Genomic DNA, 288,358 nt, shown 5'->3' on the forward strand with positions numbered 1-288,358 from the left:
ATACCTGATCTGAGTAGCACATCCGTTAGTTGTTTGGTGGGGACTACACATTGGTCAAGCATTAGAACCTGACCAGATCAGATGCTAACTAGCTATGCAGGCTACTAACTTGCTAAGTTACTTTCTATATGGCTTAATGTGCTAGCTTAATTCAACCGGAACAAAACTACAAAACTTAGTCAAATGATGAGTTGCTGTAACCAAACCATACCAGAAATGTCAGCTAAAACACAAACACTTAAGCACCAAGCTAAACTAGCTAACCATAGCTAGACAATGTTAAACTGAGTTGCTTTGCTAACTTACCTAACAAACGTTGTATAGACGGAACCTTCAGTTGTCACTATTGGCTGCTGAAATTTAAATTTTTTTTTTTCAGCAGCCAAGAAAAAAGAAAAATTTGATGATGTTCATTAAAAATACACATCCCCAGGATTCTCCTTTATTTGCTAAGCCATTACAAATAGCCTATACTAGCTAACATTGCAGACAAAGGTAAAACAAACGGAGTTGCTTTGCTAACTGACCTCAGACGTTGTATAGACTGAACTTTAAATTGTCATTCATGGCTTTTCAAATTACAGCATTTTTTATTTTAAAAAAATTAAAAATGTCACGATATTCATTAAAAAATACACATCCCCAGGGTTCTCCTTCACTTGCTATGCCATTGCAAACAGGCTGCACTAGCTAACATAGCAGACAACACGAACAAATTAAATATAAAAACGCTTTAACTGACCTATTTATAGGTCAGTTAAAGGTATAAGTCCAGGTATAAGTACACACTGAGCTTTAGGTATTCTGTGTAATGGCTGTTAAAATTGCTACACATTTAATTACATTATGTTGCTTCTAAAACTCGCAACCGCAGGATTTCCCAATAATGTAGCCTAACCTATTTGCTGTAGCATTGAGGACTCTGAACTCGAGTTTGAAATAATTTACAAGAAAAATGTTATTTGGAAACGTTGCCTTTATATGAGGCATTTAAACACAACCCAAAATATGTTTATTCGCGTTTTATCTTCCTGTGAATGCTACGTGCATGCTATATGTCAATGTAGGTTTATCGTACAAGTGTTTTAAGTGCTGTGTGATCTGGACAGGAAAGAGATGCATCCGGTTTAAAACAGGTAAAATGAAAACTTTACAGACAGGTGTGAATCTTCATATAGGGGAAAGATTGCGTAATTTCATTAATAGCCTGCAAACTATGTTTACACCTGGTGAGTACTTTAAACCTTAAAAACTCATCTTAGGTGTTTGATGGATATCATGGGAGCTTTATCTAGCTTCTCTAGAGTCCTGGAAAAGCAATTTTGAGAGAGAACAGAATGTACCATATTCTTGACCCGTCTGCCTCAGATGCTTGCTGTATATGGAACTGAATACTGGACGTGAATTGTATCATTCTCTGTGTCAACTTGTTAGATGGCAGTTGCTGTAGTGGAGTGGTGAGAGCGGCACATATGCATTATAGGAGAAAATTGTGAAATGACAGATTCCGGGTGTGATACTGAGGGAATGACTAACTAATAGGAGGGGTGCTCCAGGCTGTTAGCTTTGAAAAGCAGTTTGCACATTACTTTATCTTGTCAATCAGATTCCTGGAATGGAAGAGGTGACTGATAACTTGAATTAATTATTTTCTTATTGCATGCATGTGTTAATTCATGTTAATTTATGTCCCTTACAGGCCCAAGCCAGAATATCCAGAGTAAAGCGCCACCTCTGGCACCCAGATCACCACACCACTCTCTTTGCATATATTTATATCAAATGAAAGACTTTTTTTTAATCCTGTTGGAACAAGGAATGGCTGCCAAATTTGATTTTTAAATGTACTTTTAAGCTGTTCATGGTTTACGTTTGCATTTTTTTCTGAACAACTGAACAACATGGAGCAGTATTTACGGCTATGATGGGATTTGAAAGTTACAGATTATTTTTTATAAGTAAATCCTACCCTTTAAAACACATCCCCTTTCTTAAAAACACAGTTAAATAATGTAGCACAAGGTCAACACTCACCTACCCTCTACATTCTCTCATTCTGTATATAGTCTTTTTTTATTTTAATTACGTAGCGCATCATCAAAAGCAGGGTTTACATTCATAAATACATCTTTATTTTTACTGTACTGAATCACCCACAAGAGCAGCAGCAATTCTGCAGAATGCACAGAACATACTTTAAACAATTGCATTTCACTAAACATCTTTAAACATTTTGACAAATTTAACTTCCCCTGAACACAGAGGATAAGAGGAAAAACATTTCTCTGATGAGAACAGAAACAGCAAGAAGTTCTAACAAGGAAAAGCCTGCCAGGTGGCGAACTGGCTGCACCAACAGAACGCACAATCTGTCTGCTTCTCCTTCCAAACCATTGACAGCTGCCATCACCAGCCTTGCACACTCGCACTCAGTGGCTCCTCAGCTCCCTGCCCATCCCTCTTTAGTGTTTCCTGCTAACCTCAGAGACAGGGTCACCTGGCCCCCTAGTTGCCCGTCTGTGGGGCCCTGCTGGCCCCCTGGAGACCTGCCTGCATGGGGATGCATGGCTAACAGAGGTCTAGCAAATCCTCTTTAATATGCAAACCAAGGGGCTATTCCTTTGACCTGAGACCATAGCTTTTCTAACAGTGAAATCCAAAAATATTCAAGTGATGTACAACGATGAGATTTGATGAGCAGTTTTTGATCTGCTGGTTATTTGATACTGATTATTATCAGAGACAAGCGGTACGGTATTCAGATATTTTCTTCAACTAGGCAGGTAATTTCAGTTCAATTAAAGTAATATGCAGCATGATTGAATCAGATTATGCTCTGTTCAACCTATATGAAAAAATTACAATATACAGTTTTAGCATATTTGTAAAATTGGAACAGCATTTCTCCACTGAGTAAAACCTAAGCACACAGATGCACAGAGGCTAAACTGAAGAGTGTTCCACAAAGCTAGCATTGCAACTGGGCTAAAAATAAAACCTGGCAAAGTTATTCTGATCCCTTATTGGTCCCATAGTTTGATTTCACATTTAGCATTTGCATTCCCCTCCGCATAAACATTTCATTCTTCCCCTCCTGCAGTACAATGAGACTTGAGTGACTTTGGCAGCAGATTTTGGATCGGTGCTCCTGAATCCACCAGTGTATGTTATCAGCAGGTAAACAAGCTTTCGAACAAAGCCATAATGGAACTGCAAGCGGCATAAAGAGGCTCATCTCAAAAGCTATACAACCCATCAAAGCTGGTGTCATTTCCTCAATACTGCACTGCAGCTGGAAAATGCATGGCTGTTAGTTACAGTTTAAATCGCCTGTCTATTTTCAGACACTTCAGAACTATTTGTATTGATTATTTACTTGTCAGTAAGCAGCCAGATTACCAAAATAAGACAACAGATTTTAATGTTTACTGGATTCTTTTCCGTTTTGTTTTGTGGTAGGAAATCAAAAACTGTGTCATGCACTAAATTAATGGGATTTGCACTATAGGGTATTTGAATAATTATTTTCCTCCTGAAAATGAAATAGTTCTATCTATATTTGGAAGGATTACTGATGGCATTGAACTTAATGTGAAAATAATTTGCCCTTTAAATACGTAGTTAAGTTATATCCTACACTCCCTGCTCGGCAGATGCAATCTTGTTAACCACACGCCTGGATGCTTGTCACCAAACTTTCCACATATTTGCCTTTTGGGTACAGCTCAGATGCACAACTAAACCTACGCACTCTCCTCCCAGTGAGTGGAGAAGCCTCAAAGCTTTCCTTTCATATGCTGCATTATCTCTGTGGCGGTAATTATCCATAAAACTATGCCATCAGATGGTGATGATTTCCAATATGAACCCAATAAATGTGTTTAAATTTTGAATTATCATATTTATGTGGATATGTGTTACTAATAGTGATTATGTTCGTCATGTGGGTAGAAAATCAACCATCCTTATATTGCGCATTCTCACATATTTCTCAGACATTTCATCACACATTTAATCTGCCCCTGTCTAAGATTTTCTACTGAACCTGTAGTCAAGGCAGAGAGCGGACAATAACGGATGAGATTATGAAGCATGTCTGTTAAAGCATGTCTGTTTGATCATCATTCTGTTTAGGTGAAGTTCTCTTCTTGGTCTCTTCAGTCCCTGACAGCAGATATATAACCTAATCTCTTTCCCTAACCCTTTTCTTAGGCATGAATAGGGTGGAAATGTGATGGCATTAAGTCGATTTACTCCTTGGTTTGCAGTTTCAGCCTTAATGCCTCTTGGCTCTTCTTCAACACACTCGTTCCATTTAGATTTCGAAAATATAAATGTTATGTTAAGGCTTTCCTATTTATTTTCATTTATCCATCATTTGAAGTTCATGCATATATTTACTCTGCAAATAATGCTTGTTTATTTGCTGCTCCGTCTATCTCGTATAGTGTCGGAGATATTGGAAAATCAAATACAACTTGTGTATTATCTACAAATACAGAGGATATCAGTAACAAAGGGTGAGATCTGAGACTGTGTGACATTCTTTGTGAGTTGCCTCTGACATCATTTTGATATTTCACCTTTACCCATCTAAACCTTAATTTAGAGCCTCTAGCATATGTTGACACGCAGAGAAAAGCCATTATAATGTGTCTTTGAATTTCAGCTGATGGCATTTGAAAGCTGCATTAATAAACATGTCCTTATACAATTCTTAAAGTATATTTGTCATGAATTTATGCTTTTGTACATAAAAAAGTTCAGGTTACTTATGAACTTTTTGCACAACAGTGATAAATAAAGATTAATTTGAGTGAACTTTTGTTTGAAAATATATTGTTAGTTGGGGGGGGGGGCTTTTCCTCATTAATTACTTTATGTAATTGGTTGTTGTTTGTCCATTGGAATAGTTATTTATGGTAAAAACAGTGCTGATCCCAAAATCAGCGTCCCCTTTATAATCGCCTTGTAATTTTTAATGTGTAATATGTTTCCATGTGTCTACATGTAGTTTGCTGTATGTATGTATGTAATACATATGTTTGTTTGTGTCCATGACCATCTGAATTTTTCTAGCTATTTTCAGCTTTTTTTCAGTATTTTTTCTTATTTACTTGTAATGCATGTAATCTCAGGCTCCAATAAGTGCTACATCAAAAACTTCATTATTATCTAATGTGCAGCACTACTAACAGGTTTATAACCTGCAGTGTTTTATTAGTTGTTGCTTTTCCTGTTGAATTAAATTGCGTATTCCTGTTGAGATGAATGTTACAAAACAAAAACAGAGATTCACACATTATAAATTACTATGCATACAGCTTAACAGCAGCTAATTTTATGATACAGTATGATCAGTACTGAAGATAAGCAGTGTAGTGTCACAGAAAGAAGTTTGACAGTTTTAATGGTAGAACTAGCTACAGACTACACATGGCAATGTTAAATCCCATTCAGCCTGATGAGTGACTCCCAGCAGCACTGAGCTCAGTGGGGGGTTGTAAACATTTACACTAAGAGCCTGTCCAGTGCACATGGTTGGTGCTTGCCAGCCACCTCGGTATCGAATGTTGTGTTGCATATTTTGTCATTCAGGCCTGTCCCGAAATTGTAGGAATCACACCATCAATTTATGAAGGAGCCATCCAAATGTGACAACAGGCTTATGCTAAATGGAGAAAATAGAGCTAAACATTGTTAAAACACCCCTAGACCCACATGGTAGAGAGTGCTCGGCGGAGAGCTGCTATGCTCCCCGCTGTGAACTGGGAAAGTGATGTTGGTGGGCTTCCTTCTCCATGAGGGCCGCATCGTTCTTGGGCCCCGATTTGAAGCCTTTTTGAAGTCTGTTTCCTGCAGCAGCGTGCCAACATTAATGTTTCCACAAAAGCAAAAATGCTAAATCAAATGAATACACTATACTGTGCTATTCCACATTGACTCCAGAATCCCCAAGAAAATTATTAAAGCATCATTAAAAAGCCATTTACTATATATGTCCTAAAGTCAATAATGTGTATTTTCATGTATTTTATTTCAGAATAACAAGCTATAATGAAATGGTTTCTCATTAGTTAATACAGAAACTCAGCAGGCAAGTGAAGCACTTGTCTACTATTGTAGTAAGTTAAACTAACTAATGATGTTCATTAAGGGTGAAAGGTTTTCCTCATAAACCTGGAAAACAATTAACTCTTAATGAGCATACATCACTAGGATGACTTCAATAGCATCATGTACTTTCCTTGGCATCGCATATAATTCCCAAATACAGAACAATAATACTTGGCCATCATAAAAACAGCAAAATATGTTTGGGATCAATCCTTTATTGTTTCAAAACTCTATCTTTTACAATACAGTCATTTATTGTTACATGTGTGATTTGATGGGTAATGTACAATGTCTTCTGATAATGAAACACAGTCACAAAGTATTCCTTTCTACATATCAATATTCTATGATAGTGAGAAGTTTGTGCTGATATATTTACTTAGTTCTGACAGCTCAATTAACTTCCCTTTTCAAATCAACAAAAGCATTGTTTTTGAAAGTGCATTTGAAGGATTGCAAAGACGACTGTTTCCATCAGTCAGCCATAATGTACATTTCAGTATTGACAGAGGGCCACACTGCTTTGTGAGTAACAAACAGCATTAACTACATTTCCAACTACAACATTTATCTGGATAAGTAAATCAAAGAAAATATATCAATATGCATGCCATGAACATTCCTCCATAAACATTTATAATAAATGTATATTTTTATTTAATTATGCTGATAATGACACAGTATTTTCCACAAAAGGACAAATGCTGATAATGAGAACTAATATTTACCATCCAAATTTTGTTCAGTTTACACACACAGGTCAAATGGCATAATGCCACAGTTTATAGGGCCATGCCCTAATTAAGTTAATAGCATTTGGTCCACAATAACAAATCTGGGTTTAAAAGAAAACAAAAATGTGGTAGCAGGTGGGATTTTGAATGGAAACTCAAAGTAGCATGATGACGATCTTAATGCTTTCCGTTTTTAAGGTCTTTCGATTTTCATGTTATGAATTATGATGTGAAGTTTCTGTTCAAAAATTAAGCAATATAAATATACATTTTAGCTCATTACTTGGCTATTATACTTTTCTGTTCCATGGAACAGCTTTCACTCTGTAGAACTTGGTTCCTAAAGGAACCTTGAACCTGTTCTGGGCCTGTGAGGGAAAAAAAAAAGACAAGAATGCTTTGTAAGAAAATAAGAAGGTTCAAACTGCGCATACAAGAACATCACAGCATTACTGACAAGGATCAGTTGATTACATCCAAAGCCAGCATATAAATTGCCACAAAAATATTATAAAAGTATATTTTCATTTTCTTAATTTATGTCAGTATAGTACGTCTTATAAATTCATTGAAAACAATAAAAATAAGACTTTCAGTACTTTTGGTGAATTTAGTACCTTTTTTGCCTGGCAATACTCCTTCTCCATCACCTTTCCAAGTACCCACGGCCGTCTTGAGGTCCCTGATGCTAAACAACAAAGTAAATTGACTTGTTAAACAAATACTAAACAATTAGTAAACCACAAATATATGCTTATGTGTGTATAACATAAAGCTTGTAAAGCAAATTGTAAAAAGCATGTATAAAGCATAAACCACCATTATTTGAGAACACATGTAGACACTGTGTCATTGTTATAAATACATTCATCCAAGAGTACTAAACAGCTATCACTGATACATATTTTTTTCATCAGTAAATTAAAAAGCAAACGTTAACACTACAGTTCTCATCATGGTCACAAAAGGTCTGGGCAAGCTGACCTGGTTTGAGGTCCAGTGCAGTGAGAGACTCTGAGTGGAGGAAGTAGAGGGTGGGACCAACTGTGAACAGGACGTAGTTGTCATGCCTTTCATCCAGGATGATTAGAACCAAATCGCCTACCTGGAAACTGAAGCATAAAAAGATGAACAAAGAGATAAAGGGACGATGACACCTAGTGCAAACTACAAACAAAAAAGACGACACATTAATGATAATTACACAATAATGTGTATAATTACACTGCATGTAATGGTGGTTGGAGTTTTAGCTAAAACTAAAAAAAAAAATGCCTAAAATCACATCAGAAAGCGCAGACTATGGCCAGATGTTATTTTTTATTCACTTACTCTCTGATGGCGATTTTGTCTGAATGCCGTGACGACACAGACGACATGCTTTGAGACATCTACAAAGAAAAGGATTAGGGCAACGTTACACATGTTACCATGAAGGATTAACAATACTGGTTATATATTGGCTAAAGATGACTTCTAACATTTGTCTTATTGGGCATTTGCAAGAAACAGGCTTAGTAATTCAAATTAACACTTTTACACTATTTACATAATTATACTCCAATTTCAGTTTTATCCTCCTTTGTGAATCAATCATCAGGACTGATTTAAAACATTTTTTTCAGACCACAAAAGTATATACACTTATATTGGTGAACAGGCTTTTGTTTGAAGAATGCAGTTTTACTAATATTCACCGCTCTACACATTCTACTGACATTCTTCCTAAAAAATCATTTCTCTTCACTGAGCTCTTTGGCCTCCTGGGTCAGGATTTTACTCTTTGATGCTACTGCCACCTAGTGGAGCAGGTGTTAAATAGCCCACAGAGATGATGAGTAACTGACCAGTCTTTGACTGAGGCGCTTGTTTTCTTCTTCCTTCATGTGTAAAGTCTGAAACATACATTACATTGATTAAACAGACAGAGACATCCAGAAACATAGAGTCTTGTGCTCTCAAATGCAATGTGATAGATGAAGTGCGTCTATTTACCCTCTCAAGCAAGAGAATGCGCTGTTTCTCCTCTGACATCAGGATGTTATCACTTAGAAAGAAAACATCAGATAACTGATTAATGTCCTGTGAAAAATGTCAGCAAAATTGTATGCATTATGTTGACAATGAAAAATGATCAAAATATGAATTGGCTCTCATCTTCAGCCTAGCCTTTAATCTTAACAGCAATAAATGAAAACTTACACTGTCTGATCCTAGGCCTGCCTTCCTTCCACTGTCAAATGTCCTTTCTGTCCATGCAATGGCATTTTGACATGCTTCTTCAAGAGCGCAAAGACCTCTTTCTGTCAGTGACTGGCAACTGATTCCTTGTTATTATAATAAATGCAGCCCCTTTCAGGTGTACTGCAAGTTTGCCATGGGTATACTGCATTTTTCAAATGTGCAAAGAGTATTAATTAACATAATACTTGGATTGATTAAGGGGAACATGTACAAACATTTAAATAAGCTCATATACCAAATAGTAGAAAGGTAATAGTTGTTTGATCTTTGCTGCAAAATAAACTCCATTCTTAAAAAAGCAATAGAGGTATGTCTACATTAATCTTTTCAAATGAGTTTTTGCTGTTAGTAGGTCAAGCAAAATGACAGATTAGAAAATGGCAGCATAGTCTAAGGAGAAAACTACACTGCACTGAAAATGAAGACTGCTGTAATTCAGTGGTATTTACCTTTGATTGTACATGACATGTAATAAGTATAAAACTTGATACAGACACCGGATCTCTTTAACGTCATGTAAACAAAAAACACATTTTCCGCAGTCAGGTTAAGTGAAAGCCTGGTTCATCGGAGCTTCACTGCTGCTAAAGAAACCTGATTTCTTGACGATGTACACAGTGTGTATGTCACAGATTTATAAAGGGATGTGAATGTACATGACAAATACAAGGAACTGCAGGAGTATCACAGTAAGAGCAGCACAAAGGAATTAAAAGAGGTCAAAATGGTATATATTTGCATAAAAGTATTTAAAGTCCAACTTGAACTGAACTTCAATCTAAATAACTCAAGTTTCCACAGTCGACCAGAAGGTTATTTGTAAAATTCAGATGTATATATACAGTAGTGAACTGAGAAATTCCCTTTTGGCTTCAGCATCACATATTACTAAAGAGCTGTAGTCAACTGAAATTCTATCTGCTCTTTAACCAATTGATTGGTCACTGGTCAGGGGGGAGACCTGCTGTATTTTGGTGGTCTTCTTTTTTTTTTTTGTTAATTCAATTGTTGATAAAATCAATTTATCTGATGCAGCTTGTTCGACGTTCTGACCCCAGTGCTATCTGATTTGTTACATATCACGAGTAATAGCCACAAAATAGCCCAACACTGAAGGCCTATGTGCCTCAGACAGGCAAACCGGAACACATGTGCAGACTGGAGCTGTTCTGGGGAGCTGTGTAATCCAGTGGATTAAGAAGTGCTTTTCTCCTCATGAAAGTAAGACCAGCAATTGTCCAACCAATGAGAATTTGGTTGGACGAGAGCGTATCAAGCAACAGACCACAAGGTGTTAGCCCTTCTAAGATTTCTTATATATGATTAAGTATACTTTTCAGTCAGTCTTGGTTTAAAAAATAAGGTGCAGAGTAGGGAAACAGTACGATTGGCCAAATGCAAGTCAACAGAGGCCTTAATCTGGTTAAGGTAATGCATGTAAATGTGTTGTCTTAACCCAGTAACCTTGTTTCTTGTGTGCACGTACACTATCGGGTTGCACAATATATCCCAAACCACTGTATCAACAAAGCCATGTTTATTGAGAGAGGATGCTTACTGGACTGTCACCATGCTGGCTTCCACTGCTGAATCAACTTGTTCGTCATCTCGAATGGCTGCCACAGAGGCCAGTCTGTCACATTCAGCTGTGGAATCAGAGGAACAAGCCCCGGCAACAGGCAGAGCTCTAGCTGCTGCGGCAGCTCCTGCTTCTGGGAGCTCCTGAGCGGAGGGGTTAGGGGTGAAGAAGGCAGAGGAGACCAGTGCAGTTCTGCGCAGGCGGTTAAGCTCCTCTTCCAAGTGCTTCTTCTCCTGCATGACACTAGCTCGGTCCTCTGAGAGTGTCTCTATCAGACCTGCAATAAGTTATGATGAATAAGAAACAGTGACAGACACTACATACAGGCTAACATAAAACCTCAAAGAACGCTTTTCTTAAAAAATGGCAGAAGTGGTAAAGAAAAAGATGCTTGAGTGCATCTATTTATTAGGTATAATACTAACAAGATTGCATTACCATCTTGTGTTATGTGACAAAAATTGTGTTTAACATGAACAGCATGTTAAAAAATACACAATTTGCATCAACAGCTTCTTTCATTAGAAAGAAAGACATGGTTACCCTCCTCTCAAAGAGCTCATATACAGCACTCACCTTTATCCTTCTCCTGCTGTTGTGTAACTTTCCGCAGCTTCTCTGTGAGCTCATTGATGATCTGCTCCTTTTTCAGCTTCTCGCGGGTCAGAACAGTGTTGAAATTCGTCTAGAGAATCAAAAAAATACCACTTTAACAAGTTCACCAGCCAATTTTTGGTCACGACAGAGAATTTATACCAAAGCACAAATGTTTTTCAGAGGAAGTTCTGGAGGCGCAGATCAGCTTGTAGCCATGGGAGTTACAGTTGTTGGGTTGATTTTTTATTTTATTTTATTTTTTTTTGCTTTGTTCCATATCTGATTTTTCACCGTTTATCAAACCAAGTAACAAAACAACAAAAATTAAATGTAATTATGTGGGCTCAACTGTTATTTCAAATAACAGTAAGTACCGCTCATTAATTTAATACTTTGTGCAAAACAAAAGTCTTCTTAGTCACCTTTAACTATGAAGGACGGTGCAAAAGAGAGGTCCAATATCCATGACACAGATTCAGAGAAATCATTGTAATCAATAAGTGATAAAATATAAAACTTATTCCTGAAAAGTGGCAAGTGAGCAATTTGTGAAAAGTTTAAAACAAAAACAAACTTTCTGCCATCCCTTGAGCATCTTTTGGTGTAAAGCGATCAGACAGACTAAGAGTAGACCCAGCACAGAAAACTACATGTGCTGGACAAATGATTTAGAGACTGACTGGTGGATGTGTGAGGCTCAACTTGACATTGAATGCAAATGGCTGAGAGTGAGTGTCAACAATTATTAAAGTTACTCTTTGACAGTGCTTCAATGTAGTTAGGAGAGCATTCACAAGATAGTACATACATTAAGGCCTCGTCCACATGTTGTTCACAGGCACACAGCATTTTAGGTCACTAAAAAGAAGATTTTTTTTTATGTCTTCTAAAGTGAGGATTTTTCAAAACTCCAGTTTCTGTATATCCATGTGGACATGTAAATGTAGTGTGTTTGAGAAACAATGTCATCACCTCTATTCGCAGATGCCAATTGTTGTTTTGTGTAATGTGTCTGAAACAATGTCGGTTTGTCTACCCTTGGTTGATCAGTGATAGGTCTGATTACAAGTTCAGAACTTATGTTTGCAGTTTACTATGATTTTGGCTCATTTTATTTAAATAGAAAAAGCTAACAACACATGCTTCTTCTCTGGTCTTGTTGACCTTGCTGATGCAGACCATATTGCCACCTACTGGTCCTGCATGTTTGTTTGAGCATTGGGAATCATTTTTTGTGTTCTTGTCTGTACAGAGATCTTTTGTAAAAAAAAAAAAAATGTTAAGAGAGGGGAAAAAATATAATATAAAAAAAATATATAAATATATGATATTAGAAATAATCACATATGTGTAGAGAAGGCCTCAGTCTGCAATTATGAGGTATATCTAGCTAAAACAAATACAGTCTAATACAACAACCAGGCAAAACACCGTGCTGAGATGATGTTGATTGAACTTCATAGTCATTTTGGAGTCTGTAGTTTATGGTGCTGTTGAACTGTGTTGCATTATACTGAAAAGTGTTTCAGAATATTTAGTCTAGCCTCATTAATATAAATGGGATGGACAAAATATTAGTATCCCTGTCTACCTCTAAATGTTGCAAAGGTAAGTAGATCTTGATGCACTTTGGAGTACTAAGTAAGTGTGAACAAACTCAATAACTGTATCTTATGTGTGCAATATGTCCTCAATTATGGCAACGATTGGTGCTAAATTGTCTTGGAAGGAAATTAGATAACGGTTTAGTTACCATTTCACTTAACATCGCAAGACACATTACTTTTCCTGCTTATTTCCAGGCTAAATACAAACCTGCTGCTCTGCGATTAGCGATGTCTTGAGGTTCTGTATCTCCTCATTCTTCTTCTTTTCCAGGAGATCCATCTGAGACTGCAGGGAGGCCCTCTCCTGCTGCAGCCGCTCTTGTAGTGCTGAGTCTAGAGATAGAGCAGCTCCGGCATCTGCACAGGCCTCATCATGCAGTGACAACCCTTTATCACTGAAAGACACACAATAAACTTTCAGTCTGACGAAGGAGCGCTGTAATCTGGACATACAAGATGGAAGACAAGAGTTTACAGTTTATTCTAAATTAACAGTACAATGGGTGGTTTACTTATCTAACCTCAGATTTTCTTTCAGTGTAACATTTCCAACGTAAGCAGATTACATTAACACACGGCCACGTATTGTTACTTTAACAATACAAAAATGAAAGCTAGATTTCTATGTGTGGTGTGTCTGCCATTGTAATCAAACACTTACCTTTTTGAGGATTGTCCCTCATGAAGTTCATTCTCAAGTTGTCTAATTTTGTCTAACAGTCTCTTCTCCATCTCCTCTTTCTGCTGCTCTAACTCTTTAAAGGCATCTGGTGATGCAACCTTAGAAGCCTCTTCTGAATGTTTCTCAATCGCTTGTCTGTCCTGTTCTAGTTTTTTGGAGAGCAGGTCATTTTCTGCCTGCAAATTGCTGATAACAGTCCTCAACTCTTGCTCCAGTTCTTGGAAACTCCTCAACTGCTCTTCTTTTTCTTCACTTAGAGCTGTCACTTGCTGATCTACTTCCTTCTTAAATTTCTGGTGCTGTTCGACATGGTTCCTCTCGGCGTCCTGGGCTTGCTGCTGCAGAGAGGAGACCTCGTTACGCAACAAAATAGTCTCCTCATCGTGTCTGTCCACCAGCTCTGAGATGCAGTGGTCCTTCTCAATCCTCATGAGAGTCCTAAGCTCTGCTAGGTCGACTTCATACTCCTCATTTTTTACCTGAAGCTGTTTTCTGATACCTGCCAGCTCCTCACGAAGGACTCTGGTCTCAGCCTCTACTTGGGACTTCACAGTCTCAGCCTGCTGCATCTTGGCTTCCTCAAGTAAGAGTCTCACTTCTTCTGTCTCAGACTCTTTGAGGGCTAGCTCTACCTCTAGTTTGCAGCGAAGTTCTGCGAGCTCAGTAGTACGAGCCTCCAAATCCTTTATTTGTTTGTCCTTGTCTCTAAGTGCAGTGGCATGGTGATCACCTGCTTCACTTAACTTTGCACTATTTTCAGCAGCCAGATGTTCCAGAGCTGCCTGGTTATCCTTGGTAAGGGTCTCCAGTTCTGCCTTGTGTTCCTGCTTCATTCTGTCCTCCAGCTCCTTTAGGTGTGACTTCTCAACAACTTCCAACTCATGCCGGATCTTTTGTTGGCTACGTTCAATCTCAATGTGCAGATTCTTAAGCTGGCTGGTCAGAGAGTCTCTTGAATCTGAGAGCATCTTGATCTCTTCAGCTTGATCACTGATCAACTGCTCCAGGTTTTTGATCCTATCCGTCTGGCTACTCTCTGTTTCAACCCATCGCTCTTTCTCATTCTCGAGCTGAGTAAGTTCCTTCTCTTTGCGCTCCAAAAGCCCCTCCAGCTCCAGCATTGCACGCTGGACATCTCTGACAATATTCTGGTTTACTTGGTTTTCCTCCGTTAGTGTTTCAACCTGCTTCTCAAGCTCTTGCCGAAGGGAGAGAAGCTCACTTTGATGCTGCTCCTTTAGTACCAGTTTGTGGGTCTGGCAGATGTTGTCCACAATGCTGTGTACCTCTGTGGTCATACTCCTCAAGACAAAGCCAAAGTCATGTTGTTCTTTTAATACCATGCCTCTTAAGTGATAGAGGTCATCCTTTACACTTCTTAAGTTGGAATGGGATTCCTCTGCAGCTGATCGGTACTTGTCAATAACTTGTTTGAGGACGGTTATCTTTGCATTCTCCCTCTCTAGTATTGTAGTGTCCTGCATACGCCTGTTGTCAATAGCATTGATGACTGAAGAGTACAGCGACTCCACCATCATTTCAGGGCTAATAGGGTCACTGATGGGGTTCGGAGAGGTCAAGTTCTCTTCAATCACAAATTCATTAACGGCAGACATGAAGTCAGATTCAGGGCTCTCTGCTAGAGAATCCAAGTCAAGGGAACCCTGCTGCAGGACTGGATCCATGTTTGGATGGCCAATGGTTTCAAAGTCAAATGTCTGTGCATCTATGCTGTCTGGGGATAAGTCCTCAAGAGGAGCTGGGACGGGAACATGTAGGGGCTGGCAGCTGGGTCCCTGAAGGCTAAGCAAAGAAGGGGTTTTGGAGGACATTGGTGTTGTGGTCCCAGGTATGCTTTCAGACTGTGGGGTCAACACGGTTGATCTGTGAGCGCTCCGACTACAGGACGCCTGCAAAGACAGAACAGACGAAGGGAGAGGGAGAGGATTAAAATCCTCATGAAAAAGAAAAGCAAAGGTAAAACCATGCTATGCACAAAACGTGTTATGGATTTCATTCTGCACATATACATATGCACTATATACAACAACCATATTTGACTTGAAAGGTAACTAGCCCATCTAAGCTTCTACTAACTAAATAACACAGATAATATGTTGTTAATGAGGCTGTTCTTACCCTTTGTTCACTTAGCAGGTCAGTAATAGTTTGAGACATCTCATCCACACTCTGTGCAGCTTGGACCAGCTGGTGAAGCGTATCTACATGGCGATTTAAGGGCTCGAAGTCACACATTGTGGGAACCCTGCAGAAAAAAAATTATTAGGAATAAAATTAAGGACAGAATGTTCAACTTCTAACAGCCTAGGACAAAGGTTAGTTAGTGGTACAACGACTGGGTTCCAGGACACTTGCCATGCCACAGGATCAGGCTCCAAAACAAAACTATACAATTCGGCAAATAAATAACTTAATTTCAAGCTTTCAAGCTTAATTTCACCATACAACTTAAATAACAGTCTGCATATCATACGTATCTTATGTACAGTTTCCTGTACAGCTTCGATCCTCAGCCCTTCTTCACCATACATACCCAGTAAGATTTTACAATGAGATCACCAAACTGCAGTGTTGATCTACTTTTGCTTGACTGATTATGTACTAGTTCTTAAAGACTCTCTGTGAAGAAAGGCATAAGTAGAAATGTCTAAGATTTTAAAGTTAGCTGAATAAACCCAAACTCCATTAAAACCTCAATAGGGATTATTGTCTTACTTTCTCTTGTCTTACTTTATTATCGTTAGCATATTAATTGTGACACATTTGTTAATACAAAAGGAAAATCTTACGTAGTCTGTTTTGTTAATTGTTAAAGCACACTTGATCATTCTACAAAAATTGGACTTAAATTCACCAAATTAATTTGATTTAGAAATGAACACAAGCTTGATTGTCATATGAGAGGTTGTCATGCCATACATTCTTGTTTTGGTTTGTGTTAACATACACACTTTAATGTGTTTTTTTTTCTTCTTCTTTTCCTGATGTGAATAATTGGAGGGGTTCCCCCACTCCCGCCCACATGTTATATTTGTTCTGTTACGTTATTAAAAACCTGGATTAGCATTTAACGATCCTGCATCCACAACGCTGATGTGGACATTAAATTGTATCGAGAAGTGAAGTTCTGTACCATCTGCTTTTCCAAATAAAAATTTGAATTAAAAAAAAAAAAAAGAAAGAAATGAACACAAGCTTCCAAATGTATGACTTACATAAGGAAAGGCTGCACCTCTACAGGACAACAAGATTTCAAGTACTGCAGGTCCTCAACAGAGATGTCGGGAAGTTCATCATCAAACCTTCTGGGCTTTCGTGTCTATAACAATAATAAACAGAGAAAAAAAAAAGAGACCCATTGGAATACAGCGGACATGACAATAAATATATATTATTCCAATTCTGTCAAAATGGCTTTCATTTCTTACTTACACAAAATGATGTTGGAGGCCATGAATCAAGTCCTCTAAACAAACGATTTCTTAGGAAAGACTTCCCTGAAAAGAAATAAGTAAATACATCAAAACTGATCTTGTTTGGAATGTGTTATTTCAAAAGCATACTGTGTTCAGTAGTGACAACTCAAATGGCATCAGCTAAGAGTTTTCAAAAGAGACTTACTAAAGAGTTTCCCAAAGGATTCCCTTTTGAACTTCTCTGCCTCGTACAGTAGTTTCCCATCCTTCACAAGTGCATACGCCCACTGAAAAGATGAATAGTAAAGAAACAAAACTACTAATTGTGTTTCTGACAATATCCACTCTAAGGACTTCATGCCATTCTTTAGAAAAGTTTTAATGTTGCCACTAGAAGGTAATTTCCCAGTTTAAATTTAAAAAAAGGAGATTATTTAGTTTCAACTCCCAAACCACACAGTGGTATACTGGTCTTTCATGAGCCTGCTAAATAGGATGTCCCACATGAAAGGGCACCAAGTCCCGTTCCACTTCCCGCAAAAATCCAGGACTAACCTACTAAAATAAGTTGAATTGTCAAGCAGCAGTAAACAACATAATCGGCCTGTTTTCTCTTTATCATAGTGGCAAAGTCAGAGAACAACTGCCAAATTAGAGATGAATATGTAAATTATATGCTCAGCACTAAACACGCCCGAAGGCTTCAGATTCAGTGAGGCAACAGAGCTCACCTCTTTGTATCAATCATCGTGGGATTTAGCACTGACCTCTCTGTAGTGTCGCATAAACATTTTTCTCCTGACGACTTCCACCACTGCCAAGCAGTACATCTGGGGCACAGTACTGAGGGCCTCCACCACCCTCACTCTTTCTATTAGTTCTGTCAGAAGTCTGAGTAGAGCCTGAAGCTTCTCACCATCCTGGTCTGCATGCAGCATCACGTAACAGCACCATCTACAGCAAAATTATTAGCACTGTCAAAGTTGCAAACATAATTATTTTGACTTTGGCATTTTCAAAACCAGTAAGCCTACATTCGATAGAACAAGGCAAAAGCACTATGTACAGAGAATATTGAGTTATGAAACAAGTAGAACAGGCAATAAATATTTGGGAAGAAGTGGTTTTCAGTTTTACTTGAGTCGGACTTGAAGGTTGTTAGCAAGTTCTTGTTTGGCAGTGGTGCACTTCTTTTTGATGTCGAGCAGCTTCCTGTGGTTGTTCAGCATGATCATCAGCTGATTGGTGTGACTCAGACACAAATCAGGCAGAACAGATGTATCCTTCAGATTTTCAGCCCGCTTCTGATTGGCCAAAAATCCCTGTAAGAGACAACATGTAAGTACAATTGATAAAAACAAACAAGAGAATAAACAATTTAATAGTGCTTATCTCTTACTTTACAAACCTGAGCAAGTTCTTTCTGTTCATTCACCAATTTCTTACAGCTTGCAATCATTTGGTCAAGAGCATACAACCTGTCCTCAAGCCCCTTGATGGCTTTCATGTTTTGATTATCTAGCTTGGCAATTGTGTCACGACAGTCTGCCAGGAAGGGCTGAATGATCCGTGGGTCAAGCTGAAAGAAACATTTCAGTAAAGACTTTTTCCACCACAATACATGACGACATTTTCATAACACTAAAGACATGTCTATTCATTCATCTGTGACTCACCCTATTGATGGAGTCAAAGCATTTCCTCACAACCGATTCCACATCATTAGGTCTGTCTTGCACGTTGATCCAGTCTAATAGTGTGACATTGAAGCAGGACGGGTTGGCAAACTCTGGAGTGTCATCATCCAAAAGCGCAGCTCTCAGACCACCACTGTCAGTCATTTCATTTGTTTCCTGGTCTCCAGTTGGTTCACATGTGGCTGTTCCCGAAGCAGATACCTTGGATGGCCTCTGTGCATCAGCAGTACAGAGCACAGAGTCAGTAGATTTCTCTTCTTCCGTCTCATCTGAATCCTTTTCTGGGGTAGAGATGGACTTCTCCATGCTCTCTCTGTAACTGTGTCTTGTCAAACATTCCAGCAGAGGTATCCTGGCCATAACAGCAACTGCTGTGCCTAATCTGCAATCAAACAAAAAGTGTATTACTACTTGCATTTAGTAGTGTATTACTGTTATTTTCAGATATCTAATTGAGTTAAGACTGTGATTAAACAATTTTAAATTACTACGAGGTCAAGAAAGGCAATATGAAAATATTAAAAATAAACATACAAAGTACAAGTTCAAAACTATTGAATAAGAAAAGCAAAATACAAAATATCTCTGTGGCAACACTTACTTTGTAAGTTTGACCTTAATTTCTTCCAGGTCATGTTGATAATTTGAGTATGCTGTGTCAAATTTCATAAGCAACTTCTGATAAGATAGAGTGCAGTCATCCAGATTAGCCATAATAGCAGCCCAGCCTTGGTGTTGAAGGTGTTCATCATGAACCAAACGTTCACAGAAAGAGCTAAGTTTATTGGCAACTTCAAACATTTCCTGGAGAGGCAAATACATAACAATGTCAGGGCAAGTTACGAGCATTCCATAGTTAATAGATTAGATACAATGATTTTACATCACAATTAAAGTGACACACATCATAAAAAAGAGAGATAACTACCAGAGCAAGTTGTGTTCGTGAGGCAACAGTGTGAAAGACAGCTGGCATCAGTAGAGACTCCTCCACCTTAACCTGAATCTCACTCTCAATCGAGAAGGTGGTTTTGGGGATCGTTGGATCCCGGTCACACAAGATCATCTCTTTGTTGAACAGGAATATGGGGTTGGTTTCCTAAAGATCAACAGTAAGACATCAGTAAACAGAACATCACATATGCAACTTGTATGCCTTCAAGGCAAATAAAAAGCATTCGAACAATTTGGACACACTTACAGTGCCAGCACTGTAGCTGCAGACACGCCTCTCTGCAGCCATACATTCCCCTCCATTGACAACAAGGACTTGATGTTGAATTGCAATCTTGTATTTGGCTTGGATGGCATGTTTAAGTTCCAGCACACTAAGACAAATAAGAATTTATTTAGGTCACAATAACAAAGATGTACTGACCACTATTTCTGACTAAAATATGTAATATGCCAGTTTCTTACGTTTGAACAGCAAGATCAGTGTCAAATGTCAATGTGCTGCCATTGTTGACCTGGAACACATACAACTTCATGGTGAATCTCCCAGAGTTCTTCGCGCTTGCCTCATTTAGTCTTTCAAGGCCACCCTGTGAAAAAACAAATTGCACATGAACATGATCACTGATAAATTCAGAATTTGTTTTCTTCATTATTGTTAAAGAAGTTCTGGTGAGAGGAGGTGCTACCACTTACTCAGAACAATGGCATAAATCTGTTTGATACGCCTGTGTAAGGTGTTTTCTTGCAAATAAATATAGTATGATTACTTGTAAGGATAATATAGTCTATTTCTTTACTTGATTTATATCAAAAGATTTAACAAAAGGCAAACATGGCATCACCTTCCACATAAACTTGTAAGGCCTTAACAATATCATGTCTACTGAATAACTAGATATATAGCTGAGTCAACATGTCGTTGGATACTGGCTACTGCCAAGTGTTTAATATGTTAGAAGTCACCTAATATGTTGGTCTAATGTAATACAAAGTCAAACTTTAAAAACTGCCTGAAGAAGTAACTAGTTCGCGTTTGTTGACGTTCATCTGGAGAGTGGCGAGCTAAACGGTGGCACGGATGAGCTACCAAATTAAAGATATTACAAAATACAGTTACCGCAAATTAACTTTAACCATAAACAGTTAACTGATGTTAGCGTGACAGTATAAAACACCTTATCAGCTACGTTGCTATCACAGAGTATGCGAATGTTGGTTAGCTAATTGCCGTTAATAACTGTTTGCACGTCTGTGGGCCTCCCATCATTCAGTGATACCAGAGTAAAAATGTTTATGCTTGACGTTGCTGTTTTAAGGACAGAGAACACTGACAATACCGTTGCTATTAACCTCGAGGCCTCTAGTTATGGGTACAGTGCCAAAGAGGGGGCCGGCAGCAGATGCTACCAAGCTAGCAAGTCAATAATAACCCGCTGACTGCGCTAACTGGCTATTAGCTAACACAGCTGTCAGGCTAGCGCAGAGTAGCTAGTTCTAACGTCGATGAATTTGTCAATGTAATAAGATTAGCCAAACTGGCCAACATCACCCGCTTAGACTTGCCTTGGTGTAAGGATGACATTACACACTGAATTAACTAAATAATAGTTTTGTTTCCTTACCTCACTTTGCTCGCATCTCCCTGCTCTTGGTCTCCACCTCGCCTGGGCGAGCTGGCTAGCTAATAAGCTAGCAACCAAGCTAGCTAGCTAACCTGTTTTAGCTTGGCATACATAGAGCTAGTTTAGCAAGCCACAGCTAACGTTAGCTAGATTAAACTAGACTGCAATAAGTGACAGCCATAGTTAGTTGCACAGATTAACGTTAGCCATACTGCCTTAAAATAAATTCCTGATTTGGCAAACTCCAGCCGAGATGATCTAACAAGCGGACAAAACCACCAGTTGTTTATTTCAGGTAGCAGTTAGCTAACTACGCTAACACCCTCTCACTAGCTCTGTCTGTTTTGTTGTTGTCATCTGCTGATGTGCGATACTTAAACGATCCATTCGGCAGTAATCGAAACGAAAGCTATCATAACAGTTGTTTTGCAAGATATCTCTACTTACTGCCTTTATCTTTTCACAAAACGAAGTGCTTTGCTTTTTATGCTAAGTTAGTATCCGTTTAGCAGTTATTTTTTCCATAATTTCAGTAGTCTACATCAACAATACTTAGTAGTACTAATCAGTTAATGGTAACTTATTAAAGGTTTTGTCGGACTACATGTGTCTAATTTTGTACTTCTTACATTTAAGTGTAGCTATCAAGAAATTATCAAGCTTTTTCCCAAGTCATTCAGTATACAGAAATAGTATCAGATATAATCTATTCTAAAACATTTTTGTTACATGTTTCATGTAGAATTTTTTTGTCTTTAATCGTAATTCTTTGTGTTGCTTACGTGAAAAGAATACTGGGATCAAAAAGGAAATCAACAAAGATGTGCATTGAATACTGAATAGGTTCAAAAGATTTGGTTCTTACAACAGTGTCAAATTTCCCATCGGTATATGCGTTCGTCACTGTACTTCTCCAGGTGCATGCTGGGAAAATAACAGAAAAATCGCTGTGGAGTGTTTTGCTGCAACATGAGAAGGGGTGTGGTTAATGTGAGGCTGCAGTGTATAGATGATCCCATTTTGCTGCAGAGAGGAGGTAGTAAAGGGGCTATTGCTAGCTGTAGTGGAGTTTTATCAAACTAGAACTTTTCATTGTTTTGTATTCTTTATTGGGCATCATTTTCATAGTTTAAGACATGAGGGAAAATGCTCCAAAAATCAAAACTAAAGAAACACCAGTGCAAATCTGCAGCAAACGGATCTTCATTTGTAATGTTTGTAATCAACCATAGAGTGTGGGACATTAACGCAACTGAAATCTCTGACATCTAGCCATACAAACACTCAACAGCCAAAATGTTATCCTTAAGTGTTTATTTCTGTTGTACCTTTATCATCTTTATCATTGACAACCATTATCGGTGGACACTGGCTGCTGTCATTCATTCCATTTCTGCATCCCAGCTTGAAACCTTTTTAGAAAGATCAAATACCAATTACCAATAAAGTCCCTTGATGTTTCTAAGTCTTATTGTTTAATCCTTAATGTTATTACTCCCCAATGTCTACTGTGCAGGAAATGATGAGGTCAGGGCTTTTTCCCACATATCATCTGTACATTGTGTACATCATGTATCAAAATCATCAAATCTATCCCTCACGATTTAAATTATGCCTAGTTCTGTAATCAACAGTCAATGATATCCAGTGTGAGTTTCCTTTTATTGAGAGGGTATGTTCGTGTTTGACAAGCTACAACATAATTGTGATCGGCATAGCCATGTGGCAATCAAACTGTATGATCAGTTCTGTTACTATTTTGTTTATTAAGTATCCTTTTTGTAAACTCACCCTTACATCCTCGTGATGGTGTGTAAGCAAATCCCCCCTAGAGGTCACTGTATCGCAATAATTTGTTTCACCCAAACATATCAAATGGAAACAAGTGGGTGTTTCCTTTTTCTTTCTTTTCTTCTTACCTCTCACACCACCGTGTATCACTGCAGTCAGAATTCTTGAAACAAAGAGTCTAAAATCTGCTGTCAGCAGTGACTCCAATACAGTCCACAACGTCACTGTGCAAGAAGTCACTGTAGCCTTTAGAAAATATCCACTCTCATGTTGTAATCTTGAGCAGCAGAGCAGCGGTATAAAGAGGAAGCCATTCTTTAACCAGAGGATCATGGTTCAAATCCCTGCTATTGTGCTGTTGCCTGACACTCCTACTGACTGGTGCAAATAAAGAAAACATTTCCATCTGGGAACGATATAACAAACTGAGCTTGCAGATTTGATGAAGGTGGCAAAATACCAAAATGGTCATAAGACCTTGTTTTTACACCATATAAGGAAATATTTCATACATGACATGTTAAATGGGCTATACACGAATAAACATCAGTCAGTTAGAAGCCAGTGGGGGGCCCAATAAAAAAAATGCAAGCCCCAAGCAGAAGTAATGCATCATTTTCTACAGTGGACATTTGAAACAACCTCAAAATCATGCTCATAAGTAATTCTCATAAATTAGGAGAAGTCATGACATGTCAGGGTAATATGTTTTTTGAACTGTGAAAGAGGGCACAGGGTCTTCAGGACCCTAAACGGAGCACTGAAGCTACAATGGCTTTATTGTTTTCTACCTGCAAGTCCATTCATCAGACAGTGCTGTATGACCAAGCAATGTTCAAACCCACAGACCTTCAATAGGAATATTCAGTAACCTGTGTGTGAGAGTGTAGTAGTAAGGAAAATATTTTTGCAAATTTGCTGCTACTAAATTTGGTTTTTGTTTTTGATAAAGATAAACTCCCCGCTCATTGCGTCCAATAGTCCCCAAACGTCCTCTCAGTCCATCGTCTCTGTTTTTGAATCAAATGCGAACTGTGTCGAGTTTCCAAACATCATGTGTGAGCTGGGAGAAAAGTGAGAGACTTGGGGGTGCTAATAGGCCCTGTATCGACATCAGTGCATCTTACGAACAAAACACATGACACTGTTGAGTCAGTTCTAACACTGCGCTGATAATAGCCTTGGAGGTGAAAAAAATCCTCCAGACAAACACAGATGGAACCTGTAACAACTTACGAAAATACTTATTTTTCTTGCTTCCTTTGCTGAAAATAAACTCCATTAAAGCATATTGTGAAAGGATGACCTTATTTTGCCCAGTGCGTTTGAAATGGTTCAATAACATGACCCTGAGCAAGTGAAAAAGAGTGAGGAGCTCTGCCAAAGCAGCCAGCGAGGTCACTGGCCTGATCCAGGCGCAGCTATCTGACATCTCTGAGAGGCCTGTACTTGTGGAGGCCAGTGTGCCTGTTTACTGCACTGCTTACCTCCTTAGATGGTAGTTTAAGCTGTGTCTGGATGGCACGCTAGTGTGCCTAAATATAAAAGAGAATCAATAGAGGCTCATCTCTTCCTTCTGCAACTACCTGAGTTTGCTCATAAAATGATGCTGTCTCTTGTGCATGCAAGTTAAGTCAGATTTTCCTTGAGATATGTGTGTATTTTTGTCTTTTATTAATCTTCCAATTTCCCTTTCTCTCTCATAACTTCACGTTTGAAAGGATTATGATGTTTGTAATGTATTTATGTATTTATGGATATTATTATGATTTTTTTCTCTTTTAATTCTAACAGTAAACCGCAGTGATGGTAGAAGTATTCAGGTTGTTCATTTAAGTAAAGGTACTAATACCACACTGTAAAAATACTCTATGGTAAGTAGAAATCCTGCATTCAAAACTTAATCATAAGTTTGTATTATCAATGAAATTATCAAAAGTAAAAGTACTCATTCTGCAGTAAAATGCTCAGTGTCAGTGTTTTACTGTTATATCTCATGTTTGTCTGTTATACAGCTAATATTAACTACTTTATATACTGTTGGGTAGTTTAATCTACAGCAATACATCATATTCACAAAAGTCCTGTTTTCAGTGCATTTTCCAGCTAGTTCAAGGGGTTTTTAAATACTTAATTTATCTTAAGAGGTTTGTCTCAACCCATAAAGGAACACTTAGTCCTTCAGTTCATCAGAAAAAATCAAAATCAACAAATCTGGATATACATGGTTTTCATGGAACAGGAAGGGCATGAAAAATTGTAATATAACAAGTGAAGCAGTCAGACAAATGTAGTAGAGTAGAGGCATAAAGTTGCATTAAATGGAAATGCTCAAGTAAAGTACAAGTACTTCAAATTTGTATTTAGGTACAGTAGTTGAGTACATGTACATAGTTACATTCCACCACTGAATAAACTCTGTATGAGAGACAAGCGACGCAGTGTCTATTCAGGATTTTGTAAGCGGCCGTGAGAGACAAACCACTTCTGTGTATGACCATGTTTCACAGAAGTCAATGGCTGGTATTACATTATACAGAACATATGTAATTGGGGTGACATTAGCATCAGTTTTAAACAGATTTTCAGTTTAATATTCAATATTGCTTAGAACAGAACTCATCTGGCATCACATTTTTGAACTTCCGTGCGAACACATGAGTTGCTCCTAGCCCATTACTTGCCTGTATTTGTCAGTAAATGCCTTTCAGTTAACTAATCCTTTATTTCAACTCTTAGTCTCATGTAGATCAAGATTTCTTTTTTTTCATACAAGAACGAGCACATACAGTGTGAAAGCATGGACAAAAAAATCAATTAAATCACACAATTATATACACAATAAGACAAATGGCTTCAATTAAAAGTGGCAACATCAGAATACACGTGTAACCAGATAAGCTGGAAACTAAGCAGACAGGAAATTCAACTCATACTGTAAGTAATAATCAGAGAGCCGGTGTGATAAATGAAACAGTGCCATTGTCTGTCTTATATATGACTATTGTGGGTGTTGACATCTCTTAATGACAAAATAGAGGTCAAATGAGGACCAGGGAGGCACAACTCAATGCATTCACTTAACATACGTGCGACTGGGCCTTCACACACACACTTTACCACATATTCATACTGCTTTATGAGTATCTTCACTGACTTTTTCCTTTCATTGTGTCCTTTTAAAGGCAACTTTATTTATATACTCTTTTTGTCTATACCTAATAAACATATACACATAGTTGATTTTTTATTTCTTATTGATTGGGATGGGATCAGTAATGTTATAGCTTCTCCTATCTTACCGTATCTAACAGAGAAACAATACCTGGATGAATAAACAAGATGATCAAACTTAAGTTGGATGTGAGTGAAGTGTTCTCTGCATTATAAGTCCTCCTTTGATTGCATTGCTCAGCTGATAACTACATTATAAGCAGCTATCTGATCAATAACAATGCAGCTTCATGCCATTCAGTTTGTATGGCGCATTGCCAGAGGGAGTTTTTCTGGAGTCGTTTGTGTGTGATGGATAAATGTGCGATAATTTGAGACTGGCTCCATCTTGTCTTCAGTAAAGCAATGCGATCAGAGTTCAACTGCAGGATATACAGTCGTCTGTCTGGAATGGTTTTAAAGTGGGGCCTTTGTAATGATTCACATGAAGGTTTTGGCCAGAAGGACTTATTAAGACGGGGGGGAAGCAGATTGAAGATTTGTATTTCACCCTCATCTCTGCAAGTTAAAATGAGAATAAATAATTAAAGTGGGTTTCATAAATATTGCTCTACCAATTTTTTTTTCTCTCTGGGCATAAATGAAACTCAAGTGTTCTAGTATTCATGGCGACCACCAGTGTCCTGGGGTGGTTCTCAGATGCTCTCGCAGATCATTTGGAGCAAGATAGCAAATGAGCCAACTGGGAACACTCAACCTGCTGAGGTCATTGAGCAGCGCTGGCTTCAACTTATTATTTAACTAATTTCGGATAATGACGTTTGTTCAAAATGAGAAAGATGAGATGACGTGTTAATCGTTACGAAACACAAAGCCTTCACTCTCTTTTTATTTCTGTTAGTGTATATACTGTATATACATTTGCATTTGAGAACCTCATTGCGATACTCTTTTTAAATTAACAGGGAATAATCTTGTGTTCAATGTATACAAAGATGTGGGAATTGTCTTAGATTAGATTAGATTGTATACTGTAGCTGCTGTCATATGTCATATATCGTTGGGTCGGCCATTTGCCAAGAAAGAAAGGGCTGCTTTACAACAAAAGGTGCCTGGATGAAGATGGTCCATAATAGCAGAGCCAGCATTATGTGTCAATACATACTAAGTGAGCCAGAGAATTAACTCCACAATTCATGTAAATGAACAGAGCATGAAAAGGCCAACAAGCTGCAAGTTATTGCGGAGGGTAGAGCATCATAATTGAAAATGAGATTATTTTGAGATCCATCAAATTTAACTTGTGGAACAGCGCTATGAAATGAACTGGAGAGTGACAAAATCTTTATAGGCAGATTAAACAATCACTGTTGCTGAGAAATGTTGTTCATACTAAAATGGAGTGCAACAGGACGAGCATTGTGATGTTTTTTTGAGGAGAAGTTCCAAATTTGGTCAACAGATGGTGGCAGAAGGCTGATGATAACACTCCCAATTTGTAGTGTGGTGCAGAAGGGGTTACATAAAGACAAGTACATGTGTCTTTTTCCAGAAAAGAATGTTCCGTTACTTTCAACATATAAAGCATCAACAACTAAATAATAGTGTTTTCTTAAGATTTAGGTTGCTTGCCGTTGTCACAAAATGAAGACACAGTCATGTTGCAAGTTGTTTACTTGGCCTACTCAGCCATTAATTCACCAAAAGCATAAATAATGATGATAATCTCCAAAGCAGCAGGTTGTCCTTGCTACTGAATGTATAATTACTCAGACATGATGCTGCTGTAGCGAAGAATTAAAAGTTATGTGTCATATTGCAGCTGTGCAGAGATGCGCATTATCATCCCCGCTGTCACAACAAGTTTGGTTACATTTCATTCATTTACATACAAAACAAAAACCACACTTCATAAGCATTGAATGAAGTGAATACCATTGCAACCTTTTACATTTTTTGAATTAAAAAAATCAGCACTTTGATATGCCTGTGACGATACGGAATGAAATTGCTAACATAGGTCTTTTCTGAATTATCTGCAGTAATATCCCTTGGAAATCACTCAGTGCTAAAACCAATATTAATCTTGAGGCGGTGTAACTGCGAGGAAGAATAGTAAAAAATGGTTATTGCACTCTATATTATTAATGTGTGAGAAACGCCGCAGGCTGCCTGGGAGTTCAGGAACTGTAATGCTTTAATTTTTCCTCCATTATAGTTCAATGAATTTTTTATAGAAAACTTTTTCATCCTGGCACAGATTTTTTCCTTTCCTGCATCAAAATGTCGAGTCACTTGACCTGAAATTCTGACATGATACAGACGCACAGTTGACATTTATTCTTTTTTTTCTCTAGCTGTGTTTGAGGAGTCATTATGTGCACCACCACACTCTGGCAGCAACATGAGACAGAACCTTGACTGATGGTGACAGTCATCTGGCCTTGAACAGCTGTTGTTGTAGTGCGCATTCAAACCAGCAGGTGGCTCTGCCTCTTCCTTTTCAGTGAAGGAAAACCCACTATGATCCACATCACACCGCTGCATATAAGACTCCATAATGCAAGACATTGAAAACAAGCAGTGAAATTTGATGATGCATGAAGGTTGACCTAATGTGACACCCAGGCAGCCAGAAGACCCGAAGAAACTCTGCTGCTGCTGCCTTTGTGTGGTTTGAATGTAATTAAAATAATAATAATAATTATCTATTTTGTCAAATACATATATGGACGTGTATATAAAAGAGATGGGATCAGAGAACCTCTTGTAAAAGATAAGCAGCAATTAGCTTTGTTGCGCTAAACATCCACCTATAATCTACATAATCATGGCGTATTTTGGAGTTAGAGGAGGATAAACATTTGGTGCAAAGAAGTCTCATAAAAGCCCACCAATGCAGTCTGTGCGCGCGTTCACGTGCGCGCGCATGCACGTGTTAAAGTGTCGGCCTGCATGGGTTATAATAACTGATGGGAGTGAGGAGGGGGGCTGCTTTAACCGAGACAGTAACAAACTAACAACAAATGTCGCTCCTAATGTAACTGCAACGTCTATGTTTGTATCCTGCAGCGACCTTTTTTTTTTTTTTTGCGGTTGCATAACTGTCAGGTAGGTTATTATAATGATGTGCACGTTGCGAGTTTCTCCCCCTCCACCGAATCCAATCACACCCTCCCCCATCTCAAGTACAATTACGTGATGGGTGACGTTTCAGCATGCGGAGGAGGGCGCTGGGCAGGGACCACTTGGACCAAAGAGGACTAAACGCTATTTGGTCTCAGCGCAGAAACAACGCATTGACGGCAGTGGACCAGGGCGCCTTGCTGAAGCCGAGCCCATTGTCTCCTGCGAACAGAGCAACTGAGGAAAACGGGTTTGACCAAAACCAGCGGTGCAGCCCATAAAGGAGTGTCCAAGTGGTAGGCATTGCGGGTTTGTAAGCCACAGAAAAAAGGGGGGCCCTGGATAGATCTGGCCAATAACGGAAAATGAATCACAGTCAAGTTTTGATAATATGAGCAAGAGCCGCGTTTTGTTGCAATTGGCGACCAACTATTGATGCTTCTGCGCCGATCGTTTTCCAGACCAGCAGTTCGCGCGGACTTCTTTTGTTCGCATCGCTTGAATCCCAAATTCTAGTCTGCATATTTGTGTTGGCGCTGTAAAAGAGTTTGTCGCTCCAAAAAAAAAACAAGAAAGAAAGAAAGAAAGAGGAAAAAAAAGAGAGAAAAAGAAGCCAAGATGAATTTCCAGTCGAGCGTCCCAGTGTCCGGCATCTCGCAGCAGTCTCAGCCAGCCATGCCCACTCCAGGCACGGTCCCGGTGGCTGTTCCCGTCCCGGTGCCCCAGTCCATCCCGTCCCAGTTCGGATCCGGATCGTCTGCGAGCTCAGGGGCCGGCCAGTTCGGTTCGGGGACTGTTTCGGGCCAGGCTGCCCAGCCCGGCCCAGCGGGCTCGCAGTTTGTTTTGTCCAACTCAGCGGCCATCAGGGCAGAGATCCATCGGTTCGAGTCTGTCCACCCGAACATTTACGCGATCTACGACCTGATCGAGCGCATCGATGACCTGGCCCTGCAGAACCAGATCCGAGAGCATGTAATTTCCATTGAAGGTGAGTAAGGGAGGGGATCGGACTAGGTTTTCTCTGCTGTTTGGTGCTTCTCATTCATTGATGGCTGGGGGGTTGGGGGGTGATGTGTGTCTGTTTTGGGGGGGTTCTCCTTTCCCTTCCTTTTATGTACACATTGTCATGGGCGCATAGCACAGTGTCAACAATCACACTTTGAGGACGGGGGCGTAGTCGATCTCATAGTCCTGCTTAGGGAATGAATTGCCCCCATGCACTGCAGCGTTAACAATAAAACGTTCAGCTGCACTTCCAGGAGGAAGCCTGTGCGGATGTAATTAGCTCTCAGAAAGGTGTTTCTGCTCCTTAAAGGCATTTTCTGAAGCTGCGACTGCTTTCACAGCTCTGTCCAAGTCTGATCTCCAGTGACTGAGTGGGATTTTTATTTATATAATAGTGAACCCACTGATACCAAGTCTCACGTTGCATGAAACTAACGATCACACACACAGATTTGTTGCAGAGAGAGCCGAAGAAATTATGCATGATGAGACATAATATTCGTTCCAAAGCCACTCAGTGGGTATGATCTTTGTCACACTGAAAATAAAGTGCATATGTATTTTTCATGTAACCAGGGATGGATGACAGCGTCTGTAACCCGGACCTCTCTAGCATGTGGAAAACTGCAACTTGTCAAGTGAGGATGATGCACTGTCAGATGGGGACGTCTTAAATGGTGGTAGCAGTTTCTCCCTGCTGCTCACCTGCCCGTTCATCCAATCAATGGCTGTGTGACATAATAGTCAGTGTACTGTCCATCAAAGTCCACTGCCATGGGTCTCCAGGAATATTATAGCCCCTATAGCTCCACGTCGCACGCACTTAAGGATTTTGTGCTTTTTGTTTTACTTTTGCTGAATATTGAACGTTACTTTTGAGTTTTGACATTTGCCTTGATTTACATCACACAGCATAATGGTCAGCATTAAAACCAAAGCACAATCTCAGTGACTGTGGAGTAAAATAATAAGAAATCAACTGGTGGGCAGAGTCTCAGTTCGACCTTTGGAGGAAAGGATGATTTTTCCCGTTTTTCTGATGCCTTAGGATTGTTGCATAATTTTCTCAATAAAAGCCCGTCTTTATTCTGTATGTCGACGGGACAACAGTGGAGCCTTTTATGAGTTATCTCTCAGATGTACATTACCTAAAACAGAAAGGTTATTGCTCGCTTTATTCACAAGCCTGTATTGATACGAGTAGTTCGTTCCTTCTTCCTGTAACATGCTGGACCTGAAGGAAAACTCCACCCTCAGCCTCCAGCGTTGGGTGGTGGTGAACTTCACTTTTGTTGTCGATTCATTTGCCTTTGAGCTGTTGTGTCTGCTTCAGTGACAGAGTTTTCTGTTCCCAGAATGCTCTTTACCAACCCTCAGGGGAAAAGGAACGTATGGTTGATGATTTAAATTCAAGATGGTATTTTAGCACTTATATACAGCAAGCTTGCCAAGAAATCATGAATGTTGGGTCATGACTGAAGGCCACTGTACATTTATATTGCTCTCAAAACATGACTGATGGAATGCATCATTGTCTACTGCAGCTTCTGTTCCTGGAGAAACTGCTCTCTCAGTGACATCTTCCTCACAGTTTCTCCCCAAAATGACTACAAACAGGCCCCTGCTTGCTGATTCTGATGTGCTGCATGCTAAACCTGATGCTTATTGTTGATGTTTGATCTCTCAGTAGGATGTCACATTGTCCGTTTTCGGTCAGGTGTCCTTGGGAATAAAACCAGAAATATGACGGTTGTGGCATTGTGTCCACACCTGCAGGCTTATGCAAAATACTGTGAAATGTTGAACCCCAAAGCAAAAATCCGCTGCTGAACAAAAAAGCGGGCTCAGAAATGCAAAGCATGCTCCCTGTAACTGTTTATTTATGAATCCGTGTAGCGCATTCTTAACATGTTTGGGGTAAACTTTCTCGTTATGCAAGGAAAATGCTGCTGAATTGAGATTTCCCAGCATTCACGGCATGTCGAAAGGCGTAAAAGATTTTGGTGTCCTTGTCGTCAAACCACTGCGTTAGCTTTGATGTGCATTCTGGTGCTTTTTCATGCCGTTAAATAAGATGCAGCCCTAATAACTGTAACTTCAAGAGGCTTTGAAGAGCTGCAACAGGAGACATTGGCCGACTTGTCTTCACCTGCACTGTGGAACTGCAGAGCTGTTCCTCTTCAATCTTGCATCATTGCAGAGTCTGTTGCTAAGGAACCAGTGGCTCATGCATTTAGCTGAAAATGCTGAAGAAAGATTGAATAGAAAGTATAGCCTTATACCCTTAGAAAATGAATTCCCATTGTTATTAAGGTTTCCCTAGTGTTTTGTTGATTAATAAGACAACGATGACAGTCCATGCTGGTCTTTTTGTATGTTTTTTTTTTTTTTTGCCTCACATTGTTCCTTTTGCAGTCATTGATATTCAGCCTGCTGCTTGGCTTCTGTTGGTTAATTCATGTTACAATTCCAAGTAACATTTTTTTAGACAATGTGAATACGGGACAACTGAAGTTGATCAAAATTAGACGAACATGTAATTCATGATAAGCTGTGAGAATGACCAGGCCAGACAATGTGCAAGCAAAATGGCAGCGCTGAAATATAGAGAAGCAGAGGTGGATTCACTGTTAAAGTCTTGAAGATGCATACGCAGTCAACGTCCTTGCTATGCGTCCCGTGTGGTCACATATTTTGGCCTGTATGCGGATTGCAATGTGGATTTACGCGAACATGGGTGGATAACGACATTTACGTCATGCAGACCTGGAAAACATGAATTGGCCTTTAGTGTGGCACAAAAGAATTGCTGTTGTGCCCATGTTGCCTTCAATTTCCCATCAAGTAGAGTGCACGGAGCAGGTGGCGGATTCATTCTATTTTGCACAAAGATCCAGAAACCATCCAGTACCTACACTGAAATGGCCCCAGGTTTCCTGGGACTAGCGTGGCAAACCGGCAATTTATCAATCAGGCTGAACCGAAGATCCGGTTTTCAGAACCTGTATCAGTTAAACTTTGTCTTTAGTGTGGGAATAAGTCCAGAACAAGGTTCATCTCAAGTGAACAACCAGCTCTCTTTGTAACTGTGTCCCATGATGGAACATATTGAGTTGTTTTTGGAGCTCGTCGGACACACTGTCCAACTGATCGACTTATATCAACTGTGGGACGCTGCTAAAAATAATGAAGCAAAGATTTGCACATAGTGACTATAATGCAATACAGAATAGAACTGAACACAATTGAATTTGTAGTAAAAACACGAGAAAACTAGAATATAGCTGTAAAAAACTGAAAAGTTTGTCGAGCCTACATGGAAACAAGTCCTAGCTCTTTTTCATTGACAGTCAAATGTGATAATTATCTCCATATTTCCGTTTTAATCGTTGCAATAACTTCACCGGCCCGTCCTCCTGCCAGTGGCCATCTCTAAGCCTCAGTTTGAAGTAACACTGATGATGCAGCAGAAAGTTTGTTGCAGAGCAAGGTTTTCAGCTGTCAGCCAAGAAAGTCAAATCCAACTGAGGATTGCACCACAGCAGCGATCAGCCAGGTTAAACTCCATCCAGCATGCTGTCGAGTCTCAGGGACGACAAGGAAATACATAACAGCTGAAAAGCTGTACATCACCAGTGCTGCACAACATGCCACTGTCAAGTTGTAGTTACTTCAGCCTTAAATGTTGCTTTAAGCAGTCCTCTTAATGCACCGGAGTTAGTTCAGATAGCCAAGCTAATGAATACCCAACCATCATTTGGCAAGACATTGGATACCATGCCCTTGCTGCATTATTAATTGCAGATAGGTTCATTTATTCAGAGGAGCACACTGATATTATTTTTAGAAATGTGTTTTTTCATTGACTCAAAACCAGATTGCAGGGTAATGCAGTTTACACCCTGAACCTTGAACTGGAGGTGGAGCCTGGATGTAGTAGGGATTTGATTTTGGGAGGAATAAATATGCGAGGGTTTGTAAGTGGAATAAGATCCAGATCACTGAGATATGGAGACAGCTGCAGAGATGGCATTTGTAAAGTGATTTCAGTTATATTTTTAGCTATTTGTGGAGGAGTGTTCCATTAACAAGACTATGCCCTGGGAATAGTTTTCTTTGCTTTTATTTGCAATGGGAGTTCTGATTCCTACCCTATTTTATATTCTGATCAAACGTGTACAATGCGCTTTAATTTTCGATGGATATCCTGCAGCTGGCTCAAAACACATGTGGAGGTATGTGTGTCAGGTACAAAGGCAGCTACAGACCGTGTGACATGACTGGCATGTAGGAAAGGGGCCAGTGATGGATAGGGAGACGAAAATATTTGACTCCTTCCTGCTTGCTTTAGCCTCAAGGTGGCATCGCACTTTTTCAGCAGGTCATGATTTCAGGACCAACGTGTACTTGGAGGAGGTTTCCGTGATCCGAGCGCTGTTGTGTTACATTGTTGTAATGTCGTCTTGTATCCTGTGTAGTAAATGTGTTTCACGAAACTTCAAAAGCTCACGCTGACGTTCATATTTCCAACGGGCAGTCCAATGTCATAGCAAGGGCAGTCACCCAAATCCACTGCTGCTCAAGAGGGGTGCTTGGGATTTCAAGAAAGGACTAATAAGCCTGCACAATGGGACACTGTGTGCTCAGATAGCAAGGGGGACGACACAGAGAGATACAAAAAGCACACAGACTGAAGCCTCAGAGCTCTCTGTTGGCATTGCGTGTCACCTAAGCAGCCTGGTACACGCTGCATCGCTCTTGCAGTCAATTGCAGAGGAGAGCATGAGCAGAGTGCTCCTCTGCTAATCACACGCAGAGAACGATGATAACGCACATTTCCGTTGCTGGTGAAGGAGGATTTAGTTCCTCCACTGAGACGAAACACACTGAAATGTCTTAATCAACATTGTTTTCGTTGACCACATGCTGTCATGCTGCAGCAGAAGCTCTGCATAATACAGCTTTTGTAGTTTAATTCAAGAACCATGATGGTAAATCAAGTGATTAATAATCATTAAACATGAAAATACAGATTTTCCAATGAGTTGTGAACGTTTAAAGGTTGAGATGTGTCTGTGTGTCTGTGTGTGTGTGGCTTGCATTTGATTTGAAGAACTGTGCTTACAGTTGTCACTGTGGCCATCTGTGTCAGGAAAAACGCCGCTGCTACTTCTGGCGAGTGAAATCTTCACAATGTGCTCATTATATTTCAAAACTGTATCTGTGAATATGGATTAGAAACTGTTACAGAGTTAGAAATGTCAGTCAATACCACCAGCTGTGTCTCTTACGCGGTACGTCAATGTAAATTGCTGTTAATGTGGAATGCTGGTGTTTATAGAGTCGCTCAGTAAGTATTTACTAGTTGTAGACTTTGTGCCTAAATAAAGACTCACATAAATACATCTGTGAAGCATGGAATAGGCCCATCCGTGGCCTGTTTTTTTCTTTTTTAAAACAGTTTTCCACACACTGAGTCACATAGGAAGCACATATAAAAGCACTGCTCAACTCGGCAGGGCTCCGTTGAAAAAGGGATTTTGTGATCTAAATGGGACACACCTGGTTAAATAAAGGTTTGATACAATAAAATTGTTAGAATGGCAAGTTAGTCGCTTGGCTGGTCAGCATTCTGCTATTTAACTAGGCTTACTGCAATTATTTCTGAATGAATAGTTAGAAATCCTGGGAAATATGCTCATTTGCTGTCTCGGTGAGAGTTACATTAGAAGTTTGACACCACTCAAGCTGGAGCCGAGCAGTGATTAGCCTAGCTTAGCATTAAGACTGGTAGCAGGTTGAAACAGCTGGCCTGTCTCTCGCCAAAGTTCAAAAACGAATATCATTCGTTTAATCTGTGCACAGACAGAAAGGTAGAAACCACAAAATGCTGTGATAAGACGACTCCAGGAAGTCACTGCTCCTAACTGAAACAGATACAGCAAACCTTCCCATGCAGTCTCAAATTTACATCCCTCTTTGTGTACACGTTGAACAAACAAAGTGTGTGCTAAGTAGTGAGATTTAGAGGTGTTATCAGGCATGATTTTGAACTTCGGATAACGCCTGCTTCCCCCAGCTTCCAGCCCTATGCTAAGCTAAAATAGCATAAAGCCTCCTGTCAAAAACTGTTTAGCTCCTCTTTAAATGCATTGTAAAAATGGAATTATGATAGTTTTGCTTTATCAGGATTGCGAGAGGAAGTGCTAGAAGTATACCATAAGAATTGAAACAGGGTTGTCACTGTGAATAGCATGCGCCTTAGACTGATGGACCTCTACAGTGTGCTTTATTTTCCTGCCAGTGAGTGTTTCAGTAAATTAAGGCAAACACCGATTACCAAGAAACTGCACGTTTCACTTTGGTCGCATCTGTGCTGGAGAAGAGAAGGATCCTGCATCCAGAAGACGAAAGAGCTTCTTTGCTGTATCTCATGTCTCACAGGTCTGTAACACCACCGTCAAGCTCCCAGTCGAGCCTTTTGATGTGATGTAACTCGGATTAATCTGAACACCTGAAACGTGCATGCGGCTCCCATGTCAAGGCGCCCAAAGCGGGCATTGATAAACGTGTAAGCTCCTTTTGATTTTGCATTGTCAGATCCTCCATTGCATCTGTTGCAACTGAATCGCCTCTGCGTTGAGGATGGCAAGTGTCAGGTTACAGCCATGCTTAATCCTGGAGAGCAGTGTTGAAAAAAACACTTGACATCAGGCTTACGTCACAGGTTTATTCTCGGGAGTGTAGTAGTAACAGACTTCACCCCTGACAGATGCACACCAGATAACAGCGTTTGCACATGCCTCACTCACAAGAGACTCCCTGTTATGTGATTAGCCTGTACAGTTTCTCTCATCTGCAGCTTCACAACGCCCATTGCAACCCCATTGAAATGGATTTTGACACCGCACCCGACTCTTGACCGCGGGTCAGCAGAGATGAGCTGAATGGTGAGCTGTAAACAGAGCCTCGGTCTGAGGGCCTGGGAGGTCTTCGGGGTCAGAGTGCCATTTCTGCATCGGCCCTGCTGTCCTCTCTCTGCTGCAGCACCTCAGCATTGGCTTATTGAATGTGACGCTATCCTCCACAGCAGAATGTCCTCCATTGTGCTATTGAACAAAGGCTCTCTCTCTCCCATTGATGGACAGCTAATTTTTTTCTTGTGTTGTGAATGTGGAGGGCCGGGGGTGAGCTGCTCGGGGGTTTTTGCTTTTAAAGGAACATTTAGTAAAGCAGAGCATACTCATCCTAATCTCTTATGAGCAGAAAGTGGAGGGTTGTTTTTTCACTCTGCCGTATCCTGACATTGTTAATGGATAGTGTTGGAGTAGTTCTGATCTAATGTTTTATTGAAGGGAAGAGCCATTGAATTTCTGAGCTGAGTTCATTTTGAATCCCTGGGTTTTCACTACAGAATAAGAGATACATGTCGCAACCATATATGAATCTGTGGGTGTTCAGCATTTAGCAGCTTCATTAGATTAAATGAAAGGAAGAAGAAGAAGAGTTTCTGGTGATATATGGTGACATATGAAGGTTGATAGTCTCTCTCTGCTGCAAGGACATTATGTAGCTTCAAATACACACACATAAAACATTATGTATACATATAGTATGCACACCATCACTGTTTTGATGTCCAAAGTTCAACCAATTAGTCAATTGACGGACAAATAATCCTCACAAATGACAATTCTTTTTCTATTTTCATTAGCGATTCATGTACCATTTACTTTCCAGATCAATTAATTTGTCTGTTAAATTTTAGAAAAGATGAAAATTTTCTGTTTTTATTTCCCACCGTTCAATTCCATGTCTTCAGATGTCTTGGTTTGTCGGACAAACATTAAAAAATCTCCAGTTTACTGTCATGTATGACAAAGAATGTTTGGAAATGTGTGAAATTTTTGTTTCTGCACCTCCACAAACAATTAATTGACGAATCCAGAAAAGATCATGAAAGTAATTGTTAGTTGCAGCCCAGCAAGGTTGTCCTGTTGAAATTTATAATTCCCTCTATCAACATTATCAGGTTTTGTTTTCAGGCTGAGACAGCAGACAATTAAATTTGCCATAGGCTCTCCTCTCTATTTTTTTTTTCTTTTTCAATTTGTGCATCGTCCGTATCCTATGGAAGTGCTCATGTTTCCTGCCAGTGGGGTAGGGCTGGAAGCAGATGGCTGCTGACAGAGGAAGGGGTTTGGAAAGCAGTGAGTGAGCAACAGATGGAAAGGCGCATATGCCTCCAAGTCCCCTCAGCCTGCCAGCAGTCCCGTGACTAACTGTGGGAAGATTCTGGCCTCATCCAGGTTGGGGATGGATAGAGGATCATGGTGAAGAATGAAGTGCCCTTAGAATAGAAGCGGTTATCTGAGACCAGTTCGTCTATGGAAATTCAACTGTGGGAGGAATAAGATCGCATTTAACTGGGGATGAATGAAGAATCGCGGCAAAGAATCAACCTGGACGTTTTTGTTTTTTTTCTAAAACGTCATTCAGAAAAGCAAGCAGTCTTGTTTTAGTTTTTCAGTTATTTAGGAAAGAAGTTGCTTTATTTTCTTGAAGAGAAATCTCATGCAGACGCCTTTCTTTTCCCCCAGGGACCACATTTTCTTCACAGAGGAAGACAATGCCAGATAAAGGAAGTGTGGCCTCCTGTTTGTCAGACCATAATGCTGCAGAGTATGACAGCATGCACTGTGCTAGTTATAGCTCTGGTGTTAGGAGTCAGCTACTCCTGTAATTGAGAATGCCCTATTTAAAGGTTTCAGGGCTGTGGAAATTCAATGTAATTCCTTTCACAGCTCAGGGACATGTCACAGTTTTTTCAGTCTTCAAGGACACGTTTGAGTCTGTTTATTTCCACATGAGGTTGCCGGAGTTTTTCATGAAAGTTACTGTTCTGTGGTGTCATTGAGTCCCGTCGAGCAAAAGGTTGAAGGGCGTCGTTGCTTCTTATCTGGTCGTATTTCTACCACTTCAGCCTGACTGAGTGTAAACCCCCCCATAAAAGCCTTTTATAAATGACATATAAAGTGGGTTCTGTGAGGATAATATCAGTTCTATTATATTCAACTCTTGCTTGAGCCACCCTAAGGGAAGGATCAGTTGGTGTATTTGTAGAAGTTGAGGCTAGGTGTGTGCAGCAGTTTGACATTTGCTCTCACACTTGGCTGTAAATAGAATATCCTCACCGTATATATCCTATCACTTCTTCTCAGTTTGTCCTCATTGGACTGAGAATAGAGTAAGCGCAGACTTTTCTGAGGTTAGCCCTCTTGTCAGTGCAGCTTGTTTAACATGTGCCAGCTGAGCGTTATCACTCAGGTCCCACATTCCTGTTGTAGATGTCATTGTTTTGATGGTGTTCTAACATGTCCTCTGGCCTTGTGCTGGCTGTCTTCAAAGGACTCGCTCGGGCAACGCGCCAGGTGCTTGTTTTCCATTTCATTTTGTTGCTGATTGTGGGAAAATGCATGTCACCGTTGTAACGAAAGCTGCAGCGGACAGTTGGTTTTAATAAAGAGCGGAGAAAACAAAATTTGAGTGTGCTGAAGCATCTGCTGCTAAGAGTTTGGATCAGCGGCATTGTTTTGGTAACTTGTTTTGTGAATCGTAGCTGAACTCTGAGGAGGGTCTGTTCTGAAGAGATGTTTTGTTTCTGTGGGAATCACTGGAGAGGAAGTGTAATGTGACCCCCATTTACTGTTTATACCCCGTTTCCTGCTTCCCCCGACTGGAATAACCTAAAGTTGTTCCACTGCTGAATCCCCCTGGCCTTGACCCAGGGCTCGTGTCATGTGGTGGGGTATGTGAACTGCATGTACAACAACCCCTCGAGGAACACAATCACAGTTCCCATTTAGGACCCGACATCTGATTTTCAGAGTAGCCTCCATTAGTGCAAGACCTCGGCTCCAAGCTGCTAGGATTCACTTCCTGTGGCAGTCTTTGGCTTTGAATGCCGTCCGCTCTTTGCACGTCTGACTTTGTATTTGTTTCCCACGTGGGATTTTTCAACCATAGCCTGAACATTTAGGCTCAGTGCACAGACCAGATGCTGCCCATAATCGAGAACTGCGTTTTTAACGAGATAATTCCTCAAAACCGTGGAACATTTTTACATCCGAAAACATTTTCTTTTCCAGTTCGCAAGCAAATAATGACTTGTGGTTAGCGCAAATCATAACCCTAATAGGTTATCCCCATGTGGTTTTAGGGGTCTAAGTTTATCATTGCTAACTAAGCCTTCATTTTCAAACAATTGTAGTTGCAAAATGGTGTAGGGAACCTAATGACTTCATTGCTGTGGTATTTGTATACATATGCATAAATCATGAAAAGTGTTAGGAGGGTTGCCCTACATTTTAAAAAGTGGAGCCTCTGGCAACAAGACAGCACATTTATCTCCGGGTTCAGCCAAAAAGTATAGCAGGCCAGGACACAAGAGGCCAATGCCGAACATCGCAAGCCAAAAGTGAATAAAATATGAAGAAACCATTCATAAGAGTCTTATTCTTATTGCCTTGCCAGTTTGGTGCGATGTTACTATGGAGATTTGGAAGAAAAGGGTTACCAGAATGCTGTCGTTGAGCACCATTTGGTCCTTTTTTTAAATGCAGCGTTTCTGATATGAGACAGCGCTGTTCACTGAGCGACTGTGTTGTCCTCAGTGTGAGCGGACGCTGCGCAGTGCTCATGTGACACAAGCCGCTCAGAGGCTCGCTCTGGGCCGTGTCGGTCGACAGCTCCGGTCTGGGCGATGAGATTTTCCTCGTCGAGGAGTCTGGCGTGAAAAGTGCACTGTTCAGCAGCCCGTGCCACTGTTCTCCGAAGATGAGCTCTCTGTCAATTTTGTATCCGCGCACTGGAACGAACTGCTGGCCTCAAATAAATCTCTGTAGAGTTAAAAAGGGAGGAATTATGACACTTGTGTTACCACACAGTACATCTCAGGCCCCACTGTGCTCTTGGGCCCATTCTGTTGTGAAATTGGACCAACTGGTGTCTAGAGATGCACCCTGCTGCTGTGTTAAAGCATAGTGAGCCATTTGTATCCATCTTGCGAGACATTTACCGGACATTTATTTCCTCTGCAAATTGGTTTCTTAGCTGCACTGTGCTGTTGACTTGCAGGGCCCTGTGTTATTTGTCCAGTTGAACGCACTTGCACAAAAAATATGTTTAAAGCTGAGGGATAACTCACGTTACTAGTGTTTGTGTAGGGCCTCTGTGAAAATATTCACACCACTAAATTGTGGCTTTTCACATATTTGGCTTCAAGAGACCTTCCACTCAAAAAAAGGTGTCTTTTGTTTGTGTCAGGATCTGGCATGAAATCTGGCTGAAAATTGGCAGCTAATCTATGCCCAAGCTAATTCAAAGCTACATTTTGTCTGTTTACACAATAAAACAAACCTTCCTGTGGTCTCTTCATGCCAATAGGGCTTTTGGTAAACAGGACCCTACCTTTAGTGGGCTGGCGAGTGAGAGCTTGGCCATGATTAGTGGTCCACTTTCAAAACAAATCCTTTGGCCACACTCACACTCATGGATTGTCAGATGTCACGTTTGGGAAAAGTCCATCTGACTGAAATCTCAGTTCACACCGTCAGGACAGGCGCGAGTCGCTTATCGCCAGCGGCCCAGAGGACCTGTCCTCACGTCTGAAATGAGCCTTCCAGGCAGAGAAATGGGGGAATTGCGTTGTTACTAACACTTTTGCAGAGCTCTGGTGATGCATCTCCGTCGGTGGCTGAGTGGAGTGCAGATCTGGCGGTGGATGGGTAGGCAGTGGCATGTGTTATGTAACACAAGTAGGTGGCTGGAGTAGCTCTGCGTGAGCTCGTGTGGTGTGTATGTGGTACTCTCTGCATGTGTGAATTTCCCCACACACAGGCCTTTGCCCCTGACCTGGATGGGAATCAGTGGAGTGCAGTACCCAGAGGAGATGGATGTAATGGGGGTTTCGGTTTATAGGGGTAAGGGGGGTAGGGACAAGGTATTGGAGCGGTATCATGTTTTGACCCAGGGTCGGGAATTGGGGTAGTGAGTTTGAGTCTGCAGTCTAGGAAGCCTCTGAACACGACTCCCATTTTCTGGGATTATAACCACCTTTTTTTAATACTCTGGCCTCTCAGTGTCTCTGTAGCTTCTGTGCACATAATTGCCCCTTATCACACTGACTGCTGGCTCAGACCCCTTTGTTTGCAGCCTCCAGGACCAGACATCCTTATTTCTGACAAAGAAGGGATCAGATCGCATCAGATAGAGCCCCCAAGAGGACGGGCCGACCTGTGGTTGTCTGAGCCAGAGCCACCGGTCTGGTACATTTGGACAGATGGAATAATTCAGCACAGTGTTTGTTCGCTGAAACATCTCCACAGGTTCATTTGCAGCAGTCGTGCAGTCACACATGAGAGGGGGTGGAACATGTCTCAGCATGCACAGGGTGAAAGGCAGGGAAATGCATAGAAAAGTAGCCTGTCCGTCATTGGACAGCCACATACTGCAGACAGGCATTCTCCGAATGACTGCAGTTAATTCCACTCAACCTGATCTGCATGTTCTCGGCCGGAGGAATGACTTAATCGATAATTAAGCAGTCAACAAAAAATTATTCAGCAACTGCAGCAAAATGGTAAACAATTTCTGATTTAAGATCTCAGATGAGAGTATTTGCTCATTTTCTTTGTCATGTATGATAGCAAATTGAATATTTATGGGTTTTCGACTGATATTTGCATAAATCTGTGAATCTGAAGTCACCATTTTAGGCTGTGGGGATTTCTAGTGTACATTGTTTACTCTTTGCTCATATTTTACAGACAACAATTAATGAGGAAAGAAGTCAGCAGATTAATCGTAGGCCTCTGCGTGTTAGTCGTGCTTTTATTCCATGGCTTGTTGCTTTAATTTTCTGGTACATGTGTCTTGATGGTCACAGTGTCTCACAACACATCGAGTTACTTGGCTGCAGGAAGAACTGAGCAGGCTATTATATGATGGACTGTGTGAATCAACTGGTATGCTGATGACTCATTGAAAATTCTTCTGGTTGCATATGACCCGTGCTGAGCAATGCAACACCTCAGCCTGCACTGACTCAAGGACAGGGATAGCTGCTGCAAAGCCAAACATGGAGGGATTTTTTTGATGACTAGGAGTTATTGTGAGCACTAAACACATTAATTTGTCCTCAACATGGAAACTGTTAAGTTTGTTTGGTAGTTTGCGCGGAGCCTTGCTTGAACATCCAGGATAATTTGTCCTCTTGTGTCCATCTGGAGAAAATAACACCCACTCTAACTCACATTTTTGTTGGATCGCTCACTTCTGAAGAGCTCTATGGAGGAGATTTCAAATGTTCTGTGTTCAGAATGTTATGAAATGTTTAAAACGTTTTTCATGTCGCACAATATCTATCATATCCTGCAAATTCATGCAGCAGACAAGAGCTCGTCTGAGCGTTTCAGACCTGGATGACTCCGGACGGACGGAAAACTCATGTTAATGCAGGGCAGTGACCAAAAAAACCTTTCTTGACATAATGTCTGCTCAGTGACATTTCCCTGAGATTTCTTTTTAAGTCAGGCGCTGTATCAGGTCAGAGGCAGAAGGGAGATGGATGGATGGACAATCAACTAACCTAATTAAGCATCTGGTCGTCAGCAGATTTTGGCGACTGGAGATCGAACAGCACAACCCAAGATTATCTAAACTCAATTAGGAACATCTCTGATGTCTGTGATTACTTCTGCGACTTACGTAACCCGAGCTTTAGGTTCATCAAAAACCTCCCATTTCCATTTACCCGTGGCTGCTTAAAAAGTCGGTGGTTGGTTGGTTGGAGGAAGAGAAGTACCGGAGGCAGCTGGTGCCGCCAGGAAGCAAAACAAGGTGTTATTTATGCTAAAGACTTTCAACCACCAGAGGTACACAGCTGCAACTGGCGGGGCTATGCTAATATCTGCATCGTACACCCAACACACCAGAAACCTGAGCCGGCACCATTGATTCAAGCCGAATGAAGACTTACATTAGGACTCTCTGTCTCTTTTCTATCAAAGAAATGATTTAGACATTCTTTGGGTCTTAAATTATATTGTGGTGTTTAAAAAAGTCTTAAAAATCACAAAATTTAACTTTAAAAATCATGCAAGAACCCTGATTTAATGCCGCCATCCGGATTTGACACATAACCACACAAAGCCTCTGCTGTCTGCAGCGAGGAGTCGATCACCGAGCTTTGATGTCAGACATCTTTTGCTTGTTTTTGACATCTCGCAGAAATGTGAAAATCTCAACCATATGGAGACTCGCACTAGATAAAGCCCACCCTGACAACTTGTGTCTCTTTGCGATGATTTCATGAATTATTCATTTAATATTTTGAGCAACATTATTCAACCCCTTTATTGAGTTACCTTAGACAGATTGCAGTGTCATGAGCAAGTATCAACAAACTGTCAACACACCAAACCTTCACATGAGCACACTTATTACTGCACAAATGCAACAAAAATCAGGTGGCTGGTTGGGAATTTATTGTGAAAGGTGTCAAACTTGGGATCATATTGACTTCACGAATGACAAGACAGCTGATATTAGCTGACAGCATGCCGGATACAGATTTTGGTATTTTAGTTTTGGCTTGTTCATTAATCATTATACGAGAATTTGTTCTGTCACATATCCTTGCATGTGGCTCAAGGGTCATGTACTACTAGATTAGTGTATAGCTACAAGCAATCTGATATAATTGATTTATAATGGGAGACACCGCTTTGTTGAGCAACCCACTGAGATCTGGCCAGCTGATTTATTTTCAACTTAACACCTATTGAACTTCTCATTGATTTCCTTTGTTTCCTCTCCCTCATGCCCTTGCTGCGTGTGGCCCACCTTGATGGATTCTCAACATCATGCAACCCTGCAGGTAAGCCTCACAAATACAGGCCATTATGAACATACACGTGGAACCAGTGAGCATATTGTTAGATATCAGGATTTACAGTCATAATGTCTGTTTGATGGCACATCTGGATGTATGAATACACAGTTTGGGGGTTAGCTAGCCTGCCGTACTGGTCGTACTTTCACCGTCTGCTCTGTGGATCCTCACACAAGCGAAGCCCCCTCGCCTTGCCCACTCACCCTCAGTGGTTTTAAAAGCCAGCTGTCAAATTGGGTGTAACAGTACCTGCGTGTCAGTGAGGCTGTGCTTTGTGGCCACAGCCATCTGGACTTTGTGTGTGACAGCAGTTAAACTGAGGGTCAGGGGACTCAATAAGGACTGAATAAGTAGGACCAAAATATTTGGTTTTTATGAGCTCAAGCACACAAAGACTTTAACTCTCTGAGATTATGTAAGACCTTCATTTTAAACGTGCTGGCCGGCGATCTACCCATAAGCCTCATAATATGTGATTTGGATGGTTTGGCTTTCTAATCTATTGAAGAATCAAGTGCAAAAAAAGGGGTCACATCACCCTCTGGTTTCTGTACTGAATAGATGTTCACATATGGTCTGTGAAAGGGAAGGAGCATATAGCCCGGGGCAGGTTGTAAGCAGGGCTCTACTGATGATGAACTAAGAGGTCTCAGGAAGACAAGGGTTTCTTGATCATCCTCTGGAGCATGGGGATTACTCATAGTGATAACCTTCAGAGAGGATCCCAGATGGGGATGCCATCCTCTCAGCTGCCCTACTTCCTTCCCACTTACGACACGTAGCAATTTGTCCAATCCGCCTGTGCCTCCTCTCTCGCTAAGCCAGCCATGTAATTATTGTGTACATTGTAGCTTTGCTGCAGTGGAAGACGCTCTTCTTATGCAGAATTTCCATACGGCCGGGACGCCCGTGCTGTTCCATGAGCAATCGTGGTCAGAGCCTGGCACTGCACAAGCGGCAGGAATGGCGCGGTGAAATGTGTTACTAACAGTGACGCTGCTGTCTGTTAAGATAAAATTAGGAACATGAACATAGGAGTGAGAAAAAAAAAAAAACGGGAAAAAGAGTCTACTTGACACAGGAGCAACAAAAGTAAAGTGACACTTAAAGATGAAGATTGCTCTCTAGTCACCTGACAACACATGTCAGGCCAATCCATTTAACTCACAAACACAGCTTGTCTAATAGCAGAGACTGTAGAGACGGTAGGACCACAATCCTGCGGGTCAGCTCATGTATCTCTGGTGTACATTTGATCACAGGGCTGTTCTGAGCCTGTGAAAACGGGGCAGGAGTCAGCAGTAGTCACTTCACACTTGAATGGGAACCCACTGTGTATCAGGAATGTACCACAAGCTCGCCATTTGACCTAAATTGTGAGTGATTCAGTCATACCCGATACGTAACTCACCAGCACCAAGTCCAGTCATATTTCTATTCCTATGGTTTTAAGTCATAACAATAACCTAGAAAGTTCAGAATAAACTGATTTTCATAATTATGGCACTGATTCATGCTAACAAGGTTGTTATGTGTGGTCATGTTGAGTGTTCTAGGGTCCACACTTCGCTATGCATCATTCATTATTTGCATTGGTCTCAGCATTTATCACTTAATGTGCGCACTGACTCGTGATGCGTCTGCTGAAACACAACACCTACGCCCCTTTAGCTTTGATTTTACGGACTGATGGAGATCCCTACAGTCGTGCTGCAGACGGGGGTGAGAGTGTGTGGTTTGGAGCTGTTGGAAGCTCCGTGGCATCTGCAGAATGATTTGGACTTTGTTTACATCTCTTAATTACTTGCTGTCATCATATTGACATGGACAGTGTGGCCACACACATCTAAAAGGGTGTGTGTGATTAAAAATTAGATAACGTGGTGCACGACTGAAAAACTGGCCAGCGCACATGTTACGTGATAAAAACTACATCACAGAAACAGATTTCTGAAGAACGACTATGTTCATAAAACAAACCTAGAAATAGAGGTCCTGCTTTTATTGAATCAAGTGTTTTAATCAGATAATTCATGTCTTTATCAAAAACCATGAACGCAATTAAAGTCTCTAAATATCTAATTTTATAATTTAGTTATTGTAAATTGCACCAGTCATTCATTTGGCCAGTGTTCTTTCCACAATTTCTAGGTTCAGAATTAATTGTGAAGGACGAAAAAAAAAAAAAAAGAATATCAGGACTGGAAATCAGTGCAGCTCATTTCTGGTCTTTCAGGTATTTAGCTCTCTTCAATCCACTACTTACAAATCATCAATCAATCATTATGCAGTTTGATATGATTATTGGTTTGATTATTGGTTACGACTTTGGCCAGTATGGGGATGAAGTGTTAGCAAATATTGCCTACTTTGCGTACACAGCTAGCAGACAAAGAACAACAGTAACATAAATTTGGAGTCGTGTCTCGGGGGACTGGGTGAATTAAAGATTAAGTTGGTCATAAACAACGGGACTGGACCAAGTCAGATTTTGACCTGATGATGGTGCTAGAGTCAGTGGAAGTTATTCAAATGAATCCTCAGTGGAACATGAAGGTCCGTCGTGGAAATATTTCAGTGTGGACCACAGATGTCGATTATCCTCAGCATCCCAATAGCTGCGCAACCTTACCGACGTGTGTCGAGTCCCACTCTGGATATATGAGTCTACCAGTGATCCATTTGTTTGGATGATGTTTGTGACGTCTGGCTGCCCAAATAAACAGAGCATAAGTTCTTCCTTTGTAATGACTGGGCTAAACTGGTCACACCCCCAGGAATACACAAGTTTTAAACCATCGGTATGTTAAAACTGATGATAATATAATAACAATTAATCATGGTCACAACTGAATTAATCAGTCTGTCCATAAATCTGATTCCTCAGTCAGTTGTTCGGTCTACCCGTGTGGCATAACCGAGCATATAGTTGCTCTTTTGATTCCACCTTTGGGGAAACTTGTTTATGGTCACACCTCACCACCACGCTGCCTGTACTCACATGCCATTTGCCATTCACTTCTAGCTTTTCAAGCAGTGTTTGTGAAAATTACCTCATTTACTTCACACATCATAATGTGATGCTGTGTCAGATCAAAGGAGAAAATGACTTGAAGTATGCTTTTATGTGAGTTTTTTTTGTAACATCGGATGTTGCATGTGCTGTCACTGGCTTGAAGACCTGAGGGTCGACGGCAGCATGATGGGAGGCTTTTGTGATCCAGGCGGCTCCGGTCTTTCTTCGCTTTTGCGGTCCTGTTTCTGTAATGACTATAAAATCAAGGGATGTGACAAAGGAACACGGGCAAAGGCGGTGCAGGAATGTTTCATCGCCACCCTAGAGTGGCTCACGGCTCCTCCAGTTGAATGGAGTTACGTAAGATCTGCAGCCTCGTACTTAAACAGGAGAGTCATAAATCAACCTGCACAGTGGAAAACAGCGCAGCAACTTCTGCCTGACCAGCTCTGAGTGCTCCTCATCTGTTCTTCCTCTTTGTCCTCAACTTGCTTCTCTCTCACTCTTTCCTTTATGTAAGAAGATAGAAATGAGATGATGGAGACAAGAATGCAAATTGGTAATGATAGCAATTTGACTTGAAATGGCTAAATATGCATATTGGTGCGTCTTTTCCTTTGTCACGTCACCACTCCGCTTCACTTTTCTTTACTGCAGCTGCACTTTGAGCCTATAATTTATAGACACACATTTTTTTTTGTTTGTTTTTTGCAACAGTTGCCACTTTTCCTTGTCTCATCAACTTTTCCGAACAAAGGGGGAAGTCTCCGATTTTTTTTTTTTTTTTGTTTCCTACTGTTTCCTAGCATTCTTTCAGCATCACATAGCAGGAGTTTGGCGGGAGCATCTCTTGAAAGTCTTCCAAAAGTTTGAGAAAATAGAAGCTGACGCAACTCTTTCCACGCTACTTGAATTTAGCGTTTTGGGCCAGACGATACGCTTTGCCAGTGCTGGAGTGTGAAATTCGCTGTGACGCTCTCTTATGGTCTTTTGCTCGCCGTCTCTCATTCACGCCGCCACACAATCCACATCACTTTTTCTCGTCCTTTCTGTCTTCTTCTCACAGGCACATTTGTTCATTCTCATGCCCTAAATTATTTCAAGTTTTTAGTTTTCACTTCTGTCTCGCAATGATTATCTACAATGAAGCTTAAGTTGGCTTTTTTTATTGCAGAAAGGAGGATGTTTGAACAAATTGTTTGCATGCCGTGAACCAGAGCAGCTAATCTTTTGCTCTAATAGAATTTTATTTTAATTACAGTCGCTCAAGTTTTCTGTCTGGTTTTACACTAATATATTTTTAATTTATAGAAGTAAACAAAACAGAAGTAAACAAATCATTATGCTGCACTCCACACTTTCTCCATTTTGCTGTCATTTAATGGCTTCATGCGGGCCTGTCTTAGTGTTTGTATTGCGTTGCGATTACAGCACTACCACAGCATCATGTCATGTTACTAATAAACAGCTTTACACCTCAATGAGGCACAAATACAGGGGAGCATCCGGTCTCTGTGGCCATGCCTGGCATATGACGGGAGGAGGTGGTGGTGGTGGTGGTGGAGGAGGAGGAGAAGAATGGGACTCAGCCACCGGATGTGTAGTCAGGAACCAGTCATCACTCTCTTCCTAATCTCCCTGTTCACCCCCCTGTTCACCGCCATCTGGAGAGGATGCCAGGGACTGGCCTGGTGGCAGAATTAGACTCACGGGCTCAGAGCGCTGCCAGGCTCGAGAGGAAAATCCTGGAGGGAAAAGGCCTTTTTGCAGATCATGCTTGTCTGTCCTGCGTCCTTGCTCAGTGGTGTTGGACAGCGGCCTGCAGTGCTGACGTACACTGCCCTGCCTCTCAACAAGACAACATCTAGCTCATCTGGCATCCGAAACATGCCCATAAGAACAAATCCCCTGCTCGTGGATTAGCCACAGGCCGCAGAAAAGCATCAGTTTGGGACGTTTTGCAATCAAGCTGCACCCCAGATCAATGCAGTTATTCCACAATCTTTGGCTTTTATATTGTTTGCTGCGCAGGTTTAATTTAATGGTTTAAAAAGTGTTTTCTTTCCCCCTCTCTCCTTTTGCAGTAACCACCTAAATAAAGTAGTTAAGGTTAAATTTGAGGCAGAGGTGCGTCATCTCTTTCTAAGCTTTATTCCCCTGGAGAGCACTGAACAGCAGAGAACCATCTTTTTCCGAGTAATGAGAGCGCGAGCTAGCTAATACCTGGCTGCAGAAATAAAGGGCCCAAAGATGCGCCGAGCATGTGTCCATACAGTGTGCTGCACTTATGCATTCGCTGCCATGCGCTGCGGATAATAGCGAGCGCATCGTATGCTGTCAGCTCTGACTCTCTTGTCATTTGATTCAATACAGGTGAAGTGAGCATGGATGGAAAGTGAAGTAATCCCCTCTCAATGATTCCCGAGGTTTAGTGCTTATACCAAGCTACAATAAGGAACATATATACTCCGACGGTGTGGTCGGCAAGCCAGATGGAATTCAGGTTGCATGGAGAAATTATTTTAGTTCAATCCGGTGCCAAAACATCTGACTACCTCGTTTCCTTGATAACGACCATTCAAACAAGCTGTATTAAACTGGTGACTCGCTTTCACCTTTCATATCCTGTCAGCTCAGTGGTCCACAGGGCGAGGAGACGAGAACAGTAGGTCATAATAGGCCATTTGAGGTATGATGGAGTCCTGGGTCTCGTCCCGGGAGAGGAGCTCATCCTCACTGATGAGCTGATGGATGCCCTCCCCCCTGCAGTAATGTGGGTCACGGTTATGAGCGATCTTCAGATTGTAACACAGATCAGTCAAGCCCAGCATGATTATCATTTCATCCTGACTGGTAAGCATCCTGTGCAGTAAGGTGCTGGAGCCAGTAGTTTAGAAACCCCCGCTACGCTTACAACAGATACAGACAAAAGGTCCCTACATTTCTCTTTTCAAATTTCTCTTTCCAGTGTGAAGCTCCGTGTTTAAGTTTGTAATTGCAGAGACTTCTCTCAAATTCACCAAAAACACAGAGGGCGTGACCCCAGCACCGTCACTGGCGGCCACAGTCCTGCGTGTCTCCGCCTCTGCCATCATGCCATTTAAAGATCTTACAGGTTTTGGTATGGAAAATTGTTGGTCTTACATAACACTGACTGCACTTTGTTTTCCTTTCCGCGCTCCTTAATTATGAAAGCTGTGCTTCGGAAACACAGTTTTCATAATTATGCAGCAGTATTCAGGATTTTAAATTTGAATCTTGTCTAGACAGAGAAACAGGGCTATCCAGCATTTTATATGTGTTGGAAAAACAGAAGCAGGAGTTTGTTCATTTCCCCCATAAAAATCAATGTTGCTCTGACCTGAGGGATAAACAGTACCCGAATCTTCGGAACTGGCTTCTCAAATAAAGGGACTTTTTTCTCATTTAAATCAATTTACTGGGAAATTGCTGAATTTTATGAAGGGTAAACATCTTCCCATTATATGAAGATCATGATCATAAGCTATTGGTGTACACATTCGGGTAGCACATATTTCCTTTCGGCTCTATTCAGCCGTGCAACCAGGGCTATAGTAATGGAGGCCTGGCACGCCGCCTTGGATTTGTACAAAATGTGTGCGTATTGTTTGGTCATGTAGTGGTTTGTAAGAAAAACAGCATGGAGCAATATGGTTTGTTCTCCCATAATGTATCGTTGGTCTCTCACTGTGAAAGCAAGGTTTTCTCTTCTACCTCCCTCCCACTCTCTCTCTCTCTCTCTCTCTCTCTCTCTCTCTCTCCCTCTCTCCCCTTCTCTCTCTCTCGCACTCTGCAAGGGTGAACGTGGGCGGCTGTACAGAGCATGACAGCAGCGCTCTGTTGAATGTAGACTAGAAATGAAGAATAAAGAAATACAACACCCATGGAAACACTGAACAGTCTTGATCAAGGTGCTTGTTTTACATTTATGGCTGCCGATGTGCAATTGTTGAGCTTGTAGCTTTGTCGCACCACCATTTTGTGGCGTTTTTTTGTATGGGAGACTTTTAGAAAAGGTGGATTGTGAGACTCTTGAAAATTGGAAGTGAAAGTCTTCTATTCACGCTTAAAAAAAAAAAAAAACTCATCTCCACCATGCTGTATATTTTGCCTGTGTTTCATGCCGGGGGATGTTTGCATCACATAAATCCTTTGTTTCTATGTTCGCCTTTATGCAAGCATCCTCTTCCATCGCCTGCACTCCTGCTGTGATTTGTGCAGCGAGGGGCTCGGCAGCAGTGACACTGATGAGCACAGCGTCAGCCCCCAGCCGTGTGTGTTTGTGGTTGCGTGTTTGTGGCTGTGTGTGCACGTGCTTCATAGTGAGCTTGCCTGCGTGTGTCACGCCCCCTTTGACAGAGCGTTGGCATTGATGAATGCAACAGCAGCTGGGCTGAACTGAATGTTACTTGTGATTCTGTTTTTTTTTTTTTCTTCCTTTCTCGTTCCGACACAAAACCAAACGGCAGGTAGACATTTTTCCAATTTCCTAACCCGTGTTATTTTCTGACAGAGGGAGGAAATGGTGTCGGTTGGTCGGATGGCTGCGCTGCACTCACACTGGGTGTAGAGTCGAGGCTGCCATGGCTTGCTGGGTGATGGGTGACTGTGCAAAAAACTGTAGACTGGATTAGCATGCGAATGGTTCCACAAAATACTTCTGAAATCAGCTGCTGCTGCATTATCTTAATTTCATTTTTAGAATTGATGCATTTGAAGGTCAGCTTTGTCATTTTGAATAATGCCAGCCACATGGCCCCACTTATCAAATGGGTGGGTTTAGGCAAATGTGTAACAGCCTACCATGGATGCTTGATTTCAGTGTATATTCATTACCGTTACTTAACAGGTAGGTTGCACAACAGGGCAGGCTCCTAAAATCCTGCTCCTGTTATGTAACTGAAATTGATGTCATGCTTACTTAGTAGTTTTTGTTTGATAATTGAGTTTAATCGTGACTTTTGCTGCGTTTCATTTCAGCTTCATTTCTACACATGTAAATTGCTTTGGTGGAAATAGCACACAGTAATTGGAATTCAAATTACACTCATCTATCGGAGCTATTTGAAGATGATCTCTATCAGTTTTTTCCCTGCGCATGGCCTACTTTGTGAAGATGGAAGACTGTCATCTGTAAGACTGATAGAAAACAGCGTTTGAGTGTCTGCCTCCATAATTTCACATGTCAGGTGAAAGTTTTATTTGGAAACTGTAGAAATCTGAGCATCGGGTTTGCTCACAGGAAGGGACAGGCAGATGCGGAAATGAATTCATGAATGAACGGATGAATGAAAAATGAACCGATGTGCAAGTGAAATGCAAAACAGAATTTGTCTTGACACTTAAACAGGAGCGAGGGCTTTGAGGTTGCCTAGGCAACTGGTTGCCTGTGCAATGGATGGGCAAGTGGGCGTGGAGTCAACAGGGGTTTGTGGGCCGGTGAGAGCGGAGGCAGGCGATTGGCACACAGCACATGCCGCACGGGGGCTTAATGCTGATCATCTGACTGCGGTGTTGACCCTCGCCCATCTGCTGGGAATCAAGGAGGGTCGCAGCAACTCACACCCCGTTCTTTGTGGCGTGCCGCAGCTGGGCCGCCGATGTTTGTTTGTGACAACATCACAATCGGTGAACACCTGCTGAAAGGGATTCTGTCCTTTCTCCAGCTGCTGATTTTTAGATTGCTGCCTTTTGTGGATATAATGTGACTCCTGTGCCACACTGGGATTGTTTGTCATGAGCTGAGAGGTGTCAGCTGCCCCACAGACGATAAGTTGCTGATTTGATGAGCCGATCAACATAGTATGAGTCTGCTAATGCTAAATATTTTTGATAATTGATTTATTAAGTCATTATGCAAGCAAAAATGCCAATCAATTTCCTAGTTCCAGCTTCTGAAGTGAAAGGATTTGCTGCTTTTCTTTGTCTTATGCGATGGCAACAACTAACAAGTATTTTTCTGATGGATCTGCCATTTATATCCTGATTAATCACTTGGCCAATAAACTGTCAAAAAGAGTGAAGTATCTCCTTTAGTCCTAAGTAACATTTTCCAATCAACAAACCCCAGAAGATCCTTGTTTTTCTGTATAGGACTGCAACGACTTAGTATTATTTTAAATGTATCGGTACCAATATTGCACACAAGCAATCGTTTTATGAAATATTGCAACAGTTCAAACCCCAACAAAATACAGAAAATACAAAGAAAAGCATCAAAATATCACATTTGAAAAACTGCGAAGAGTAAATGTTTGCTTGAAAAATGACCTATGACCACCTCATTCAGTGTCATTCAGAGTGTTTCAGCTATAAATTGAAGGGATTTGATCACCGCAGCCGTCCAGTTTACCCTTTGTCTCACTGACGCTCCAGTAGGTGTGCAGAGCTCTAAATCCTCCAAGCCTACTGTATAGACTAAAGGCAGCCTCCCATTAAAGGTCAAGGATCGTGTGGTTTTTGCATTAGCACTCGCTCTAACCACAGTGGAGACCCCACTGACCACACTCTGCTGTTTACAGTTCACGTAGCGAAGTGACACCCTTAACTGTGGAGGACTATAAAAAGGTAGTGGGTGAACATGGAAACAATAACAACAATCTCCATAGGTCCATTTCGTAATGCAATGCATAAATAATGCTTGCTTTGCTGCAGGAGCATCATTAGCGTTCCCTCCCTGTGGCTTTTGATCTTGTGTGTAAATACATTGAGCGAATGGGGACCATTTCTAGCAAATCATGTAGCCGCCCAGTTCGTTTCCATTGAGCAGCTTCTGTTTAATGGCTAATTATTCACATAAATTCTCAGCCTCTCTGCTACATTTTTCCCCCTCAGCCAGTCACCTCAGCCATTTTGTTCTTACTTTGAGTGAGAGGCCGATCAACAGTGAGAGATTCCACTGAGGATGCGAGTGCGTGGGCCACTACCCCACTGATGAGCTTCTTATGTAACATCCGTCTTCCAACCTCTCAGTGCACGCTGGTGGTGGATTGTCCACAGCGAGCACAAGCTGGCAGGTTTTGGTCTTGTGTGGCTGTGGCTAACATTTAAGATCCACGCTTTTGTATAGTGGAAGCTGAAATATGTGCACACAGAACTTAAACAAATTTGGAATACATATTAAGCATCTTTTACATATTTTAACACATGTTTACAAAACATAAGCAGGCAATGTCTTTGGTTGGTCACACAGATATGCAAGAAAAGAAATCCTGTATTATCTAATCATCTTTGAGATTTTCTGCATTTCCTTTCAGTGCGAGCAGTAAAAGAGGTGTGTAGCTGCAAATAATTTTATGATTGTCTACCTAAATGTGTTTAGCATTTTCATACAGCAACAGTGACCCCCTGTGGCGAAGCTCTGTCACCACATGCACGCCAGGAGACTTCTTTCTGACCTCTGATGTAAAAACCTACAGAGGAAGAAAGTAGGCACAGCGCATCAAATTGATGTGAGACTATAAAAGAGTCACTGCAACAAATGCTATTACCCATGAGCACCGGGGGGATGCAGAAATAGAGGGTGTCTGTTGTGCTATGCCCGTCTGTACGCAGTACGTGGGCAGAGCTTATGTTGGGATTTAGATGGATCTCCTCCGTTTATTGTGTCAAGGCAGTGCTCAGTTGTTGGCTAAAGTCAGATTAGCTGTTTACTCTCTGCAGCTGTCCCTTCTCTGGGGGCTGTGTACAGATGCTTTATGTTTTGGTTATTATCTGTGAATCTGGAAGTCTATTTAAAGGCCAGTGTCTCAGAATAACACTCTGTCCTTATGGCTTGATCATATTTCTTTGCGTCTTTGGTTGACTGGACCGGGACAGTTGAGGCACTCTCCACCCAAGTGACCTATATATTTAATTAAAAATGCCCCCCCCCCCCTTTTTTTTTAGCATTCTTAGACCAGTCTTCCTCTGCAGTGCTGCTATTTCAGTCATTCAGACATTTTCTGGGAAGACAACATAACGATCACCACAGAAGTCTCAGTTTTGTGACTTTGCCTCCAGCTACTGTGTGTTTGATGATACAGATGCTCATTGATAGAGATACAGATACTGATACGAATATTGCTTTGATACTGACTCTACTGCTGATAGCTGGGTGGGCTGGCTGATCTGGTATTGGAAAATAACAATTCTGTACCTTCATATCTATGGATTTATTTCTCAAGCCTCTTGTTGCCTTACAAATGATCCCGACCACTTCCACACAGTGAGGCATTGAGCTTATCAATTAAATACTGGTATCAGACAAGTACCTGACTCATGAACACCTTGATGGATGGACGCATGTTTCTTTCGGCCTTAGATCCATCGCAGCGTGAGTCATTGCTGGACCGTCAGGAGTTATGGAGACACCAGCAGGATTACAGCAGAGCGAGCAGCTATTTACATGTGAAGAGGATAATTAGCAATCCTTCTCCCACATAATTCGTATTATTAGAACAGACATTCGAATAGTCAGGAGAGTTTATTCACGGCCAGCGCCCCACAGGATGCCTGCAAGCGCGGCCCGGGTGGAAGTTACGCATTCTCAGTGGCGTTTGTTTCATACCAAATGTGCATGTGTCATGACTTTTTCAGTGTGTGCTTTCAAAGCAAAGTCTGCTTAGCGCCGAGAAAGTGAAAGCCAGCGCAAATCAGGCTGAATCCCGAGAGCAGCTGCTTATCTGTCAAGTATTCCACAAGCAAACATGTATTTACCTCCTTACGTGGTTTACACGAGAAGTTAATTTGCCGTTTGAGTGTTGCAGGAAATTACTTAAGGATTGACACTATACAAAATTGCTTGGTTCACCTAAATATTTTCTGTATTGTTTGTTGTATTGCTTGTCTCGCACACTTTATCCTCCTGGGTTTTCATTTAGAGTAAATCATGACTACATAGTTTTGTACCTTTCTAAAAGTCTTCAATCGAATAACTTTTATTTGCAACTGCGGAGGACTGCAAGAGACCATCTCCATTACGAACAGACTCACCGTCTCCAGCATCTTCAATAAGGAGTGAATTCATATCCGGCCGTTCGAGAACTTTGAGCCCACAAGCTCCCCACTCCTTTAATTTATTCATTAGAATGAAATCAATTTTGATTTTATCCGATCACCTCTGTGTTGTAATATATCGGGTGAAGATGATTAGCCTTAGAAAAATCACTCACTTTGACAGAGACTTGGACGGGCTCTGTCATCCGGGACACGTTAGGTGAGAGATTATCAGATGATGTCAGTACAAGATTAAAGCAGTGATGTCACCTGAATACATGCATGTAGATGCTCAGGTGGCGCTGAGCTGATAATGAAATATGCTGCTGTCAGAATGAAATGAGCATCATCTACTAAAGAGACAGTATCATTCTACTCATTCTCAGTAATTGTTTAGAAACGACCCCGTTTACACTTGTTTTCTATTTAAACTGAGGCAGTTTTATTAGCTTTCAGGGACTTAATCATCTGTTTGATCCTGTTCAATGGCACCCAGTGCATTAGGTAGTGTGCAGCGCTTCTGACTGCATACCAGCACAAAGGAAAAACATCAAAGGACATGGACTTGTTTGTTACAGTCCTCGGGAAAACCTGCTTCGCCATTTCAGTGGAGCTCATTCACTTTTCATTATATTTGTTTCCTGTTGCATCATTTCCCAAAATGTCCCAAAACCCAAAGCGCATGCTTTTTGTTTTGACCGTGGCTTGAACGGGGATTTACCAGAATGACAGCAGCCTTGTTTTATGTGTATAACATCATCGCAGTTTCCATTTAAATTATCCTTATTTGGTCACATGATCTAATCTGATAATCTGACCTTTGACGGTGGTTCCCGACCTGGGGGTAACAAGGGACTGCAGGATAACTCTGAGGGGTCTGGAGATGATCAAAAGGGTAGAGCTATTTTATAATAAAAGAATCTTAGAGAAATTACTCTTTGGTTGAAATGGTCCCAACTAGTTCTGTCTCACTGTACGATTAATTGTCATATACAAAATTTAGATGAACTGTTTAATTTACTTTTTTTTATTTTAGGCCAATGCAAAGCAAAATGTAGACAGTTAATTTTGCCTCAACCAGCTGATGCAGGCAAACCTAATTCATTTTCTATCTGTTGCAGTATTTTTAAAATGAGCCAGGTTTCCATCCACACGTAGCGCAAATCTTAACCAAATTTACAGAAAACCGGCCAAAGAAAATGCAAAGTAATGTCATTTCCACCCACTACCATTATGCAAATACTACAAGTTAAACCCCTCGAGATGAACAGGTGGTGGCACTAATTTTCCCCTCAGGTGCATTAAACCATAGCAGTGATGTGACGTCATTAAAAGAACACCAGTTAAACCCCTTAAAGGTGGAACACGACGTGGAAATGGTGATGGAAATATGACATTTGTGTTTTTATACAGGTGAATGGAAACGATTCGAACGATTATGCAAAATGATCGTAGTCGGCTTAAATAATTGCCACCAGGCGTTTAAGTAGTAATTGTGACAGGCCTAGTCACAACAGGGGTTCACAAGAAGACATTGCTTCTTTTCAAGGGGTCATCACATTTCTGCTACACCCCTCTTGTGTTTAGAATGTAGTTGGCATTCAGACAGCGAGCAGCTGAGATACTTTCTTCAGCAAAATACACTGAAAGATGCCATTTTTGATATCCATTATCCTAAAGAGTCTCCTCTGATACCTTTTGTATTGTCATTCATAAATTTCTTTATCAGCCCTCTGAATGTACCAGTCCGGTATTTCTCTAGATAGAAGAGGCTTGTGTTATGAGAAGGGGAGACTGATGTCGACATAATGTCGGCCATCCTGCAGCTGTCACTGTGATGAGGCGCAAAACTGACACTGCTGTGCTGATCTCATTGGCATGCAGCTGCAGCGGCCATGCAGCCAGTTCACACTCAGTACAGACAAAAGGGCCTATCAGTAAACAACAGCGAGCTACTCGAGCCTTTACCTTTTGATCCCCAAACACTGACCTTGACTCAACTGTCTAAACTGCCGCCGTCAGGTAAAACAGGGCCAGGGTTGGGTTATTTTTTGCACCGCGTGGTGTCTTTCTACCGTCAGCCCTGAAGCAGTGGAGTGCTGTAGCACCTTTCAGCAGGTCTCTCCCTCCACAAGCGCTCACACCTGTCTCTTCCTGCCAGGATCCCAGAAATAGTGCACTGCAGCAGTGTGCTTCACCGAGGGGCGGGCAGCCATGTGACCTCAGAAACTATAGTACCTATGGAGATGCCTTGAGTAAAAATAGCAGAACCGTCATCTCCTCCTAGTACTGTAGATCAGGCGGTGTGGGGGGGCTTCCCCTGGATTTCATCAATCTCAGAGTCTCTGCAGTTATTTATCACGCAGGGTTACGTAACAGAGAATCACATTATAGAATCACGTCCTCCCGGAGGGTGTGGGTGCAGATGAAGCCGGTGCATCTTGGCGGTTTTTGAAGTGGCAGTTATTCGTAACGGTCTAGTTAAAGAACAGGTCTCCCTTCTCCTGGGGATGCTGCTGATGCAGTGTTCAGCAAGCACGGGGAGGGTGGAGGGGTTGTGGGCGGATGGGATCGAGTTAAGGATGAAGAAGACGCAGAAGGAGGGAGGAGGAGGAGGAGGAGGAGAACCTGGAGGAGATCACGTTTTTTTGTGTCATTTCGGCTGCTAAGGATTGTTTTCCAGGGGCCCAAACTGAAATCCTTCAGCTCATTAGGCAGCTTATTTCACTTTGGATTACACAACGGAAGAATGGGGGTGCATGTGGAGTGTGTGTGTGTGTGTGTGTGCTATTGTGCATCATATTCAAACATAACCTCAGTGGCGGGGGGGAATCAATTGCTGAAAAGTTAGCATGGACTGGAGGTGTAGGAGGTTATGACACTTCAGATCTCAATGAGGCAGTAATTCTGAATAATAATGCAGACTGTACATGCTCTGCATACAAGATTCTTGCCATAAAGTGCATCCAAGAGGCCTCAAGGGCTGCATATTTCGCTCTTGCTCATTAAGTACCCATTTATTGCAATTTAGACGTCATTTTCTCTGCTGCCGCTGATTTGTTTCAGGTGGAGAGGTGCTGAAATGTTCAACATATTGCTCAGTTACTGAAATTAGTGCAGCCTAAGCCTAACATCAGCACTTTTCTGCTTCCGCGGTGCACGGAAATCTGACATTTCATCACTGAAAGAGCAGAGATGTTGACTGCATCGTTCCCATGGATGCTTGCTTCAAGGTCTTAACTGCACTTGTATGGCAGCTGCCTGCTTGGGCACTCTCCACAGAGCTGCAGAAGTTATTAAATGAATCTCTTTGGTGCAGCAGATATGTGGCCCCATTAAACCGACTCGATTTTGACACTTCCAGGAGGGAGAACTCCCTTTTGTCTAATAAAGATGGCTTGTCAGCATTCGGAAGGATTCAATCTCCAGGCTGGATGTAAGTCTGAACCAGTTGAGCTGATCTCTCCAGTTCTCAAGAAAACGAGTTTAGATGGATATCAGTTAATATAAATTCCATAAAGTACATTTTATTTTTTTTCCCTTTTTCCCTTCAGGTTGAAACGTCGCACTTATCTCTTCACATGATATCTCGCACAGGCCTTTTGCCCTTCATGTTTCCTCAAACTGCACATTTTTACTCTACTTTTCATTTTTTTGATTGCAGAGGCGCAGTTTTTTTTTTTTGTTTTTTTTTTTTGGAGGAGGGTTTGAAAGGCAATAGTTCTGTTTAATGTTTTTTGCAGCTTTCACTTGTCAGTGTCAAAACCTGACAAAGACTCTGCAGTAAAATATCAGATGGAGTCACAGCAACTGCGAATTCAGCACAACATGGTGCCCTGTGCAGAGTCAGATCTTCCGATCAGCAGTTTTGATATTCTCACATCTAAGAACGACGAAAATGAAAAATGACAATCACGAGCTCGTGTTTCTGTATTAGTTGCGTTTGTGAAGCTGTTTGTTTCATAATATCCCAGCTAGTCCATCTCAGTGCTGCCGCTTTTCAGACTTGGTTGCCATTATAACAAAAGCCCTCCAGCAGGCCTCGTTTCTCAAAAGCCAAATTGCAGGAAATGCTCGTCAGGCACCATCACTCAGCGTCTCCGCGTCCGGTTTAATCACATCCAGGTTTTCTGGTTCACCTCAACCTGCTGCTCATGCCCACGTCCTACTGGACTGAAACAACGAGCATGATGAAACGTTTCCTCCTCCAATGTACCTGGCAGGGACAGGATGATATGTCATTACGTTAAGGACACCTAAAAATGTCACGAGTAGCTTGTAATATAGGTGCTTCATGTTGACTTTGACAAATAGAGCTGTCAGGAAACTTCACCAATTAGGATACAGATGTTTGTGCTGGCCTCTCCAGCCTCGGCGTCTCTGCCATTCAGCCGCGGCAGACGGCGACTCAGCCGGAACTAAGCCTCTGCGTCTGGCTGTCTGACGGAGGACGTGTTCTCATCCAGAATACTGATGGCATGTCATTGCTGATCGGGGTTCACACCGTTTACTATAAATGAATTTAAAGGTATTCAATTTCACGCTAAAGCCCCACTTTTGAGGCCTTAGGGGAGATTTCAGTCCTGTGCAGGCTACAGAGAGGGATCTGTATCTTTCAATGTGCTCTTTTTGATATTGAGATATTATAAGTAAACAGATTTTTTTTTTTCTTTTTTGCAAAGGTGTTCGTATGTTTACTCTCTTCCCTTTTGTGCCCTTCACTCTATATGCACCGTGCTAATTGTTAGTAACCACGTTAACACGGTGCCCGTCCTGCCGGGTGCCATTTAACTTGAACTGGTGGAGCGTGACTTCATTGTCAGTCACCTGTGGCACTAAATCTCCCCGAGCTCTTTCACAGGCTGAGGATTTGAGATTTTCATCAGTCACAGATATGCTAGTTAAATGAACATAACAACAATTAATCCCACATTGAATACAGAATCGATGATGCGTCACTATCCTGGAGCCATTATCTGTCGAAAACTGATTGCATAACCGTTTGCAGCGCACAAATGGCAGAGTATCAAGGGAGGAGCGCTGAATCTTTCCACACAGTGTCTTTATTTTGTAAACCTGAGGTTCATGAACTGTATCAGCTCGATAGTAACAAATAAATACTCCTGTGTTAGATCAGTCAGCAGCTTCACCATAGGTTTGCGTGTTATTAGCACTGGCAGGGGGGCATTGGTCGGAATGACGGTCTTCCTCCTGACTTCTTTGTAAAAACGGTGTTGTCAGCTTCATAACGAAGCTCCCAGCTTATTGTCTCAGCATGCATGGGCGGCACAGGAACGGAGACAAAAGGCGTGGGAAATTACATGGGAGCTTGTGCCCAAATGTGTCGCTATTCTTGGCCCTCTTTTTGGAACAGCGCGCAAAGAAAAACCTTGAAAGGAGTGAAAAGTAGGAGACTGAACAAAATCAGGCAATATTCTGTAGATTTCTTGCTCCATCTGTAAAGATACAGCAGACCCTCGTTGCACGTGAACCGCAGAAAGATCGGACGGCGGCGGCTTATGTTCCGACTTTCATCTCAAGAGTGTGATCGTTACCTAACGAAGAGCAGCAACTGTGCATTAAAATCAGAACTAAGCTGAACTTAGCTTAATAGTTGAAGTATCTTCTCCTTGTCTTAGCAAATTGAAGTCGGTCTCTGCTCCGCTGGTGTCCTGATTGGCGGCTCCATTTATTTCAACAACCGCGGGATTGTTACAACAGGATGGCGGTGAGATACAAGAATGCAGCTGAAGGCCAAATGATGCATGACAGATTACATGCTGCTATTAAAAGAAGGAAATTGGAGGACAGATGTGATGCAGCTAGCATGACTGCTTGAAGGGTATAGATATTGGTGAGCAGGATAGTGACTGCAGCTAGTCCTCCCACCACTCAAGGTTCTCCTCCTAAGTGCTACAGAAGCCTGATTAATGGGATTTCTTTCAGTTTAAATTGCAGCCCATAAACTGCTCTACCTCTGCCCTCCTGCTTCACATTATAGCACATTGTAGCCATCACTGGTCATTATTTTCAGGGAATTGATTCACAAAATTGAGCATATCTCATCCCTGCTCCCTGATGATGATCTCTCAGGGTTTCCCCCCTGTGTTCTTGCGTAATGACGCCAAAAATAACACTGATATTACCTCTTCTTCTACACTATAATCCAAATTACACAATGTAACGCAACAAAGCTATTGCATTACAGTGAATTTGGAGGCAAGTTTTAAGAGATGACACCAGAAGTAAGCGGGGGTTTGCAAACTAATGTGTAGAGGAGGAGGAGGACTGGGAGCCACCAGCCCACACAAACCTGCCTGCAAAAACTGTGCATCTCTCCACAGCTTCCTCCTACGTTCTCTCGCTGGTCATTTTGTCATCTTCCACTAACCGGTATGTGCCTCCGTGTTTCCCTGCCCATTCCTGGAGATTTTAAATTCACACTGACCTGTTTTCAGTTGTTCCACTTTCTCCAGCCAGGTCTAACCATTTTTTTTTTGCACCTTGAATTTCTTAATCTGACACATCAAAGGAGTAGTAGCATATTGGCTGGCAGGGTGGTTGTGATGGTTGCAGGAATCAATAGTCAAAAACTCAAGACTCCCACCTATTCATCCACCCGTGCATGTACAGTGCAGTTGCAGGTATGAGCACATGCGAGCACCAAACAAACACTGATCCTTGCCACTTTTAGTCATTTTCTGTCAGAGGAAACAGGGATATTAGCATGGAGCGTCTTAGATGTCAGACATTTATCACGGGGGCTTCATGCTGCTTATGCAGCTTAGGTTACACAACTAACACACACTCCGTCGCTGTCTGTCTCCCATTCAATCTCATATGTTCTCTGTCTCCGTCTTTCTCTCACACGCGCTATACAAATGCACGGCTCTCTCCCTCAAAAACCTGAATTTTAGAGACAGAAGCGTCTGGAATTTTTTCACAACCTCCCACAGACGTCCTCGAACCTATCATTTTCTCTGCAGTGGAGCAATGGTGACGTATGCTCATCGCTGGTGCAGCTGAATTTTAAAAAGCTCTACACCCACACTGAATACCTCTACTGCAAGCATAATTATCATAAACTTTCCTTGCCGTCTGTAGCCCTTCTGTCTCTGTGTATGATTCTCCCCATTTGTTCAGTTGCAGGCATGAATTCAGTGTCGATGCAGACTGGGGAGGGTGAAAGGGGTCTGGTGAATGTATGTGTTTTTGAAAATTGGTAGGACATTGTCTAATCACTGCTACAGTGTAACCGCCTGGGTGTGGGGGATTCAAAGGCACATGTTTGCATATTTTCACTGTGTGTTTTTGGTTGTACTGGTACATGTGTTCCTGCACGCACAGATGCACAGATTGGCTCACACTGTATCCAAAGTGCGGATTGTTTACGTTATGTCTCCAAGCGATTGTGGCGTGTGGGAATAAATGCTGTTGGACATTCATTTAGGGGAGAAACACCTCATTTACTTTTTCAGCTAGAACAAACACTCCTGTGTGTGCAGCTTTATCAAATTATAATTAATCTCTGTAACACTTTATATTAAGGTGCACATATTAGCCTTTAGCTAGTTGATTATTATCATGCTTGTTAGTAGCATATTGGCCCTTTATTAGTCATTCTAAAACATTGTTAATGCTTTATTCTGCATGACCATATTCTGCTGGGCCATACAGTAAGTGTTTTCTCTCAATAACGTAACAGCTGCTATAATGACTATTATACAGCCTGTATGGTACTAATGTGCATGCTAATAGTTAATGATGAATATGTGCACCTTAATATAAAGTGTGACCATTAAGGTCTTCATGTGACTCTCTGTGACACACCACTTTATAAGGGTGGTGGTATCATGTTTGTTTGTCTGCCACAGAGAGCTGAACAGTCACACCCAGGAAAGGTTCAGTGTTTCAGAGGGACTCCCTTGTGACTGCCCACACTTATAATTAACTGTGATAATTTATTCCCCCTTTTTTTTTCTTTAAGATGTAGTGACAGATTTTTAATTTCAGTTATTTTCTCCCTGGCCGGGTTGCCACAGTGGTACGATCAGTCAGGGAACACCTAGGTGTTATGAAACTTCATTACACAGGACCATTTTTTTTTTTGTCTTTTTTCATTAACAACCAGCACACAGTGTGACAGCACATTGTAAACATGGAAGTATCAATACATTGCACTTCAGCAGTCCTCTTATAGTATGCAAATTAATCGGTCATGGCTACAATTAAAATTATATTAGAAACTATTTGGCACTTTCGATTAATTAAATCAAACTGAATAATTTCACCTACAATTGACAGAACACATAATTCTGGTTTCTGCATCTGTTATATTTATTGTACTGTTGCTTTTTAGATATAAATGGCTGTGTCTGATATCACTCATGTTCACTCATTCATTGCTCCCTATGCAATAGACACTGAACAGTTTACTCAGTAATGAGCAGTAAATTCAGATTTTGGTCACTTATTATGTTGTCTCATCAGTGCCAGCTGTAGACATACTATGGTATTTTTTGCATTTATGAAATGTGGAGCCTTGCATTGTGGGATTGTTAGTTGTTCCACTGTGGAAACACTTACACACACTCAGGCGGACTGTAAGCATAGTGCACTAATGATAAAAAGGGAGTTATTTTGGACACAGCGTTTTAGTGTACATGCATTGTGTGTATTGTGTGTAATATCCTATAAGCCACCATATTGATAACAGTTCAGCTTACTACCTGACAGTCACCACTAAGCCAAAAAAAAAAAAAGATTAAACTACCGTTAGAAGAGGACAAAACTGTATGAATACGGACCTTCATGGAGTCATGGACCGACTCCAATTCTAATTTCTCTCATCTTACTTTGTTTGGTTAAAGCCCTTTGCGAAATGCTCTGATGAGCGGCCCCCCCTTTGAGATGTATCATTAACATGATAATGATTTTAAGCCATATACCCCAGGTGTATGTCTACATGGTGTTTCTGTAAATTCTCCGTGAAAATTTTCAATTCTTCTTGTATTTACTTGAATTAAGTCTCAACATTTTCCCATCTTTTTTGTTTGTTTGTTTGTTTTTGTTTTTGCCCCAAAGGAGCACAGCTACTTGCATTTTGTACTCGCAACCAGCTAAAATGAAAAATCCCAAAGATGGTATCCGGAGTCATTTGACATGGCTAAGCCTCGGGCAGAATCTCATACAGGCTCGATTAGCAATTCAGAGCTCATGTGTTTGGTCTGTGATGATGCTAATCACTATGACTGTCCAGTCAGGTCAGAAGTCTCTTCAATCAAGGTCTTCTTCAGATAGCTGTGAATAATTTCTGTTTGCCTCTCAGTGCAACTTCTTCATTTACATTCACGTGTCCTCATGAGGCTATATTTAAAAGCATGACATCAATACCTATGAAAAGTCGTGAACATTTTTGTTCTCATTAAGCCTTGTGAGTCACTGCTGCAGGCTTTGACACTGATTTGTCATGCAAAGCTCTCACCAAACACCTCTGAGTTCTGCGGATGGCACGTTCGAGCTTTCAGGAAGCAGATAATGTTTTGTCTTTCCACACGATCCTGGAGAATGCTGGATGCTCGTCAGGTGTGAGACGTGCTGCTGTTGTGTATGTGTGAGTGAGGTCAGCTAAACCTTACTGACAATTAAAAAATTAGGCAGTGTTTGATTACAACCATCTACCAGCCTGTTGCTCATTTTCTTGAGTCGGGTAACTGCCTTCATCAACTGTTCCCTGATTGCCAGAGGAAGCAAACTGTCCTCATGGAAGAGAGTACATGTCTGCACAGCTGCCTTCCTCACACTGACTCATGTTCTATTGCTGCCGAGGGGTTAGTAAGCTTTACTCATATGGCTTGGATGCATCATGCTACCTGCTAGACAACACCGGGGTCTGTCACGCACAGTGTCTGTGTCCTTATATAAATACACCAGTGCTGCCCGTCTGTCATGTCTGCTGTTCAAACGTATCTGTCCTGTGGTTCCTGCTAATAGGCGTTCAAAAGGTATCACAACCCCTGAAATTTCTTAGGCCCCGAAGGTAATTGACGACGCTGTGAAACCCATTCCCGGTCCAGCCGCTCACTATCTCCAGGCTGCCAGTGGGTGACTGCAGCGTGGAGACATCCCAGTGAGGTTGTTGAATTTCAAAAGTTGGCTCAAACTTTGATGAGAATTTTCTGACAAGAGTGTTTTGCCTTTGAAAAACCACTTAAAATGCAATATTTAAATCAGTATGCGGTCCCCCAGTGATGTGACTTCCCCCCTCTGGAAGTGACAAGTATATTGTGTCAAATTACCTCAATTGAAAATGCAAATACTATTGAATAAAATGAGCCCTAATTGAATTCAATTAAGAAGATGTGGCAAAAACACAGACAATCTAATTAGAGATTGTAATGAGTTTTTCCATTAAAACTATACCTGCTCTGAATTAAATGGATGTTATTTACCATTAAATGACAAAACAAAATATTCAAATTAACTTAAAATATACTGTATGTATGTGCAATGCATTTATGAAGTAACGCTGTATTCCTAAAATGCTGCAACAGTAAAAGGAGCTTTTTGGAAATTCAACAAAATCCATTTCAGTATCATTTTGTTTATGACATTTACTGACAAAGAAAGATTGCTGATGGAGGTGACAATAGCCCCTTTTATGCCGCTTGTTAAAGGCGGCAATTTTGCGCCGTTATTCCGCCTCGCTGTTCAAAATGCACAAACACAGAATGGGGGGCATTTTTGTTCTTTTGGTAAGCCTGCAGGGGAGGTAGTAACAGAGCCAAATCAACAGTGTACAACCCCGATTCCAAAATAAGTTGGGACGCTGTGTAAAATACTCAGTTGAAAACAGTACAAAGACAATTTATTCAATGTTTGACCTCTTCAACTTCACTGTTTTTTGTAAATATATTCTCATTCTGAATTTGATGCAGCAACATGTTTCAACAAGTTGGGACAGGAGCAACAAAAGACTGAGAAAGTTGTGAAATGCTCCAAAAACACCTGTTTGGATCATTCCACAGGTAAACAGGTTGACTGGTAACAGGTGATAGCATCATGATTGGGTGTGAAAGGGGCATCCTGGAAAGTCTCAGTCATTCACAAGCGAGGATGGAGGGAGGTTCACCACTTTGTGAACACATGATTGTATTAAGATTACTACATGGGCTCAGGGACACTTCGTAAAGCTGTTGTAGGTAAACACAATTAATTTGCAAATGATTGCTTTCTGTTTCTGTTTCTGTTTTACGTCTTACATCACAGCTCTTTTGGAATTGGGTTTGTAAAATGAGGGAGCAGGAGCCACTGGATGCCAAAGCTGTTGTGTTACACGTCAGGCCGGTTCTGCTTCTTGAATGCCAGCATGCTATCTTAAGTCACACGGTGGGGCAGTATTATGTCGCCCTTGTTTAGTTCTGTGTAAAAAAAAAAGCAAAGCCAGCATAATGACGGGTCTTCTTAATGGCAGAGATGCAGAATCTCTGTTAAAAAGGGTTAGTGATAACAAGGAAACCTTTGTGTTGGTACGGACTTTGAATGTAGCCTAAGGCCTGAGAGAGCTAAAGGACAAAGTCAGGTCAGAGCCATGTTGGCAAAACAAGAACAGTACACTCACATTTTTAACAATGACGCACACAGATGAATAGATAAATGGCCAACACACACACACAGAATGACGACTGCTCACAATCAGACAGATGTGTACTCACTCACAGAGAGAGATACAGGGGCGGAGGGTAACTCAGGAACCTCAAAACATGCTAATCCAGTTTTTCTGTAAAACCCTCCCAGCTGCCATCAAGATACGGTTACAAGAGACGGAAACATTTAGCTGTGGGACAGGGGAGGAGAGAGGGGCACACAAGAGAAGCTCTGTTACCTTGTCAGCACTTTGAAATCCCAGGATTTACCACAGCGCAGGTTTCCTCTGGACCGAACCACAACAAAGACAACAGGACAGTGGATTAGCTTTAATCCTATCAGTGTTTCTTATGTAGGACCCTGTTAACAAACACCTGCATGAGGAATTACCAGGAGGAAACGGCTCCCAAGTGAACCATGACACATGGCCTCTCTGGGCCTCTTCCTCAGACTGTCCAGTAACCGGTCAGGCTTCTGATGGTAACCACATTGTCAAGACTGCATGGGAGACACATCATGGCCACAGCATGATGCAACTGACACAAGGGAGGTTTTGCAGGACAAAAGTGACCAAGGACCAACATGGTGGAGCTGAGAATTGAGCTGCAGGGAGATTTTCACAACAATACCTGCTACAGAAGCGAAAGAAGACGGAGCCCATGAGGAGAGGACAATGAAAAGATGACCAACAATGACGCATAATATTTCAGGCGCCTGAATGTTTTCTTTTTGATTGGTTATATCGTGAGTTATGGAGACGTCCCGTTGAGGTTACAGGCGGACCATGCTGATGTGCTTTGGCAGTCGTAGACGACCTCGAGATCGTCAGATCCCGTGGAACGAAAAAGACCGTTTGCTTGATGATGAGCCTCAGATGATTCCAAACCCCTGCTTCCTAGACTCAGGTAAAGGCCAGCACAGCGAGCTTTGACAGCTTAACATAAGACCTAACTGCACTGTCGATGCATCTTGACATTTCACTGGTAATACTCAGTGCTCTCTCTCATAAGAAACTGATTGCGCACGATTATGTGTGGTTTCGGTACGTGCTAGAAAAGTAAAGCGCTGGGTTTCATGGAACAATACTTTAAATGTTTTCAATTGTTTTCATTGAAACACCGCTCATAAGAACACTGAACACTGATAAGAACACAAAAGGAAAAAATGCACCAAGAAACACCTCCGACATCACACGTGTTGTAAATGGTATGAAAGGACAAAGGCCTTGATTCAGACGAGCTTACACTTGTGTCTTTTTGGAGCATGTTTTTCCTTCAACCTGAGGAAAATGATCAGCGATTCAGCTTTTAAAGGGCCTTAGGGTGTTTTTCATGAAGAAAGAGATTGTTATATGAACTGCACACAAAGCTGCTGTGATACTTGGACCGTATCTTCCAGTTTCATGCTTGCAGTGAATTTCCTAAAGTGACACAGTCGTGGCTATACTGGATCTCCCAGTGACGCACAGAGAACGGTTGTCAGTGTAGCCATTTTGTTCTACTGCTTTCTCTTAAGCAGTAATGCTAAATTCTGCTCATGCACCTGTTTCTGGTTTTCTATGTAATATAGGAAATGAGAGTTTTAAATATAATATCTGAATATAGAGAAGGTCGTTCGGATCTTGTGTCAAAAACAGTGGTCAGGCAAATAATACCAAACTGAAATCAATGTAACTTCAGGGAAAATTCTCCCTAGTTTCCCTCCCTCTATCCTACTGGCATTTTTCTCTTTTTGGCCACAAAGGGGCACTGTTCCAGTCCTAACTGCACTATAGCCAGAGTGCTGCAGAGTTGAGCAGGAAAAATCTGGCTTGATTCAGATCATTCTTTATAGTGTATGACCCTATATTTGATGGCTCCATTTCAGTTCTCTAATGCATCGTACAGCAGCACACCTCTGAAAACGAGGAAATGGAACAGGAAAATGTAAGGGATGTTTGGCCCATTAAGCTTAAGCTCTCCCACTGTGTGTAGGCTGTGTAGTGGGAGCCAGTGTGGTGTGTAGTTGTGTGGATACTCCATGTTGCCAACACAGGTTTTTATTTGTGTTCTCTTACATCCTGTCGTGAGAGGCAGACATATTTTTTATTTTGTATATGTTAGATAGATAGATAGACAGATAGACAGATAGACAGATAGATAGATAGATAGATATACTTTATTTATCCCAAGCTGGGAAATTGCAGTGCAGTTTTTCACTATCAAAAGATATCTGACACAACTGTGTACAACCTAAGCTGTGTAGCTATGTTAGACCTTTAAATTTAGTTGGTGGTCACTAAGAAGTGGATTAATTCAAAAAGTACATGGTGATTGTCTCTTCCTCTCTTAAACATGGGAAAGTATCCGCATTTCTTTGTGTTTTTTTCATTGCTCCGAAGAACGCAAAGTGTCCATTCATGGCTGGCAATCTTTTGAGCTGATTACACACTGCTGTAATCAACAGTCGTCTATAAATCTCATGTTCACTGTTGTCTGTTTATGTCTCTGGGGGCTACTCGCAGTTCTGGAGAAATCAGGAGGGCGTGTTTAATGCCTGTGGGATCCACTCCTTGTTTTCCATGTGTCCCGGGGTTTGGAAGGCAGCTGAAAGTTCAAACAGAGACTCACTCCCTCATGCTCTGCATGGCAAGAGCTCAGAGATTAAGGGGTTTGTCTGCACCGCCAACAACAAGGATTGCTCACAGTTCGTAACTTGCCAAAGAGGAAGGATGATTCAGTGTTTTTTTTAAGTTGCAACTTTTGCAGCTATTACAGATTTTATTGCAAAACAAGCAGCGGATAATCTGTTTTTCTGTTGTTCATCTGTCTGTGCTGGACAGGTAGAACAAAGTTTGGGGAGAAAGCAGCTACCATCTAAATGCCTGTGTGAGTCTGCTGAGGAAAGGAGCCAGAGGATGCAGGTGGCAGCAAAGCTTTGCTCTAACTTGTTTGAAGTTTTTTTCCCATGTCAAAGGTGAAGGATTACGACTGGCATAGGAATTTAGTCTTCAAATGAAGGACTTTATGAGCTGAATCTCAACAACTCCCGGGCAGAATGTGAGCATTGGCTTGTGCTACATGCTTGTACTGGTGTGTGTGAATGAGGATGTATGCGTGAATCAGTGTTAGTCAAGTGCCATGCTATTCCTTAGCAGTGGGACCGTGGATGCAACCCCAAGGAGCACAGCTATTGTCCAACAGCAGCAGGGGAAAACTGTTTACCACATCTCTGTAATCCTGAAAGAAACCCAGGGAAATGTGCCGGTGTCAGAGCTGGGCCTGGGCCGGGTCACCCACACCCTGGTGGAAAATTGCCAGCCAGGAGGAGAGATAATTAGTATTGTGCCAATGGAGAACAGTCCCAGGATGGGCAGGGCACGGCAGGAGCTCGACAGGTGGCCCTCCCTGAGCTGCAAAGGTAGAGCAGGGAGGCAAAGAGCAGAGGTAGTTGTGGAGGAGAATGAGGAGGAGTTGGAGGAGGTGGAGGGAAAAATGAAGACAGACAGGTTTTTGACACAACCCTCTAAGAACTCAGGTAACTCCTCACAACAAGACAGAGACGTGGCAGAGTTAGTCAGTCAGCCAGACACCCAGGAGCAACACATTCGGAGCTCAACCTTACGCTCTGTCACTGTCTGTGCTAAAGGGCTTGCCTGTGGGGAATATGGCAGTGTTGCAGGACACAGCTCTCTACCCCGGGCTGTGTTGCGAAGGTCATGTCAGGATGAAGCTCCACCGGGTAGGAAAGCGCTGAGCATGTATGGCGACTCAGTCAAGCAGCAAAGAGATTCTCAACCTTATCAAGAAAGAAGGCTGCGGAGGCCCAGGAGCGTGTGCATGCTGGCAGGCCCAGGCCCAGTCCTGTCGGAGTCCCGGACCCAGCAGCCCTTCAAGAGGCCAGGCATTTTGGAAAACGAGCAGCAGTACAGAAGCAGGAAGGCTGAGTTGAGGGCTGTAGATGGCCTCAATCCTGTCTTGGCTCAGCAGCCTTTGGTCCCTGCAGAGGTGACCCCCAGGGTCCGCCAGAGGAGCTGGAAGCCCAGGCCTGTCAGTATGACAGTACTGGAGCTGAGAAAGAGGGGCTCTGATGATGAGATAGACAGCCAGAGGAGCTGCAGCCACACAGGCGGCGATGGAGGAAGCTTTCTCAAAGGGGGCTTCCGCTGGAGGCTTTTTGGCAGAGCACCCCAAGATAAGAGCAAGGAGAGGGAAAGTGACAAAGATGCAAAATCTTCTCCCAAAACCAGCAAATCTGATGCTCCAAAAAGTACCTTCAGCTCCTTAAGGCGAAGTCTTAGTCTGCGAATCAGGAGGACTCGGCCATGGGACAAAGTTGCTTCTGGGTCGGAACCGGAGTCAAAGGAGCGCTCTCAGACTAAAAGTGCATCCGATGAGACAGTAATGCCTCCACAGCCTTTCTCATACCTCACAGGAAGAACACTTCCAACTTCCAGTGAGCAGACTGAGGATGGGGGCATGCAGTACATTCAGTACCACAGCAAGGGCAAGGTCAAGGTTATGGAGGTACCCCTTTGTCCAACAAAACTGTCTTCCAAACCAATTCAAGAAGAACCAAGCATATGGCAGCTCATAGCCAACCGTTTCAGGAGGAAAGAGCAGCCATTCAGTGGCAAATGTGAAACCCAGCTGACTCAGAGCAAAGACACTGGCCAGTATCCCCTGGCTGAGAATAATAAGCCACAGCCAGTCGCCATAGAGACTCTGGCAGGCACTGACTCCGACAAAGGTCAAGGTAAGACCTGCAAGATTGCTGAATTTGTTTCTCCTCTCAGTGTAGCCCCTCCTTCACTCCACAGAAAGTTACAGTTCAAGAGAAACACGGAAGTGCACTTTTGTTTTTTTAGGAGGACAGGCAAATGAAAAACACATGGGGAATTGTGAGTTTGGATGGCATTCAAAAACGTCTGGTTTCAGAGAGTCCTTTTGGAATTTCTATTTTGGGCTCTTAATTTCTCCATGTTTTTCTTGCCTGAACCGCCCTTTTCTTATGCGCTTACACAGCAATCAATTTGCCTTACTCGTTCAGTAAATTAATAGGCAAGTACAGTTAACTGAAATCACCAGTGACTGATAAGAACTCATTATAAGTTCTTGTTTTACAGTGGTGAAACTGTGGTATAACAGTCCCAGTACTGTCTCTGTGTAACCCAGATACAGGACATGGGCGTCTTGATAATGCTGTCTGTTGGCCTCACAGAGACACAGCTTAAAGCAGTAGCATTAAAGCAGTTAGTGGCTGTAATGGGGATGCGTTTGGCAGCCTAGCAGGGCTAAATTAAGAGGGCTTACATGCTATAATGATGGGGAGAAGAGAAGACAACTTAAGCACTGTGTTTAAAGGTTACCTCTGACAGTGGAGTGCGTTTGTCCAGTTGCCTGGAAGAGCAAGGCAAATATTTGTAACTATCTGAATTAATAGCTGCGATTTTCTAATTTTTGTGTGTCAAACTCCAATTTCACACCTTCATATGGAGACCTAATTAGTCGTCTGTGACAGCTTAATGCCTTCTACTAAGGTCAGGTCATACATATCCTGTATTCACTCTCATTAAGGCAACCTTTGAACCAGCAAAGCACATATTTCTTCTCATGCTTGTAATGGGTCCTGAGGTCAACCTTGTTGAGCCACCAGTCTATTTGTATTCTCACATGACTTGTTACCAAGGATACCTATTCCTGTGGTGGAGTGTCAGGTGCTGTACTCCACTGCAGTCACTCAGTCAGTCAGGCATCAGGAATGTGGGTGTGCCGATCAGCCTGAGTGAAGTTAGGTGCTCAATGCCCTGGGTGGGACTCGGCGCCTGTTGCTACCTGCCTGACTGTTTGCTCCTAAATTAAATCTAGAAAGCTGAAGCCCCGCCCCAAAGTAAACACACATGCATGCACACACTCAGTTCAAGTGTTTCCTGATGATAACCTCTAAATCTTGTGTGTGTGGGTGGGTGTGTGGGGGAAGGGAGATGCAGGGTGAGGGGTTTGAGGTGCACAGGCTGTGTCCCCACCCCCACCTGTGGATGAACAAAGCCACTCTGTCGTGCCTGTGCAGACATGAGTGATCAGTGAACCATGTGCAGAGATGGGGACTCTCTGGGGGTCTGTGGGTTGGAGGAGGGGTAGGTGGTCATGAGGCCTAGGTGGTCAGCAGTGCACTTGTCTAGTGAAGTAGTGAAGGTTGAAATATTGGGAATGGGACTGTTAATAGAACTAGTAAGTACCCGGCATAAGGTGTCAGTGGGATCCTGCTCTTGACTTGCAAGTACGTATTGACAATTTGAAGAAAATCCCCCATGTGTGATCCACTATGTTGAATCCTACATATGATATTGATAAGGATGGAATTCCCTTTGCGTCCTGCCATGTCTCATCTGATACCACTTCCTGTGAATGTCTGCCAGCAATATTTCCTGTATCAGCGTTACGTTGCAGAATCACTTTGCCTGTTTCAAAACCTGCAGAATGAAAATTAATTTAAGAGACGTATTTGCTTATTTCATTCACACCAGCAGGGGTGGGTGAGCCAAACTCCCAGCAGGTAATTATATTCAAATAGACACTTTCAAGGAAACTGGGACAAACAGAAACACTGTGATAATGCCCTCTCACCTGCAGCAGGAGCAATGGAGAGACAGCAAGATATTGAATAATCACTCAGTGATGCAGTCTGAGGGGAGTCTGTTAATAGCTGAATGTAACTCATATTTGAGCATCTGCCGCTGCTAATCTCAGCTATGGTACATTTTGTTCTTCAGGATTGTGGTTCAGGAGGTGAGCAGCATCCTGCTGTTCTAGCGTTCCACCAACAAGCCTACAAACTGTTGTTTATTCGAAGTTTGAGTGAGGGTCTGCAGTTTGTATGTCGTTCATCACTTCTGCATCAGTTGTTTTCTCCTTCATTCACAGCTGATAAGAAGATAGAAGAAGAGAGAGCTGAGATTCTGCACATTCTTCTCTTAACTCTACAAATTGAGTCGATCAACCGGGGCATTGCACTGCAAGACGTTTTAAAGCCTAATTTGCAAATCTCATGTTGAATGAGACCCCTGTTTGAACCGAGATGTCTAATTTCTTTTCGGGGAAGTGATCAATGCCCGTCAGCAGACGACGCAGGGCTGTAAGAGCTTGAAGTAAGACAGGCCATCCAGACTGCAGTGACTGGCATGGCATGAGGAGTTTTACCCCGCTCTCTGCTGATTGTGTTTGTCACTTACCTCCTTTGATAGAAATAAGAGGCTGGTGTTCGGGAGCTCGGAGAAGCAGAGATAAGAGCTCTGACTGGGTTGTTCGCTGTGTAAATGGCTTTGGGGAGCAGCACACAAAAGGAGGATGATACAGGACCATTTTGTCAAGACGGGCATGATAAAAGTAGTCAGACAGGGAATGTTGGTTGGTCATGAGGTTGGCAAATAAGGGAAGCAGATATACTAATTGGTAGCTAAATTCACACTCTGTAATTTATGACGGTGGGAAAGCACGGTTGGAAAGCCGGTCAGAGCTAGAGTGGAAATTTAGACCTCAAGGTTGTCCTCTATCATTCCAAAAACCACTTCAGATTCACTGCACGTAGAAATGCACATGCACACACTCAAGCGGCCATATGCATGGGGTTCTTGCTCTCACTGCATTTTCTTTTCTCATGAAATGGAATAAGTGGGGGGCAATTGCGCTTCGCTACCCTCAGACTGAACGGTCATTTTTATCTGAGTAGACATGAGCAGTGAAGTGAAAAACCTAACAAACAAGCTGGCAACGCAGTTTTCCTCTCGCAGAGACAAAGACGCTGGTGTCCTCTCTCAGCATCACAAATGCTGGGCCTTTCTGTTTCCATATGCATTCTGGGGCATGGTAATGTGGGGATGCTCATTTTTAAAGCATGACGTAACGCGGGGCACATGGATTCAATTAGGGCTTTTTTTTTTTCTTTTTTTTTTTTAAGTAGGATGTTCTGCACGTGCTCCCAGGACGGCAAAACTCAGGCATCTTTTCGGTGTTAGTTTATTAGGGGTGTGTTCTGGAGAGGAAATACATCAGACGAATTCACAAAAAGGCTTTTGATTGTTGAGAGAAATGCGCAGGTTTTAGATCCTGTACAAGTTTGTGTTACAGCTCTTAATTTCCTCTTTCATTCTTCTTTTAAATGTTTTTGTGTCCTTGAAAGCACAAGTGGCGCTATGGTCGATAATAAGGGAGTGATCATCAGCGGCCAACAGCTCTGTTTCTGTGCTGGCCTTTAGTGATGCTTAATTTTCCTGCATGGTTGTCTATGGATTGGCCTTTGTTTGAATGTGTCCCTCTTTTTCAAAGTTTGATTATGTGGACAAATGTGAGGAAAATATTATTTTTTCCTCTTATTTATTTGAATTTTTTGCTCCGTTTTTTTGTGCTTATTTCTCTGTTCATTCTTCATTCTTCGTTAATGTTGGGTTACTGCCGCAAGTGTTTAAGACTGGAGACTTTCAGTGTGGTTGTCTAATTGGTAGTTGTGGCTTTTACCTTTTATCAACCCTCCAATTACGTTATAGCTAACACAATCTAAATAAAAATCTTCGTATGTAGTACAGTGAGTGCATCAGAAGATAATACGTCTGCACAAAACCACAGGAAATCCAAGAAAATGAGGCAGCGACTTCATCTGATATCGTCCCAGTGAGGCGCAGCGAGCGCTCTGTTTCCTGCGCTGGAAAACTGAATCAGATGGGTGTCTTTGCTCGTGTTCCGACATGTCAAACCCACACTGAGAGGGCTTAACATGAGGCGTGCTGTTTAAAGACTACTCTGCTCCACACAATGCTCGATGAAAGGCCCCTCTGTTAGGGATGCACTCTTCTCCTCTCCCACAACAAGCGAGCAGCATGAGGCTCTTTATAAATGGAGGTCAGAAATAAGTAAACATTTTAGCCGAGGTGTTTTTTTTTTTTTTTTACTCTAATTGTAGTAGATAAAGGAATTTTTGGCTCAGGTTCAGTTCAGTTCTGTTCAGCTATGAGTCATGCGCTCTTTAAGCATACATTTTGGAGAGAAAATAGAAATGTGTCGTATATTGACAGTGGTTACCTTAATGTTTATGCTGTCATTCTTCTCATAATTGCCTCGGGCACGAAGGGAAAACCACGATTGCTGCAATAAACGGGCTTACTGTAATGATGACTCCCTGTTTTCTGTGAACGCTTTGTTATGGTTTCAACGTGTGGAGGGAGTGTGTTGGGGGGTTCACCCGGTATTACACACCTTGCCGCCTGGAGACAAGGAGTCTGCGCTCCTGTATTAGAGATGGTATCTGCTTCTTGGGGGGCTCAGATGGTGAGAAAGCCATGATCCAAAACAGGAAGGTGGTCTTTGTTCTAATAGCTGTTATGACACATAGCTGCTTGTGCTCCATCTCTGTGGGAAACAGGCGCAGCTTGCAGAGTTGTCATTTGTGTTTTGAGCACTGAGAGTTTGTGTTGTTCTTCACAGTGCTCTGCCCTTTTTCAAAGTCTCCAAATGTCACCGGAAAACCAAACAAGTTGAATCAAGCCTGATAATGGCTGTCTTTTAGAATGGATTAGCTAAATCCCATGCAGAGGTTTGTTGATGTGTTGAAACCTTTTATTGAAATGGTCGGCATGGGTTGTACCTACTGTAGATTACCTTCTTGGCAGTTTATGTGTTTTTGTGATTTATAAATACATGAACAGAACTGGATGTGAGCATGATAGTCAGGAGGAGAGAAGAATCTTTACTGACTGCTTGTTTCTTCTGCAACCGTTCGTTTCCAATTAATCTGCCAATTGCTTTCTCAATTAATTGTTTGCTCAATAAAATGTCCGAAAATGGACAGAAAAAGTTTCACAAGCCAACTTAAAAACATCCCCAAACAAATGTCTAAAGATGTTCAATGTGTGATCATAAAAAAAATAAGAAAACCAGCTAATATCCAAATTTTTAGTCCTTTTGTGCCCCAGAATGAGTCTTGACTTGACTCTTCTCGACTGATGATTGATTGTTGCCGCTCTGATGTGTGTTCTGGTGATATTGTTTGAATGGGAATAAAGCGCAATGAAAAATATGTAAAGAACAGATGCTTCAATGTGAGGGTATGACTTAAATGAAGGTCAAAGCTTGCCAATTTGAAAGACAGTATCTCTTTGACCATTTGACCCTTTCGACATCTGCGACTTGGGTAACTAACTCTGAAAGTCCAAGCACAAAAATGTCTCACTGGTTATCTGTGGAGGTTAAGTGTGCAGGAAATAAAAGATGATGGGGAAAAAACATAGGTCAGATGACACTGAAGTTAAAAATTATCACAAAAATCAACCCCCAGCAGGTCAAATTGAAGTAAAGACCCGACCAGACTGCAGATAGACTTTGTCATATCTATATGACAGCTGAACAGTCCGTTATAAAGCTTGTTGCGCACACAGCTTGACTATAAACTGTAGCCGTAAAGTCACTTTGCCACCATCCTGTTGGAAATGCTGTTGATGCTGTATTATCTGTAACTGGGGTCAAATGGGACAGAAACAGACAGATTACGTCTCAGTGCTGATTTTTATCTCTTTCCTTTCAGACTCTTTCGTCAACAGCCAGGAATGGACATTGAGTCGGTCAGTGCCAGAGCTGAAAGTGGTGAGTAACTTTTTCTATTTCCAACTGTCCCTCTGTTGATTTCATGTCCCTGATAGATTTCAATGTCAGTGGGAAAGCATGTTCTGTCCATGTAATACTGGTTTTGCATTTTACACGAGAGGGCACGGTTGAGAAATTGGCCTTTTCCCTGGCACGTACTGGGTGATTTTTAATGAGATGCGTTGGCATGGAGATGCAGGGTGGCTTGCAGCGGGACGCGCGATGAGTGACAGTTTTGGGCTAGACTAGTGACACATCCTGGGTCTGATCCCACTCGCCAGTGAAGCACACAACACAGCCACTGCCAAATGCACAACTAACATCCTCACATGATTTAATACTGTCCACCCATGAAGACTAGCGGCCTTGAAAAACTGCACTCCACCTTTGTGACAGCTGATGTAATATTCCCATGTTAGGTGAATTCATTCTTGTGGCGCCTTGCAAAGGAGAAAAACTTCAATGGAACAAAAAGGGGAGAATTCACAGGGAGCTCAAAGGCAAACAGGCTTTTTTTGGCTTCAAACGCTTAAAACGCGTCTGCTTCCTTTTTATGTTTCTAAGGTGTTAATTGGCAGCTTCCACGCAGGGGTTTGTTGAATAGGCCTGGAAAGGCTGAATTAAGCGTCTCAATATATCTATCATTCCTCTCAGAGTGTTCAAAGAATTGCCGTTCAAGGTCATGCGAGAAAAGATGTCGGTCGTGTGTCACGTGGAGCTTTTTTAACGTGATAGCAAAATCGGTCTCTTTTTCAAACTGCAGTAACGACAGGGTGAGAAAACATCTGCCACAACACTGAGCCACGCTCGATTGTAGTTTCTGTGATTGCAGCTAAACTGCGGTCACGTTTCGTTTGATCTTCAAACTCTTTCATATTCCCCCGATCGCATCTGAACACCTGCGAAGAAACGAGAAGAAGGTTTGTAGTGGAAAAGTGCTGATCCAGCTTTTTGGTTTCATAAAGGCTGTATACCAGCAGGTCACAAAGCCAAACAGTTAAAACAGCAGGAACACTGCTTCAGTGCGACATTCAAAGGCAATTTCTGTTGACTCATTGCTTTCGCCGCACACTGCCTACAACTTTTGCTAACTTAAAGCTTATTCATAGTTTATTCTGTTGGCGTGCCTCATGGCAGATGTGTGCTTCAATTATAGCGACGGTAGGCTGGGAAAGGCCTTAAACAGATCGTCCCTATAATTAGAACCATACCTGACTCTAACACCCACTAATGATCCAAAGAAGAAGAGGGTGATGGTGGGTAGAGGAGGAGGAGGAGGAGGAGGAGAGGGAGGAGATGAGGCATGTAGCAGCCTTTGTTCTTCCCAGACATGCTGGCATCATCAGCCCACCCTCCGCCATGCATCACCCCGAAGGTGCCGTAGTTAGCTCTGGTCTAGACACCAGGGAGAGGAAGCGGGGAAAGATTGCAACCAAACCGATGTATGTTGTGAGGCCTCGTGATGTTTCAGCCTCACGCAGCCTGCGTAGACCACCGAAGGCGGTTTGCAGGGTTTTGTTCCTTAACTGCAAATCATATAAACTTTCCGGTAGTGTTTGTTTTGTTTTCTGCCGTCCAGGCAGAAGTTTGTTTCGGTTCACGCCAGTATGCAGTTAAAATCTACTTGTAGAGGAGCGATCACCACAGTGTTGTGGAAGTTGCATTAGTCTGTATGATAATTGCAGCCCAACCAATAATGCATTTTTGAAGCAAATAGCAATGTAGTTTAAAATAATGGTGCCAGTATTTATGGTATCCGTGTATTTATTTATTTACTAGTACATTATGCACAAACTAAACATTTTATGTTATGTTTCTGATATAGAATTATTGCATTTGGTTATTAAAGAGATGTGACCAGGATATGTACTGGCCAGTTGCTTACTGGGTGGACAAACCGCTGATGATTGGGGACAGTCTTTTCAAAATACATTTCTTCTTCTCTATACAGAAATTTTATGTTCAGTTTTACAAAGTGTCCCTGAGTCCATGTAGTAACATCCATTATACAATCACGTGTTCACAAAGTGGTGAACCTCGCTCCATCCTCGCTTGTGAACGAGCCTTTCCAGGATGCTCCTTTCATACCCAATCATGATACTATCACCTGTTACCAATCAACCTGTTTACCTGTGGAATGACCCAAACAGGTGTTTTTGGAGTTGTGAAGTTGTGAAGTTGTGGTGTTTTTCCACAACCTTCCCAGTCTGTTGTTGCTCCTGTCCCAACTTGTTTGAAACGTGTTGCTGCGACAAATTCAGAATAAGCAGATATTTACAAAAACCAGTGAGGCTGATGAGGTTAAGCATTAAATATATTGGCTTTGTACTTGTTTTCAATTGAGTATATGTCAAAAAGGATTAGCACATTTTCACATTCTGTTTTATTTATGTTTTACGCAGCGTGTAATATAAACCAACATGTCAGCCTTTGATTTATTTGTAGGGCTCAATTCGTTCTGCATCAGCAACTGTTTTGAAAACTTGGTTGGTGGCGTAACTCAAACAGCAACCTTTTGAATGAAAGAAACCACCAAATTTCTGTTCTTCTTTTAACACTGTCCATTCTGCGTATTAGCAGAAATAAAATATTTTCGCAGTGTTTGGTTGTTGGCTGTAATAAAAAGCAATTTGTAGTCAATTTGTGGGCTAAAAACTGCAAAACCACCATGACTTGTTCATCCGTTCATGGCATTTGACACAGCAGCTTGACATAAAAAAAAACTTCCTCATATGCTTGTCTAACCTTGTTTTTCCAAAGCTTTCGTTCACATTTCGTGGCCTTACTCAGCGGATAGATTTGCTGAGCAGGGCTGAAAGCTTGAGACACACAAAGTACGAGAACATTGCACTGAAAGACTTTTTTGTCAGGTCACCATTACGGTCCTTTAAGTCCGCATGTGCTTGTGGTTTGTACCTGTCATGCCTGCCAGTAATAATCACACTGCTTTGATTCTTGACCTTGCAGGGCATTGTGGGAAATCTTTCCAGTGGGAAGTCTGCCTTGGTCCACCGGTACTTGACAGGCACATATGTGCAGGAGGAGTCTCCTGAAGGTAAGAGTGTGCTGTTTGAGTTGTGGGTCAGGAGGTGCTTATAAACATGTCAGACGCTCAAAGGAAACCACAAAGATTGGGATTAATGCAGCATGTTTACTCTGGCTCTTCCCGCCTTAATGTCACGCTGCTAATTTGCCTCACGGCCGCTCATATAAGACACACGGCGACTGAAAACCGTTAATTTGCAGAAAGAGAAGCCTTGTTATTGGCTTGATGACAATGATGTGTTTCAATTTGATGAAACTGTAATTATAAGTGAAATTATCTGGAAACATGTTGGCTCTGATTGCTGCTCTGTTCGGCAGGATGACCATGTTAGGATATTTACATGATGCATGGTGCTGATTTATTTTGTGAGAGTAGAGAGAGAGAGACTTTGTTTTAAAATCTTGTGCGTTGGACTATATCAAGCTTCTAGATGCCAAAATTGATAATTGGCTGAGCTAATTTTATAACATTCCTTTTTACTCCTCCAGTACAACTGGCGACATAATAACAAAGCCTAAAATTTCCAGTAAATTACAGCTGTGCAGATTACTCATTGTTAAAACATGAAGGTAGAACTGAACCCCGTTGTTTCTCTGGGACTGTAAATGGAAGTTTTCATCACAATCAGAAACTGTATTTCCTGGCTGTCCTGATGGAGAACGAGCAAGCTTGCCATGTATCGGAGGGTCTATTTCAGAAAGGAAAGGGACCCCTCACCGTTTTAATTTGCTCTCTCAGATGTGAGAATCAGATATTCTTCAATTTATCAGCAAAATCATAATGAGATTGCCCCCTTCTGGCCTGAAAGGTAAGCCCTCCTTCTCAGAAATCCACAGATGTTGGCAAACCCAGAGCCAACTGATGATCTTTGAGGGGTTTGCAGCGTTTCATTTTGGTGTAATTATAGTGAGGACGAGACATGAAGCGCATAATTAGTTTCTGGCATTTTGCTGCACCAAGGGACAAAAATCCTCATAGCTTAATTAGTCCTTGAGAAATCAATGGTGGAAATGCGGGACAAAAAACATAACAAGCATTGTTGGAAACATGTCGGCTCAGATGTGCGTGCGTGCCCTTGTGTCGCTGCGAGTTGCTGCGATACAACATACCTGCCTCACAGTCAGCAGCTGCTCGGGCTCTCCGTGTTTTTTATGTGCTTTAACGCTGGCTTCACTCCACGTTGGGTATTTACATTGCCGAAGCGTTGCCCAGCAGAGGAAGGTTCAGCGATGGCTGTTTCTTCAGCGTTTTGTTCCTGGGCTTTTGCTATGATATCTGAAAAAAGGTACTGGGGTGTGTTGCCATGGCAACACCGGATGGAGCTCCGTTGGATTGTGGCTCTGTGTCAAGGTCTAAGCCTCCGTGTAAGCAGAGTATGCTTGCTGCGTGTTAACCATGCCTACCAACTTACCGTCTCTCTGTAGGCATGCCTGCAAGGTTATTAGTCACCTCTTTTTATGGGGGGGGGGGTCAGATAATTCATAATTACTTTTCTTCGTGATGACAGGAAACTAATGCTGAAGAGTATGGTAGTCTGCCTCAATTATTCACAGCACAGGCCATTTTTTTCTCTTTGGATGCATTGTATTGGCTCAGCTCTAAATAAAGACAACAGCATCCTGAATGATTATGTAACTGAAGTGTTGCTTCAGATTCCATCTATGTTGTCACCAGAGCCACGTGCTTTCATTACAGATGCTGGTTTTAGACCCAACTTTCCACGGTCTCCTCTGACGTGCTGCAAAGCTCCGCACAAACTCCGTATTCTGATAAATCTTCTGGGTTTCTGTATTGTTCAGATCCAGCCTCGCCGTGTAATGAGATCCTCCTCATCTCTTCGTCTCCCTTTTTAAACAGGATTCAGAGACACACAGACACATAGTTTCTCAGTCCTTTGTCTGAATCTCTAAAGCGCTGTGACTTTAGTGTTAAAAAAAAAGAGGAAAAGCTGGCTGGTGGTACGCGAATCTCTCTCTCTGTTACACAACCAGCATCCAGCAGGGCTTGAGAGCCTGTGCAAAAAGGCTGGGAGAATCCCCTGTTTGCCAAGCGGGCTAAAGTGGACTTAACAGGGTGGAAGTGTGGCTCAAGTGGATATGCATTGCTTGCTGAGACAGGAATACTGTCTGCCTATTAAAAATTGCAGGGCACGGCTACTGTATGGCCCTTACAGCCCTCCTGTGATGTAAGATGTGCTGGTTGAACAGCGTGATCTCTGTCGCTCTATTATCTAATCATATAAGGATCATAGCTAACATGTCTGCTTATGAAACTCCCAGGAAATCAGATAAGCGTAGCAGGTGTAGTTTTATTCTGCATACACATCTGCAGTCTTAAATCTATTTTTTTTTTATATACATTTCGTGATCATTCCTAGACCTCCAAATTTATGCGTTATTCAATTCCGCCAAGTAGCTTTCAGCCTATTTCCGTATTCATAAGGCGCTGTTCTCACGCCCAGGGACATCTCTAGCCTCACAACTTTCTCATTTGAATGTTTTTAATCTCTGCAGGATCACAAACCATTCAAATGATATGCAAAATCTAATTTACTGCGTAGTTCTCCCATTGGTCTCTCTTTATCTGCAGCCAGCTTCGCTAGCAGCAAGGACTATGTGTGTGTGTTAGAAAAGAAATGAAGAAAAGGGGAGAGAGTCTCAAGGCTGCGTGGGGGCTAAGTAGTAGTTAGTAGTTAGCTCACTAGCATCCTGTGGACATGTGTGACCGGCTCAGGATGAAGACGAGTTTTATTTTTTGCTGATTTTATCTCCTACCATTTCTTTTGCAGTCTTTCAGTCTCTTCGCTATAATTATTTTCCTTGTCTTGTCCTTCCATCGCAAAGTGTGTGAGTTATGCTGTTAGTGCTGTGAAAACCCACTGCAGCTCACGCATTGAGGTGATAAAGACTGAACGTACAGTCGGATAATGTTTGTTGGGCCTCGTCAGGCCTCGTGGCGATGCAGTGACAGTGGCACTGAACTTGTTCCCTCAGCAGCTGTGAATTAGACACGCTAAATGGCAATTTCTCGCCCACGTAATTGGCTCCAGAGAGACCTGGTTTCCTGTCGGCGTATGATCCGAGAAGCAACACGTTCAGGAGGGCTGAACCGAGAACTGCACTTCAACTCGTACTCATCTCACCAAACTTTTATGAGCCACGTCAAGCTGTGTTTTTATATTAAATTTGGGTTTTCTGGCACATCCTCATTGTTTTTACGGTCAGTGAGAAATGTCTCTGCAGCTTTCTTCTGTTTAGGAAAACCGCTGGTGGGCAGTTATTATATCCTAAGAAAGACGATTCTCCAGTATCATCTTGTGGCAGCACTAGACCAGACTTAACATGTTTTATGAATGAAACGTCTCTTCCTCAGGTGGACGGTTCAAGAAAGAAATCGTGGTGGATGGACAGAGCTACCTACTTCTGATCAGAGATGAAGGAGGGCCTCCAGAGCTGCAGGTAGGAGAATCATTGATCCTGAAAAAAACGTCTCTTAACTCTAAAGCTGCGAGATGCGTCAGACCGAAACTGTCTGCAAACTGTCATGCAGACAGGAACTGTTTAGAGACAGACCATTACATCTCTGCAGGACTGTTTGGAGCAGTGCGACAGCACTCTGCGGTTGTTCTACCAAAAGCACTTAAAGGGCAGCAACAGATCAATGAGTAAGCCCAGCCAAAATCATCTTTGTGGTCAAAGGGACAACACACAGCCCCCAAATTGCTCTATTAGTATGTGAAATATGAAGAATAATGCAGATACTGTTTCATCCAAAGTGGCCTTTATTAAGTCTTCATAAGCGAGCATACAGTCGATATTCTGGTGCTATTTGTCGCTATTTTGTGCTTTTCCAAAGTAAGCAAACTGAGGAAGTGCTTCCTGCTAATCCGGCCTTGTGGTAATGACAGAGCAAGCATCAGACTCTTATCCTCGGTTGTTCTTGAGCCATGTTTTAGCAGAGAGTGCTGGGTTTTACCTCCCATTTACAGCTCTTACAGGACTTAAGTGGACTTAAGACAGGGCATCTGTGTTTTACTACATCCAGCCGGGGTTTTCTGAAGGCAAACAGTCAAGGATTCACTCTAACATTCACTTTTGCATGATTGCACAGTACCTGGATTATCCTGTCATTAGAAACCTCGTATGAACTGTTTACGAATGGATGGTTCAAAAGGAAACAATGAGTCATATTTCATTTGTTAATCACGTGTTTTGTATCTTAAGTTTCTGTCTTATTTACCATAGCTGTCGAATAACTGTAGTTGAGGTAAAAGCTTAATATTTTCTTTGACATTCAGTTAGATATAAATGAGCATAGAATTGAAATAGGCAAGTGAAAGTAAAAGTAATTGTCAATAATCAATATTTTTAGATTAACAACAGATTGAGTGACCATGTGAGACGGGACTATGACCTCGTTCTGCAGTTCCCCTCTGCTCTATGGAGCATTTTAGCTCATTGTTTCAGTTTCATGACACACAACTTTACAGTTCTGGTTCCAGAGTTCCAGGTCTCCAGATGCCCCAGATGGCTAATTTTCACCAAAAAGCTGTGATAACCTCACTGTACACTAGCTGCTGAGCGCCAAACCACCGACAGACAAAGTTAGCAGCTAGCTGGTGAACAGAGCGGAACGTCCAGCTGCCACAGAGCCAGACATATCCATCAGGAGGTGGTGGAGACCAAAACAGAGCTAAAACTGTACTGAGTATTACACTTGCATTTGTTAAGTGGTCAGAAACATCATATTAATGCTAATGTTGCTCCATTTCTGCTGGCTTGTATTTGCTTTGCAGGTTTAAGTACAGTAGTTGACTAAATGTATTGAGTTACTTAAGTAACTTTCTTCTGAGTCTTTTATCTTTCTCTCTTTTAACTAGCAAAGTTTTTTTTACATTCAGTTCTTATAAATGATTCACTCTTGAAGTGATGAAGGTACTTCCTATTGGCGAGGTTGTACAAAATGTAAACCTTACTTTTTAAGTATAATTTAGTCTAATTTAGTCTCTTAACTTGTGATTTCATTAAACAAAATGAACTAAAGCACTGGCAAAGCGCAAGATCTGCAGAGGATCCAGATACAAGAAGCAGATTCGATAAAATACGTAAAAAACCTCAACACTCGAGAACACAAACCGACTCGCTTGTGGCTTCATTTGCGAGATTTAATGCTTCTGGTCACACCAAGCTCGCTGTGAATTTACCATGTGTGTCTAATAGCAGCTACTCATACCTGGCCTGGCAAAGCTGCGATTTACGCTTGCGTTGCGCTCCGTGAGATTAGAAAATAGAAATGAGTTCGGCTCAGTTGTCAGCTGCCTGTATAATTAGTAGCATAATTAAAGGCCTCCATTATGTTCACACTCACAGGAGGCTGACCAGAGTTGTGGCTTGGAGGCTTGATTTGCCATTCATTCCCTATGGGGGTCTCGGCGATGATATGAAAGCTGAATGGAGAAGAGGGCAATACTGGAGAATAGTTATCACTTCATTGTCAGTGTTACTACTACTGTGGGTTCTGCTTAGCCTTCTTCATACAATGCATGGTGATTAGGATTGATTTCCTCTGCTCAAGGGAAACTTCTTCCCCATTTGATCTTAAACTACCCAGAGATTATGAACACGTGTGACGCAACAAATATAAAGATTCCTAGATGATAATAGCAGTGGGGATACAGAAAAACAGATACAGGATACAGTCATTCCATCGAATGCTGCTACTTTGCCTGAAAACAAAGACACAGTGTGCTATGGCTGCTGCCACACTGCCCCCTTCTGTCTGTATGTGTGAACTTCAGTGAAAAGGAAGGCCTGCAGCACAAACCAGTTAATAATGTCTGCATGTGTATGTAGGAACATAGCCTATTTCTGGGACCCGTCATAAACTATATTGATTAAAAACATGTTTTAAGAGCTAAAATATTTGAAGATAATTTGTTTCTCATATATATTTTTCCCTCAAAAACTTTTATTACCTTGTAAAAATTTGCATCTATTACTGCACCCTTATTAAAAAGTAAAATCAGAATCCATGCCTTTGCAAATTTTGCATCTCAAAAGTTGAAGTACTAATGTCTTGTGCGTCATTGAAAAGGCTTTGCTTGCTTACTTTGCATATTTGGACCATGATTGGTTTCCAATCTAGTTGTGATGTCAAGAAGTTGCTGGTTACCTTTTCAGAGTAACAATAAGCGAAACAGTGCCACTTAAAAGAAAAAAATTGTTGTGTGAATGTTCTAATGAGGCAGCTTATGTTTGACAGTGCTCCAACACATACTGTACCACCTCTGCTCTGTCCTCAGTTCGCTGCCTGGGTGGATGCGGTGGTTTTCGTCTTTAGCCTGGAGGATGAGATCAGCTTCCAGACAGTCTACAATTACTTCCTGCGCCTATCCAGCTACAGAAACACAGCTGAGGTCCCCATGGTCCTCGTTGGAACACAAGGTGCTTGCCCTACTTCTGATATTTAAATTTGTCAAGATATTGCTTCCTCCATACTGGAGCTCCACACTTTGCACAGGAAGTACTCTATGTTCTTACATTGTCTCCACACATAGAAAATCGGAGTCTTGAATCTTGCCTGTTCTGTATTTTTCTTATTGTTATCAAATCCCTTTAAAAAATATTAAAGCCAAAACTGAAATGATGCTACTAACAAGTCATTTCTGTGAAGCCAAAGTCTGATATACATGACTATATCTTCATGTTGTAAAACACATCAATGAGCCACACTGTTGCACTGAGGTACATGTTCTTTCATTGCGATGACTTTAGCCACTGTTTTTAACTTTAGTCAAGCCTATATGCACTGAAAGTACTTGCTGGCCCATCAAATGTGTATTCATCCACAGCTGAAAATAGGCCTGTTTGACTGTTTGAGTCATGTGTTTTCTTACCCTGCTCTCTTAGATGCAATCAGCGCTGCCAACCCCAGAGTGATCGATGACTCGCGGGCCAGAAAGTTGTCCAACGACCTGAAGCGCTGCACATATTATGAGACCTGCTCCACCTATGGCCTGAATGTGGAGAGAGTCTTCCAGGACGGTGAGAGGGTCGTCAAAAAACAAGTGGAAATGGGTTAGACAGGAAGTACAACATGATGACTTGGTTGTCCTGAACTGTATTTATTCCTTTGATTGGCAATTGATTGATGAAAATGGGTAGGTTGCAGCCCTCGTTTTGGCCTAATCGAGTTATTCTAATTCTTTACTCAATGCAAACCCAAAGACTGCATGAACGTCTTAACACGTCTAAACGTCTAAACAGTCAAATTTCAGATTAACAGTTTCCAATCTGAGTTTGATGGAAACAGTTTCTTGAATAAGCAAATGAGCAGTATTTGTGTGAATGATGTGAACGTAGTTAGGATACTGAGTCTTTTTACCTCCCGTTTCAAGAAAAGTGGTCAAATTAGGTTTGAAATTAGGTAAATCCAAGTGCGGTAATTCATTAGTTGTACCTGCAAGACATTCGGTCAACTCAATAATCTTGGATTTTTCTTTTGCAGTGTAGATTTTTTTAATCCAAATTCACTAATTCTGACAGTTTTTGTTCTCTTCACTCCAGGCTAATTGTAAAGCACCTCATGCTGTTCATGAGTTATTGCTAGCAGCATGCACGCTTGTGCAGTGGAGTGGTGTTTATACACATTAATGTCCTTAATGCTTTGAGCTATGATTGGCAGTATACTTGCTGGAACATTTACAGGCTCACTTCGATTTATGATGCAGCATGCATTTTAACTTGATGCGAATACACACGTCAGATACTGCAGTCATTCATCACAGAAGCTGAAATCTTGATGTAGGATTTCATACGAATGCGGAGCTCTAAGCTACAGAGGAGTTAATATTCAGTTGTGTATAAATGGTGAAACACCCTCTTAATGTCTCTTTAAAGTATCTGGAAACTCTGAGTTTTTCCATGAATCCATAATTGAAGTCATGAAACTGTCATTTGGAAACTCGGCTGCTTCAGCCCTGGCACATCATCCCCTAAGGCTGCAGCTCCTTTGAAAGCCTGTCATCCCTTCACAAAACATCTGAATATGTATCACAACATTCACATTGCTTTTCATTGACTTGATGCACGGGCACGATGTCTTCCCCCTCTGCCTTAATTGCTTCCTGAAGCCCAATTTGAAATAATTAAAAGAGATGAAGGAGTGCTGGCTGTCTGGAGAAGTCGCTCCGTATCACTCTTGCTTTCTTTCTCTATTTGCCATGCTGCAGCAGGCAGCCGGGCGTTATGGTCCCAGCTGTCAGCGCGGCTTCAAATCATCCCTCTTTCCCTCAGTGCTAATTCACGTCACGCAGCCGTGAACATCGCCTCCCTCCCACCCTCTCGCTCCGCCCAGTCCCTCACTCGAGTGTGCCGTGAATTAAATGAAGGGTTGCACCAATTGCACAGCAAATCAGGTTGTTCAGATGGTGTCTCATTTCACTAAAATCACTCTATAGAGCTCCGTGAATGACATGAAAAAATTGAGTATCATTTTGTGTGATTACTTTTCTTGCAAATATAGGTACTTTTTTTCCCAAGAGATTTGCATAATCCACCTTGCAGTATGTTGCTTATTACCTGACTGGAAAACAAATGGCCTGGGGTGGTTGTGATAATGTGCTTGTTTGCCTCTTTGTCTGGCTGGAATTAGCTTTGCTTACTTTGTTAGTGTTCTGTTTATAAAAGAATGAGGAGAAAAATGCATTCTTTCTCTGTGTATACATGTAAGCCTGCAGGTATAACAGCACCGTCTTAAATTTAGGTAGCAAGTGTCATGTTTGTAAAATCTTGTGGCCTCTGTTAGCGTAAAAGAAAGTCAATTAAGTTACTTATAAGAAACATAGGAAAAGCATGTCCAGAATGGAGCAGCAGACGATCTGCAGATGATTCTGGTTTCCTTGAGGTCATTTTTGCTTTTTATTGCTTCGTTTATTTATTTGCACAGTAAAAACAAAGCAGCAGAAACGAAACAGAAGAAGCAGCTTGTGCAGGTGAGATATGGGGGAAAAACTCGTTGAGGCTTAAAGGAGGAATCTCACCTCTGTACTCATTACGAGTGAATGTAGAAGTCATACAATCCACTAAAAGCAAACAAGCGACCATAAGATTTAAAAAAAAAAGTTTTAAAAAGTGTGCAGGCGTGCTGAAGCGTGTGATCAGTCAACTCATTATGAAACAAAGCGAGGAAGAAAGGTCAGTCAAAGCCAGGTTCAGTTTGGTTCATCAGGCTGGTCCTGAGCTGGATTTGAAGTTCTTGAGAGAAGCAGAACAAGCTCTAAACGGCTCGTTGAACTCCTACTATTGCCTTCTACTGCAGCCGATGAATATATCAGCACCTAACAGGGTTAGTGAACAGCCTGTTCCTGTGTTTTTGCCTCTCTCTCTTCTCCAGTTGCCCAGAAGGTCGTGGCCATGAGGAAAAAGCAGCAGCTCTCTATTGGTCCATGCAAATCTCTCCCTAACTCTCCCAGCCACTCATCAGTCCCCGCTGCATCCATCCCCTCTGTTCACATTAACCAGGTGAGATGAAATAATCGAGGCTGTGGTCACTTTAATGGGAATAAGAGCTGTATGCTGCTTTGTAAAGAAGTCTCCAGCACCCTTGGTTTATGTAACTCTTTGCATAATCAGAACTTCCTTTATTATGCAGGGAATCAAATCACTGCATGAAATCTACAGAATCCTAAATTGATCGACTTGTTTATTGTTTTCTGACTCCCTGACTTTCACCCCCCCCCTCCCTCTCCTCTGATTCTGTCGGTTCCTCTTAATCTCTCTCGCTCCCCAGGCGGCCAATGGTGGGGGTGCATTCAGCGACTACTCCTCCTCTGTTCCCTCCACCCCCAGCATAAGTCAGCGGGAGATGCGCATCGAGACCATCGCTGCCTCCAACACGCCCACGCCCATCCGCAAGCAGTCAAAGCGCCGCTCCAACATTTTCACAGTAAGTATGCGACAGCTGATGCAAAGCAACACCCACTCACACTACTAGGAGGCATGTTGCCAAGCACACTTTGTCCACCAGAGGGAGACAGGTAGCTCGCAATGCATCAAAGCCACCTCTCCTGCCTCCGATGCAGGCAAAGAAAGCGTCTTGTTCACACAGCACAATGGGCAACGGAGAAAAAGACTAAATAGAAATTCTGTTAGATCCCTGACATGCTCCAAAAAAATGAACCCTTCTTTCAAAGCAAATATCAAAGATAAACACTGTGGAAAAAACGTCTTTTCATGTCCTTTTTCTTTTCGAATTGGATGTAGTAAGTGCACGTGGATTAAGTTTCTCATCTCACCCATGACAAACTAGGCCCTCTGCACTGTCTAAATCTTTGACCTCCCTCCCCCCACCCCTCTTATTTTTACTAGATCCTTTCTTTGCAGTGACCTCCCTTTTGGGGAGGAGACGGCAGCAACAAACCGCCAATGCCACTTCTCCTGCCCGACCGAGCTTAACTAAAAGCCCGAGCCAGCCAATGCCCTGTTTACACGCTGCTAATAACGCATGCCACGCACCCTCCAACACCCCAGCTCCAGATAGAACCGCTCACCCAGTCACTAACCATCTCGCTGAGTCTAGATAAGTGCCCAGCCCCCCCCCCCCCCCCCCCCCAACCGCCCACTCACTTCTACTCTGGCCCAAATCCGGCCCCGACCACCAAGATTCACTACCAAACCAGTGCCCCGACCCCTGTCTGCCTGCTCTTTACCCCATGTCCTGTCGTATTCGCCCTCTGCTCTAACCAATAGCGTATGTGTGCACTAACCACTCTAATTTCCTTAGCTGTCCTAAGCTTGTCTTTTACTTGTAGCCTCTGCCCTCTTCTTCTACCCAGCCTGCTCCCCCCTTTCCTCCTCTCTCCCCCCTCCCACACCAGCCTCCCCTTTGCCGCTGAGCCTTCCCTAATCTCACATCGCCAGACCTCCGCCTCGGCAAGCTCAGGGGTGGATCTGCAGAAGTTCTACCAAAAATGGCGTTGTTATTTCTCGAATTAATGAAGTAATTCTCTGGAGAGCCTGTTTGTACCAAAAAAAAAGTGTTTTCAAACTAACTGAATGGCTGAGTCAGCTTTTCCAAAGTTTTAGCTGTCTCAGTTTTTTCAAGTTTTCTCTCTGATTTTGTGAGCTTCATGCGACAGAGATCAGGCTGTGTGAGATTACCTCTCTCCTCCCTGGTACATCCGCCCTTCCCCACCTCTAAAACGTCCCCTCTCCTCCACCTGTCCTCCTTGCCATCACCTGTTTCCTCTGTTGCCTCCTACCTCCTTCTCTCCCCCACCTCTCTCTAACTAACTCCTTCTCTAACCCCCTATCTATCTCCCCCCTTCCTCTATTTCCTCCTACTGCCTCCACCCTGTTACCCCAGCTGCTGTGGAAGCCGCAGGCTTTGTGGCCTCCGAGCAGTACAGGCTGTGTGCTAGCTCCCCTTGTTGTCTCCCTTCCCCCCTGCTAGGTAGTGACTAACCATGTCCACCAGAGAAATGAGCCTCTCCCCGTCCGCGTCATGGAGATGCCGAAGCACGCCACCTACCCAGTGTGGGTGCCGGAGTGGCAAGCCGAGCGGGAGTTTCAGCTCATGACCTTCTGAGGAGCAGCGAGCCGAGGGTGGGAGGAGGGAGGGCGAGGGTGGAAAGGAGGAGGAGGAGGAACAAGAGGAGGAGGAGGAGGAGGGGACGGGAAGTTAACGGGGCGATGTCGACATTTCTTCAGTGACACTTGAAGAGTGCGATGGGCTAAGGAGAGGAAGACTCGCAGTGCCGACCTTTCTGCCATTTTACAAAACAACAGAAAGAGAAAATATTCCATCAACGCAACAATATCGAGGATGTCCCTTCCCCAGCTTTGTCCATTTTAAAAACAAATCTCTAAAAGTCCTGCTACTCACTCACAGACTGCAGGCTGCCGCTCAGAAAGCCTGTCATGTTTTTTAGCCACTCTCTTGTAAGTAGTTCACCTCATGTTGATTTTCAAGAGAAGCGCTCGATGAATGAAAATATGCCTTAATGTCATCAGTAGACAAGCTTTGACAGATCAATATCAGACTCACTTTAGTCATTACACACAAGGTTTTTTGTTTCATGATGTTACGGAGGAGCAAACTGCTGCAGGAGAAGAAACAAGTCCAATTGTAATCAGATATAAAAGTAATATTTGTCACATTTGTGGCGCTGGCATTGGGACTCTTGGAATTAAGAAAAATCCTTTGCAACGTGCAGGTTATTGAGTTAACAGTGTTGGAGAGTGAAAATAATTACTTTTGTGCTCAGATTTTTTTTTTTTGGCCCAAATTTAAATGTGATTACAAAAACAGCAGATGCAGTTTATTAGAAAAGCCCCTTGAAACAGGTTTTTAATAACACTTTGATTTTTTAAATTAAGTAAACGAAACTCAAAGCTTTACCGCAGAAGATCTTATCACGGCGTCTTTTCACCGCCCTCACAAATCAATTTCACCAACCACAATCATTTCAAGCCAGTATTTACCATAACTGTCCTTGGCCACTAGGTGTCAGCACAGTACGCATTATATTTCCTAGTGCTTCCATGGTCAATAACTCGAAACGATCTGTTTTGTAATCTGTCTGTGGTTTCCTGACGTCTTCAGGCTGTCTGTCCCTTTTTGTGTTGAAAAGCACACCGTTTAGAAATTTAGATGAATACTACGTCATTTTTTTATACTTAACTCCATCCCACTCATTCATCCATATTCATTTTGATCCATTTATCAGTGTCTCCCATTTGGTGTTTCCCATTACACGTTTTCAGTCTCTCGACTTGTTGCCGGATCTCCACGTAAGAACCGAAACATAACCAAAACCAACAAACAAACAAAAAAAAGGAACCATTTGACACTGTTTTTCAATATTTGCAGATTTGTGCTTCTGTTTCCAACCTTTCTTCAACAAAAAGGGCTTTCCAACTCCTTCCGAATTAGAAGATCATGGTGGTTTAAAAAAAAAAGAGTCCCCCTGCTTTGCCAATCCTGATAGAGAAGTGATTATTTATTGAGGACGTGCAGCTTGTCGCTGCTTTACTCTCGATGCTTCACCGCATTCAGGGTAATGCACAGAACTTGCACTATACGGGAACTTTGCGTCTAACGCTGTCTAAAGTCGAGTCCTTTTGAGTGTTTGAGCGCAGACTGTCAAATATCACGCAGTGAGACAGACTGTAGGGACTCTTCTGGAAATGCCCCGTCCACCCTTGCGCCCCACCCACCCTTCCCCCCACCCAACCCCCCCCCCCCCCCCCCCCCCAACCACTCAAACTCTCATTCAGACATCACGTACAAAAACACGCTGTACAGTCAAGTCATTCTTGGAACTGTTATCCAGCCGCCCAAAGGACTCAACCTTTCCTTACATGACATCACACTGCCTTTCGCCATAAATGAGGACTCAAGGACTAGAGGTGCCAAGTTGTTGTTTTTTTTGTTCTTCCTTTTAGATTTTCCTACATTCATTTGGTCCGTTTTTTAGAATTTGATTCCTTCTTATTTTCCAGCGAGTATCGAAGAATTGAATGGGATTGAAAATGTGGACTAAATGTATTATCATAGAGTTATTTTAGATGAGAGTAACTTTATGAAGGCCTTCATAAAAATCAGGGTAGAGAGTGAGGGTTCTGAGGTTTTCCAGAGAGATATTATTCTGAAAGTTGCCAACAAATGAAACTGGGTTGCACCGACTTGTATGAATGTAGTTAAACTTAACATTTGTTTGCCTTTTATTTATTTTAAGTTATTTATTTTTGCACATTCAATTGTTTTGGTTATTTTAATTCATTTATTTATTTTCTTTTTTCTCAATTTAGGTTTGGTACAGAGATTATGAACTCTTGCATAATCGCTTTTCTATCATGAACGGATTGACGAAAATATAGACTGCTGTATATCTTGTATTGTATTTTATTTACAATGGTACTCTATACAAAGTACATACATATAAGGAGTATATGAAATAATGCCTTTATTGTCCATCCTATATTTTGTGGGAACTGCAATGTTTGGCTCAATCTGTTGAATATTTTGAAGTGAATTTGTGACTTGCTTTGTATGGTGTCTGTATAGAAGCTAAACAAGTCATCATTAAAAAAAAAATAAAATGTTGGAAAAAATATAAACACCAGAGTTGGTTTACTTGAACTCAGACTCTACCTCTTCTCCATTGGTGACTGGACATTTTCTCATGTTCTGAGTGAGACCATACACACTCATGTCTGTCCCTGCCTGTACCTCATCTCTTTTATTTGTTTCGGGGTGGGAAGGTTATTTTTTAAATGATTTATTTCCATGTGAGGTTATATTGACTGTCTAACCATTTGTCCCCACGCAGGCACGACCAGAAACTTGAAATGTTTGTGGTTGTTTTGTTTTTTTTTACTTTTTTTAACACTTTGATTCGTTATTTGCAAAATAACTTTATGTCCCACAAGGTTTTGCAGGTCAAAGGTCGGCGGAAGCAACATGTACTGAAGTCTTTTCAAAATAACCATTTTCCCTTCTCTCCCTTTAACCTGTTATGGACTTTAACGTATTTAACGTGCTACAAAGGCCCTTATCAGTGCAACTATGCTAAAGGCACAGCTGAAGCTACACTGGTATAGCAGCAGTTGGTCTGCAGGTCCACTAAGGGCCCGCTCTGGGTCTCAAACAGAGGGAAGGATCCCCCAAAGGGTTTCAGGGCTGAGTCATGACTCAATGTGTGGTCGTCCTTGGTCTCCTCTGTGTTGAGATGTGTCTATTGTGGTCTTGGTTTGGTCTCTTGTTTTTTTTTTATTTTTTATTTTGAACTTGCACGTCGGTGTTACTGCTGTTTGTTACGCTGGTCTGCTTGTCTGTTAATTTCGAGCTTCTTTTGAGACTTTTATTTTGCAACGTCGAGATTCTCCACAAATGCTCCAAACACAACCTCTCCCTTCTGACCCGCAGTCTCTCTTTCTCTCTCCCTCACACACACCCACCCACCCCCACACACACACCCCAACATACACAAGCACGCCCAAAAACTCACCTCACACCCCACAACTCCCACTCTTTGCCTTGCCGTCAGTGTGTCGCTTCAGTTGCTGACTGACTTTCTTGTTTTCTTGCAGTCACGGAAAGCCAGTGAACAGGCAAAGAGCGTTGACAGTAAAACAGACAGCATAGGCAGTGGAAGGGCCATACCTATCAAACAGGTAAGCCCTTTTCCTCATTTTCCCCCTACATTCTCATAATTACCTGGTAAGTATGATCCCTTTTGATGTCGTGAGATGTTGCTGCGTGTTTAAGATTTAATCACAGTGGATAAGCTGCAGAGTTACATGTGTTGCTGTAACCACTAGATGGCGACATAATACAACATAACAAGCCAGAAGAAGGCTGGTGGTTCAGAGAAAACACCAGGAAGGCTATTAGCACAGACACATGCCTTTGTATAGCCCTCAAATTAAAAATGTTTATGTTTTAATGTTTTAAATGCACAATCAGTTCATATCTGACCTCATAAACTGCAGGTAAATTCACATGTAATAGAAAAATTCTCTAAAGATAATGAAAATAAACATTTTGTGTGTTATTCAAATGGCCATAACTGGAAATGTGGGCCTGTTTTAATTGTGGTTTTACAAATGCTGCCAGTGCAAACAGAGTAACCACAGCTTCAGAAGGCATTACAAATTTTACTGGAGTTTTTAGTGTAATTGTGCAGCATTAGTTCACATTTCTAAAGTCTTGTGAATCAACTTGGCAGAGATTATTCGTGCAGCCGTTAATGATAATACTCTTACATTTGATCCTGGATTGCACCTTTTAATATAGAAACGTTTGGTCCAAGTGGAATTGTTGTTATTATTTCATGGGTAGTATTTCTGGATGAAATTTCTTTCATGCATGTCCTTATAATCAACGTTGACAGCTATGATTAGCCGGAATCTTCATTAGATATCCCAATAGATATCATTTTCTTCAACCTGAAGATTATTTGTATTTTTTAATTTTTTTAGGTAAATTTCACAATCTGAGACGGGATTCTACATCAAATACTTGCTGTGGTTGATATTTTAACATAATTTCAATTTTTTCCCATCTTAAAGACATTTGGCGTTTTTATTCTCATTCTGTTTTTTTTATTGTTTCTCTTTCTGATGCGTTCATGCATTGCTTTGAAGCACCGGTTTGGTACCTAACACTGAATTACACATCTGAGTAAGGCTCATTTCCAAAGGTCCGACTGTAACCAAAGGAGAAGTAATTGACACATTGATTAGTAATCACTCGCGATTATACGAGGGCTTTTGAAACTGGGTCATATATCCTTATATTATCCTCTTTACCTGCAAATTATGCCGGATAATGTCCTTTTTTTTTTTTTGAAAATGTTGAACCAAACCTCCTCATTCTCTTTAGAACGAAATTGCCAAGGCTTTGGTCCGGCTGAAATAATGGCAGGGTGACGCTTCCACACCGCATCACTCAATCAGAAAATACAGCAGTCGTAAATGCCCATATAATAGATACAAACGTCTCAAGACATTCTAAAATTCAAAGAAATAACGCTGTCTTACATTTCTTTTAAGACATACTTAGTAGCACAATAGAAGATTACATTCTATCTTATTTATGCTCAGAAAAGTGGTTAAAAAAAGTCCTCAAAAAACAGCACAAATGTTAAACTTCATGGTGGCCATTTTACCAACACATCATTTCTGTTTCACCTCTGTGGAGGTTTTTATGTAGATTAGTGTAATTCCCTGCAGAAGCTGGTAAATCTGAGTGCAGGTGAGCAGGAGGTTTCCACATTAGAAAGAATCCCCTCCGAGCGATCTTTACTGTAAACTCACCCTTCTGGGGAGCTCCCCCTCTAAAGTCCAGCTTTCTCTGAGTATCATGGCAACTTTTGACAAGATAAGTCCCCCCCCCCCACCCCTCTTTATCTACAAAGGGGTTTTTTTTGTCAGGGGGGGTAGTTTGGTGATACAGATGTGGAGGGAGGGATGGAGGAGCGGTTGGCGGTGTGGCTGGCCCATCTACAGGCCAGTCAAATGCACAATCAAGGAGATCAAAGTGTCAATGTGTGCTTAATTACCACTCCCCCCTCGCCCCACTGGGCCAAATCACACACCACATGCCCCCCTCCTCCTCTTCCCTCTGCCGCTACCCCCCCACCCCTATAAAAATAGTGAGTGAGGATAACAATGCACTGTGGAGCAGTTGGCGGCTCCTCAGCAGTGAGTGCATTCTTGCCCCATCACACCCCATCACACCCCCCCCCCCCCCAACCCCAACACACAGACACCAACACACACCCCCTCCCCTACTCCGCGGCCTGTCACAAAGGGCCGGCCTATCAGTCAGCCACAGTGGCAGGATGCAGCTTTTCTCCTGCTCGCCTGACAAAAGAAGGGAACGACACTATCTCCTCTGTGTAGATATGACAATTGTGTGGACACAGAGAGCGCGTCTGACAACCAGCCTGTTTCCTTATGTCGCACAGGCTGAACACACTCATCTCTCTCCAGTGTGTGAGTGTGTGTGTGTCAGGGTTGGAGGGGAAGCTGCACACATGTTGCCGTGTGATGTCCAACTAGCACACGGCTCAATCCGCCACGGCGAACGACTGGACAATTATGATGAATTATCTCAAATCACTTGTCAGGCTTCCAGTGGCTGAGAGTGACATGCTTGATGAAAGACGTGTCGCGGCCGTAATGGGCGACTGTTCAAATAAAAACAACGGAGAAAATTCAGTCTGCACGTGTAAAGATTTTCACATTATTGTCTCGGTATCTTTATCGATCTCCTTCGCAGCTCTGATAGATACGTGAAGCTCCGCGCTGATTGCATGTATAGATTTATTTATGCTTCAGTAAGGCCACGAGATGAGCAACATATTTGCTTGTAAAACATGCAATACATAAAGGCGCCGGAGGCCCTGTGACCGGATCATTTGCTTTGTATGATTAGAGAGCCATTTAAAAAGTGTTTACAGTTATTTTATTGACTAAATTGAGAAGAGTCTGGGCAGTCAGCAACTTATCGATTGAAGGACACAGTGTTTCTTCCTGAAAAATCATCAGAAGTATCAATAGATACAAAATAGCTAACCAAGGCTTTCTGATATGAAACATACACATTTATAATGAGTTTAATTGCATGACTTTTACTTTTGAGCCAAGTCTTGTTATGAAACAGCAATTAACACAATATGTACAACACATAAAAGTTGGGTTTTTTGCCCCTTTTGGATCCACTTTGAGGAGAATTTTATGAGTTTTTGTTTTATTATAGCTTATTATTTAGTAATAATTATTACGCTTTAATAAGCTTTAGCAGCATGCACACCTTGATGCTGCTCTGTTTTCTCAGTGGCCTCTTAAAATGACTTTTTTTTTCTATTTTAAAATAAGTTTAAAGGACAAGAAAACGTCAGAAAATCTGTAACTTTTTAATCGTGAAAAGTGTATTTAGTTGAGTAAATGTTTGAGGTCCCGCTCCAGTGAGACGCGATAAACAGGCAGGTATATCGATAAGATATGAAGAAGACAAAACTTGAGTCCCAGCATGCAGCCAACAGTCAGTACTTGCCCCCCCCCCCCTCCCCCCACATCAGTCAGGGCTCGGATTAGGATGATTGTCGGCAAACAGCCTGGTGCCCAGGTCACCGAGGGTCAGCTCTGCCTGATGTGTTAATCAGGATTAAAGCCTACAGGATGGGCCTGGCTGGCAAAATACTACCCCTTTAACCCCCCTTTCCAGCTCACACACACACACACACACAGGCCCTGGCTGTAAAAGCACAAACATTACCCCTGCTTAATCCCCTAATTAAGCGGGCCCCTCCTCACTATTTAACCCCAGAGAGCCTCCTGGCCCTTGCACTCAGCAGCGTTTGGTCACCTCCAGCGGAGGAACTGCATTGTTTACCAGTGGATTTACTCAGCAGATAAGGAAACCATCTGAGGCCCTAAAAGGCCCCGGAAGATAAAGTAGAATAGAATAAGAGCTGAGTGGGCTTTGAAGAGGGGAGATCACACTCCCTAATCCCCGGATTGAGAGGTCTTCCAGAGTTCAGCATGTTATGTGTATGAATGCAGGGAGGAGGTCTGGCAAATTGGATTGTCTCTCTCCCTCTGAATGGCCTCTGTGCCAGAGAAACTTGGCCAATTCTGGAGATTCAAGTGGTCACAATAGAAAAACTAACATATGATTAAACCTGGCAACCAACAAGTGAGAAGAAAGAATCAAAGTTTAAGGGGTTTAATTACATATTACCATTGTGTTCTCATATTTTTTTTATTTGTAGATAATCACTTTCATACCGTTTCCTAATTGTCACTGATGTTTGTTTGCTTTATGATTTACCACAAAGAAAATGTACCCGCCGTAACAAATCTGTACCAACAATGATAATAATGCAGTTTTATGGTATTTAACATCCATAATGGCTCATATCATCCACCATGCTGCTCTGAGAGGAGCACATGCTCACCGTGATGCCTTGTCTCTTACAGGGAATCCTTCTGAAGCGGAGTGGCAAATCCCTCAACAAGGAGTGGAAAAAGAAATATGTCACGCTGTGTGATAACGGCGTCCTTACTTACCACCCCAGTTTACATGTGAGTCTCACCCCCCCTTCCCCATTTCCTTCCAATCGGCTTTATGTGTTTGTTACACTACTGTTTGTGCTTGACGGTGCTGCAGGAGGTTTTAATGTTGGACTTTTTCAACTGCTGAGCACGATTCTCTTGATGCGATTACATTTACCTCCTCGACTGTAGTGAAGTGGATTACAACCATACAGGCCTGTGATTTCTACAGAGACTTATCACTGTATATAATGGCTATATTAGCTAACCCTGTGACTTAAAGCTTAGCATTAAGGAACAGGGTACCCTAGTGGTCATCTCTGCCTCCCCCTGTGGTGCCCATCCCCAGTACCGGCTAATGGAGACATGGCTGTGCTGCTGCGTGCCCGCCGCGCCCAGACTCCACGCTGGCTTGTATTTATAATGGTTCTCACCGCATGGCAGCAGAGCCTGACCAGCCTCCCACATCCATCTTTGTCAGAATCCCGCTGGGCCGCTAATACCTCTTAAACACTCGGCTGGCTGGCAGCTCAGGAGCGCGGTGCCACTGTCAGAAACGCCCGTCTTTCTCCAAAATCCCCTCAGTTCCCCCCATCACTCTCCGATTCCTCCACTCCTGTGTTTAGGCCGTTCTGCGATGTGAAATGGAAGACATTAGCTGTGCTTTGCGTCCAAGGAGCTCAAAGTTTGAACACAAGCCCAACAGTTAGACGTGAACCTTGTGTGTGGCCTTGTTGCACTGACACTGTGTTAGCGGTTTAATTTACAAGCGGTTATTAGTGCTGTGCTGTGCTACAGTGATGTATGTAATTGACTGAACAGGCTATCTCTTGATCATTACAGCTATTACAGGTCATCGGGGCAATCTATGAATCTATGAATCTGTTGACTTACGGAGGGAGGTGAAGTCAGGGAGACAGTTACATTAGCGCGGTAACAGCTCGAGCTCATTTTGAGCAGTGGAGCAGGGAAGGAGTAAGAAAGGGAAACGGGGAAGAGCGATTGAGAGGGAGGAAGAAAGAGGGGAGGGAGGCAGACTGAGAGAGTGGAAGAGGGGAACCTTTAATTTCGCAGTCAGCCAAGCCATCCACACAATCACCTTCTGTTAATTCTATCTGCTACATCAATTAAATTGTTTGTAGAAACTAATTGAATGTGGCTTAATCACACATCTTAATAGCTTTGCACGCTTCGATCTGGCTGTTAATTCCAGCAATAAAATGAAATGAGAGCGCTCACTGGGTAATTAGCGAGGAGGCTTGGGAAAGAAATGAGTGCTTTATGACACGGTAATAAAGCAGAGGAGCCGGTGGGGGGACGGCAAAGGCCGAGCTCGCCTCTATCTGGGTCTTTTTCTGCTGAGCCCAATGATTTTCACCTTGGCTTCCCACATTTGGGCCGTAGTCGCTTTAAACCAAATCAAATGCCCAAATTGAAAGAGAATGAGACTGTTTGCATTCATTAAGCCTAACATCTCGCTATTTGGAGAGACGGCGTGGGCACAGGTGATGTATAATGGCTTTACAATCATTTTTCCACTATCACACACCCTTAGTGGAAGGTCTGAGATGGGTTGTGACTAATGGGGATGGAAATTGAATAGCCTTTTAATTTGTTTTTCTTCCATAATTCCTGGATTCTTGTTGGTCTGCTGCGTATAATCAGCTCCCTGAAGTTGAGGGAAATATTTGGACATGTCTGGACTTTTACGTGAGTGGCGTGCAGGCCATTCACAACTACTGTCTCCTTTTCTCACGCTCTGCAGGACTACATGCAGAATGTGCATGGGAAAGAGATAGACTTGCTGAGGACGACAGTGAAGATTCCCGGGAAGCGACCCCCCAGAGCGGTGGCCACCGTGGCCCCCACTGCTAGTCCCAAAACCAATGGGCTGACCAAGGACCGCAGCACCCTGCAGCTGGGCATAGGAAACACAGGTACGATTCCCTGTCCTCACTATAAGGCTAAAGGTCAGAGAAATAAAAGTAACTGTGCTTCTTTTGAAATTTTCATATTTAAGATACAGACTATTGTACAATTATAAGTTCTGACACTCCCGATTCTCTGAGAGGATGAATGGTGCATTTGAATTGTGTTTAAGCCTTAAGTTAAGTTCTGTAGTTGTAGTAAAAAAAACAAAAAACAGAAGTGCTTGTGAACTAATTAAATATACGATCAAGGCTCATGGAAACACACAGTGGGTCTTCAAGGCTTAAATACTCCCTACTACTACTCTACATCAGACAATCTATTGTAATTAATGTCATCAGAAACAATATACAAAATATAAAAATACCTTTTTGTGAGTCCGATGAAGAGCTGAGCCAAACGTGTCGCTCTCATCAATGTTAATAAAATATCCTGAAGTGTGTTGGGGTTAATTTTTTTTTGTTCATCCAGCACCTGCAGTACTGTTGTATACACTGTGTCTTCAGCTGCGTTTCCATTACAGTTGTTCGCAAAATAAAAGCGATATTTCTGAAATTTCGGCAAAGTTCAAATGCTACTTGCAGGTGTTTCCATTGAACAGTGTTTTGCGAACCAGCCGAAATTCTCTTAAATTCTCGGACGTCCCGCGAGATTTCATTTTGAGGAAGATGGCCGAAAGTGTTATGCGTCTCGGGACACTGATGACGTGACGGTGACGGTGTAAATGCGAAAAAAGTGTTTCCATTACACTTTTGCGATACACTTTTATATCGACACGTCTGAAAAACCACCTCATGAGAGCCTAAAAATTTTTTAGCGATATTTGAGAGGATTTTCGAAATACAGGTGTTTCCATTACCATTTTTTTATTGTGATATTTAGGATTTGCGCATTTCTAGGGGCAATGGAAACACAGCTACTGTCTCTCGTGGTTGTCGTATTGAATTGAACACTGCATAATAATACTATTGACTTATATTGGTAAATTTGAAAGGATGGTTGGTAAAGAGGGGTCTCACATATTTCATGCGCTGCCCAAAAGAGAAAACAAATCACAGGTATAAAAGGTAATGGTGACTCAATTAGTCTTTTATTACCATATTCATTTTCTATGTCCTTAATTTGTGATTAATCATAAAAATGGGTCCCAACAGGTTAATTATCTACTTTCTGTATGGTTCCTTCATGCAAATTAGCTGCCTCAAAGTACACCCAATGATGACTTAATGAGTGTCTATGAGAAATCTATTAATTCACTAAATTACTTAACAGGGAATTAAAAAAATGTCTTTAACACCATGCCCATGTTAAAGAAAATCTCACAGAACATTAAGGTTTGTTTATATTTGACCTAGATATTTTCCATCCTCCGTGGTAGTGCGGGGTCACAGCAACAAAACCCAGTTTGGTCCTGAGCACCGTGCCAGGGTTTCTCCACCTTTCAAGTTTAAAAATAGAGCTCCTCTCCCAGCGAGCTGTACCACCGGAGGCTGCAGAGAGTCTGGCAGGCTTATAGAGGGGAAGCCAGTGATTGGATTTAGGGGTTAGGATTAAGAGTAATTAATACTAATTAGCAAAGTGATCCCCAGAGGGAGGCGGGGTCCTTCATCGGCTGTGAAATGGGCACAGTGTTTCCATCAGTCAGGCTAAAGCTAACCGGCTGAGAGTGGGTACAGAGCCAAAGACCGGCCGGCAGGGACCGCGAACGCTGTCCAGGCAGGTTGCTGTTAAACCTGGCCAACGTGCTGCCACCGCTGAACGGGTTAATCAGTCAAAAGCAGAAAGATGTAGGAGTTTACAGAGCAGAGGACTTTGGATCGAGGTTGTTCCGTCCCACAGACTGGTAACCTTGAGCGCTGGGTTGAGCTGGGTCAGTGGGATAGACAAAAGGCTTTGGAAAAACAGGCCAGACCAGGTTTTGGGAAAACCTCATCCACAGATTTGTCCTTTTTTTCCCCCTAACCCACAAATGTTTCCTCCTGTTGTTCGTTTTTTGGACAAAAACACATCAATGACAAATTCCCAAGATTTTCAGTTGCCATCCATTTGTGCATCAGGGAACAATGTGAGGGAGATTTGCCTTAATCTCCACTTAGGAAAAGAAAGGTTACAAATCACATCAGGTCTCTCTCTGGGTGGAGGACCCTCTTCTGATTATGTGATCGGGATTTTGATTTCATTAGACGTGCAATTGATGAAGGGAACAAAGGGGTAATTTTTCATTCACGGCGTCCAAATCACAAGCCTTGTCTGTGCCTTTGGTAATTCATTCATTCCTTAGAGCTAAAGACCTTTATAATCACTGGGAGAAGAGGGATAGCGACGGAGAGAAGGAGGGGCGGAGTGGATGGGGGAGATGGGAAGATGAAGAGGAGAGGCTGAGAAGACAGAGTAAATGAGAGAACGCATGCGCCTACGAGTTTGCCAAGCGGGCCAGGTTTAATTCCTTTGCTGGGTGCTGAGCGGAACCATTTTAAATATGATCCTCCCTGTTAACACGCATCCTGCCGTGTCACCGGCGACAGATACATTGTATCAAAGTATTAATGGGCCCAGTCACTTCGAATCAATCCTGTGGGGGAGAGGGAGATGTGTGTGTGGAAGGGGTGGAGATTTCAGGAGAGTGTTTAGCTCATTCCCTCCTCACCCTGGACCATAATTTGTCTCCAGATCTAATCTATAGCACTGTAGAGCATGTGCTCGCTGACCAGCAGGTCCTGCCTGTGCCAACATACTGGTGCAACCTGGCCTCTTGTTGGTACTATAGAGGAGTTTTTATTGTCTGATGTGCCATATTAGAATGAGCTCAAGTAGTCCGCCATCAACACCGCCTATGACGGTATGAATGCATCCACTTTGAACTTTTTAGCACTACTAATTAAATAAAAGTGAATATTGCTGTAAGACGTTTTTTTTGTAGAAGTTGTTATTGTGGAATTGTCATGTTTGAATCTCTACTTCTGCCACGTACAGTAGCAGAAGCTGGATCTTTTAACCGTTAATCCAGCTGTCCAATTTCATCATGTGTAATATTTCAAATTAGCTGACTCTTCAATCTTTCCAGGTACCCCTGACAACTGTAGACACAATAGAGTCATAGTTTGTATCAGATCTGTTTCATTCGCAGAAGTATTTGTTCTGTCTTCATTTTAAAAAGAAATACTTATCTTGATCTCTGAGGAAGTAGCATCAAAATGTCATCAAATAGTTAGTAATTAGTAGGAGTATAACATAGCGGCAGTTACGAGCTGGAAATGTCTGCAAGCATCCTCTGACAACATGAACAATGTTACATTTAGCCATATCGAAACAAGTAAAAACAGGCTGATACACAAGAGTTAGAGTAAAACCTGGTTTGATGCATACAGTTTGAATAGGTACAAGATATAATGCACGGGTATATGAACGTCTGAGTGGCTCTGTGGGGACAGGCAGCAGCAGTAACAGGGTGGAGGCAGGAGGGGGTGTGTGGGCATTGGTCAGGATGATGGTGGTGGATTACACACAGCCGCAGATGATGTGCTGCCTGGCCCACATTACCATGAATGCTTCATTATCCCACTACTTGTACATAATGGCAACAACTCCACGGAGGGGTCAGGCCTCGTCACGGCTCATCAACCCACTGACGGCCCGGCCTAAAGAGAAATGAGAAGCAAGGCGGCGCTGCTCCCTGCTAATCCATCGCCTCCACTTAACACCCCAGCCCTGGATAGCCTGCAGAACACACTATATGGCTTTTGTTATCTCTTTATACAGACGGCGATACAGTCAGCCAGAAATATTCATAATGGTGCTTTGTACTTATAAGTTTTCAGTCATTTTAATAGGAATTACAGAAGTTGACTATGTAGTGCTTCCCTCTTTGCTAATTATGTTTTTAATTACAGTATCTAGACGCAGTTGTAGAAGAAGTATTCAAATTTTTCATTCAAGTAAAAGTAGCAATTCCACAAAGTGAAAAACTCTATTAAAAGTAACCTGATGTACTTTAATAGAAGTAATTATGTATTGCTATCAAATTTTATCAATAAGTATCAAAAGTAAGAGGGCTCATTTTGCAACAAATGGCTGCTGTCAGTGAAATATTATTAAATATTTTGTTATCATTATTCCTGATAAATGATGCCGTTAGAAGTATTTTAATGTAGCTGGCCGAGGTGGAGCTAATTTATGTTTAATCTCTACAAATGGATTATTTTTTTTTAAACTGATATATATTTTAGTTAACTATTTGTATTTAAAATCATAATTTGCAAGGTAGCTTGTATTTAAAGCTGTCAGATACATGTAATTTGGTTAAAAGTACAATATTACCCTCTGAAGTATAGTGGAGTATAAAGTAGCAGAAAATGAAGATTCTCAAGTAAAGTACCCTTATAATTGTACTGTAATATGTGCTTATCCATGCACTTTCTACCACTGTCCACATGTCATGTAGTTTTACAGTATAGATCTTGATCGCTGTTGTATTTATACCTCAAAAATAACAATGATGCATTCACCAATAACAACCAGACAAAGAGTTGATGTGTTCATAATGTAGCAAACGTCAGGAAATTGTCAAAATCATTCTGTTTTGTAGGCAGGAGGCTTTTAATGAAACAGCACTTTTCAACTATAATATAAACAGTTTTCTACTCCTAAAATGTTCTATTGCGTCGCATTATTCCGAACACATCATTGAAACTGAACGGTGCTCGACGTATTTGACTCTCAGATCGCTCTATCCGATCGGTAAAAGCCGGTGACGCTCAGCATCCAATCGTTTGGACGTCAGCTTGCACTTGTCAGGTTCATCAGCGTCAGTCCAGCACAGCGCCACTGCTGAAGCTGTAAAACATGCTGGAGTCAGGCCTGGCTGGAGCTGCGAGTACAGTGTGCTTTTAATGCCACAAGCTGATTATTTCTCCACTGTAATTACATTATCCTCCCCTTTATGCAGGAGTGGTCTCTGGGGACTAATGGATACATCCATGTATAATTCATTAATCATTAGCATCCAATTTGACAATTAGACCTGATTGTTGAATTTTAAATATCAATCGAAGTTGCCTTGTAGTTATCTAACATTTTTTTTTGTTCTCTTTTTTTAAGGCGTCAAAGAGTCAAACTTCACACTTTGAACATAAAGAAACGTTCATCTTTACAGCAGAAAATAAAGAATTGCCTCCAAACAACAAGGTTATTAAACATTTATCTGCCTTATATGGGGTCTTGGCTTGAAACAAAAATACGTTATCGTCCTGTTTTTTAAAAATCACATTTATAAATGTTCCTTTTTTGTAATTCAGTAATGATAAAAGCAACCAAAAGCCTTTTTTATAGAAGTCATGAGCATATTTTATGTTTCATTCATCTGTCACTTTAAAAAAAAAAACAAAACAAAGTTTCACATTTTCTTTCCAGTACCCCTGCTCCTTGGCTCCCCCTCCTCCTCCTCCTCCTCCTCCTCTGCTCTGATTTCAGCATGCTAATTTAGTCAGTGCTCCTCAGCATGATTCCCTCGCTCTCTCTCCCATTCTTGCTGCGATTCTGCTCCCTCCCCTCTGGGACCTGAAGATTAATATTCCTGGGCCCAACAAGATAATTACTGATACTAATTAGACATGATTATGTGAATTTGATACACTTATTACTCTAGATAATGAGTAGGACATATTATCCTAACAAGCACCCGTGCCGCTTAGTTTACTTTACACACGACCCACACTCTGTATTTTCTGTTATTGTCACCTCAATCAGAAACTGATATTCTGTTGTAATTATTGAATAAAAGGCCTTGATGTGTGATACCTGTAGGACGAGAAGGCATTGTGGAGAAAATCAGAGATATGGCCTGTTTTCCAAAACAAAGCCTCTGAAAATGTAGCCTTCCAGCGTCAAAGCGCTCTCTGTTTACCTCGTTAGATTGCATTGTTTTGGGAATGTAGTTGTGCAGCCTGTAAAAGAGTTATTGTGTCAACTTTTAGTGGAGAAAATCCGGTGAAAATGAGCTTTCCTGATCGCTAATTGTATTTATACGTCAAACAAAATCTGTTCTTATCAGTGCAACATTACCTTATTCAGAGGAATGAACTTTTCTGGGTAAAATCAAGTTTAGAACAAATTCTTGTATCATATCACTCGGTTCTGTTCAGTTTGATGCCCTTTAAAGCTGAAGCAGGTAACCTGACTCCCCTCACGTGACTGGAAGTGAATGGATGAGTTTTTCAGAGTAGTTAGGACGTGTTGTAGCGACTGCTCGCGAACAGGAGGGAAGGACCCCACATGGCGCAGCCTAACCCATGAATTAGTAAAGAGAGCCAGGCGTCCGTGGCTCGCCTGATTGGAAGTTGGGGAGAGAACGCCTGCTGACGCCAGTGGAGATCGATGTGGCAGTCAGAGGGATGAGGCGAGATAATTAGCGTTCAGAGTGTATCTTGTTAATTAAGGGCTAATTAGAGGCAGAGGCGGAGGGAGAGGGGTTTGGTGTGTGTGTCTGTGCGTGAGGGGGGTTGTTTGACAGAGGGATGTGCACAAATAAAGTGGCAGCAGCATTGCAGTGCTGCAGAAACTACCAAAAACTCTTAACTCAATTACACCGTTATCACTTCTTTGCAGGATTTTATTTTGTGTTATAGGAAACAATCCCTCCAGACTAAGTTTAGAACTCAAACGGCTGTAGAGAACATAAGAAATCAGGATTCATTTTCTTGTGTCTTATGTTCCAGGCGCTCCTCACTCCAACAGCAGCACGTCCCTGCAGACGGGCGGCTCGGTGTTCGGCGGCAGCAAAGACGGCATGCACCAGCGCTCCTTCTCCGTGTCCAGCGCCGACCAGTGGAATGAAGCCATCAACACCAGTACAAGCAGTGGAGCCCGTAAGCTTCTTCTTCTCTCCTTAAAGTCCTCACCAGGCGTAGTCCAGTGGAAAAAAATCCCCAAATCACACAAACGCTACTGCCACAAGAGTAAATGAAAACAAAACGATCTGATCTAGAGGCGTGATGTGCGCTGCAGATGCCATTCCCGAGTTTCCCCAGACAGGTGGAACAAGCCTCATTTTCATAATTAGGTGATCAGGGCTGTGATCGCTGTGACCTTTTTGGCTGCTGCTCTTTGATAGAAGCAGCGTGTTCAGAGGAGAGGAACAGTGAAGGTTAACTCTGCCATCCATGCATCTCCACTTACTGCCTCTATGTCACATTGCACCTTGTCACTGTACTTGAGTGAAGTAAGATAATATATTCACCATGCATGTCTACAACCCCCCCACCCCTTCCTGTCTTTACCTTCCATCTTACTCTTATCCCCCCTCCTCCTCCTCCTTCGTCTGTTTTCCTCTCTTTTCTTCCGAAGAGGAAAATGAATGCTTTTTGGGGGTACCATTCATCACCAGTTATTTCCCTCTCTTTGTGGTTGGCAGTAAAAAAGCACTTAAATGCACATCAACAGAATAACAGTCATTTCCATGCATGTTTGCACTCTGGTAGTTCTCATTAGCACGGCGGCGGCTCCCCCCCTCCCTATGGGCTCCCAGGGGCCCCGGCAGTTTAAAGAGCGCACTTTACGAGCGCTGCTGGAGTCCAACTGCACGGCCCTCGTGGTTCCGCAGACAAGCCTGTCTCTCATTTGGAGCTGCCAAACGATCAATTCTGCCTGGACGCAGGCACTTCCATCACCCCCTACCCCTGTCTCCCATCAGCAGCTTGCCCAAAGCAGAATTACTTAGATTCGTGGGGTCCTCAAATAAATGAGCGTGAGTGTGTGTTGTGTATGTGTGTGTTCTCACTGATTTTATTTTATTTTTTTGTCTCTGTGTGTGTAGATATTTGTATGTAAGTTTTTTCCACGGAGCATGTTTGTGTCTGTATAACAGTAGTGTGGGAGAGAAAAAAGGCTTCATACTGGATGTTTGTGATGTGCATCTTGCAGCCGGTCTGCACGGGACAAATAGGAATTTCCTAAACGTTGTGCGGAGAAAATGAGGAGGCCTAGAATTTCCCATTTTCGTGTTTGGTAAACTGAAAAGCCCTCAATATTACCATAGCTCATTAACCAGCATCCAGTCTTCAACTAAATCAGATCCACAATTTGCTCCATTATTCTATTTTCTTCAATTATTTTCATGCTACTCTCAAGGTAACCACAAATGAGCTTGAATGAGGCAAATGAGCTGAAAATAATAGTAGAAACGTTGCGTCAAATGATAGATACTGTATGTCGCTCGTCCTTGGGAAGGCGTGTCTCTGTAATCAGTGCATAGTCAGTGCAGACAGTTTAGGGATCGTGCACGAGAGGCAACGTCTCCGCGGCTCAAAAACTTTCTCTCGTTTTTACGTCTTCTTGCAATTTAGGAATCTGAATCCGAGCGGCAGAATGCGTCTGTTGTGTAAAGTGAGACTGGACTATCAGGAAACATCAAGTTGATTGAAACGCGGCCCTCTTATCTTTCATTCTAATGTGCCTTCAATAATCAATAGAGGGTGTTCCACGGTGCAGGGTGCTCATGTTTTGCCATTTGAATTGACTTGAACCGAGCCCAATCACTCCATTATCCTTGGTGAAGGTTGCAGGTTAACATAAAATGTGATTCTGAGATGCAAAAACAGCAGATTGATGATTCACTGGAGAATGAATGCATCTTAGCCAGGTAACCATTTCCATATTATTTAAAGAATGTCCTCATTTGTAAACCTATTGAGCAAAGGCAGAAGCAGAGGTAGCCACGTCTCTTGAATATTGAGCGCAGATTTTTGATTAAATCCCGGCCCAATTTTTCTATTGCTTGCATTCATAAAGACACCCATCCTTAATGCACCGGATGCTTGTTTAGATCCCGCTCTCCTTGGCACACCTCAATCTTTGAACCTGAATTAAAAGCAAGAGGCTCAAACAGTCGTCGGAGCAACGTGACGGGCTCGCTGATTGCAATAACTTAAGTCAACGTGTGAGTGATGTCACATGTCCCAAAGGCAAAAGATTACTGTAGATCGGTGCAAGATTCGATTATTAATTCAGTGTTTTCAGATTGTTAGAGGGTTGAGATAGCTTCACGGTTCTCATAGCCGAAAAAATATGAATAAAAAGTCAGATGCTAAAACTCTGTCCCGACTGAGGTACGTCCTTTTTTTTACATGTTCTCTTAAAACACAAAAAGCGTGACTTGACCTGAAATTATTAGTTGATTAATTCTTAAGCTGGTCAGCAGAAAATTAGTCAGCAACAATTTTGATGATCGATTAATCATTTCAGTGATTTTTTTTAACAAACATTCACTGGTTCTAGCTTCTCAAACATGAGCATGTGCTTCTTTACTTGTCATATAATATTGTTAATTTAATATCTTGTGGGTTTTAGTTGGTTGGCCAGACAAAATAAGCCTTTAGAAAACATCGTTTTTGGCTCTGCGAAATTATAACGAGAATTTTTTATTATTATTATTATTTTCTTAGATTTTATGGACAAAAAGATGTGAGGGAAGGGTGATCAGTCCATAATGAAAATAATTGTTGGCTGCAGCCTAATTGAAAGAGCAAAATCTGAACTTTATGCCATGTGACTTTTAATAATAAATATCGTTACATACTAATTCTGTGCTAATTATCACAGTATTGTTTTTGTCCTCTCCGCCCACCGGTAGAAAATTTTCCTTCATCTTCTCATTCTTCTTTATGCCTCAGCTCTGTGCTGCTGTGTGGTAATTTATATATAAGTGCTTTTTCCTCTGCTAAGTTTGCATGCCAGGACACAGGTAGTTAATGCACAGATAGCCTTTTCCTGTGGCACTGTGTTTTAGACCTTGGCCTCCCGATGCGAGGGTGATAGCATGTGGGGCGTTTGATTTCTACGCCAGGCCGTAATGAAGTTTGACATTTAGTTTGGAGAGAGCAGCGGAGCGCGATCAGGCCTTGATTAGTACGCTCTAATTGAGGATAATAAGGGGGAGGCGGTGATTGTTTCTAATTTTTGCCATTAATTGCAGCCGTTGGCTTTGATTGAGGACAGGCAGGGCTGCCATGTCAAGGGGCCTGGTGGAATCATAGTGTTCCTCACCCGGAGCCTCTTGAATAACAATGAAATGACTCCCCCCCCCCCACACACACATACACACTTCTGCCTCCCTCTCTCACCCTTTTTTCATTCGCATTCATTCTCAGCGTGGCATTGGTAAAGGCAGGAAGCTGTTAGCAGCCCTCTCTTTGTCTCACCCCCAGTCTTCATCCTGAAGCATGTTTAAACTGTCATCGCCGTGGTGGGAGTAGTAGTGTAATACTCTGTAATCACAGGTTAGGCTCATACCTACGCTGCTGCCCAGGTGATCTCGGCTGAGTGGGAAAGAGACTCCTGATCCCCAGTGTGCTTCATCACCCAGCTTTGTCCTGATGGCCCTCCTCCACGCTAACAGCCAGCTAATAATGCCACCGTGAATGCAGAATCAGTCCAATTCTAACTTCAGAGTTCTCAGCTGAAGAAATATAATCTTGCAGTCGTGCATAGTTTAGAGCTGAGATGCACCTAAAGTCGGGAGATTTTACATTATGTAAAAGCATTAGGTTTGAGGTGCTTTGACATCATTGCTCAGTGATGTGTGCTGTAGTTGTATCCATTTCCTCCCTCTATACCTTCATGTTATAGACTTCTTAAAGCCTGATTGGTGCAAACAAAGGGAGGTGTATCACCCCTCTGTATGTTTCAGGTGCAGAATGAGCAGGGCCAGGGTCATTTTCCACAACATTAGGGGCAGAAATTGATAATTAGAGGTGTTTATGACACGGTTGGGGCCCCTGAGGGGCAGCCCTCCCCTTTAACCTCAAGCGACATTAAACAAATGCTGGCTGTCACGTCGGAGGCAGGTTGGAGCTCAAGTCTTCCACCCGCCATACGGAGCTGTGCTGGCGGGACAGACGCTGGGATGGAGAGGGAGGAGGAAGCGGAGGGTGGGAGTGGGGGGGCGCATGGAGGACCCCTGTGCCCCCAGCTGTCTGAGCCAGCTAATGACTCGTCTCAGGGGGGCTGTTGTAAGAGAGCAGGGAAATTGAAACAGACGCCTCGACTAGGAGCTGCTACATGTGTGGCTGCGTGCTGCCATTCAGAAACACCAGAGAGCTTAATGTATGTAGTCCAGCACACGCACCAGTGTTATGTTTATTAATGTGATGGCATATGATCACTATTGTTTTCCAAGTAGCACTTCACTATTTATGCTGAAATATTAATGATATCTCTAACGATGGTTCTTTATCTTCTAACAAATTAAAGATAGTTACCATTTTTTTCCCTAGTAATGACATTCTTGTTTGTATACATCAACCCAACGTCAAGATTAATCTATTAAGTCGAGTGCAGACATAACCACATGTGTCTCAGGTGTTGTCTCCTATGTTTTGCCCACGCTTAAACAATGCATCCCCAGGCCCTCTGAGCTCCACTCTCCCCCCGCGTTAGCATCTTCAGTCCCCCGCTGAGCCCATCTTAGTCCTCCAAGACAGCCCCATCTCCCTAAAGGTAATGACCGAATTAGGCCTAATGTTGTACACTGGCTAATGGCACAGTGCCGCACATTATAGCATGTGCAACTGGCAGCAACAACAGCAATAATCCCTGAGCCCCTTGTCCTCCTGCACGCCACCCCTGGGGCTGGGACGGTGCACAGGGAAATGAATGGAGTTTGCTACACTACAATGAGCTTTTGATGGGAGACAATGGAGGAGGCTGCCAGCACCACACAGGGTGGTAAGAGGAGAGCAATATGGGGCCCATCCACCGGCCCTCCCTCCCTGCTTCCCCCAGGCCCCTGGCCCCCGCTCCCAGATTCATAATGGCATCCGGAGGGGGAAAGAAGGGAAAGTGATGTCAAATGTCAGGAAATCAGAAAGATGGCAAGCTGACAACCCCCTCCTCTCGTCCCATCCCTCCTATCCCTTTGCCCAACGGTAGCACAGGTTAATATCACATTTATAAAATCACTTACAAGAAACAAAGCCGGCTCTTAGCCCCCTGTCACTCTCAGACAGTCATATGGAGAGCTTTGCCGCGGGCTAACTTAGGTAACCATTTGTTCACTGATGGCCCCGTACCTGTCCTTCACTCCATCTAAAGCTGGAGCCTCACTTACTGTTGGAGCACTCGCTTCCAACTCATACAGCTGTGGACACGTTTTTCGGATGTGACAAGTCTGCTCCTGCTTTGCATGAAGCTTTCAGAAAAGCTGATGGTGTCATTCATTACTCATTGTCATTTCACAGCGATTCATACATTTGGTACATAACGGTGCATACCTTTTTTTTTTGAGTTACATTAAAGCTGTCAGTTTATTTTTAAAGGAATTGTTCCACCATTTTTCATACCTGTCTCCATTTTAGACCCAATGGTACACACAGGTGTTTTTTGTCATAAATTGCTTCCATCACACTGGACGTGCAGCTTCAGCTGAGAGCAATTAATGCAGTTAATAGCAGACAAATCAACAGTCCTCATTAAGCACAAAGAAATCACCCAGAATCAACATGATGCTGCAGCATTCTGTCAGAGCAAGTTGAGATTATGTTTCATTCATGTCATTTTTATTTTAAAATCAGACACTTCTACGGTTCCTTATCTATATATTATAGTCCATCATAGCAACAAATATGGCCAAATTAACCTTAACTTTCTTAATTTCAGGGTTTTCCTTGATTCTTCCACTAGATTAAGTAGACAAAGCATTTTGCCTCCTGCGTGTCTTTCTGTGACCGCATGTTACGTACATTTGAAAAGGCCTCTTGAGCGGCATTTTTGCATGCTTCCCTGGTAAAACAATGCACCTGTGTTTCTAGCTTTAAAAATGATCCAGGAAGGAATTTGGTTGGTCTAAACAAAACTTAGCATCCTTGTGATGATAATCCACCAGTTTCTATATTAAAGTTTATATATAATTACTTGAATTCACCAGAGATTCTTGTAGCATCATAATTGCATCGCTGTGTCTTAGTGTCATTTAGCAATGATTAGTGTGGTACTACCAAGCTGAAGCTGTAACTGTGAACCTTAAATGTACCTACATGGGCAGCGAACATGAAACTTCCAAAATCCAAACTGCCGTATTTATTTAACATAAAAAGTATTAATTGTTTTTCCCCTGTCTGTGTTTTTTCAGCCAATGGGATGACTGATCCTGCAGGTTCCAGTGTGGGTAGCGCCACAAGCCCTAAACTAGAGCCACCTCCTTCGCCACACGCCAACCGCAAGAAACACAGACGGAAAAAGAGCACGGGCATCACGAAGCCAGACGGCTTATCTGCAGGCAACGAAGGTACGGCACAATCACAATGCTACAGTTTCAACATGACCACAACTTCTGAAACAGAAAGGAAATCGTCCATGAGATGCCACACAAGTGGCAAAACATTTACCTTCCAATGGGTACATTTCCATCCACCTGTCTTATGTATATTTTCCACGTCCACTGAAGCTTCTGCTGCACTGAAGAGACTAAAAATAGCAGAAAACATCAGGTCTGTGTGGATCAGTGAGGTGGCTGTAAGGTTCCTCAAACAATACATGAAACAAAGAGAAATGCCATATCTCCATTATGTTTTCAGCACTCTGTTCATGATGTGATTTATGGAAGCTATCTCATTGAGACCTTTTCTCCTGTAATGGTTTAATGGCACCTGATTTAGTTGTGCGATTAGCGCTGAACCAACTATTCGCTTACAGGTAGTGGGTGGAAGGAGCATGCATTTGCACTTTCTTTTGCTGATAATCTGGAAATTGCATTAAATTTGGAAGCCTGGCTAAGGTAGAGATCCAGGTTCATTTTCTGCTGCATGAAAGTGGAGTTTGCACACCCAAATCTGACTGAGTTCTTTGATTATAATTTTCCATGTCGGCAAAGAGTAGTGAAACCCAGAGGTGTTTCAGCTACTTCCTCAGTGGCAAAATTGCTTGTCAGCCAACACAATTAGCACTTTTTGCTGTTTGGAAGCCAGTGAGGGACCATGTTCTTGGAGGTGCACATGCGACTGTGATTGGTCGGTCTGTATGCCTGTCAAAGAGGTGGGTGGGATTTTGGGGGCAGCACAGACCTGAGCATACCAGTCTCCTGGTGTAGCTCCCAACTGACTGGTGAAGGGAAGTGTTTCGTAACTATGTGTATATCAGAAGAGTCATTTCTGAAGCAGGCAAACAGGGTTATTTACTGTGCATTTACTCATTTGTTATTGAATTAAAGATATGCCAACCACAAAGCAGCCACCCTCCACTTTGAATTCAACTTCTCACACTGATCCAGTCACTCTCCAACAAAGAGCGTGTCATCGTCTATATTCTGACTGAATATGCCTGTGCAGTCTGTAAAGGTGTGAAGTTTGGTACCTCTGTGGGGCCCCCTGCACAGTGCACCATCACAGCCCCCCATCTCTTTTACCGTAGTCTGAATGGCCTGATCTCCAGAAGCCGCGGCCCTCCTCAGCAGGGGAGTGGCAGTCGGCTCTCCACCCAATTAATAATGATTCTCCAGCCCAATGATGAATGGAGTACCCTAATTGGATGGCATTGTGAAAACACTGGGACGCATTTCAGAGGCCATAAAACTGATGTCACCAGAGCGGGATGATCAATCAACAAGATTGATACGCTGGATAACAACAACAATGGCATTGACGCCTCCTAAATGGGGCTAAGCATTTATAATCATTATACTTTTTTATCATGGTCTCTGACAGCCGCTCTTTAAAGTCTGAATGGGTCCGTTGACCACATTGTTGTTTAGAGTGAACATCATCAGCACCTCGGGGATAAGTGGTGTGAGATAAGTGGGGCCGTTTTTGTTGTTAGAGTCGTATGTGGCCGCGTCAGAATCCTGGTGAAAGTTCATCTCAGGTCTGATGTTTTTGGAGATTTGGCGCGGTCACTTACAGGCGCTCCGCTCTGTGCAGAAGCTCCCAGCATAGTTTTGAAGTGTAGTGTCCATTACTTCTGTTTTATTTGACATTACTTAGCTCTTAATGGGACTCTCCTGGCTGCGTTACACAGTCCCATTAAAGCCTTGAATGAGTGATGGCTGGCATTATCAAACGTCATCAGATCTCATCAATAAACGCCCTGCCCGGGAATAATTGAAGTCAGATTACCGCTGGACTTTCTGAGGAGGAAATCTAAGAGTAATCAAACTGAAGGAGGCAGATTGTGAATGTTTCTCACGTCATCAAACACGCACATTGTTTTCTATCTCCCTCCTGGTCCTCGGCGAGGTTTTCTATTAGCATCACCTTGTCTGTTCTGCTGAATGCTCTGGAATACAGACGTATCGCTTGAATATTGGATTCACCCAAGTCTGGGATGTGAGTAGTGTCTCCTGTTGAAAGAACAGAAGAGAGGGGAGAAGAACGCGGCGGTGAGGTGGGCTCCTTGAATAAATTGCCATCAGTTTATCTCATTTACGGGGCAATCAGAAGCGTGCAATGCAGGCTGAAATTGAATTTTAGTAGTCGTGAAGCATCATAAATCAAAACAGCGTTGCGCGTCTTAAGGTGAGGAATCATTTTGGTCAACACGGGACGTGTAGGATGCAGGAAGGGGCCTGTAGAAACTGTTGGTGCACCATCATTCCCAAATATGGTGCTATGGTACTTAGTGAGTCTGGCTGCTGAAGCGGAGGAAAATATTACACATATTTTATTACCTCAAGTTCATCACTATTCTTCACACACAGTATATTTACACATATTCACCATTAACTACTTGCTTGTAGCATATTGGTAGTGGCATAGCTAGTAGCACATTTGATCTTTTAGACATTATAAAGCACTTATTAATGCCGAAGTCTGCATGACTTAGACTACCAGGCCATCAAGGAAGAGTTTTCCCTCTATAACCTCCAAATTACTGCTTATTGATAGTAAATAAGGATGTTGTTGGACATAAACTGCAATCTTAATAGCATAACCCTAACCCTTAATAACCCTAACCCCCAGAATAAGGCATTAATAAGTGTTTTACAAAGACTAATGAACAGCCAATGTGCTGCTTATATGCATGCTAACAACTTACTAGTAAATAGTGAATATGTGCATATTAATATATAGAGATCATATTTGAAGTTTTATATTTGCTTTAAAATGCATTTCTTTGCAGTCAGTTATTTCTAATCAATTTGTTTGGATTGTATATGAATTCTCTGTTATGTCTTTGCTGCTCCACAACCAAGAATATGCACAATGGACACAGTCCCTAATATCCTATGCACTGTCAGAGCTGTGTGGTGTAATGAACTTCTCATGTGCTTAAAGAATGATGCAGGATGCATGGCGAGACAACTGACAGCCCCGTAATGTGTTTCCCAGCAGCCGCCTGGCGACGAGCTTTCTCGGTGTGTCGCTCGCCATAAACCCACTGGAAAATCGATGGCCGATAAAGAGTTGTGTTCAGGGGGAGCCCCCTCTGATTAATGCAGACTGTCAGGGAGCATCATTAATGTATTTCTCTTTTAAAGAAAGTGTATCAAATGCTCATTGTTTTGGGGGTTTTAGCTTGTCCAACGTGAGCAGAAAGGGAGGCGCAGGAGCGGAGGGAGATTGCGACGAGAGGCTCCTTCCTGATTCCTCCAGTTTTATGGATGATGATATTTACTTGTGCTAAGGTCACAGAAATCAGGGAGGAAACAAGAGCTAAGTGTTTGCCTGGATTGTGTTAAGTTAGCAGAGGGGGTTTAGTCTCTATCATAAGATTTGATTTGAAGCAATTCTATAGACAGACATGAAAATAAGCCAAATCACATTAAGCTTTACTTGCATTTTTGCACGATTGGATCTTAATTGCAACTGGCCTACAGTTCTAAAAGAAGATAACAGACTACAGGAAGCGTTGCTTGTTACTGCGCTCTATAATGAACTCAAACATGCTGCAGTGTTGTTGTGTGTGGAACAGAAGGGTCAATTCAATTCATTTCATTTGGGTGAAACACATTTTTTTAATCAAATCTACCTTAAATTGATTTATAAAAACCTCTTATTTAATGAACGAGTCAATAATGGATTTTTTAATCTAGTAGTTTTATTTTATGGTTTTAAATTGATTGAATCTAAAGTGGTTTTAAAGGACTCCTCTACTGGAATGTATCAGCAATTAAAGGAATTAAAGGAGGATAGGGAAATTATTTTCACGTGGAGAGAAAGTGAACTCCTAAATTTAAAACAGAATCCAGAAGGAGGGTGCTGGTGTACATTTTTGTCACATAGTAGCTGAGGAATATGCAATCTGTCCTTAAAAAGTCTAACTCATTTGCTCAGTAGCAACAAAATGCTGACATTTACGTATCCTTGTAGCAGGAGGAGCGTAAAACTTGAGATAGATAAAAGATATTTGACTTAAAATACATGTATATATTTACATATTTTAACACATGCATATACGCTTCAACGACTTGAATGGCATGTCGTGCTGCTTAGAAAGACGGAATCAGCTGCTGCAGCTTTGCTCATCTACTAATGTCTTTAAACGAAGACATGAATATGAAGAATGTATCAGAAATCTGTAAATGAGCTAAAAGTTGAACAGTAGTCAGGCTTTGATAGAAAGTCTTCATCAGGGTTGGAGAAGATGGAAGCCGTTGGAAAAGATCGTTCAACGCTTTACCAAAAGCTAAACCAGTTTGCACAGTTTGCACACCAGTTTGCTCACATTACCGTTAACCTGCAGCGACAGTCCGTCAAAACTGTGTTCAGTTATAAATTGTTTGTCCAACTTAATCCAGCATCCTTTTGTCCTGCACCTTAGTAAACGAAGGGTTAATATCCTCTGGAGTCCAGCTGAGGATTAGGAAATGGAGGTTTAACTGCCTGTGCTAATGGTGGGTGTTTATCTCAATACTTTGTTTTGTCACTCCCCGACTCGCTCTCATTTCCGAAAGCTGTCCCTGGAGCCTCCACTCTTGTAATGGCTTAGCTTTCTGAGCGCCACAGTATGGAGGGAAAGGAATAACAAGATTCTCATTTGGGCTCCATACACACTGCCCACAGATACATGTATAATTGGCCCTGTTTTCATTCTGCTCTGTTGTTAAATGCACTAGCTATTAGGGTAGTGGCATTGGTGCTGATTTCATGTGTTTGTTTATTGTTGGAAGGTGTTTTGTGCTCCTTGTTTGTTTGTGCGTGTGCACGGAAAAGTGTGCAGAAGTGTGTGTGTGTGTGTGTGTGTGTGTGTGTGTGTGCGTGCATGCGTGTGTATGTATGTATGTGCGTGTCAGATAGATAAAGAGTGTGCTCTATCTCTCTCTCCCTCCCTGTTCTCTTCTTTCTGAGTTTGGTCGTGGTTCCCCTGGGGCCCCTGTCGCAGTAATGGCCTGCTCCTGATTGCTCTGATACAGGTTAGGAATATTGGCTTTAATGATGTGTAAAATGAGCAAGCAGTGCCTGTGACATTTACAGATGGCACCGCCTTGGCCTGTTCTTCCCAACTGCTCGTTAATTCACAGGAACGGCAAGCACTTCTTTAAGTGACTGCCTGATGCATGCATACGACACCGCACCACACATCCTGCGCACCAAAACAATAGCTCACCTTGTGCACCTCTGCACCCTGTCATCATCGTAGCCAAGTGTTCACACAAATGGCTAAAAAAAAAAAAAAGGAGTCCTCTGGGCTAAGAACTGTTTGCTAAGTCCTTTCTGGAGGTTCGTCACACTGGTCTCTAGAGGTCCTTGAGAGGCTTAGACAGAATAGATGCTGCCTGGTGTATAGATGGCACAGCTGGGCTGAGCATCAAACCCCCGAGGTGCTAATCTGGTCTACAGGTCCTCGACGGTACGTCTGCTGCGCGTACACGGCGATGGAGGAGTCACGGTCTTCAGGTCACCCTCTTTTCTTTCAGGGTCCACTTTGATTTTTAGGTCTTAGGACCTTTTAGAGGCATTAAAATGTGACGTGCAGAAGCCGAACAAGCTTAAAAAGTGGAAGACTCTCTTAATGAACTACAAGCACTCGGATCCTTTACTCGAATAAAGGCATGTAATGAGACTCCATCACAAGTAATGCTGCTGCGTTCAAAAGCCAATACTTAAGTGAACGTGCATTGTATGTGTTATCAGCTAAATGCACTTAAAGTTTCAAATAAAAAATGATTTGATTGTTATGATTGATGCATCAAGTAGCATTTTACTGTTGTAGCTGATTGAGGTGGTACTCCAGTAGTTCCCAACCTAGGGGTCGGGGCCCCTCCAAAGGCTCACAGGATGTTTAGTGAGGAAAGAAAAAAAAACAAAAAAAGTTCTGCTACACAAATTTGTTTTCACTTTTGCTAACTTGGATAGATCGGAGCTTGAAATAATCAAAGGATCACTTCCTAAAAAGGTTGGAAACTGTTGGTTGAATCCTTCTCAGTGATTTGTATTTTATAAGCTCATCATGTTTTTCTTATGTCAAATCTTAACTAGTATCTGTAGTTGTCAGATGAATATACAATACAATGTTTTTCTCTGCTGTGTTTCGGAGCAGAGATGTGAAAGAAATGCTTTTGTATCTTGCAGCGATTATTTATTATTGGCCAAACATTCTGCTTATTAAAGTGTGCCTGCTAGAAGCCATCAAGTATCTGATGAATAACACCTGGAACTGAGCCGTTCAAGAACAGTTTTATGATCCATGTAAATGGTGGACGAAGGTGTGTATCTTTATCTGTTCCTTCCTCTTTGCAGCTCTATGGCCATTACACTCTAATTTCCTTTTTATTATGCCATTTTAATTAAGGAAAATCATATTTCGCTCATTCTTCACAGCTGGCTCCTCCGTTGGCTTTAAATTGTGTTCTTCCTTGTCCGCCCACTGGCAGCGCTGCGTTAATTTATTTCTAATTGGCGAGAACTTGTTGATTGTAGGCTCGCAGGTAGATCTGGTCAGGAGGTTAATGCTTAATGTTAATGTGACAAGGTGATGGTTCCTCCGCTAGCCGTGTGCTAACTGTAGCCATTGAGTAATAACAGATGCCTTAATGACCCTTTTACCAGCTCATCGTGTCAGGTGCCTGTAAGATAGCAGTGATGCCTTTGACACATCGTTCATGCTCAGATTTACTGTCTCGGAGAAGACCACTTTGACCTCAGCATCATGTTCACATGCAGCAGAATTACTCGGGCTTATGGGGCTGAATTGCTGCACCGTGGCCGGCATTAAAAAGTAATATCTGTGTGCTGGAGCTGCATGAAATGACAATACCTGTGTCGCACGTAAAGTGTCCTGCTGCACATCGGCCCTCTGTCTCTTTAGCGGCTGCACTATGTCTCGCCTGTGCATTACTATGCATGGAGAATTAGATTTGTTTTCCCTTGTATACTCATCAGTTTAAGAAACCAGCCGTCCGTTGCTTTTTTAATCTCCATAATGAAAGTGTTTTAATGCCTCCAATTTAATGCCTGGGCAGCCAACAGAATAATTAGCTTTGTTCGGGTTTTTTAAAAAGATGAAAACGCAACAACATTTGAGTCTGGGAACCGCAAATTCTAATCAAATGCATTAGTTATTCTACCTGAAGTTATATTGGACAAGAAAAAAATTGATTTCTACTGTATGTATTCCAATTAATCAAGCCTTTCTGTGTTTTCTGCTCCTGTTCTGTCACCTTTTGATTCCTGTACGTTGCCTGTTTTGATTCCATCAAATAGAGGTTTTTGTATTTTAATCCCCACCAGTGCTTTAAAATGTCCCACCCACATAAAGACTTTTTCACTATAAGCCTAAATAAAGAGGCTCCCAAGCCTTTATTGATTCTCCGTAACCTGTAGTCGATTCCACAAACTAAATCAGATAATTGAAGTCGGTGTCAAGCTAATTGGATTATTGCTTTCCCCCTGAAGAGATGCCCTCCACCGCAGCACAGGGATTGCTACATTAGTGGCGTCCGTCAGACATCTGTCATTTAACCGCACAGGGCGGTGTCTCGCGCCAAGGAGGGTGAATTGATTATAAATAGAAAGTGAAGTAATTTCTTTGATTAGATGATTTGTTTGATAATCTTATCATCATCAGATTGCCATCATTTTAGAACTCATACAGCGTTAATTTAATGTTAAACATCTCCCGCAATGTCGGAAAAGATTACATTGGAAGTATAAATATATTTTGCACATTTAACACATTTCCCTTTTTAATGTAACTTCTATTAACAATTAATGAAAAGGCTGCACAGGAAAAAACATTCCCCTTGTGTCTACTTGCCTCCAGTCCTCCAAACATGCTTTATGCAAATGAGATGACTATTTGCATAGACATAATTAGGTAATTACAAACCATTTGGCTATGAGCTCAAGCATGTGCACAGACCAGAGATGTTACACGAGTCACATTGTACAGTACGGAGTTAATGAATTGCTTCTGAGCAGCAGAGGCATTATAGCATGTGTGGGAACATATGTTGTGTCAGGCCTCTTGTTTGAAAACGACAGGTGACATTTTCATAAATCTTAGTTAAACGCAAAGAGCGGGAAAAAACACCACCCATTAGCTACACGCGTTTTCATTATGTTAAAAACAAAGTCGAAACAAATAGCCAATCCTGAGCTTTGTCCAGTATGCTCTAACAGTTTGCATTGAAATGCATTCAAGTTAAAGTTACTGTCAATATAATTATATAATTAATGTATAATATACAATTTACTCACTCACCAGATCCACAATATTTTATTCTCCTGTGCAATAGTAGTAACACTATTTATTGTTATTTTTAATCTGAAGCCATCTTACGTTGTTCTTTTTCCGCAGCTATTGGGGCAATACATACCTTTTACATATTTTTTAGCTATTTGTCTACATATTTTGTTTTTCTTTTATATAGTCAAATTTCATTTTGCTTGTATAATATGTGAATATATATAGTGTACTTTTTATTTTTTATTTTGTTTTTTTTTTTATGTTCTGTACCTCTGCTGCTATTTTTCTTCCCACTGCTATCACATGCTGCTCTAATGCCCAAATTTCCCAGGCTGGGGATAAATAAAGTTTTATCTTATTTTATCTTATCTTATCTTATCTTATCTTATCTTATCTTATCTTATCTTATCTTATCTTATCTTAACACACCAGGAAAGTAAATAATAGATTATGTAGCTGATGATGAGAATGAGATTTCATTCATGAGTCAAAGCTCCTCAGATTTTTGGATCGTCGGGGAACTCTCCCGATTAATTCGTCAATACAAAAGATGAGCAACTGCTTTCTTTGGTAAAAAGTTGAAGGTAGATGGCTGTGTACATAAAAACACTGAGGTAGAAGCTAACTATGATTCCCAAGATGCATTTCAACCGATCACAGAGCTTAAAATTCTGTTAACGTGCATCAGTAACAGCTGGTGGAAGCTAAAAACGTACAGTAGATTTATAGCAAAAGATAATTTGATCTGCATTTTTTATTAGTTTACTTTCAGTTTCTGGGTAAATGCTGGATTCAATCTGCAACTCTTTTGTTCACATTTGAATTTGCTGCCAGTCCGACTGCCGCCTTTTCCATTTCCAAGCTGAGGCTCTTGGGCATTGTAGTATTTACACACATCTGCCATGCCATAATGGTGGGCAGAGCATAAGGTCTCAGAGAAGAAGAAGACCCCTTTCATTTCTTTCCCTGTTGCTTCTGCACATTTATGAAGTTCGTAGAGCTTTACTTTGTGATACGTGTGAATTAAATGCGCAAGAAATCAAATGATGTTGAATCACAAGAAGCTGACATTGTGTGTTGCTGTTAATTGCTAGTGGCAATGGTCTTTGAAGTCATTTGACAGCAGCAGAAAGGAATTAAAATGTGTCCTAGCATGTATGAGTCGGAGATTGTGAGCCGTCATCAAACAAAACAGCAGCGGCGGGGGGGACACAGGACGTGCCAAGGAATCACTGGAGTGTTGCTGAGTTCACCAGAAGCTCATTCCATCGTGCATCCGTGCATGGATGGGCCTCAATCGCCGAGCTGTGCCGCCGACTTGCAGAGTCAGATTTCACAACCGTCGTGCATGTTGCTTAAGTGCTAACTCGCTGTTTATTTGTGTTTTTCCAGAGCAAGAGGATTCCTTTGAGTTCATCATTGTGTCGTTGACCGGTCAGACGTGGAACTTCGAGGCCTCCACGTACGAGGAGAGGGAGCTGTGGGTCCAAGCCATTGAGAGCCAGATCTTTGCCAGCCTGCAGTCTTGTGAGAGCATAAAGAACAAGGTACAGCGGGCCGTGAGAGATCAGAAAAACCACTGAGCAGGGTTGGCCATTACCATCTAATCACAGCATCGTCATCATCCTACGGCTCTGCTGCTTCATTTGCATTCCTCTTTTAGCCCCTTCTTTCCAACCCACCCTCACCCTCACCCGCCCCTCCTCACCCACTTCAAGCTGTCACATGTGGGAGGCTGTCAGACAGGTGCACCACAGTGTGGGGGAGCTCTTATTAGAACTGACAGACATCAGAGATAGAACACGGCTTGTGTCAGCATACTGGGGAGACACGGCCTCATTTTCATATTCATATTTTCTCTGCCTCAGTCTTTTTCTAAGACTTTGAAAATCCTCTTCCCTCCCGCTCCTCGCCGATTGTCTATGGTTTGAGTTCGGCCGTAATTGTTTGCCTTCTCTTCCTTTCAATAATTAGTTCCCAGTGACTTATTCTCTCCCTCGTTTCTTGCAGTCTCGGTTAGGCAGCCAAAGTGATGCAATGGCCATTCAGTCCATACGAAACGTGAGGGGGAACAGCTTCTGCGTGGACTGTGATGCACCAAGTGAGTATCATTCTTTACCACAACAGCTGATTTCCCATTGATGAAGGCCCTGCGTGGTCAGAAAAAAAGGCTTCATATGAAAAACTCCCCAAACATTTGATTTTGAGTGGTTTTATAAAGGTATTGCATTAAAAACTACAGTAACAGACTACTGTATCTGTAGCTACTGCAACAAAGCTGAACTTAATTGCTTGAAGAAATTAGTGAAATCCTTCCTGTCGGGCTGTGCAGTGCAGCATTTCAACAGGAGAAACTCCACTTAAAGGGTTCAACATCACTTAGAAGAGTTGGTGATGTTTAAGACGTTGAGTCAATCATGCAAAAGTATATTTAGTTGTAAAATGTCATGAAAAATGGATCAGGTTTAGATTTGGGTTCACCACTTGCTTGCTCATTGCCATTATTGCCAGCAGAAAAGCCAAATGAGGGCAATTAAGTGGATCTTAAGTTGGATAAACAGCAACCACAGTGTGCAATTGTCTGCAACACCTTTCCTTTATGGGAAAAATGTCTTCAAGCAAAGCTCCCTCTGTGTTATTCCCTATTTTTATTCCCACTGTTTTCTCATGAGAAGAAAAAACACCAATTTAACTACTTGAGAAAGTGACGTCAATAACTAATAATAATAATGAATAAACAATAAATAACTCAGATTTTCCTGTGGTACCTCATATTTCTCAGTGACTTTATTGGACATGATAGCCTGCTTTATCATTATCATGCCTACTGTAACTTACGGTGTAAGCATAGTATGGTGTCAGTATAATGAGGACTGTTTGATGTTTTTATTCTGTTGTTCTGGTTAAGATTGCATTTATTTTTACCAGCTCAGTCTGCGCATCTTAGATATGGCTGTAACACCTAGTAACGCATTCGTCAAACTTGCACATAACCAGTGAAACATGATACCACACCCGCAGCATATCTTAAAACAATCGTGAAAATTGAATAATACAATAATCCTCCTCTTGTAGAGAGTTTGAAGCAAAAATCCTTAAAATAAAAGTTCTTTTTCCAGAGGATAGGATGTAGAGTTCCTTTTCTCAAAGAGGTTACTGCGATTAAAGAATCATGAGATCATAAATCTCCCGCTCAGTCTCGTTCATGTAGCTTCTCTCTCTTAATGGTTTCTTCTTCTCTATCGCGCAGACCCAGACTGGGCCAGTCTGAACCTGGGCGCCTTGATGTGCATCGAGTGCTCCGGGATCCACAGAAACTTGGGCACCCACCTGTCTCGTGTGCGCTCCCTGGACCTGGACGACTGGCCGGTGGAGCTCAGCATGGTGATGACGGCCATCGGTAACACGATGGCCAACAGCGTGTGGGAGGGCGCTTTGGAGGGCTACACCAAGCCGGGGAGCGACAGCACCAGGTTAGCATCCTTCTGCAAATAAAGGTGCTGCTTAATGAAGCATGACGAGATTATGGAATGAGAAGGCAGCCCCGTCTTCTCTCCATTAGCTGCCGTTTATTGGCCACCCACATTACAGCACAGGCGGTTCACACCACAAAACGCTCCATAAGAAGCACCGGGGGTCCATAAATGTCAGTCTGCTGAGCCAAGAGCACAGTATGTATTGTTTGAGCGTCGGCCCGTCCTGTGTACACACTGATCACAATGCCTCTGTTTTAGTTGAGTCATCTATATGCCTCATGTCTTCATTCCAGGACGTAATATCTAATATTTGCAGCAGAGTGTCTGTTATCTTGTACGTCCGTCGCTCTTCTGACTCGGCTCGAAAAACCATAATTCATGGAGGGAGTGTGGCGTGTGACATCATTTCGCACTTACCTGATAAATGCCCGGACTAGCACCAGATCCATCAAGTTTGTCACTCGACATGTAAGCGCTAATCAGGAAAAGACCTTTTAATGTAAACCACATCTGACGCCAGCCCAAGCTCTGCGTTCCTGCTGGATGTCAGCGTACACAGATGAGTTTAATATAAGCAGGAATGTGGGATCGTTTTGAACTTATTCAACTTATTTAGAGTTTTTCACTCTTGGAGGCTAACAAGTAGCGTTCCATCTTTTCAACGTGTGTCTCTTAAATTATACTTTGCCACTCACCCCGTGCTGCCCTGCCCCAACTTACCCCAATGACTATCTGTTCCCTTCTCCTCTGAGGTACCCAGATCTGGTAGGAGGATTGTTTATCTCTTGGTGACAGGTGAGACCTAGCGTCCCAGTCTGACTAATGACCTGCTGTGTGGCTGTGCAGGTAATTAAGCACACCATTATGGCTAAACCCCACCCCAAGAGCCAGGCCCTCGGGCCCCAAGCTGCCGTGTCACATATCCATCACACAGGGCCGGGTCATCACTCTGTCTGTCACAGCAAAGACTGTCTGTAGGGTCTCCCTGGTGGCATTAGACTGTTTTAACTTCACAGCTTTATAACTTTGTTGCAAAAAGTGACAGACCAACAGAAACACGGTTGTTTTTTAGGACTGCTGCTGCTGCTTCTGCCGTTGCTGTTGTGGCTAAAAAAGAATACAAATATAATATAAATATAATCTGCAGGCTTTGGACCATGTTGTGTTGCTGGCAAATTATTAATGCCACATAGATTAAGTTGATGTGCTTTGATAGCAGCAAATATATTAGCAGGTTAAAAGGTGAGCCACAAAGCAAGTTATTTTAATCCAGTGGATTGTGCAGCCTTAGTGCAAGTACTACATGCATCCTCTGAGTGCTCTCTTCTTCTTATATTGTAAATTTACACTAGTGCTGAAACATTTATGGGATTGATAGAATACAATGCAACTTTACTGTCCACCAGAGGGGAAACATGTAAACTGTACAACATGTAAAATAACATGCAGTGCACGGATCGCTGATGAAACATGGGGCGCTCAGAACCAATGGTATGAGTTGATACAATCACAAAAAAATACAATCATCAATGTGATTAATCATTGTCAGTGTGAGGATTGATGAAGTAAATCAAGTCACAGGAAGATGTTGCTTTGGGCTCTGGGAGCTGGAGGTAGGTATTTTGGAACATTTTCAGAATCAGGTTTTGTGCCGAGTACTTTTTCACATACGAGGAATTTGCTTTGGTTATTTTAGCGCATAACCATGAACATAGGTGGTAGAAAACATCATGAAAGATAAAAAGCAAGTACCGCAAGTCAAGAAGCACAACTATAGAAAATTGACAATAAAATGTGAAGAAATACTGTAAAAACATGTACAACATGAGTGTTATTTAAAAGAGCTGTGCAGTTTTGTGCAGTGTCGTGAAAACATCAGTTTCAGGCCTAATTTCACCATGGCCAATACTTGTAGCAAATACATAGGCCTTTTTTTTTGTCAATGGAGAACTTTCAACACACTCTTCAGCACCAAACCACTACTGGTCATACAGTATACTGTCAGAGGCCTTTTCATGTACACATACTGGGACCACAGTAGCATACTGGCTCTTTATTAGTCGTTATAAAGCACTTAGTGATGCATTATTCTGGAGATTAAGGTTATTAAAATCGTAATTCATGTACAACAACTTCCTAATTTATTATCAATAAACAGTAATTAGGAGGTTATTGAGGGAAAATTCTTAGTTAATGGCCTAGTAGTTGTAGAATATGGTCATGCAGAATAAGAGCTTAATAATGATTAATGAAAAGCTAGTATGCTACTAATATGCATTGAAAATAAGCAGCTAGTTAATGGTGCATATGTGTACCTTACTAAAGTCTTAGCAGATGTTCATTTGAAATGCTGTTTCAAACAGCTCTTCATTGTGTTTTCACTCGGCTGGTAGTCTCAGGCCTCGTCCTCTTGAATCCATCCTGCGCTCTCCGGCCAGTTCAGAACTGAATGATGGCCTACAGTTATTTATTGAATGGTATCTGTGCTAAAGCGCTCCGCTGTGGACTTGATGAAAGATTATTGATGTTGATTCCTCTCCCTACCACTGTCAGTCCCACGTCGCCTCGAGCAGGAAGGTTCTTCATTGTCTTAAAAAATCCGATCTTATCCCGCAGCGGCGTCTCCATTAGTTTTCACTGTCAAACAATAAATCTCATTTGCAGCAGAACTAATCTTCAGACAAAAAACAGCAGTTGTAAATATCATACATGGCCACTGGTTATTGAGGTGCTGATTATTTTTTAGCTAATAGAACAATGTACCCTTGTGGGGTAAACGTCAGTATCAAATTATTTTTTGCTTTATCACAAATGATGAATGATAACCAGCTTCATGGGATGCAGTTTTTTTTTTCCTCCTTTCTTTTAACGCCATAAATCCTGGCCTGACTCTGTCTGCATGCACTCCTCTTAACTTGAGCACATATGAGGGGATTTTAATTGTGTCACGTCGGTGACATGTAGCAGCTTTGTGATGGCACCCTGGCAGGCAGTGTATGGCTCCCGAGTCCCACTAAACATTAGTGACACCTAATCTAAACGATTCAGTAACTACCTGAATATCAGCTCACTGTCTGATTGAATGTCTCCTGCAAGACTAGTTTTACCCCTTGCATTTTTGAGATTTAACTTAAAAGCATTCATCCACAAGATTGGTTTAGCTTATGATATTCTTGATCGAAAGAACACAGCATATAGATTTGTGGTGCGCAGAGCCGCAGAGCAGCACTAGAAATTACTGGTGTACATCAGACTGATTACAGGCATCAGGGGAAGCATGTTTACATCTATGCATATTTGCATGTATGTCACCTGTTTTTAGATGTAGAAGAATGCATGGTACCATTTTCTAATATGGTGCTCTTTATAAAATTTAGTTGTAACTAATGGCTTTGTTAATGTGCCAGAAATTGTTTGCTAATGATTTTTATATCAGTTATAAGCCATTAATAGGTGCAAATTCTGGCTTGCCAGGTGGTAAAAAATCCCTTTGGCTGGTGTCATACCTTTCTTTTTGGTATTATTGCATTTATAAATGTTGTTCATGCATTAATAAATGCTTATGTGTTCTAATAAGCCCCCAGGCCTGCAGTTTCAAAGGTTAATAAGTCATTAATAAAGGCTTTTCATCATGAAGAGTGCAGTTATAAGTGTTAATATTTTGTTAAAAATGGATTGATTTGGGTCCTGATCGTCTGCAGCCCCTTTCCAGAAGGTAAGAAGTCAGATATTTCAGAGTGATTTTTCACAAGCAGGCAAGTTGTTTTTAATTCATGGCTTATAACTGATTTATTAATGAGCCATTTGTTACAATTTATAACCCATTCATAAAGGCCTAATTAAAAAGCACCACAGGATGCATTAAAGTGGAAGTCAGACCAGGCTAGGTTACAGTCCGTGATAATAAATTTGTGCGAGCCCTGCAATCGTGGCTGATCTCTGCAGTCAGCATGTTGGAGGGGAGTTGTTCTTTTAATTAGCGCCTGGGAGTCGTTGTGTTTTGCACGTCACCTCTAATTGCTTGGCGTGTTCGTGATAGAAAACACCGCAGAATATTTTGACGGATACTGTGGGGGAGGTCCAGCAGCTAACTTTAACCTCCTCATCGAGTGGCACACACACACACACACACAGACACCAGTTCTCATTTGGGGGAGATGTCCTGGAGCGTGGACGGATGTGGACGGCTATCCCTCACTGACGCGGGCCTCTCACTGTCACCCTCTGTAGGCTCCGCGCCGCCCTCGGCCACAGGCAGGTAATAGCTCTGATGAGAGCCCTCCACTTTGTTTCAGAAATAATTTGCCACTCCTGCCGCCTGCAGGGGCCGCACGGTAATAAAAATGAATCACACCACTAACCTCTCCAAACCTGGCCCCACTGCTTCTTTTTAACCCCTTCTGCCCCGGCGGTGGCATCTTGGCTCGTCCTCCCGAGCCGTTTGCGTGTTTACAGCATCGGCGCTGTGGCCATTAGATTCCTGATCTAGGATTCGTCCACAGCGGCCTCTGTCCTCTGTGTTAGTCCCCAAAACACAGAGCGAAGCTTCCGGGCTACTCACAGGTTAGGAGTGCCGGAACGCCAACTCTCAAAAGAGCTTTTAGAATAGCCGGCCTTGCCATGAGCTCCGGTGGAGGAAGAGTAATTAATTAAGACAAATGAATGGCTGGGTCTTCCCGTGTACTCTCTCTCTCTCCCTCTCTCTCTCTCTCTCTCTCTCTCTCTCTCTCTCTCTCTCTCTCTCTCTCTCTCTCTCTCTCTCTCTCTCCCTCCCTCTCTAAATGAAACCCACAGGTCAGTAATTAGCCCTGTGTGGGAGAAGTGGTACCACAGTCACTAATTGCCCACATGCCACCGGGTTTTCAGAGCCAGGTAGATGTAGAGCACTGATTCATGATGATGCAGCCTACTTAACCATCCAATTTAGTTGCAATATTGTTAGCATTACAAAATCTTAACAAAACGTGCTTGTGTGGTGACGAGGAAACAAAAAACGGATCCAAGACAGTCGCTTCATGCGGCCGGCATTTTGAGACGTGTGCGTACGTGAAGCGGCCTGCATGCATAAGAGGGGCATGTGTTATCGTCCCCTCAGCTTTGTATGAGAGGCGAGGGTTCAGCAGGGGTTAACAGCATGAGCATTTAAGGGTGTTAGTCTTGCTGGCACAAAAACACAGCCACTCCATCACGAGGAGTCTGACAACCTCATTAATGTCACAATATATTCAACTCATCCCTCTGCCTGCCTACGGCACCCAGATGCTCTCCTGTTGGCCTCTCTATAGAGCTCCACACAACAACCTTTTGAATTCTGGTCATCTGTTCAGGCCGCGCTCTGGAAGCAAGGAAAGTGGCTATTGCACTTGTTAAAATATTTGTCTTAATTCTTCTGCAGCTGTTCTTCTCAGAGTGGGGCATACCATGTCTACACTGTACCCGGTGGACCATAGGGGGCCTTATTTAGCACTTTTGCTGTGGCGTTTACTGTGTTGCTCCTTCATTTCTCGCCCTTAGCAACCTTTGATGCTTTGGGGCCCAGCATTCTTTCCCTGTTGTGTGCGCTTTCTCTTTTTTTTTTTTTCCATCTCTGTCGTTTCCCTCTGAGCCCCCTCTCTGTCTTTCTGCTGCTGTCCCTCTTCCTCACTTTCTGTCTCTTCCCTCCCCTCGGTTTGTGGAAGTGAAGCTGCTGGCTGCATGGGAATCGGTCCCCATACAAGTTGCCCACCCCCACTGTGAGGTCTGTTCAGGCTGGTCAAACCCAAGATCCCCCCCGCCCCTCCGACTCCGACCCTCCAACACCACCACCGCCATTTCTCCCCTTCACTGCGTCTATTTGATGTGTCCGCAGTGAATTTGGATCCTCGGGGAAGAGTAGGAGGAGCTTTAGAAGCTTTGATTGTTTAGGAGGACTCAGTGTGTGTTTGAAAGATGGCCGAGCAGTGGGACGGACATCCTCCTCTTCCTATGCACCAATGCACCTTTATTGCAGGCAGTCAGATTGGTCATTCTGTGGCTACTCCACTGCTGGCTCCACCCCCGCCGTCTCAGTTTCCCTTCCCTCCTTATAAATTCCTGTTCGCCTTTGTCTTTCAGGCTTGACTAATTATCCTTGTTTGTCCCTCTTTATTTGAATTCAGTCATGTGTTCTTGACTCCGTGGGCTGGGTTTAGGAGAATCATTCCGCCATTTGCCACTTAATTAAGTCAGGGTCAGGATCCATTGCTCAACGGAGAGCTGAAAGGACAGAGCTCTAATAGAATTATAAAAGAGGCCTTTCTCTACTGTTAAGGCGGCCTTTATCTAGGTGGGCTCTAAATGAAAGGGGACACCAGCTCTGGACAGGAGCCCATTTCCACTTCGGAGTCACTAAGCATTTTGATGTTTGCCCGAGATTTCTTTAAAAAAAAAAAAATTCAGTGACAGAAAGTCAAACAAGATGTGAGATATAACTCTGAATGATGAAGGGAGTTTGTGGCGAAGCACACGGTGCTTGTTTTTAGTTGAAGAGAGACACAGGCATTTTTATTGGGAACCTTAAGCTCCCCTCTGTCCCCTAAGCAACAGAGAAATTTAGAACAAGTATGTGCTCAAGCAAGGGTGGGGAAATTGGTGTCTGTTGGTGCCCATGCCTGGATGTGTGTGTGTGTGTGTGTGCGTGCATGTAAGAGTAACCATCAGTTCAATTTCCTAAATATCCCCCCATGCTGTGAAAATTCACTCTCCTCTCCCTCTCCACCCTCCCCTCCTTCTCTGTCCTGGCGCTTTGACATGCTAAATCTGCTGATTTTATTTTTCTTCCTCCTGCGGTGAGGAAGTGTCCTTTTCAAGGGTCTCAGTTTTCCCCCTGACTGTCTAAACCCTACCTCTGTTTGGATTGTTTTTCTATTTCAAACAAAGGACAGAGGCGGGATTACCATTTCACTTCCCTCCACACTCTGTGTTTCAAGTGGCAGCAGTTTAGGAATTAAAAAAAAAAAAAAAACACTGCCTGCCTGCTTTTCTTTTTTCTTTTTTTCCTTTAAAGTAGGCCGTGTAAAAGAGAGCTGTGGTTGAATTTAGAGCTCAGCATCAGCGGCGAGTGAGGCCTTTTGCTGCAGGTCCTGGGGGCTGATTTTGCAGCGGAGGATAACAAAGTGTCCTCAGGGCTCCTTTCTGAGATGTTGACGTCTTCTTAATGGCTCTCCTCAGCCTTTTTGTTTCACATCTTGGTGCTAACTTTCTGCCTCATTTAGCTCATATCAATTCACTGGGCTCTACACATTCAGCATCTCATTCATGGTCTGGCTTTCCGAAGCAAACTTTGGACAACAGCTCTCACTGATTTGTTTTAGCCATGCTCAGATTTTTTGTGGAAGGTTCTACATTTTCTGCCTTGGGGATTACAGTTGCTTACAGGGTTTTTCGGACAGACTTTATCCTCTTTGGCAGTAAAAACAACAACAATAAAAAGACACTTGTTCGCAAAGAGTCCACCGGAAATAAGAGGGGAGGGCAGGACGGCCCCTTCCTGTTCTGAGCAGAACACTGGTTCTAAGGCCAATTGATTTGCTAACAGGCTTGTCCACACATAATGACTGAGTAGGGATTGATGGAGGTCTTACACCATAAAACTCTAAGCCAGTGCAATTGCCTGCCATTAGGGCTGTATTGTTGCTCACATAATACCCTCATCCTTAAGAAAAGATTTTCTTAAGGTTTCACTGGGTGAAGGACTTTTCTTCTCTACATTTTCTTTGAGGTCATAACAGAAATGTACCCATATGCTTCTAGACGTAATAGCTTTAAGACTATTTTAAGTAGGCTAAGTTGCTTTATGAGCTTCTGTTGGGGTTTTGCAGTTAATCAGTCTGTGCTCAGGCTCTGATAAAGACATGCGCCTCCTCCATCATATCCTTAACTCCTGTAGTTTGGGCCGGTGCCAGGCTCCTCTGTGCAAGGCTGCTCTGTGAAGTGAGCCTGGCAGCTGACATATGAGTCTGAAAATGGTTGCTGTCTGTGGTAAGTTGGCAGCTTTGACACCTAGCTGCTAAGGTTGTAATAAAGGAGAGTGACTAATGTTGAACTGGTTACTGTTGTTAAAACTGCTGCTGTAATTGAAAATAGGCTATTTTGGGGATATACTCTGGGTCATTTCACACAAATTACAAAGTAACTTATTTTCTCTTTTCTGTATTTTGCAGTGCAGATGGTTTCTGGTTTTACTCGAGCAGGTTTTGGGATAACTAGATATCTTTGGATTACAGCAACCAGGATGTTGTTTCAGGAAAGAGATGCTGCATTTTTATTTTTATTTTTCTTATTGTCAACAACAAAGATGAGTTTATCCTACTAACTAGTATTATCTGTGTAGCCAAAACCTGATGTTGCATATTTCCCAGTGCCACAGACCAGAAACTATTAAAAGCACATCAGTGATCCACACAGATGCACTACACGTACACACGTTCCTTCATTATGATGAACGTGGGCGCTGAGGTTTATTTAAGTTGAACCCACATGCACCGTTTTGCTGCTGTAAATTAACTCGTGCACCAAATCTGTATTCCTCCACAGCTGAAAATAATCCCCAAGTAGCACTACTTACTCCTGCGGTTTTTGGTTAAAAACTACAATGCCCAGATATTTTAGGAAATGACTGAGCCTTGTTTTAAAAATTAAACAATATTTTAGTTAAGCTGAGGGAGCCAGAGACAGCATAGGGAGGTTGGAAACTGTTGAGATAAGTGCTAACACATTGTTGGTTTTGGTCTTTTCAGGGGATTCATTGACAGCAAAAAAATAAAATAACATCAGCTTCATCCTTTAAATGTCATTTGACAAACCTGTGAGCGCCACCGGATTTTGGTAATTAAGCTGTGCTTTTGGAGTTTGTTGTCACTGTGATTATGATGAAAGAGAATTGAATTAGATCGTCAGTTTCTACTTGCTGCTACCCGTCGGCTCGTTGATGGAGAGTCCCACGAGAGCCTTGTCACTCCGGCCAGCGTCGCCGCTTCAACTTATCCGTACAAACCTTCTCCTCTCTGTCACTCACCCACAAATCCAAACAACAGCCTCTTTCTGCTCCCCTTATCACGCCGGCTGACAGGGTCACGGGGTTAGTGCCACACTGGGCATGCTCAGTCATTCACATATTGATATTGATTTTTTTTTTCTTTCTTATTTGGACAGTTTGTATGTGGGCAGAGAATGAAACGGGGGGTCAAGATGGAGAGCAATAGATAGAATTCTGCCTGGCGATAGAGGATGGAGCCTTCTCTCAGCCTCTATTCTCTGCTGCAGGCTGGAGTGAAGGAGCCCCACATCCCACCGTCCCTCTCTGGCTGCCATTCAGCCCCATCGATCTGACTCAGGGCCCAGCCACCCCAAGGGAGACTGGGGCTCGGAGACACACTGCCTCTTTTGTGGAGGGGATCCACCAGTTCAGACTGACAGCCGACAGTGCTGATAAAAATACATCCCCCTCCTTCCTGTATTGTCCGCAGCAGACATGCTGTTCAAGATGTGTAACCTTTAGAAAGCTGGCCAGGCTCTAACCGTCTTGCTGTCGACTGTAATCACTAGAAAGTGGAATATTGCCCAGAGCGCCATACCCTTTGGCATTCTCTCATCTCTGCAGCCAATCTCACTGTATTATTTCCCACTGTGATAGTGGAGGCTAGTGGCTTTCCTGTGCTCTATAATTTTGAATTGTCGCTTACACCAGTGTGTCTTTTAGGCCAATTACTGTAATACTTACTGTCCCACGTGGCTTTGTCTTCAAATTACTGCCTCTGAATTATGAGCTATGCATTGAAAGTTCTTAAGCTTCGGTGCTAAATTGCTCATAACATGTTGACCATGTTTCACCCCGCCTGACCTGTAGCGTCCCTGTCATTTCCTTCCCTCCAGGGAGGAGAAGGAGCGCTGGATCCGAGCCAAGTATGAGCAGAAGCTCTTCCTGGTGGGACTGCCCCAGTCGGATGTGCCCCTGGGGCAGCAGCTCCTTCGGGCGGTGGTGGAGGATGACCTGAGGTTGGTGGTGCTGCTGCTGGCACACGGCACCAAGGAGGAGGTTAACGAGACCTACGGGGACGGAGACGGACGCACCGCCCTGCACCTCTCCTGCGCAATGGCCAATGTGGTCATCACACAGCTGCTCATCTGGGTGAGTTGGGTCAGAGGTGGATGGACATTGTTATTGTAGGCATTTAGATGTGTGAAAGTAAAGATTTCTAAACAACCACTTCTTTAAACTCTTGCCAAATGTACCAGTTTCTAGTGCCAGATGTTAATCATTTGGATTTTTATTTCTCAGTTAGCTAAGTTATATTTTCTGCAAGTTTAATTTAAAAGGGACACTTCCTTTAAGGCAGTTCATCTGGTAATCAGTAACTCCCCAGAAACTCAACACAACTAAATAAACTCTAACCAAAATAACTGTCTCAGCTCCAATTAGTATTAGATTATACAAGCCTTTCCAAGAAACAGCCCAGGAAGGTGCTGACAATCTACAAAATAATAAAATAAAATAAAATAAATAAAAGCGTACCATTCATTTCCCAACATGACACTTTAAAGTGTTTAAAACTGTTTTAAAGTCCTCTCCATGCTGCTTGGAATAAATTCCAACGGAGAACTACTGAATCATCTATTTATTTATCATCTTGGCCCAGACAGTAGTCTGCTTTTAGTCTAAAAATTTGACATTTCAAGTGAGGAATGTCCCTCAAGGCTGCTAAAACTAAACATTTCAAATACAGGAACCTCAGTAGTAGCTACAGCTAAAGAAGCAAAGATGTTGTGCGGCAAGCATTGCTCAAACATTCCAAATTGCAATCAAGTCAGAGAGATCCAAGGTTGTCCAAGATACCAAATATGCCAAGTCTGCATAAATGTGTGTGAAATGGACAAGATATTTGGATATTTCCATATAATGTCAAGGAACCTTACATAAAATTTACTCCAGCATTGTGGGTTTAAATAGTTTGCCATATAAAAGCACCATATACTGCAGATTTAATGCAATTAATAAGTATTGGGATAAGCAGATACAGAATATACTGTATATCTAATTTTGTCATACAATGTCAAACAACTTCAGTGCCTCTTAAAAAAATAAAGGTACAACAAGTTGAAGTGAGAATACGGCTCATTGTTCGAATGTTTTCAATGTAAACTACCCAGACCTTTTTTAAAGGAGAGCAGTTCAAACTGATGTATGCTGTTATCCAAAGGTTGTTGCGTTTCCTGTTCAAGAAGACAGTGATAATTGTAGTTTACGCTGAACAAAGAGCTCTTGCGGCAAATGCAGCTCTGAAAATGCTTCTCGTTGTCAAGAGTGAGGAGAAAAAATTAGGAAAAAATAGGGAAAACTCAAATGAGCTGCAAATTGTAAACTGAGTAGAAATAGAAAAAATGGTTCAGCTACAGATTGCTTGCATTGCATACCATATGGTATTTAAAATCCCATTTTTACATGGTTGCTCACATCACACGTTTATTTATTTGCATAGTAAATGCTGATAAATTCCTGTAAATTTCTTTGGAATTTTCGAAATGTGTAAAATCTTATACCTCCTCTCGCAGTACGGTGTGGATGTGAAGAGTCGGGATGCCCGTGGCCAGACGACGCTGTCCTACGCTCGGCGAGCCGGCAGCCAAGAGTGCGCAGACATCTTACTTCAGCACGGTTGCCCCAACGATACGAGCAGCCTGACGTCCGTGCCCACGCCCAACATGAGCCGCCGCAACCCCAATCCCAACATCAACAACAACAACGCCCAGTGTGAGCTCAACCGCAGCATCAGCATCATGTAGGAGCCAGAGAGCGGCCGCCGACAAACACACGAAACCCCGAACCCACCCCCGTCTCCTCCCAGCACTTCCTCTGTTTCACACTGTGTAACCAGAATCAGCACCAATGGAGAGATCTCAGGAGGGATGGACTCGTTGATATTCCACTACGCCGAAAGAAGTGGGCGTTTGGTGTTCGGACGTTGTACATTGTTTGTTTTATATTATTATTTTTTATTCGTTTTGTTTGTTAAATTCGTTCAATCTTGGCCTGAAGTGATCATGATCAGCTTTAAGCTTTTTGTTTCTTAAGCGTCAACCAAACAAATGACTCGCTGGCGTTCATACCTAACCCTACGAAAAGCATTTCCTTAATGCTTGAACATTTCCTTTTATGTCTTCCCCTTCTGCGATGTGAGCTGATTTTATAATGAGCGTGAATGAGAAACTTCCCTCAAATTTCCAAGCCTGAGCATAATAACATAAAACTGTGAGGAATAGTTTTACAAGTGACAAAACAATGATGTGGGAAAGAAACTAAATCTTCCATGATATCAGTGGCTGTTACAGCTTTAGTAATGATGCATGTCTTCAACACAGCCATCAAACTCTTGACATATTATTCATATACAAAGGCAAAGCAATTATAGTTGAAGAGTCCAAATGATTTAGATACTTAATTCACAGGAAAATGGGTTCAGATCATCATAAAGGAGTTGATTGCTGAATTCCTTTCGGATGAAAGTGAGCCATTTCCTTTGCCACCCTTATCGTGATCCTCCAGTAAAAGTGTCCGTGACTATAAAGGAATTAAGGGGCTTAATGTTTTATGACCATTGAGCCACATGGCTTTGTAAGCGTGCCTCTTCAATCAGAATTCATTCAAATTCAAAGGTTTGATTGAAACAGTGAAATTGTGCCATTATGATGTCTTTGTGGAGTAATTTTCCGATTGACCAGATTGTCTTGGTAATTGTTTGACACAGATTCACCACCAATTTCAAACCGTCAGCGTACTGGAATATCCCTTCGCCTCCTGTGACCAAAGGCTGTAAAATTGGTACCCTCAAGAGCATTTCCTCTCCCGTTGCTGTGAAATATGGTGCTGTGTGTGTGTGTCCATACATAACTGTATGACACGTGTGTGCTTACGTCTCCGTCTGTAACCGTGTGCAGCAGCGAGCGACTGGGCATTTCTGTTCGTAAACATTGGAGAAAGGACACTGGAGAGAAGAGACCCACAGTGAAGATATGGGGACATAACTGTGTTTTAATGTACAGACATCTGTAAAAAAAGTAGTTCTTGTTCCTTCACCTTGTTGCTTATAAGAACAGTTTGAACTAACTCTGACTTTAAGAGTTAAAAAAAAAACAACCCTTTCCTTAAACCTGTGTGCCCTCCCCCATCCTGAGAACCTGTCAGTCTAAAAGCAGGGAATTAACAAAATACATTCACGAGAGAGTGGCATTTAGGGATTAATATGAGCAAGGAGGTTCATAGAGGGAAGCATAAGTAGTTTGACTCTCTTTGCATAATGCAAATGTACAGTATTCCACAGACATGATAAGCCAGTTCATTTATAGTAAATATTATCCCTTTTACTCAACTGCCGTTTTTAAGGTTTTAAACCATCTTGATTTTCTGGGTTTACAAAGGCAGGATGTATGTTTACAGAGCAAGTTATAAACTTGGTACCTTAGCTTCACATTTCTTTACAGTATTCCTGTTTTCAGAGCCCACAGTGAATGAATATGTGGTCGAAAGAGGATGTTTGTAAATCCAGGAGGTAGCGATATCGTAAAGGAATAGTTTGACATTTCTGGAAATACTCATATTGGCTTTCTCAACCAGAAGATTGACTAGAAGATCGATACTTTTCTCATGTCTGTGCGTCAAGCACAGAGCTGGAGCCAGGACATGATTAGCCTAGCCTAGCAAACAGTTACCCCGGCCTAGCAAAAAGGTACACCACCTAGCTTCTTCTAAAAACACAAATTGTCATTTTTTTCTTTTCTGTTTTTGTATGAATTAAAGAACCAAGACATATTATGCTAATTTGTAAGCTTTGGAGGTGCTGGTGCTGGCAGCTTTCCCAAATTTGGAGAGAGCCAAGCTAACTGTGTCCCCCTGCTTCCGTTCTTTGTGCTAGCTAAGCTAACGTCTTCTTCCTGGCGCTAGCTCCACACTTAAGGCACAGGCACGAGAGCAATAAGCAACAAGAAAAGCAATAAGCGTATTTCTCAAAATGTCAGACAATTTCTTCAAGACATCCCCAAACGGCCTCAAATTCAGCCAGATACTTTTGAATTTACTTGCACTGTTCAGTGGTACGGCCTTATTTCTTGTTTCTACTTGACCAGCTTATTTCAATAAGTACATTTCAGTGTCCGATGGGATTACCGAAAGGAGTTTAATGTGTGTAGTGGTTACCTGAACCCTTATTTGCGTATGGTAGATGCTGAAAAAAACATTATAAGCCTGCCTGTTTTTTCTCCCCAAACGTAACATGAAGTGTACATATTAGCTTAATGCTTTTATCTGAAGACAAGCTCCTCCTAGAGAAACAAGCTAAACTGGTTTTAGGTCAACAGTCCCCTTGACCCACGAACCATATTTTGATATGTTGTTTTTGTTTCTCTTTAGGCATATTTTTAAGGTACTTCTGTTTGGTCTCGACATTAATCGGCCATCTTTGGTACTTGTGTATAATGATGTACATTTGACATATTTATAATGCAGTATGTAAATATCTTTTTTTGTTTTCTTTTTGTTCAAGTTAATTTTCCTATTGTAATTCCTTTACGTTCAGAACGTGAAACAAAGCAAAAGCTAAAGAGTAACATGTTGTATGCTTGGATGCTTGGCTGACTGTTGACCTATTAATAAACACTCAAATAAAACGATGTAGCCTTCCCTGCATTTAGGGAAATCGACACATTTGTCTGGTGTATGTGTTCATTCGTCATCCATCATGCTCCCGTGGCCTCTGCACATGACCCGGTGGCGCCCAACTGACGAGATGAGACTCGCTTTCAAAATAAAAGTCTCGCCATCGCTTCAAGAACTGCCATTTCATGTTTTTGCCTTTTGCATGTCATCATCCCCAAACTTCATGGAGAAATTCAACATCAGTGGAACAGACTCCGTCCTGTTAATGTGTCCAAGATGAATCAACCAAGCCTGTGTTGAGGTAAGTAAAGCAACATCTCCACTTCCTGCCTGCGGGACCCCCCAACAGTTGCTGAAAGAGGATTAAGATAAAGAGCCAGGCTTAGTGTCAGGCAGCACAACACTGTTGGGAAAAGTGAAAGGTCTCAGTGTTCGGAGGAGTCAAGCCTTCACTAATCCACTTCTTATTTCCTGCTAATCTTGTCTCAGCATATCTTCATCCCCTTCCTCTCTCTGTTGGCTGGCATTGTTTGAGCCTTATCACCTGGTTTCTCTTTAGTGTCTCCTCTTCCTCCCTAGGCGTTGGCTTGACATGGAAGCACAATGCACCGGGTCACGCTTTAAGGCCCTGAAACTTTTATTATCAATTGGCTTCCTTAGCAGTAGTAATGGAGTCATATAGGAGCACATGGTTTTCTGACAAAGCTACAATTATGAGTTTTAGTTATTTCTCACAAAATATTTTTTAGCTTTTTTTTGTCCTATGTGCTCTTCTCACTGGTTTGAAGTGGGCAGGGCTCATTCAGAAAAAGGTGATGTCACATATCCCTGCACCAATCAAAATGTAGCAATATTAATGAGATTCTGATGGCATTTGATGGGTTATTGTCAGCCAGATCACAAACCACACCCATATGCAGACTAGTTGGAGGTTTTGCCTGTTAAACTTTTTTTTTTTAATTATGCCCAATATCCACTACTTTTAGCTCTATTTTGGTCTCCACCAACTCCTAAGGGAAATATTTGGCTCTTTCGCTGCTAAATGCTCCACTATGTTCACCAGCTAGTGCTAACTGTGTGTGTCTGCCATTTGGTGTGGGGCAGGTATTGTCCAGAGAGATTTTAGAGCTTTCTTTTTCGCTGGAAATGACTATGAGGACGTTGAGGGTGAAGCAAAGCAGTAAAGTACAGGCAAGAAAACCAAAACAATGAGATAAAAGATGCTGAAGAAGTTCAGGTCTGAGGGAAACTGCAGAGTCAGGTGATGATTTTCTGTGAGTTTATCACTACAAACAGGCCCTTTCACATTAACGTATTGATATGAGCCATTGTTAAAATAAAAATAGCGATTACAGCAGCCTTAGTGTTGATGCCAAGTCTTCAGGGGCTTTAAACGTCACAATTTTTACATCTTGCTTAAATTAATCTGAACTGAATCATATTTATTCCACATTTATTGAGAAATGTCCCTGGAAGAACGCGTCCTGTAATTTATTCCCGTGCCTCACGCCTTGGCAGACCCCGGCCATGCACTCGTGTTTGTTGTGGTGAGACTGGAGCGCTTGCTTGCACTGCTGTGTGTTTTGATATTTCATCAGGGCCTGCTAAACAGCGAGGAGGGCTCTCTGCCGCCCACCTCTTCTCAGACAAATTGCCTCCAAGATTGCAGAGGTGGGTCTGAGGCTGATGGATGGGTACACAAAGACCTGACGAGACCATATTTGCAAACATTAAATCCATATTTCCATAACATGCAGGAGCTGCTTGGCCACGGGCCACTTTAACAGCCTGTTTAGCAAGCAGTCAGTGATGTGCCCGGTCGTAACATAAATGTTGCTTTAAGGTGGTTTGTCTTACACGTGTTTGTCAGCCCGTCTGGATTTGGATAAGTTCCTGTTGCTCCCTTTTTTTCCTCCTCCATTCACCCTTTTAACCTCTTTAACCAGTAATTGTGTCAACTCTGCTCCTTCCACCTGACCACCTCTCCTCTCCTGAACCCCCCCCCCCCCCAAGACGTGAACATCCATTTATCAATTTTAGCTCCATCATGGCTGACCAGTGCATCCGTGTTGCACCCTGCCCTCCACGACTGCCCCAAACTCATGCCTCCATTCGTATTTCCATATCCTTGAGCCTCTTGCTAATCAGCGGATTTCAGCTCATCCCTGCCTCCCTCTTTCTGTCTCCTGCTGCCAACCTGGCTGCTTCATACCCACCATGCCATCTTCCTCTTCACCCTCTCTCCTTTGTCTTACATAAACGCTCTGTTCCCATTGCTCTCTCCCATTCTCCCCTTCTCTTCTTCCCCTCTCTCTTTCTCTCCACTTCCCCGTTGGCTTTTGCCTGCATTTCTCTGTTAATTTGCCTGAGAATGCATTAGCTGTAATGAAGGCTGAGGGCCGAGGGAATCCTCCAGGGTTCCATTAATCATCCCCCCTCAGACAGGCAACCTTGATTACAAGTGGCAAGAAATTCATTAGAGCTGGGCCTCTGACAACTCTTATCTCCGCCACTAGATCTGACTCATTAGGCAGCCAAATTAAAGCTATGATGGCCCTGATGAAACTCATCGCTTGTTTATCTTGTGCGATTTGATGCATCTGCCCATACATCACTGTAGCCACGACCGTCCGGACCCTCCCAAGAAGTCAGGCCTCCAGTCGGCGCTGAGCAGCCTGCACTCACACAACCAGCAAGTAATGAGATCCCTCGCTATCCTCTCCCGCTCCCTCTCCAGGTGGGGAGTGTGGAAATGTTTTAATGTCTTTGCTGGAGAGAACTTCTGATATTTCAATTTGTGATTCAAGTGGCAGGATGATCCAGACACTGTCTGTTCTCTTAAAGTGTAGCTTCAATGGAAGAGAGGTTAATAAAACTCATAAAGGATGAACAAATTCACAAGGAAGTCATTCAAAAAAGCACCTGTTCTGGCCAAAAAAGTGACATGCTATTCATTTTTGCGTGTTTTGAAAAAGCAAATCCAATAATATGTCAGCTTTTTAGTTAATAATCCCAGTGCTAATTATTTTTTCCTGCCTTTACAAGCAGAGAAGCCCACTCTGCAATAAAACCGAAGCAGTCCCTCTCACAGGATCTCAATAATAACAACCAACATGAACTTAGTGTCTGAGCCGTGTCATGGCTCCTCATCGTCACCTCCACCTTGCAGCTCATGGGGACCGAAATAGCTGTTGCACTCTGGCACAATGTCGTGGAATTGACCGCCTATATTAGTCAGCTCTTGGACCATTATAAAACTTCCACTGCTCCCTCACACGATCATCACTCCTTGAATCCCCATCCAAGTGACACAGTCTTGATGTATGAGGTGGACGGTGAAATAAACTTTACTACTCATGGGTGCCCAGGTCATGAAATGTCTATTTATGCTCTGAGGTCAAACGGAGATAAAATCACTTTCAGCGTGTGCGCCCCATGAGAGGCTTGGGGGAAATGAAATGTGAGATAATAATGTGTTTCCTGCTGAAAATTCAGGGAGATTTTTTCCCAACACTCTCAACCCAAAACCACCATATTTTGGCTAAATACTGATTAAGAAGAGGGCTGGTTCATTTAATGAAATATTAATACTAATAAAATATTTGAAGAACCTCGCCCTATCCTCATACGTCAACAGGTGCTGCTGCTTCAGGGGGTTAAACATGGCTTGAGGCATGAGTCTATTTTGGAAACAGGAAAAGCAATCACCTTCTCTCATCCGAGCTGAAGTGAAATTATTCCAACATGAGCTTTTTCTGGAAACAGTTCAGAGAACTCAGACCCATATGAAGGTTTGCATAAAACATCAAAGCCTGTTTTCCCTTTCCTGTAACAGGAGAGCTGTGTGGCCAGACATTATTTTAGCTCCAGATTATTTTAGTAGTGCTGCTCTGTAATCTTACATTGCTGTGTAACTTCCCATATTTGGTCTGAGTGAGCCGGCTGTCACATTTATTTGCTTATGTCAGTATGGTCTTGCAGATGAGCTCTATAGTGTAAGCAGTTATGTAGCTGTAGGCAATAATTCTATATATTAGCTTTAGGCTTTTGTGCCATTTTTAGAAGTCGTATGTTGCTTTTTCTAAACCTAAATTCCTGAAATATTCTACGATTTTTATTTTTTAAGAATTTACCCACAGGTGTCTATATTTCTTAAATATCAAACCTCTTTAAAAATCAGCTGTATAAAGAAAACAACACAATATTTAATAAAACTCTGGTAGCCATTGGGTGATGCAATGTGATGTGCCACATTATGTTTTTTAACAGGTTTTAAAATTGGATTTTAAGCCTCTGCAGCTCTTATTAAATTACTCCTTGTTAGGATTTTATATTTATGTGAGAGTCCACTTTTAATGTTTAACCCAAAGCAAATGTTTAGCTCTCAGATTAGAGAGGGCTGCTGTCAGTTGGCTGCTCCCTCTGCAGTGACTGATAGATAAGTTCATTACAGTGTGTTGAATGTGCCCCTTCTAATGAGGATCCATCAGTCCACTTGAGACAACATGGCCTCCTAAAGAGAAATCAATCACTGCTGCTGTTTAACAAATAAAAAGACCCACCATTTACCTTTCAGCTCATGATGCTTCAGGAGGAAAACGATCATTTGTAACGTGGATGGATTAAAATTAACGCAGGAAGCATCATTGAAAATGAAAAACTCTGAAGCTCTTAATTAATATTAAAGGTAAAAGTGCCCTATAGTTTTTCAGTTAAAGCCTTCATATATTTATAAATGATATATAAATATTGTCATGATAAATCTGAAAATGATTTCTTCAGGATTTTAAGAAACTTGATTTTTTTAAATCTAAAATTCGTTCAATAATAATAAAAAAAAGGGCGCCTGTAGCTGCAGTTTGCATTGTTGCTGTTCTCATTTTTCAGACTGGATTGCTGTGTTTGAACACCGTAGGCCACATTTTTCATTCTAACAGGAGAAAATAATCCCTAAACAGTTTTTTTTCGCGACCATGCAAACACTGTTCCTCTCCTCTCTGAGCAATAACGATTCCATGCGGATTCAAGCTTTCGTATAAAGCGATTTATTAGGTCAATATACTTTACAGTTGTCCCTTGTTTGGTCATTATTTCCTTCACATCTTTTCTCTTTTTTTCACAAATAGCTGTCAAAGGTGGTTCCTACAGTCGCCAAACAAAATGTCAAAACGTCTTTACATGCAAATGTGCTCAAGAAATTGTACGAAACACAAAACAGAACAAAACAAAACAAAAAAAGTCAGCTTCACCAAATGAGGACATGCACATAACCAACAGAACATTTTGGCCCTACATATAAATACTTAAAAAAATCTTTACAGTCTCATCTCATAGTGCCCATTTGTACCAATTTTTACCCATTTATATTTACATATTCACAGAGCAATAAATAAAAATGACAGCATGGTGTCAGATCATTGACCTGTCTGCGAGCAAATCTTCCCCTCTGCTCAGTCTCACCTCTCAGACAAAATAATCGGATCCTCCTTTTTGTGCTTCATGCGTTCAACAAATCAGCGGAACATAGAGTCAATGTGTTTGTTTGTTTTTTTCTTATTATTATTGATATTCTGGAGCTTTTCATCTGAGTTCAAGGCCTGGTCCCTTGCTCTATTTGTTGATGCTGACTCCTCACAGCGAACCTGTTGACGTGCACAGGGATGGGGACCACAATTTTGGGGTTTCTCACCGGTTCCCCTGACCGGTTGTTCACGTTGCCGGCTTTGATCCGTTTCCACTTGGCCCTGCGGTTCTGAAACCAGATCTTCACCTGCACCTCGCTCAGTTTAAGTGCGTGCGCGATCTGGGAGCGTTCGGTCAGGGAAAGGTACTTTTTACAGTGAAACTCCTTTTCAAGTTCCAGCAGCTGCTCGCTCGTAAAAGCTGTTCGTCTCCTCCGGCTCTTCCCCGCCGAGGTGCCGGTCGGCAGCGCCTCCTGCGAGCCGGTTTTTAGTTTGCTCTTCTGGGACAGGGAGCCACAGTTGTTCCCGTCCGAGAAGCTCTCGTTCTCGCTGTCCGCGGAGCTGTCCTCTCGGTCACTGCAAACGGTGTCCGCCGATTTTAGGTCCAGCTTCTCGTCGTCCGAGCTGTACAGTTTGGTCTCACCTGAAACGTGAAGAGAGAGAGGACGCGCGCGTTCACAGTGAGTCACTTGGTGAGTGCGCAAGCCAAAAGAGACCATTACGCACAACATTAGACATCAATCATTGCCTGTTTTAGGAGGCTGGTAGAGATAATAGCCGAGAACAAAAATTGCTGGAAAAAAAACACTTAATTTTTTAATTTTAATTTTTAGAAGTTGCAACATTATCTGAAGTCACGCTGGACCATTAAAGCTGTCGTGTGTGTGTGTGTGTTTGTGTGTGTGTGTGTGTGTGTGAACACTGAGTTGTTCTCCAAGTTTCCTCTGCAGCTGTTTGTGGCAACTTACAACAGGTTTAATTTCATCTCCCCGCAAAATCATTCTTCTGCAGCTGTGTTAAGATGAGGCTCAGCACGCTCTCCAGTTTGTCATTCTGATAATATGAAGCACTGTTCAGAAATAATTCCAAACACAGCCTGTTCTTCAAAAATGAATTAACTGAAACGACAGATTTTATAGCTTCACTGTCATCACGTTGCATCCCCAAGAACTTGGAAAATAATAAATGTGTTGTCATCATTGTTTGTCACTGATATAAGATGGCTTTCGCTTTTAATTTGAATGCATCTCTGAGACTGAACATAAACAATATCTGCTTTAACGCATTTTACGCACAATCGTCACTTTTTACGCAACAGCTTTGACTCTATGATTTTAAAAAACACCCCAAAGTGAAAGGAATGTGGCCGAGCTTACCTGATATTGTTTGGAAAGTTTCCGAGAAGTTCAGCAGCTCGGAGCTCTTGTCCCGGCTGTGCAGCTCGTCGGAGTGCGGACTTTCCTGCCTCCTTGCTCCGGGATCGGCGGCGCTTAAACGGGGACCTGGGAGTTCTTGTGGCGGGTAGAAACTGTCCGGAGGATCCGAGAAACTCGGCATCGTCGTGGTGAGCGCCACCATGGACGGCACCCCCTGTCCCAAACTGGCACAGAACGTGTTCGTGAGCCGCCCCGCAAAAGAAGCCAAAGGCGCGAGTGGCGGTATACCAGACGATAAAGGCGAGTGGGATAAAGCTTGTGGAATAACCAAAGGTCTGTACGGCATGAACATAGGATAGCCCGTGTAGAGCAGGTGTCCCGGTCTGGGCTGAGGGGTCCCGATCAGAGAATCGATTGAGAACGCCGTCCCTTGGCCGCCTGGTCTCTGCATTTTGCAGGCAAACACGTTTATTTGGTGGAAACTTGAGAGCAGGTGTCCTTCTCCTCGGCGACGCGCAAAAACTTTCAGTGCAGAGACAGAGTGAGCTGAAAGTAGATCCTCTGCCGTACTGTCATCCCGTATCTGCCTGGACCGCTTTTCCGGATCTCTGCACTCTGTACGCGTCGGTCAGTCGGGCGCTTTGTTGTGGGCCCCGCCGCTACCTTTCCCCTCTTATTTGTCACACACTGAGACATAAACACACGCTCTCTCTATCTATCTACCTCTCCCCTCTCTGCAACTCCTCCCTCCGCCCCTCTCCGACGCATCGTGTGTGTGTGAGTGTGTGTGTGTGCGCGCAGAGAGAGAGGGCGAGAGCGCATTGGTTATCATCTGCAATACAAGAGGAATGAAAAGGGGGTGTTTCCCTGGGGGCTCATCCATCTTCCTCAAATTACGCTTCATTTCCTTATTCAGCCTCTGACTTTTTGGCCGTCTTGAGAGGCGGTAGTTTCCCAGTGGAGACCAAATAGACGGGTCGCACCCCCAGCCCTCCTCCCCTTTTGCCAGGTTCACCATTGACTGCAAAACGGTGTGAGAGACTGCTCCAGCCCTTCCCCTTCTATAATCGTTGACCACACCAACCCAATCAGCTATTATTAATTTTGATTGATGATAAGTAATTACTCTGGATGCAAGGGACAGCGTAAAACAACGGCGGCTTTTGTTGAAATATTGGGGCCGATGGGCATCAGAGTCAGGAGGGAGGAGAGGCAGATGTTCCTCCGCTCTCCGGCCCATTCTCCGTGGCTGAAACACCAAAGCGTTCGGCCGCGGAGAAAGAAGTGCTGCAACAATTGTTCCCTGGAGAGAGATACTCTGCGCGAAATTAGATTCGGATAAAAGGCGTTTACGCGAGGTCAACTGCAGTGTGGACGCGGACGCGCAGCGGCCAAAGTCAAACGTGCTTGAACTAATTTAAAGAAAACCTGTGAACGACCAACTTTAACGTCTCTCACCGACGATTCGTCAGCTAAATCATCCCTAAAAGGCTTTCTATAAATTAAATAACGCACATTTTGCTTTGCGCTTTGCTGGGGGGTAATGGAATTGTAATTCATCCCTGATCAAAAATGCATGTGGAGGAGAGAAAAAAAGAAGAAGCACTTTTCTCTTTTCTTTAAGCACTGGTTCAATCGCAGATCATTTCACCTTTTAAATGGCAATGGGAACTGATGATGATTAGCCCTATTGAGTCCTGGGTGCCCGGGCTCTCCAACTGGTCGTCTGATTGCATGAGGACATAAACATATCACCACCGACTCTGATTAGCAGTGGAGGGCCAGGCCAGGCTAATTCTTGTAATTGCAAGTGACTTCAGCAGCACCTCTCTTTGATCTATTGAAACCATTTGCCGAGCCCCCACCCCCACCCCACACCCCCTCTCTGCTCCCCTTCACACTTTTTTTTATTAACGAGTCTTTACTCACAGTCACCAAATCAATTTATATTCAGATAGAATATTTATTATTTTGATCTATTTTATTCTCTTAAAAGTCTTATTCACAATAGCTGAAGCAGGCCTGATAAAAACTCCTACCATCTGTGATTAACAAAAGGCCCTACATATTTTAATTATCACAAGAGGAGATCTGCAATCTTGTCACTGCTTTTTTTCAATATAAGGTAAACTGAGAAAATGAAGTCTGCAGATAATTGTCATTTTGCTAAATGCGGCCATAATGATCCCTCCAGGTTAACTTTTTATCCCGCAGATGACTGATGGGGGAGACTGGCAGGTGTAACTCGCTGAACTCTTGTCGTTTGTCTCTTTCTCGTGCCGCCGCCTTGTCAAAGCCTTTCATTAATTTCTGAAGCGGAGGTTAAAGAAGAACAACCTGATCGGAATTTCTGGATAACAGCACAAATTACACCAAGTCCAAAGGTTTTCAACATTATTTAATACACTTGCAATTTGTTTTTAATGCTGAACTTCCCGCTGGCCCTTTCAATCTTAAGTTTTTGACGACAAAGCCTTAATGTGATTTTATTAAAATGATTTTTTTGTCATTAATATTCTTCTTCTATTGGACTACAAGCAAAAGCATGAGAGAAGAAAGCGAAAATATAAAACATCAAGAAATCAGAAAGGAATACTGACTAGATAGCATGGCCATGGTGGCATATATAATTTTATGTTTTATGTTTATGTATTTTTGTGATAAAAAACGCCGAATCACTATCATATCGGTGGGAATAATTACATATGCAAATATTTTATGGCAATATACAACACATCATCATTACTGCCATTTACATCAAACTGCCATGATAATTATTATATAGAAAAATACAAGCATCTGAGAAGTTTTACTATCAAGTGCACACTTAAAAAAAAGATGTCATCATAAAATTAATAAAATATAAAATATACAATTTCGTATCTGCCATTATACTTTAACAACTCAAGTCTATAGCTCCCTCTTGTGGTGCAACATCAAACATGAACTGTGCTGACAGATTGATCCGGAATAGAAGTGTCAGAGACAAGCAGCTGCTTCTGAGAAGCTTATAAAATGGACTTAACATATGAAGCGTACTGGCTTATAGTGCTACAGCTGATGTTACTAGTTTAATTCTGGTCCAGACTGCAGTCATACTGTGAACAGCTGCTGCTTTTCTATCAGCACTCAGTCTTGACCAGCACTTACTACAGGCGGCTTTCAGTGGACATAGCCTCTGTACTCCAGGAGCAGGTAGTTCTTGAGGAAAGTGGGCAGACCAAGTTTAGGGACCACTTCGTGCACCCGCTTAGACAGGAAGCTCCTCAATCTGCAGCGTGCCAAGTGCTGCAGGGAGCGAGGAGTCAGTTCCAGAGAGAAGATGGACTGGTAGAACTCTTTGTGCTCCTGGTTGGATAAAAACGCAGATGAACATGAGATCATTCACTGAAGCACTTGTCTCACTTTGCAGTCATTGTAATATTTTGAAATGTAGAAGCTGTATTAAATATACATCCAGCAGGCAATTCATCTACCATTAGCTATGTCCTACTGTAGCCCTCTGTGAATATCAAATATCACAATGCAGCAATAAGCATCCTGCACTACCTACAAATCACATTTCATTTTTTTCTTTGTGCATGTTTTATGATTTTAATGTGTTTGTGCATTAATTCTGCATTTAAAGGCTGTATCTCAGAGTTTCCTTTACCACTGAATATGTGTGGTAGGTCGTAATTAAGTTTAAGAAAACTATTAAAATCAAATTGATCAGCACTGATTCTAGAGTTTCCACGGTCTTGGAGCTGTACAGATAATGTGCCCAAAACCTGCAACATTTGGTGAAAATACCATAAAAAATAAATAAGATGAAGAATGTGCCAATGTATATAAAAAAAACATCCAATCTAAAAACACTCACAGTGGTCAAACCTTACTGGTGAATACATTATTTAACACGCTTGCCTTAAAGACCTCAGGTGGCACAGACTCAACCCAGGTGTCTGTGACTTTGAGGTGACTGTAGGCGTTCAGAAGAACCTCAACGGTGCGTGGAGACTCGGAGCAGTGATTCAAAACCTAAAGAAGCACCACAACACAGAGCAAAGCCAGAGGATTCATATTATAATCATTTAAGTTCATGAGCGAGCTTGTGACTCCATAGAACTGAAGAAATAAAGTAATTAAACACTTGTGAAATGAACAGATTGGTCTTCCCTCCAGGGGTTTAACTGGAAATTATGCAATTAGTGCTAATTAATCTCCTATTAACACTTGCCTAATTAGGAACCAGGCATTTCGTCTAGTGCACGTGGGTTTACTGATAGTTGTAGTCTGTTTCCCGCAGAGAGTGCAACACTTCATGTTGTGTCATGAAATGGGAATGATTTGAATGTGAAGTTGCGAAGTCTGGAATATTGCAAGGAACAGTTAAGTGTTGCAAGACTCTTTTTTCCAAGGTGTTACATGTGCAGCACTCGCTAATTATGCAAAATGAGCCACCTTGATGAATAATTGGTTGGTAGTGCAAATACAATATACAGCTACAAACCAATCTGGAAGGCATTATCCCGTGTGAAATGCATGCACACAAAATGTATCCTTTAGTAGTTAGATAACATGATTTCCCACCATGGGCAGAGCTCCAGGCCACACCCGAATAGAGCCATGGTTGAGCAGGGCACGGACGATCCTCTCAGGCTCATGGGGAATCTTGTAGCACACCACCTTCAGGATATTGTGCATGGGAGCCTCGCCACCGTAGTCCATCTCATTAACGTCAGCGCCGTTTGCCAGCAGCAGATCCACAATGTCCGGATTTGCATTCTTACAGGCCAAGTGCAAAGGACTACGTTTGTCCTGGTCCGTAGTGTGGACGTCGGCCCCTGCCCCCAGCAGCACCTTGCACACCTTGAAGTAATGCTGAAGTTCCTCCACCTCCTGGCGTTGTGAACAGGCACTGTTCAGGGGCGTGAGGCCCTCAAAATTCGGTTTGTCCACAGCAGCTCCGTAGCGCAGGTAGAGCTCAGTGTGGTCTGGGAGGCCGTTCCTGGCTGCCACGTGTAAGGGAGTGTCATCTTCATCTACAGAGCGACCATTGATTGCGGCACCATACTGAAGGAGATACTTGGCACATCTGCAGGAAGAATTACAGAATCCTGTTTTGTAACATAACACAAGTTATGTTCCCATGTACACATTAGATCTGTGGTTCACAGCCTTTTCTTTTTGTTGTTGTTCGATTCATAATCTGTCAGCTCAAGTACAGTCATCAGGATGTCATTTAACACCATTATGTATAGAAAAATGGATATTATTATAATAATTTTCCAGTGATACTGAATTAGTTCATGTTTAGACTGGATCTCTTTTGTTGCCAGTGGATTTGATCAAGTTTCTGTTATTAACAATGATTAGCTATCCACACTTTCAACCATTCAACTGACACGATCTTCCTCTGACAACCCTGATTCCAAAATAGTTGGGACATTGTGTAAAACATAAATAAAATGACTATGATGACTTGCTAATCCTCTTTGACATACACTCAACTGGAAACAGTAAAAAGACAATATATTTTAATGTTTCACCTCATCAGCTTCATTGATTTTTGTAAATATGAATTAATTTGATGCAGCAACATGTTTCAAACAAGTTTTGACAGGCGCAACCAAAGACTGGGAAAGTTGTGGAACGCTCCAAAAACACCTGTTTGGAACATTCCACAGGTAAACAGGTTGATTGGTAACAGGTGATAGTATCATGATTGGGTGTGAAAGGAGCATCCTGGAAAGGCTCAGTCGCTCACAAGCGAGGATGGAGCGAGGTTCACCACTTTGTGAACACATGATTGGATAAATGATGTTACTACATGGGCTCAGGAGCACTTTGTAAAACTGTTGTCAGTAAACACAGTTTGTTTGCAAATGATTACATTCTGTTTTTATGTTTTACAAAGCGCCCCCGCTTTTTTGGAATCTGCGTTGCACAAAACTTGACTTCCATCCTTCTTTACTCACTCAAGGGATTCTGGGCTTGTACAAACGTGCAAAGGCATGAGGCCGTCTTCAGAGACAGCATTGGCGTTGGCACCGTGGACCAGCAGCAGTTTGGTACACTCTGGCTGGCAGTTTTCACAGGACTCATGCAGGGCAGTGGTGCCCCCAGGTGCCAGGTCTACATTGGCCCCACGCTGCAGCAGGAGTCTCAGGCAGTCCGAGAAGCCTCGGCCGGCGGTGATGTGTAGCGGTGTGGTCAGCTCCTGCTCATAACTCAGCGACCATAGTCCTGCCAGTAGGGAGAATGAAGGCATAATGTTAACTTTAATCGTTGTAAATAAGAAGATATAAGTAAAAAGAGTCCTTTAGGTGTCAATTGGGAGACTTTTCAAAGTATTAGTGGTTGCACGACTCTTCTCAGTACCCGATAACACTGAATAAAAGACCATAACTTTTTTGCATAACTGTCAACAGTTTGATGCAATCTAAGTGCTGATAAACCTACTCAGGCATCTGTAGTTAAATCTGAAGTTCTTCCATTCTTCTACGTTGCTGGTATCATAAATGGCGTCGATAAGGTAGTCATACTCGTCATCATCCACGATGCTGAGAATCGTCAGCTCATCGCCCACAAGCAGGGAGTTCCAGAACTGTAAGACACAGCCCGTGGCTTTGGCTGTGGCGATCACGTCATTGCGGTACGTCTTTGGTTTGCGCCACTTAACCTTTGGTGCTACATAAGCCATACTAGCGCTGACTAGCTTGTCGACTAGTAGGGTGATTTCTCCTGCAGGAAAAAAGCACTAATGCAGGTTGTTTGTGCACACAGGGCTATTTCAGTGAGGTGATATGTGATATTTTGGTTGACCCGCTTAACTTTGCCAGTTCAGTGGTATGGGAGCCACTGGCTGGTGTGCTACATGTCATCTGGCCACTGATTCAGCAAATCCACTGAAGTCAACAAACAATGCTGTGTTGCATTCAGCAAACTTTGAAGAAACACATTGTCCTGACAAATAGAATGATTTTGGGAACCTCCTGGTTTGCACAGGCCCATTATTCATGTTATGTATTCAACCGACATTTTTAGGAGTCTGCAACTTGGATTTCCAGGGACTCAACAAGCCCAAACTGAGTCAAAATGTTAGTCTTCTGCAAATTAAAAAGACAAGCAGCTTTTTTTGTTTCCAGTGAAAGGTCACAATCAAATCCAGTGTGATTATGTGGTGGGCACGTGGTGGTGTCTATAAATATTGCCTTGTGCTCTGTCCGTCTAAAAATATTGCATCCCTGCCTCTTTAAAAGATGCCTCAGGGTGAGATGCGCTGGTTACATATTGCTCGTAGGTGCATATTAAAATCTTTTTAAAGCAGTGATTTCCTTTCTGTCTTTTCCACACACAAGTAACATGTGGCACCTCCGTCAAAACAAAAAGTCCCTTTAAAATCCAATCATTGATGCTATAGTCTTCAGGAAATACAATAAAGCTACTTAGCTGAGCCAAATCATATTAATCCCTTAATTAATTCCTAATGAAGACAGATGTTGTCTCCTACCTTCCCCTTCGGCGACCCAGCGCATGTCCCCTCCTTGTGGCTCAATGATGAGGTTTGCTGTGGATCCTCTAGGAAAGAGGTGCTGCATAGCCTCCAGGTCTCCTGTATACAGAGCGTTCTGGACGACCACATCTTGGCAGACAGCTGCTGGCAGGGCAGTGCCGGACCTCAGCTGTGCCCTGTCCCTGACCTCCTTTTTCAGCATATAGCTGTTGAGGTGATGGGAGGCCACCTGCTTCTTGTACTTGTATCTCTCCAGCATGGCCTCATCGAGTTCAAGGGAGCGCAGGGCCATGGGTGTGAAGACAAAGCTGCCTCGCGACATGCTGAATGGCTTGCCTCTCACAGAGAAAAGTGGTTGGAGATTGTCTAAAAGGGCCTGTCTCTCTGATTCTGTTGTTGTCTCCCTCTCTCTGGCTAATGTCCACTATGTGCCTGCCGGCTGTTCGCAGGGTTGGTTCACAGAGTTGTTTTGATATTTGGTATGAGACCCTCCCTGCAGTGTGACAAGTAATGCTATTTTTATGTCTCACATGCAGCCACTCGAGCCTCTCCTGTTTGCCTTCAGCAAAGTTACAGCCATGAAGCTTCTCTGCCAGGCTGCAAGTATCAAATGAGTTGAATAAACTCATGTTTTATAGCTAAAAACCATGTTGTTTTTCGGTGTGTTCTTTTAAAATTACACAGTGTCTTATCAGACTCAACCTAAGCAAATTGGAGGCTAGCCTCTGGCTTTAAAAATGTAATGTACGTAACATTTTATTTACATATTTTAAAGTTCAGCACGGAAAAAAATTTATTTATTCCAGATATTTTTGTGTGTTTTTCTACATCCTGCTTTATATGTGCTGAGCAAGAAGAGTTCATGTGGGTCAGGTCTATGGATTAGAAACATCTATGATTCTTAGCAGAGCTTTCACTGTTCAACTTATTAAATAAATTTAAATGCAGACAATTAAGCAACAAAGTCAAATTTTGTCTTAAATTTGATATTTTAAGGAAGAGCAAATAAGAATGCCCTATTTGTGAGCTGTTGTGAGTGTGTGTTTGCAAAATGTCTATTTCAGCACAGTATTTTTCTTTTCACGAGCCTTAATGGATTTTATGTATGCACATGGCTCCCTCCATTAGAACATTAGCCTGAAAGACAACCGCTGTGTCACTCTGCCCCACGTGTAGTGTTCTGATGGCGGAGGGACGGCGCATAATTAAGCCTCTTAAGCCTACTCGCTAAGCTTCTGACAAACATCTCTTTTTGACTGATGGAGCACCATTTTTCAGAGCTGGTAGAAATTCTACCCAGTAGCAAAGCTGATCCCATCTTTTAAGTCTCTACACACCAATGACAGGCTTTCATGGCTGGCATGGTTCAGAATTATCTTTGACACTGATTACCTTAAGCTGTCATCTGATCTGATATCTCCATGTATTAAAATTTGCTGTATTTGATACACAATGTATTTAAACAGCACATATTTTATTGTCTGTTTATCCACCTCTGTGCTGGAGTCCATCAAGGTGCACGTAAGCTCTGTGGAAAACAAGGTCTGCACCACAGGTGGAGAAGTGCATGACATTCGCGGGGAGGTTTTACCTTCTTTCCCATTTGAAGACAGAAGCATCGCTGCATCTCATCTATACCTTAACGACTGTTCTGGTATGGAAATCAAGGTCATTTATTTTATGTTACAGTTTGGTAATAGATGCCACATTAAACTGAAGGCGAGTAAGAGTTTCAACTTTGAAAACACACATTACCAGAGAGAGACTAGGAATATTGTTTTTGCGGCTGGAGTACATCCTTTTAAATGATATACATAATGAGTTTATAATATGCATCTGGGCTACCTCCTCTCTACTTTGATGTCTTCCAAATGGCCCGGGTGTCATCAGCAAAACATGTAGGCACTTTCCCGCCTCATTGACTCCCAAATGTATTTTAAATATCATTCCTGGTAACGCAATTATTTAAAACGCTGAACTAAACACTTACTAATGGGGAAAAAGACAGCGACTTCGATAAATTCATTTCTCAAATGGTGGGCATTCATGTTTCTCTTTTTTTTCTCTCTCTCTGTGAAGCGAAGGCAACTCTGATGGCGACAAAAAAACATCAGCAGTAGTAACACCCCCTGCCCTCACAGCCCCCCGTGGACATATTAAATCTTTGGTTTCCTCACATTACCCACCAGTAGCTGCCTCTCCAAGGTTTTCTGCATTGTGGTCAACCTCCTTCCTCTCCGAAGGCGGTAAGAGGCTGGACATCAGCAACAGCCCTGACGAGAGTGAGGCACTTCATTTATTGCAATCATAGGCAATTAGTTCCCTCTGATTATGTGCCTCTTAATGCTGTTTTGAGTACTGTGGCACACAGTAATACAGAAAGAGATTAAACTATAGCCCTCCCTCCACACTGAGCAGTCATTTAATATACTGAGAACATAATGAAATGTACACAGTAATTACAGTAATATTAAATGCTAATGGGTTTGCAATTGGATCTGTTGTTAGTTTAAGACAGAGTCAGTGCACCCAAAGAAAGTCTAAGTTTAGAGAGCGCATCACCATGACATCAGAGCACCCAATTATCCATCAGGTGTTTCTTATTTTAGCGATTTATGTGTTACTTATTGTTGTTCCTGTCAGACGAAGCCAGAGCATGTCTGGTATATGGGCAATTCTGTGCTAGAAAAAGAGCAATTAATAAGTAATTTACACATTTCAGTTCACATTTTGGGAGATAAAGAGAAATAAGCTCTGAAGTTTGTGTTCCATTGGTAGAATAACTGGGGGGTCACCATGGAAACATGATAAGACATAATGAGCGTGCTTAATTGACTTGTAGCATTATCTAAAGGGAAGCTAGTTGCTTCATTTGTGCATGGTTCTGATTTAAATCTTGGCTTATTCTTAATATCATATTGACTCTGAGCGTCCATACAGACACGTTAAAGTCGACACACATAGTCTGCTTTAAGTCTTCGATGCCATTAAAGCACCTCTGATAGCCAATCAACACTGGTTTACTTCCATATATATGGCTCATCAGTGTTGACAACAGGGCTTAGACAAGGTGCCCCATTTTCAGATCTCCCCCAGGTCTCATCATGATGCTCGAGATGTTGGTGGAGAACCTAAATGAATTTATAGAGCCTTGAATTGAACAGTAGCCCCAAACTATTCTGTGGAAGCATGATTACTTTTTCTGTACTCTTTCGCTCTGAGCCCACTACCTATAATGTATGGTATCGGTCTTTGCAGATTCCAATTGTCTCTCAATGCACTGATCACCACGCAAATAGCCCTCTGTTTCATCATGACAATTGAGAGGTTCATATTTCAGCCTAATAGTCCCGTATAACTTTAACCATCTATCACAACCTCATTTCATTGCGGTTGCAGTTAATACGCGCTTCCCTGCCAAGTGGAACATTTTCTAATGATGCACTCTCACATGAAAACAAGGCAAGCCAGCCCGTGCTCTGCATCACTCACTAATGCACCCATCCATAATGTGTTCATAGCAGTCTGCTAAAGGAGACAGCGATGACTACCGCTTGGCACGGGCATGAGAGGGGATATGGGGAAGTGTGCAAGATACAGAACCTAAATGGCTATGATAATCAGGAACAAAGTCACTGCCATCAGAGACTGTATCGCCCTCATAATAACATCTGTAGATTTCATATCATTACCAAGAATACCGGGAAACATCTAAAATGGGTATCTCAACAATAACAGTCAGTGGTGGGAGTCACATCCAAGTGCATTATCACAGCGAGCCCGGCTTTGTAGGATGTTGACAAGGGTCGCCTAATAGGTGTATGTAAAGCCTGATGTAAACACTATCCTAATTAGAGAGACCTTTATCAGTTCCTCCATTTTATGCAGATTGGACTGGTGCAAACGCTCGTGTGATTATCCTGTAATCAAGTACTATTCAGCTGACGGCGTCGTCTTTTAAAACCTGATTGGAATACATAACAAGAATACAATGTTGCATTCCTTCCTTTGCCAGTTTGTATATATGTCCCTTTTTAAAGCTGGCCTCAAAGACTTGCCATTGCAGCTGGCACAAAAATGCTCTGTGAATGTGATCTTTGACTTTTTTTTTTTACCTTTGTTGATGTGGATGTGTCAGTTTCTCAATATTAATGTTATTTTCATCTTTTAATTCATTCACATTTTTTATATAACATAATATAACATACATCCTATGCTACTGATATTTTTGTTGCGGCCTAGGGATCGAACAAGAGACGTCACTTCCGGTTACCATATTTGTTTGGACAGCCGCACTTCAGAAGTAAGTAAAAAAAAAAAACAATTGTCGCAGGCGGGATATTTGTTTTGTTGTAGCTGGATAGAGACATATAGAAGTGTCTTCAAAATATCGGCAGGTGTTTTGAAACAACACTTTGTTTTTGTTTGAAAGCTTGACGGGTAAACGCAAACATGGTAATGTTAGCCTTGCCTTTCATCATTAGTGCTGCTATGACAACAACGTACCCTAGCTAGAATACTGGTTCAGAAGTCACTTTTTGCGAACGTGCTAGCTAGCTAGCTGTGGCCACTGAGTACTAGCTAAGTACTTGTAGTCGCATCAATTAACTCAAGAGTTTCTTTCCCATCACATTTTCGATGTCTCCAAGCCATTGCAGAGGAGTAGTGTGACATTAAATGGATGCAATGCTAAAATCGATAAGGGATTAGCTGACTGACAGCAGCTAAACTTCGATCTATGCTAGCTCCAGCTTGTTATCAGCAGTTAACCCTTCCAACGTCGCAGCCACCCGCTTAATTCCACATCTGTAAGGTAGTAGGGCTGGTGTACTTAATGCATCCTTGTTTGTGTTGTTAATAGAGGTGCCTTTGATTTTGGACTGAAAATTGTAGGAAGATTCAAAACAAAGCTAGTTGGATGTCAAACTATTTTCGTAATTAGAAATGTGTAATTTGTCATCTCTGGTATATTGTGATCAGAATTTGAGGCTATGAAATATGTACTGCGTTTCAGCTGTTATCTTCAGTGTGGGCTTAGTTAAGATGTTAAGAGTTTTATTGAAAAAAAGTCACAATGTGAAGATAAGGAATCAAGCGGTTGATTAGAAACATCTTTTAATTTCCTTTTTATGTGTCTTACAGAGCGCTGTTGAAGTGGTCACTCAAAGCACAACCTGAGAGCTAGATATTTAATAGTGCTGAGCAAATGAAATATTAAGGATCAATGAAGCGTCATACTGGTGCATGCGGTTTATTGTAACATTGCACAGTTAGTTTCAAATACCAGTTCTATAGTGCATCAGAAAATAGGAACATTTGTAGCTTTAAAGTACAAAAGTAGCTTTTAAACTGAAAAGAAAATACATCTGACAGTAATCTTGGATGCATGTCATCTCCTTCATAGGGCTGTATATCAAAAGACACACTCAATACGCCTGTAATATAAAATGTGAAATTACCCCATCTAGTGGCTAATGCCGGCATGTTACTGCTTTTCAGAAAAGGGATTAAAAATAAAAATAAGCTTTTTTGTGTTATGTAAATCACCCGGTTTACAAATCCACTGATGCACATGGTTGAAATCCTTATAACGACTTGCAGTGCGTTGAATGCTTCATTTGGAGCTGGTGTACTTTGTGACCGCCTTGGTGCCCTCGGACACGGCGTGTTTAGCCAGCTCCCCGGGCAGCAGCAGCCTCACCGCCGTCTGCACCTCTCTGCTGGTGATGGTGGAGCGTTTATTGTACAGAGCCAGCCGGGACGCCTCTGTGGCGATCCTCTCAAACAGGTCATTCACGAAGGAGTTCATGATGCTCATGGCTTTGCTTGAAATCCCCGTGTCGGGATGAACCTTTTGAGAGCAGAAGGGAAAATGCTGTTAGTCCATTAAACCAGGGAAACCGAAGCAGTTGAAACTTCGTCGTTCTCTTCCTCACCCACCTGTTTCAAAACTTTATAGATGTACATCGCGTAAGTCTCTCTTCGTCTAGACTTCCTCTTCGCCTTTTTCTCACTCGAACTCTTCCCCTTCTTTCGAGAGATATCATTAGTCATTTTTGAAACTGTCAAATCTGTGAACCTCACCAATATTAAGTTCGTCAGATGCTATATGAAGCAGCTCAGGACTAGTGATCCCAGGTATCTGGCTCACGGACAGCGGTTTATGTAGCGTGGGTTCATCAGATTGATTTAGCTCACCTGCTCTGTTTTTGGAGGATAGATTTGAGCTCCACATTTACATAAAATTAATAATGGCTGCGAGAAGGAACAAAAGTAGCTAAGAGAGCCTCACAGAGTTTTTGTTCAAGGAGGTAGTTTTTTGTTGTTGTATGGCGGTCCTGCACGTCAGTGCCATGATAAATGGAATTAGAGTTATACCAGATAATTGCACATACTAATGGTCTCCACTAGGTGGAGAACTTGCACCAGTTTATAGGCTGCACGAAATCTTATTAGTGGGGTTCTATACCTGTGGTAGATTCCACTATAATTCATTGTAATCTTCCATGAAGCTTGTCGTTCACAAACAATTTCAGACCTAGGAATATATTTAGATGCCATAACATTTCCAGGAAAACACCTCTGAGCTGCATTTGTAGTCATAATCAGTGTGTAGGTAAGCTTGATCTACTCGCTGGCCTGTGTTGTTTTCAGAGAGATCAGCAAACACTGAGACTATGCTTATTAAAAATGTATGGTATTAGGCTGGATTAAAGCAGGCACTTGCCCGTGAACCCCATCCTTACAAAGCCCAGGGTCATTTTGTTTTATTTAGTATGTCAGCCTGAAAAAATGCAGATATGTTTGGGAATGTGTACAATTACTGTCTAATCTTGAAGCTTTCTAATATAGTTGAGCACTGTGTTAAGCCACTATCATTTTAATTCAGACTGTATTTCGCTACTTGGTGCATAAATTATTTTGTGTCTAAACAAATTACTAATTGCAAAGGCCTAGGAGTATTTCAGCTTTGTGCTCATGATTGGTTTTTGGTTTCCTTGGCAAATTATAGTTTAGGCATATCCTCAACATATCCTCTCATCACATTACGATAGCCGAAAAATTCAGATGCTAGATGTCCAGTTTACAATATCTTTGCAGCAGTAAGTACACAGTGGCACAGCATTAAGCCCCCCTTGTGGGTTCGTTTGCCCTCTTGATGTTGTACACATAATGAATTTCAATTTTAGTTGGTGTTACTGTGATGTCTTATTGTGGAAATGGGGCTATTTGTTTGTTTGGTAATGTTGTGTTTACATGGCTAAGCTTGTGATGATTCTGGACACTTTTATGTGTAGAACATTCTGATAAATGGAAGATGTTCATGCTGATAATTGGGGTAAAGCTGTTTCTGCTTCAGGCCTGTATTTTCTTCATTAGTTATTCTTCTTTTATCCGGAATGAAAGGTTTGACATCTAAATTGGCCCTCAGTGTATGATAGAGTCTTTTTGTGTAATAGCACATTTGAGGACCGACTACATCCAGATTTAGTTATAAAACATGTCAGCATCTGCTGCCCCCTGTTTGACCATTTTTCTGGTTTCAGTTGAACATTGTCCCCTGTTTGTATCAATCAATTTCCTAACACTGACAGACCAGTTTAAGTATAAGCCAGTAACACAATTCAAAGATGTATCCTTCTTGTCTGATGTCTTTGTTGCGCTTGTGTATGTTCTATATGTCATAGCTCCTATATCACAGACATTTTATCTGTTTGATTGATGAGATCCAAGGTTCCTTAAAGGAACCGAACACAAATTATACCGCTCATCGTCTAAACACATGTCTCTAAATGGTAAAGCAATTTATCAGGCTCATTCATTACTATCATGCCAACAATTGGCACGCTTGTATTGGCTTTAAACATGCTACTGAGGTTCTACTCAATTTTGAGATGCATCCATAACATAGATAGTTTTATAGGAGGTAGGCAGTGAATGTGAGAAAGTTACTGCAGTGTCACTCTCTATCAAGGTGGCTCTTTAGGTTGTAGGTTTAAGTAAATTGACAGTAGTGCTAAAGGAAACACAAGCTTAGCAATAACAGCTTCATCAGCTTGTCTCGTCTTTTTGGGATTTAAATAGCTCTGGACTCATTACTTAAAACATTAGAAAGTTGTAGTTATTTCTTCAAAAAACGGAATATATTCAGCCTAAGGTACATGACATATTTCAGTGAGCAGCAGAGTAGAACTCAGTCCTTTTCTTCCGGTTTTACATGAAAAGCTTTTGCTGTAAAACATCCCTGACCCTCTGATATTCTCTTTGACTTATGTAAAATATGTGCCTTTATTTCTGTTTCTAGAAGAAACGAGTCCATTTGTGTTGATGAATGACGCATTAGTGTAATTTCAGTATGCAATTACTGCCAGATCTCTTCATAGTACATTGCGATTCCTGCATCCAAGGTCTTAGACTTTTTCTTCCCCTCTCAGTTTTGTTCTTCACGCGCGCACAGCAGATATAGAGCAGTAGATTACATGTGAATAGGCCCTTATCCTTTGACAGCATTTATGCAAGGTCATTTGCAGCAACTGCCACACACATTGAATAGCAGCCATTGGTTGTCTGTATTGTGAAGGCCGTCTTTTTCTCTGTTGTCTGGCAGATTTCAGCTGTTTGCTTGTTTCATCTGTGAAGAGAAGATGGAAAAAGGTGAGTATGTGTGCACATCTGCCACCCTGCTATGTCTGTCTGACAGTCACCAAAAAAGAAAAATGTTGCCTGTTCTGTTTATTGCAGCCTTTCATATCAACATATTGCTGAAGGCTACGTTGAGTGTTTGTTCTATTTTTTTTTCTGCAGGGTTTGTAGCTTAATAGAACAAAGCTGAGCTTGATACCTACAGTGATTACTCTGTAGCTGCCAAATGCACAAGTTGTTTCAAAGTCTTATGTACAAATATACCAGTTTGTGTTTCTGTGACTATATCCACACTCAAGCAAATGCAAGAGCTTTAGAATTTTGCATATTATTATTGAATGCACAGGACAGTACAGCATTTACCACGAACAATGAGATAAAAGTGATACAGTACAGATGAAAACGCATCAGGAACATTTTTGTGACATAGCTAACACTGCAAACAAAAAAAATGTTGTCTAATATGGGTTCCACACATCTAAACTACTGTAGACTGGAGATTTGTATTGAAGTTTTACTCATTTATACTCTAACAGTTCTAATCATTGACCTTGTTTTAATTGCAACGTACGTGTGTGCGCTGCTGAACATTGAAGATAGTAAAACAAGGTGGTGAGAGGCTGGGGTGGTTGTAAAGGGTCACACTTTCGGTCTAATCTGTAGTTCAGGTTGTGCTTTTGCATCCTCTTACTGGCACTGCTCTGTTGCATCGGCATCTCTGCTGCTCCTTCTTTAACTTCATGATGCATGTCCTTTTGAAATGACGACTGCTAAAGTGCCGGGTTCAGTTCCTAACAGGCCAATCTGTCCTCTGCCAAATCTGCATAACTCCCTTTAGCCTTACATCATATCAGGGGGGTTTGCTTGTCATAGGAATTTTCGCTGAACTGTAGTAATTATGGCACATTACTTGATATCCAACATCACTTAGATCCACATAGTGAGATCAGGTTAAAATTAAAAGAGTATTTGGCCAAGGCTTTTGCAACACATCTTTGGTGACAGCAGATGTACAGCACAGCAGGCCAGCACTATGATTCACATTCTTTATGACTATGCATTATAAACCAACCTAAACCACATCGATCTTGTTGAGAAACAAGTCAGATTAAAACTGACAAGAAAAAAGCATTTCTGTGTCTCTCAGTAGTCAAAAATCCTGGTTTCATTTAGAGTTTCATACAGTAGCCCTTGATCGCATTTGATCATTACTGGCAATGGTAAGCATTTTAATGCGCATTATCCCAGCCGGAGCTTCTGTGGATTACGTTACACATTTCTTGAATGTTCAAAAGGAGAATCTGATCTATGCTAAGCATGGATATAGCACATATATAGCACAGCCCATCCTTGCAAGAAAAACAGCCGTATAGGTCGTCTGTGCATGTAGATTATCACAATCCATATTTATGTTTATTGTTAGTCGGGAACCTCTAGTGGTTGTAGTCCTTATGACGGGAACAAAAGAGGAAGTCAGGTGATGTATGAAGCACAAGGAAGTCCACATATGGAGGAAAATAGGCTGCATGGATGGGTCAGACAAACACTTGACTGGACCCAGGAAAGCGCTGTTGGTGTAACGTGTAAAGCCAAAAATCAGTGTTGACCTTTTTTTAACTTCCAGATTGCACTTAAGTTATGTCACATACCTAACATTAATGTTCTTATTTCAACCCATCTTTTTCAACCCCAATCTTTACCTAAACCTAACCAAAAACTTTTGTTGCCTAAACCTAACCAAGTAGTTTTGGTGGCCAAACCTAAGGAAGCTGTGACCGTTTCACAATGTTAACTACGTGAGGACAAAGGCCTGGTAGGATGAAGTTCCGGCATGACTGTTGTTGGTAATCTCAAATGGTGATATGGATACCTTTGGGAGTCATTGACAATTCAGTCAATTAGGCAAGAGGATGTGTTGATATAGGAACATTGGAGAGCAGAGATTATTGAGAGCTGAATTATATTTAGTGCTTTATTAGACAGGCTCACATATCAATATCATATCAATCATATATTTTTAAGTGAAAGCTCCTCACTCTTGTCTAAGGTTCAACAGTGTTGACTAACCTGTATGGTTTAATGCCTCATTCTTTACAATGATAAGTTGCTTTTACAAACATATCCGCACTTATGTTAATATATGCAGTTATGACATTATGTCGGTTATGAAGAACCAGACTAACCACTAGTCTGTGCCAGAGGTGTTTTAGGCCCGGAATTTTTCAAAACATCACTTGATAGTTAAAAGTCAAATTCAAAGGCCCTCAAAAAAAGGGAGTAAAGTGCTTAGCGGTGCCACAAATATTGCCTTTCCTCATTAATATTCACTGCATTATGCTGTGCATTCTACCATCCACTTGAAAGCCAATTACTGTTGAAAAGTCCACCACTTTCATCCTGCAATCTGCAACAACAGGCATGCCTGCCAGTATGAATTTGGAATTTAAGTTTGCTAATCTTTACACAGGACATCGTTACCCGAATGTACAGAGACTGCAAATAGCTGCAGTGTCACGAGTATTTGCATTCTATTACTGCGTGTGGAAATTGAATGTCAAACGCAGCAACAATGATGGCAAAAAATGACTATACTCTGGTATTGATCTACTTTTTATTCAGGTTTTAAGTCATTGTTCAGTTACTGTGAGGTCATGTATGTAATATGATCACAGCAGTCACAGGATTGCACCTCTGTGTCTTTCTTTTTCTTGGTCATATAAAAGATGAGGTCAGTTCTGATGGGACACTTAATATCATGGGCACATTGAGTGAGATTATAGTCAGCGCACATCTACCACACTCCACAAACTGGTCCGATACTTGGAGATGATCGCTTAGACGCAGTTGTTGCTGTTGGCTTATTTACTACTTGTATCATTTCAGCCGACACCACAACAGTGCATGTTATTCCTTACATGCTCACTGATTTATATGTCTTATGCTCTGTTGTCATTGCAGAATAGTATCTGTGAAGTACCACATCCATTCAGCTAAATACTTACTTGATTTCTGTTTCCAGCAGCAACTCAAATGTGACTCCTTATTGAAGGGTTTTTAGTTTGTCAGTGTTTGTCAGCAACATAGACTTACTTGGCACGGTTTGTGAGTGAAGACATATTAAAACGCAGTGAAGATCTCATATGCTAAATGGGCACAGCATCATCCATCACTGTTAAGTGTCTTTTAGAACATTATTCAATGTAAGTCATGACTGTGATCACAAAGGATGCATCTCAATTTTATACATTTGAAAGTATATTAGAGGATCAGCTAGCCTTGAGTCAGGCATCGAACGCTTGTAAATCCAAACATCTTCATCATCAAGTCAGTGACATTTTGACAAGGAATAGCATCTGATATATTTAAGGCATCATGATGCTATGAGTTATTGAAAGTGGCTCTATTCAGTTTTGATTTTTGCTTGTACTAGTTTTGGGTAGAAGGACCAAAAAAGGCTGCCGTCTTGTAGTCTGGAAATTGCAATACCTCAGATATTGTTCTGGCAGACCCAATCTTAAGTCTTAGCATTCCCTGTCAGTAAAAAGACTGTGATAGTCCATCACTTTAGGCATCTTGCTGCATTTCCCTCTGTGAGCATTTTTTAAATTGCATCTCTGCTGTGACATTGTATGTTTGACACTGCATTTCTCCGAAGTTAACGGATGAAACGGTTTGCGTAGTTTTATCTGAATTGCATGCCTCTGTCGTGTTGGGGGTAATGGTTGCTATGGTCCCTGTGCTTGGTTACTAGGGCAGAATATTGATTTAATCCTCAAGGGCTGTGGTCATATCCTTGGCAGTTCACCTATTGTTATGATAATAAGACATCCCAGGGTAACCAATGAGTGATAATCTTGTTTGGTCCTAGGAGAAATGAAATGTTTCCCAGAATGGTGTGCTGGCATTTTAACCCCAATGAAATAACCAACTCCATTACTGGCCAAGCCTGAAAATCTCATGTAGTCACACACAGCGAACCATATCCTAAGACTGCCATTACAAGACTATAAAATGTTTTTGGGATTAGTCCATCGCTTGGAACAAAAAATGAAAATATTTCACCCATGGTGCAACAAGAGAAGACAATACATGTTTAAATTAGAGGATTAATTAGTCATATAAAATAATGAAGAAGACATTTAACTGTGTGGCTCGGTCATATATTTGGCTGCTTTGCTTGTTTGCATTGTTATGAAAGGGTTATAAATATGGACATTTCTGGAACTCCATTACGTATGTCAGTACCAAAAAACATGCAACCTGTAGCATTCTTGTACGCAAGCAAACATGTTGGCGGAGGCTGTTGGAACAGATTAGAGAATAATAACACGTTGAAGGTGGTGTCCAGATTGAGAGACTTCCCCTGTGAGCACAGACACACAGGCAAAGCAGCCATTCAGCAGTGGGATGGATCCTGACTACTAAAGAGGAAGAGGGAGAGAGAGGGAGACTGAGAGAGAGAGAGAGAGAGCAAGAAATGGGGGAGTGGTGGGAGAGAGAGAGAGGAAGCGAAAAAGAGAGTGAAAGGCTCCACACGGCAGAATATAAATCTGTACGTTAACAGGAGAAAAGCTGGAGGTCTCGAAGCGGCTTTAGTGGTTTTGCCGTTGGGGGGTGACCATACAGCATCAAGAGGTGGTCTTCCCTATTAACTGAGGATCTGTGCAAATAAGGAAGTGGAACCCGTGGAAGCTGTGAACGCCGGTTGTCAACCACAGTGGTGGGCTGGTCGGAGGTCTCTGACCCCCTCATTTTCATCTCTGGAAGAAAAGAGAAGCGCAAAAGAGACACGAGAGAAAAAGGAAGGTGGCAGCGAGGGACCAGTGAGCCATTTCTCTCTTTATTACCTCCATTCACAAAACCATTGCATCCCATTATCACAGCGATGTAGAGGCATTCTCTCCGATTAGAGGAGGAAGGGTCCCATTGACTGCTGAGGCTTAGCACCTCTCTCCAAACGCTAGCCCTTTTCATTGCAGCCCCCCCCTCCCACTCATCTCTCGCCTCTATCCTTACGTCTGCTATTTTCTCTGTTCTTCTCTCTTTTCTTGTCCCTTGTATTCTTGTCCCTTTTCACACCACTCAGGAATCAGGAGGCATTGCGTTTTGGTAGAAGTGGGTGTTTCTGGAGCTGTCATTGTGTTTGGTGCCGCTACAAAGGACAGCTGAGCAGGGAGTGAGAGAGACAGCTTTGGAGATAATAAAATAGCAGCCTGAAAGAAAAGGGGGGACCTGGGACTACAGGAACAGCTGACAACCACTGGAAGGTGAATTGTGATGAAAAGAAAACTGTTACAGAGACTGACAACCATTTTAAGGTAGCTATTTATTGAGACCATTACCACTTCTTGTGGGAATAAAGAAGCAGTGTGCCAAGCCAACACTGCTGGTTGGATTCTGCTATTGCTGTTGCTAAGCAAAATCTTTAACCTGAAGTTCTTGGGGAGACAACACTCTACAACCATGAAAGGGAGCTCAGAGGAAAGCATTGAAAGCATCAGGCCGTCCAACCTGCAAGCTTTTGCTAACATATCCACTCTACATGGCATGAGTCACATATTTGCCTATGGGCACATGACATTCCGTCGGTTTCTTTGGACTCTTTCCTTCCTTGGTTCATTAAGCTTATTGTTGCTGGTCTGCATGGATCGAGTGTCATATTACCTGGAGTACCCTCACGTCACCAAGCTGGACGAGGTGGCGGCGACTAACCTCACGTTCCCAGCTGTTACATTCTGTAACCTCAATGAGTTCCGCTTCTCCAAAATCACCAGAAATGACCTCTATCATGTGGGGGAGCTGCTGGCCCTCCTCAATAATAACTACCAAATAGCCAACCCGCACTTGGCTGAGCCCGAAGTTCTGGCCGCCCTAAAGGATAAGGCAAACTTCCAGAACTTCAAGCCCAAACTGTTCAACATGACTGATTTCTATAACCGAACAGGTCATGACATCAATGACATGCTACTGCAGTGCACCTTCCGAGGAGAGGATTGCTACCCGCTGAACTTCACCACAGTGAGTATTCATGCATACAGCTCTCTTATCTTAACATGCTGAAAGTCTGCACAGTATGTTTGCTGTTCCATTTCCTGCCAGACCCGACAGACTCTCGCTTGTTTTATGTTCAGATGAGCTTTGACTGAGTTTTGATGTTGCTTGAGCAATTTATTTGAAACAGATGCCTGGCTTTAATGCATTTGGTACTATGATATAGTCCAGCATTTATATTGTGGTTGTTTTTTCGAAAGTGCTTTCAGTACTTACAGAAGCTCTTGTTGTAGGTGTTGCATTGTGCACCGTAATTGATGCATGTGCATAGTGCGTAAAACTTGTGATAAGGGTAAGGTCCTGAGGTGAAATGCTGTAAAGATTTGCCTTTTTTCCATTGCTGTCTCGCTTAGTGATCACTGAAGACAGCTTGGCTTTCAAGAAAAGGGAAATTATTTTGTTAGGTGCTGTGTATCCTCATATCTTGAGGAAAAAAAAAATCATGAGGTGTTCTACGAAGGTTAAATTGATGGTTTAAGCATGCACACAAGCATTTGTTTTTGCAAATCTGACAGATGCTTTAATAACTTTGTTCAAATCTTAAAAAGTTCTTAACCAATCATTGCTTTGTTATGAGGTTGGGGTCACTGTGCTGTCTGTTGTCATTATTTTCCTACCTTTTTATTCTTGATCGTTCAAATATTCACCAGTGCTGCTTGAAATCATCTGTGTTAGACAAATTATTTCTCAGTAGTCAGTGGAAGCGGTGTAATTTTTTGTTGTGCATTTCAAATGTCAAAACAAAACCGGTACTTCTACAAAGATTGTTTTAGAGATCATTCTCAAAAGGTCCTACGATGCACCAAGCAGCCATACTCTGTGCTTTGATTCATTCTTCACTCCATTTGGCTAAGTATCCAATCAAGCTGAATTCTTCATTCACCACACAGTATGAATGAAATTCACTAAATTCTAAATGAATTACTTTTAGGTTGGTTGTGTTAACAATGAAGCCTCTTTCATTGAAACACGTTGCTCATAGCTGATAATACATGCCCATTTAATGATGGGGTATTAAACTGAGTTGGTGGTTTGAAATAGATGCAGTAACATGAACTTGGCCCCACAGTAGCTTCATGCGTTGATTAACGGTAGTGGAATATATTAGTTATACAAGAGACCTGGATCTAGGTGACGTCAGACAACATGTCCTCATAAAGCTCGCAACACATGGAAATACTTCAGCTGCATTGTTATATACACTATGAGATGTGGTTGCATATTTTTAAAAAGTGGCTCTTACGCAGAAAGTATAGGTAGAATTTAATGTTAAAGATGGTTTCATGGTTAAATGAAAATATCCCAGAAGGAGTAAAACGATGAAGTTCCTGAGCCATACTTTAAAGGGTTATATTAGCGCTACAGTTAAATCAGCAGCATGAAAAATATAAAGCAACAAAGTATGATTATATTAGTGTTTTTGCTGTAATTTCAGTGTAGTTTATCTCAAAATAATATGTATTTAGACATTGCTCTGAATGTCATGTAGCCTGTGTTCTCCTCTCTTACTGCTACCCAGTACAGGAATAAAAGTTTGGCTGTTTTGTCCCTATTAGCCCATTTTATTTGAGTGAAATACAGACCCAAAAAGCACTAGACAAAGCTCTTCTTGGCTTCGTCTGGTGTGGCCATTATTTTATTTAAACAAGGCTACTGTACATTTGGCCAAAAAGGAAAAAATAATAAGGATACAGCCTAGGGATAAGCAGAACTGTAATATCACTTGTTTCTCTTTCACTCTTATTTTAAGAGATTTTATTATTCTCACTGTGTCTGTGTCCTGTATCCCATCTCCTAAAGTGCAGGTTTGATGGAGTAATACCTAACTTACTTATCTCTCAATTGAGTCTCTCCACTCTCAAAAAAACGATTCTTATCTACCTAGAATTTTTAATCAGCCCTGAAAGAAATCCCAGTAGTTGGCCAGTTTTTAAGTGACTGACTCTATAATCTTCAGAGTTGATCAAAAACTCCCTGCTGTAGGAGGAGATAAAACACTAATTTAATATTCCTTTTTCAATCTTATTTCTTTTCCATTTGTATCACAAATATTGTCAGATGGGAATGTTGCCATTTACATGTTTGTTTCCACGCTGCACTCAAGAGTGTCTTGAGAAGCAAATCAGTCATGGGAAGCTAATTGCCGTTGTATTGCTTGATTGGAAATGCTTGCAGCATCAAATGAGCTGGTAGAAAAGAATTTGGTTTTGCTGCATGTTTATTTGTCTTTGTTGGACACTTTTGATGGTCCAACAAACTGTGAGCTTTCACCTGGCCATGAATTCCTGGCATCAGATCTGAATAGCCTTGTTGATACCCATCCATCATTGTGCTGTGTTGTTTGGATGGAGTGGTTAAAGCAGTGCCACACCGCGCCACATTATGCTCTCAGCGGACAGAAATGTATTTGTCAGGACTTAGATGAGTGCCAGTATAGCAAAACCCATCTAGCTGAATGTTTGGTGCTGTATTTAATAGTAATCTCACACAACTAACCGTCAACACCGAGGCCGGCTCACTAATGCAGTAACTGAGTTCATAACCCGCTTCAGTTGGGAAAAAACATCTCAGCGGCTGTTTATTAGAAATCTTGGGTAGAAGACACGAAATCAAGACATGCTTCCGTTATACCAGGTTGTATTTATTTTGTTGATTTTATCTACTTCTATGTGTTCATGTTGTTTTCTCTTCTAAACACAGAATTACTATTCACTGGCAGTATACTGATATTTAGATGACGACTACAGGAAATTTTCAATTACTCAATTTCCCCCACAGACATGTTGAGAGGAAGATTTACAATGCAAAGGACTGTGGGAGTGATGAGCTTTGACCTTGAATAAATGAAGGAAGAATTCCATTAAGTCTGGGCCTATGATGCAGTTGGGAAACAAAGCATTCAAAATGTTTTGCATTGTAATGGATGGATGGGCAAGAGGAGAATGGCAATTTGCAATTTCGATGCCATTAACCATTGTAATCCCTGTTAATGATTTTATGGGGCATATGTTACCGATGTCCTGAAAAACAGAGAATTTTCATGTGGACCATGACCCTATTTCAAGAACAATTCGTACCTCCAGTTGAAATTCAAAACAACCGCTTGATCTTGTCAAAACATGAACGTTATCAAAGAAGCTAGCTCTCTAGCGGCCTGTCAGTTCTTAGGTCAGGGCAAGCAGGTTCAATTTTTAAAATCAGCTTTTTCCAGGGCAGTTTTTATCTTCTTAGAATATTGTGGTCTTTAGATGAGATGATATTCTGTACCCTCCGAATTCTCATGCTTGAATTTCTTCCAGAGTGATCTTACTCTTCAGAATACATTTAACACAATCTCTTTGGTGTGATGTCAAAAAATACCTTGCAGTCAGAAGTGAATCGGAGTTCAAATCTTCTCCCAAAATCTCCTAAAAGCTGCTTTCCATCCTCACTATAATAGTAATCCCGAAACCTCGACTAACGCTTTTTCTATTTAAAGATAATAGTGGGATTAACCAGATTTTAATTTTGACATTTTGTCACCCTATCAACAGTAATCCACCTAAGTAGTTTAACTTTCTGGGGATTATACTTGTTCATACAGCACATGTATATTTTTAATGTGGTATTTGAGCTTGAATGGCTGTCAACAAAATGACCTTTATCAATATGTATTTATTGACTTGCTGTGGCTCTGAAAGACTGCATGAGAAGCCTATGACTAACACTGTATGTAAATGGCACCTCAGTCTATGATATACTGCAGCTAGTGAACAAGAGGTTGATTATCATAATCTGTTCTTGTGGATGTAGCGCTCCATTCGTAAGTCTTGACAGGTCATGACAAGTCCCTCTGGGCCACATTTCTGTGCATTTCTTACCGAGTGTTTAAAATCAGTATTCATCATCACAATTTGCTGAAGCTCGGTCTTTAAAATGCAAGCTGTCTTTCATCATATCTTCCAGGCGACAGCAGGTGTCAAGGGGATGAAGCATGGCTACAGTTGAGACGAGGCCGACTGACACAATGTGACTTGTGGATCTACACACTGGATATTTTAATGTTTTTAGCCACCCAACATTTAGAGGCTCATAAACCGATTGATGCCAGAGCCAGACGATATATTTCTACAGCCATAGCATTGTTGTCTTCTCGCAGGTGCTGTCTATTTAGCAGAAGTTAAATGAAAGTACATAGTGCCGTAAGACACACTTTAAGTCATAATTTCATTGTTTGCAGAGTAGGTTCTTGGCAGAATGAAATATCACAGACCAGCAGATGGTGATGCAGATTTTAGTAATAATGACTATAATGATTAGCTGAAACCCTTCAAACATATATCTTTTTCCCAAATGTAGAGGTCTGTTAAAAAAAAAAAGCTGTTAGTTCATGAAGCCTGGAGACCTCTCTCACAGAGGACATACTGATTTGTCAAACACAGGTGGTGTCAGGAACCTACATAGAATGGAGCCATAATTAAAGCAGCATTAATAGTTTTTTGTTTTACTAGGGGTCAGGGGTTCAAACTGAAAACACAATGCTGCCATAAGTGATTTATTATGGCAAATGTATTAGCAAACAATTTGCTATTTCCACATCCAAGCAGACATGGAGCAGCATTCATTCATTTGGAGTTGTGATTTCCCCTCTCCTGCTATCTCTGGTTCGGTCCCCACCAAACCATTTGATCCTCTGAGAAAAATCTCCTGGCTTTTAAGCTGCTGCATGCTCGACAACGTTCACCAGCTAGTCACTCACTTTGTCTGCTGTTAAATGCCATGTACAGTCTGTGTACCAAAGCTTTTTCGCTAACAACAGAGCGGGAACTGTAGAGTTTGGCTGATAATTCTCCATAGGTTCATTATATGTTTGGCCCCTTTGACATGCGGTTATTTGATCCATTTCAAAAAGTATTGATAAGTACAGGTTAAAATTTTCATCACACACATGCTTTTCCTGCTGTGTCTGCTATCTGAAAAGTCTATGCATTGTTGTTGTCAAATTTGTACTCCCATATATTGGCATTTGCTGCCAAAATCCAGCATTAGTCAGGGTATAATCGATGCACAAGCTCAAACTTTTGTTTACGTATCTTCTTACCTTGTGTACATAGACATAGGCAGACATAATACATAGAGGCATGCCTGCAGTCTGGAACATGGCAGCTGACACCACCACATGGAGCCTTATGTACACATACAGGGATATACAGTACAGTGCGAACACTTCACAAAGCTAGTTCCCAGCAGAAATAGAATTTGCAGCAGTAAAACACCAAATCCACAAACTGCAGCCACTGTATGAACCAGCTGTAGCTATTTGGTTTTGTTGAGTGGGTATGTGGGCTGACTTAATGGAACAAAGCTATCCTCACAATTCAGCTGGTGGGAACAAGTAGTCTTTAAATCCGCATCATTAAGATGATCAGTTTTAGTCAAAAAAAAAAAAAAAGAAATAAAGAAGAACAGAATAATGTGTCCGTGCTGCACCGCCAGCTGCTCGGCAACAACAATTGATATGTGAACATGGTGAAGGGAAACAACATTGGAGAGTGTCAGGAAGGAGGAAAACAAGACGCTCCACTGAATAATGTTTCATGAGTTTCTCAAGAGGTGATGAGTTGTGAGAACTTAGCAGAGTGTAGCAGACGTACTCTGTATAAACTCAGGAACAGAGGGAGATGGGAAAACAGGAGAGCATGGGCAGATGTGGAAAGTAAGATAACTTGTAAATATATACAGCAAATAGAGCCACGAAATGCGTTTTAGAAATGAAACATCTGCAACCATTTTCTGTATTTTTTATAGCCGACAAAGTCAAATATCTCCTTGCCCTCGTTCTGACAGCGGTTAAGGGGATTTAAACCATTTACTGGGTTGAAGAGTGACTCACTCAGTGGCGCAGGTTCGTGATGTGGATGCGCACAAGCAAATGTGTGAAGAGTTATTTCTTTTTAGGGCATATGTCAGCACTAAGTACCTCATTAAAAATGCTCATACTCCAACATACTAAAAAAAAGTGAGGAAAGTGAAAAGGAAATATCTTTGGGCAAATGGACATATTTTGTTCAACAAGCCCTGTAAGTGATCCTGACAGCTTGTATATGCATGTTAAACCTGTCAACATTAATGATGATATGGTCTAAATTCAAAGCAATTACAAGCAACAGTGTGTACATGCTTAACTTCATTAGTGAAAATACAGACAGGGCAATTCACTTGGACCTGCGGTCTCAATGTGTCCTTACAACAAATAGTGGACCCCTCGTCACACTTACTCCAGGACATGTTTTAGAGCTGATATCACCACAGTCCTCAGTCTTTTAAATTACAAGTCCTTCAACTTACCGTGAATCACCAGTCCCCTCCTAATGTTTACAACCTTACCTGTAGCACCCGGGTCTCCATTCCTTAGAGGAGGGTGTGACAAAGACACAGAGGGGGAGAGTATCTGTGTGTGGTAAGCAGCATCTCTAAGAGGTAGAAGAGTGGTTACAGAATGAACTATAGGCCTTTTTCCTCCGCCGTCCCTTCGTTCATAAGTATTAAACCAGATCCAAAAATAGATTTATGATGCCATGGAAAAAGTTGGGCCATTCCATTCGAGGCAGTTACTTTGGAGTTCAGTAATGTTCAGCTAGTGCAGTCTGAGTGAAGCACCTCCTGAAATTTATTATATGCAAGTATACAATACCCACCTCTGGGTAGAGGGATTTACTGATGACCTACCTGAAAATACCCAGAGAAATGCATAAATGCAAGATTGCGGCTAATCAGGTTATACAATCTTGCTTGTAATTTATGGCATTAATTTCTACGGGAGACTTTTGTTCCCTGACGTAAGCCTTCAAGGCAGTGCCTCCATCCTGACGGCGTACTGCCCCGGGCAGAAGTGCCGATAAAGTTGTGGAACAAAAGCCAAAGCAAAAGTCCCTCGCAAGTTTCACGAATGCGTAATGGTTAAATCTTAGTGGCAGGCGAATAAAATACAAAAATGAAGCAGCCAGTTTTCCCACCTACCAAGACAACACAACAGCACTGACTACAGGTGAATCAGTTCAGAAGAAATGAGAGGCCTTGAGTGGAATTATTTTTATGGTTTGTTTTGTCTTCACTGAATAATCATCTTATGATTTTGACCAAACAAGCTTGCTGGTTAAAAGTTTATTTAATGGGAAAATAAAACAGCAACAATTACTCGAAAATGCGATAGTTAAATGCATTTGAGCAAGGCACCTTTTATCTTATCTACCCTACCCAACATTTGCAGGAACATTTTTGCAATGTGACAGTTGTTTGACTGACTTTCAGCATCATCTCAGGAAGGCTAAAACAGTTTTTTTGTCAATTCCCCAACCTAGGCTGGTTGCTCTCGTCTGCATTCCAGTCAGGGTGTTTTAATGAGTCTAATCTCCACCTGAGATTGCCTGAGATGTCACCACTCACATTTGACATTAGCAGATAACAACATTAGTTATTACAGCCTACTGCTGCCGCAACCAAACGACAGGGCTGCTCTAATATCCCCTAAATATTCCTATTGGCACTGATACCGTTGTAATCAAAAGTAAGTTTATAGTGACAAAACAGCAATCCCTGACAGGATCTGTCATATATGTCTGGTGATGATTACTACATGGCAGTCTTGCACATTTTTGTCTAGTGATCGAGAAAAGACAGCTTTGGTTATGTAAAGATGATTGTGCTCATAAGAAAACAAGCTTCTTATTCTTTGATCATCAGTACAAAATAATACAAATAATTACAGCTTTTGTGTTCCCCCCTACTCTGTTGTTGCTGTGACAGGTGTTACTTCTCCTGTGTTGCCTAGACTTGCCGATCCACTAGAGCGTAGTGTGTCTGTGTCACTTTTTGCCTTACCAAGGTTGTGAGAACTACATGCACGTATGAAGACACGTATGAAGACGCGGTACCAGCGTTGTTTTGCATTCTGTTAGAATGCAGTTCAAGAATGTCTAAAGTGTAATTGTGGAAAACAGTTCAAACACGTCAATGATGTCAGCCATATCTATATCAACCCTATTTTGCATGATAAAATGTAACCACGATCCAGGAACGCTAAACTGAGCATAATGAGGGTCTGTCAATTGTCAAGAGAGAATTCAAAATGTAGTGCTCCAAAAATGAAAAAGCTTAATTTCTCAAGTATCAGGGTTCCACATGAGGAAGATCACCTCATCAGAAACTGAAACTAGAAGAATGCATTGGTCCATTCATGGCCTCCTGTATATTTGCAAATAGAAAGGAGTGCATGACTCATTCAGTTCTCTTGACACTCTGGCGAGTTAGTGATCTGTGTGACCTCAGATTAAGCAATATCAGATGAAATTATTTGTAGAGCTGTGCATTGTTATGGTGGAAAGCACAGTCATTTGTACTGTAAGCAAAGGTTAAGCTACTTTAGTATACATTCATGACTTGATAGTATAGAACAACAGAGGTACTGAAAGTGATTTCACTTTTGCAAAACAGGCACTTCTACATTTTTTTGTTTTGCTTGGTCACAGTGAGCATTTTGCACCCTCTATTCGCATGAGTGCTTTTTCCATTAAAGTATAGCAACACAATGAGGAAACACAAATGAATATGTCTCTGAGTAAATCGATTCTGCCTCCTACATGTGCAGAATGTTTATTAATTCCCACCAAATTTTGCCCAGAGCTTGAAAACAGGCGACTCCTTTAGTTCCTTACATTTCAGTTCATCGAACCACTAATCACACAGACAGAACTGTGCGAGAAATCATTTCACCTGTCATTACCTTGATTGTGACCTGCGTCGCACCGTCATAAATAGGGCTGCAGACCTTAACTCATTTACATTAATAGGCTGTGGTGGTTCGTTTATCTTCACCAAGACTGGATTACTTTATATCAAGGCCAGACTGTCAATATGTCCCTCTGCATTGTACAAGCTCAGTTTATTACAGAGAGAACCACTACTCCTGTTTGTTTGTGGGAAACAAAATGTTTCCACTCACACTAGTCTTGTATGAATAATAAGCACATGGAAATAACAGAATATCTTAACTTACCAAAAAGATTTTGAGAATATTTTACCCTAATGCTAAAAATGTTCCAAGTTGTTTGTCTGCTGTGCTTTTGCTTTGATATGAGATAGCTTGCAGTCTTGAGTTACTGTTCTTTAATGAAATTAATCTTAAAGAGATTGGTGTGTGCCTCTGAGCTTAACACTGGCTCCTTTTTTTTTTTCATCGTTAAACCACTCAGTTTGCACTTGGTACATAATGTGCTCTGTCATGATTTGTCCCTTTCATTTGTCCGTTAACAACCATGACCAATACAATTATGGTTCAAAATCCTTTAATTTGTGCTTAATGCTAAATCCAGAAGATCCCTTTACTTCACACATGGATGGCAGTATTATGTGCTTTTATACTTATTCTGGCAGCTTGTGTGTTACATATTGTATAGCGTTATTGGTGCTTCCTTTCACAGTGTCAGCTGAAATATGTTGAGTAATACATAGTAGGTCACTGGCCCTCAAACACTTCAGTACTTGCGAAAATCCAATCTTACAGTGCCGTGGCCAGAAATAGAGACACCATCACCAATAGGCTTTACAAAAAGTTTTTTTCTATATGCTGTTACAGTTGCAGAACACACTGCAGTTGCAGATACAAAGCTTTTAGATGATACGATAGCCTGCGGTCACTGGCCACACAGAAGGTCACACCTGTGCTATGAGAGTAACAGACCACTCCAGCATTCCTCAGCCTCCTCTGTGTGTAACCATCCGAGCTGACATTTGAATTTCTGTTTGAATGTTTGACTGTATTTATTCATTTCAGCCTCTTTCATCCTGGGAAAGTGTAATACTCTTTTCCAGCAACACAGCAACCCCAGCTTTGTATATGTGTGATATTTGACATTACATGATTGGATTCTGCCAGTTCAATGCTTTGTGTTGTCATTCTCCTCTAAAAACAAGATCTATAGCTCAAATTTAAGATTATATTCATTATTGACTAATCTGACTGTTATTTTTTCCAGTTAATTGACTAATTGTTTTATTAAAAATGTAAGAAATTTTCCAAAATTGTGCCCATTAGTGATTCAAAACCCGAAGGTTATGCTAAGAAACCAACAAATATTTGCAGTTTAGAAGCTGGAGAATGTTTGGCATTTCTCCGTTAAAAATGATTTAATAGACAAACTGATTATGGAAATTGTTGCTGATTCAGATTCTGTCAACTAATTAATAATTCCTCTAATCATTTTATCTCTTAAAAGCTCTTGAATAAGCATGAAAGCATGTAAAGTCAATTACCATTCCAGTTTTTAGCAGGGTCTTTGTGAAATACATTATCTAATGATTCAACAACCCGTCCTGCCTAATTTTGTTCAATCTCTCTCCATCCTGGTAACTCCAAGATTTCAAAGGATGTAGCCAAAGGGAAAGTCGTTGCATTGACAAGGGAGTCCAGTGTCTGCCCTTTGAAAATTCACTGGATCATAATTATTCTTGTCTCCGTGTACTGCGTCTAGCTATGACCATTAAATAGACCATCATATCTGCTGCAATGCGTGAAACTTGTAAAAGGCTGGAATTTGAATAGTTATTGGAACTAGGACTGCTGATTAACAGACAGTTAATTGCTGTGATTGATTAGGTCAGGATTTACAACATGTTAGCTACAAATGAAGAAAGAACAAAAACAATAAATCCAGATTTCCCATGTCCTGCAGTGACCAAAGTGCCAGTAGCAGCCCTGTACCAGTCTGTTCACATGGATGAAGAATAAATGTTTAAAGCCTGTTTTTCAGCACATCTCATGTTTGAACACAGGCCATAACCTGCTTGTGTTAAATACTCAAGTCTTTGACTGTTACCTGCTGAAATAGATCAAACCACAACGTATCGGTTCATGAGGAATCTATTTTCTCATTTCAGTGTGAACTGAAATAAAATCTAGCCCCTTGCTACCTTGGACCAGTCTGTTGCCATGGTAGTCGACTGTGAGGCATGCTGCTATGCTGTTATCACGGATTGCATTACTCTACGTTCAGCACAATTACTCGACTCATCTAACCGACTCTTAAGGTGCAACAGCACTCTTCCTGCGGTTCACATGGCGTGCGATGCAAACTTCAGCCCTATAGCCTATATTTTCTTTGCCCTTTGTGTTTGTTCCAAAGTACCTCTTTAAGCAGGGCGCAGGGAATCACCAACATTTGACTGTTCAAAATGACATCTCATTACCCTGCTGATCAATATATCGGCTCAGGGAACATAACGACATACTGAAGGTGGCACTCTTCACTCAAGAGAATCAATATGTGTGCATGAGCACAATGAGATTGTTTTTTTTTTCCCCCAGAATATTTTAAGAGGCACCACTCGCCAGAAAAGGTCATCTTAAATGGTAATTCCATTTTAAAAATCTGTTTCAGTAATGTTTACTCAATCTTTAAGCATCACCATTATCAGTTTTGTAATTCTTGGTAGATTTGTTAATATTTCAATCACTCATTTTCAACTTTGTGGAGTGAGAAAACACAATTAGCACGTCTGTTTGTGTAAGAACATTTATCTCACTCTGTCCTACTCAAGGATGATGCAATTTCTCTGTTGCACACTAGTAATCGAAGTAGTGTTTGCTGGATTTTATACTGGAGGTAATTATATGCACGGCTTTCACTTCTCGATCACTGGGGCTCAGGAAAAAAAAAACAACTAAATCCTGGCACCTGCTTTGCAGAATGCTTTACTCTTGCTCATTGTACACACTACCTTTTGCAAACCATTTGTTCTTGCATGTCTCGAAGAGTAGAAGTAGCATTAGGCTTTATTTCTCACTCATTCTTGATTTTTTATTTGAAGTGATGGCTCTGTGTAGTGACTATACATATACATTTCTTGCAGCAAGTTTCATAACAACACAGACTGTTGCTGTATAAGGTTTCCTGTTTACACTTGTCGGTCCACAATTTGACAACTGTAACAAGTTTCAGTTTACAAGCCTTTCCTGTCTTCCTTTGTGTTTTGAGCTAGATGCTTGTTATTACTATGTTCTCCCCTGAGACTCATTATGGCTGTGGAACTGGAGGTTATAAAATAATGGTTTCACTGGGGACATGTTTCTTACCAGGAACACATTTTCGGAATGTAAAGTTTCTACCCCTGTGTGTGTTTGCTTGTATTGTTTTGTTAAGGTGCTGGGCCGTTGCAGTGTGGACACTGAAATGCCAAGTGTGTATTCATGGTCACACCCTTCAAAGGTGTTAAATTGACTGTTGTCATGGATATCCATGTGACTCGGGCTGAGTTCAGAGTTTGGTGTAATACAAAATGACAATGGCTCTCATTTATTAATGGGTTTGATTGGAAGCCTACACGCCACCTGTGGATTTTAATGGAGGGCAATCGAAAGTGGGCATTGTGTTATTGCAGAGCAGAGCCAGAAATGCACTGTAGGTGTTGTGAATGTGCTCTCTCAGCTTGCACTCCTGCTAATATTGAGAAAGCGCCATGAATCAGACAGCGTCTGTATCACCACCATGCCAATCTTTAGATTTGCAGTGGTTTCAACAATAGCACAATAAACGAGGACCAAAGCTCCCACTAAGTGAACTGAAGGGGTTACAGGGAGGGCACTGACAGAACTGCAGACCTGCAAGAGATAGTGAAACACAATCACCCAGTTAGCACAGCCCTGAATTCTGGCACTATATTGTTATCTGTAATTGTAATGACCTTACCTGAAATGTGTTGTTCTGATATGTGCGAGGAGGAGTGGTGACTCATCTAGTTTGCATTTTCTGTAACTGTGCTTATCTCAAAGTGTCTCTGTTCTGCAGCACAGTTCGTACCTTCCTGTCTCCCATCTCTGCCTCTGTATCTGGATTAGTAAACCTTTCCTGCTGCTGATTCCCACTTTGCCCAATACGACACAATCCACAGCTGTGACTGTTTTGATCAGAAAATGTAAATTTCTTGGTAAGATTGCAGTTAAACAAACAGAACAGCATATTATTTGTATCAGTGTATCATATCAGTGTATATATGTGTTCTCTTCTGCCAGCTGTTTTTTTTTATTTAAAACGATATCAGTGTTAGCTCAAACAGACCCCTCTCAGCTCCTTTGGCTGTAAATGCCAATGCTTTGAATAGCTTTGTTTTGAAAATTTCTCACATAAAAGAACAGTTATTTCAGTGATTGTTGGTTGCCTCAGAATACAGTAATTACTAAAATAATGTAGCATTGCACTTACAGTATCCTTTTTTGCATTTAACAGCTGCAGCAGTCAGATAATTTATGTACCCCAGAAAGCCGAGGGAATCTCTTTTTCTCTCTTACTCTGTCCTCATGTCTTCCTCATCCCCTCTATGTTTCATCTCCATCTTCCTCTCCATCTCTGCCTCTCTCTCTCTCCCCTATCTGCCTCTACTAAGTCTATTAGGAGTCGCTATGTATGACAGCCACGGGGGAACATTCCTTTTTGAAGACACTTCACACTGAACACTTAAAACAGTAATTGTTATTAAGAAACTGCTGCTTTGGTAGCTGAACTAGCTTTCCCTAATGCCTGGTTTTAGGCTACATGTTCCCCAGATGTAGTCTCTTGATAACACTGCGATTGTCACAATTCTTTTCAAACCCTTGTTTACTCTACATGCAGATGCCATATGGCAACTGTGAGGTCCATTCAAGAACATGTGAAGACGTTCTTGCAGACATTAGAGCCTCCATACGTCAGTACAGTTTCGTTGCCCAGAGCCGAAGGAGATGTGTTTCTCTTCATCGGGTCGTGGGAAGGCTCTCTGCAGACAAGTCAATGTCTCACTCACTCTGCTTAGTCAGGCCTAACATGCCGGAGGCAGATCACTGTCTGCCTGCATATCAATTAAAGCAGATAGCCTTGTCCATGCTTTATTATCTGTTCGGCTGCTGAGTGCTGTTTCAAACTTCTCACTGAGAGGTGGTGCTTATTTCACAGAGGCTAATGACGGGAGCGTCGACCTCATTCGCATGCTTCCATCTGAGGATGAGTAATGACCACCATCATGAATTTATGGGAAGCGCTGCAAATGAATGATCAGTGATTCATTGTCATTCTGTTTTTGCCATGCTTTTATTACCGTTCCAGAGCAACACGTTGTTTACCATCGGCACATAAGGCATTGTGCGTGTGTGAGCCACATTTTGAAAAGACTGAACAAAATGGGACTCACACCATGGTTCTTACCAAAGGCTCTCATTTTCAACTAGGTTGTTTTTTGGTATTTTCTCTTCTTTTTTTTTTTGTTTTTTTGTGGGAAATGATCACTGGCTTAGTCATATTGTAATTAGCACTTACACACCAGCATCCTGTGTACAATGTGGCCCATATGTATTTTCATGGTGACACATTTTCAGTTGTTTTTCTTTACTCCAGCATATTGGATTAGAAATAAAACGATAACTGTGCGGTTTAAGCGCTGACTTTTAATTTTAAGGCTATTTAAGGGCGTTTACATCCATATTGAGTGAAAAATGTAAGACTAGTTGCCCTTTTATACACTGGGACACGGGACGGTGACGATCCCAAACATGCAGGAAAAGCAATTGCTGCTTGAAAACTAGGGGTTTGTAATCAAATAGGGCTGGATTTCTTAGAATTTTCATCTGATGTCGGTACAAACGGTCTCCCATTAAAGTCCCTAAACCCCCGTCCACGCAGGTGCTTTCACTAATGTTGCCTGATTAGATCTCTTGTCAGGATTATGTGGTTACAAACTAGGCTTCATTGACATCTCCCTCACTGTATCCTGTTAGTTCTGCTCTACCTGTTAGTGTGGAACAACTTTCCGCATTATAATCTACATAGGTCCATAGAGTTTTGTGACATGATGTCATTACAAGCATAGCTCCACCCAGCTGCAACCATAGCAGAGGTCTAATCAGCCAGAGCAATCGAAAACACCCGTGTGGCTGTGTAGGAAATTTAAAGCTAAAAGGTATCACTTAAACCTCATCAGTTGTTTGATTTCAAATGCAATGAAGCCAGTTTCACAAAGAGAGTAGGGCTGTGAATGCATATTCTTAAATTTCAAATTGTAAAAAAACAAAAACAAATCAGATACTTAAATGTTAATTATAATTAAAGTTAATATTCCATTGTGGGGAAAAAAGGCACCACTGGCACAGCTGTTCTCACATGGGCCTGGGCCCACATGAAAATAATTCCCAAGTTAGATTAAAATATTGTTGTTCTACACACTGTTTTCCACCACTGATTTTCTTCCTCTTCTGATATTTTCATATCTAGCCTTGTGAATTATGGGTTTATTTTGACCAAAAAAGATCTTACTCTTTAACAAAAGGTAGAGATCTTTTCCATTTTGTTGTCAGACACTTAAAATAACAATCTGATAGTTATCCTGTCAGTGGCAAAAACAAGCTCTTTTAGTGGACGTTAATTGACGGTGTGCAAATGCACAGAGGGATTGCGTTTTAGCCTGTTTTGTGGCTGCTGGTCTGCAGCAGTCTTTGCTCAGTACTGGACCAGTTTCAAAATCTGTTGTCCCCATTAGTCACTTGGAAACAAAAACAAGCGTCCATGAACAAAGACAATATTTTTATCACAATTTCTCCCATTTATCCAAGACATTGAAATCTTCCTTGACACATGGACCAGCACAGTTTTTTTGGTCACTTTTAACACCCCTAAAAGAGAGAGAGACTTTGACTGTGACTTAGATCTAACTAATGGTCAGACTTCAGATTCAGAGAGGACTAAATTCAGCTGTAGCACAATGCTGTTTAGTCCTTCACTATCTTAAATAGATCTAATTTGCCATGAATTCTGGGTAAATTAAGACTTTTTTCAAAGTAGAAAACATAGCTGACTGAGCAGCTGTGTGAAACCGCTCCGCTCTCTTCACTCCCGCAGAAACTGTTTGCCGTCTGGAAGAATTCAACAGTTACAGTACACAGACGTTTTTCTGGGAAACTTCAGTGAAGAAAAACTTTAAGTAGCATGAAATCTCTGAGATGCCGAGATGCTGTGGCTTCTGAATGTGGCTCAGGATAGTTTGCTCTGGCAAACGAACACGACGGACAATGTCCTCACTGCTGTACATTTCCAACTTGTTACTGTATTCAAAATTTGGTCAGGCAGTCTGAAATATTTTCATGAAAGCAGCTCCTTGGTTACAGAGCCAGCACTATAAAATGTGTCACTTTCTAAATAGACTTTGCCGTCTAGCTCATCTAGCTCAGCTCTTTTACGTTCCTCTAACTTCTCAACAGCATTCACTTTGGATGCAAATGTTTTGTAACCTCTGTGTGTTCTGCAACAGAAGTGTCTTATCTGCTCAATGCATTTTTGAATCTGTGTTTGGGTTTGCTAATCTAAATTGCAAGTGGAGAACCTAATACAAGGGTTTAAGATGCAGAATGGAAAATCAGCTGTGGCTCTTTCATTATCCTAATGAACTCATTATGGGTCTGATAATTGTCCTCTGTTGGCACAACTGATTGGAAGCTGTTGGCAAGTGATATTTCACCACAAGTTTATTTTCTGTATTTTAGTTGGCCTGTGTGTTAAAAAACACTGTAGCATTCTGTGACTGCACAGCCATAGTTATTGAGAACAGTAAGTCTTATTTCCGAGCAATCTAATTGCCATGTTGTCATTGTAGATGCTGCTGTGAATACAGTCTCATAACAGTTGATTTCATCTGTTAGATCATCTTCTGTTCTCTTACACATGAATTATTAAAACAGTTAGGAAAAATGATGAAATTAGCCGAACCAGAGGAATGGATCTTGTGGCAAGATTAGCTAGATCCATGGGAATCTGCCCATATGAAGTTTGGGAACAACAGTTGTGCTAGTGATTCAAACTGGGGATTTTCAGGACATACCACACATGGAAGGGTTAAGAGTGCTTCACATCGGTTTGGATAGACTTCTGACTGCTGTATAAAATCTCAGAGGGAATCTAAAAAAGAAAAATCTCCACTAGCTTTGAAATCAGAGAAATAAGTTTATGTGGTTGTCTCTAGAAGAAAAAAGGAGGGAACAAAAAGAGTTGCAGGCAGATAGAGCTTAGCTGCAGATTGTTATGCAGTATTACTCATTGGTATGCATCTCATTTGAGACCTATGTTGTTGTTGTTTTATTTATTATCAGAGGCATTTCTGCTTGAGCCAGTGTCTGAGCAGGGGCAATGCTCACTTAGACTGCTGCTCCTCCTAATTTGCCAGGTTAGGTCCATCCTCATTCAGGCTTGTCGCAGACTACCTTTCCTCCATTCCTTTTAAAGAGGATTTCAATCAAACTCATGCCTCCTACATCCTTCACCCACAGCCCACACCCAATCTCATTTACCAGACCAATTTCCTCTCTCGTCTGCAAACCAGAGCCAATGTGAAAAATGCCATGTTCTTGTCTCCTGTGAATGTGAAGGCACATTCTCCGACATGTTTGGCACATGAAGGCAGCGCCTGGCCTGACACCAAAACATCGCTGTGAACAACATTGCATGTGATAATAGCACAAGTATATAAATTGTGTTCTCATTCTAAAAATATACTGTACATTTCAATACTGCATGTTTAAGTGTAGTCTGTAAGATCTTTCATACTCTGCTTTCACTGCTCTGGTGTTTTTCCACTGCATATCAAGTAAATTGGTATCACCAGTAATGTGATGCATTTTTCCTTTTGTTTTGTTTTTTCTTTGTCTGCTCTGTTTAGACATGGTGGTTATTGCTGTTCATGCTAAGTGCTGAGTACTTCTTATTATGCACTCCAAACAATTGCTGCATCTGTCACATGCTGTGCAGCAGAGGGTTTTTTACCCTGGAACACGTACCTGTTTAGCAGACCTGTGTGCAGATCGATAAACTCTTATGTAGAGACGGGGGGGTAAATATTTTTAGGAAACATTATTTTGAGAAATATCAATAAGATCATGGCCATTTGAAAAATATAACATAAAATCCTAAACTCCAAAATACAGTACCAATACACAGTACCGATCTGCATAATTATTAAGTTCAGCCTCTCCCTTCCAGACTTGGTGAAAGTCCCACATGCCACAGGCGTGTTCTGGCAGAAGGGTGCTCGGCTTGTACCAGGGGGTGAGAAATAGCTCCCTCAGCCAGCAGGATAACATTCTCCTCCCCTCCAGTCTCACAAAACCACCTCCTGCCAAGAGCCTCCTACTGCACTGCCACCTGGTCTTCTGTTGTAAATCTAATCCCAGCCAGAGACCCATCCATAAGGCAACCAGGTTTCCTTATCAAGCTGCAGTCCCACCATCAGACCTCGGCACGGACCCTGGCAGTCACTCGTATGAATAAGCAAACATCAGTGCCAAGTGTTTAGCTAATCTTCTTTGTTTAGGTGTGATTGAACTACAGGGTTCACTAGGTAGAAAATTAATTGTTGACTTCTAATACCACCTCACACATGTGATGGCCAACTGAGGTCGTCATTGATAGAAACCATTGTACTTATCAATGAAGACTGAATTGAAGAATGAATTTTTAAATCAAAAGGCTTGTGTTAAGATTCTACAACTGCGATTCCTGTGTAAAATATAGATAAAAACAGAATGCAGTGATCCAATCCTTTTCGAGCTATGTTCAATTGAATACAATATAAAGACAAGATATTTAATGTTCAAACTGATAAACTTTGTTTTTTGTAAATATACACTCATTCAGAATTTGGAATCCAGAACTCCTCATCACTTGTTCAGAAATGCTGTCAACTCTGTGATGGTATGGGCGAGTGTTAGTGCTCATGGCATGGGTATCTTGCACGTCTGCAAAGGTGTCTTTTTCAGGGACTTCCCTGGTTCCAGCAAGACGATGTCAAGTCACGTTCTTTGCGACTTTTTGGAATTATGGTTGTACATTCAGATGTTAAAAATGAAAGACTTGCAGTATAGGTACAGGTATTTATGTTGATAGAGCAACTTTCTGTGGTTTCCAGAAATGGGTGGTTTTATTAAACAAAGGCAAAGGCATTTAAAACAATGGCATGCTTTTGATAAGAATGGCGGAGCCACACAGGGACCCAGACATTTAGTTATTCAGTATGAGGAGGGTTGAGGCTGACCTTTTTAAATGGAATATTCCCTAAGAGCAGTCGCCAGTGACCAAATTTAAGTCTTCAATCTTGTAGATGTAAACTCTGACATTCAGAGCCCTTATGTTTATCTCATTGATTCAGCAAACGTCAAGCACCAAGGCGTTGCAAGCAAATTCCCTGCTCTTCCCCCCTCCGCCTACCATTTTTTTGTCTCTTTTTAGGGTTGTACGAATGGTGAATACAAAATGGCATGTGATATTTAAACAGCCATAACATTGCCCAAATCAAACAGTCTTTGCCCAAAGCAGGTCGCCTTCATCTACAGCATGTTAAAAGTGTGCTCTTGATTAGTGTTTGTAATTTGCCCTGCTGTTTTTGGTGAGAATGCAGCACATTGCCCGTATGCTTAGAGGTGACAAGGCTGCTGTCTCCAGCACTAACTCCTGTCCTGCCAACTGTTGCTGATGATTCACAATTATCAATTTATTCACAGAGAATCTCATTTAAATCTAAATTAGCAATTTAACCTGATGTGACTGAAGTTGGTGAATTTCTAATAACTCATTAATCAAAGTTGTTATTAATTATTGTAATGAAATTTCCCATCCACAGCCATTAAGTGATTACATAGCTAAACACCAGCAATTCTGAATGGATTATTCATTCAGTAAACAGACAAGAGGGAACTAGTTTCAGACCCTTAATGTAGTGCACTGTGTGCCAAACCATTTACACCAGTCCACTGAGGTGCTATATAAAAATAAACAGCCAGTTAAGGTAACTGGTGTTGATGCACTAAGACATGATGATGCTTTGCTTTTGCTAACATTCTCTCTATTGCAACGCTGGTACCAATCATTATCTGCAATGCAGATGCAGGTCTTTTGAATCGAAGCAGGCTATGGACCAGGTTATTCTTTGACTGATCATGGTTGGCTGATTAGGGCTATAATTATCTACTTCGATCTTTGCTTCGAGGTAAGCAAAGATGTTAAATTTGAATGCGCTGAAACGCTAACTCGTGAGCGTGTCTAACATCCCCTGCTCGTGACACAGCTCTGCCATTTCTGTCCTGTCAACATAGAGATCAGAAACAATAACGTTATTAAGAATGAACAAAATCAAGTTTTGGAATATGTGAATGCATTTAAAATGGTACAGGAACCTTAAACCTACAATAAATGATTTTTTTGGCCACTTGTGAACACAACATTAGCATATCATCGCCTTTCAAGTTGATATAGCAAACTAGTGAGCTGAAATTGCTGTGAAGTTATGTAAGGATGAGGGAAGCAGCAGATTCATGCACTAATTCTATCACCATGAGCTAGCCCCTTTCATATTGTCACATTGAAATTTGATACATTGTCAATATGAAAATATCAATTATAGCTGCCTTAGGTGAATGGACGTCTTCTCCATCCTTAATTCAGAGAGTGGCTTTCCTTTTTTCTCAGCTGTAAACTGATTAGGTGTAAGCTATGCTGTGTATTTTCTCGCAGGCAGATATCAAGAAGCAGCTGAATGGGGACGTACATGCCACCCCATGCTTTAATATTCCAAGCATCCTTACAAGTCGGAAATGATGAGTCACACCACATGTTTCTCCTCCCAGCCAGGACTGTGCTATGTTGACCACAGAGGATCTGCAGATTCGTGTCAGGGCAGAAAAATGTCGGGCACACTCAGCTAATTTCTCATGGCCGTGTGCCACCGGGGCTGGCCCGGCCCAGGGAGCACCGCTGCTAGCTCAGGGACCGCAGTATACACACAATCCATCACAGAGCCACGACGATCAGCTATCCAGCCAGCCTCAGCTGGATCTAAGCACCGAAAGCACACTTCCTTGATTAATGGAGTAGCTGGGTGCCTAATAAAGGTCTTTACGTACCTCACATTTCAAACAAATTGCACCAAATCAGAGTCTTTCAGAATGTAATGTATTTTTTTTGCTGACTTTATCCCATGGATTGCTCACTGCTATAACACAGGGTGCCTTTATCCTATCCTATGCCTTTATCAAGCCTACTAATCTATTAATAATGGTTCTATTTTTACTCCCAATGGTGTTAAATTGCAAACACAACTGCATTGTCACAGAAATCAATATCCAGCTAAATCCACTGTGCCCAAAGCCTCTGTCATGTATTCAGAAATCAAAGATCAGTCATAGAGCACACAGTCCCATATGGGTGTAACAATCCCAGGGCACCTCATCGGATCTGCGTACTGTCATTGTCCAAGAACATTGTCAGACAGAGAGCAACATGAGTGAGCAAATGACGAGGCAGCTGCATTGTCCCTTTGTTCCATAGTGAAGCATAAACAGACTGTGCACAGAGCCGCTGGAGCTTTTTTTTTTTTTCCTCCAAGTCTCTTTCTATATTGCAGTGTGGACTGGTGTTGAACATATGTAATTACCTGGGCCTCTATAGGTGGGATTAGGACCAGGATTAAAATAGCGTGGATGGCAAAAGGGAATAGAAAAGCAGAGTCAAAACCAAGCGTTTGCGATTACATTGGGAACAGAAGCAATTGCAGCACCACTGTGTGTGTGTTTGTGTGCGCCTGTGTGTGTGTGTGTGTGTGTTCTGCATGAGTGGTCTGCATGAGTAAGGAGACATCAAAGACAGTCAAATCTGAGTGTAACTGCAGTTTATGCGTTCTGAACACACTCTCCCTTCTGCTGTAGCACAGAGGAGATATTTATGTGAGGTTGTGACACACCCAGACGCAGTAATGGTTGCATCTGTTCTGTCAGGCTGACCTGAGGGTTCACTCTTTTTGCAGAGCACCGAGACATTCTTTGAGGCAGTGACCCGACGGTGTCAGGAGGCTTTTTGTTTTGATTTCAGGAAGGCACCTCCTGTCCTGCACAGTTCACTCTGTGCTTTATGAGCTAGGAGCATTTGTGGTCAAGTGGCGATGTTTCATGGGCATTTGCTGGCTACTTTGGTAATTGTGCAGCTTTAGACAGATGGCTTGAATAATATGTGAATATGGTGGTGTCTGTACACGTTAACACTGGGTAAAAACTGGATCCTGCATACAGTAATCATACGAATGCTGTCATCTCTCATGTCACATTCTGCAAGGTGAGAGTTGCATGATTCAAAAGGGGAGAGAGTGGCTGTTATTGATGGGTGAGCAAAGGGATTTCGCTCCCCATAAGCCTTTCTATCAACATAACTTTTATCTGCATAACCAAATATTTCCACAGTATCAGTCACAGATTTATGCTGGGCTAAAGAGTCAAGTCTATTGCATATTAACTCGCTGAATTGCTTTTTCACAGTCAAATACCGACTCTGGTACATAGGAGTCGAGTTGAAGTCTCCTGTGGGGCCGATTCTTCATCAGTACATTTTTGCTCGCTGCTTCCTGAGTTCAAGGTTTCAGAAATTCTGGAGGCATTTGGCATACAGTATAAATGATACGATAGATAAATGCAGTCGATCTACAAGATTCCTTCTACTGAAAGCTTTTCACTTTTTTCCAGTATGTGTGAGCCTGTGTGATGTGATAGAGCGTAAAGCTGGTTCTAATACCAAGTCAGTCTGTTGTTGATTGTCGTTGTTGCGGCCCCCAGGTGGAGACTGTGGCAGCATCAAGACCGTGAAAACACTTGCAAACCACTTAGGCGCACAATAATATTGCATAGCAGTCGAATCTATTGGACAGTCACCCAACTGTTTTTCCAAGTATAGTAAGAAGCCACAATGCAGCTTTTTGGGCTTCCTTCCCTGCTGGCTTTTTGGCAGGAAACTGGACTGACTGCTTCACCTTTTGTAGGTTGACAATGAGCTGTTGAGCCTTATGCTTGCTAGGATACTTGTGTGCAGTCCAAGGATGAATGAATATTACACTTCAGAGCTACAGGTTTAACATGATTTATATTTTTGTAACAATAGTAAAAGATTTTTTTCCCTATTGAGACTTCTGTAGCTTCTGTAGTTGCAAAGCAGATATATTGCAGACTGCAGCCATTGTTTTACTTAATGTTTTTCACGTGGTGAAATATTTTGTCAGCAGTCTTTAAGTGTGGTGTTTAGACTTGTAAAGCAGTTTGCCCAGCAGGGCGCCGAGGTAATTGCTGTGAGAGACAATAGTGTGCAAAGTTGTTACACTTTTTCTGTTATACAAAATGAAGAAACGCATGATAACACAGTGGCGGGATAGCTGACTACAGCTGTCAAAGCTTTGACATAGATGGATGGCTGAAGAGAGATACAATAAACAGAGACAGACAGACAGACAGTCAGGCAGAGACAGACAAATGTACATATACTGTCTGTCCTCCAAAGGAAAGTTTGTTCATTGCCTGCTCATGGAAAAACAAATATGAAACACTGATATGCACACATACATATAGAGACAATCTGGCACCATAGGTGATAATGTTTTTCAAAACAGTTAAACCAAAAATAGCTTATTGTATTGGGATAGTTTCTTAAGAAAAATCTGGAAGACAATAAGACCTCCTGCAGAGGCAAGATTTTTTGAAGATCCAAGCCTGTATGGCTGGAGGAAACATGGGACATGGGGTGAGGGAGTGTTCAGGCTCATGTGCAAAGTGAACACTTTGCGTGAAAGCATTGATGTCAAAATTTATGGTGCTGGAGGTAGAGGTGACACTTTACTTTATTCCCCCCATTTAGCATTTATAAGCAGTATATAAACAATGAATGACTGGTTTATAACAGACTATAAGCAGATTTAAGTGTTTTTAACGTATTGTGTTAACAGCTTCTCCCATGGGCACCCGTAAGTGGAGGCTGGTGTGCAAACAGACAATCTTGTAAAACACAGCTGTAACAATATAAAGTATGCCTTCATAGGAGACGTTATAATTGTTGCACATTAATAAATGATGACAGTAGATCTGTTTACAGCATCATTTAATAAATAAATAGGGGGATTAAAGAAGAATGTTGCCAAGGATTGTTCAACAACATAAAATTGTGACAAGACAAGCTTTCACAGATATTCAAATGGCACGGCGTGGACAATCCGTTTCTAGCTGTGCTGTAGGTGACAGCACATGGACTGGTACACAAATTGTGAAATTATGAGAAATATGTTATTAGTTTTAGACGTGTTATGATGGAAAGAAACATACAAGACCACCCAGGCAATCTGAGTCTGTCAAATATGCATTTGGAGACATAACATGTGAGCACTTGTTGAACAGAAAACAAACTTTTATATTGTGATATTTAGATGGTTCTTTACTAGAAATGACACATTATATAGCTAACAACAAATGCGTTGTTATTATTTTCTTACCAGGAACCTCTAGCTCCCTGGCAATCTCCCTCCAGCCAGCTGCCTCCTTATTTAGGTTTTCTAGCTACATGAGGAGGTGTCGTATAGATAAGTCCTCATTTCAACTTCACAAATCAGCTGTCTCTCATCCATGCTGTAGCGCTTTCAGTGCCAGCAGCAGCAATGTATAAAAACAGGGTGTCAAACAGAAGTTCAGCTCAAAACGGTGCACCCTGTTGCACTGCGCAGCACTGCGACGGTCATGGCCGATGAGGACACTCCAACAGGAAATGATGCGGTCGAACCGATGACGCTCACTCACCTCGTATTCAGTCAGGGCACACAGTCCCGAAATTAAAGGAAACATTTCCACTACAAATGTCTCTAACTTAAAAGCTCTGTCTGTCTTTTATTCAGTGACACTTTTTGATATGACCAAAATAGATTTTACTTCTAAGTCAGAAGGGAGTGAGATTCATACTCGTGTAATCATACAACTCAAAAACAAAAACATGTTCTTTAAAAGATGAAAGGAGAACGATGGGCAGGCATGCCAGCCAGTATGCCAGTCTTTAGAAGAGGCCTTTCTTTAGATCGTTCTCTCAGATGTCTCCATGATATTGCTTTGTTTATTCTCTGCTGGTGGTTGGAGGATATTGGCATCTCTTGTGGCAGCCAATTTTGTTGCCACTTATACAACACCTCTCTCTTCAGGACAGGGCTGTTTCCTGCTCTCAAAAACAAAACTGCTGCGAGGGCAGCTTTACATTTTGGTTTAAAATGTTAATGTGAAGTCATCAGTTGCAGTCTAGCAGACCAAGAAAATACAAAAGGTTTGTTCTAGTTTTGTTGTCCTGTCGTAAGGAAATAAAAAAAACTCAATAAGTAATACATTTCATTTGTATTCTTATTACGTTTATCCTTGTGACACCAAGATTGACAGCTGAGAGAGATTTGCCTGCATGTGCATGTGGATCCATTAGGCCGGTCTTGACAAATGTGTGAGGGGATTATTTCCCCTACTGAGAGCTGTTACTTGTGCACAGAATTTAGAGAGGTAACTCAGAAAATCTGTTGTAATTATGTGTCCAGGGTTGCCTGACCGTCCTTGAGTCCAGCTTCTGTGCAACTTGGGGTGGCTCAAATTGCTTTTAGTAGATAAAATGGGACTATCAATCAGCCTGAGGCATTCGAGAAGTTTAGATAGAGCCAAGTGGAATATTGACTGAGCCTCTGCAAACAACATATTGAAACACTTGTGTCGAATCTTTTGATGTGTCCCTTGGCTATACCTTCCGTGGTGCCTGAAAGTATCACCCAGTGTTCAGTGAGACAGAGTGGCAGTTGCTCAGCTGACACCAAGCCAAAAGTTTAAAAGGTCATGTGTGTAGTCAGACTGAGGTTTGTTTATCCTCTCTAACTAAATTAACAGCTGATAGGGAGGAGGAAGGGTGGATTGAGTTCATTATTAATGCATCCAGGTTTCACAGGGCCATTATTAACAACCACAGCCAGTTCCCACACACAGTAATGGCACTGTGAGGTGCCAAGGAAAAATGGAATACACTCTACTTAGTCCATACTGTTTCAGCAGTGATGTTTTGATGGGGGTATTTCAGCATATTTTACTTAATAGCATTTACGATTTGTTTGTTATCTTGGTTTAAAGCCAGGTGTTAACAAGTAGTGAGCTGGATACTTGTATTTTATGAAAACTTGTAACAGCCAATATGCTTTTTCTGGACATTAGTATTGTCCAAGTGCTGAACAATAATATCTGTAATGCTCTAGGCTGTCTCTATCAGTCTGTCCATCATGATGAAGTTAAAGTAACTGATGAATTGTGTGTAAAACACAAAATCAGGGGTGATGTAGCAATCACAAATCCTGAATATCAAAACTACTGCTACTAAAACTAAGGATTATTTTCATTATTGATCAGGCTGACTTTTTTCACTCTATTGGCAGTGTAAGAGAACATATCTTAAGAAAGAAAAAATGACTGAAAAAACGGAAGTGTTTATTGGCTCCAAATATACATATGATGTAAATGTAATGTGATTCACTCTCAGAGTTAGACAAGAGGTAGGATTAAGCATCTCAACAGCATTTATTTGGCAGAAAACCCGAAGTATATTATATAAGTACAACAGTCACTGTACCACGGGGCATGTCTATCAAGTACATTTACATACGGCAGCAACAGACACACATACCAGCGAGGATCATGGAGCAGAAGGGGCTTTTGTGTAACAACAAAGCCAGCTGAGCTTGCGTTGCAGTATGAAGTTCCACAAAAAGCAACAGGAAAAAACACTCACTCGCATCCTGAGGCTTAACGTTCGCATTTTCTCTTGACTGTCCCCTCAGTATTAGAACATTGCTTTTGGCCCTACAATAGATGCTAGCCACATTAGCCATGCGACATGCTAATGCCAAGTTCAACAGGCTAACCTGCAAAATAAACAGTAAAGCAACATAAAGGTTCTAAGTTTAAGTCGGCATCGATCCATCCTTATGCTTCATTTTTGGTGGGAGTATATAAGACTATTGAGTTGGTTTTTGCCGCCATTTACAGAGAAATATGTGTGCTTTGCTCGCACTTTCCACATCTTTGTGTTATTAGAGTCAGGTTTAGCAAAGAAAATAGTATCTCTGTGAAATTAAATAAATTATCATTGGGGGTGCAGCCATGCACTTAGAATAAAAGGGAAATGTAACTCACATGTATTAGACGGTCTCTGACTAACGGCATGCCATATTCCAAACTCTTGCACCTAATTTCACCCAATTACTGTCAGCTAAAGATGCAATCTCAAATTTGTTACCATTTTGATGGACAAGCGCAAGATTAGAGGTTAATTTAAAAACAAACTCAACAAACAGAAATACCTTCCATCAGTACATTGGTGGATCAATATAGTTGGGCTCCTGATAAAGTTGTTTCAAAGCTAAGCTATTTTAAATCTACCGCTTAATAAAGCTAGTGCCCCTGATACAAGTTTGATCCGTCATAAAATGGAGATAAAACATAAAACAGAAGATACAGAGATAAAACAGAAGGCAGTTCTTTCTGTTATGTTTTTCAGGTAAAGCCTGTAATCATGCGCTTTTCCACTGTATTGTTAGTCTCTGCGTCCACCATTTTTCAAATGCTTAACTCAGAATCAAAGGAGTCAGTGTAATTTCCTGTAATTCATCACGTGAGGCACACAAGGCACAGCATTTGCTGGTTTACTGACTGGCCCCACTTTATGAGACGTTGCCACAGCAGTTCAATTGACTGCAGCCCAACGCGCCTACAAAGCTCTGATTGGCTCAGTTGTTTATCTTTAGAAAAGTGATCACTGGTGAGCACAACACCAGAAAATCACTGAAAAAAACCTGAAATATAGGCAGAAATTAAGAGGTCTGGAACCAAGCTAGAGCTTAGCGTCACACACATACATAAAAAAATCTTGTCCACACATCCCTAAGCAATCACAGCAATTGATCAGTGTGCAATTACTTAATCAGAACCAACAGTTTTCATTGATGGAAGAACACAGTAACAAAATCCAGTTCACAAACGTTGTTGCCAACTACCTTAACTGACAATAAATCTCTTTTTTGACTAAAGAATCTGACAAATCTGTTCATATTTTCTATTTAGCACTCTTTACATTCCATACGAATAACCTGATGACTAGATGCCATTCTGGTGTGGGAGTGCAGGAATGTAGAGGGGAGGAGGGTTGCAGAACTCTCCTTCTTGTGTTTTATTTACATCAGGCGTGTTGTGCTTCTCCCAGACAGTCACCTACCATTTCCTCTGGACATTATCGCAAGCACTGACGCGTGGCTTCCTAATACAGGTACAGATATGAGTATTATCTACCCGGCTGAGGCCTGTAGTATTAACACAGGGAAGGGCCCCATTAATTAATTATCAGTCACTTCATTATACTTTTGATGATAGGGTAAAGTTTTCAGCAGAGAAGTTTTGTAGTGCAGGAGGTCAATTAATTCTGTTTTCGGCCAGAGAGGAAAGGGCCAGGCAGAAAACCCAGGGGAGCATAATAGGGCAAATGAAAGAATTGATCTGTGTCACAGCTTTCATGATGTTTTGCCTGTTTGGTGCTTTGGACGATGTTGAAAGGTCAAATTCTGCCGGTGCACATTCAAGACAGGACCTGGAAAAGCAAATAAATGTTTGTGTATACACACAGACTCACACTGACAGGCAGAAACACATTCCCATGCATGCACTCATCCGCCCACTCATTTGTACACAGACACACACAAATATACAACGCCGCCTCCCACACGCACAAGCACGCAGGATAGAAACACACACACACACACACACACACACACACACACATACACACACACCGCGAAACATGTCGCGTCCTGAGCATTTATATTAAAATCCAACCTGCCTTTTAAGTCTGCATCAGAGAGATTTGAACCTTCACTTTTTCTCTCACCAGGAGTTAAAAAGATGCTCAGCTGGTCTTAGCAAAATAAAAGAGGGAAGTAATTTAGCATTCAGGCCTGTGCTGTCATTATCTCCTTTAATTATTTTATGAGGCTGTGTTGATGTTCGTGTGTGCGTGCACATGCATGAATGACAGGGGGTAAGGGATGTATGCCATAAATCCTTTGATGTTTCAAGTTGGTTAAATTTGAGCCCAGTTCAATAGTGTGAACTCAGGCCTGCTTAGAGAGCATTTCGTGTGTATCTTGTGAGAAACATTAGGAATTTTCCTTCGGAACAGTATAACAGCAGACTATCTTGGTGAATTGCCGTTATTATTCAACTGGCTTCGACAAAATCTCTGTGCTCAGAGACATCACACTCCTACATATATTCCCACAGTCTGCTTGAATGGCATTATGCTGTATTTGATGCTTTTTATGTAGCTTATTAAGATACATAACTGACAAAAACACAATATGTCTTGATTTGGTAAATGGTACTCATGCAGTAATAGGTCCCAGCTGACTACCTTTGTACTGAATATGAAGCAACTGGAATCTTATTCTGAGTGGGCTCTACTTATCATTTTGCTACTTGTCCTATGTATTGACAGAAGGTGGGTCCTGATGAACCACAGAAATGACGGTTTTCTCCTTCTTGCTCACAGCGGTGCATGACTTTACTGACTAAATTTAAATATTCTGTAGATGTTTATGCATGTTGGAAGCAACAACAATAAGATCGAGGGGTATGTCAAAATAAGAAATATTGTCACATTTGAGGTATATTACGTAACAATTCAAGTCAAACTGAAATAAAAATCTCTCACTCTTACTCTCTCTCTCTGTCGGTCTCTCTCTCTCTCTCTGTCAGGTATGTGTATGTATATCCTTGTTGTTTGTTTTTGCTTATGTACTAATTTGGGCAGAATTAGGATCACTAAAACATAGATAGCACATAACACATTATTCCAAAAATCCCAATCACAGTTATTTTGGTCAATCCTGAGATCATAGTTATTAAACATAGTCACTCACTGACTATGGAAACATCATGCATTTATTGAACTTCTTAAAAACTCTGTCTATCAATGGATTTCCTTGAACTGTAAATAATAATAATAATAACAATAATAATAAACTATTTGTATAGCACCTTTCATACAACAATGGCAGCTCAATTGCTTTGCAATGATGAAATCACATGCATCAAGTGCTTCACATAAAAAAAAGATTGAACATAGATTGAACAAAGTAATATACTGCTACAGTGGCATCGCCGGCTTCACCGTGTCCTTTTATCCAGTTCGATCTGTGTGATTCCTCTGAGTTTTCTCTCACTCGTTCGCTATTGAACATGCTTGGCGACCGGCGACGCACTCTCAGCTCTGGCCACGTTGTTCACACAGTCATCACTGCAGAGAGCTGATACATGCGCTGTAAGCTTTCATATGCTTAGGCTCTTGTCTGACTTAGGTTTTGGGACTGCCACAGTGGGTAACAAGCATCTCTGCCTGCTCTCCCGACATTTGTTCGCTGTGCATGAGTCTGTATGTACGTGCACTAGCTGTGTGCACCTGCGCAGGATGTGATATCTTCCTATCCAACAGCTGAGGTAACTGAACTAAACGTGCCGCAGCCTGGCTGAGGTGAGTTTGGGCTTTTAGGGAGGGGCGAAAGCGCACTGCTGTGAAAGAAAAGGGTGCATTTGATTTATAGCACAAGACAAAACAAAAGCATCATTGCGAAATGGAGTGCAGCACAATAATCATTTGATCTTGATTATCTTGTTTTCATAAACAGTGAAAACCAAAATCGTAATTGAACATAAAATTTCATTAATTTCCCAGTCCTACTAAACAAAACTGCCACACAGGCAGTTACCTGGCTCAGGGTCGACAGTCTGGTCTTTTGCCAATCGCCACAACTGGATCCATGAAAGAAATCTTACTGCTTGCTGGACCCTTCTCCTTTCCTTCCAGATATTGAATGTTGTAAAGGGACAGAGCTTAAATGGCTAACAGTACAAAATAGGAGCAAAACTTCCACAGTAGATATATTATCACAGGCTGCAGTCAATAGCACACCACAGAAGCTGACAGAGCATCTGTTACAAACTCTTGCTCACAGTTGTCAGTCAACAGCTGTCAAGGGAAACACCTCAGAGGCCCCCACATAGGCAATTGTTCCACAAATATGTCCAAACACAGTTTCATCCTCTTTTGAAAAAATACAGAAAAAAATGCTGTAGCATCATTATGCTTTTTATTTCCTCACACAGAAAGTGAGGCAAATTCAAATATCAGTTCAACTTTTAATATCAAAGACAGTCAGAAAAATAATACATGAACTACGTCAAAGTAAAATCTGAAATCACACTGGAACGGCTCTTTAAGCTCGACCAGAGAGGAAGTCTGATCTACTTTTTGAGCCCCTTCAGACTTTTTGAGATTTTCAAACATGTTTGATTTGTGTTTGCACTGTGAGACAACACTAAGAAGGAGAACGGTGGGCAACAGTTAGGAGTAAGAGGATGCTCTGCAGCGGTACGAACATCAGAAAAAGGCACGGTGTCACATGCTGGATCGATTGGACTTAATTGTTTTTGGCTTCATAATTTACCTCAAGCTCTCTGCAGAACAAACAACACATGCAGCTCACGTCTCCTTAACCGTTCTATCCTCCACATTTGGCATGTAGCCCTATACTCTTCTTTAATGTGTCTTCTTTCCCAAATCAGTGCACACACAGTCTCTGCTGTCAGCTGCTTCCCTCTCAAGCTGCATTTTAGCACAGTATGGCAAAAAACAGTCACGTTTTGTATTTATTTTCACAAGAGTATTGTGCAGTGTATCGAGTGCGACACACACAATTCACAACTAGATCCAAGTGGCCTACACTGTTGTGTTTTGTAACCCGATTTTGTGATGCTTCAAGTTCATTTATATTTTTTGTAGTGTGCTTTCATCTTAATTTGATACTGTGCTCAAATGTTAAAGATTTCAACATCCTGTCGCATCAGCTGACCCTAACTTGGTATGCTTAATGCTGAAAGGCCAGGCAGCTGTATCTGTTATATCAGCTTATCAGAATGAGTTTGCCATTTGTTGCTGTTATTGATCCACAGAAACAATCAACAGTGCACTGAAGCTTAATAGAAATTAACCAGGACCTGCTTATTCTATAGCTTCTCCCATCCTCTCTTCCTTTTGATTCCCATCATCTCTAGGTATTTAGTTGTTCTCCTTTAGATTCTGTTTAGTTGTTTAAGCGGGGACAGAAGTGCACCCATCGGTATCAGTCAGGCGTCTGTAGATATTTTTTTACACTTAAAATGTGTTCTAACTCAAGGCTCATTGATGATATTTTGTTGCATTTCGACACTGCCTCCAAACTTTTCCCCAAGGGGCTGAAAGCTTGAGTTCCCTGTGGCGTGGTGTTTGATTGATGCAGCCTCTCTCCATCTATGTGATGTGTTCACTGATGCGGTGGTGATGGAGTGCGATACCCCTGCTGAAGCTGATCTAGTGAGCAGCTGGCCCATGTTCCCCACTTACACAGTAGCTTCGCAGTTGTTTCCCATCACATTTTTCCTCCTCATTATGACTTGAGGGACTTGTTTTGGTGGCTTTGCTTTAGGGAAATGACAGGATTTACTGAGCCGTTTTACTCCCCGGGTTAGTCTTTTTGCAGTCCTCTTTGCAGCCATCGTCACGACTGCGCACCTGGATTTGATGTGTTAACGGAGGCAAAATTGGAGTGTGTAGATTAGATAGCTCTTTGGTTCAGGTTAGGGAAAGATCGTGATTGCTATCAAAACAGACCACGATCTTCTAACCAAGTGCTGTTAGTGCCTAGACATAAGCTTGAAAAAAGCTGAATAATGCTGTAGTCAGTACGAGTGGACAGTGCATGGCGGAAAAACAAATGAATTACACTGTCAGTAAACATATGTTCACTATTAACATTTTTGCGATTTCCCACGTATATTAATTAACCACATTTCCTCATTATGTTGATACAAACTGTACTTACAAGGTGATTACAAATCGTTGAGTTTTAGTGTAAAGTGTTGAAAGCTAAACCAAATTTGCTCTTAAAAACGATTCAATGAGTGGATTTGATGATGGATTCTATCAAACACCAACCTTAGGAATATGATTATTGTTGTTTTGGTAATAATGAACAGCAGATCAGCAGCTTTGTTGATAGGTGCAGGTTAGTGCAGATGAGCTGCACCATCTCTCTGGAGCCACTGTAAGCAGGTTGGTGTTGTGCAGTGTGAAATAGAGGTACCTGCTGTACACGCTGCAGTAGAGACGCCTCCGTAGGGATGGCTCATTTCATGCTTTACTGACGTCTGTCTACAGTAGCGAGATCTGCTCATTTTAAGCAGAAACTGTCATCCTGACCCTGAACCTGCTACTGGACCTTAACCAGAGCCTCTATATGGATGCATGTATGATGGGCCCTTTGCTGAAAGTCTCTTTGAGGAATGCAGCTTTTAAACAGACAGTATGTTAAATAGAAATGTTACCCCTTGGCTGAAGAGTTCATGTTTTTAAGGTTAAAGTGTGGCTGTACAGCAACATTTCTATCTTTTAGTAGAATATGCTCATAAGATGTATTTTACCACCAGTAATACTGGAAGTCAAAGTTGAAATTCAAAGTAGGGAAAGGTATTTTCAGAGCGAATGGTTTCATTCAGTGATCATTTAATGCTTGAGAAATTTTAACTCAGGGGCTCACTGACTTATAATAAGTCTCAATTGAACCTCACTGTGACAGCTCAGTCATTATTGTGACCATGAACATCCTGGAAAAACAAGGCTCTAATCTTTTATGCAATGTGGAACTGCTCCTTTGGTGTTACACGAGGCTGACTTTGAAGGCTTTGCCAGTGTTTGTATGAATTTGCATCCCGATAAGCTTTACATGTTTATGTATGGCATGGCAGGACTTTCCGTTCTAACCCTAAAATGCACCCGAAATACGAGAAAATCCAGGTACTGTTAGGCCGCCTTCTCTGTCTTTTTACAGCCGCACGTTGTTGTGACATTGCAAAATCACTTTGTTGCTTTGTGTTGCATTCGGCAGTGAATGCTAGTGTAGTAACTAATACTCCACTGTCCTCGGGCTAAAGAAAACAATATTACAGCAGAGAGTTTTTCCTGTATAAAATGAAGGATCAGGGCTCTGGACTGCTGCTAGTTTGCAACTAGTTTGGAGACAGTTCTATGTGCTCCTGATTTTTGCAGTGTAGTTTTGCACTGTTAAAACTACTCTGAATTTCTGAATCTGCCTTGTGGAAATTCAACACATTGCTGTCAGAGATTCAAATGTGCTCTTTCGTTAACGCTGTTTTATTTGGAGAAAACTGCTCAAAACAGCCAAAATCAGATAGAGGGGAACTGCTGAGTGCTTTGTAAAGTAGATGTTTTTTATTTTGTTTAAACCCTTTTCAGTGCTTAAAATTCAAAAGAAAGGAAAACTGATGAGTTCTACAAATATTATGATTTTCTTTTTGTAGGACAATATTTGATATCTGATTTTTTTTTTTACAGGGATCAAAAAAGTAAAGTTAAGGAACCAGTATCAAACGACCAGTTTTGGCACCAATAGATTTGAATGCTACCCAAGCTTAACCATACCCCATCCCACTAAATGATTCATTTCTCATCAGTGCAGTAAAGAGAGAGTTAATAAGAAACAAATATAAATGACGACACTGGACAGCAATTATTTCATTACATGTGACAGCGCAGCACAGGAATGAAGATGGAGCTTCAGGCCGACATGTTGTAGACTGTAGAGTGAGAGGGATATTTTGTTTGCTTCTAAAAAAGGTGGAGAAGCATGACGGCACACTGAAAAATACCAATTTATTATCATACAGAATGTTCATGATCATCTTCATTTGCATGTCAAGACCTGTATTTGTGTATCAGCTTCATTACCCTGGAAGGTGCATTTAGTCATCCTCCTCCTCACTGATATTTTTTCCCTTGGCATAATTTAACTCAAACACCTGATCAACAGACTTCAGTTCAACAGTTTAGAGACTTCCTTATACACAGCATATGATTCAGCACTCCTCGACCCAGAAAATAAGTAGATTTTAGGGATTTTTTAAGTACTGGCCCCACAGGTCACCAAGCCCCAAAATTTGGTGGCCAAAGTACATTTTTGGTGGCTCAAACGTGTACAAAAACATACAGTACAACCAACCTGCCTGCAGGTACCGCTGGTCAAGGGTGAAAGGAGGTTTCCAGGGATTTGCAAACTAAGCTAGTGGACTTCATACAGACAGTTTTTATTTTAGCTTGTTTCTAACAAATCGCCATTAGCCGAGCTAGCACACTATGCTTGTGTGGATGAGAGACTGCAGACATAGCAGATTAGAATACGTTTTTTCTACGCATTTAGCAGCAGGCATGTTGATAAAATGTTGGCTTTCTACTTGCAAAGGTTTTATTGCACTTACAGTAATGGTTTTATTGTACTTACAGTAACGAGTGAGATTGGGGGGTGCTTAGGGAGTAGGAGATGCTGTAGCGAGATAATCAATTACACCGAAACATTTAAAAAGTGCTGATAAAAGAACAAGTAATGTCGGCTCTTATCAATACGACAGCCTTTGATAGCCCCGGGGCTGTTTAATATGGTGTCAGTACCATGCCTCTGCCTCATACATGCTCTCTCGCTTGCTCCCTCCCTCCCGGCATTGTGCCCGAGTCGGTCATATGTGCAATATAAACATTACAAAAAGCAGTAGAGAACCTATAATACACACTTCTAGCTGTAGTCTTCTTTGTCAAAATCTGTTGTGTTCTGGTTATTCATAGTACGCCTTTTGTGTGTCTACTTCATCTGTAAGGATTGTGTTAGCAGTTTGAGTAGGCTTAGTAAACCCATAACTTCAGTAGCCCCGAAATACTGGTACCTAGCCGGCGAAATGGGCTAGGTAATTTTGTCAGTTTTTGAAATCAGGTCATCTTTTATGCATTTAGCTATTCACAGGAACAGAAAACTGTATGGATGCATTTAGCAATTATTTTGTATCATTAATTCATCCGATTCATCAGGTAATTTGAAAATAATCAACATTTAGTCTTTAAAATTATCTAAAGTAGTGAAATTTGCCATCTTAACATCTCAATTCAAAATGATATAAAACAGAGACTGACAGAAAATTACAGACTAGTTGATGAAAGTAGTCTAGCATCTAACTACTGAAGAGCCTGATATTCCCCTTAGGAAATGACTGAGACCAAAGCAGAGCTAAAAGGAGAGTGACTATTGGATAACTGAATGCTGATGTTAGTCCATGCCCACAGGAGGTGTAAATATGCTTGTTTTGTTTGCACCTTGTTCTGCTGTTCTAGTGGACAACAAAATCTGTAACAATTAACAGATAATCAAAATTGTTGTGAATTAATTTACAGTCAGTTAAATAATTATTTTATGAACTCATTCAGCAAGTCTTGGCTGTTATTCCTGCACTGCTGTTGTCATAAAAAATCATTTTCAGAATTAAAATCTTGCTGTCCTTTTATATTTCAATTTCTCTGATTCACTTGAACCTGTTCTTATAGTTGTAGAGCGTGTTATATTTATTAAGCCAAAACACAAACTCAATGGAAACATTGCATGACTTTTCAGCTCCACATTAGTAGACCTCAGGTAAAGACGTGTCAATGTGATCACTTTTTCCTAATGCCTATGTATTAGTATTACATTGTCATTTTTCGTTAAATTACTTGTTTGAAGCTGTACATTTCAATCAGTGAGTGTGGCACAGTGGAAAATGCCTGAACTGTGTGTCTGCAGCAAAGATTGAAGGCAAAAGACCTTCCTGGCTTAAGATTTCTGCTCCAGTGAAGCAGGACTTTTACTTTTCTGTAGACACGCCTCAAACCTCCTCTCATTCTCGTTCTAGCTAAAAGAAAAACAAATGAAATTCTCCTTTTTCTTGCATGACTCTAAATGTTAAATTTCGACGTTTAATTACACCAGAACTGATTAAACCACCGCTCTCCCTCAATACAAGGGAACAAATGGATGCGCCATATTAGGTTGTATCAGAAAATTTGCTTCCATTCTTTGCTGAACCTTCAATCATGAATGCTGAGAGAATCGGCAAGACAAGACGAGACCAGCCTCATAATTAGGAAGGGCTCAAAAAACAATTTCACTGGTGCTGCTGAAATAATGACTGTAATGAGGTTTAAATAACAGTAGTGCCTTCCATAGTATTTTCCTGAGTATGTTTGCATAGGTATGTACTGATATGTATTCAATTTATGCGTGTTGATTAACTATGCAAAGGCCAAATTATCGCAGTTGTACTGAGATGAAACCTCAGGATACAGAAGCTGCTCTGGGGCTCATTATTAAGTGAAAGCTCAAGGATGGTGTTGCTGATGACAGAGAAAACACATTTTTTATTTCAGCCCCAGTAATCCCTGATTTAAACATTTCTTCTCCTCCTTTTGTTTGCTTGTGATATGAAGAGACAGTATTGCTTATATGCAATGAAAAATAAGGCAAAATTATATTTGGCAGCTGCAGCGCTCTACAGAGGATTTATTACAGATTATCAACTGATTCTTGTTGATTTACATAAAATGTAATCTTCTATATCAAGTGGATTTGCATCAGACCTTTACATCCTACTGTCTGAATTGAGCCAGCGTTTTTGAGTCCTTTTCAAACTAATCCCAGATTGTTGGCTTTTGTAATGACCTTTTTGCTCTTGACAGCACTGAATGTCATGAAAATTATGTCAGTCCCTCTTAGAAACACAGACAGATAAAGTCCGACAGAAGAAATGGCAGAAAGTAAAGCGTCATCTTGAGCCAATTTACTAGAATGTTCTGAAGCCTAATGCAGTATTTTTCAAAAGTCTGCATGATATGGTAGCAATATCACAAACCTTCTATAACACATAAACATCATCCCCATAAGGGAGCACAAAGAGATGCAACGATCAGGAAAGGGTGAGCGAAAGCAGCCAAATGTCTCTGCATCAGGTGCCGGAGTGAGACAGAGTTCTCTGATGAAGCCTTTCAGAGAGACGGCCTTATTGCAGGTACACAGACTGAATGAGACGTACAGTGCTGCACAGAACCCGGTTGGTTGAATATCCAGGCTTAAGTGTTAACGATTCAAATAGTAGGCTTTCTTAATGCTTGGTGGCACGATGAAATGTGCCTGAGCCCAGTGTTTATTCATGGTGGAATGGATTAATGAGTAGAGTTTAGCAATGATTTGTAGTGAAAGAATAAATATTAAAAAAAGTGAATGTGCACAAATGCCATTATGTTTCACTTACAGTGCTAGCTACCAAACATGTACCCATTACTGCCAGGCTTAATACAGTATTCATATCAGCTTTTTAAGGAATTTGCCCAAATATTACAACTATTATGTGTTGTTATATATCTAGGTAAATAGCAAAAGAGAGAGAAATGGCTCAGTGAAGGAAGCAAAAATGCATTAGTACAATTTATAAACAGCCTGCAGTATATTGCACCTAACCTATTGCACTCATTATGAGCAGTGTCCTGTTTTTTTTGCCCCCAACTGGGGTCTGAGTCTGATGTTTTTTCATTCACCCAACTGCAGAACTTCTGCAGCTCACTATATGTGATATTGCTGGTGTTAGTGTGATGATTTTGATGTTTTAACAAACTTCTTTGGCATTGTAAACCAGAACAGGGACAACCTTACAATCATATTAGCTGACAAATATTTTTAATAGTTCAAACCAAGTAGTTTGTAAGATTCTCCATTACTGTACAGAACCAATCTGCTGATTTATGTTTTATGATGCTCCACCACAGACAGATTTATGTTTTTAGAGTAACTCACAGTCCCTTTAATAAACCATCAATTGATTCTTGTCCCAGTATATAGTTAATAGTTCATTGCAATGGCACTTCTTTGCCCTGTTCCAGACAAAATCAAGCAATTCTAGTTCTCGACCAAAGAAACTCTGTGATGTTGCTATGTATTCCACGTTTCCAAAGTACAAGGCAAAGTCACGTTCAGTCCAAACTTGGCAACGTCCCCCATCGCATAAAAACTTAAATCAACCCACGGTGGTGCGGAGAGTTCTGTTTTATTCTTCCTGACTGCTACAGATGGCAGAAATCCAGGTATTACGTATTCTCTGTGGCTGTCATCCAACATTCAGAGAACTGCAGCAACATATGTAACTCACGTTGGGGGGTTATAATTTGAAATGACATCAAGAGCATGCATTCGACTGTAGTTACTTGCAGTTGTGGTTGAGTGCTCTCTTTTTCAATATATGTGAAGTGAATGTGTTGAAACTCAAAGGTTGGTTGCTAGATTGCTCCTCAAAGGTCCACGGTGTCGGATTTACGGGGCTCTATTGACAGACATAAAATATAATATTCATTAGTATGTTTTCATCAGTGTCTAATCACCTAAAAATAAGAATTGTTGTGTTTTCATTACCTCAGAATGAGCCCCCTTTATGTGTACAGAGGGAGCAGGTCCTCTTCCATGGAGTCTACTATGTTGCACCACTGTGTTTCTACAGTTCCTACAGCAGACAAGCCAAACGCTGTCTCTCTCTCTCGAGAGCCTTTCGTGTTTTTTCGCATTCAAGACCACCTTAGTGGAGGGTGAGGTAAAGGGTATTCAGTCTTTTGCAGTGTGCAACCTCAACGCTAGATGTCACTAAATCCTACACAATGGACCTTTAATAAAGTGTTACTTCAAAAACCATGAGGGATACCAGCTTAATTTCCTCTCATATTTCATCCACTGATTGCATTTGCCAGTCACACTCTGGCAGCTGTTTGTGGCACGTCAAACAGGTCAGCGGTTTCTCCATTTTTAGTTTGCTGCGAGTGAGTTCTGCCAACTGTCTGGTATCGGTCGAGCACTGGTGAGTCATTCATGTCACAAGTCAACGTGCAGCCAAGCGAGTGAGGTGAGATCTGTAAGCAACAGCATTCAATGCATTTTGCATGCTCCTTAGTACAGTTAACCAAAAGAATGGTTGACTGTGCAGTGATCCTCTGATATGGTGTCGGCCTGTCTGACAGGGCAACAACATTTCTCTCTAACTACGCAAATAATCTGCACCAGTTGCCGTCCAGAGAAATAATACACATGTGAAAAAACATGCTTGAGAAGTGGGAGTCATGAAGAAATTCAGCAAGAAAAATACCTTGTTTTGGATATTTAATCAACAACCAGAAGTTAATTGTTGGTCTTGTGAGATTTTGTGCTGTTGGAGTTATGCAATTACACATTGGTGACAAGTGATCCACCAACATGATACAATCCATCGTTTTCCAGGTGGAGATGATCATACTGTTAACCGTAATTAAGATAATGATGACAAGATTATGTGCTTATTATGCAGATGCCTGGAGAAATGTAAGATAACAGCATAAACTTGATAAGTTCAGGAGATTAAAAGGGAAGAACTGGCAGTTTATGGCAAAGACAAAGAGCAATGAAAATTGTGCTGTCAATTTAATGAATCATGAATTTTGCATAATCACTTAGTGGTGGAAGTTCTATCGACAAGGGGGAGCATTCCTCCTCATGAATATCTAATTTACCTCACTGAATTAATAGGATTAGATAAGAATTAATAGGTCATAGACTGAAAAATTCCTGAAAAGACTCTAAATTGTTAATTGTTTATGTCTACAAAGCTTTTTGGTTTGCAGTGTTGAAAGTCTGACCATATTTAACTTATCATGAGATGCGTCCTCAACCCTCTGAGGTTGACTGTGCCACCAGCAACAGTTGTGCTTTTATTAATAACCTTCGATCAGTTTGTGCAGAGAAAAACAATATGATGTTTTCCATTTGATTTAAAAACAAGTCCCCTTGCCATAACTGCTCAGACACCTTCGCTTTAAAGCTTGACTGTCTCTCTTCCTCTGTAGCCTCTACGAATTGTAAGAAGTGATAATTGGGGCCAAAAAGATTACCATACATTCATTTAAATACCTTTTTTAGCACTGATATGTTTTCAATTAACAGGTTATTTGACAGGCACAGCAAAACCCTCCCATTCCGCTCTGCAAAGAAAATCCTTTTGAAAACAACCGTGGTAAATCTTCTCCAAGGGTCCCTGCACTATGCTGCCTTAAATCACCAACCTGCCCTGTTTCTATAAATAGCCCGCTCGGTTTTATTACAGAGCCTTTAAACTGACGGCAGGATGGCTAAACTACATGACACGGGCACATACCTCCCTTACAATTAATAACAAGAAATGCCTTGTGCTAATTAGCTGACTGCCTCATCGCCCTTTCCTGGAAAGAGGTTTGTAGTACATGAGTTCAGTCATGCACAAATATTCATCAAATTTAGTCAGAACGTGATTTGTAGAAAAACATAGGACCTTTATAAAGCCTTTGTTTTTGTCAGTGTTGGGTGATATTGTAACCATTGCATATGTCGTTACTATATTGTTTTTTTTATGAAACAAACACTTTTATCAGTTTGATTTGATGACATATCCACCACTTTAAAAGTCACGCCATCTCTAGTCAAATTATTTTTGTCTTGAAAGTAAAAATTGATAAGACTGCTGAAGGTGTTACATAAGGAGTAAGTAAAGATGATTTGTTTTGTTAATGTAAAGGAACATCAGGTATGTTTCCATGGTTTTCTTGTTCTTGAATTAAACACTTGAAAGAGTTGAATCCTTTCGATTTTTTTCTTTTCATGGTCCGTTAAGAAACACCAGGAAAATGTTGGGTATGCAATGATTATACTCCATCTCCTGAAGCAATCACGATGTGGACATGTGTTCAATAGAATGAGCGGTTTGCCTCGGGCCCTTGATTGTATTGTTTCCTTTCAATTGATTTTGGGGGGATATCAAAAGGGGGCTGACGATATGAGTGGGCTCGAGGATAAAAAGAAAAACAACACATCAAATGCTGCTGAGCATTTGTTCTTCAAAACACAGAAGGCATTAGGAAAATGCTTGTTTAACCCCAACTTAACCATAGAAAACAGCACCTTGGTGTGTGTGAACTGTATTGAAATGATAGTGTTGGTGCCTCAGTGTGGCAGGCAGAGTAATGGATTGCAAAACCACAGAAAACATACTTACCGGTTAAAAAGAAAAACAAAAAACAACATTACAGGTAAATTCTCTCTGTCAAATTATATTTCAACCAGAAAATAAACTTGATGATGGAGCCAAATTCTGCTCTGTAGTCATGTTAGTGGTGGAAAGTAGACAAGTTGCGAACATCTATTTTTACCCTGTGGGCAAATCTGAATCAGTTGTGTACAGTGTTTGCATATATGAATTTACTTCACATAGTGACTGCGGCAGTAAATGAGACCCCGGCCTGACACTCCATGCCCACACACATTGCTGGGTGTGTAGGAGGGGGATTGGATGACAAGTCCAGGATATACAGTGCTTGACTCAAGCTCTCTTGGTATTCCTGTAGATTTCAAAAGCCACATAATTCACACAGAAGGGTAGTTTTCATGCCAAGACCCACCACATGCAGCTTACAGTCTACAATGGTGTTTCATGTTCCATTGTAATGCATGAATAATATCCTCTTCTAACCAGCTGTGATGGCTACAACAGCAACTAGATGGATGAAGAGGTACCTCTTTGTGCTGCATCTATTTGATTCCCCACCCCCAGGAGCTACAAGCAGGAGCCCTCTCCAGCTAATGATCCTTCACAAATTAAAAAGCTGCAGCCCTGAAACCAAAGTCACCCCCTGCCATCCATCAAAACATGCCCATCATTAGACCAGTGAAATAGAGTTAATCCTGTGTTTCTCCTCTCACACCCTGATGACACGAGGCTGCACACAAACTGCATTATTAGTGCAAGGAGGCAAAGAGATCTGAAGACCAATTGATCACTAAAATAACAGCCTTTCTCTAAGTTCTGACTGATTGAGCATCTGTTTTGTGTAAAAGCATTGCATATACTGTACAGATACTAATGATTATGTGCATAATTGTCTCTTGACTGCACCGGTAAATCGATGTAGATTTGAAGTGACGTAGCTAATATACTCCATCAAGACCTCGCTCCTCTTTTTTCCTTATCTCACAGTACATTCGATGTGATCACAGTGTCAGGGGAAATTATTACCCTAAAATTATAAACTGTGTTTGTGAGGACAAGTGGCAGCACATAGCACCAGCTTTTCTGTCACCCACAGATTTGCCCTAAGAGCATTTATCATGGGTGGACAGACTTGTTTGCCTTCCTGTATGCTATTGGTCATGGAGGCTTGAGAGTAATAGGTGGAGAGCCAATTCCTCTTCCACCGCCATGTACCAGCAGCTCTCACAGGCACCCAGACCCACTGTAATCTCTCACACGACTGAACTTAAATTAAATTGAAATTCTCAGGTGTCAGAAATGTATGAGCGACCTTCTGCAACCACAAGTCAAACATCTTATAGGTACTTATTGTGGATTTTTTTTTTGCCCTTAGGCACAAATGTTATATTTAACACAGATTCACATTAGATGAATCAGTTCTCTTAGACGCCTGAGAACGAGATGAATGATGGCCATCATTTATTAATGTTCAGCTGTGCAATCGTTTGTGCATATTGTTTGAATTTGGTGGCTTCAGTCATTTGAAATGAAAGCGACTGAATGTGACATCCACGAGAGTGAAAAAAAAAATCAAATTTCACAGAACGCAGACTTCACAAGTCTCCTTTGAGACTTAATCTGGAGGCTTGCCTCTGCTGACAGGAGCAGATCTGGACTAGGATAGATAAATAGCTTGTTTGTCTACGCTAACAGAATGATTTGTGGCTCAGTAGTTGCTTTATGACGGAACACTGTTTTTGTGTGTGTGCGTGCCTCACACATGGTTATTAGGATTTACCAGCACAATATTTATCACTTCATTAGTCTCTTGTTTCCCAGGTCTAAGGTGGCTCATAAACTGTAAGTTTATAATACAACTGGGTAAGGTGTTTATTATTCACTTTTCAATACTGTATACATTTGATCTGCCAGCTGTGTGCATGATGTATGGAGTTAAGTCCATTGTGTAACAAAAAGAAAAGTTGTTATCCATACTATGCACATGAAAATGTATACTGCCTGGCCACTTAATTAGCTACAGCTATACAATCTAATGTAATCCAATGCAACAGTTCTGCCACATATTCTACCCTTATGAAGCTTATAATTGACAGTTTTCATTATGTTGAAATGGGTTTCTATTGTTTTGCCCCCCTCGTGTTAAAGAGGCAACTCTAAATATCATGCAGTCCAGTACAACACCACAGCAAACTACAACCTCAATAATAATAAAATAGACGAATACTTCTGTCAGAGTGAAAATAAAAATAATGATATTATTTTTAATTAGCTTTTTTAAAGCAATAAGCTCAAAGTTGTTTCTAAAGTTGGGAAATTTGACAGGACAAAGGCAGATTTAAGAACAACAGGAATAAGTAGAAAACAGTATTTGTATAATATATTAAAAAGATAAAGCAAATCAGTCTCAGACACAATAGCTCTTATCCACAATACTGTGTCTCTGGCTAAATAAACATTGCCACCTGCTGCCAGCCTTTATTAATTGAATCAGGCCACAAAAAAAAATTTCTTTGAAAGACTTTTTCACTGTGTCAGTGCAGCGACTGACTTTTGATTTCGCTGTCACAACTGAATAGATCACTTAATTGACCGGGAGGCATGTCAAACATAGAAACTTGGGAGCAAAAATCCTTTCAATGCGTGTCTTCACATATATCAACAAGCATTTAGCGTCACAGCTCAAGGATCTATCAGTATGTTTTTCCACAGACATACACAGTGCAGCTGTTTGAATTTCAAAAGTCTCTCTCTGTTGGAGACACAGGGATGAGGTCTTCAAGACTGTACTACCCGCGGGGTAAGACGGTTTGTGGGGACTGTGTCGGTAGCGAGTGTTTGCTGGATGAACAGTGGAGATGTGTTGCAGATAGCTCTGAGGCACACAGGAGAGCTTGTTAAGGAGGCAGCTGAAAAGGATAATGGAAGCTTCTCACTTCACTGTCTGCTAAAAGGCCCAGAGAAAAAGGAAAAAAAAAAAATCTGCTCTGAGAATACACATGCGCCCAACACAATGGGCCCTGGTTCTGCATGTAAGCCTCCCCTCCCAAAAAGACAATCATATTGCTCTGTAGCAACTGTCAACATGTTTTTTTCCTGAGGACGGGAAAGCAACACCTCTGCACTGCTGAAATGAAAAGTTGGTCTTCACAGTTTACAGTTTACATAGCTTTATAGACAGGTTCTGTACACATCGCCCCGAGAGTTGAAAGCCAGAAAAAGCTGTAAAGAAGTGGAAGTAATAACCGAGCAACAGAACAGCGAGAGAGGTCAGACACTGTTGTTTATTTTCCCAGAACAATGGCCAGTTGTCTCTGCAGTGTGTCATTTGTAGCATCTCCAAAACATGTTTCAGAAAGTATTGATTAACTGCTGTAGCATATGAAATGTTTCATATGTGTAAGCCTTGGTGTCCTTGCGTCTGTCCTGTTTGGTTAGCCATCAGAAAGATTTAGTTAATCCCAGAGGAATGAGGGAAGTGGGGCTCAGCAGGGTGTTCCCGTGGATTAATGTCACAGGTTGTAGCTGAGCGAATGTTTACTTGCCCATTTTAATTGAATTCCTCATGCTTCATACACAGCCATTACAGGCCGAAGATAGCCTGATTAGTTAACTCAAGCCTGCAGCCCCGTGACAGTCCTCTGCCACACCAACCGATCAGATGTAATAGGGAAAGAGTCTCGCAATCAGTACAAATACAGACTTTAATGCCGTCGATTCCCCAGCCGACTTATGTGGCCATTTATTTAGTCTCATCTTAAAGTTGCCTGTCAGATATACAGAAGGAAGGTAATTGGCTTCAGTGTGTCCACACACCACGTCCCTATCACAGCACAGCTTAGAGGAAGAGACTGAATGAGTTTTCAACGGTTTATTAAACCAAACACAAAGAGCATCTCCAGTATGTAAATAAGGAACGTCAGGAGTGTGTGCAGTGCATGGATGAGTCGCCGAGGCAAGCTTAGACAAACAAAACAAAACATACAAGAAAAGAACATTTGAAAAGACAATGAAAAGAGAAATAAAATATATGGCTGTTTTAAATAGATAAAATAGATTATATGAAATAAAACTAGACAAGGTAGTGCCACAAATTTAATAAAGGAAATATGTGTTAGAGAAAATTAATCGAAGGTACAAAACAGAGTTTTGCATTTAGATTTGAAAGTGGCTAAATTTAGGATTTTTTAAAGACTGTGTGAAGTGTTGAGTAGTAGCTCAATTCAACTACTGGGTTTATATCACAAATGTTTTAGGAAACGTATAAAATAGTAAAGCCCGACTGATATATCGGCCTGAATCAGATTTCTTTTACTTCATGCAGCATGGAGAGAAGACAGTGCATAGTGTTCTCTGTCACACTTTTACAGTGTTCATCTTATATAGTTGGAAAACACATAAACAACAGTCGTTGGTCCAGATTGACCAAGCACTCTCGGACTTCCTCAATCAAGCATCTGTTCAGTGTAAACCAAATGGCACTGTTGTTATAGATGTTATCTGTCAGTTGACCTTTAGTTGACCGTCACTTAACAATCTAATGTCTGTGGTACAGAGAATCTTAAATGAGTCAAAAAGGAGTTAATTTCCCACACATATTTACATATATGTGTATATACATATATATATATATCGATATTAGACTTTGATATCATCAAAAATCGAGTATCGGTTTCACTCTATTAAATAGCAGTAACTCTGTTATATCCATTCTAAAAACTAACTTTAAGCTGGGGTAAAGACCTGAAATTTATGTTTATACTTTTGTACTAATTTGCAGCAGACGGAGTTGAGAGAGGTCCATTGAAATAGTCCATCCTGCTGGAGGACATCAGTGTGGTTTTCTCTTTTATGGACATTAAATCTCTCCTTTTCACAATATATTTTATATATTAAAAGAATGATTTACTTATTTCCTCAGTTTGGCTCAGAAGATGAGATCCATTAAAACATCAAGATTTCTAACATGGCCTTTAGTCTTTATAGCCTGAATCTGGGTGAGCATTAACCTTTAAGTCATTCCTCCTTGTTGCCAAAAAGACATGTCTCTGTCTTGTCCTTATTTCGCTGAAGAAAATGTAGTCACATCCAGCTGTTCACTTACTTTCTATACGCACTGACACAATGGGGAATGTTTTGCAGTGTACATCAGAAGAAAAACTGAGTCTGAACTCACCCAAAACAAACCAAATACCAGGGGAGCGAGAGAGTGACTGACTGCTTCCACCAGCTTATAAAGCTGAGGATCCAGCCAACACAGGTGTCAGCCAGCCCTCTGATGGACTTCCTGCCAATCTCCCTGAGGGAGAAGAGAGCAGACAGGACCAGGCAGCTCTACAGGGCTGTCATACTCCACGCAGTTATTCTGCCTTCCTCCTCTGTTTAATTTTCCAGACACATTTCAGACAGCTATCAAAACAGTCAAGCTCCCTCTAGTTGTATATTAATTGGTCCGAAGCAATTTATAGCCACTATAATTAATGGCTGTGGGAGTGAATCGGAAGCAAGCTTGTGTTCAAACTTTACACCCAGGCATAAATGAGAAGAGGGACTAATTCTTTATTGACTAGAACTGTCCAGTGCCTCCTTTTGACTGTCATTGCTAATCCAGTTAGCTGACTGTGTACAGCAGTGCAAAGTCAGGGCAAGCAGGGAGGATGTTACACTGTGGAGCTGCTGAAATACTCTAGTCTATTTCATCATATCAGCTTTCCTCTAAAACATCTCACATTGACTAAAGGGATCAGACTACTTAGCTGTGATGATTAGTGATAAAAAGATCTAATGAATTCCATCAATCAGCAAACACTTCATTGATTTGTCACAAATTATAAGCAGGGAGAAGATGAGTTTTATGTAAAATACACTTCTGGATCAAGGTTCAGTTTTCAGCTTTTTTTTTTTTGCAGCATGCACATGAACACATGACTACCATGACATGGTAATATTCTGGTGTTGATTGGTACGGATACTACTTCAGCCACAAGAAGTCAATGATTTTCTATTTATATGTCGATACATACATATATGTATATATGTGTGTGTGTGTCTGTTTCTGTGCAACATAGCGATGCTGCTGATGAAACAAATCTCAGAACTGACAGATGCGATTGCATTGTTTTTGGAAATATGACTCACGATAAACAGTCCGAGAGTCTATGATTGAACTTTTCCCATGGTCTAGTATCAACAAAAACGAACAAATATAGCAATAACTCGCAATATCAAATCACAATACTTGTGTCGAATCGGCACCCAAGTGTTATGATTGTATCAAAGTGTAAGCTCATCGTTCCCGCTCTAGTTACTGGTGTCCATATGTACATTTCGTCGATCAGTCATGTGACATATAGATCACCATAGGCACTGCTTTAAGATCACAAAACATTACCATCATGTTTTTACAAAAGACATTATTTACTGTTAATGGATGCAGAAATCTGCAATGTGAATATAACTGACTATTATTACAAAACATACAACACTACAACCAGCTTTTAAAAATACACGTTATAATGCAGTAATTCTTCTTCATGCTCTGATCACAGAGCAGTGTCAGCATTGAAGCTTAGACTGTTTTGAACCTCATTGTGTTTGTGTTCTCAAAGTCAGAAATAAAGTCTGAGCGCAAGATTGCACTCTTAACAGGCACGATGTCAGTTGAATTCTGGGAGTTCACTTTACTGTGCACAGTTTGTTACTGTAGGCCATGCATCGTAAGCTGCGGGTTAACCTTCAGTGGGCCATTTTGAAGTCTGGTGCCATCTTGATAACTGTAATCATGTTCTGGGAGAGGTGGTCATTATTGTAAAATGGGCCCTCACAGGTTGAGTGAAGCACAGGGGCCTTGATTCAGTCTGCTGGGATGTTTCAGTGGACATTATCCTTTATCATTTACAAGGCAAGAAATACAACACTGGACTTAGATGTTATATTGCCTCAAATTGGGTATGAACCAGTGTTCACATGCAGCGTCCACTGTAAAAAAAAACTTTTATGGCCCACTTGGCCAGTAGATTGGACTTTCACTGGCCTAACTCTTTTTTCCATAATTAAATAATTTCTGATTACATTTCAGCTAATATGGATAGAACAGTGAGAGAAAGAACATGGTGGTATTTGCTTGCAGTACTTTGTTAAGTGGACTGCAAGTGGAACCAAACAGACTAATTACAGTGTCTGTCGATCTGTCTCTTTACCTATACAAAAAGGCATTTCAATCATTTTAATCCAATCAAAGAGTACAGTACATTGTAGGGATGCAGTTACTATTGTTGCTGTTGTTGTTATCAGTCCTTGCCTGATGCAAACAAAATATTGAAAAGTGAGGCAGTCCACAAATTTGGCAAGGAGCGGAACAATAAATCAAACACATCCTTCCAGGCACTGTGTGTGTAAAGGAAGCAGCTAACAACGTCATCTGATGGCAAAAAACCACAGCACTCAACATGAGCCAGACTCAGACAGTAAAAGTTGAAGTTAGCTAGCATTTGTGTTACTCACTGAGCAGCTGAAACAGTGAAGTCTGTGCTGGGTACAAAAACACTGAAGCAATACGTTGTTGTACGTGAGTGACTATCTTTCGGTATCATTTCATACCTAACCTGCATAAACTTCTACCAGCCCTGTACCATCAGGCCATCGGTTCTGTCGGACACTGACATGTGTTGTTTTTATGACCTTTGATATCTTATCCAAGATTACAGACAACACAGAGACTCTTCTCTGTCGGTTCATCAAGTGGGACTTCCTGAAATTCTTCTGTTAAGCAGCGAGTAGGAGAACTTGTGGACACTGTGGCTGTACTTTGAGACCGGTCACTGACATTGTAATTTCCTGCAGACATGTACTTCAGTTCAGAGCCACCGATACCAAATGAAAACAGCGTTTGGTTTGGTTTCCAGCAAGATCATATCATACAAATTCCACTAAGTCAGCAAATTCAGATTATCTGGATGGCCCAGGAGAAAAGTGTTCATTATCACATGTCATAGATCATCCAAGGTACTGGTAACAGTAACCATTAATTCAATTTCAAAGTAGACATTTCATTTAAGGTCCATCTTAAGTGATCGGAGCCCGAAAGTGCTTCCCTAGAAAATTACCAGGGTTACTCTGATGCCGTCTGAAAGGTGAAGTAGTCTGTCATTCCTGAGAACATGTTTCTATTTTTGGCAAAGATAATATTTGACACTGACAAATCCAAAATAATATAATATCAGTTCCTTTGTGAACAAGGTGCTTTAGCAATGTTCCCTGACATAAGACAAACCTATAAAATTAGATTTATATATTTCTGAGAAGTTCTCTCTTTGAAGGTTTGTGATATCTGCGGTCTGCGAGGACACAGATGACGTGTGAAAGTCGTTTTCCAAAAGAAGACGAGTGTTGTTTCCAAAACGCTCCCTTAAATGGACAGGGAGGGGGGAAGTCACCTTTTATTCCCCTCAACTGTACTTACAGCTAATTGCTGTCTTAGATGGACAGCAATTAATTTTTGAAAGGTCCTTTGAAGTACCCACAGTGAAGCTTTTCTGCCTTTTATATTCCATGTGATTACTTTGGCAGCTGTATGAAGTCCTCTGCCTGTGCCTGATGAATAACTGTCAGCATGGCTCTAGGCATTAAATCAAACTGGGGAGGGATTCTGACACACAAAGTTACAGACTGCACTCCTCGTGAAGCAAAACCACAGTGTACACCACTGCTGTGCAAACAGCAACTAAAGCATCTTCCCTTTGCTGATACCCAATTCATCAAGGATTCTCATGTGTTGGGGTCAATACTGAAATATTGAATTTCCTCGTTATTCGTTGCCCATTTCCTGCTTGCCATAAGAGAAACCAGCTGCAGTCTACATTCAGTGAAGTCCCAGATTCTGATTATTGGTATTAAAAAAATCTGCTTTTATGAAGTGAAAGTGGAGTAGTGGATGGATATCAGCAGATAACTGTGCTGGCATTAACATGTGTTGATGATCAGCAAGTTTGAATGGATGTTTTTTATTTTGGCACAAATGGAGAATGAAAGGATGTAAATCTAAATTTGTCTGACTGTAATATGAGTCATCAAAGTTACAATTTTGTGATCCTAAGAAGGACTTTTATGAAACATTGAAAACTGGATTGCTGGTAGGAACCGATGTTTTCTCGGTGATCATGTATTTAGTGGTGCATTTGAGGAGGATTTTTGTTTGTGGAAGTAATTTGCATTTGCTGTTACATTTTTGCCGTGAACATGAAGATGCAAGTTCCAGGCAATCAGAAACATTTCTCTCTTTGATTAAAGGTCAATGCACTACCTTTCAACTTCAACCATAACAAAAACACTAAGTCAGTTCATTAGTGTGTTTCTTTTAATTGAGCTATTAAACCTTTTTTTGCTAAAAAAAATACCCAGGATTCACTGCTTTCAGCCTCTTAACTTTGAATACTCGGTCTAACCTTTCTATGCTAGTAAAGTAATATCTTTGGATTTTGGACTCTTGCTTTGAGGTAATTGTGATTTGTTTTTACTGTTTATGACATGTTATAGACTAAAAGATTTATTTTATTAATCAGTTAACTGAGGAAATAACTAGCTGATGAGTCTGTAATGAAAAGTAGTCAGTTAGTAGTTTCAGCCCCATGTTTTTTTCCATATGTCCTCCTCAGCAGATGGACTTCTCTGAGTTTGATATGACTGAGAGTGGACCCTTTGTCACATTTTAGTGATTGAAGAAAGTAATACTTGGGTGATCCTTGAAGCTTAACACTGAGGAGTTTGGGGTCTAAAACATTTTGAAGTGAATCCCAGCATCCTGCTCCATCCCTGCATTTTAATGACTGTTATTTGCATCCATCGTTATCTCAGTATGGCTTATTGATGTGAAATGTGTCGTCACATTAATGTGTCAGCTCAGCACTTTCGAACTTGGCTCCTTCTCTCTGCTTTTGAGTTTGGAAGTACATGAAAGGCCCTCTCTACATGTGGTCAGAGAAATTAGGAAAGAGTTGGGAGACAGTTGGATAAAGTCTCTGTGACTTGAAGTGTCCTTGCGAAGGACATCAGGATATCCCGCCCAGCTGCAGGGTCACGGTTCTGTTCCTGAGCTCTCACCTTCCTGTAGAGGAGGCCAAGCAACTTTAGTATCATTAAAAAAAAAAAAAAGAACCGTAAAATAGCCAAGAACCCTTCAACCTCCTTGTAAACTCAACATTTGGATAACCAAAATGCACTCTGATTGACCAAACATATGCTAATTACAATTGGAGGAGCAGAGGGACAGGTTGTATTTAAATGACTTTTCGGCATTATGTATATGACATTCTTGTAACATGCCCGCCGTCAGATCCAGCAGACTAACTCTGACATTCTCCGCAGTCAGGATACAAAGTGACTGATGAGAAAGAGCACTTAGTCTCTGAAGATATCAGTAATCACCACACGTGTGAATGCAGCCTCGGCTTCTTCTCACTGTAGAGTGAAAGAAAGTGTTTTCAGGCCACAGAGAAGCCATGATGCACTGAATTGCTGATTTCTCACGGCAGTGCATTAACCAGTACACCTAGCTTAAAGCATCTGGAAAAACTCCACAGTGTATTGATTGAGTAGTGGCTTGCACTTCACTTAGAGTGCACCTATTAATTACAGAAATGTGCTTTGACCACTTTCCCATTTGCTGTAGTTGAAGAAAGATTACTCAATTTTACCCATAGGTGACAGAGAATGGTACTCACAGGGCATCAGTGCTCAGTTAACGGAGCATCGTGAAGAGCTTTTGAATGGATTTACTTACACTTAAACAGAGAACTGCTCAGTGCCTCCGCAAACTGTGCATGAAAGAAGCCAAAGTTTGAAGCTGCACATCCTTTAAGTTGCTCCGAATCTGAACTTCTGTAGTTTTGATGTGTCTTTGCTAAACCTGACATTGCGTAAATGAATTTTCCCTCAGTCATTTGACATATTCGCTGAGGGAGAGGCTGGGGTTTGAATTTCCTTTAAACAATATCTTTAAAGTCAACTCAAAACATCGGCTTTTAGATTAGGCTGCCTTTGTGTTTTTCCTCAGCAGCCTCTAAATGCTCAGCTGAAGTATACTGCAGCTGTGGCAAGGTTTCTGTTTTCTGAACTCGAAGTTACTACCACAAAGAGATTAGTCCATGTTTTGTGCACTGTGTGTTGCTTGTCTAGTTTATTCGGTTATCTCAAATAGTAAACAGATTTAAGTGACATTTGGTGCAAAGTTGCAGTTGGACATCAGCCAAGGAACACAGGATTAGTTTTTGTTGGAGATCCAGGAAAAGATTCATCACAGCATGTTTGAACATTTTCATTATTTCCTCATTAAACCACAGGCCTTGCTTGAATGAATAATATGTTACGTGTATCCTTTGATTGTCTCGATGAAGTCAGAACATTGCGCAGCCTTAGCACCGCAGTGCTTTTTCTCTTTTACTAGATAAATGCATTTAAAGCCTGACAAACAACAATACAAGTGGCAAGTGTGAAAGTATGTACAGTATGTATTATTAAGTATGTCGGAATTATAAGATATGACCTACTCTTGACTGTGCTTCTTCTGGCTGACATGAATTCAGTGAGGGCTGTGACAGTGCTTAGGGCAGAAACACAATGACAACCCCACTGGTAATGTTAGAGCTGCTAAAGCTGCTGCAATCAATATTTTTACATTAACAATGAATGAAACGACTACATGTAATGTAAAAGGGGGCATTTGTAGTGATTAACCCTCAGAAAACGATCACCCTGCAGTTCCCCTTAGCTCTCTGGAGCATTTTAACATGTTTCAGCCCGTTGTTTTGGTTTTTATGGCCAGCAGCCTTACTGTTTTCACTGCTCTTGTCATCGTGGCTACCCAGCATCAAACAGCAGGTGAACAAAGTCACTTTTTGGGGCACTTTAAAAAAATAAATAAATAATTACTTCGTAAAATTGCTGTTTCAAATTTAGATTTTATTTCGGAAAAGCCTTTAGTATTAACCACAAGATGGCTGTATATAATGATCAGGAGAGCTTGACATTTTTAATTTGCTTGACCAAGTTCGATTCATCAAAAGTTGTGGTTGGGGAATGATGCCATATTCAGATCTCCTACAAAACCAGTGCGTTGACTTCACCAGATTTGGGACCAAGTTAAACTTACATGACTTCCACCCAGCCACCAGTCCAGACCCACATGTAGGCTGTAATGTTAACGTTAGCTAGCTAACATTTACTGCCAACTTGCTGACACTGTTACACACGCACCAGCCAAAGATATTTTAGAGTTTTTAGTGTTGGCGTTAATGCTACCCACCGTACTGGCCAGGTATCGTAACAGCACTATTGTGTGTTTAGGGGCATGCTGTGATTTCTTGGGGTATTTTTGCCGTTTGTCCCTGTTAATTTCCAATGCAGCAAAAGCCCCATATCATTTATAAGGTGTCAGTAGATCATTGTTGTGTTCACAGGTTGTTGCGCCAAGTGGCCAAAATAGATTCTAATATGGATCTATATCACATTCTTTGTTGAGTTGTGGACTGACATTATCACAAGTGTTCCTAGCAATGTTCGAACCCAGAGAAATCTGTAATTTTACAACTTCTGGGAAAACACCAGATGATACATCAGAGAATTAGGTAAAAGGTCAGCGAACAAGCTTGCTAGTCAATCTATTGTACTGTTGTTTGTATTGCACACTAATGATTATCCATTTTCATCTGCAATGGTGATTGTTTAACAATGAAGACAACAACTCCCATGATCCCACGCTACTTCGCAACCTCATCAAACTCTGTCTTTTGTTGATTGATTGAGACACCCCAAGCAGCAGAAACTACACACTGTGTGTTTTAAATCTCACATAAATAATAAACCAGTTTTGGGATGCAATACAGTGCACATCAGTAACTCTGAAAGTTCACTATGATCTTTATTGAGACTTAAAGTAGAGTAAAACCACAATAATGCTTTGTTTGGCCACTTGGGAGCAGCAGAGACAAGCTGTAAACACAATTTTGACATATCATGACCTTTTAAGTTTATGCAGCAAATTTACTCACAAACAATTGCTTATTTGCACATCCAGGAGTCACTTTATGGAGTAACATTATCATTCATTTGGAGTCGTGTTTGTGGTCACCTAATGAATGCAAGTCCAATATTCCCTCTGTTTTAGCTCTGTTTTTCTGCTCCACTGTGCAGACTGACCCGCTGCCACCTAAAGCAGTGCTATGAGAGCGGTGAGAGAGCCAAAACATCACAGGACAGCTGAACAATGAGCTGAAAAACTCACTAGAAAGCTCTATAAATGTGAGGGAAGCTTCATATTCATGTGACAGTTCCCTGTAGGTTCATCACTACAAGCGACCCTTTTTCACATTGTCATTTGTTGCGTTGTAAAGGATCAGATATCCCAAATGCAACACAGCACAGAGCAAGGAAGTCAGTAATCAATAAAATACTAATGACACATATTTGGAAGCCTCAGACAGTAAGCAGAAGTAAATAAAACTGAGAGAAATATGCGCAGAACTGATTTAAGGAGGGCAAAGATGGAGAGGGATGAGAGGAGGAATATATGTGCAGGAGGTTAGATAAGGGGAGGCATGTAGGAAGGAAGAGGTGTGCATGATAAAGAGAGATTAGTGGCTGGGTCAAGAAAGCTGAGACAAACAGGAGAGAATTTGGTAATCAGGTACATTCTAAATAGTGCTGGCAGGCGATTAGAGGTGTGATAAAGAGAGCTTGGTGTGTGGGTAAGGAAAGCTGAGATAAACAGGAGAGAGTGGGTTAATCACTAAGTAGTCCTGGCAGGTGATTAGAGGTGTGGCTGAGGTCTTTGCCTTGCTCCCAACATCAGTTAACTTATTAAGTTCATTTTAAATGAATGCTGCTCTGAGGAAATCAATTTCAGCCAAGACAGATGCTTATAATGCTGGACTGAAATAACCTCAGGCCTGCACTCTGCGAATATATATCTCCGTCCATGAGTTGAAATGTATGCAGGGGAACGCATTAATAATTGATGCTGTTACAAAACACATGATAGGGAGGCTGCAGCAAGATAGAAGACGATGTGTGCTGTAAAGTTAAGGGATCAGCTATGGTTGTATTGACTAGAGTCTCATGTGTTTTTTGATCCTTTTAATGTCTTGTGTAGTGTAGATGATTGCCTGTTTTGACTCTCCAGAGTGAATTATGCCATTATATTATGTGTAATTGTTGCAAGAAATCTGCAAGTTCAGGAGGGATGATGGTAGCCTAAAGATTTTAAATTTGAGTGTGTTACTAAGAACGGTGCCAGCTTTGAATCCAGCTGCAATAAGCTTAATGGGCGCCATGAATGAGTAATACTCTGGCCTTTCACAACAACGTCCGTTAAAGTTTCATTAAGGAAAGCACTAAACCTTTTCCCCAGTGTAGCTCCCAGTGGCTAACAATACATTATTGTGGTTGTACATGGCAGCTCAAGCTTTGTGTGCGCCACTGTAACTAAATGTGATGCTAATTGGGAATTGCTGACATTTTGTATCTGCAAAATGTCAACTTTCCAGGAACTAAGGACAACCTTGTTTTTAGCAGTGTGACCACACACTTGTGATGTCTCCAGTGGGTTTTCACTGGGTCGTAGTGTTTTTTCATTCATTGAAAACCATTGGATTCTTCTGATGTTAAAACAATAGTTTTCAGGTCATGAAGTTGAAGTTACAAGGTATTATGCAAGCAACAGTGACATGTGTCCAGACAACTTCCCTGGAAAAATGAATGATGCCAAAAAAGAAAAGGATTTGAGTGTGTTGGAGGTCACTAAATTGAATAGGCTTCAGTTTTCATATTTGCTTCTCTGGTGTATCCCTGTCTGATCCATCCTCCACTACACGCTGTGGGATCAGGTCTTCCTTCCCAAATGAAACCGGATCTCTTGAATTCAATGTGCCCTCTAAGATCTTAATGAGGATTGGTTGATATAACAGTCCATCACTACTTCCCAGCCCCAGATATCCAACCCCTTCCCCTCCCTCGGGTGCAAAGAGGAAAATAGACCCTGTCTGATCCAGCCTCCTTTGTACATTTAGTTTAGGTGAACCTCCCTGTTGCAGTATTCAGCTGGTCACCACTGCAGCAGGGCAATATCCAGCAAGTATCCATAGAGCTTAACTCGGAAACTCTTTGGTGATAATGGGAGCCCCAGAGGAGGAAGCGCCACGTCCGCCTTCAGACATCACAGTGTTTGGGGCCAACTGTACCCTCCACGGCCTTAGCCACATCTTCCTGCCTGGTGGAGTGACTATCCGACGGCTGCTCTGGGCCGCCGCGTTCAGTTCCTCCCTTTCCATCTTCCTCTACCAAGTGGCAGACCGCGTGATCGAGTACTACCGGTACCCTCATGTCACCATCCTGGATGAAATGGACAGTCCGGTCATGTACTTCCCAGCCATCACCCTCTGCAACTACAACAGCTATCGAAAGTCCCAGATCCGCAGGAACGACATCTTCTGGATGGCTGGGCTCTTGGGTGTGGAGCAAGGGGACTTCGACGACTTCATGGCTGCTCTGGGGCAGCCCACGGACAACAGCAAGTTTTTCCCCAGCAAGACGTTCAACATGCTGGAGTTTGTGCAGAGAACTAGTCACAACATAGATGAGATGCTGCTTGACTGCAAATACAGAGGCAAGGACTGTGGTCCCGAGAACTTTACTACAGTAAGTATGGCTCCTTCTGTGGGTCTGACCTCAGGTGAAATAAGTGCATGCTGCGTCAGAATCAATGCATGGAAAAGGCAAATCTTTAGGTGGTGAGCTGTGAGAGGTTGAAGGAGTGCTATCTTAAATATTTCAAATGTTCTCAGTAGAACAAATACAGCTTTATTAAATATTTAGACTGAATATTTATTAGTAGGTCTGTACCAGATGTCTTTTTTTGTTACGTTCAAAGCATCTATTGAGATTTTCTAATCAAATCTAAATTCAATTTAAATTTAGTGATTTGTCACGTTAAATAAGTCTTTTTTTATTAAATCAACTTTCTTTAATGAATATAACTTGTCAGTTTTGTCAGCTTTAATCCAGTTAATCCAATAGAGGCCAAAATTAAAACGCTTCCAAACTGCCAATTTCAGCAACATTATTGTTGGTATGAAAGTGATGACGAGCGCCGAGAGAATGCACATACTAATTAACTTAAGTAATTTAATGTTTTCGGATTAGAGCCGAAACAGATTTTTTTGTTGCTGTGGTTATATGAATGTAATTTAGGGTGCTGCTAGATTGCATCTAGACCACCCAGTTAATACAGGCGCACGCCTTCCTTTGTGTGCAGCAGGTGGGAGACCACATTGATTTTTATTTTTTATTTTTTTGAAGGCTAAATGCCAATAGATATGGATTGAAGCAGAATATGTCACAACAAAGTATGTTGTGAGTTTTGGGAATTGTTACATCTGTCTTTTTTCAATACATTTTGACTTTGACTTTACAACCCTCTGGAGTTACTGGAAATTGGATCACACAAGTCGGAAACAGTGCTTCTCAGCCACTGTAATGGAACTGTAAAAAAATGTATAGTACAATAATGTTAGTGTTGTCCAATCTTTATCTGGAACTGCAGAAGTACTGTGTGGAAAACGAATGAACACAAGAAAATGAAAATGCAAAATAAAATGCGGCATTTGAAACACAATTTGAATGCCATCGTTATGACTGAGGCTTTGAAGCTTTGGACTGTTTGGTACAGTTCTCTTTGTCAGAAAATCAAAAATTATGGATTAAATTAAAGGAAAATTAAATTTATTGAACACCAGATTTGAACATCTGCAGAAGCCTTTGGCAACAATGCCAACAACTGTGAGCTACTTAGTCGTCATTATAATCCTACAGTTTGAATGCTTCGTTCTGCCTATGGTGAAATGAAATACTGGATGAGTCAGTTCATGTCTATGAACGCCAGGAGACATTACAGCAGAGATCTGCTGTAAGAGAGTGGTTCTTTTTATAAAATGAGCATTGTCATGAGACACACACATCCGTATCAGATACAGTCAGGGAAAGAGATGTCATTTTCATTCAAATTATGTTGTCATTTCTTAATTGTTTTTTTTTTCAGTAATTGCCCCATAATCCTCCGTTTTTAAATAATTAATGCCATGTTTGGAAGATTAAGTAGCTTTAGGGGGAACAACAGGTATTGGGGTGTAAGACAGGAAAAATTTCTGAGGAATACTAATAAAGCAATGTTTTATCTCTGTTTACACGAGCTGGTGACAAAAGCAGAAAGATAGTTACTTGTCTTTTATAGTGGCGCTTTTTATGTTGTGTGTATACTGTGTCTAATTATTCATTTTGTGACAACTATGAATAGTCATTTTTCTTGAAGGAGAAATGAGAGTTAGTTCCTTAAACGTGTCCTCAGAAACATGTAAACTATGGAGGTGCCATATGGTTCGACAAATCTCCGCTGACATCATGCATCATGCATTATGAAGCGAACATATGCTGTTTTCAAGACCAGAAGAGTTTTTCTTTGTAAATACCTCATAAGAATGATCATCTTCATAGCAGCAATGGCACCAAATGTGCAAGTGTTTTGTCTCATCACACAGAATCAAAAAGCACGTAATGTCACCAAAACATAACAGTGTCAGTTTTGCAATTTTTCTTAACCCGTGTGCTTTCTTTTTTGTGAAATCCCAGTTTTTTCCCCTCAATTTTCAGGCCTCTACCAAAGAGATAAAATCATGTCAGCAGAATTTGAATGGAACTTAATCGTCCTGCTGCGGAGACAGGGGAAGGATTGTATTTCGATGAAATGGGCCATTGATTTGAGCGATGAAAGCCGAGCACCAAGATGGGCTTGTCATGCTGCACAATTTCTTTGAGAACCAGCAGCACTGAAAGTGAGGCAAATGATTTATATTAATTACTTACCAGCTCTACAGTGGCAATACTATTATTTTGTGTGAGAGACAGTGGTTTCAATGGAAAGATGAGGTTTAGCTCTTCAACCCACACCAAACCTGACATCTGCTATAAGAAGAGCTTCAGACTTGACATGAAAATCAAGCACCAGATTTGAGTCGTGGCTCCAAAAGCTAAATGGCACATGTACGTTTATAAAGGCAGATTTTGATATGCCGTGGTTGGTCAGGTGACCTTGGCTGTTTCTCATCCCCACACACAAAGGGCAAATTTCAGCTAAATGTCAGAAACTGGAGACGCTCTGAGGGCCTAAGTATAGAGGAGACTAATTAAAAATTCATGGAGCTGCCTGAATTCCCCCTCCTCGGCCTGCTGATCTTACTGTGGGAGGCTCAGAGGCAGGTCCTCTCACAGAGGCTGAGATGTGATGGAATTGAGATTACCCATTATATACTTGAGCAACATCACTGCAAGATGACTCACGCAAGGTCTAGACAACATCTGACAATTAGCTCTGTGCATGTGGAAAATATATGCATAAAATTATCCTAACGCCTCTGCTGATATATTTTACTTTTGAGTGTTATGCATTGTGATATGGCACTAAAACGGTAGACTATTAGAATAAATAGACTATTATTTTCTCCTATTTAAAATTCTACGGGTGCTATTATTTTTGCTCCCTCAGAATTTAACATATTACCTGTACGATGCTGCAATCTTTGATGTCATTTTAGTCGTTCTTTTGTATGGGCGCCGATGTGTGTTTATGCGTGAATGTGCCTTTTTGTGCCAAAGTCAGACAAAGAAACAGTAGCTGAAGAAACTCTGTGACAGGAAAGACCAGATGTTACAACTAATGAGCTGGATATGGGTGCAGTGGTATTGAGAAATCTTGGAGAGGAAATATCAGGGCCCCCAAGTGCAATTATTCCCTCTGCATAAAGTAATGAAATATTTTTTTGGAGGGAGGATGCTGTAATTCACTGGAGGAGAACGAGTCTCAGATATTAAAAGGCTGGCAGATGGTGAATGCTGGAAATTTTCTACCCAGTGCTATAAATATATACAGAAACATAGCCTTGAATGTCCCTGTATCAATCTGCGAGTGAACTGTGGCTATAAGCTTTGTTCAGATTACACTCAATGATTCCTGTGCTTCTGCAAGACGTACATGGGTGTGTATGTCACAGTGTGTACGTCACTCAACATGACATGAAAGAAAACGTTTTTGGATTTCAACACTGCTGATCAGCCATATGACTTGCGGTGCAGGATTTATTTCATTATCAGAATTAATCTCGTGCCTCCATCTTGTTGCCTTACACGCTGTCTGTGAACTGGTGCGTGATTTATTGCCTCATTAATACTCAAAAGCGTAAGCAGCACCGCACAACCCAACTCACTGCTCTGGATTAAAACCTGGAAGATTGGCTCTGACTATATAAATCATCTGTCAGTGTTTATATGCAGGATGCATGCTGAAGTTGGAGTAATATCATTTCAATCGATCACTAGCTCAGTCCTTCAGCTTGCTTGCGCCAATGCGGACACTTGATTCTAACCAGTTTATGCTTTTACTGTTGATCTCGTGTGTTGTAATTGAACTTCCTGTTGAGGTATCAGCTTGTGTTGAAAGCAAAGCCAGAGCCTTTTTGATATTACATTATGGTCTGTGCGTGGTGGTTGGGGATTTGTTCAGGGTCTGCCAAAACAGAACCAGGATGTGGTGTTTTGCTTCATCCACTGCAGTATAGTCTGGAGGCTGAAGTTGGCTCAGGTCAAAAAAAGAGAAAGGTGAGCAGAGGAAGCAGAAGTCAGGATTGAGTGTTTGACCCGTTCTGAAACAATGAGTCTGTCTGCAGACAGAGGCGGTGTGGGAGATAGGAAAAAAGACACGAGAGCACAGGCTTATACAAGAGAGATGGAGAAAAGGAAGAACTGGAGTTGAAGGGGAGAGCGAAGACAGAGTGGAAACAAAAGGGAAAGGAGGCGAGAGAGGAAAAGGAGGCAGTGCTGTGCTTAGATTGAGGTGGGACTGGGACTCAGCTGAGGACTGACACCATCATTGTGATTCAGCCTGCTTTGGAGCTGAGCCAGCGCCGCGATGCACAACTGGAGGCATTAGGAGAGATGAAGGGAAGAGGTGTGTGAAGGAGCACAAAATTACAGTGCTGCCTGGAGCATGAAAAAGGAGGGGAGAGATAAAATACAGCTCCACAGTGCAAACAATGAAATAAACAAATCTGAGGCAGTGAGCGTAGATGACAGGCCAAATAGCAAATACCTAATGTGTTTGTTCCATTACTCAGTGTCAGTAAAGGCCAGTTTGGGAGCCACTGTTACTGTAAGTGCTGTATTGGCAGCCCGATCAATGGCTCTGAAGAGGAACAGTGAAGGAATTCATAACCCGGACATTTTTTGCTGACTTGCACATCGGAGAGCAGATACTACCAGAGGCTGACGCTGGAGGTGCCAGCTGACAAAACTTCTTAAGTTAATTAGCTTGTTAGGTTGAGACACCGGACACAAGTATGGCTCCGTCCAAAACCAATAGTGCCATTATGTTATGTTGTAGATTACCGGCCTTCTGGCATCGTGTGATATCCAAACAGAAGCATATGGTAGGCCTTTTTATGTCCAGATTTTTAGATTTTACAAGATTGTTATACAGCAAGAAAAATGAGAAATACTCATGGTTTCATGTCCTTTTGATCTGAGATTGGCCTGTCATGCCCATATGTATCTTTTGTTTCCGCTAATGGCCTCTGAGATCTATATCCTGCTCTCTTAGCCAATAAAAGCGAAGCGTTGCACCTCCTAAAGTATTCTATCTCCTTTCAAGTAAACCGAGATTCCCCTCGACACCACGAGTCAATGTACAGGGGAAGCCAGGTGTGACAGATTGTTGGAAACAGCGAATCATTTTTTGGAAGTATGAGTGGTGATGTAATCCACTTCCAAGTGTTAAAAAGTCCTTTACATTTAGACTCTGTAATGCCATTTCTTTGAACGTCAGAAAGAGAGACAGCCTGTGTAGCCTTGCGGATGTTTAGGGGTATGATTTGAATTCGTAATATGTTCACCTGACAGCAGGAGAAATTCTTGATGGAACGCTGTTACTCGATGGCACTTTTAGGCCTCTGGCAAGTGCTTACTTTGCTTAATTTCTGGGCAAGCAGGCAGAATGGATTCAGGAACGGATACCAAAAGCCTCCAGCTGAGCAAACAAGATGAAAACATGCTAAAAAAAAAAAAAACCCACAAGATTATCCTTGCAAATGAAAGCACCGGTGAGGAAATTTTAGGAATGAGTTTATCAAAGTGTGACTCCGGGCGGCAGACTGAAAGCTTGAGTGACAGCGCACTTATGTTTTTTTTAGTTGGATTCCGCCTGGAATGGAACAAGAGAACAAGACGGCGGGCGTAGCCAGCAACGTCTGTTTTTTAATGATACTGACTGCACCTGCCCTCCACCTGCTCTGCCAGGGTGGGTTAGGGTTCTGTACTGTGCTGTGCTGTGTCAGAGATGTTTACAATTACTGTGCATTTCAAATAAGCAACACTAAGTCCTGCATTTTCCTTTACTGAACCTGAAAAACATGCTGCAGCAGTACAACACTTTTAGGAAAATAAACAGTAAAATAAAACAGTTTTCTGACCAGTAAAATATAGAGTGAATGTACTCTCCTCCAAACCAGCTTTGTGTGAGTTTCAAAGTACATGCCAATGTTTTCACCTTTTGATGAATTTTATATGAGGTATTTCAAAGTAGAAGTCCATCGTAGCTAAAAATCCATTCTTGCTTCCCTTGCATTACTTGTGCAGCATACAGAGCGGCTCTGTTGCTTTTCAATGCAGTGAGAGGTTAGATTCATTTAGAGGCAGGCCACAAGATGTCTCCCTCTGCTAAAGAAGCTGCCCGTCCACCGGAGCGGCATCCCTGTTTGCAAATGCTTTGGCTCTAACCGTCTGTCTCCTCCAGATTTGCATTTGTTTGGTCATCTTGAATCACAGTGGACTTCTCTGCTTTTCTCTGGCCTTAATTTTAGGTATGGAAATTCTCAAGGAGGGCGAGTGGTGAAGAGTGTGACATGCTGCATATCAAATATCTCCATTAGGAATCCTGAACTCATGGTGGAAAAACTTTGGTGTAATATATGTGGAACATTTCCTTGATATTCAATAAACCAGCTTTATTTATTCAAGTTTCAGATTTTACAGAACTTCATGAATTTTTATCTAAAAAATTCAAGACTAGCATGCATGTCAGTGGCTGTCGGTTCGCCTGCTCATGTCGTCTGTCCACTCGAAGTTAAATTCCTTGAATAGATAATCGAATGTATTGCAGTCATGTTGCTGTCAATGGAGAATACAGTTCAAAGGTAACAAAGGGAAGATTTCTATATGGAGCTGAAATGATTAGTCAATGAATTGATTTGTTGATTTAGTTAAATGATAACTAGCTGCTTTTCTATCATTTCTATCATGTGATTTGTGTATTGACTGATTGAAAAACTACTGGCTCAATTTTCAGGAAACTACATGATTATTCTTATTCTTAATATCTTAGTGGAAAAAATACCAAAAATCTTAAATTCCGGTAGAAGAATTGCAGAAATATGGTGACTCCATATCACAATCCGGTCACGGGTACCAGTAATCCTCTAAGGGAACCGACATGTGTAGCTGCTCAAACTTCCTACAGAAAGCAGTTGTTACGGAGCTCTCGGGTGTGGCTATGGAAACATAAATACATATTGTGCAACTAATTATATTCTTATGTCCAAATGTGAAATATCTGCAATGAACTCCACCAGAGATATCAAGGACAATTGTTAAAATGTTGCACTTAATGAGAACATGCAGTAATTTAGAAGTGCATAATAAATGCACAGCTGAGATGATGAGGCTTCAGCTAGGCACAACTGTGTGTTGACATAATTGTAGTAGTTTTGGGAATATAGCCAGACATATATAGTGGCTGCAATTGCATATCTGCATATCATAGAAGAGTGGCCTATAGATAGAGGTCTGCCCTCTCTCAGTTTCCCTCTAATTTTCATTATTGATTAATTATTCTCTCGTCATTTGGCTGATGAAATGTCAGAAAATTGTCAAACTTGCCCATCACAGTTTAATTAAAAACAAGATAACAAACCAAATTGCTTGTTTTCTCTTTCCCACAATCCAAAAACCCCAAATATTATATAATATGCTGTATCATACAAGAGTAAGGGTTTCTTCACGCCTGTAGTTCAGTTCATTTGGTCCGGACCAAGAGGAGTAAACATGCTGTTGTACAGACTGACAGCTAACTCACTGATTGGTCGATTGTCACGCTTCATCACCGGGCCCCACGTGGGGAAATCAAATTCAGGTGACTGACAGAAGGATATGCTGCACTTTAATGCTTCTGATGTGTGTATTTATGTTCTTTGGTGTCACGAAGCACTCACAAAGAAATAACTGCTAAAAGCATTATTAGCATTATCAGACGACAAAACAAACATATGTTATGAATAATGACGAACAAGTGTATAATGTATGGAATGTACAGTTATATCACAGCTTATTGCTGCATGATCGCTGTCACACTTTGATGGATTTCATGAAGTCACAAAGTACATGGAGTAGGATACAAGCACAGCAGTTTCAGCAGCCTGCGACCTGTTTATTATGGGCATACGTGTGGTTTCAAAAATGTTTGCATAAATATACGCCTCCGATCGCTTACTGAGTGTTGTTCAAAGAAAAGGTGATGTAAGACAGTGGTAAACATACAGGCATCAAATTGTTTCATCAAACAGTTTCAGGGCTGTCAGTTTGAACAGCAAATAGCTTGTCTTTAAGCTGTATTTGGTTGAATATAGGTAGAAAAGGACAGATTTCATGATCAGCAGGTTAATTTATTAGCGGTTAAGCTTTTGAAATCGTGCAGAAATCACATATGCACCATCACAGAATGCTGGTGGTTGCTCCATTTGCTTGGACGCCATGAATGAACCGCTCCAGAGATCGTCCGGAGAGACCACCCCTTCTCGGCTGTCTCGGCTCGCTTGTTCTGTCCCGCGTCCAAGCGCGGGCGCTGTGTTCACGCATGGCCACACACACTGATTTTTTCGAGGGAACCGCTCCCAGTTTCAGAGCAACTGCTGCAAACGAGCCAGGTGTGAATACACCGTAAGAAGCAAGCCAAAGAGTCACAACTGAGAGGCTTCAACCAATTGAGTTTTGGCATTTTTACTTACAAAAATTACTTAAACAATTAAACAGTTATCAAAATTGTTATTGATTTCTGTCAACTATCGACTAATTAGTTTCGCTCTAAAGTGACTGGATATTAACGTTCAATATAGCTTTTATTCTTTTTTTTTTTTATCTTTGTCCCCGTCTCTGTCTGTGCTGTGTGCATTTCTGATGTGCATCTAATTGCTGCCAGTATTTCATTTGGTGCTGAACATTCTCGCTGGCCCTTGAAGGAGCTCTTCCTTTACTCAGTCAAAACTCTGCTCCTCCTCTAATGAGACCTCTGGGGTTCAGCTTGGCTTTGACATGAAAGAGGATGGTTAGTGTCATTCCCCGACTGTCTCAGGGATATCTGAGCTGGTCTTAAAGTTGGCCAATAAATGTGCAAATACGTCTTTCAAATAGTCCTATTTTTCTTTTCCATCAAGCAGCAATCAGCTGCTCATTTCAATTTGGTAAATGTTATTACACCATGATCCTCTAATTACATGCTTGAATACTGAGACAAAGATGAAATGTGTTTGCCTCCACAGAAAGATAACAATGGAAATGTGTGAGCAGCAGAAATGTGTTTTCAATAAGGAGGATCGCAATTTTACACAAGAAAAATCATTAACTTTTGCCCGCAGCCATTATATTCTGGCGTGATTGCAGCGTGGTTTTGTAGGGGATATTTTAATTAAATTAATGATTTTATGAAGTGATTTCACAAATAAACACAGTATTAAAAAGTTGGAGGCAGTCATATAAAAAATAAAAGTTTAAAAACACTGCAGTGCGGAAACATGATTGCAGTGTTACACCAGAACTGAAAACTTTGGTGTTTTATGCAGTTGACTGAAAATGCTTAGGCCTCTTTATACAGTCAGGTTGTATATCCCGTAACACAGGTACAGGGTAAATACAAAATTCCTGTACACACAAAGTAAGATAGTCCTCTACCATCATAATTTAAAAACTGCACCGTGCCACGCACACACACACTCACCGCTAAACACGAACATCGTCCGAAATTAACACCTGCCACGCCCCAAATGCTGGTAGATTTCACATTTGTCGAGTAAAATCTTGTTACTGAAAGTGCAATAAGTGTTTTGTGAGTAAAAATTAAATAGAGTAATTCCATCACACATGTGTATTTTATTGAGTATCAGCCCTTTAGTGCAAAAATGAAGGATGGGTTTATTGTAATTATTATAATAACTTCTTGTTCTTGATTTGCTAAAGGAAAAGCAGATTATTTAATCATGTTTTTTAGCGCTAAGGGAAAGCATGTTTTAGTTTCAGCGCACAGTAAAAATAATTTTTTATATCTGCCTGGTTTGAGTCCGCCTCAGTAAATCAGCAGTAAGTCTTTATTCGTATCACAGGATTAATACTTAGCTACAAAGAAAACTGCCATTCTCTCCAAGGAAACTAAGTTTCTATTTTTTAAAATTCACTTGTATACTCTGCAGTAATATCACAGTGACAAGTATTTAAAATAATGCGTATATGTATAGGCTAAATGGTGGAAAAGTAAGGTAAGACTGGGTGAGTAGGCGAGAATGGGCTGTAAATGGGCTCAAATGAGCAAAAAATAGAAATAGTGATTAATATCCAACACATATACGTATAAAAAGTATAAAATAAAGTATATAATAAGGGTATCTCATAAGACGACCTTGTCTTATGGCAAATTGGTACACATCTCCCAACTCCAGTTTCCCTCATCTCTTGAGCGTTTCACTGTATTTCGTTTCCAGTTAAACTGTTCTGGTTCACTCTCTCAGCATTCATCAGTGGCCTTTCCAGCAGAGACAGGCAGCTGTTTGCTGCAAAAACAGGTATAAACACACTGTACACCTCCTGCTCAAACACACAAAGGTCATCACAACGAGCATTTCACAGCTAAAGAGCCAGATACCTCTCAGGAGCTGGTGAAGACCAAAAACAAACCTAAAAGAAGAATAAATATTAGATTATTACATTCATCAGATGGGCACAAACTTGACTGCAAATGAATAATGTTACTCCATACAGTATGCCGTAGCTGCATGTCTGCTAGATGTGTAAATAGGCAACTGTTCCGACACTGAATTTTGTTGCGTTTGAAGCTTGTTGCACGGCCCCAAGTGGTCAAAAAACCCAATTAATTCATGTTTAAGGTCTACATTCATGATATCTTCACTTTTAGGGTGCAAAGCAGTTCACATCTATCACTCTGAATGTTTACTGTGTGCTCTGTTTTCCTACCAAGGAATCTGTATTTGTTGATGTGGAACCGGTCGCCACCCTCAGTCTAAAAGGGGATAATTTAACAGCTTTTTTAACAGCTTGTTTCTGCAGCCTCTGATCAACTAATCAATTAATCAGTTTCAGCTTTAGTACTAACCTTTCGGTAGTTTCAGTGAAATCAAGATCGTAGATGTAAGTGCGGACAGAAGACATAACACAGAAACATAGCCAGTCACACAAAAAGCACATACACAAACAAGAATGTAACATTAAAGTTATTAAGAAAGGGTTTGATCAAACGTTGCTTATTAGGTGCCCTGGAAACATGCTTGTGCTTAAACGCACCGCGCAGTAAAAGGCGGAATTTAAAGTCCACTGGAGGAGAGCCGCTCTGTCAAAGACAGGAAGCAAATGTTAAAAAGAGTAATGATGATTGTCATGCATTGCCTGTGTAACCTCTGGAGCTGGGAGTAATGAAATTGAGCTTTGGATCAAACTGCTGACGATTCAGAGACCAGGAGAGCCTCACACCCCACGCCTGCACTGAGCTTGTGTAGGACAAATGAGCTCAACCGTGTAAGCCACCAGTCAATTGTGCCTCATATCAATTGACATGTTTCCGAAAAAAAACAAGAATGAGGGAAATCAATGCAGCTGGTCAATCAGTGGTAAAACCAGGCTGTCGGCTATAACTCTGATTTGGTGGTGTTGGAGTTATTTACTTGCTTGCCACTCACACAGCATTAGCATTTTCCTCCTCTTTGTTTTGCTTCGTTATTGGGTCTGAGACCGAGGTGGTTATCACTGTTGATGCCAAAAGAGGCTATTATTCACTTTGATTGGATCTTTCTCTCGCAAAAAGATAATGCTTAATTCTACAATTAAAAAATGCCTATCCGGTTCTTTCTAAGAATGAAAAGGTTTGAGCGTGAGGCAATTTTTTTTCTGGAAGCCAGAAAAAAAATAGGCGTGGCGTGGACATGACATGCAGGAGCTGGACGAGCTGGATCCAGGCAATTAATTTAGTTGTTTTGCTGCCGGAACGCCCTGACAGCACACAGAGGGAAAATAAGAAATGCCACAGTATTGAGGCTGTTACTTTGGCTTCTCTGTGTTTGTCAGTATTCAGACATTCATTAACTTTATCAGATTGTTATTACCACAACTTTTGAACACAGAGAAAACTGTTTGGCATGTCCCCCCCTTTCTCTCTTTGTTATGAATGAACAATTGAATTATAATTAAACTGGCTAGGGATGAAGTTAAATGTTTTGAAATTATCTTTTTTATTAAATTAAGTTTTGCATCTCAGTTAAATAACAATTGTGCTGTTGGAGACAGAGAGACTTCCAGTGTATAATTACCAGAAGTCTACAGTTTGACCTTTAGGTATTACTGTTGAATGAAGGAAATCCTGTGCTACATTTTTTTTTTTAAAATATTTATGCTCCGTGCTGAATGACAGCGTGGTCTTGACAAAGTTAATGTGTGATTGCCAAACCATTCTCACAGTTTGTGATAATGACATCCAATTACATTTCACACAGTAATCAAACTCCTGCTTTCATTTGTTTTTACTTATCACTCATCAGTGGATTTGATTAAAGGAAAGCATATTATGAAAAAAAAAAACATAGACATTACCACTACAACACAGTAATTTGATAAGACAGTGCATGTAAATAAGAAAGGCACTACAGGTAAGCCTTGAAGGCTATTGGATAGCAGAAGGTAGAAAAAAGAGAAAAGGCTTCTCTGTACAAAAACCAAAGTGTAAAAGCAGCAAGTTGTGGTTTAAAACGACACGCTTTAAGATGAAAATGGGGACATTAAAACATATTGATGGACTCAGATTTGGCAGATCAGTTCTGGCATCTCTTGACATTTCTGCATCATTCCAGTCAGTGAGTCAGGGACCCCGTGATGCCCATGAGTCACTCTCTTCTGTGTCATATTTAAACTAGGTCGAATACAATTATTTAGTTCAATTCATTCCATCTAAACTTGCAAATGACACCTTCTCGTCCAAGTGCACGCAGTAATCCAACATTTAGAGCTATTTTTCCCCTCTCAGAATCATTTTTTACAACCATATATCACCACAGCTGTGATCAGGTTACTCAGCCAATACTCACATTACAGACTGAAAGGATTCCAGCTAACATAATGAAAAAAAACAGCCTCAGTGTGAAGCCGTGCCTTCTGCCAAGCAGAATCCTCTGATAGTCTCACATAAACGGAGCAAAGCACCTTTAATATCAGCCAGAGCCACATCTGCATGCAGCAGGATGTCAGCCCTCATTACACTGCATTTGTGAAATTATACTGGCTACTGGCAAAAAAAAGGAGAACCAGAAAATGTGCTGTAACGGAGATTTCTGACACATTTTGAAGGGGGTTTTGCAGTGTTTTCCTCCGAATAGCCGGCTCTCTTCAGTTATCAATTATATAGATATATTGATCCATGAGCAAGCTGCAAATTCTTCAATATTTAAGAATTTCAGACTTCATCGTTTTCTCTGTTGCGGGATTTCTTTATCAGAATTATTTCTACTTTGATTGATACCTTCCCCCCGCCTCTCAATACCATTGGAGGTCTACTTCATCACCGGAGGAAAACAATTTCATCCACTGGCTCCACCTCATTCTCCATTCGACTGTAGAGAGAGTGTGTGTAGGGGGGCAACAAGCTTTATATTCCTTTCTGCAGGCTGCAAGTCAACAGACTAAAAAGCATCTCTTCAATCTGTGGAAAAAGGGAGGAGTTGGGTTCTGGGCAGCTACAGCACAAAGGCAGAAACCACCGAAATCTGCAAGTATTGTCTGCCACTGGAGAGAGAGATGGAGGAGTGAAAGATCTGAGCAACAGGGGTAAGCCTCTCCGGATTTTCAAAGTGATTGCCTCTGGGAGTGAAGTCGTCGCTTACATCTGCAATTATCACGTCCATTTATCTATTGATGAAGGACTGGTGATGGTTACGCTTGATGGTTTTTGTTAATGGAGTGATTCAGCTGTTTTTCTCATAAAGGAATCATTATGTAAATCAATTTTACCTCCCCCAAGGAGCTCACTTCCTTTTGTTTATATCCTTACGGCAAAGAATTTTCAAGCCTGAACAGGGGGACAGCTGCACATTAGGACTCCAGTCGCTGCTACCTGGAATTTGAGAAACACAAACCTGGAGATGGTTGTGGAGAAAGCCACTGTGTGTGAATTGGGGCTGCTAAGAAGCAACATTTGGTGAAGAAACGCCTGCCTTGACACGAGCAATTATGGTTGAAGCAGCCACATCCGAATCAGTTGCCCTGGGGCCACACAGGCAAAATGATGCCCAAGAGACCCCTCTCAAAAGCAAAGAGCCCAGCTCGCTTAAGCCAACGTGGAAAGAGATCACGGTGGATTTCATCATGAGGACCAAGATCCACGGTTTGAAGTTTGTCTTCTCTCCGGACAAGTCGAAACCGCAGCGAGTCATCTGGATCATGGCCTTCTTTGTTTGTGTCAGTCTCCTCGTCACCTGGTCCTGGAATCGAATCCTCTACCTGATGTCCTACCCTGCTATCACCAAGATCTACATGGTGTGGGCTCACAACATGTCCTTCCCAGCTGTTACTTTCTGCAATAAAAACGTGTTCCGTGTCTCCACTCTGACGAGGGAAGACCTGTATCACAGCGGCTACTGGATGGACCTCATGTATCCAAATCACACAGTGATGGAGAGGAGCCTGTCCATCCTTAAAGACAGCCACAAGCAGGGTCTCCTGAGTCTGCTGGACTTCAACAACTACAGTCCGCACCCTGATTACCGCATCAACACCACCGAGATGATGGGACGCCTCGGACACCAGTTGGAGGAAATGCTGCTGGAGTGCAGGTTCCGCGGGGAAACCTGCACCTACAAAAACTTCAGCACTGTATGTACAGAAAGAAAGATGGTGTTTGTCAGGTGTGGATTTGATGTTGTTTGCAAGGTGTATTAATAATTCATGTCAGCATTTGACAACGCACCCTCCAGCAGGCACTCTCTCAGGGTGTTTTAAGGTGTCGATGTTTCAAAGCTGCAAACAAGCCTCTCCTGTTTTTACCTGTCAGACATGGCAGCTTTTTTCCTTATTAAACTTGATGTCTTCAAAAAGTCACTCAAGGAAACAAATACATTGTTACCCTCATGTTGTGGTGGAAAATCAATGTCGTGTCATCATCAATGACTGTCTACTTCACACTTTTCTCTGTACAGTTTCAGTATGTTCACCCTGGCGAGTTGCTTTAACGCATTTTTGCTTTATAACCTGTGACAACATGTTAAGGGGGAAAAATTAGAACATTAATAATTCAGATGTCGTAGATCAGTTCGAATTAAAATTTTATCTTCTCTAATTAAACATCTGGAGGGCATGTGGAGTTTATGGTCTTGTTTCCAAAATGCAGCTGAGTCTCCCATTTAAAACACCACACCTGAATGCATTATGGCTTTCATTTGTAAGTAAGCACTGAATGCTGCATGGAGGAAGCGGATAATGTTCAGAAATCCTAGTTTCACTTTTCCGAATGGTAATAATTCTATGAAATACTTTCAACACGAACTTACACCTTATAACGTCATCAAAAAATATTTAAAAGAGCCAAAGAAGAAGCTCCTGCAGTGAGAAGTATGCATGCAGAGTGACTAATTTATTGTAGAGCACCGAGAATAATTTAAATCTGGGAATAATTTAAATCTTGCAGATTTAGAACACCAACCCGTTACTGGCATTATCACATTTAACCACTCGCCTTTGTAGATCTGAGCTTCTAGATTACAGACACATAAAACAATGTAACTGTGACAACTTCAGCACACCTTGAGGCAGTTTGAAATGCAAAGTCCTGCACATGACAAGATGTCAGCTGTCAACGGTGGCTTCCCTGCTCTGCACAAACCAGTGCAGAGCCTCCACCATCTATAAAATCAGTCTTCATGGCCACATTGGAGTCTTGATTTGGATCTAAACCGTGTTGTGTGCTCACATCTGACGCTACACATGGTGTTGCTGTGGTGTGACTGAACAAAGCTCCCGTTTTATCTAAACTTAAATCTGCATCTTTAAAAATAGGTTACCAGTCACTTTGCAGACCTCATTATGCAGCCAGCAGAGGGAAAGGACCAAAGCACTGTCTTATCTGTCTGAGCTGCATGTAAGTCTCTCTGAGTCTGGACATGGAACACTGACTCTGATCTCTCGAGATCAGCTTTGCAGAGCTGGTTGAGCTTTTTGCCATCAGACCTCACCACACTGAGGGGTAAAAACTAACCATCATCCTTCCTGAAACTGCTTGTTGTTTAATGGTGATGACAGATATAGACAGCCAGCAAAAACATCACCCCTGCAGCCATGATTTTTTTTGTCAGGGTGTTACAGTATCATGTTTGACCGCTCTCTGTTGGCCAAGTAAGGATATTTGGACAATCATGATCATTAATGTAGGAAGTGTGGCTCAATTACTCTTGTAACTTTCATTGTAGACTGGTTTATATGAAAGCAACAAAAGGTCATAATCATTTTATGAGCCACTTTTTTTTTTCCTTTTTTTTTGTTAATTTGTTTGTTATTGGACGCTGGAATTTTCTTTGTGAAGCCCAGAAAATGTAAAATATGTCTGTACAATACATTCAGTGGTATCAGTTACCAATTTTGAATATTCAGTAATGAGTAAATTTTTTATTAATTTGTTCAGTTGCTTATAAAATTCAAATCCCTCCCGCCCCTCTGCTAAACTTATCTGCGACTGTGTGTAAGCCATACGTAGGTGTGTCGCACTTTTAAATGGTATGAAACTAATATGGCAGCTGTTTGTAGCGATTCTTAACGCTGCAGGTTTTTATATTGTGTTGAAATGCATGAAGAATAGATATTCTGGTTCCTCAGAGTGTTGCATAACTAATCTGTTCAACAGTTTCATAGTCTTATCTCAAAATGATAGAGTTATCTTGTATTTACCCAACCCCTCAAGCTGTATTCAGAGCAAAGCTCACTTTATCCCAACTGTAGGCTGGATTGAAAATGTCACCATATCTAATCATGATGCACATTTTTTTTTTCTTATTTGGCGGAAGACAGAGAATTTTCCAATCACAGGGAAAATACATAAACTCGAATAAAAATGTCAGTCTATCAACTGTGAGTGCTGAAGCGAAATCTGAAAATAAATAACTCACGTGGATTAATTACATCAGGAAGATATTTGGTGTGAGCAAACCCACTGTAGTGACTGCACATCAAATGCTAAGCACCGCGGAGCTTTACTGGCACAGGTTCGGACTCTTAAGAAGTTTGTGAGTCAGGACACACAAATGTCTTTTTCAAACCCAATTTCGAGTTTGTTTGTGTGTCCAGAGAGCTTCCACCTCAGATGCTTCTTATTTAATGACAGCGAGCTAGTGCCTTCACTCTAAGTTACTCAGGGGAAATTTGGAGTGAAATTGGGTAAAGATTGATAGCTACTGCCGCCGCCGCTGCAAAGGAAAGCTCATTAATTTCCCAAATCATTGCCAGGTGCCTGTTTAAAGCCGGTGCTGCTTTCTTTGGTAATCACAAAACCTCTGCAATGATTAGCCGTCCTGCACAATTACAGGCTGACATGTAATACATCTTGTACAGGTGCACAGTTTACCACAGCACAGTCTGAAGGCTTTGACTTTTCATTTACGCTCCTGTTTTTCCTGTGCCCTTTGCAGATCTACACGCGCTACGGAAAATGCTACACATTCAACTCCGGATTAGACGGCAACCCTCTGTTGACAACGTTAAAAGGCGGCACGGGGAATGGCTTGGAGATCATGTTGGATATTCAGCAGGATGAATACCTGCCGGTCTGGGGAGAGACAGGTCAGTGCAGCTTTTTACGGTAATGTTTTAACTTGCATAAACCTTTTGTTGGGTTGTAAATCTCAACTACTCTTTTAGTCCTTTGTCATTGCTAAACATGTGGATGTATCACTTGATATATAGATGACAAAATCCCAAGATTTTCCCAGGTCGTCTTCTTCACTTTATTGCTAAATGTCTGCAGAATTAACTCCACAGAAGTGACGTACTAGCATGTTTAATAGCATATTATCTTGATATGTTTCTCCATGTCTCCAGCTGACATCAGGTCTAATAAAATGCATTCAATGACATATTGTCTTCAATTTACGGCAGACAACTATGCCACTGAACCATACAATCATAAAGCAGACAGCATGTAATAAAGCGTTGGTTGCAAATCTGTTTAATAGCGGTCCACCTCACTAACATATGAGTGTCTCTCTGATATTAGCTTTCAGCATGGGGTTTGGGAGCACTAAGTATCAGTGCCAGAGCCAAAAAGCGGGCTTCCACAGGCAACCCGTGCTTGTTGTTACATTTTCTGGCGTGCTATATCCACAGATGAGACCTCCTACGAAGCGGGCATCAAGGTTCAGATCCACAGCCAGGACGAACCGCCCTTCATTGACCAACTGGGATTTGGTGTGGCCCCTGGTTTTCAAACTTTTGTGTCATGTCAGCAGCAACTGGTACCTAATGTTCAGCCTCCTTCCCTCCAACCTCGACCTTTTCTTTTTTCCTGCTCCGCTTCATTTTGTGTTTGTCCCCAAATCCTCGCCAGCCAGTGCCCATTACCTCTGTGTCACAGAGCCTGGAGCAAAATCACATCTTTGATTTACCTTGTGAGGGAAATGTTGTATAAACACCCTGTTTTTTTGGGTACATGAAACAGACGAATTACAGCAGCCAAGGCATATTGTCAGAGCAGGGCCAAGTAATGATTGGATTCAAGCACACAAGCATACTGTCCTTATCTGAGCCAAAAGAAACTCAGACCACACAGAATGCAGAAATATCTGGCAGCTCGCAGTGTTTGTTTTACTTTTCATATTGAGCTACTTTTAGCATGGGAAGAAAAATATATAAATCCAGTTTATTTGAATGCTGTGAAAAGTGGCGCATTCGAAGATGAAAAACTGTGAGGAAGACTCACAGAATTCACACAGCCAGGGCTAACAGGCTTTAATGATCAAAATGTTACCTCTGATTAATAAGAAATAAAGTGTTTGAACAATTTCCTATAATTAACACCCTTCAGAGAAATTGTTAAAGTAATATTAAACATTAGGAATAATTTTTCTCGCCTGAATTATTGCTAAAATGGTCTGTAGGCAGCATTTAACCTACATAAGGCTTTTTTAAAGACTCACTATAAATAACTGACCTCTGAAGACTTATTGTATCTTCAGGGAAAGATGTTAAAATGATCAACATGTCTTTGATGTTGAAGTGAACCATTAAAAGAAGCCTGGTCCACCTGTCATCGTATTAGTTTATTTCCCAATTCCAGCACTTTAAGTATGTGTCATTAGATGAGAGAGATGACACTTGGCTATTTTGGAAGACGTGTTTTAAAATGTGCGATGATTTAGGGGCACGGTAAAATGAGAGATTTAGCACATGTATCAAGAGAAGCAGACACTGTTAAAGATTAGATCTTAGTCCTCAGCTATCCCTTCACTGCCGCCAGTGCGGGATGAAAAGTAAGAATTGATCAGAAAGCCTGTGTGCAAGGTCTTAACCCTGAGCTCAGATTGATTTACTATTCAAAATCTGCTCTGGTCGTACATTAAATATGTGATGTTGCCAAGACAACAAATTCAGATTCTTTTTTTTGGGCTTGTATAGCACACGAGCTGAGCACCAGTCATCTGGTTTTCAAACGGAAGCAGTGACAGAAGAGGGGAATGTCATTGTAAGCCACAAGCAAATGGCGCCTGTGCCACAAACATTTAAAAGTTTTTGTTTTCGGGATTTTAGATGTCAGGTTTTTGCAACAATTACCTTTGAGATGAAGTGGATTTTTGTAGTTTGCTGCAGGGTCATTAAAAAGTCCACCGCATAAGCAGTCCTTGTGAAGTCCAGAAGTAATGGACACTCCAGCGGCTATTCAAATTCCTAATTTTAACAATTTATTGAGCCTAATTTGAATGATTTTGCTCCTAAAGTTAATGGTCTTGGTCAGTTCATGAGCATGAGATAAATGATCACATGAAATCTTCCACCCTTGATTTAGCAGAATAACATGGGATGATTGAGGCAGGGTTTGGTCTCCTGAAACAGACACTTGGACACCACAAAGATGACAAATGTTATTTTTGGGACGCAGCTTTGAAACATGTAATGCCTCTGTCTCACTCTCTTTCTCTTTCTCTGTACGAGTGTCGTGAAGTGCTCCGAGTGCATCATCATTCAGCCATCTCTGAGAAGTGAACCCGATCTATTAATCACCATCACGGAGATTCCTCGTGAAAGCAAAAGTGCACGGATTGTCATTTATAATGATGACACGCGCGCCCACACCAGTGACAGCTAAAAGACGTGTTTACGACCTAAAAGATGGGCTGAATTAATTAGGCTGTCGTTAAAGCCTGGCCAGAATTAATTTCAGTCAGTCTCCCAACGAGTACAGTGACACTGCTCTCAGTGTAATAATCGACAGCTGGCTGAAGCACTTATGATCTCAAGACTTTTCATTTGTTAAGCTTTTGTCAGAGGAATTTAATTTTTTATGGGAGGCAATGACTTGTGAGCTCAGAGAGGACTGTACCACCAAATTCTGGACGGGAATTATGTAATGGTTGAAACCGAGGTGTGTCCTCACTCAAGCTTGAGTGGATGTGAGAAGAGAATGGCTGAATGACAACCCACCAGCACACCAATGCTGCAAAGCCTTCACGCACCACTGGGAGTTGTAGCTGTTTGGTTGTTATACTGACAACAGGCTGCCTTCCTGTCCGGGGGGTTCACCACTTTCTGCCCCTTGCCTTGCTGTTGCTCCTCTTTTTATTTTGATAATGATGTGGGCTGTGTTCCCTCACCCCCCCCCGCCCTAGATGAGACGTCCTATGAGGCCGGCATAAAGGTACAGCTTCACACTCAGTCAGAGCCTCCTTTCCTCCATGAGCTGGGCTTCGGGGTCGCCCCCGGCTTCCAAACGTTCGTTTCCACCCAAGAGCAGAGGGTAGCGTATGACTGTCTGGGCTTGCTGCATGACACAAATTCTGTATTGTTAAATAGCTACACACCCGCCATCACGTTCCTCACTCTCATCTGCTGGTCCACCCCTCCCTCCCCGAGGAATGGAGCCATCTGTCCCCCGTCCGTGTGGCTGAAGCAACGACATGCAACAACATCTGCAGTCTTTCCTTGTTGCCATTGTCTTCTCTGTTTAATAGGTATTAGTAAAGAGCAGCTAATGTGTTTCATTCCAGCTTTGAGCCGTTCATCCAAGTCTGTATCTCCATCAAAGCTGTTGTTTGGCTTCACCCCTTCACTGCCATGTACACTTCTGTTAACCTTCCTTTTTTTTTGTTCGTCGTGCTTTTATGTGTTCTCGGGGCGATCCACTGGACCGCGACTTAATGTCATCTGGAGGGACCAGACAATGTGATTCATTAGGTTTTATTACCCATGAGGACTCTTGCATCAGTTTGAAGTCTGGCATTTATTGCACCGGGGTTTTATCTCCAGTGTAACTCCAGTTATGAGAGTCTGTGGGCTAGAAATGGAGTTCAATAAAGGCTTAATCATGTTTACCAGTTTAAGTCCACTCCTGCAGTGAATTCTACTCTATCTCTGTCACTTTTTATTGACTAAATGACCGCGAGATTGTCAGAGTTAGCCTGCTTAGAGCCGGTGGAGACGATGGGGGAATTACAGTGAGCCGTAACGTGACAGTAGCATTATCGTTTCTGAGTGAAGTTTGTCAGGAAGGAGCCTTTGGCATTGATTGTTGGCTAGCTCCCACTGCAATTAGTGGCTACATGCTCAAATACCCAAACAAGCATCGGTGGCCCTCATAAATAATTGCTTATTTTTTGTGTTAAAAATGAGTAGTATGCATTCATTAGCATAAATTGGTGCAAACAGAACTTTTAAAGTGGACTGAAAGTTCTGTTCGGGCTTAAATGTGCACCAAAGAAGGGGTTCCTTTAAAGCGTTAAAGAGAGCACTAACAGATTGCGCGCACACACACAAACACACACACGGGACACATTGCTGCAGTTATAAGACGAGCGCCACGGGTTTAATGTTTAGTATGAACCAAAAGCTTAAAATTCAGGCATTAAATATTCCTCATTAGTGGGCTCATTTAGAATTCCCTGAGATTCTCATAAATGTAATGACCTGCTCTTCACCTTTTAATGAGAGTTTTACCTCTAATGAGACTGCAAACTGATTACACACTACATCATCACTTCATTTTTAAACTCGGGGGGCAATGCGGGCAGGGTGGTTTTGTAATAAACTCTCATCAGTTTAGATTAGAAAATCTGAACAGCTAATTGACGATAGAGCACTACCAACAATACTAGATACTTCCAAAGCTTCTGGAGAGTAGTTAATTCATAAGGTTGTATTTATTTATCAAATATTTACCATTAAGTGGAATGAAATGCTCTGTATAATGTCCATTAAATTCAGTTCAATTCATGTATTTGTTCATTTGAAAACTGTAAACTGTTTATTGTTCTGTTCTCAGGGTTGTAAGATTTGTCCATTGATTGTGGTGTCCTGTCTGAAACTCTGTATATTACAGATTTCTCTTAAGCTTGCCTCTATTCCCATGGTATTCTGCTTCCTACCGGGGACTAGACTTGCATCAGTAACGTTCTGCATGATGTCTGCCTGCTGCTATACATGAGCAATAACGTTGGTCTGACTGGACATGTACCAGTATTGTGTCAGTGTACATTTTCATTTAAGTGCTTCTGTATTTTTTTATTTGATTTTATTTTTTATGTGTGAGACATTTGTTTTGGGCTTTGCCAGCTTGTTGTCCTCTTTTGTACTTCAGCTGTACTGGGCTTGTATTATGTTTTTCGTTGTAATCCTGTGTGCAGATATACTGAGGGAAAACATGTGCTGTTTGCTCTTTCAGCTTCAGTACCTCCCTCCGCCTTGGGGAGATTGCAAGTCTACTCCCATAGACTCTGAATACTTCTCGACGTACAGCATCACCGCCTGCCGCATTGACTGTGAAACCCGGTACCTGCTGGAGAACTGCAACTGCAGGATGGTTCACATGCCTGGTATGATTTCACAGGCTTCAAGGCTTGAGCAATTAAAAAATATGGCATGCACGTGTTTCCTTATGTTGTTTTTTTTTACATTACTGTTGTAATTACTTTGACTTTTATGTTTTTTCACACAGGGACCTCAACAGTTTGCACACCTGAGCAGTACAAAGACTGTGCTGACCCAGCTTTAGGTGAGCCCATGCACTTTACTGCGTGAATATGAAACGTTAGTGTGATAGTTTTGCATTAATGTCTGAATTCAACCAAGTGTTCAGCAGCAGAGCCATGAGACCATTCCATCCTTTATGTAATGTCTCTGTAGCTTTAACTTGAAATTGCTTTAATCTCAGACAGTGCTGAAGCAAAATAATAAAGTGAAATTATTGTTAAAAAATTCCATTAGGAAGATTTGTGATGTGTCCATGCTTGGCTGGTATCAAATAAATCCCATAGAGCTTTTTTCTCCCTCTGTGTTATAGCTTCAGTCATTATTTGCTTTCATGGAAAGTGAACGATGGCAGCGAATGTAGTTTTTGTGTGCAGAGATATTTTCAGCAGACACTGAGAGCCTCTGTGTGCAGGTTTGTTTGATTCTTCGCAGTGATCACAACATTTTTAAATGACTTTGATCATCCACAGACTTTTTGGTAGAGAAAGACAACGATTACTGTGTGTGTCAGACCCCCTGCAACATGACTCGCTATGGCAAGGAGCTGTCCATGGTTAAGATCCCCAGTAAGGCATCTGCTAAATATCTGGCTAAGAAATTCAACAAAACTGAGCAATATATTGGGTAAGTATTATATGGTAGCAGTCAGTTATTCAGATCTCAGCCTCTTTTCATTTTTCTGTTGATGGATGGATGTACTGTGGCATAGCATGACCTGGGTCTCCATCGTTCACCTTCAATGTAACAATAATGAAAGATAGTTGCACAGGAATTGTGAGATATCATTTGATGTAATGTGAAATCGTCCAAAATAAACTCTCTTGGGTGTGCTCTTGTCTGTCCTCTCCCCAGAGAAAATATATTGGTCTTGGACATCTTCTTTGAAGCTCTGAATTATGAGAAGATCGAGCAGAAGAAGGCCTATGAAATTGCTGGGCTTCTCGGTAAGATTCTCGCAGTTCTCAGGCTCATTGCGACAGAGAAATGTGGTTGACCTCAGTATCAGCACTCTCAGCGGGCCCCCACCTCACATTTCACATTGCACGCTTACGCCTGGTGCTTTGAGGTTTTCCTCTTTGAACTCGTGAAACAGGCTGAACACATTTTCATAATCTGATGCCTTTGCAAGGGCAGCCGGGATGGGTCTGATGAGAAGCTGGGGCTGGATGGACACTTTTGACAATTCTGCTCAGATTACTCTGCGAGATACTGAATTGGAAGTGACAGCGCAGGGAATGGTTTCACGCACCATTGTTCAATTACCGTACCTGACGTATCTGTTAATCTCTCTTTCTGTAGGTGACATTGGTGGTCAGATGGGGCTGTTTATCGGAGCCAGTGTTTTAACGATACTGGAAATATTTGACTACCTATACGAGGTAAAGTGATGGTTTTCACCAATTAAAATGTAAACCTTTAATTACTAATTCAGTTTGTTCTAGCCCTGGTGTATATAAAGGCAAATATTTCAGTGTAACACTTTACAGCTAGTTGATTTTAGTTTTTATACCTTCTGAAATAAGTTAAAGATATCCATTGAATATATTTGTACTGCTTCTGTTTAATCTGAATGATAATGAATAGTTTGACATTTTGCGAAAGAAGCAAGACTTGAACTGGGAAAACAGCGAGCCTGGCTTTGTCTACCTCCTGGAACTTTTAAAGCTTACAGCAACATCTTATATCTGATTTGTTTCATGAGTTGCCTGTCAGCTGCTCCTGCCATGAACTGTCCAACACATTACCTCCAGTAAAATTACTTGTAGTTCTTGCTTCAGTTTTTATACAGATAAAATTAATAATATATAACTTTTAACTGTTGCTGCATCCCCCTGTTCCCAGTCTTTATGCTAAGCTAACTGGCTGCTGGCTGTTTACTGAACAGACATGAGAGCGTTACCAGCTCATCTGACTGTCCAATAAGCTTATTTCCCAACATGCAAATGTATTTGTACTTTTTAATATTTAATTTTGACGTCACTGACCATGATGTTAACCATGTGTGAGTAATGTCTGTCCGATGTTTTTGCATTTAGGTGTTTAAGGATAAGGTTTTGGGTTACTTCATACGCAAGAAACGACCACAGCGTTGTCAGAGCGACAATCTGGTAATTTTAGCCTCTCAGAATGCATTTGATTGAATGAAATGAATGTGATGTGATTAGAAGAGCTCAGGAACAATAATAACAAAAAAAAAAAACTGCTAATACTGGAAATGCTTTTAATGAACAGCACCAGAGAGGAAGCAAAGCTATGGGACATGATGTCACCATTAGTTTCAATTTCCCATGCAGAAAAGATCGAAAACATAAACATTAAAAATACATAAATGATGTGCTTATTGCACAGTATTAATGCATAATCAGAGTATCCAATGGTATATACACACACAGTACTCTTTCTTTACATATTGAATATTATATACAAAAATGTGCAGCAGTTTTATAGATGGAATGCAGATGAGTATTTACAAGGAGAAAACTGACCTTGTAAGCCTCTTTTTCTGAGCTTTGTTGTGGTTCACTAAGTGTTTTACTGCTTGGGCTCCCTGAAACTAAAGTGGATGGACAAGTAGAAGTGAATTGCCTGACCTGCTCTCGATTAACTCATGACTTATAAACTGCTCTTACATTCAGTTTATAATTACCTGAGCTGATCCACAGACCAACCCACTTTTCAGCATATACACAACATGCAGTAGAGCAGCCTCTCGATGTCACCCTCAGTCGTGTAATCACGGCTGACTTCGAGCTGAAAAAGGCTGTTTCTGTACTCGGGTTTTACTTCTTTGTGTCTGGCAGTGTGATCAGAGCAAGCTCAGAACGGATTCATGTGAGAGCAGAAGAATGAGCTGAAAGCCGAACAAGATTAAGGGGTCTGGAGATTTTATTAACATTTCATGATCAACTCATTTTCAAAGCCTTCAAGGCAATGAAACCCATTTTAACTTCAAAATGAAAACCAGAGTAATGTGAGGCATTTCTGTCCTGCCCTAAATCACAGCATTTTGTAGAGCCCAGTGGTTCAACACTGCGTCCAGAGGCACCTCCACGTCCCTGCAGACTGTTATGTAAGCTTTATACAGAGCAGTTGAGAAATTATTTATAACTGAAATGCACCTTCTTAATATCAGTAATCAGCAAATGTTGAGCTCATACTGCTGAATCAAACCTTTACCAACAGATGGAATGTCAGCAGTTGTAGAGCCATTAGTATATTAGTATTTTCAGTAAAATCTTTAATTGATGTCATTAATCCATTTCATAGAAGTTATGGTTTTTCACCTTTAGCTCTTTCCTGGATGGAGCTCTCTCACAGAACAAAGTGAGAATTTTCTCTCAAACTAAATAAATAGATAAATAAATCCTGAGGAGTCCCACAAGGAACTTGCTTGGGTCCCCTTTTTTTATTTTTTATAAATCATCTCTAAATATAAACTGCAATAACCACTTTACCCAGTTCTTTCTAATACTTGGGGACCACTGGTCATGTCTCAAGTCCAAATGAATGCCTTTAATCCCTCTCTGCAGCTCATTGCAGGGGTGGAAGCGCAAACAAAAGCAAAAATGTTTACTCTTTTCTGATGCTGTTTTAATCAAAAGCATTTAAGCAGATTCTTGTTAAGCGCAGACAACTGGTTTTGTCCCTGAGTGTGCTGTATCTGCCAGTTTGCATCCAGTCGTATTGGCAGAATCTTGGAAATGCAAGTGCTAATACTTTGTTGTGTGTCGCACAAGCCCAAGACTTTTTCATTACCAGCAATTGGACATGAGCTTCTTTTTCTTGAAATCGGTGAAAAAGCCATGGGTTTGTCCCTGCATGTGGATTGAGTTCTTGCATGCTCAGTTGCCTCGGCTCCAGGATTTGGTTTGGCTGATGTGGAGTAAAAGATTGAACTGAAGTTGTTTCATTCTCTTTTGTAGAAGTGTAGATATGTTCACTTAAGGCAGCATGAGTTCTGAAGGAGGTTATTTTAGTCAGTCTGGTTTTTGGAGGATCAGTTTTTTTTAAAGTGGCAGTAGAAGAAGCATTTATTTAGTGGGCTGATATTTACAGTGTGTCATGCTTATACTGGAGTCTTACATAGTGTGTTATTTACTGTGTTCTGCCCCATTCATGCCATATATTCACCTGCTTCCAATAAACCATCCTTTTCTACTTCCTTTCTCTCATATTCAATAACTGTTTCTCAACTAGTCCATTGTCACATCTCCACTCAAACAACCAGACAATAAAGTAATGCATTTAGTGGTTTGTTAGACTCTATTTTAAGTTTGACTTCAATTCTCCTCAATGATCGTCAGCACTTACGGACGACAGTGCTCGTCTGTTGTTTTCCCTGCTTATCGGACAAACTCAAAGCTCATTTCGAACAGCCGTCCTCCTCCAGTGCTTCGGTGATATCACTGAGGGGAAAATGTTCTCTTACAGAACTCCCTCACAGGTTTATTAGCATTTGCATTGTGTTTTATTTTCATTTCAGTCACCCTCACCCATCTTTCTTTTCATCATGTCTATTCCAGGAGTTTCCAGAGAACCCAACCAGCCCTGGTGTCACGCCTAATCATGCCCCCAGGTAGCACACCCCATTGATAATAGATGCTCCCTCCCATGCTGTCCCTCTCTTTCATACATACTTGATACCATCTCATACATCGTTTCCTCAGTGGCTACAGATGATTTGGTTGGCTTAAGTAGACAGTCAACAATAAAGAGGGGTGATCACACAACTGCAGTGAGCATTTCTAATATCGTTATAGGTTAGTTTGGTGTGTTTCAGTATTATCGGCTCAACAGAAGACATGAGTTGGTTGGATTCTCCAAGTGCATTAAGATTTGACTCTCTGCACTTTGCAAAAGTTGCTCCTTCCACTGAATAATAACGATGCTTTCTTTCCCGTAGGATAAAGCGCAGTACTCCTGTGAGCAAAGATTTTAAATTTATTGAATTGTTGTGCAAAAAGCTGAACCACACGAGAATCCAGTTGTTTCCCTGCAGCACAGAGGTCCATTTAGAGGCATTGCGGTTGAGGCTCATGCCGGATAACATCACTAGATGCATTACTTTGTGATGTTATCACAGGTCTGCATGCAGTGAGTTTGCACAGAATATAAATGGTTCTTTGTCTGCTGGAATAGCGTTTTTTTGCCAATGGGACAACCAGTGGTTGTTTTCCATGTTATCTACTCATGGAGCACATACAGGGAAATGCAGACATATGTGGATATTTCAACTTCCGTAACTATAACAATTTAACATGCTAGTGTAAAAACAGGACTAAAAATCTGCTGTTTTTCTTTCTCTTCTCCCTCCTCTCATTCATCTTTCCCCCACCTTCCCCTGACTTTTCTTTAAACTCTCTTTTCACTGCCTGTGAAACATATGCGATGTGGCCGATCTTGGAACTTCCAAATCTGTTGTATTCATCCCCTCATCATTGCTCACATATGTTTCTGTCATTCACGATCACTGCTCACCCATTCCTTGTGTCTGACGCCCTAATGACCATCAACCTCATATTTTTTTCTGTTTTTGCTCTTTGTTTGTTTCTTTTTTCTTTTTTTTTTATTTCCTCCACGTCCCTCCATCGTCCTGGTCGCTCTCATTTTACCTGTGGCTCATTTCTTTCCCACATCATCATCATCACCATCACCCCCTTCATCACCCCTCCCTTAACCCGGTTGAACTCGTCTTCCGTCCTTCCCTTCCCTCTGTTTTGCAGAGCACCTGTGACACCCTCCGGAGTCACTCGGACAGTCTCGGATTCACGCCGAACATGTTACCTCGTCACCCGACTCTAGGCAACTTTGAGGAGTTTGCTTGTTGACAACATAAAGTAGGGGTTGGGGGCGGGGTGGCACATCCGGGGACTTGACAGCAAACTGTGAAATCATGTATGTATTGAACAGAAAACTGCGGAGTGTACAACTCAAAAAAACAAAACAAAAAAAACGTATAGTAGAGTTTATCAATGCCTGAATAGAAATAGAATACTATCATCAGAAGAAAAAGAGACCACTTCCAAAACAGAACTCAGGTTTAACTGCCATGTCAAGGCATCAGTGTTAATTTATTCATGTTTCATTATGTGGATTTGTTTCTCTTACGTGGTCACTCGAGAGTATACAATCAGTGACGACAAATGTGCCCAAAGAAGGGATTCTGACCTGTGTTGAGATGAGTTACGTGGTACTGTTGTGCTAGTTTTGCTGTACACCAATCCAAAAAGAAGACAAAAGAAGAACACACGTGGATTGGTATGTGTAGCATTCCGGTTTCTTATCTGTTACGTCTCCGGCGTCTAACCAACGTCGTGTTGAGTGACCTTATACTTGTCACCCGGCCGAACGGCTTTTTTCGAAAGCTGCTCAACTTAAGTGAGCCGGTTAGAAGAGCTGCTCACACCTGAATCAAAACACTACGCAAGTGTTTAATGTTGCCTTTTGCTACTACGAGGCTGTGATGTGTCTCATCAATTAGACGACTGTGCTTATTTGATTTAAAAACAGAAGAGGAACTTGATTATTTGTGTATATGCAAGTATCTAGTTTTGTTCCATGTGGATCCCAGGACGACAGAAATGACTGAAATGGATGTTTTTGTTGTTTAAGTCACTTTTTACATGCGGTAAGGGTCAGAAAAAGAGAATCAGGAGGCCACACAAAGGCTGTTGATTGTATCTTTTTACCTTTATATAGCTGACATTTCAATTTTCACTGTTTTTCCAGTTTTTGGGGGGACAGTGTCGCCCTGCTGACTGTCACAAAAATACTAGCATGCAGCTTGCTGTAAAAGTTGGCCCTATTTTACGTAGAATTTATTAGAGAAACAATCATCCTTTATTTTTTGCCTTTTTAAGAAGTCTCAGTTATTTCTCTTTGTGTTAAAGGTGTTCATCAGCACAATCCCCTGTGATAGTAATCTATTCTCTATGGAACATAAGTAGAGTTTAAAAGGCTTGTCGATGACATTCCTAAACTTGACAGAAATTTGTAAATACCCGCAATCAAATGCCATGAAGAAATTCTATACCACTCATGTGAGACATTGGTCAAATATATATCTATTTACTGTATATATAAATATAGATATATATATATAGATAAAAGTGTTTCTTCATCTGTTTATACACCAGAAGGAATTTGGACTTTCTATCTGGGTGGACCGTAAGTGTCTTTGAGTTTCTGGTGATTATAACACGACTGACAAGTAGATAGACTTTATTAGATACAAGAGAATTGCCTCAAAACATCAAAACCATGCACCTCAGCCCCATTCAGTTCAGCTGATTTATAACAGAAATGCATTGTACAATGTTACCATTGTGTCCTTTTATTATTATTATTATTATTCCAGAACATGTAATAAGTCACAAATAACAGTTTGTGATGTATAAATGATCAAGTATAATAAACTCTATATTTACCCATCTTACTCACGTACACAACTTTTCTTCTTATCTTCGTGTGAGTCTACTTCCTCTATTGTCAATGTTCACTGTTATTTAAATCCTTGACACTACAGTAATGGACTTATAGGTACATAGCCTCACTATATACTTTATTGAAAATTCAGAGAACCGTTTTGTTTTTTGTTGTTGTTTTTTTTTTTATTTTTTTTAACCTGTGAAACTTTCAAGTATAATGCCAACCAAGTAACTGGTGTTCATAACACTGTAGCTTTATTACTCTGTTGTTGTGTATTAGATGACTGTTGATGTGAAGCACAAACCCTTGGAGATCAGCCATCACTTGAAAGCCAGTGACCGGACGTCTATGGTTGTGACTACCTTTTATGGCTCTAGTTTTAACCACACACACTGTTACACGCGGTGTGTTCACTGCTCCGGCATTAACGGGAATAAGAGCGTACTCCAACAGGAGGCCGAGATCACCTCGTGCAGAGACTTTATCCGAATGGAAACTTTTCAGGAAACAGAATAAGGTGAATCAGTGGCGTTGTGTCATGAGCAATAAGTGCACTGAATCAGATACAACTGTTATCAAATTTACACAAAAATATTTGGGATCCCCATTTTCAAGTCATGAGGTACTCAACAGCTGGAATGGACGTAGACTGATCAGCTGCCAACTGCAACGCAGATGTATGATATGACGACTGTATATTAACCATCATTAGCTAATAAAGGGACACAAATGCCAATTCATGTTACATGATGATGCTATTCTGATGCTGCATTGCCATGATGATTTAAAGTGTGTGCGTGCGTGCGTGTTAGTGTGTGTCTGTCATGTTGCCGGGTTAAAAAGCATAAAAAGGGCCCAGAATTTACCGCAAACTGTGGCTGAAGGATTTGTGGAAATGTCCTGGGTCTTTACCTCTGTCTCTCCCCACCCCCTGCCTTACTACCAGTCAAAGAACAGCAGAGTGTATGTGAACTGGCAAAAACTATTACTGAACTCTTTGTGCTCATTAGATAGTCCTCAACTGATATTTACTGCATAGTTACGGCCAAGTAGGAAACCGTATTCTAAATATTTCACCCAACACCTACATTTGAACTATTTTACTCTTAGAGATCATAATTTATGTCACATCACCCCATTTCCTTCCTTGCATGACCATTGTGTATTCCTATTATCTCTGGTCTCTTAATGTAATCTTAGCCATGCTATTCACTTTGTAAGGTCCAAACTGTATTTTTGGAGCCAGATGAATCAAAGTGGTGTTCTCCACATCATGTGATCTTAACTCTTTAAAATATATATATCTATATATATGTATATCTCCTCCTCAAACCAGGCTTGGGATCGTGCAATACTCAAAAAAGAAAGATATTGTGAAGATGTTGGAAAACGGCAATATCCTTCACTTTTTCTGGATTAAATGAACATAATGTGGCTTGAAGTGAAACTAAAATGTGCCTTCAAGACTGGTTCTGACACTAACGTAAAGATTTTCATGTTCACAGACATCTGGGGAAACTGCAGTTGCTTCATCTGGCTCTATGTGCTTTATGTGCATTTTATTGTAGATATGTGATTTTAACTCTGAACTGTACATTAAATAGTTAATACACACTTAACTGTGTATCGTAGTCGGTCTTAAGTCAAAACTGTCACAAGCGTTTCAACTCATAAACCAAACTGGGTGCCAACTTAAAGGTCCTGAAAACGTATTCTCTTCATCACAGTCTCACTGTGAGTGATGGGAGTCGGCCTGAACGCTAAATTATTTAGTTTGACCAGTTTTGTTTCTCCTTCATGACACATTTGTTTTTTTTGTCTGAGCTCATTCAGTAAAGGTGGGCAGGGCTCAGCTGGAACACAGACTTCATGCACCAATCAGAACGTTGCAACATTTGAATCCAGTGACAGTTGGTGAGTTTTTCGTTTATTTCGGTTCTGATGGGGCAGATTCGCTGAGTTTTTGACGTAATACCTGTTTCTTCTTATCTGAACTTTCTTACTCAGACATTTTTTTAATGTTCTTGAGAAACACTTGCCTTCACATGGGTTCGTCTTGTTCGTGTTCGGGAGTCCATACAGTGTGGACATTGTGGTACTCGTAAATTTTCTGGAAGCTCAGAGTTCATGACTTGTGATGTGTTTGGTGGATGGTTGAGGTAATACATTGTAATATTAGTCGTGCAGTTTTTCTTCGTAATTTCATGTCTGAAGAAAATGTTGATATTGCTAAAAACCTAGTTTTCCCTCCATTATTCTGCCCCCGCATTTCCTGCTTTACGTTACAAGCTCGCTAGCTTGCTAAATTGTTAGCCTCTGTGGCTTCGAGGCTCAGACAGTAACGTCCATGTTGCTTTTGCTGAGCAGCAGCATTCTCATAATTTAACCAAGCAAAGTCCTGACTGAAGGCAGCAAAAAATATTAGATTTAAAACCAGAATTTCAAGGCCTTTATGCAAAGTTGACACCCAGTTCCATGAAACCTAGCAGCCTAGCTTGGTGTACACTGAAGCTGACAAAATTAGAAGTCAAAAGCAGGGTGAGATCCAGTCTGCTGGATTTGTTTTATTTTTACTATTTAGAACATGGTTGTCATAGATCTAATAAAGACGTTCCCAAAATGCTGAAGTAGGTGACTTGTGGATGAATCTCACCACTAAGGTCTATTTAGCAGCTGTTCTGGAGCTCTCACTCGCATCGTGGTCGTTCTCAGCAGGTTGGGTTTGCCCAGTTGTCATGGATACGAATAAAAGACCCTAAGAGAATGGACCTCAAGGCGAATTTATGTTGTCAACTACAGATTTGGTGAGAATGAACATCTAATCTCAATTTTTAAGACAATATGAGTGAGAAAATTTGAACATCTACTTTTCCAGGACAGCTGGGCAGACTCCACCTGATGAGGAAGATCGTGTGATATGACCAAAAGATCCAGAACAGCCACTAAATGGACTTTTCGGTGAGACGTGTTTTGTCAACTACTGTTTCCAAGGTCAAGAATGAATTTCCAATTTGAAAAGCAAACATGTATTTATGTCGTACTGGCTGAAAAATACACAGAAAGAATCACTGACATCTGTCCCAATTTCTACCAACCAAAGCAAATATACTAGCAAAGTGCAAAATCCACTCCTCATTCAAAATTAAAATTCAAGCTGTATAAAGCAAGTCTACAGCAGTTGGCCTGAAATGTCCTGTTACCACAAGATAATGAAATACTGAGAGCAGATGCTTTTGTGTTTTTTCATTTTAACTTAATCCACACACTCACGCGCAGACACACAACATTCAAACGTTTTGAATCCTAAAAACAGCCAGATAAATGCTCAAGAGCCCCGCATCATTAAATCTTCATTCAAAAGGAGAGTTTCTGTACCAAATGAAGTTGTGCCACATTTAAACAAATGCAAAAAACATGTGCAGACATTCCATCATTAATAAATACATGCATCCATTTTGTTGTCTTACATCGGCAAAATGAAAATAAATCCTTTCCCTATTAACAGATACTTCAAAGAGCTAATCATACAGGAGTAAAATAACTGCAAGCTGTTAACCATGTTAATATAAGTAACAAAAAAAAATGGAAACAGCTAATGGTGCAAAACAATCGTGAAAATACAGATTATCAGTGGATTTTTTTTCTAATTTAACTGTTACAAAAGCATTTATTAAAAAAAAGCTAAAAGTTAGTATAATGAAAAATTAGCATAATGATAAAGATGTCAAAAAAAAACCCATACATGTCACTAATGGTCCACTAGTCATTAACGCGTGTCTCATATATATATATATATATATATATATATATGCGCATTGGCCCATTTATTGATAACCGGCTATAATCCTGGCTGTCAGTGTTCAACATATTTCATAATGTTGATAACTAAACAATTTAAAATACTGTCAGTTACAAAGTGCACAAAAGACAAATACAAAAGGGGAAATAAAAAGCCTGAGAACAAAGAAAATTATAAATTAGCTTCCCATGCTATGATACAATCTTGTAATAGGTAGTGGGACAAAGACTTGTACTGTTGGTATGTGAAACATCAGTATTACAAGTATGTTATGGTCTTTAAGGAGAAAAAACAAACGGTAACTGTGTATTTTACAGGTCTGTAATTCCTTATAATATCCTGGGAAGTTTCCAGGCAAGTATGTACTAACTGCAGGGAAAACATAGACAGTGTTCTATTGGTGCACTTCCAATCAACCATTTCTAATGAACAGCCAGTGTTGCCTCGAGAGTCAGTGCAAATGATCAGGTGAACATGCAAAAACTTGAAATTTGTTTACAATTTTTATATGTGGAAAATGACTCATTTATGAATATTTACTCAGATTCAATTAGAGAAAGTCTTAAAGGAATTGTACCAAATGACATGCAGTAGTTACATGTCCCTAGGAATAACAGACCTGTAAAAACCATGTCACAAAAATAACATACAGTCCAAAAAAAAAAAAAAAAAAATGAAACATTGACTTAAGCCTTCACTATTTCCAAATGAATTGCTAAAACTGCCTAATCAATCCATTTAATTAAGCAACATTGTAGTATTAGCTGCCCCAGGAATCTGTGGTCTCCACTAGCACCAATATATCAGCGGATATTCACTTCTGACAGATTATCAGTCCTGCTGTATATTGAGGCTAATAAGTACCAACAAACTGCAGAATGCTTTAATAACCAAATGTAAGTGATCCTCATCAAAAATGTGTTTACGCTCAGTGTTTATGGAAAAAAAAAAAAAATATTGGCTGATAAATCATCACCACATTTTCTAAACTCATATCAATATTGGCATCAAAACTCCTTTATCAGCGTAGCTGCAGTCTCCACCGACGCCAAGACTTCTATTAATGGAACAAACTGACAAAACTGCTTTGCTGACACATTACACCAGCAGCAGAAACCAGACCGTTAGAAAGGCTGTTTGGGTAACTGATGCAGCGTGTGCTAACACTTTGAATTTCATGTTTCCAAAATGAATTCACCAAATGAGGTCGACACAGATTCAAAGGGCCAATTTTCATTCGTGATCAACTATTAAAATGGAAGAAACAGCTCGTTAACTTTCAGTCTTTCAGAGCAGAGGGGCTTTGACGACCATTTCAATGCAACACATAATGCTCCCTCCCACATTAGTGCTAATTAACTGGGAGACGTATATGTTCCAAATTAAACAGGCTTGCAACTTAAAAGAACCTAAAAGCTTGCAGAGCCACTAGGACTTTGTTCCACACAGAGGCACAGCAGAATTAAAGCAGGGGAGTGTTTGAAAACCAGGAGGGATTTGCCTTGTTGGGACTGGTCCTAATGACCCAACAGAGTGAAGGATGATTGATTCTGCGGCTGAGGTTCAGCGAGAGGCAATTTAGCATTTAGGGTGGGCAGAAATCGGCAAAGTAAGGGTGCTGCAAGGCCTCTTCTGCAGAGATCCTCTGGACTGGGTTACATTTTAACAGGTTCTGGGTGAGATCAAAGGAAACATTTTAATAAGTGAACAGCGATGTCAAATTTCTTGCAAGCACAAAACTGTGTATTAGCACCAACTGCTAGGTCACTTTAGCTGAACTATTTGCATAAACATGATCACAGAAGACGAATAAAAAACATGTTATTGATCACAGATCTTTGTTCAAAAAACATAAGTACCTGGAGAAGATCCCGTCCTGTGCTACTTAGTTTGGGGACCACATTCACCAGTGAGGTGGTGGCTGGATACATGGGATATGGCTGCAGGCAGAAATAGAAGCAGTAAGTTTGGGGGTCAAACCAAAAAATCAGTAACAAAGTGTTTACTCCAACCACTGTGGCTAATAAGTTACCTTGTAATCCGGGAGTTTCGTCATTGTCTGCCACTGCTCTTCAGTTGGCGTACCCAACAATGTACCAGGCGGTTAAAGAAAAACTTCTTTCAACAGAGAGGTGCATCCACCCTCTGAAGACCTACTGTTTATGAATCATTGATCACAAAGCAAATCAATAGTTCTGCCTGAACGAAACTCTGCAGTCTCAGAGTCCCACAGACCAAACCGTGTGAGCAGAAGACTCATGCTGTCTGCTAATGATGTCATGAAAAGATATCTGAAGATTCTTTTCAACTGGTCGTCCACATCGTTCCCGGGGAATAACGGCCTTCCAGCGTTAGCCAGCTCTGAGTGGGACATGGAATCAAAACGGAACATGATTAAGTGTGTGTGTGTGTGTGAATATATATATATATATATATATATATATATATATATATATATATATATATATATATATATATATATATATGTATGTATGAAGTATTTTTTAAAAAGCCAACATGTATTAAATCCAACACAAAAAGTGGAAACCCAGAAACACAAAAACCATAAAACAAAGTATTGCACATTGAGTCGCATGACTACATAAAAACACTAAAGGTTAAAATAACTTTATTCTATAGTGGTCCTGGCCTGTCCCATTCTACAATCTATATATATTGTAATATCTGTAATATCTTAGTAATATTAAACCATTGTAGTCAATTCAAATGATTTATACTTCAATGAACTATGATTTTTTTTTATTATTAGTTTATACCAGTGTCCTAGTCACAGTAGGCAACAGAACAGAGTTAGAATAACAAGATGTTTGGAACTTATGTCCTCATTGATGTCAGCAATCACAAACAAACCTGCAAATATGCATCCAGCAGACCACATGTCGATTGAGGTAGAATAAAGTTTAGCACCAAACAGCACATCTGGAGGCCGGTACCACAATGTCACCACCTACATACAAATCACAGAGCAGAGTGTTGGAATTAGACCAATTACACCAATTATCACGGCCAAACCGGTGTTAACACGACTGCCCGGCCGTTCAGCGTAATGACCGTTCTCTGGGGTGGGTGTCACTTTGTACTGACACTGATTTCAACAAAGTTTGAGATTTGGCAGCACTGTCACTAAAACTAAACAGTCAACTTACATCAGCCATCTGGTTCCCATTACACCTTCTCAACATTTTAACAAACCACTGCTTTGTCAGCTAACGGGCATTATACACACATTTTTCCAGGTTGTGTGAAAATGTGTATGGTGAAATACACCAATGGCACAGAGTAAAAAGAATAAAACTGTAGAAAAGTTCAGTTTCCCAGAGAGAATGTGTGGGCCGACTGACAGCAGCTACAAGTGCTTCTGATTCAGCTAGAAAAGTTTAAAAGTTCAGTTCAGTACAGATGTGAATTATGTCATCAAATGCTTCAGAATCACTTGCAACTTTTCATAAGTCATTTTTACAGAATAATAAAATAAAGCAACATTTGTAAATTCTCCAACCGGAATGACATAAATGTACTTTCAGCTGCTAAGTAATTTGAAAATGTTGCATGGTGCATCACAACCACTTGGGCTTGTTTTTTTATTCACAACGCTCAAACAAGTGATGCTCAAAGTTGACATCAATTGAGCGTACTCTAATGTCTTTTTTAATGCTTTAATGCGACACATCCCAGAGCAGTGTCTCAAAGCCGCCACCCACCTGTGGTTTGTGGGAGATTTTTATCTGGATGAATAGTTCTGTGGAGCGGAATTTCAATATAAGTGTGGGGGACTCTGCATATGCATTTTTGCATTACTGCTGCTTCACTCAAACTTTGGGTTGCCAGAGAAGGAGTCTCTTTATTTTTCATTTGAAAAAGGATGGCGTATATTTATGAACAGTCGAACAAATGTAACCCAAGTTTGCTGAAAGGCCCGTTTTCATCAGCATCTGAGAAGAAATAAGAACACTGGTGATCTCCACTCTGAACCGTACACTTGGATTTTAAGGGGTTTGACTTGGCAGACAATAACTGCTGATAAATTAAACAAAATCCCAAAACTCTAATCATAAAAACATCAGTCACTGTATTTAATGTATAGTATATAAAATGTAGTGTGAAATAACTGCAGGACCATTCATTCCTTCTTGCTGAAACAGAGTCTCAGGGTAATACATCCTCTGAAATGACCTTTTAAAATGACCTTACTTCAAATTCTCAGTGCCTCACACTCCTTTCCCCTCTAGGTTTTCTGTTTATTACATTTTCAGATCAGTACTGTCACCCTGGGTCAAGTGCCCCCCCATGAGAGTGGCTTGCCGGGCCCTTAGGTCAGCCAACCAAAAACCACTAAACCTTCCTGAGACTTGCCTTGTCATTTCTCAGATGGCATCAGCAGCAACAACAAAAAAAAGTCAAACAGCACTTAAACCACATGCAGCCGTGTGTTCCACTCTCTTTCTCCAGCACTAATTTAACAGCTTCACTTCCGCACCACGGGGAAACAAAGTGAGGCCATTGACTGTTCACCCAAATAATAAAAACACAAGTAAGTGGCTAAAACCATGAAATACTGTGGAGGAGGCCATGCATCTGCGATTAATGCTGTGGTTTGTAGGTTAGATGTGACTACTGTGCCATATGTTGATACTACCTTTTATACTTAGATATGGGGTTTTTTTGCCCTAAAACAAAGCCTGAATCCTTTCAAGTTACTGATGCGATATAGCTCAGTTTTAAAATAGGACCACATATGTTGAGCATGAGATTTGGGACTGTTTACATTAGCTTCACAGAGGTAAAACAACGTCTATGATCAGTACCCGATTTAAAATCCCTTAATGGTCGTCAAAGTGTTCAGAAATCAGTCTCTGACTTGGTTTCGCTTTAAAATTTGAAAAAATCAGTTAGGATAGAAAAAGTCAGTTAAGGAAAGTACAACCAACCTCTGCTGAGTAACACCTCACAGGAATGCCAAAGGCTCGAGCCAGCCCGAAGTCAGCAAGCTTCAGCTCCCCGTTCTATGGACAAAGACACAAGTTAGCACATCTTCCCAGGTGATTAGCCATACATTTCACACATACTGTTACTCACTTCAAGCTTTGAAGTTTGTTTTGGTTTGCCTTCGTCTTGGTTTCAACATTACAGACATACTGAGCCCCAAATTATTTTCTCATGCAGTAACAAATATTTACCAGCCTTCAAGTCAAAGTTCAAATGCACCGAAACACTCACTCTGTTTATGAGGAGATTCTGCGGCTTCAGGTCTCTGTGAAGAACGTTTCGACTGTGACAGAAAGCAAGGCCTTTCAACAGCTGGTACATGAATGACTGCATCAGAGAGAGAGAGACTGAGTTTAATAGAGACAAAACAATCTTTAAGCAGTTAATTTCAAGTTTCACAAGACGAAAGTGACATATTGCTGACAATCAGGCCAAATATGACTAATCTAAAAACCAAACTATCCATACAGTAAGCATTTAAGTAGGCATGCTGTACTTGATTAAACTCTTTTTGTGTTGTCCAGGATGTTTATCTCATACCTTCACAGTTTCTGGATCTAGATCCCCATTGCAGCTGTCAAAATACTTCTTCAAATCCTGGAGTTGATAAAAAAGACAAACACATTAGCCTTAGAAGGTACACATTAAACACAATGTAGGTCTTGGATGACTCCATCTCACCTGATCACAATATTCAAAAACCAAGGTTAACTTCTTGTCACTGTGCAAAACATCATGTAGTCTGGAGGAGACAGAACAGATAAGAGCTGATGTTGGTTGACATCAGGGTCAGATGCAAACTGCTTGGAATATTAACTCGTCTAACTAACAGTGGAAAAACTACCTGCCAATCCCACATAACAACACGTTCAATTCAGTTTAGGCAGCAGACTGACCTGACAATGTTTTTATGCTTAAGTTCCTTCAGAAGACAGATTTCTCTCAGAGCAGAACTTGGCACCCCCTGGAAAAAACGACACCCAGCTTAGTTAGCACTAGCCTGCTAAAAACTAGCTAGCAGATAGCGTTAACGCAATGTAAATGTTATTGTGAAAACATACCTCGTCGTCGTCGTCCAACCTGACCCTTTTCAAAGCCACAATTTCGTGGGTCTCTCTGTTTTTAGCCTTGAAAACTGTCCCATACGTACCTACGGAATAGATACCGCTGAGTTTAAGTAAAGTTAGCGTATTGATGAATGGCATAGCAACGTTCAGATCTTAGCATTAGCTCGTTAGCTGGGTAGCTCACGTTAATATCGTAAAAGCTGACAGAAATCTTCTGACAGACCTTGTCACTAACACATAGTAATGTAGGTACAAACTGCAACGTTACACACGGCTTTGTATGTGGTTAACTAGGGAATTAATTATCTTACGTTAGCTAACGTTAGCAAGTCAACTACATGAATGCTAGTTGAGCAAACCAGGGTAGCTAATATTAACTTTATTAAAAAGCGTATGGAACTTACCTTCTCCAATTTTTTCAAGCTTTTCATATTTCTGCATGTTTGGCGAGTGAAGCCAGCCTTGAACAAGCTAGCAAACCAATGACTGAATCAAGCCCCAAATCGGGGTTAATTATGTGATGATAGCTAACGTTAGCTTTAAGCTATCTGCACTTACTGCTCCTGGTCGGTCTGCAGCAAAGCTTCTCTTGTTGGTCATCTAGAGGCTAAGACATGAACTGCAACAATCCTGAAACCCAGACCAAATATCCCAAAACACTGCGGGATGCAGCAACATCTTAGCAGCAATTTTCTGTTCTTTGATGATATTTTATGACAAATTTTGGTCCGAGCAGGAAAGTAAAATGACTGTATTTAGAGGCTGAACTAGTTCACACTAATCATTCACCAGATTCTGAGACTCCTCAACTTGACCCACATACAGGACTGTAGTCCAACACAGCAGCAGTGCTGGATGTGTATACTTACGGTAGCCTGTGTAATATCTTTAAAAAGGACCCTCTTAAATGTGATCCCCTTACTTTAGATGCTCATTTGTAATCTATGTAAGTACACTTTGATTTATGAACTGCAGACAGCCTGTTAGCCTGTTCAATGATATAAACACTCCTTCAAAGGGATGCACATTCCATTTGGCAAATGAGCCCTTGATACAGTTAATGAATAGTGAAAGCAAGTGCAAGACTTTGTGTCAGTGCTCAGTCTGTGCATGAACAGATAAAATAATGCACATTAAAATTAGTAATTAAACCATACTACACCCAGATGTTTGAGGTTTCCGGCAGCTGTGTCACACCAGATTACAAGGGTGACAAGTTAGTCAAAAGATTTAATTTATAGTTAAAGTAAAATCATATATCCAGAGGTAGACACCAGCTTTAAAAGACAGTTAGCAGATATCACTAGGTTAAGTGTGGTAGCACTGGTGCCAAAATAGCACTTCCTCCCCAGATGTCCCATCTAAACAGAATGGATGATTGTGGGGAGCAACCGGAGCACAGAGTGGAAATTATATTTCTGCTTTCTTTATCCCCAAGTGAGCCAGAAGACTATAACTGTAAGATCGCTGCAAGAAATGACACTATCTACAAAACATATGCTGCTCATTATTTAGGCTCACTCAACCTAACTGTACTTGTGGCAATGCATGGAAATTCGGTGTATTATGATCCAGAAAACAAGGACAAATATAGCATACTCTCATTAAAACCAGGTTTAATTCTTTTGTTCTATCACATTATAATGCATCATTCTACACAGGATAAGAGAAAACAGTGTTATGAAATTCCCATTTAAGTTAGACAGCGTACAGTAGTGTGGGTTGTTAATCATCACAGGCTGATCCAGTTGGTCCGCTTTTACATTTACATACATAAATTTGAGAGTTTGTCATAAAACTAGACAGAGAGCTGGTGATTTTAAACTACACATTTTACATACTTTATTTGTTCAGGCAAGCCTTTTCCATTACTCATGGTAGTCTCATTGCACATAGATCTACAGTAAACAAGTTTTTGGGTGCTCATTTCTGCCCCTCAGCTCTTTGCCGGCGGATTAGATCAGAATAAAGTCCTCCTTTGCTCAGCAGCTCCAAGTGAGTCCCAGCCTTAAAAGAAAAGAGGAAGCTGTTAGATAGAAGCAAAACTTCTATTACAGTCCGCATATTGAGATGGAAGCAACCAATATACCCGTGCAAGTCAATTCTTTTCAATGTTCTTTGAGCTTACAAGGTAGTCTAATAAATGAGCCGAGACTTTTAGGAGGAGATAAGAGCGCCTCAATTTCAATACCCTGCTACCTCACCTCCACAATGCGGCCATTGCTCATGACACAGATGAGGTCAGCCCCTTGAATGGTGCTCAGCCGGTGGGCGATGATAAGCACAGTGCGACCCCTTGTGGCCCTGTCCAGAGCCTCCTGCACCACTCGCTCTGATTCTGCATCCAGGGCGCTCGTGGCCTCGTCCAGCACCAGGATGCTGGGGTTCTTGATCAAGGCGCGGGCAATAGCGATGCGCTGCTTCTGGCCACCTGACAGCGTCACACCTCGCTCACCTGTTTAGAGAACTCCAGAGCTTAGTATTTAAAAGAGCACACAAATTTTAATGTATTGTAAATGCCTGAACAAGAGCACATACCAACCACGGTGTTATAGCCGTCTGGGAAACCTGTAATGAAGCGGTGAGCATTGGCTTGCTTGGCTGCATTAATGACCTCAGCATCTGTGGCCTCAGGCTTCCCAAAGCGAATGTTCTCCATGACAGATGATCCGAACAAAACCGGCTCCTGGAGATACAGAGCAGAGGATTCTGTGAAAACTGGAACAGCTATGAATGTGTATAATTAATACATTTATTCTACTGCCTTATTATTCATATCCCTATTTTAAAGCAGGGATGAATTAATGATGAACGATCTTTACCTGATTGATAAACCCAATGACCTGCCCCCTGAACCAGGCCAGATCAAGTGTTCGGATGTCAAGTCCGTCCAGCATGATTACACCGCTGGTCGGGTCATAGAATCGCTCCAGCAAGGACGCCACAGTGGACTTCCCTGAAATGCATTGGATTAATCATTTATAGGCTCATTATCACACTCTTATTAATGTTATAATCAGAATCATTGACTAGGAAATTACCTCCTCCAGATTCTCCTACAATAGCAACAGTTTTACAAGGTGGCAGCGTTAAGTTGAACTTTTTTAATATCTGATGGCCAGGTCTCGTTGGATAGCTATAAATATACAAAAAAAAAGGTCATCAGTAGATAGTGTCTTCTGATTTTATGTTCAGTTAATGTCTAGAATTGACTTGAAATCTACTTTTGTTTTGAATTAACCTGAATGAAATGTCCATAAAATCCACTCTTCCCATCAGGGAATGGTACGGGATGCGTCCTCCTCCAGACAGCGGAATGGTCGGCTTCAAAGCCAAGTACTCAAAAACCCGAGCCCCAGAGCTTATTCCTCTCACCATCTGTAACAAATGTTAAGAGACTGGCTTGATTTCTCCCTACAGAATATTTCAGATTTCTACAAAAGTCCACATAATGTGTGTCAATCAGATAATGCATGTTCTACACACATATCATTTTACTCACCTGTCCAAAAAGGATAGAGATACTGGCCAATGACCTGTACACAAAGAGAATACAGGAGTTATACCCTGAACATTAGCCACATTTAAACTGATAAATTGAATTGTAAATGGTAAAAAAAGAGCAATGATTGTAGAACAAGTTGCGTCTTTCACCTCTGAACAGTCTGGGAAGCAACCAGGAAAGACATGAGGTCTCCAGGGGTCATTTCATTGCTAGAAATTAACGTCCCTCCGGCAAAAATAGTTCCTAACACAATGCCTGTATTGACAAGACACAACACAAAAGCATAACTATACTGGATATCATGAGGTACAGCAGTCTGCTCCACATTGTGTTTATCAGTTAACATAGTAAAACACACTCACAGTTCAGGGCAATGTTTGACATTCCTTGGAAAACGGCTATTCCAGCACCAAGATTTTCATTCATTTCACATGATTTATCAACCTCATATGCATACAACCTGCAGAAAAAAAGCATATAAATTAAACATACGCTCTCTGACATACAGCATTCTGTGCCTCTACAAGCACTATGGATATGAGCACGTCGTGATATACTTTCACTCACTGGAGCTCCCGTTCCTCCATCGCAAACGCTTTCACTGTCCGCACATTGCCGAGTGCCTCATCTGCCACTCCTGTTGCTTTTGCCACCTTAAATTAAACACAATTAAATTGAAACACAGTCACACAGTGAATTAAAGTCATTTTGTATGTTGCAAAATAATGTAAATTTAACCGTGGCTCAATTTGTACATGCTGCAAGTACAGACACTAAAAATGAATAGGTGGAGTTTTCTGTGTAATTAAAGACTTAGGCTTCATAGGAACAGTGCAAAGATTGGTTCTCAAAACCTTTCTCAAAATGACTTTCTGCCTATTTGGAAATGTCCATGACATCTCTCAAAACAGAAGTGTTAACACAGACATATCTCTCTTTTCTTACGTGAGCCCACAAAAAGATGAGAATCGGAGTAGGAGTCAAGAAGATGTTGAAAGAAATTTGGCTGTCCTGATTCTGCAGCCCCTTTTGACCATCAAAGATTCTGGGCAAAATGGTAATAGTGCCTCACCTGCTCTTGAGCCAAACGGGACAGTTTGCGGAGGAACGAGCCAATGAGAGCCCCTACTCCCACAAGACATGGGAGGACAACCACGGTCAAACCTGTGAGTTTGGGGGAGATGACATAGAGAGAGACAAAACATCCAACTGTCTGCGTAACACTCCGCAGACCCTGCAAATACGCAAAAAGAGCAAATGTAGGAGTTAGAAGGCTGAAAATACACAGCATATTACTTATTATTTTACAACACAAATATAGCACTTCATACCTGAGAGATGACCAATTTGAAAGATGACTTGAATTCCTGAATGTCAGCAGTCAGGCGATTCACCAGCTGTCCAGTTTTATTTGCATCAAAGAAGGCCACATCTTGCCTGAGACCAAAAAATAACACTTACTGCCGATGTAGTCCACCCACAAGTTAATCAGTGGTTATTAGCATAGAAATGACAGCATCCTGTCTGATGACCATTGCTTTTACTGCATCCATGTATTCTTCTGCTCTAACACTGACGGATCATGTACCTCAACAGGGATGCGAAAAGGGTCTTCCTCATGTCTGATGCCACTCTCTCCCCAACCCTTGAAAGCAGGATGATATAGCCACTCGTCAACAGGCCCTGCACAAAGGAGGCGATTAATGACCAACGCAACAGACCATTTTCCGGAAAACAGCTGTGACATTTGTCAGTTTTCATGCACATTGTATTCAGAATGAAAGTGAGTGGAACAGAACATGCACACATGTGAGGGTAACGGGCAGCATAGCTCTAATAAAAAACAATAAATCTGCAAACTGTAACTGAACAGAATTATTGAAAGAAAATGTTTCCACAACACTTAGACTTTTGCATTTAATCCAACACACTAATGACAGCCTGCTATCAAATAGTTGAACAACACTTCCTGACATTCATTAGAAATATCGTATAAAAAGCTTAATTATGGTGGTAGTTAATTCAGAGCTGCTGCACCGGAATGCATTATATCGCCCAGGTGCTAGTTTTATTGCATCCGTCCCCTGCATTTCTTCTCAGTTAATTAACAGAGAAATAAATGTCCAGTTATTATCGGCTATATTACAATTATTCTAAATGGTACAATTAACACGAGACTCCTTGTGCAAATAAAACAGCTGACTGCGCAATCATAGTCATATCAGGTATATACGCCCATTTGACAGCAGAAAAACAACGGCTGACTGTACTTGACTTGTGTCGAAGCTCTGGCATGTAAGTCGTGTACTTACTTGAAGACCATACAGTCCAAGTAATTTCAGTGCAGGACCTCTTATCTCCTGGACATAATTCCTAGTCTGTTCTCTCAGGTAACGTGCCACAACATTCACCAGATCCCCAAGCATCAAGGGGATTTGAATATTCAAGATAGCGGCGCCAAAAGCAAGCTGAAAAGATAAACACTCGGTTTAAATGCATAAATCTTACACACAGGCCACATCTTAAGTATCTTTCAGAAACACCAACATTACATTTAAGTGAACTGACTCAAGCATACCACAACAGCACCGATGAGAGCGAACAGCTGAGGTTTGACAAATTCCCACAGTACATGCCATTTGAACTCAGGCACAGGGTTTTTGGCTACAACTTCCACGGGGATGTTGTTATTCACATCTGCCTCGCAGTAAGCGACATGACAAAACAGCCGTGCCGAGACGGTGAGCGCTGCTGGTCCCAGGATAAACTTCAGGGCCACTGCCGGGGGTTTGGATGTTCGGGCGGTGGACCGGCTGACAGCTCTCTGAGTGAGGCTCCAGAAACGGCTGACAGCATTTCCAGGCTGCTGTGAGGAGCCATATGCATTAGATCCTGGAGATGTGTACCACCTGGATATGGGAAAGAATATTAATAGAAGCATGTTTTCAGTAACGTTCAGTATCATTAAAAATAGTTGCTACAAAGCTAATGCAGCAATGGCTATATATTTTAGGCTGTAAGAGTTTAGATTGAAGGGCTGTGGCTGGTAATCTGATTTTCTCAGTTAATCAACATGTTACACTAGAATCACACTAGGAAGGGATGCATCATGGGTAATCTCAAATTGCTTCTTTTGACCAAAACCCAAAGGTATTAAATTCAAAATTATGTTATTTGTGAAACTGGAGCTGCTGAAACAATAATTGATTATCAAAATCCACTGATGTTTTGTCAGTTTTACATTCTAGAACTAGAGAAATATTATTTTAATTTAACTTTTTTTTACAGCAGAAAAGACAAATCGGCACAAGCATGAAAATTTTTGTTAATTTTCTGTTGATGACTGCTCGATTAATGGTTTACCACACATATTACAACACATGTACTCAAGTTTATTACACTGTGCCTATTCAGCAATGTGTGAACACAAGAAACCAGCTACTGTTAATAATCAAAGTTGGCCAAGCTTGTCAGTGTTGATTACCGACACACGGCTTACACAGCTGATACAGGTCGGCTGTCATCGGCCAAACTAGGTAACCGGTCACATTACCCTACCGTGTAAGTTTCCATATGTCTGCTGTGTTATTGCATCGCGGGTGTAACGTCAATGATCGCACTGGAGCAATAATGCTTGCTCTACAACAGAGTAACTGAAACATGTTTTATGCTTCTTTCAGTGAAAACAAGCTCATTAAATCAAAGTCATCGTTAAGCCTTACAGTAATCCACAGGCAACCTGCAGGCTGCCATATTGACTCTGACCCAGAGTGCATTTCTGCAACCACAGAGGAGCTCGTGTTTACTGTGGATGTTGGTTTGTGACAGCCGGCGGCTGATTTATTTCATAACAAGCAACATGCTGACGAATATGAAGCGCTTTGTGCCACACTGTTAAAAAGAAACACGACAAAAACCTGACTTTCTTTAAAAAAACTCGAGAAAACTACAACCGATATCCGGAAATGACGGCGGGTTAAAACAGAAGTGACGTCAATGACGTTTTGTTGACATTTGTTTGTGAAAGACAAAAACAGTGGACACACAGAGGATGGTGTATTTTTGGAAACAAACTAACGGACCTCGGGACAGACTGAATACCACCGTGTCGTGATTAAAACAAAGCTGTGTTTATTAAACGAGCTCCGGTCAAGACTGGACTCCGAGCAAAGGCGAAAGCAGATGTAGATCAGCAGATGGACGGAGCAAGTCGGGAACAAAACAAACCGTGTCACCCGGACTACATGAGAGGCTGAATCATTCTCAGGCTAACCAGCCAGCGGACACTTGAGTTGGGTTGTAATGTTATATGAAGGTAACAAACATTCAGTAGCTAATCTGCCGAAGACTCGTGTGCTTAATTTCTAACTGTTATCAAGCATGTTACATGTTACCATGGTAGTGTAGAGTTACACAAGCGTTGTCCGTTACACTAGCAAGTTAGCAAGCTAATGTTAGCCGTAGCTAACGTTACCCTTATTTGAACTGCCTGAGCTGTTGAAAGGCTAGCTTACAAACTGTACTGATTTTGCGAGGCTGCGTTCGTTTCGTACGGTGTTTACGACAAGTAGCTCGTCAGTTGGGAGCGACCTTAAGAATGTGAAGCACAATGGCCAACTTTGAAGCTTACCAGGAGTATCAGAGGATTGAGGACTTTGAGGAGGATTCCCCACCAGGGGAGGAGGATTTACTGGTACATGTGCCCGAAGGCCTGAAAGGTAAATATGTCATGGCGACTTAAGCATATTTTGTAAAACTGACAAACCGCACATTGAAAGCCGTTTCCCTAATAAATATGCTGAGCAAATGTATGCAGCTGGGTCACAGTTCTTTAGGTTTTTTAGCTATCTAATGCTTTCATTTATGTTACAGACTCATGGCACCATATCAAGAACCTGGATAACTTCTTCACAAGGATATCCTTTAAAATTACAGTGTACTTAAATAGCAGGTCTCACAGATTGTGTCGTTGTATGTCACTGGTATCACGCCATGCTGACACACATTCTTATTAAGATGCGTGACAGTAGTCGTATTTAGAATCTGCTGAACTTCACAGTGTTTACTTCTTGACTGCCACATGCACTGTTTGACACAGTTTCTACAGGGATCAATGTGGAATTCTCTTTGAAGCCTTCAGTTTGATGATTTGAAATATGTGTATTGTCCTTAAGATTGTTTATGCTTTTCCTTAACCAGCCTGTCCACATCTATCATTTTCACCAAAAGAATGGCTTTGCTTGCATGATGTTGTCAGAGTGCTTTGAACTTGTGTAAGTATTAAATAGTGCCAAATACGTGTTTGTAGCAGGTTTGTGACAGGGTGCTTGTTTTCAGTAAGACTTGGGCCCCATTTACGTAACTGGTCATTTTTCATGTTGTTTTCCCAGCTAAGTGTGCCCCAGGCTTCAGCATGAACAAGTTGAGCCAGATGATTTCAGCAGCAGCTGTACTTCAATCTCATAGAAAAAAATATTTCCTCGCTAAACACTTGTATTTTGATTATTGCTTTTTTTGCTGCTTGCTTCATTATTATTATTATTTAGTATTTTAGCATTTCAGCTAAAGCTAATGTGTCAGTGCACCATATTGTTTATTTTATGGTCCTGCCATGTGAGATATTTTTTTGCCGCTAATGTGGCAGCAAGCCGTCTCTCTTTATTGGGTCCTGGTCTGGTGTTTATCTTGAATCTGGCCCATACTTGGTTTATTAATATGCGGCCCATTTAGCAATTAGTTTAATAAAATATGTCAACACATTTAATAAGGGAGCTGCAATTGATCTGTCTTAACTGCTCTATCATGCTTTAATCACTACTGAGTATATGATGAGTGTGTTGTCTGTGGCTTGAAATTAGATATAGTCACTTATATAGTGCCAATATTTATCTCTTTTGTCATTATTATGTGCAGTTTTCTTGTTTTGCATAATCACTTTGTTTCTTTTTCATCTCATCCTCACAGTCAGTTTTTGTTTGTTGTCACATTCACAACGTTCCTTGTCAACTGTGTGGAGTATGATGTCCTGTTTGCCAATCGAGCGGTCAACCACACCGGGCCGGGCCATAGCCCCTTGGACAGGAACAAGGTCACTCTTCCAGATGCTATCCTACCTAGCCAGCAGTGCACTCAGAGGTAATCATGTCTAACACAGCATTATGGGTAGCTTTGGTGTGTTTCTCATGGGGACAAAATGAGTGGAAAAGTCAAGGTGAATTAGGTCTTATGTGACCTATTTAGTCACATAAAGTGATCTTTCTACCCTCTCCGTTCAGCTAGTTTGATTTCATACTGTTCTCAAGCCGGGTCTTGGATATTATTAGAGCCCTTTTAGAGACAGGCCTTCAGAGGGATTTAATTTGTCTGTCTTAATACGGTTGCAATCAGATTTTCAGACTTTTCCTCATTGGATTTTGTCAGATGCAGCCTCAGATGGTAAGTCACATTCACGGAGAAGGAATATGGAACAGTAGCCTATTTAGCTGTAGGGTGGGTTTCTTTATTTATCCTAGAAGATCATGAGAACTCTCTTGTATTTGTCATGGTAGACGATGACTCTTGAAGATCTTTTATTAGCTGTCAGCACTCCAAGTAGTGATGTTGCATTGTGTTTTTCACAAATGAATCCATATACGAAACCAGGAACACTCACTCATTAGCTGGTTTGAGTATCCTTTACTTGTTTTTACTCTTAATCTTAAAATAAGCAACTTAAACACATCCAAAAAATGACATTGTGACCCAAATGCTCTATATTTTTTAATTGTGCTTATCACTTTGAAGACATCTGCCAAATTAAAGTAATTCATGTTGGAAGAAAGTGCTAGTGGCAGCAGATTATGAGCAGGCATTAAAGATTGGATATGTTCTAGTGAACAGCTCTCAAAAAGCAAAAGTTTTAATCAGATTGATAAAAGGACAAGTGACACCTCTTTCTGTAGAGTATAATTTTTACGTAGTGTTTTTGTTTATTTCAACTGGAGATTGTTAGCTTTGAATTGCAGCATTCTTCCAAGAGATAGTTACTTAGAGGAAGGTATTTGTGTACTGTCTTGAGACTGGCTTTAGGGAACAGGGTAATGTAATTGATAGCTTTGGCGAGGTAAAACTGGCTTGTCGCAATACTGACAAGTTGGCTGGGCCAGCAAGCTGACGACCACATGACACCTCACTAGCTGGCTGCGAGGGACAGACCTCCCCTCCCTCCCCAGCCCCATGCTCTCATATTTTTTTTACCCGAGATGTAGCCTAGCCTCCGCTTGTTTTCTTCAGCTAGTCGAATCCGCCTGTCATCAATTTGTTCCTGCTTCTGACGATGGCTCAATAGTCATTTATAACACAGTCTGTGACGTACAACCGCTTGGAATTCTAATTTGGGAACAGCTTGTCCCACAGTTTGGATCCTCTCTGTCCTCTTCATACCCCATCTCTAATTTCCCTTATAAAGCCAGATGCTTGTCCTGGAAATAAATAAATATGGGTAACTAATGCCCACTGTTTTCTATGTTTTGAAATGCAATACTTAGAAGAACTTCAGATTGAAGTAAGCAGGATGCCTCACCCACAACCTGTAAACAGGAGTTTAGTGTCAGTTTAATATATTGCAACATGCACCGAGAGCAACAGTTACTCATTTCCACAAGTCAAATGCCCCATGAATGGTGAATTTACAATGTCATAAGAGGAGAGGAGATGCCACTATAGATGGTTGTCATTTTACAGAAAAAATCTGACTCCCAGATTTCAAATTAGCCTCCCTCTTAACCACTTTGTCAGGATATTTATTGTGATGTTTTCAGTAAATGTCTTTTTGTATTTGAATACATCTGCAATTAGCATTTACATAGTTGCCCAGGTCTGAATGACAAAAAAAGCATTTCTTTACAGATATGTAAAGCCGGCTGTGTCTAACAAGATCTTTTGTTTCTATTCAGCATCCAAGAGAACAGCTGGATTATATTCCTTCTCATCATGGCAGCCATATTTTGGTTATATCGACTTGTTAAAGTCTTTTGTAATGTTCTGAGCTACTGGGAGATCAGACAGTTCTACATTAAAGCACTGAAGATCAGAATGGTAAGTGCTGTTCCTCAAGATCTTATCACTGTGTCCAGCAAAAGGTCATGCAAATCAGTCTTTGTGACAAATATATTTTGTTTATGCTTGTAAAAAAGATGACACGAAGATAATCATACCTAAAATGATGAGTCGTTAGTCATGCATTGTCTCTTTAGTGTTAGTCAGTTTGCTTTGTGCTCCTTGCCTCCTTGTCTCAGGATGAACTATGCAACGTAACATGGCAGGAAGTCCAGGACCGGCTCATCAGCCTGCAGCGAGAACAGCAAATGTGCATACACAAGAAAGAGCTGACAGAGCTCGACATCTATCACCGCATCCTGCGTTTCAAGAACTACATGGTGGCTATGATAAACAAATCACTGCTGCCTGTGCAGCTGCAGCTCCCCCTGCTGGGCAATGTGGTGTTTCTCACCCAGGGCCTCAAGTACAACTTTGAGCTCATCCTCTTCTGGGGTCCTGGCTCCCTGTTTCAGAATAAGTGGAACCTGCACCCCAAGTACAAGCGGAATGGAAACCGCCTGGAGCTCGCACAGCAGCTTAGTAGAGTCATCCTGCTCATGGGTTTGGCCAACTTACTGCTTTGTCCCTTCATCCTGGTGTGGCAGGTGCTCTACGCATTCTTCAGCTATACTGAAGTGATCCGCAGAGAACCTGGAAGCCTGGGTGCACGACGCTGGTCCCTGTATGGTCGTCTGTACCTGCGGCACTTCAATGAGCTGAACCACGAGCTGCATGGACGTTTAGGCCGTGGCTACAAACCCACTTCCAAATACATGAACTCCTTCACATCACCGCTGCTGACTGTGCTGGCTAAGAACATTGCCTTCTTCTCAGGCTCAGTGTTGGCTGTGCTCATTGCACTGACAGTCTACGATGAGGATGTTCTGACAGTGCAGCACATTCTGACCGCTATCACTGTGCTAGGGGTTGTTATTACTATCACCAGGTGAGCTTTCAGACCTTTGTTTATTCCTGGAGCTATTCCAGGACTGATATCACTAGCTGTTAAAAAGTTGTCTGTACTTTTTAATTGTTGCGCTTGCTGTTTATATCTGGGCATACAAGAAAGTGTACAATTTTAGATTATGATTTGCAATTTTTCTTATTATATATATTCAATTTGAGTAATAATTCATTTCAGTTGTATTTTATTGGCGTGCAGGAGCTTGTTTGAAGTTGTGGGGCGACGATAATTGTAAAGGAAGCTGTAGACATCCTTCATATCAATAATGAATATAGGAAAATTTTAAGGGCATCTTTGACCCCTAATCAGTTACAGATTCAGTCAAAAAATTAAACTATCCCATACAAGACTGCCCTGTTTTCCTCATGTGCAGTATATTAGTACTGTTGAAAAATGAAAATGTTTTGTACCTGTCCTACACCAGGTCCTTCATCCCAGATGAGCATATGGTGTGGTGTCCAGAACAGCTGTTGCAGTGTATGCTGGCACACATTCACTACATGCCAGACCACTGGAGGGGCAATGCTAACAAGAGCGAGACCCGTGACGAGGTGGCGCAGCTGTTCCAGTACAAAGCGGTGAGGAGTGGAGAGACGCTGTGGATAGGAACACATTTGTCACAGTCAGAATAAAGTTATGGATGAGTGTGTGTTCAGATTGATGAAGTTTTTAATGTATCACCTGGTCAGTCATAAGACTTTGTCAGACTGGATACAGTCTAATAGTATAATCACTGAATTTATTGATGCATTTTTAGGAACATTGATCTACATTATCTTTATGTAGAATATGAGTATATGTAGAATTTTATAACATCTAATCAGTATAGTCTCTATCCCAATCAGGTGTTCATCTTGGAGGAGTTGCTCAGCCCTATTGTCACACCCTTCATTCTCATCTTCCTCCTGAGGAATAAGTCTCTAGAGATCATTGACTTCTTCAGGAACTTCACTGTGGAGGTGGTTGGAGTCGGAGACATCTGTTCATTTGCTCAGATGGACATCAGACGTCATGGAAACCCAACAGTAAGATTTGTTTCCTCCGTTGACATAGGATTCAAACCACTCAATCCTTTAGCTGTCATCAGACTGGAGAGAGTATGACTCTTAAAGACCAAATGTCTTTGTGATTGTTGCTGCAATGTCGTTGCTGATATACATCTTCGAATGTTTTTGCAGTGGATGTCAGAGGGTCAAACAGAAGCTTCCATATACCAACAGGCCGAAAATGGCAAGACAGAGTTGTCTCTTATGCACTTCACCATTAAGAACCCACGCTGGCAGCCGCCTCAGGAGAGCTCAGTGTTTATCAGCCATCTCAAGGAAAAGGTGCAGCACGACGCACAGGGCGGCCCCTCCACCCAGCTGCTGCTCTCTGAGGCTCCTCTCTGCACCTCGCTGCAGTCTAACGAGTCTGCCACTGGGGTAAGCACCCCTGAGGACCATGCAGATCACACAAATACTATGTACCACACATGAGCTAAAGATATTATTTAGCTGATGTAAGAAGAGTAATGCACTTTAACAAGAGTGTTAATGTTAACAAGAGTATTTATTACCACTAGATATTTAAACCATTCTGCATAAGCTACTTATCCATTAACTACCACATACCCCCCTACAATGTTTATTTTTTCTATTTTTTCTTTCTACTGTAATCTTATTTTACTAATGGCTCATGCTGTGTGTTGTTGTTTCCAGCCTGATAATCTCTTGGCAAGTGTCCTGGCCCACCCAGTTCTAACTGCGTCAGGACTACAAGGGCGAGACCATCGCTTCATCCCGCCAAGCACCGCTGCTTCTGCTGCTGCCAGTGTCCTGGCCTCTCTTTCCACCTCTCAGCTCTCACATCCCAGCCGCGGCCGCTCACAAGGCCTCCTGCCCTCATCCGTCCACCCCGAGAGCACCATGTACCGCAGCGATCGCACCATCATCGACAGGTTCTTAATACACATTACATTTTCTGCTGTGTTGTTTTACATATTGTAGCTATTAGAAGTGAATAATTAGATGCAAAGGCTTGTTATCAGCTCTGGTTAACATGTTCTTTTTCAGTATGACTAACAGTGACTCTCGCATCCGGAGCAATGCCCTGCACTCAGAGTTTGCCTCAGCAGAGATGAGTCTCCATGCAATCTATCTGCATGAGGTAATTTCCTGCCCACGAACTGTCACCTCCAGCCACTGCAGTTGACATTAATATATTCATCCTCCTTTTCTCTTGAGTTTAAAGTGATACTCCCCAAACTATCTTTTGAGTATCAGACATGCACCACTTAAAAGTGCTTACAAAGTTTGTAACTTGGTCACTAAGGATACAAAGGATTCCAGTGGTGGCCAGTTTCAAAACTCCTTTTTACAAGTCTACAAGTGTTGTATATCTGATACTTAAAAGATACATTTTGGGCACCGTAACACTGTACAGTATCTCTGGACCACCAGTCCAATGCTCTGGTCTGCTGTACATTGACAACTGCTTGTCTCTCCAGCTTCACCAGCAGAGCTCCCACCCACAGAGAACTTCTGGCCAGTGGCAGAACCCAGTTCCAATGAGAGATCTGCACACAAACACTGGTAAAAGAATTTACTGAATTTGGAAGAACCTTGCAGTGGCAGTGTAGCTGAAAAACAAGAGACAGATTCCTGTCAGTGTCGGTTCTGTTTGTTAATTTTGATTTTAGACCCACATTTAAAGATATTATGACTTCAATGTTAAATTAAATGACTGTGGAAAGCTAAAATTATTGCTTGTAGTGTTGAAATCATGGTTGTGACCTACATCTCTAGCACTTAATTACACAGTCCAGTCAGATCAAGACCTATAAATTGAGCAGAGCCTTTACGGACTTTAGATTAAATTAGAATAGATTTTAGAAGCAATTATGTCTGCTTTAATATTTGTCAAACCTACGTTATACTACAGGGTAATGCACCACAGAAGCCAAACTCACACTGACAACTTGGCACAGTAATGTAACTGCAAATATGAAGCTCATTACAAGTTTCACATCTCACCAAGTTGATTTTCCAACTGAAAGTACAGCGTGCTTTGAAAAATGAAAAATATATGTGTTATATATAATATATATTTGTAGTAAATGGGCTACAACATGCCAAAGCATTGGTATGATCCTTTAAGTATATTCCTTTTTGCTCACAAAATGATGCATCATATATGATATAGAAATATTCTGAGCATTAACATGAAATCATAACGAATGCAAATGTCGGCTTTACCTGAAAGGAATTCTGATCCTGTAACAAAAGCAAATGACCATGAACATGAAGAGTTTGACTTAGTATCAACATTCTGACCAGGTTTCCAGGCACACAGTGGCCTTGGTTCCAGCATTTCCATGCCCACCCCTGTCCACCTCGGGCGCTGGCAAGAGGAGGAGGAAGAGGAGGACGAAGACGATCAGGAGATTAACAGTGGATCTACTCCAAAACAGGGCACTGGGAGTGGTTGTTGAAGTGCCTTATGTCATAAGGTATATGCTCTTATTTAAACTCTGTATTATGACACGTGTCTACGATCTATGCTTTATGGTTCTGTATCTGCTGACGTTCTTGTTTGTTGAAGCTAATAACAAATGGCCTTTCATCCTACAAGGGATACATCGCCATGATAATTTCTCCTCTCTCTCTTTTTTTTATAGTGTTTACATTTTACTTTCTTCTATGAACATTGTGGCCTTAGATGATCTTCATGGAGAATTTAGCACGGACCTTTAAAACATCATTCAGCGTTTGTTGTGGGAGGGGCTCATTGAATAACCACTGTCTCTGCACCTCCACGCCTCATCCTGTCACACCAGGCAGACTATGGCATCAGGGAAACCATAAGTCTTCCGTCCGTTTCATCCTTATTTTGTCTTGTACAGACAAACTGCATGAAAAGTGACAGAGAGACAATATAGTGTGTTCACAGCATCACTGTGTGACGGTGGGTGTGGCCAGTTTTTATTGTGGAATGCAAACGGCTCATCTTGACTTCTGCTGAGTTTTACAGCGCGAGTCTAATTGAAGTTCCTCGCAGAGTGGTGTCTTGATCTGTGCTACAAAGACTGCAAACTGTATTTTAGCTGCCTGAACAATTACGATCACCTGAAAAAAATTAATTCAATATTTCAAGTTGTGCTATTGGACCCTGGTGATTTGTATATACACTTTTGCGTCTTACTTATCCTTTTTAAAAAGTCCGCATTTTTACTACCAGATCTATTCCTTGAAAAAGATACCAAGTATTGCTATGATAAAGAGCTGACTGTACAGTCGCCATACTACTAAAACACCATGTGTAACTGGCAAAAGCCCCATTGGGTTCGACAGAATATATCGTTAAACCAGATGTACACATGCTTTGATGCTGCTGTCTGTGTTTAGTGGTCCTAAATACAGATTTTATTCAGTATTAATATTTCCACAGCTGATGTATCAAGACATTACTGTTCCTGAAGAACAGGATGGAAATCATGGGCCTCAAATACACTTGGCATCAAAATCTGATGCAGATATAAGATGTCTTTTTAAGTCTATTTAAGCTGGACACAAAGTCAGCTATATGCCTTAACACCAACGTAAAAAACATATGTATTGAATCCTAGTTTTCCGTATTACCTCAGTGGTGGTGAAGAAAAACTAATACTCCAACCGATACCTCCGCAGTGTATTTACTCTTGTGTAAATATATGTACAGTACATAGAAGTTTATTTGCAGTGCACAGGTGCATCTTTTAACTGCATTATGATTTTAATGGCAGGTGTAAATGGGAATCTGTTCCATTTTTCTTATTTCTTGCCCAGTGGATGTTTTGAGTCAAAGCATTGATGTCCCAGAAATTTTGATCACAAAACAGGGTGGTATTGCTTCTACAAATCTTTGTTGTGCACATTGACATGTGGTTTGTGTCCTTTTTTTCCAAACTGCTCACATAAAAATGTCATGTCATAAGGGCTGATTTCAGAGTGTAAGATGTCGGGTTTAGGTTTGAGGATTTGAGGACAACAGTTCCTCTCAGTGTTGGCTTCATACTTTCAAAGTAAGAGCAGAAGGAGAATAAAGCCTTTCCACAGTCACCATAATT

At 41.3% G+C, this 288,358-nt stretch overlaps 9 protein-coding genes across 14 annotated transcripts in view; 3 read left to right on the forward strand and 6 right to left on the reverse strand.

The window, feature by feature from the left end:
- Nucleotides 1-6,312: 6,312 nt before the first annotated feature.
- Nucleotides 6,313-21,603, reverse strand: rb1cc1 (RB1-inducible coiled-coil 1). The gene is made up of 23 exons (XM_041949108.1): nucleotides 21,274-21,603; nucleotides 20,114-20,238; nucleotides 19,896-20,022; nucleotides 19,623-19,793; nucleotides 19,296-19,498; nucleotides 18,674-19,076; nucleotides 18,406-18,576; nucleotides 18,135-18,319; nucleotides 17,765-17,951; nucleotides 17,203-17,284; nucleotides 17,014-17,078; nucleotides 16,797-16,900; nucleotides 15,700-15,826; nucleotides 13,540-15,470; nucleotides 13,087-13,273; nucleotides 11,251-11,359; nucleotides 10,654-10,951; nucleotides 8,847-8,898; nucleotides 8,699-8,746; nucleotides 8,184-8,242; nucleotides 7,836-7,963; nucleotides 7,469-7,539; nucleotides 6,313-7,219 (listed from the first exon to the last, which is right to left on the reverse strand). Exons 2-23 carry the CDS (start codon nucleotides 20,182-20,184, stop codon nucleotides 7,142-7,144), a joined length of 4,857 nt encoding a protein of 1,618 aa, XP_041805042.1. The 5' UTR covers nucleotides 20,185-20,238; nucleotides 21,274-21,603; the 3' UTR covers nucleotides 6,313-7,141.
- A 7,909-nt stretch (nucleotides 21,604-29,512) lies between these two features.
- Nucleotides 29,513-143,927, forward strand: agap3 (ArfGAP with GTPase domain, ankyrin repeat and PH domain 3). Of its 4 annotated transcripts, none has more exons than XM_041948285.1 (18): nucleotides 29,517-30,352; nucleotides 79,533-79,591; nucleotides 82,559-82,646; nucleotides 86,010-86,095; nucleotides 88,939-89,080; nucleotides 89,546-89,680; nucleotides 92,031-92,158; nucleotides 92,427-92,582; nucleotides 97,730-97,813; nucleotides 102,128-102,232; nucleotides 103,968-104,139; nucleotides 110,845-110,994; nucleotides 117,252-117,407; nucleotides 127,133-127,287; nucleotides 127,751-127,841; nucleotides 128,991-129,213; nucleotides 139,108-139,363; nucleotides 140,785-143,927. In XM_041948285.1, the coding sequence occupies exons 1-18, from the start codon at nucleotides 29,983-29,985 to the stop codon at nucleotides 141,013-141,015; spliced, it is 2,787 nt and encodes a 928-aa protein (XP_041804219.1). In that variant the 5' UTR covers nucleotides 29,517-29,982; the 3' UTR covers nucleotides 141,016-143,927. The 4 variants fall into 4 exon arrangements, with proteins under 4 accessions (XP_041804221.1, XP_041804219.1, XP_041804220.1 ...); XM_041948286.1 differs by lacking the exon at nucleotides 29,517-30,352 and adding an exon at nucleotides 69,160-69,886; XM_041948284.1 differs by lacking the exon at nucleotides 29,517-30,352 and adding an exon at nucleotides 71,544-73,715.
- Nucleotides 143,928-149,471: 5,544 nt separating this feature from the next.
- On the reverse strand, nucleotides 149,472-157,226 carry gbx1 (gastrulation brain homeobox 1). The gene is made up of 3 exons (XM_041949646.1): nucleotides 157,216-157,226; nucleotides 150,720-151,171; nucleotides 149,472-149,986 (listed from the first exon to the last, which is right to left on the reverse strand). The coding sequence occupies exons 1-3, from the start codon at nucleotides 157,218-157,220 to the stop codon at nucleotides 149,472-149,474; spliced, it is 972 nt and encodes a 323-aa protein (XP_041805580.1). The 5' UTR covers nucleotides 157,221-157,226.
- asb10 (ankyrin repeat and SOCS box containing 10) lies at nucleotides 153,257-158,539 on the reverse strand. Its single transcript, XM_041949645.1, has 5 exons — nucleotides 158,215-158,539; nucleotides 156,680-156,947; nucleotides 155,292-155,796; nucleotides 154,626-154,739; nucleotides 153,257-154,067 (listed from the first exon to the last, which is right to left on the reverse strand). Exons 1-5 carry the CDS (start codon nucleotides 158,537-158,539, stop codon nucleotides 153,882-153,884), a joined length of 1,398 nt encoding a protein of 465 aa, XP_041805579.1. The 3' UTR covers nucleotides 153,257-153,881.
- Nucleotides 158,540-163,831: 5,292 nt separating this feature from the next.
- zgc:92591 lies at nucleotides 163,832-164,271 on the reverse strand. The gene is made up of 2 exons (XM_041949897.1): nucleotides 164,158-164,271; nucleotides 163,832-164,068 (listed from the first exon to the last, which is right to left on the reverse strand). The coding sequence occupies exons 1-2, from the start codon at nucleotides 164,269-164,271 to the stop codon at nucleotides 163,832-163,834; spliced, it is 351 nt and encodes a 116-aa protein (XP_041805831.1).
- An 8,052-nt stretch (nucleotides 164,272-172,323) lies between these two features.
- asic1c (acid-sensing (proton-gated) ion channel 1c) lies at nucleotides 172,324-259,266 on the forward strand. Of its 2 annotated transcripts, XM_041949120.1 has the most exons (12): nucleotides 244,436-245,077; nucleotides 247,879-248,029; nucleotides 248,573-248,700; nucleotides 253,116-253,266; nucleotides 253,389-253,445; nucleotides 253,894-254,047; nucleotides 254,276-254,367; nucleotides 254,723-254,802; nucleotides 255,460-255,531; nucleotides 257,621-257,659; nucleotides 257,947-257,999; nucleotides 259,147-259,266. In XM_041949120.1, exons 1-12 carry the CDS (start codon nucleotides 244,436-244,438, stop codon nucleotides 259,223-259,225), a joined length of 1,698 nt encoding a protein of 565 aa, XP_041805054.1. In that variant the 3' UTR covers nucleotides 259,226-259,266. The 2 variants fall into 2 exon arrangements, with proteins under 2 accessions (XP_041805055.1, XP_041805054.1); XM_041949121.1 differs by lacking the exons at nucleotides 244,436-245,077; nucleotides 257,621-257,659 and adding an exon at nucleotides 172,324-172,878.
- A 4,134-nt stretch (nucleotides 259,267-263,400) lies between these two features.
- Nucleotides 263,401-271,289, reverse strand: cdk5 (cyclin-dependent kinase 5). Its single transcript, XM_041948323.1, has 12 exons — nucleotides 271,129-271,289; nucleotides 270,719-270,807; nucleotides 270,554-270,621; nucleotides 270,339-270,399; nucleotides 270,198-270,254; nucleotides 269,889-269,984; nucleotides 269,600-269,674; nucleotides 267,522-267,618; nucleotides 266,942-267,011; nucleotides 266,683-266,743; nucleotides 266,510-266,590; nucleotides 263,401-266,322 (listed from the first exon to the last, which is right to left on the reverse strand). The coding sequence occupies exons 1-12, from the start codon at nucleotides 271,163-271,165 to the stop codon at nucleotides 266,236-266,238; spliced, it is 879 nt and encodes a 292-aa protein (XP_041804257.1). The 5' UTR covers nucleotides 271,166-271,289; the 3' UTR covers nucleotides 263,401-266,235.
- Nucleotides 271,290-272,329: 1,040 nt separating this feature from the next.
- On the reverse strand, nucleotides 272,330-277,972 carry abcb8 (ATP-binding cassette, sub-family B (MDR/TAP), member 8). The gene is made up of 16 exons (XM_041948844.1): nucleotides 277,788-277,972; nucleotides 276,808-277,138; nucleotides 276,542-276,697; nucleotides 275,818-275,912; nucleotides 275,561-275,666; nucleotides 275,302-275,463; nucleotides 274,797-274,882; nucleotides 274,592-274,689; nucleotides 274,379-274,484; nucleotides 274,227-274,260; nucleotides 273,966-274,102; nucleotides 273,766-273,860; nucleotides 273,547-273,680; nucleotides 273,263-273,410; nucleotides 272,929-273,179; nucleotides 272,330-272,731 (listed from the first exon to the last, which is right to left on the reverse strand). The coding sequence occupies exons 1-16, from the start codon at nucleotides 277,889-277,891 to the stop codon at nucleotides 272,648-272,650; spliced, it is 2,127 nt and encodes a 708-aa protein (XP_041804778.1). The 5' UTR covers nucleotides 277,892-277,972; the 3' UTR covers nucleotides 272,330-272,647.
- A 291-nt stretch (nucleotides 277,973-278,263) lies between these two features.
- The window catches only part of atg9b (autophagy related 9B), an 11,653-nt gene continuing 1,558 nt past the window's right edge, over nucleotides 278,264-288,358 (forward strand). The window contains exons 1-14 of one of the 2 annotated variants that reach the window (XM_041949455.1): nucleotides 278,264-278,947; nucleotides 279,102-279,145; nucleotides 279,438-279,502; nucleotides 280,194-280,364; nucleotides 282,164-282,305; nucleotides 282,506-283,254; nucleotides 283,697-283,850; nucleotides 284,118-284,297; nucleotides 284,451-284,696; nucleotides 284,973-285,211; nucleotides 285,327-285,420; nucleotides 285,761-285,845; nucleotides 286,590-286,762; nucleotides 286,931-288,358. The exon at nucleotides 286,931-288,358 is cut by the window's right edge and continues 1,558 nt beyond it. In XM_041949455.1, coding sequence (XP_041805389.1) covers nucleotides 278,839-278,947; nucleotides 279,102-279,145; nucleotides 279,438-279,502; nucleotides 280,194-280,364; nucleotides 282,164-282,305; nucleotides 282,506-283,254; nucleotides 283,697-283,850; nucleotides 284,118-284,297; nucleotides 284,451-284,696; nucleotides 284,973-285,211; nucleotides 285,327-285,420; nucleotides 285,761-285,845; nucleotides 286,590-286,744 — 2,433 coding nt within the window. In that variant the 5' untranslated portion in view covers nucleotides 278,264-278,838 and the 3' untranslated portion in view covers nucleotides 286,745-286,762; nucleotides 286,931-288,358. Of the gene's footprint in view, nucleotides 278,948-279,101; nucleotides 279,146-279,437; nucleotides 279,503-280,193; nucleotides 280,365-282,163; nucleotides 282,306-282,505; nucleotides 283,255-283,696; nucleotides 283,851-284,117; nucleotides 284,298-284,450; nucleotides 284,697-284,972; nucleotides 285,212-285,326; nucleotides 285,421-285,760; nucleotides 285,846-286,589; nucleotides 286,763-286,930 lie in introns of those variants that run through there. The other variant, XM_041949456.1, reaches the window with a different exon arrangement.

The sequence above is a fragment of the Chelmon rostratus genome, chromosome 12, assembly GCF_017976325.1.
Source record: "Chelmon rostratus isolate fCheRos1 chromosome 12, fCheRos1.pri, whole genome shotgun sequence".
Classification (NCBI taxonomy): Eukaryota; Metazoa; Chordata; class Actinopteri; order Chaetodontiformes; family Chaetodontidae; genus Chelmon; species Chelmon rostratus.

What these genes read in the sequence shown, in the direction of transcription:
- rb1cc1 (XM_041949108.1), bottom strand. Translation starts at nt 20,184, where the DNA reads ATGAAGTTGTATGTGTTCCAGGTCAACAATGGCAGCACATTGACATTT. An exon ending in ACCTGCTAAGTGAACAAAGG is followed by an intron (nt 15,471 to 15,699) that starts GTAAGAACAGCC and finishes CTGTCTTTGCAG; the next exon opens with GCGTCCTGTAGTCGGAGCGC. An exon ending in GACAAAATCGCCATCAGAGA is followed by an intron (nt 7,964 to 8,183) that starts GTAAGTGAATAA and finishes TTTATGCTTCAG; the next exon opens with TTTCCAGGTAGGCGATTTGG.
- agap3 (XM_041948284.1), top strand. Translation starts at nt 72,101, where the DNA reads ATGCTATTCCTTAGCAGTGGGACCGTGGATGCAACCCCAAGGAGCACA. An exon ending in GAGGGCCTCCAGAGCTGCAG is followed by an intron (nt 86,096 to 88,938) that starts GTAGGAGAATCA and finishes CTCTGTCCTCAG; the next exon opens with TTCGCTGCCTGGGTGGATGC. An exon ending in CGTGGACTGTGATGCACCAA is followed by an intron (nt 127,842 to 128,990) that starts GTGAGTATCATT and finishes TCTATCGCGCAG; the next exon opens with ACCCAGACTGGGCCAGTCTG.
- gbx1 (XM_041949646.1), bottom strand. An exon ending in AACTTTCCAAACAATATCAG is followed by an intron (nt 149,987 to 150,719) that starts GTAAGCTCGGCC and finishes TTCACGTTTCAG; the next exon opens with GTGAGACCAAACTGTACAGC.
- asb10 (XM_041949645.1), bottom strand. Translation starts at nt 158,539, where the DNA reads ATGTCGCGAGGCAGCTTTGTCTTCACACCCATGGCCCTGCGCTCCCTT. An exon ending in GGCCTGGAGCTCTGCCCATG is followed by an intron (nt 154,740 to 155,291) that starts GTGGGAAATCAT and finishes GTGCTTCTTTAG; the next exon opens with GTTTTGAATCACTGCTCCGA. An exon ending in TGCCACCTGAGGTCTTTAAG is followed by an intron (nt 154,068 to 154,625) that starts GCAAGCGTGTTA and finishes TTATCCAACCAG; the next exon opens with GAGCACAAAGAGTTCTACCA.
- zgc:92591 (XM_041949897.1), bottom strand. Translation starts at nt 164,271, where the DNA reads ATGACTAATGATATCTCTCGAAAGAAGGGGAAGAGTTCGAGTGAGAAA. An exon ending in TCTATAAAGTTTTGAAACAG is followed by an intron (nt 164,069 to 164,157) that starts GTGGGTGAGGAA and finishes TGCTCTCAAAAG; the next exon opens with GTTCATCCCGACACGGGGAT.
- asic1c (XM_041949120.1), top strand. Translation starts at nt 244,436, where the DNA reads ATGGTTGAAGCAGCCACATCCGAATCAGTTGCCCTGGGGCCACACAGG. An exon ending in TATTTGACTACCTATACGAG is followed by an intron (nt 254,803 to 255,459) that starts GTAAAGTGATGG and finishes TTTTGCATTTAG; the next exon opens with GTGTTTAAGGATAAGGTTTT. An exon ending in TCAAACAACCAGACAATAAA is followed by an intron (nt 257,660 to 257,946) that starts GTAATGCATTTA and finishes TGTCTATTCCAG; the next exon opens with GAGTTTCCAGAGAACCCAAC.
- cdk5 (XM_041948323.1), bottom strand. Translation starts at nt 271,165, where the DNA reads ATGCAGAAATATGAAAAGCTTGAAAAAATTGGAGAAG. An exon ending in GGTTGGACGACGACGACGAG is followed by an intron (nt 270,622 to 270,718) that starts GTATGTTTTCAC and finishes CGTTTTTTCCAG; the next exon opens with GGGGTGCCAAGTTCTGCTCT. An exon ending in CAGTTGAAAAGAATCTTCAG is followed by an intron (nt 266,744 to 266,941) that starts ATATCTTTTCAT and finishes ACCGCCTGGTAC; the next exon opens with ATTGTTGGGTACGCCAACTG.
- abcb8 (XM_041948844.1), bottom strand. Translation starts at nt 277,891, where the DNA reads ATGTTTCAGTTACTCTGTTGTAGAGCAAGCATTATTGCTCCAGTGCGA. An exon ending in GACATATGGAAACTTACACG is followed by an intron (nt 277,139 to 277,787) that starts GTAGGGTAATGT and finishes TCCCATATCCAG; the next exon opens with GTGGTACACATCTCCAGGAT. An exon ending in CCCGTTTGGCTCAAGAGCAG is followed by an intron (nt 274,883 to 275,301) that starts GTGAGGCACTAT and finishes GTTTAATTTAAG; the next exon opens with GTGGCAAAAGCAACAGGAGT.